The sequence below is a fragment of the Stenella coeruleoalba genome (genome assembly GCF_951394435.1).
Source record: "Stenella coeruleoalba genome assembly, chromosome: 6".
Taxonomy (NCBI): Eukaryota; Metazoa; Chordata; class Mammalia; order Artiodactyla; family Delphinidae; genus Stenella; species Stenella coeruleoalba.
Window position 1 is genome coordinate 83,782,555 of NC_137151.1, and position 288,358 is coordinate 84,070,912.

A 288,358-nucleotide genomic window follows, 5' to 3' on the forward strand; every position below is an offset into this window, starting at 1 on the left:
GGAAAACTTATACCCTAATTCAAAAAGATAAAAGCACCCCTATTTTCAGTTAGCATTATTAACAATAGTCAAGATATTGAAGCAACCTAAGTGCCTACTGATAGATGAATGAATAAAGAAGATGTAGTATATATACACAATGGAATATTTACAGCCATAAAAAAGAATGAAATCTTGCCATTTGCAGCAATATGGATGGAACTAGAGGGTATTATGCTAAGTGACATAAGTCAGACAAAGACAAATATCATATTACTTATGTGTGGAATCTAAAAACAAAAACAAATGAACAAACAAAATAAAAACAGACTCATAGATGCAGAGAACAAACTGGTGATTGCCAGAGGCAAAGAGAGTTTGGGGGTTGTGCGAAATAAGTGAAGGGGATTAAGAAGTACAAACTTCCAGTTATAAAATAAGTCACAAGGATGTAGTATACAGCATAAGGAATATGGCCAGTAATATTGAAATAACATTGTATGGGAATAGATGGTTACTTTTTGAGTTGATCATTTCATAATGTATTTAAATATCAAATAACTATGCTGTACACCTGAAACTAACATAATATTGTATGTCAACTATACTTCAATTTAAAAAAGAAGAAAAAGGGGAAAAAAAGAAAATAAATTTACTGCAAATGTATTAAGTTATTCCAATAGTTCCTAGGACTCTTATAATAAGTGAAAAAAATACAAACAGGAAGGAAATGTGCCAAGATTTCTCCTAAGCATTGTTTAAAACAGTGAAAAGTTGGAAACAACACATTATTTTTTAAAATGCAAATGTTTAAGGAAATGTGATACACCCATTAATGGAATATTTAGGAGACACTGATGTTCATAAAGAATGGGAAAAATTTTATGGTAAATTAAAATGCAGGATACTGTGTTTATAGTACCACTATATTAAATATGTAACACTAAAGTTATCTATATTTACATATTATATATATTTATAAAAGTAGTGGATGAGATTAAATGAAATGTTTGTGCTTGGGTGGTGAAAGTCTGGACAGTTTTATTTTTTCTATTTTTCTTTATTTTCTAAACTCTATAAATTTGATTTTCAAATATGGGAAACTAGTGATATATGCTGCATTTTTATGTCCTTACTTTTTAAAAGATTTATTTAACTGGTTCTTGAATTCATTTGAAGATGTGTTGACAGCTGTATCTTCTGTTACAATTGCTGAGGTTGCACGTGACAATAAGGACGTTCAGGATGCTATGGCTATGGAAGGAGCCATTCCTCCTCTGGTGGCTCTTTTTGTGGGAAAACAACTTGGTGTTCAAGTGAAGGGTGCAATGGCTGTGGAAGCACTGGCAAGTTACAACCCTGCTATACAGAGAGCATTTCTGGAAAAATCACTAAGTAAATATCTTTTAAAACTCCTCAAGGTAGGAATTTTATGATTCTTTTTCATTTTTCTTAGATAAAGCATTCAATATTGAATTTAGTTAAGTGAAAAGAAAACTAAAACCAATTCTAGAATAAACATTTTATCAAACATAGACTCCTACGGTATTCAATAAATCCTCATTGACTGAATAGAATACTTTTTTAAATAGGCATTTCAAATAGATGTTAAGGAACAAGGAGCTGTAACACTTTGGGCCTTGGCAGGACAAACACTAAAACAACGAAAGTATATGGCAGAACAGATTGGATACAACTTTATAATAAATATGCTTTTATCACCATCAGCTAAAATGCAGTATGTTGGTAAGTTATTTTCTATGCATAAATCTGTACAATATAGAACCAGACATTGGAGTATCACACATGTTTCTTGCTTATTGTTGCCAGGAGGTGAAGCAGTCATAGCGCTAAGTAAGGACAGCAGGATACACCAAAATCAAATATGTGAAGGGAATGGAATTGCACCACTGGTTCGCTTACTAAAGATTAGTAAAATAGCTGAAGGAACACTTCTGAGTGTCATCAAAGCAGTGGGATCCATCTGTATCGGTTTGTACGTTTATTCTCAGTTTTAAAAACATCAGTAAATACTTCTCTTCCTCTCTATCCCTACTGTTGCAGCCCTTAACGATATTTAATCTGTTATTATAATGTTTTTATTTCTCCAAGACCTTAATGAGTAAAAGTGGTGTAGTTAAGCATATTGTATCAGTCTTGCTCTTGAGTTCTGGTTAGAATGAGAAATGAGGACCATGAGTCTTGGCTATTTTGACTTAAAGGGATCTCCTTTTTTAAGTTAAGAGAAAAATATTTCTTATTTTGAATCTCAGGAACTATATGTTTTTGAAGATATAGAAGTGTTTCTAGTGCTGTGGCACATTTTTCGATTCCAGTCTCTTTCCGTAGTGATTCTTTGTTTACATAGTGGCCACTAGGTCTAGTTGTTCCTTTCTTTGCAGAGGAATTAACCTTTTGGGATATCTGAAAAATGTTGTGGAATTGTTGGTGATTGACTTACCAAAAATAAAAAATCAGGTTCTTTGCTGACCTTCATGAATGTATGGGGACTGATTGAGACTGCTTCCTGTAGGCAAGAGAAAAAAAAACGCTAAAACTTTATTTCTAGTCCATTGTATTTCCAGAAAAAATAAATTAAAAATTCTAGCTGAAGAACATAGGACTTGGTTTCAAAATTTTTTTTTCCTTTTTTCTTAGAAAAGCTACTTTACTGAAATTCACTAACTGCTTGCAGGCAATCAAGTCAGGCAAGATAATTTTGTTGTTGTTGTTGTTTTAGCCAGAGTCTATGGTATAAATTATTTCTAAAATTCTAGTAAATGATAACACAAATACAAAGATAACTGATATACGTGTGTGTTTTCAATTTCTTCTCATTAGTTTACTTCAAAGCTGTCCACATTTGCCATAGACAAGTTCTTGCCATAGACAAGAACTACAGAAAAAAACTCTTGCTTTCAAACTCACCAGCTTAGACTCTTTACACACACATACCCCTTCCTTTTTCTTCTTCATCATGTTTATGTTTTCTTCTATACCCTTGAACATATAGAAACATATTTAAAATAGCTGTTTTAACATCCCTGTAACTAGTTCCAGCCTATCTGTTATTTCTGGGTCTCTTGCTATTGGCTGATTTTTTTCTTGATTATGAATCATATTTTCCTGCTTCTTTGCACACCTAGCGCTTTTAAAATGTGAGTGTTTTTTAAAAGTGCTATTGAAATACAGTTTACATATAAGAAGATATTTAAATAAAATAAACAATAGAATAAAATATTAAATACATTATTTAGAGTGTACAGTTTGATGAGTTTTGACATATGTATTCAGCACTGACACCATCAGCACAATCAAGTAAGTGAATATAATCATCACCTCCAAATGTTTCATTGTCCCTTCCTAATTCCTCCCTCTTTGCACCCCATCCTCAGATAACCACTGATCTGGGTTTTTTTTCTTATGATCTGAGAATGGCTTTATTGTATTTTACATATTAAAACATAAGCTTCTGAATTTTTTCTTTAAAAAATAATGTGCTGATTTGAATTTATGACATGGATCCTAACAGCACAAAATTACTTTTAAAATTTGATATTAAATGATCTTACCACTGATTTTTCTATAGCTATAGATTAGTTTGCATTTTCTAGAATTTTATGTAAATGGAATTATACATGTGTACTTTTTTCTTGCTTCTTTCACTCAGCATGATTATTTTGACATTCATCCATATTATTGTATCAAATATCAATAAAATACTTCTCTTTCAATGCTGAGTAGTATTCCATTGTATGGTGTGATGGTTAGTTTTATGCCTTATGATATACATACATACATACATATACATCCCGTTGGTTCTTTCTCTGGAAAACCCTAATGCTTATGGATATATTATGATTTGTTTACCCATGCACCCATTGAAGGACATTTGGATTGTTTCCTGTTTCTTGCTATATTGTAAATAAAACTGTTACGAACATTTGTGTTCAAGTTTTGGTATAGACACATTTTCATTTCTCGTGGGTAAATATCTAGAAGTAGGATTGCTGGGTCGTATGGTAGGTGTATGTTTTACTTTTAATGAAACTGCCAGATTGATTTTCAAAGTAGTGTTACCACTTTGCACTTCTACTAGCTGTGTGTGAGTTCCAGTAGCTTCACATCCTCATCAACATTTAGTATGGTAATTTTATTATTGTAGTGGATATGTAGTAAATCTTATTGTGGTTTTAATTAACATTTTCCTAATGACTAATGATGTAGAGCATCGTTTCATGTGTTTATTTGTCATTTGTATATCTTCATTTTTTTTTCAATGTTTCTAACAAAACTTCTAATTTTATTTTATTTTTTGTATTTTTTTAACATCTTTATTGGAGTATAATTGCTTTACAATGTGTGTTAGTTTCTGCTTTACAACAGAATGAATCAGTTATATATATACATATGTTCCCATATCTCTTCCCTCTTGCGTCTCCCTCCCTCCCAACCTCCCTATCCCACCCCTCCAGGCGATCACAAAGCACCGAGCTGATCTCCCTATGCTATGCGGCTGCTTCCCATTAGCTATCTACCTTACATTTGGTAGTATATATATGTGCATGCCTCTCTCTCGCTTTGTCACAGCTTACCCTTCCCCCTCCCCATATCCTAAAGTCCATTCTCTAGTAGGTATGTGTCTTTATTCCTGTCTTACCCCTTGGTTTTTCATGACATTTTTTTTTCTTAAATTCCATATATATGTGTTAGCATACGGTATTTGTCTCCCTCTTTCTGACTTACTTCACTCTGTATGACAGACTCTAGGTCTATCCACCTCATTACAAATAGCTCAATTTCATTTCTTTTTATGGCTGAGTAATATTCCATTGTATATATGTGCCACATCTTCTTTATCCATTCATCCGATGATGGACACTTAGGTTGTTTCCATCTCTGGGCTAATGTAAATAGAGTTGCAATGAACATTTTGGTACATGACTCTTTTTGAATTATGGTTTTCTCAGGGAATATGCCCAGTAGTGGGATTGCTGGGTCATATGGTAGTTCTATTTGTAGTTTTTTAAGGAACCTCCATACTGTTCTCCACAGTGGCTGTATCAATTTACATTCCCACCAACAGTGCTAGAGGGTTCCTTTTCTCCACACCCTCTCCATCATTTATTGTTTCTAGATTTTTTGATGATGGCCATTCTGACTGGTATGGGATATCTCATTGTAGTTTTGATTTGCATTTCTCTAATGATTAGTGATGTTGAGCATTCTTTCATGTGTTTGTTGGCAGTCTGTATATCTTCTATGGAGAAATGTCTATTTAGGTCTTCTGCCCATTTTTGGATTGGGTTGTTTGTTTTTTGTTATTAAGCTGCATGAGCTGCTTATAAATTTTGGAGATTAATCCTTTGTCAGTTGCTTAATTTGCAAATATTTTCTCCCATTCTGAGGGTTGTCTTTTGGTCTTGTTTATGGTTTCCTTTGCTGTGCAAAAGCTTTGAAGTTTCATTAGGTCCCATTTGTTTATTTTTGTTTTTATTTCCATTTCTCTAGGAGGTGGGTCAAAAAGGATCTTGCTGTGATTTATGTCATAGAGTGTCCTGCCTATGTTTTCCTCTAAGAGTTTGATAGTTTCTGGCCTTACATTTAGGTCTTTAATCCATTTTGAGCTTATTTTTGTGTATGGTGTTAGGGAGTAATCTAATTCCATACTTTTACATGTACCTGTCCAGTTTTCCCAGCACCACTTATTGAAGAGGCTGTCCTTTCTGCACTGTACATTCCTGCCTCCTTTATCAAAGACAAGGTGACCATATGTGCGTGGGTTTATCTCTGGGCTTTCTATCCTGTTCCATTGATCTATCTTTCTGTTTTTGTGCCAGTACCATACTGTCTTGATTACTGTAGCTTTGTAGTATAGTCTGAAGTCAGGGAGCCTGATTCCTCCAGCTCTGTTTTTCATTCTCAAGATTGCTTTGGCTATTCGGGGTCTTTTGTGTTTCCATACAAATTGTGAAATTTTTTGTTCTAGTTCTGTGAAAAATGCCTGTGGTAGTTTGATAGGGATTGAATTGAATCTGTACATTGCTTTGGGTAGTAGAGTCATTTTCACAATGTTGATTCTTCCAATCCAAGAACATGGCATATCTCTCCAGCTATTTGTATCATCTTTAATTTCTTTCATCAGTGTCTTATAGTTTTCTGCATACAGGTCTTTCGTCTCCTGAGGTAGGTTTATTCCTAGATATTTTATTCTTTTTGTTGCAATGGTAAATGGGAGTGTTTTCTTGATTTCACTTTCAGATTTTTCATCATTAGTGTATAGGAATGCCAGAGATTTCTGTGCATTAATTTTGTAGCCTGCTACTTTACCAAATTCATTGATTAGCTCTAGCAGTTTTCTGGTAGCATCTTTAGGATTCTCTATGTATAGTATCATGTCATCTGCAAACAGTGACAGCTTTACTTCTTCCTTTCTGATTTGGATTCCTTTCATTTCCTTTTCTTCTCTGATTGCTGTGGCTAAAACTTCTAAAACTATGTTGAATAAGAGTGGTGAGAGTGGGCAACCTTGTCTTGTTTCTGATCTTAGTGGAAATGCTTTCAGTTTTTCACCATTGAGGATGATGTTGGCTGTGGGTTTGTCTTATATGGCCTTTATTATGTTGAGGAAAGTTCCCTCTATGCCTGCTTTCTGGAGGGTTTTTATCATAAATGGGTGTTGAATTTTGTCGAAAGCTTTCTCTGCATCTATTGCGATATTCATATGGTTTTTGTCCTTCAGTTTGTTAATATGGTGTATCACGTTGATTGATTTGCATATATTGAAGAATCCTTGCATTCCTGGAACAAACCCCACTTGATCATGGTGTATGATCCGTTTAATGTGCTGTTGGATTCTGTTTGCTAGTATTTTGTTGAGGATTTTTGCATCTATGTTCATCAGTGATATTGGCCTGTAGTTTTCTTTCTTTGTGACATCCTTGTCTGGTTTTGGTGTCAGGGTGATGGTGGCCTTGTAGAATGAGTTTGGGAGTGTTCCTCCCTCTGCTATATTTTGGAAGAGTTTGAGAAGGATAGGTGTTAGCTCTTCTCTAAATGTTTGATAGAATTCTCCTGTGAAGCTATCTGGTCCTGGGCTTTTGTTTGTTGGAAGATTTTTAATCACAGTTTCAATTTCAGTGCTTGTGATTGGTCTGTTCATATTTTCTATTTCTTCCTGATTCAGTCTTGGCAGGTTGTGCATTTCTAAGAATTTGTCCATTTCTTCCAGGTTGTCCTTTTTATTGGCATGGAGTTGCTTGTAGTAGTCTCTTAGGATGCTTTGTATTTCTGCAGTGTCTGTTGTAACTTCTCCTTTTTCATGTCTATTTTTATTGATTTGAGTCATCTCCCTCTCTTTCTTGATGAGTCTGGCTAATGGTTTTACAATTTTGTTTATCTTCTCAAAGAACCAGCTTTTAGTTTTATTGATCTTTGCTATCATTTCCTTCATTTCTTTTTCATTTATTTCTGATCTGATTTTTATGATTTCTTTCCTTCTGCTAAGTTTGGATTTTCTTTGTTCTTCTTTCTCTAATTGCTTTAGGTGCAAGGTTAGGTTGTTTGTTCGAGATGTTTCCTGTTTCTTAAGGTAGGATTGTATTGCTATAAACTTCCCTCTTAGAACTGCTTTTGCTGAATCCCATAGATTTTGGGTTGTCGTGTCTCCATTGTCATTTGTTTCTAGGTATTTTTTAATTTCCTCTTTGATTTCTTCAGTGATCACTTCGTTATTAAGTAGTGCATTGTTTAGCCTCCATGTGTTTGTATTTTTTACAGATCTTTTCCTGTAATTGATATCTAGTCTCATAGCATTGTGGTCAGAAAAGATACTTGATACAATTTCGATTTTCTTAAATTTACCAAGGCTTGATTTGTGACCCAAGATATGATCTATCCTGGAGAATGTTCCATGAACACTAGAGAAAAATGTGTATTCTGTTGTTTTTCGATGGAATGTCCTATAAATATCAATTAAGTCCATCTTGTTTAATGTATCATGTAAAGCTTGTGTTTCCTTATTTATTTTCATTTTGGATGATCTGTCCATTGGTGAAAGTGGGGTGTTAAAGTCCCCTATGAATGTGTTACTGTCGATTTCCCCTTTTATGGCTGTTACTATTTGCCTTATGTATTGAGGTGCTCCTATGTTGGGTGCATAAATATTTACAATTGTTTTATCTTCTTCTTGGATCGATCCCTTGATCATTATGTAGTGTCCTTCTTTGTCTCTTCTAATAGTCTTTATTTTAAAGTCTATTTTGTCTGATATGAGAATTGCTACTCCAGCTTTCTTTTGGTTTCCACTTGCGTGAAATATCTTTTTCCATTCCTTACTTTCAGTCTGTATGTGTCTCTAGGTCTGAAGTGGGTCTCTTGTAGACAGCAAATATATGGGTCTTGTTTTGGTATCCATTCAGCCAATCTGTGTCTTTTGGTGCGAGCATTTAGTCCATTTACATTTAAGGTAATTATCGATATGTATGTTCCTATTCCCATTTTCTTAATTGTTTTGGGTTCATTATTGTAGGTTTTTTCCTTCTCTTGTGTTTCTTGCCTAGAGAAGTTCCTTTAGCAGTTGCTGTAGAGCTGGTTTGGTAGTGCTGAACTCTCTCAGCTTTTGCTTGTCTGTAAAGGTTTTAATTTCTCCATCAAATCTGAATGAGATCCTTGCTGGGTAGAGTAATCTTGGTTGCAGGTTTTTCTCCTTCATCACTTTCAATATGTCCTGCCACTCCCTTCTGGCTTGCAGAGTTTCTGCTGAAAGATCAGCTGTTAACCTTATGGGGATTCCCTTGTGTGTTATTTGTTGTTTTTCCCTTGCTGCTTTTAATATGTTTTCTTTGTATTTAATTTTTGACAGTTTGATTAATATGTGTCTTGGCATATTTCTCCTTGGATTTATCCTGTATGGGACACTCTGTGCTTCCTGGACTTGATTACCTATTTCCTTTCCCATGTTAGGGAAGTTTTCAACTATAATCTCTTCAACTATTTTCTCAGTCCCTTTCTTTTTCTCTTCTTCTTCTGGAACCCCTATAATTCGAATGTTGGTGCGTTTAATGTTGTCCCAGAGGTCTCTGAGACTGTCCTCAGTTCTTTTCATTCTTTTTTCTTTATTCTGCTCTGCAGTAGTTATTTCCACTATTTTATCTTCCAGGTCACTTATCCGTTCTTCTGCCTCAGTTGCTCTGCTATTGATCCCATCTAGAGTATTTTTCATTTCATTTATTGCGTTGTTCATCATTGTTTGTTTCATCTTTAGTTCTTCTAGGTCCTTGTTAAATGTTTCTTGCATTTTGTCTACTCTGTTTCCAAGATTTTGGATCATCTTTACTATCATTATTCTGAATTCTTTTTCTGGTAGATTGCCTATTTCCTCTTCATTTGTTAGGTCTGGTGGGTTTTTATCTTGCTCCTTCATCTGCTGTGTGTTTTTCTGTCTTCTCATTTTGCTTATCTTACTGTGCTTGGGGTCTCCTTTTTGCAGGCTGCAGGTTCGTAGTTCCCATTGTTTTTGGTGGCTGTCCCCAGTGGCTAAGGTTGGTTCAGTGGGTTGTGTAGGCTTCCTGGTGAAGGGGACTAGTGCCTGTGTTCTGGTGGATGAGGCTGGATCTTGTCTTTCTGGTGAGCAGGTCCATATCTGGTGGTGTGTTTTGAGGTGTCTGTGGACTTACTATGATTTTAGGCAGCCTCGCTACTAATGGGTTGGGTTGTGTTCCTGTCTTGCTAGTTGTTTGGCATAGGATGTCCAGCACTGTAGCTTGCTGGTCGTTGAGTGAAGCTGGGTGCTGGTGTTGAGATGGAGATCTCCGCCATTTGTTATTATGTGGAGCTGGGAGGTCTCTTGTGGACCAGTGTCCTGAAGTTGGCTCTCCCACCTCAGAGGCACAGCACTGACTCCTGGCTGCAGCACCAAGAGTCTTTCATCCACACGGCTCAGAATAAAAGGGAGAAAAAATAGAAAGAAAGAATTAGTAGAAGTATAAAGAAAGAAAGAATGAAAGGAGGGAGGGAAGGAGGGAGGGAGGGAGGGAGGAAGGAAGGAAGGAAGGAGGGAAGGAAGGAAAAAAGAAAGAAGATAAAGTAAAATAAAATAAATTAAGATAAAATATAATAAAGTTATTAAAATAAGAAAATAATTATTAAGAGAAAGAAAAAAAAAAAAAACGGATGGATATCGAGCCCTAGGACAAATTGTGGAAGCAAAGCTATACAGACAAAATCTCACATAGAATCATACACATACACACTCACAAAAAGAGGAAAAGGGGAAAATATCATAAATCTTGCTCTCAAAGTCCACCTCCTCAATTTATGATGATTTGTTGTCTAAAGGAGGGAAGAAAGGAAAGAAAGAACGAAGATAAAGTAAAATAAAATAAAGTTATTAAAATAAAAAGTAATTATTAAGAAAAAAAAAACAGACAGATAGAACCCTCGGACAAATGGTGGAAGCAAAGCTATACAGACAAAATCTCACACAGAAGCATACACATAAACACTCACAAAAAGAGGAAAAGGGGAAAAAAAAAATAAATCTTGCTCTCAAAGTCCACCTCCTTAATTTGGGATGATTCGTTGTCTATTCATGTATTCCACAGATGCAGGGTACATCAAATTGATTGTGGAGCTTTAATCCGCTGTTTCTGAGGCTGCTGGGAGAGATTTCCCTTTCTCTTCTTTGTTCTCACAGCGCCAAGGGGCTCAGCTTTGGATTTGGCCCTGCCTCTGCGTGTAGGTCACCGGAGGGCGTCTGTTCTTCACTCAGACGGGATGGGGTTAAAGGAGCAGCTGATTCGGGGGCTCTGGCTCACTCAGGCTGGGGGGGGGGAAGGGCACGGAGTGCGGGGCGGGCCTGCAGCGGCAGAGGCCGGCGTTGCACCAGCCTGAGGCACGCCGTGCGTTCCCCCCGGGGGAGTTGTCCCTGGATCCCGGGACCCTGGCAGTGGCGGGCTGCACAGGCTCTCCGGAAAGGGGGTGTGGATAGTGACCTGTGCTCACACATAGGCTTCTTGGTGGCGGCAGCAGCAGCCTTAGCGTCTCCCGCCCGTCTCTGGGGTCTGCTCTTTTAGCCGCGGCTTGCGCCCATCTCTGGAGCTCCTTTAAGCAGCGCTCGTAATCCCCTCTCCTCGCGCATCAGGAAACAAAGAGTGAAGAAAAAGTCTCTTGCCTCTTCGGCAGGTCCAGACTTTTCCCCGGACTCCCTCCCGGTTAGGTTAGCCGTGGCGCTGTGTTCATGCCGTCAACCCCAGTACTCTCCGTGGGCTCCGACCGAAGCCCGGCCCAGCGGGTGAGCAGACAAGCCTCTCGGGCTGGTGAGTGCCGGTCGGCCCCGACTCTCTGTGTGGGAATCTCTCTGCTTTGCCCCCTGCACTCCTGTTGCTGTGCTCTCCTCCGCGGCTCCGAAGCTTTCCCCCTCTGCCACCCGCAGTCTCCGCCCGCAAAGGGGCTTCCTAGTGTGTGGAAACCTTTTCTCCTTCACAGCTCCCTCCCACTGGTGCAAGTCCCGTCCCTATCTTTTTGTCTCTGTTTATTCTTTTTTCTTTTGCCCTACCCAGGTACGTGGGGGGTTTCTTGCCTTTTGGGAGGTCTGAGGTCTTCTGCCAGCATTCAGTAGGTGTTCTGTAGGAGCTGTTCCACGTGTAGATGTATTTCTGGTGTATCTGTGGGGAGGAAGGTGATCTCCGCGTCTTACTCTTCCGCCATCTTCCCGGAAGCCCTGTATATCTTCTTTGCTAAAGTATCTGTTCAAATATTTTGCCCATTTTATACATTGTGTTGTCTTGAGTTGTAAGCCTTCTTTATAAATTCTAGATACAGCTCTTTTCTTGTTGTTGTTAGATGTATGTTTTGCATAAATTTTCTTCGAGTCTGTGGTATTTTTCCATTTTTGTAACAGAGTCTTTTGAAGAGGTGAAGTTTTAAATTTTGATGAAGTCCAATTCATTGATTTAAAAATTATTCAGTTTGTAGGTTTTGTGTCCTCTTTAAGAACTCTCTGCTAAACCCAAGATCATAAAGTTTTTCTGTTTTCCTCTATATTTTGATGTATGATACATTTTGAGTTGGCTGAGATTCATTTTCTCACATATGGCTGCCCAACTGCTTCAGCATCATTTATTGAAAAGATTATCTTTTCCTCCATTGAATTAGCTAGGCACTTTTGTCAAAAATCAATTGACTAGATATTTGTGGGTCTATTTCTTGACTTTTTATTCAGTTCTATTTAACTATTTGTCCATCTTTATGTTATACTCACTGTCTTAATTACTGTAGGCTTACTGTAAATCTTGAAAGCAGATAGCATTAAGTCCTTCGACCTTGCTGTTTTTCAAAGCTGTTTTGGCTGTTTCAGTTCCCTTGTATTGCCATATAATTTAAAAGATTAACCTGCCAATTTCTAAAAAAGATCCTTCTGTTATTTTGATGGGAATTGCATGGAATCTATAAGTAAAGTTGGGGAGAACATGCATCCCATTAATATCACGTTTTGTAATCCATAAACACGGTATATTTCTCCATTAATTGGGCCTTCTTTAATATCTCCCAGCAATGTTTTATAGTTGCCAATGTACAACTCTTGCACATTTTTGGCCAGTTTTACCTTAGGTATTTCATATTTTAAAATCATGCCTAAGAAATTTTGATTGACTGCTGGGCATTGTGAGTTTTAAATGGATATATGCTGGATCTTATTGTTTTCCTTTAAAGAGAGTTAGGCTTTATTCTGGCATGCAGTTATTTTACTTGGGATCAGAACCTTTTGCACCTAGCTTTTAACCTTTCCTAGGACAAGTCTAGAGCAGCCTTTACGTTGGAACTAACTTAACTCTGTGCTTTTGGGATGATTCCTTTCAGAGGACTCCATCTCTTTGTATAGTCCCGTGTATTATGAGGTATCTACACTCCGGCCAGTAGGAACACAAACCATCCCTAGACAAGTGTGAGCTCTGAGAATTGTTCAGCCTACTGCTTGTAGTGATTCTTTTCCCAACTTAATTTTTGAGTTCCATTCCATTATTAACGTGTGAAGGTTCAGTCAGAGCTTTGAGGGTGTTCATCTTATAACATTACCATCATCATTATAATCATCATTATTAAAAATAGTAATTTTTTTGAAACCAACCTCCAGCATCTTCACCCCTTGAAATCTCCCTACCTACTCCTTTTCCACCTACTCTGAAGTGAGCAATACCTCTTCTGTGCTTCAAGTGTAGTTTTCTAACCTCTGTCAAAGCACTTATTGCATGGTATTGAAATCATATATTTAAATAGTTGCTTACCCTATAAAATATAAACTCCTTGAGGGTAGAGATTCTAAGTCCTTTTTTTAGCCCTACCTCCTACGTCAGTGCCCGGTGTACCAGGCATTCAATACTGTCGGTTGAATGAAGATTATTCATGTAATTAGTGTTTGTGTACATCCCCTGGTGGCCAGTGTAGGGGGAGTAGGGGACAAGGAAACCAAAGTATTCTTTGCTCCTTCTATAATATTTCCCTTAGTCCCTTCAAACTTCCCCAGGTCATAATAAGTAGGTGGTTTCTCTTTATTGTTCATAAAGGAGCCCAATCTTGTATTTATATTTAAGTATGTAAACCCACTGCATATGTGTTGTGACATTTATTGGCAAAAGAACAAAACTTAAATTGTTTGTGCATGTCCACTAGAAAGAGATGATCTGAGTTTCTTCTTTAAGATTAGACCTGCAATTTAAAGTAGTATGTTTAAAAGGAAAAGTAAGATTATCTTTTTAGTATGTGTATTTAAGGAATCCAGAAATTTAACCAGGTGATTACTCGAGTTATTTTTATAAAAAAAACTTTTTATGGGCTTCCCTGGTGGCGCAGTGGTTGAGAGTCCGCCTGCCGATGCAGGGGACACGGGTTTGTGCCCCGGTCCGGGAAGATCCCACATGCCACGGAGCGGCTGGGCCCGTGAGCCATGGCCACTGAGCCTGTGCGTCCAGGGCCTGTGCTCTGCAACGGGGGAGGCCACAGCAGTGAGAGGCCCGCGTACTGCAAAAAACAAAACAAAAAACTTTTTATGGAAAACAGTAGCAACTATAAGCTAAAGTACCTTGTACATAATAATTTTTTAATAAATGATAGCTATTACATTATTATTCCCTGATAGTCCAGCACTTCTAATTTCTTTGTTCTGTGACTATTAGAAAACCATCTACACTTCTAACAGTAAATTTTCCGTGTTTATCCACTTTGCCTTTTAAAAAATTAATTAAGGAAAAATAGTGTCAATATAGCATTTCTTTTTGTAATTTACCAACCATATTACACTAGGACACATTATCAACCAAATATGTTGAGCTATGCTTGACTTTACCATTTTCAAGATGGAAAAAATATTATCTCATGGAGTTGTGGATTCTTACAGGTGTCGCCCATACAAGCAATCCCATTAGTCAACAGTTTCTTGTAGAAGAAAAGGCCTTTCCAGTACTTATCCAACTACTGAGAAATCACCCTTCTCCTAACATTAAGGTATATATAAGATTTTTTTGTGTGATATAGTAAAAATTAACATAAATGACTTTTTAAGAATAATTTGTATCTTTAGGCAAGCTCACAAGTATAATAAAAATATTTAACCTTTTAAACAAAATCTTAGAAGTTTAAACAAAAAAGTTGCTACAAAGATAGTAGCAAAGATACCACTAAATTTTATTAAAATATGGTTTCTTCAAATATAATAAGAAAGTCTCATGTCTTTACTCATCAAAGAAGTTTTATTCCTCAGATATTTGATTATCCATAGAATTTCTTCCCTACTTCCTCAGATAATGGTTGCTAAAACTGGGTGGGGATAATGAGGATGTGTGATTTATGTAGCAAAATTTCTCAAATATAAGTGAATCCTGTCAGTACCACACCATCAATACAGCCCTGCCGTCTACAAAGCAGTCTGTGTTGTCTGGCAGCAATAGTTATCTCAAGGGTGGACACTGCTAGGTATTAGTATGAGTTGTTGAGGAGTCATTCACTCTTCCATTTACTTCTAGTAAAATGCCTTTAATAAAACGACATTCACATCTATTCAAATCCTTTACTAAGGTTTTAGAAATTCAGGACGTCTATACTTGGCCAGACAGAAATTATAAGGACAAGAAATATATTTTCTCTTCAAAATTTGGTATGTGTTTTGCTGGAAATGAGAAAATAAAAATAATATAGGAGTAAAATATATAAGTAAACATAGCATTGTTTCTTTTAAGGAATGTGTTTATTATCAGAAAAGATGTCATAAGTTATCTGGCTTTTCTTGCTGTGAAAGAGATTATTTCATTACAGGAGTTGATTGGGGAAACAAAAAGAAGAGGCATATGCTAGCAATTTTTTGGCTTGAATTATACATAAAAACTGCAACGACTTTTAAAGTACAAATAAATTTCACAAGATGAAGGAAAATGCCACATAAAAATACATTTTTATTTTAAAATGTGCATTTTCATGGCCAGTTTACTTCAACTGCATCTATCTGTATTTCAGTATACATTTTCACTGAGTTCTTAAACTTGTTAAAACAAAACATAAATACATTTTAATACTTTTCCTCAAGTAAGATTCTATAGTAATTTTGCAATAATAATCATGCTTTTCAAATTCACACTTTTCATAGAAATGCATGGTGTAGTGCTTTAAAAATTTGTCTACTGAGCCCAATAATAAACAAGGTTCATTAGCAACCTCCTTAAATGACTCCAGAGCTAGAAGAGGAAAACTTCCTCAGGTCTACCTGCCAGTGTTTTGCTTCAATTAATTCAATGGTCAGTAGCTAACAAGCAGTTCAGAACAGCTTTATAATTCATGCTAGGAAATTAAAAAAACCTTTTTTTAGATGTAGAAGGAATGCAACTATGCACTTAAGAGAAACTTCTTCACATGTCCTGCAGGCCCTTGTTGCCTCCCGCTATGCCCTCAAATGAAGCTTTGTGATTGTGCAGCACACAGAAGGATATTTTCTCAGCTGTTAAAAATTATAAGGGACATTTCTCCAGAAGTTGTAAATGCCACTCTCTAAATACTAGTCAGAGAGATGGAATTAATGGATTTTATGGTATCTTTGAATTGGTATATCCTATATAAATATTTGTATAATGAAATATGTCATTTGATAAACCATGAGTGAAAAATAATTTTTGAAAATCACATTTTTAGGTTGAAGTGGCATTTTCCTTGGCATGCATTGTCCTAAGGAATGATCAGTTACAGAATGAATTACAAGAAAATGAAGGATTTAATTATGCTGATGTCCTTTATCTTCTTCACTCACAAGATAAGGTAATAACTATACAAAATATTAGAGCTCATTTAGAAGAAAATGATTTTTAGACTACATCCTCAAAATTTCATCAAGTTTTTTTCATGGCAATATTCAAATGTATTATTTAAGAAATGTAAAATCTCTTTGGTGGGTTGTTAGTTTGTAATGATGGAATAATATTGTCCCATATTTTTCATAGTTGTCATATTTCATCTTGAAATAAAACAATTTTTTTTAATGTGCAGAGTCTCATTTTTTTAATATCTTTATTGGAGTATAATTGATTTACAATGTTGTATTAGTTTCTGCTGTATAACAAAATGAATCAGCTATATGTACATATATCCCCTCCCTCTTGTGTCTCCCTCCCACCCTCCCTATCCCACCCCTCTAGGTGGTCACAGAGCACCGAGCTGAGCTCCCTGTGCTATGCAGCTGCTTCCCATTAGCTATCTATTTTACATTTGGTGGTGTATATATGTCAATGCTACTCTCTCACTTTGTCCCAGCTTACCCTTCCCCCTCCCTGTGTCCTCAAGTCCATTCTCTACGACTGCATCTTTATTGCTATTCTGCCCCTACGTTCATCAGAACCACTTTTTTTTTTTTAGATTCCATATATATGTGTTAGCTTACAGTATTTGTTTTTCTCTTTCTGACTTACTTCACTCTGTATGACAGACTCTAGATCCATCCACCTCACTACAAATAACTCAATTTCGTTTCTTTTTATGGCTGAGTAATATTCCATTGTATATATGTGCCACATCTTCTTTATCCATTCATCTGTTGATGGACACTTAGGTTGCTTCCATGTCCTGGCTATTATAAAGAGAGCTGCAGTGAATATTGTGGTACATGACTCTTTTTGAATTATGGTTTTCTCAAGGTATATGCCCAGTAGTGGGATTGCTGGGTCATATGGTAGTTCTATTTTTAGTTTTTTAAGGAACCTCCATACTGTTCTCCATAGTGGCTGTATCAGTTTACATTCCCACCAACAGTGCAAGAGGGTTCCCTTTTCTCCACACCCTCTCCAGCATTTGTTGTTTATAGATTTTTTGATGATGGCCATTCTGACCTGTGTGAGGTGATACTTCACTGTAGTTTTGATTTGCATTTCTCTAATGATTAGTGATGTTGAGCATCCTTTCATGTGTTTGTTGGCAATCTGTATGTCTTCTTTGGAGAAATGTCTATTTAGGTCTTCTGCCCAGTTTTGAATTGGGTTGTTTGTTATTTTGATATTGAGCTGCATGAGCTGATTGTATATTTTGCAGATTAATCCTTTGTCAGTTGCTTCACCTGCAAATATTTTCTCCCATTCTGAAATGTAGCAATTTTAATGCTTGGTGAAGAGACAAAAAACAAATGTTTTTGGATGCATCAAACTTTAGCCTAATTTTATGACCTTTCAAAACTCAGTCATCCACTTCTTACCCAGTATTCTAGAGTGGTGGTTCTCAAACTATTTGTAATAAAGGAATAGCCTTTTATGCAGCAATCTGTTACGGGGAAATAATTTTAAAGCAACCAAATGTATGTATGTATTTATTTATGGCTGCGTTGGTTCTTCGTTGTTGTGCGCGAGCTTTCTCTAGTTGCGGTGAGCAGGGGTCACTCTTTGGGGGGGCCTCTCATTACGGTGGTTTCTCTTTGTTGCAGAGCACGGGCTCTGGGCATGTGGGCCTCAGAAGTTGTGGCATGTGGGCTCTAGAGCGCAGGCTCAGCAGTTGTGGCACATGGGCTTAGTTGCTCCGCAGCATGTGGGATCTTCCCGGACCAGGGCTTGAACCCGTGTTCCCTGCATTGGCAGGCGGACTCCTAACCACTGCGCCACCAAGGAAGTCCCTAAAGCAACCAAATTTTAAATTTTGAAATAATTTTAGACTTTCCATAAATTTGCAAAAATAGTACAGAGTGTTCTGGCTATCCTTCATATAGCTATCCTGGATGTCAACCAGGAAATTAACATCGATACAATAGTATTAGCTTATCTGCAGACTTCATTTTAAATTTTGCCAGTTTCTCACCAATGTCCTTTTCCTATTCCAGAATTCAATCCAGGATCCCACATTGCATCTAATTATCATGTCTCTTTAGTCTCCTTTAATCTGTGACACTCAGTCCTTTGTCTTTCATGATTTTCTGTCTTTCATGATTGTGATATTTTTGATGAGTCCAGGCCAGTTATTTCGTAGAATGTCCCTCAATTTATCTGATGTTTCTCACAGTTAAACTGAGGTTATGCATTTTGGCAAGAATACCGTAGTCTTCACTCACTTTCCCCGTGCATCATTTCAGGGGGTACACGTTGATATACCTTATAACTGGCAATGTTAACTTTGGGTGCCTGATTAAAGTGGTGTCTGGCATATTTCTCCACTGTAAAGTTATTGTTCTTCCCTTTGTAATTAACAAGTATCTTTTTTTTAACATCTTTATTGAGGTATAATTGCTTTACAATGGTGTGTTAGTTTCTGCTTTATAACAAAGTGAATCAGTTATACATATACATATGTTCCCATATCTCTTCCCTCTTGCGTCTCCCTCCCTCCCACCCTCCCTATCCCACCCCTCCAGGCGGTCACAAAGCACCGAGCTGATCTCCGTGTGCTATGCGGCTGCTTCCCACTAGCTATCTACTTTACGTTTGTTAGTGTATATATGTCCATGCCTCTCTCTCGCCCTGTCACAGCTCACCCTTCCCCCTCCCCATATCCTCAAGTCCGTTCTCCAGTAGGTCTGTGTCTTTATTCCTGTCTTACGCCTAGGTTCTTCATGACATTTTTTTTTCTTAAATTCCATATATATGTGTTAGCATACGGTATTTGTCTTTCTCTTTCTGACTTATTTCACTCTAATTAACAAGTATCTTGAGGTGAGACGCTTTGAGACTATGGAAATATTCTGTTTTGCATCGTACTTTTGCTCACCAATTTTAGGATCCACTGATGTAATAATAATTACTCTGGCATCTGCCTAATGGCGATTATAAAAAAGAATTCCCTTCTTTATTAATTTATTAATTGGTATTTAACTCTAAGGAAGAGCTGTTTCTTTTAAATATCTATTCTCAGTTTCTATAATCCTGTTGTCAAAGATTTTTGTGGACTAACACTGGTCCATGGGCCACACTAGCCCTAGAGAAATAGAGAAACTGCCAAACTTTTGTTATCTACAGTGCATTTAGCAATAAGGGGAGAAAATTGCCAACTATGTCTCTCTCAGTTCTGGGAGATTTTGAGGAAGGAATAAGGATTGTAAGGGGGAGAAATGAAGTCATTGCATTAATTTTTTTAAATACAGAATTTTACTCTAGTGCAGTACACAAAAAGATGGAGAAGTGCTGCTGTAATATGGGCAAAAATAGGATGAGAGATTCATGTCTGACTGACTTTCTAAACTACATTTCTTCCTTCTCCACTCTGTTCCTTCCACACTTTACTCTCATTACCCTATTCCTCAGGGACACCCATCTTCTCCCTTTCCTTCTACTGCCCGTTCCACTCTCAATCATTCTACTTTTCCTCCAAGATTGTTACCACCTGCTTCACTGTCTGGACACTATTCCTTTGTACCTAATACTTTTCTTCTTGCCTGTGACCAGGTGACTATTTTGTAAGTACATATTTTTTTTGTTAACTTTTGAGTTTTATTTTATTTATTTTTTTTATACAGCAGGTTCTTATTAGTCATCAGTTTTATACACATCAGTGTATACATGTCAATCCCAATCGCCCAATTCAGCACACCACCATCCGCACCTCCCTGCGGCTTTCCCCCCTTGGTATCCATACGTTTGTTCTCTACATCTGTGTCTCAACTTCTGTCCTGCAAACCGGTTCATCGGTACCATTTTTCTAGGTTCCACATACATGTTAATATACGATATTTGTTTTTCTCTTTCTGACTTACTTCACTCTGTATGACAGTCTCTAGATCCATCCATGTCTCAACAAATGACCCAATTTCGTTCCTTTTTATGGCTGAGTAATATTCCATTGTATATATGTACCACATCTTCTTTATCCATTCATCTGTCAATGGGCATTTAGCTTGCTTCCATGTCCTGGCTATTGTAAATAGTGCTGCAATGCACATTGGGGTGCATGTGTCTTTTTGAATTATGGTTTTCTCTGCGTATATGCCCAGTAGTGGGATTGCTGGGTCATATGGTAGTTCTATTTTTAGTTTTTTAAGGAACCTCCATACTGTTCTCCATAGTGGCTGTATCAATTTACATTTCCACCAACAGTGCAAGATGGTTCCCTTTTCTCCACACCCTCTCCACATTTGTTGTTTGTAGACTTCCTGATGATGCCCATTCTAACTGGTGTGAGGTGATACCTCATTGTAGTTTTGATTTGCATTTCTCTAATAATTAGTGATGTTGAACAGATTTTCATGTGCTTCTTGGCCATCTGTATGTCTTCTTTGGAGAAATGTCTATTTAGGTCTTCTGCCCATTTTTCGATTGGGTTGTTTGTTTCTTTAATATTGAGCTGCATGAGCTGCTTATATATTTTGGAGATTAATCCTTTGTCCATTGATTCGTTTGCAAATATTTTCTCCCATTCTGAGGGTTGTTTTTTGGTCTTGTTTATGGTTTCCTTTGCTGTGCAAAAGCTTCGAAGTTTCATTAGGTCCCATTTGTTTATTTTTATTTCCATTACTCTAGGAGGTGAATCAAAAAAGATCTTTCTGTGATTTATGTCAAAGAGTGTTCTTCCTAAGTTTTCCTCTAAGAGTTTTATAGTGTCCGGTCTTACATTTAGGTCTCTAATCCATTTTGAGTTTATTTTTGTGTATGGTGTAAGGGAGTGTTCTAATTTCATTCTTTTACATGTAGCTGTCCAGTTTTCCCAGCACCACTTATTGAAGAGACTATCTTTTCTTCATTGTATATCCTTGCCTCCTTTGTCGTAGATTAGTTGACCAAAGGTGCATGGGTTTATTTCTGGGCTTTCTATCTTGTTCCATTGATCTATGTTTCTGTGTTTGTTCCAGTACCATATTGTCTTGATTACTGTAGCTCTGTAGTATAGTCTGAAGTCAGGGAGTCTGATTCCTCCTGTTACGCTTTTTTCCCTCAAGACTGCTTTGGCTATTCGGGGTCTTTTGTGTCTCCATACAAATTTTAAGATTTTTTGTTCTAGTTCTACCAATGGTAAAAAATGCCATTGGTAATTTGATAGGGATTGCATTGAATCTGTAGATTGCTTTGGGTAGTATAGTCATTTTCACAATGTTGATTCTTCCAATCCAAGAACATGATATATCTCTCCATCTGTTGGTATCATCTTTAATTTCTTTCATCAGTGTCTTAGAGTTTTCTGCATACAGCTCTTTTGTCTCCCTAGGTAGGTTTATTCCTAGGTATTTTATTCTTTTTGTTGCAATGGTAAATGGGAGTGTTTCCTTAATTTCTCTTTCAGATTTTTCATCATTAGTGTATAGGAATGCAAGAGATTTCTGTGCATTAATTTTGTATCCTGCAACTTTACCAAATCCATCAATTAGCTCTAGTAGTTTTCTGGTGGCATTTTTAGGATTCTCTATGTATAGTATCATGTCACCTGAAAACAGTGACAGTTTTACTTCTTCTTTTCCAATTTGTATTTCTTTTATTTCTTTTTCTTCTCTGATTGCCATGGCTAGGACTTCCAAAACTATGTTGAATAATAGTGGCGAGAGTGGACTTCCTTATCTCCTTCCTGATCTTAGAGGAAATGCTTTCAGTTTTTCACCATTGAGAATGATGTTTGCTGTGGGTTTGTCGTATATCACCTTTATTATGTTGAGGTAGGTTCCCTCTATGCCCACTTTCTGGAGAATTTTTGTCATAAATGGGTATTGAATTTTGTCAAAAGCTTTTTCTGCATCTACTGAGATGATCATTTTTCTTCTTCAATTTGTTAATATGGTGTATCACATTGATTGATTTGCATATATTGAGGAATCCTTGCATCCCTGGGATAAATCCCACTTGGTCATGATGTATGATCCTTTTATTGTGTTGTTGGATTCTGTTTGCTAGTATGTTGTTGAGGAGTTTTGCCTCTATATTCATCAGTGATATTGGTCTGTAATTTTCTTTTTTTTGTAGTATCTGGTTTTGGTATCAGGGTGATGGTGGCCTCACAGAATGAGTTTGGGAGTGTTCCTTCCTCTGCAATTTTTTGGAAGAGTTTGAGAAGGATGGGTGTTAGCTCTTCTCTAATGTTTGATAGAATTCACCTGTGAAGCCATGTGGTCCTGGACTTTGGTTTGTTGGAAGATTTTTAATAACAGTTTCAATTTCATTCCTTGTGATTAGTCTGTTCATATTTTCTGTTTCTTCCTGGTTCAGTCTTGGGAGGTTATACCTTTCTAAGAATTTGTCCATTTCTTCCAGGTTGTCCATTTTATTGGCATAGAGTTGCTTGTAGTAGTCTCTTAGGATGCTTTGTATTTCTGCGGTGTCTGTTGTAACTTCTCCTTTTTCATTTCTAATTTTATTGATTTGAGTACTCTCCTCTTTTTCTTGATGAGTCTCACTAATGGTTTATCAATTTTGTTTATCTTTTCAAAGAACCAGGTTTTAGTTTTATTGATCTTTGCTATTGTTTTCTTTGTTTCTATTTCATTTATTTCTCCTCTGATCTTTATGATTTCTTTCCTTCTGCTAACTTTGGGTTTTGTTTGTTCTTCTTTCTCTAGTTCCTTTAGGTGTAAGGTTAGATTGTTTATTTGAGATTTTTCTTGTTTCTTGAGGTAGGCTTGTATAGCTATAAATTTCCCTCTTAAAACTGCTTTTGCTGCATACCATAGGTTTTGGATTTTCATGTTTTCATTGTCACTTGTCTCTAGGTATTGTTTGATTTCCTCTTTGATTTCTTCAATGACCTCTTGGTTATTTAGTAACGTATTGTTTAGCCTCCATGTGTTTTTTACGTTTTTTTTCCTTGTAATTCATTTCTAATCCCATAGCGTTGTGGTCAGAGAAGATGCCTGATATGACTTCAATTTTCTTAACTTTACTGAGGCTTGATTCGTGACCCAAGATGTGATCTATCCTGGAGAATGTTCCGTGCTCATGTGAAAAGAAAGTGTAATCAGCTGTTTTTGGATGGAATGTCCTATAAATATCTATTAAATCTCTCTGGTCTACTGTGTCATTTAAAGCTTCGGTTTCCTTAATTATTTTCATTTTGGATGATCTGTCCATTGCTGTAAGTAAGGTGTTAAAGTCTCCCACTATTACTGCGTTACTGTTGAGTTCCTCTTTTATAGCTGTTAGCAGTTGCCTTATGTATTGAGGTGCTCCTATGTTGGGTGCATATACATTTATAATTGTTATATCTTCTTCTTGGATTGATCCCTTGATCATTTTGTAGTGTCCTTCCTTGTCTCTTGTAACATTCTTTATTTTAAAGTCTATTTTATCTGATATGAGTATTGCTACTCCAGCTTTCTTTTGATTTCCCCTTGCATGGAATATCTTTTTCCATCCCCTCACTTTCAGTCTGTATGTGTCCCTAGGTCTGAAGTGGGTCTCTTGTAGACAGCATATATATGGTTCTTGTTTTTGTATCCATTCAGCAAGCCTGTGTCTTTTGATTGAAGCATTTAATACATTCAGGTTTAAGGTAATTATCGATATGTATGTTCTTATGACCATTTTCTTAATTGTTTTGGGTTTGTTTTTGTAGGTCCTTTTCTTCTCTTGTGTTTCCCACTTAGAGAAATTCCTTTAGCATTTGTTGTAGAGCTGGTTTGGTGGTGCTGAATTCTCTTAGCTTTTGCTTGTCTGTAAAGCTTTTGATTTCTTTATCGAATCTGAATGAGATACTTGCCAGGTAGAGTAATCTTGGTTGTAGGTTCTTCCCTTTCATCACTTTAAGTATATCATGCCACTCCCTTCTGACTTGTAGAGTTTCTGCTGAGAAATCAGCTGTTAACCTTATGGGAATTCCCTTGTATGTTGTCGTTTTTCCCTTGCTGCTTTCAATAATTTTTGCCAATTTGATTACTATGTGTCTTGGCGTGTTTCTCCTTGGGTTTATCCTGTACGGGAATTGCTGCGCTTCCTGGACTGGGTGGCTATTTCCCTTCCCATGTTAGGGAAGTTTTCGACTATAATCTTTTCAAATATTTTCTCTGGTCCTTTCTCTCTCTCTTTTCCTTCTGGGACCCCTATAATGCGAATGTTGTTGCGTTTAATGTTGTCTCAGAGGTCTCTTAGGCTGTCTTTATTTCTTTTCATTCTTTTTTCTTTATTCCGTTCCACAGCAGTGAATTCCACCATTCTGTCTTCCAGGTCACTTATCCGTTCTTCTGCCTCAGTTATTCTGCTATTGATTCCTTCTGGTGTAGTTTTCATTTCAGTTATTGTATTGTTCATCTCTTTTTGTTTGTTCTTTAATTCTTCTAGGTGTTTGTTAAACATTTCTTGCGTCTTCTTGATCTTTGCCTCCATTTTTTTTCCAAGGTCCTGGATCATCTTCACTATCATTATTCTGAATTCTTTTTCTGGAAGGTTGCCTATCTCCACTTCATTCATTTGTTTTTCTGGGGGTTTATCTTGTTCCTTCATCTGGTACATAGCCCTCTCCCTTTTCATCTTGTCTGTCTTTCTGTGAATGTGGTTTTTGTTCCACAGGCTGCAGGATTGTAGTTCTTCTTGCTTCTGCTATCTGCGTCCTCTCCTTTCTAATTTTTCAGTAAGTCCTGGCCTTCATGGGCGAGGAGGGGCGACGACACGTGTCACCACTCCCTCTCAGACTACTTTTCTTTGTTGCTGGAGTTTTGCGGGAGGGAAGGGAGAGGGCGGAAAAGTTGGAGGCTGGGGCAGTTGAGGCCCATGAAGACCCAGGAGAGGGACTGCAGAGAGTGTTCAGGCCACCGGCTCCTGCCCTGCCATCCCGGCCGCCGCTGCTGCCGCCTGGGGCCCGGGGCCTCGGCGGTGCTTGCTCTGCTCCTGTGCTATGAGCTCTCGGGAGCCGCACCAGTACATAATTTTTATTATTGAAAATTTCAATCAGAAAAAGAACGACAAAGTAGCATAGTGAACTCAAATATTCCCATGACCTAGCTTCAGCAGTTATCAACTCATGGTCAATCTTAGTTATATATTCCCTCAATTCCCCTATAGTACTTTTGAAGCAAATCTCAGGCATCATATAATTTTATCTGTAAATATTTCAGTATGTACCTATAGCATTTTTATATGATTAAGAGCAGCAGAAGAAAACTCACTAAGATTAATGGTTCTCTCACACTAAGATTAATGGTTCTCTCTCTCTGTACTACTATGTTCAAATAAAATATTATAAATAAGATTTAGTGATAGGATTGTATCTTTTGGGTCTTTCTAGAAGATGGACCATACTTGTTAATTTTTGGCAAGTGGACTGCCAAAGGGAGAATTGCCTTTTGCTCTGTTTGCCCACTCCCAGAATGTTAAAATGCGATTTTTAAAAGGAAATCATTTTTCTTTTATTCTCCCTTAGAATATAGTACAGTAGAATTTTTGTAAAATTTGTACTTATTTTAAGAAATGACAGATATCTCACAATGCATAAAATTCAATATATATCATGCTATACAAGAGAAGTTTTGATTTATCAGCTCTATTTCAAAATATTGAAAGAAAAATATGTTGAAACAAAAGTTGAAGGTTAATGAAATTGTGGAGTTTCCTATTACCATTTAGGTATTCATTTGCATAATCAGTAATCTAACATTCCATTTAAAAACTAAAATTTTTCTCTTTTCTTCTCCTTGATACCACAACCTAATTCTCTGTTTTATCTGTTCAGTAACATTCTGGGGTAACTCTATTATCTGTTTTCCCCAATAATGTCATATTTTACTCCCAGAGATACGAATGAAATGTATCTTAATATGCAAGAATTCAAAACGTATTACCCTTGAGTAACATGACAAATGAAGTAAGTTAAAGATAATGCATGTTTCTCCTATTTCTAGGATATTTGTTTAAGAGCAGGCTATGCGTTAACCCTTTTTGCCTTCAATAGTCGCTTTCAACAATACTTAATATTGGAAAGTGGAATAATAACCATATCAACTTTTGAACCTTTTCTTGAATCAACATTTGAAACTGAGAAGGCAATGGCAGCTTTTCAGGTATAAAATTGAAGGTTAAAACTTCAAATCAATATGTCTTTTTAGTGAAAACTGAAAAATTAGAATAAACTTTGGATCTGGAAAAACGTTTACTGCTTTTGTAAAATGTACAGTATTTTTGACACCAGTCCCTTCCTCACTTCATAAAAACTCCATTATCTATGAGGATTTCTTCATTTATATAGAATTTTACAAGTCACAAGGCACTTTTGTCTTTATATCTCATCTGATGCTTATAACAACCCTATCAGATTGATAGAAATATAGTATTATTTTCATCAACCCTATTTTACAAGGAAATAGGTAGAGAAACATGGTAGTGTCCAAGACAAGTTTTCTAACTGCAGATCTTTAGCTGATCACCTAATTCTTCAACCATGTAGACAACCTTATGTATCTGGATTCTTCTTGGTCTTATTCTTCTTTTTCTATCCTATGACCTTTAGAAGTATTTTCTATGAACCCATACTTCAACAATGCAAAAGTTGCAAACGTCGTAGAAAGAATAATACAGCCTACGATGGTCACTGCAGTGATCAGATAGGGATATGTACTCTAGGTCCTCCCCACACAGCTCGCTTCTCATTGAATCATACCAAATTACCCCTCTTACTTTTCCGAGAAGTATCCCCTCAGAAATAAAAGGTTAATTACAGAAGCTGAGTAGAAAATGTTTAATGATTCTATGCCTCTTTTTTGTTTTTAGATTATTATATTAGCTAAAGTCATTATAGATGTGGACCACATTACTTTGACTGCAAGAGGTGTTACTATTTTAGTTGATAGTCTGTATTCAGTTCATTCCACTACTATTGCCTTGACAGGTAAGAAATAACTAGAAGCTAATCATATCCACCTAAAACTGTTTACAAAAAATTTTTTTGGTAATCTGAGCAATAATAAAATAATAAGCCTGATATTCTGTCACACAGTTTGAAGAATGAACTCATATAAGTCTACACGGAACTCCAGAGTTAAGGCTACATGGAACAATGAAAGACTACTGTGCACCCCAAATAGAACCTTTCTGATTTCCTAATTACTTTTTTGAACCCCTAATTACTTTTTCCAGAATGTAAGATGAGAATTCAACTATGAGCTACCAACAACAAAATTTGTACACTGCTTTATAATAATACTGGCAGATTTATACTGATAACCTCTGTCTGGTTTCCTTTTGACTAATTGTGCATATTTGTCTAATATTTAAGAGTTCTCTACGTTGCTATCCAATACAGCAAAGCAAAATGGTCCAACAGAGTTCTTGACATAGTTAGTGCTAATTGTGTGACTATGTCTATCTAGACCTAACTCTCCAGATGATCAATACATTAGTTCTCTTGATCTGTCATGCTCAGTACAACATAAAACAGTATCAAAACGACAGCCATATGGAGTGACAACTACCAAAAAATAAAGTATTTGTTTTTTTAACTGAAATGGATTACTGAACACAGTGAAGGAATCTCCACTTGCTGCCATAAAATTACATTTTTATGGAGTGTATTTACTTGGCATGGAAGGTAAATTCAAGCAAACAAAAACTTTCTGATGAAAACTAGGAAAAATACATGTTTAAAAGAAGTTATTAAATATATTTTTATCTAAATAACATTCTTAATTCAATGTCGTAGTAATTCTATGACTCTGAAAAACAATTGTAGTGGGTTTCAATTTTACAAACTCTTCTGTGCAAGAAATGCCATATTATTCTAGCTTTCAAATATTAATTTTCCCAGGCTGGTAGAAACAATCTCAAAAATTATTGGGCTTTCTCTGCACTCCACCACTGGAGTCATATGCATCTCCAGAGCCATATGCATGTCTGGGGTATCTCAAGCAAAGCCAGATATTCAGGCCTCAGGTATAATGTAAAATAAATGACATGCTCAAGTCCAAGTTGATATGGTTTCCAGATGTTCCAAAAGCATAAAGTTTTGCAGAGACTGAGATGTCTGTTGCCAAGTGTCCAGTTTTCCTATGTACACCACTTAGCCATTCTTCACTAAAAGCTCCTGCTATCTCTGTTTTAGTCTTAGATTCTCTGCCCTTCCCCATTGGTTCCCCATTTCTTACTCCCTATCTTTAAAGACTCCTCTGTCCCTTCCCCCTGGCATAATGCCTTCTATAAACTCAGGCTTTTGAAAATATAAGCCTGAAAGAAAGGTTATCTTTAGACAATTTTTGCTCTAGGCCATACAACCCAGCCCTCCTCATCCTGAGGCAATAAATACAAAGGGCTTCCTGGCTTATAATGGAGGCTGGAAAAAAATACAAGGAGAACAAAAACTCAGTTAATACCTCAATAAAGTATCCATCCACAAATGTAAAAATACATTTATGTCTTAAAATTTGTGTTACACCTATTCCAACACAGCAACAATACTGTGAAAGAATATCACACGGAAGCTCTAAAAATAAAACACGAATTCGAATGAAACAATCTTAAGTTCGTAGCTGCACATTTCTTTAATTACTAGATCAGTTTATTACTTCAATCTCAAAACATTTCTTTTTATGGCAAGAACTTCAATGATCATAAACTTCAATAAGTAATACATTACTTGGTTTTAAAATACCATTAAGCCCTGAACTCAAAGCCATCTGAATTGCAAAAAGGACATTAAATTTTCTTACAGTAGTTCAAACATTATGTTCATAGTCATTAAAACAAACAAACCATAAAAGCTCAAAACAAAATATATTCTGAAGCCAAGAGGAAGAAAACCTCTGATTTTTCAAAATTCCCCACTCTTAAATAAACCTATTTAACTTTTACTATTTGTGACAGAAAACCAAACCATAATTTTGGGGAAAGTTTATTCTATATTTAACACACATGCTTTTTCTCAGCAGGTCTTCATTAATAGAGATGTCTTGAGACTTAAACCTCTTTAAAGATTTTTTTGATGTAGACCATTTTTAAAGTCTTTATTGAATTTGTTACAGTATTGCTTCTGTTTTATGTTTTGGTTTTTTGGCCGCAAGGCATGTGGGATCTTAGCTCCCCGACCAGGGATCTAACCCGCACCCCGTGCATTGGAAGGTGAAGTCTTAACCACTGGACCGCCGGGGAAGTCCCTCAAACCTTTTTTAATACTTTAATATATGCAAGTGAATGAAAGCACAGTATATCAGTTTATACCAATTAAATAACACAGGCATTTTTTTCTTGTTGTTTAATTTATAGGGAATTTAATAGCTACCCTGGCTCATTCTAGAGGTGGTATTCCAGAAGCATTTACCACATTAGGGACAATCCAACGGCTCTGCTATCATTTGTACTCAAGGCAAGAAGAGGTAAAAAAATAATAATAATAATGAATTTGAAAATAGAGTATTCTAAAATATAATTTGCCTCTCTCTCACTTCTGCAGGCTAATTTCTCCACAGGTTGAGTCTCATATAATAGTTCATATTGGGCTTCCCTGGTGGCGCAGTGGTGAGAGTCTGCCTGCTGATGCAGGGGACATGGGTTCGTGCCCCAGTCCGGGAAGATCCCACATGCCGCGGAGCGGCTGGGCCCGTGAGCCATGGCCGCTGAGCCTGCGCATCCGGAGCCTGAGCTCCGCAATGGGAGAGGCCACAGCAGTGAGAGGCCCGCGTACCACAAAAAAAAAAATTAAAAAAAAATAAAGAAATACCTAAAAAAAAAAAAAAAAAGTTCATATTACTGACTCAAAATTTGGTTATTTTTCTAGTAATACATTTGCCATTCACAATTGTGGTTTCCACAAAATGTGCAAATTCATTTTAACTTCAATCTTTAAGATTCAGTCTACAAATAAGTACATGGATAATACAGAAATTTATAATTATTTATAAAATATTTTATAATTAAAATCGTTGTCATTTCTATGATTATTTGTAGTGAATGAAAGTGGAATCCATTGGAAAATTTTCCTTACCTGCCAAACAGGGTTAGAGTGAGGGTACCTGAAGACCAGGCTGGCCACAGTAGTGTTTTGCCTCTAAAACACTACTACACATAGTAGTGTTTCCTTTGCTTTTCCCACAGGATCTAAGGCAGTATTTCTCCAACTTTAGGGTACAACAGAATCACCTGGAGGACTTGTTAGACCATAGACTGCTGGGCTCCATTCACAAAGTTTCTGATCTAATACATCTGGTGTAGGCCCTAGAATTTGCATTTTTAACAAGTTCCCAGAAGCTGAGGCTGCTGGTCCAGAACCACTGTTCAAGGTGTGGAAGATTTTTGGGCATATACAGCAGTCAGATGCCAGTGTAAAGAGCACTATGTCAACCTTCTGATACCCTGCATGGGCCTGGTTTATGTTCCTTTCTTTGACATTTCTTATGCCACCATGAACAGATTCTCCTAAGAACTTCCCAGGAATATACTTTTATTAATTATATGAACAACCTAATTACTTCAGAGTCAAATGCAGAGGGTATTTCCTTCAAAGAAATAATTACTTTTTCTGGAGTCCCATGGCCTGATACTTGTGCTTGTTTCTTTGGTTTTGCTGTGGAAAATTGAGTTGCCTCCCTGTACTGCTTATTTTTAACTTACTTTTATGCTATACTCTCTAACTTGGTTTCCTATATTACAATCACCTGTGCAGTTTTGAAAAGTCCCAATGTTCAGTTCAATGCACCCCAAAGTAATTAAATCAGTTTCTAGGGGGTGGAATACAGACATGATTTTCATAGTTATCCAGGTGATTCCAATGCACAATGAAGACTGAGACCTACTGTCTTAGTTCAAACTCAAAGGTTCTTACTCGGGCTGCCCATTAGAATCACCTGTGGCTCTTTAAAAACAATACACAATGCCAGATTCTACTAAGAGAGTCTGTATTTAGTTGGTGGGCTTTTTCTTTTTAAACTCCTGGTGATTCTAAAAATGCAGTCAGGACTGAGAACAACTACTAGAAATCAATGGCAATTGACAGCCTTCCCTAAAAATATTGCTGCTATGCTTCTATCTATAGAGTGCCATCAGTTGACATACATATTTGCTATACATAGCTACAGAGACTTTCCTATGAAATATTTAATGAGAGCACTGGGTTAGATATTTTAATAACAAAGCTCAATGGTTAAGGAGAAATTGTTTCCTCTTCATTTAGGTTCGCATGGCTTGCTCCAGTGCTCTTGGCTACTTAACTTACAATGCAAATGCTTTCCGAATCTTATTAAAGGAATGCAGGAATAAGCCTAATCAGTTCCTTCGTATAACAAAGAATATCAGCAGAGATGCAAGTATAAACCCAGCATTTTTAAAGGAATTTCAAATGCAACAAAGAGTGGGACTTCCTTCCTTAAGGTATTGTTTCTATATTTGAAGTTGCAGTAGTAAAATTACTGAGAGGCATTTTTAAGGAAGTTTAAGGAAGATCAAACACGGGGAACTGTCCTTGTTATGAATCTATGCATTGTAAAACAAAGGATAAACTTCATTCTAAATGTCCATTGCCAAAGCCTGTTTTAATTCCGAGTTAGCAACAGAACTGTAAGTGCAGACAAGAATACAACCTGATCTTGGGGATCCTGTCTGGCCAGGATTATTCATCCGCCTTTCAGAAAAGTTTCTGGAAGACTGGTTGCCTCCAAGTCTGATCCAGGAAGCCATTTTTTGGTAGACTGGGGTACATTTGAGAGCTCTGAGGCAACCAGGAATGCCACTATGACCTTGGCATCAAATGGGACTCTTAGACTTGATCCAAAGCTAGGCCAAATTCCCAGGGCAGAAACAGGGCTAAATCAGACCCTGTGGTTCAAGTTATGGCAAAGTTTGCCAGGCATTTATTCAGATGATTTTGCCTCAGTGTTATAGTTCTATCATGAACTTAAGTTTCTGAAAAAAGAGAGAAGAGGAGACTCTCCTTACAATGGACATATTTTCTCTTCTGTAATTGTAGCTGAATTACAATCTCTGCAAATAGTGCTATTTACATATAGGAAACAGAACTACTCAAGATATATTATTAACTCTACGATAATAGAAGAGAATAGGACCCAACAGCATATCATGGTTCTATAAGTCAATTTTAAGTATAGAGAAAAATGAGTATATCTTCAGAGTCACTTTAATTTGAATTCTTTGAAAAACTGAAAAACCCAAACTGATTATCTAATTTTATATAATAAGCCAGGGAAAACTAAATTACAATTGCTTTAATTGACAATGTTAAAAGTAATATTTACCAATTCAAAAAATTAGTTTAAATAATGGAAGTATTATTTTACAGTCACTCCCACAGCTAGCCCATACGGCAACTTTTTGGGAATTAGAGAAAGATGCCCCTTCCTCAGTACACTTTACTGCCATCCCCTGGAAAATGGTTGTAGTAACCATTCAAATCTACAATGACTGTAAGGTGAATGGCACCCTCTGGAGTTGTGAACACTCAACTTTCAGGATTATAAGCAGTAACAAGTGGTCAGTAAACTTATAGGAATGGCTACCAAGTGAGGTGGAACTGGTAAGCAAATAACAATTACTCCCATAACTAATAATAATTCTATGCACTCTCCTTAGAGCATTTACATACACTATTCCCTTTAATTTTCATAAAAATCCTGTAAAGGAATTTGATGTAAATGAAACTATGGGAAATGCACTAAAAGATTAAGTTCCACAAAATATTCCTTGATTCCACTACTGGAAACATAAAGTAGATTGATTTTGGTTGGGATCACAACATCATTGTTTTGGAGTATATTCCACTTCTCTATTCCCACACCCCTATTCAGCCCCAAGAATGGCAGATTAGAAGTCTTTGGATGTATAAATTTTGAAGTATGTAGAGAGCCATAATTTTACTGTTAACTGACCCTCCATGAAAGTACTCTGAGCCTAAGAGTAGCTAGTTTCACGTAACCCTATAGCCATGAAGCTGGCCTATTGAATAGATTGGGGCCTGTGCCTCATTAAAGTTGACAACAGCAAATGTTCCTCATCAAATTAACCAGGAACACATCTGTGATAAGCAGTTTTAATATTTTAACTTTAATCAAGACTTACATTTTATTACCAGGGAAATTGTGTAATACCATATTTATATGTTACATGTACAGGATGATGATTAAAATAATACTTCTTTTAAAGCCACACACATCATATTAACTTAGGTATACCTCGTTATTCTTTGGCTTGAAACATTTCATAGGTATTACATTGCTTTGAAAATAAAGTTTAAATTTTCTCTTATTAATACATAAAATGACGTAATCTTTATCCTCCAAGCTTATCTCCCATCATGTCTCCAGATACCTTTAATTCCAATCACACCAGACTACTTAGTGCCCTTTGAACTTGCCATGCTGTTTTATAGTATTGTAACTTTTCATATCCTATTCCCTCTATCTGGAATACCCGCCCCCCACCTCATCCATTTAAAGACCTATTTTCTTCAGAGTCTAACTGAAGTGTCTCTTCTTCCATGGAGCTTTCCTTGATCACTTCAAGCAGAATTACTCTTCCAAATGTTTTGGGTGATAAGCGAGTCAACGAGTGACAGAATATAAAACACCTACAGGTAACATGCATAGTTAGTACAGGTAATGTATAAATTAGACCATTAGGCACTGAACATGGTACCTGGGTGTACTAAGTCTTTATATATATCTAGTTTTTGTGATAAAAATGTTTTCCTTTTAGTCTGGAGAAAAATGGAGGACCATCCATAATTCCTGTCTTTAAAAAAGGTAATTGATTTTTCTTTTATACTTTCTAGCCCTGACACTTTATAATTGTTCATTTCTAAGAATTCAAAATGTAGGGACTACCAAAAATCATGTTTACCTGTAAACTTATGCTTTTTGAATTCTATATACCTAAAATATCTTCCCATTTACAAGCCCATGTTAATCATTCCCTTTAAGACTTCCCTACTAATATCACTTGACAGAAATCCCTCTCTGCTTTTTCCCCACATGTAAATGACTTTAATTACGATCTTGCTATTATTCTGTTTCATGTACAACTTGTGTATATTATAAGTTCTTAGGGCAGAGACCACACTGTTTCCACTGATACTATGTAGTTTTATACAAAGTTGGCAGATGATGGCTGAGTGGCCTAGGCCTGCGAGATCAGAGTCTAGATCTTATAATATTACTCATCAATTCCTATCAGACACGTAATGGGGAAAATAAATTACTTACTGGTTTTATGTATATGCTTAGTGCTTGTTCATGTGCGCATAGTATAGGACCAAAATCAGTCTTACTTGGTATATTACCTTACTGTCAAAAGCAAAAATAGAACCTTCTGAAATCAAGATCACTTTGCTGGAGTCACAAATGGAGAGAGAATAAGAAAAGGAGAGGGAGCTTCCCTGGTGGCGCAGTGGTTGAGAGTCCACCTGCCGATGCAGGGGACACGGCTTCGTGCCCTGGTTCAGGAGGATCCCACATGCCGCGGAGCGGCTGGGCCGTGAGCCATGGCCGCAGAGCCTGCGCGTCTGGAGCCTGTGCTCCGCGACGGGAGAGGCCACAACAGTGAGAGGCCCGCGTACAGCAAAAAAAAAAAAAAAAAAAAAAAAAAAGAAAGAAAAGAAAAGGAGAGGAAAGAACTTCATTTATTCAGGGAGATATGAGGGAAGCTAAGTATGTGTGGGAGGCTATTATTTCTGAATATCATGGGTAGAAGAACATCTGGTTTTTGTATAGCTTCTTTAGTGTAAGAGTAATTTACATAAAAGAATAAAGTCAGTTCCATTATTCCTTCACTTTAATATTGGTTTGTGAATAACAATATGTATACCAGTAACGGTCTGATAAAGTTTTCACAGGTTTGTGGTAACATAAGAAAAAATAAGGACAATCAAATTTCTTATAAAGTTAATTTCATTCAAGTAAAGTCCTCCATTTTGAGATAATGCCTTTTACACTTTCTATTGACATTAAAATATCCCATCTTTTACAAAACGATGTTTAAAGTAGCTGGCATTTGTTCTTTCACTAGTGCCAACTTGGCCTAATAAAAAGTTGGCAACTGTATGTTGATCCCCACAGATTTTTGCACTCTGGCATCATCTCAAAGTCTGGAAGCTACTGATCTGTTCTCTTAGTATGTTTTAGTGAAGAAAACAGAAATATATAGAACTAAAAGCAATGAGACTATACCTAGGGTTCTTAGGCTTAAGAAAGAGGCACTTAATTGTGGCTCTCTAATTTTTAGGGAAAGAGCATCGAAGAAAATTAAAACCCAAAATTCAACCAAGAGATTCTTTGACTTTTATACCTCCTGTAACTAACTTCATGGGACTCTTCAAAACAAAAAAGACCACTGTTTCTCACAGTAGTTTTTCCTTTTCATCTGCAATTTCATCAGATATCACAACTGTATCAAGACCAAGAATAGTGCTTTTGAGCCAACTTGGGAAACATGTACAGAAAGCTAATCCGGAGCCTGCAGAAGGCTAATTAAAAACATTTTAGTGTAAAAGGATTCCTGAGCAATCTTTTAAAATTTTTTATTTTTAATTGTGGTAAAATATACATAACTGAGTAATCTTTTTGAATGGAAGTTCTTGATATTGATACTTAACAAATTTTCCTTAGCATGTCTACTGGAATTTAACATCAGGTCAGAAATATGGTTTCAAAAAATAAGTAGAAGTTTCTCTAATAGAATGCCTGCACTTAAAACTATTAAGATATAGGGGCTTCCCTGGTGGCGCAGTGGTTGAGAGTCCTCCTGCCGATGCAGGGGACCTGGCTTCGTGCCCTGGTTCGGGAGGATCCCACATGCCGCGGAGCGGCTGGGCCCGTGAGCCATGGCGGCTGAGCCTGCGCATCCGGAGCCTGTGCTCCACAACGGGAGAGGCCACAACAATGAGAGGCCTGCATACAGCGAAGAAAAGAAAAATAAAGAAAAAAAAAAAAACTATTAAGATATAGCAACTCACACAAGTGGCACAATTAGTGTATATATCAAGTGTTAGAAACATTTTAAAATAAGAAACATTTTTAAATTGGTATGCTGGGCTAAAAAGACCTGATTCAAAGTAGCCTACATGTTAACACTCACTGTACTACCTTAAGATATTTAATGATAAATACTACAGGTACACGAGTCTTCTAAAATCTGAAATGTATGCTTTTAAAAACATTTTACTAAAGAAAAATCTGAAATCATTTCCCATCAAGCACAAAAGTATGGCTAAAAAGTGTGGCCACCACTGTTGACCATTCTCCATATGTACAGAGTATCTTTGGTTTGCAGCTGGAATAGATGACATTCTTTGTGGCTTAGAATCATGTGATGTCTTTGCCCAACCAGTATTGTTTCCAGTAGGTGCAAGTTTTGATGTATGTCTGCTTCTCACATACAGCAGCAAATGGATTTGATATAAAAGCTAACTAGGTTTCAGTGGGTCCTTTAAAGAGCCACTGTTTTTCTCTGTCCACTTTGCTCAATTGTCTCTATAGTCTACCTGGGCTGCAGTGAACACATACATTAATTAGCAGTTATTTTCTCCAACATGCCTTAACGTAACAGTAATGATGGTGGTGACTGCAGCTACAGGTACTCAGGGCTTTCTGTGTGCCACAGTCCAAAGCCTGTGCTCTTAACCACTGTACAATAAGAGACCTCTTTAATCTTCAAATCTGATTCAAAATTATCTTAATAGCTCTGAGTCACAACTTCCTGGTGGAATTCTGAGAAGAATGGCATATTTTATACTAGAAAGGGATAAATAATTCAAATGATACAAACCTGTGTCATTTATTCAGCACTGTTAATTCATATCATTGGAAACATTAAGCCTCTCTAGACATTCGAAAGATAAAAGCCTTTAGACAGCAAACTTTGAGCTTTAAAACTGGCTTCAGGTGGTTTCAAAGTTGATGATCAGGGTTTTTTTGCATTCAATAACAGACATTTCCTGAGTATCTAGGCCTAGCCGGGCCAACCTACCACGCTTAAAACTTTACAGTATTTCTCCTTAAGTACAGCCCCAAAGTACAGATTATGTTTATTACCCTGCACTTGCTTTTTATTTTTAAAAATTATACATAAGATGAGAAAGGCCTCAATATATAGAGAGTTTCAGCAAATTGCCTGCCTCTTACCTGTACTATAAGCTAACTGGCACACATGCTTACCAACATAGAGTTCAATGTTTCTCCCTTTCTCTTCCTTCCTTCTGGCTAAATACTGAAAGACCTAAATATATGGAATGCTTCCAGAATTTGCTTGTTTTTTTTATCTGTAGTTTACCTGATTTATATCATGAACTTAATTTTGACATGTGTGTTTGTAGCATCTGGAATAGTTTTGATACTTTGAAATTTTAAGAACTTAGATTATAGATATTCCTATTTTATTTATTTATTTGGCTGCATTGGGTCTTCGTTTCTGTGCGAGGGCTTTCTCTGCTTGCGGCGAGCAGGGGCCACTCTTCATCGCGGTGCGCGGGCCTCTCACTGTCGCGGCCTCTCCTGTTGTGGAGCACAGGCTCCAGATGCACAGGCTCAGTAGTTGTGGCTCATGGGCCCAGTTGCTCCGCGGCATGTGGGATCCTCCCAGACCAGGGCTCGAACCCGTGTCCCCTGCATTGGCAGGCAGACTCTCAACCACTGCGCCACCAGGGAAGCCCGATACTCCTATTTTATAAAATTTGTGATGGTGGGAAAAAATTTTGGTCAATTTTCTTCATTAGTTTATATGCACTCTTATTGTAACAGTCAAAGGAAATACACTTTCTGTGAATTTAGATTCACATGATACAGAATACAAATCCAAATGTAAAAGGTGAATTCACAAACTAATAGTTTCTTCTAAATTATAGTTACAAACCAATTACATCATACCTATACCTCAACATCAAAGAATGTAAGCTTTATAAATGTTGCTGTTTCTATATGTTCTCTCATATAAAGTATACTTCCAGGATAAAATGGAGGATCATAAAGCAATATCCTACGATCACAATTCTAGAAAAAAGAATTACTTATGGAATTTCCCAAAAGGGAAGGTCACCATAAGGAAGGATTAAAATAAGAAATCTTTTCATTCTAGATTTTTATCCTTAACCTCTAGTTTCTCAATAAAGCAAGTCACTGATTAGAAAATTAACAATTTGATCCAGTATGGATGATGTAACATAGCAAAATCTCTCAAAGGACATTAAATAGTTAGTAGTATCATCCTTATATTCAAAGGACAGTACATTCAGTTATTTTAATCTGGGCAGAAAAAAAGTCATAAACTGTTATGATATCTGCAGTAAGAGTCAGAGTCAAAGGACATTACCCAAAAATAAAACAGCCCTTTTCACCTCATATATTTTCACTGATTAAATATACTTTCTAAAATAATGAATGTGAATATATGTGGCTAACTAAAAAGTACAATATACACTCGAGGGATTACTTGCATGTCATATTTCTTTTCTTTTTTTTTTGAGGTACGCGGGCCTCTCACTGTTGTGGCCCCTCCCATTGCGGAGCACAGGCTCCAGACACGCAGGCTCAGCGGCCATGGCTCACGGGCCCAGCTGCTCCGCAGCATGTGGGATCTTCCCGGACCAGGGCACGAACCCGTGTCCCCTGCATCGGCAGGCGGACTCTCAACCACTGTGCCACCAGGGAAGCCCATGCTTCCCTGGTGTCATATTTCTTAAAATGTCATATTTCTTAAAATCCCATTTTAAGAAATGTATAGAAATCCCATTTGCTCCAGAGAAGATACCGAATAATATATATATTTTTATAATTACTAACATATATTCTTTTGTTTTGACTTAGAATTCTTGAGTTGACATGACTTTGACCTGGCTACCTTTCTAAAATTGCTCTCTCATTAGAAAAGTCAGGCTAATATATCCTGATATGAAAAAGGGGGGTAAAGATCTATGCCTGTATAATATGGGGCCAGGATTTAGCAGAATTGCTATATTTTTTCCAAGGTTTTTCTTTCTACTTGCCAATATCAGTATATTCTTTTTCCCACAAGATGTTTTATTTGGTTTTTGATAAAAAAAAACCTATACTCCCTTATAAGACTATAACATATTATTATAGTCTCTCAGAAGAGCAGGTTAACCATCAAACATAAAAAGGATAACAAAGAAAGTCTTGATGAACAATTAGTATTATATATTTGATATACAAAAAAATCAAAACTTTACTACTACCTTTAGGGATATTTTTGAAAAGCAAAAATCAAATCTTCATTTTTAATCGTGGTACTTTTATGGCAGCTTCTCCAACTTCTTTTGATATATCTGCTCCAAGAGGACATCTGCATCAAAATCAGACAAATGACATTATTTCAAATTATTTTACATTATTTGTTTACTGATCTGTTACTAGCTCTGCAAACTATCTGCTTAGAATTCTGACAAACAATATACGTATCTAGTGAATAACTGACTATATGTGATGGTGGTTCTTGAATCCATAAAAGTACAATAGGACCTCAAACCAGAATAATGGGTGAAGGAAGGCTAGAAATCTAAATTGGACAATTTTTTAAAACCACTTTGAGGTATAATTGACATGTTAAAAGCTATACATATTTAATGCATACAATTCAATGAGTTTGGGGTTGAGATGTTTTTGAAAGAGTTCTCTCTCAAATACTGTAAATAAATAAAAACTTGAAACAGAAAAAAATAACAAAAAGTTGCCTTATAATGCTCTACAAAGCTAACAGGGTAAAAACAGTTTACCATACAAAGTCAGACCTGCATTTATTCTAACTTCAGAAATTCTCCAGGTTTCAAAAGCTAGCTTGCTCCTTTTCTACCTTCCTTTGTCACTGGTGGCAGGAGAGGTCTTAGATCCTACCCTCTTTCTCTGTTCTTCCTCAGTAAATACTTTTGGCCTCAGATTTCTGCTTTTGTACAATGTTGCCCTATACAAAGCTTCAAATGGACCCCAACCTAAAAAAAGCCATCATCTCCAGCCTCAACACTGCCCACAAGAAGGCAGTGTTGGATCAGATGGTAGATTCTACCTGAGGCTAGGCCATCAACTTAAGGGATTCTTTCTACTAGTAGTTCAGTCACTACTAACTAAACTGTTCATTTATGATCAGCCTTAATAGTCTATGGTTCACGTAGGTATAGTTATGTACTAAAATGCTGAAAAGTTTAAAACAGCAGATGAAACACTGTTGAAAATAGAATTGTTAGATTATGAAACATAATCATGCTTTACTGTTTTTACTATTCCAGAATTAGCTTAAGACCAGAACTTGATAACAAATTGAAAAACTGTGCTACTCCTAGGAACTTTGATTTGGGAGAGGAAATAAGGCTTGCAGAAAACAGCTATCTTTTGGCCATTTCTCAGCTGCCTGTGGAGAAGTATACTCACAACCCAGTCTCCCAGCTGAATGCTTCTTGCACATTTTCCTTAAGTTTCCAGCACGGCAGCTGATGCTGAGATGGTCCTAACACTGCAAAAGTCCAGGTCATGGACATGGTTTCCATTCTGGTCCCCAATGAGGGAATTCATCATCCTTACCCACTGCCTGTTTCTAACCTATGCTTTGTCAACATTTATATAATTTAAGCTATAACAAAAATATTTCTTATAAGGTATCTAACGCTTAGGTTAAATGAAAAAAATTAATGTACTCTTTCTTCAAGTACCACCAGAGTGTCAATGAAAACCTCAAATATAAAAGCAAAATCCAGGCTTTGACTTTTACAATGCAACTTGCATAAAGATTATGAATGGTACCACGTACTTTGGCTCATAGCGGATGCCTTCTGTGCTGTGTAAAATGCCCAAGCCAGCACGCAATCTTTCAACACCATTCCTAAATAAGAATCAATAAAAATAAAATAACTAGCCCAAGATTTAAAGGAAGAAAATTTAGCATGATGAAATGGCAATTAATATTTACATAATTATGAGTGAAGCACAAACATCCATGGCTTACCACGCAATCATAACGCCATTGTCAGTGCACAGTCTGGGAGGAGGACACAACAAAGTGCATTGTGTTGCATCTGTCACGATTTCCAGAGCTTTTCGGATATGTAAGTTACTTGCAACGCCTCCAGATACAACCTGAAAAAGTTGAGAAAACCAAAATTAACAATATCACACATGAATATGAGCTAAGCTGTGAGCTAAACCCGGGGAAATTACCAGCATTATACAATAAGACAATATCACATTTTGGTAGGTGGGTAATGAGCAAGTGATATATCTATATAATAAACATTTGCAAAGGAAACAAAAGTCACCAACAATTTCAATATTACCATATGATCACTTTCATTTTTGTATTTTCTTCTAACCCTTTTCTCATTACAATCATAGTACAGTATTTTAGACCCTGCAGTTTTCACTTGTAAGTATTTTTTTTCATTTTACTACATAATTCTTAAACTATTACCTTTGATATTTGTGTAATATTCCATTTTGTGAACCTACCATTTAAATATTTTTCTCGCTTTACAATTTTCCAAAGAATGAAGTTTAAGATACACAGGCAATTTATCAAGGCTTTTAAGCACATTTAAAGGGATTTCATCAAAGGAACATAAATCTGAAGGAAACAGCCTATTTTTCCTTCAATAATGACAGCAGTTATACTGCATTTTGTTTCATACTGTAAACCCTCTTTTAAATTCAATAAGATGCAGCCTTGAACTTTTTTGCCGCACAGGCTGTACAGATGTCCTATAAAGCTGCCAGGCCTGTACAGGGAATGGTTGTTAAAAGTTTTGTTTTGTTTTGAATTATTTATTTATTTATTTTTGGCTGCATTGGGTCTTCGTTGCTGCACGTGGGCTTTCTTTAGTTGCGGCGAGAGGTCTTCTCATTGCGGTGGCTTCTCTTGTTGCGAAGCACGGGCTCCAGGCGCGTGGGCTCAGTAGTTGTGGCTCACTGGATCTAGAGCACAGGCTCAGTAGTCGTGGTGCACGGGCTTAGTTGCTTCGCGGCATGTGGGATCTTCCCAGACCAGGGCTCGAACTCATGTCCCCTGTGTTAGCAGGCGGATTCTTAACCACTGCACCACCAGGGAAATCCCAATGGCTGTTAGTTTTTATTCTACGTGATTTCATACTGTCTGCGATAGCATATGGCATAAAGATCTTTTCATCCTATGCTTAGGGTCAATTAATCTCTGGGAAGAAAAGTAACATACTGTAAAGGATTACTACTATTCTAAAATTACAAAACTTACCAGTACTGCATTACTTTGACATAACAAGTCTCTCTGCTTGCAAAATAGAATAGCACGATGTGTTCTTTTTGCAATGTGGCAGGCTACTGTGTGCTGTACTGCAGCAGCAATATCTGCAGCTGAAGACAGGATTTGCCCCTTCTCAATACCTGCAGGAATGAGCAGGTATTTTTAGGTACAATCCAGTGTTACTTATTTGTCCAACTTTACTAATTAGAAATATACCTTCTTCTTTTTCCTTTTGCATTATCATCTTATCAATAATGTGATGAAGTCCAGAAAAAGAAAAGTCACAATTTTTAGCATGTTGCATGGGAGGTTTGAAATCAAAATGCAGTTTATTTCCCTGTTTGGCCAAATGTTCTATAGCCTTCCCACCACTCATGGTGGAGCACTCTGGATGTTTTATTAAAGAAAGTCTTCTTGCTACCTATCAAAAACAAACAAAAATTTTTGTAATGTCATGAAACTGTACATTTTGAAACCCGGGTGCAAAGGAAATGAATTTAACCCTGGGTGAATAAGACATGCAATACTTTTACAAACATGGACCAGAACTGGTGGTCAGTCAAGACAGACAATCTTGCTGTTTCTGACAACCTGATCAATAGTGGCCAATCACTGCCTTCCTATCTACTTTTGCTCTTCTACTGGGGATGGAAAATAGGTTTGAAAATGACAATGACTGCTTAATGATGAACTTCAAAAATAAGAACCTGTCCTATTTCTTCCAATCATTTCAGCTGTTGGCAACAGGTTTTTTTTATAAGGCAGTAGGCTTTAAGATTCTAAAACAAAGGAAAAGAAATCTGCTTGTCAGTGGTGTCAGCAATTGTAACATTTAATAATAGAACTTTGTGCATCTTTAATGTCCTTATGTTATCTTTATATATCCTCTTATTTCACTTTTTAAAGGTACATTACACTTCACAAAGCACTTTCTTTCATATATTATTTGATTAAAAAAGTGTATATACAAACTATTTGAGCCTTTATATACTGATGTAAACCTCATATCATTTTATTCAGAATGGGTAAGAAGGGATCTTTTATAAAATTATGTACTACTCTTTTTTTGTTTACTACTGCACATAAGTTTTTTTAGTCTAATATATTATTCAGAAATATTTAGATGAATAGCAGTAGTGTATCTATTACTATTTAGCTGAAATAGACACCTTAACAAAAAAGAATAGAGATATTAATTCTTAATTACCTTGTCAAGCATGTCACCTGGCGCTATATCCAAAGACTTTCCAAGAAGCAGAAAATCTGAAACTCCTCTAACTAATGCCAAAAGACAATGACCTCCTGAAATCAAAAGAACTAAAAAAGGAAATTCTACTTTATTTGTCAACCTAATAGTAAGTGCATGAGCCTCCATATGATGAATGGGAATGAAGGGCTTTTTTAACTGGTCTACCAGTTGTAAGCTAAATGATAAGCCTACACCCAGGCTTAAAGCAAGTCCTGGTTTTATGGTAGTTGCAATTGCTGAGAGTTCACTTGGAGAGACTTTACTGGCAGAGAGAGCTTCTTGCACTATGCGTTGAATATTTTCTCTATGAAGCTGTTGAGCTACTGGAGGAATAATCCCACCTGTTCTGAAAGATATAAAAAAAACAGCTTTTTATAATTTTAAGATTATAAAAATAGAGAAAGAAAAAGTATATATTATGGCTGAAGGCATGTTTTCAAATTAACCATTATATAGCTAAACACATTAGTAAGTCAAGTATTTTCAAATTATGTGTGCCTTATAATGTACAGTACATTATAAGAACTCACCATGCAGTGATTAAGGATGTTATTTAATGTCTCTAACTTTTCAAAACTGTATACAACAAACTCCTATGGATTTGTTTCTTGATAAATGAAATCACCAAAATAATTTTGAGAAGCATTCTAAGGAACGAGTCTTGAATAAGGAAAGGACAGGATAAAACTGGATTTTAGGAAAATTAATCTATCTGACTGGAAGAAAAGAAATACTAACAGAGAGAAACATGAAGACAGTTTTGTGAAGAAGACGAGTTTATTTTTAAACACACTGCACTTGAGCTCATGGTAGGACAGCAGACAGCTTGAAATCCTGAAATAAAGTTTGGGAATCCAGTCTTTAATTGGATTTGTAATTTTGATTTTTGGTCCATATAGGACAAGCAGTGGATGACCACTCCAAATGTCAAGAATAAAGAATTAGAAGGCAAAGTGGTTAGCAAAAAATTAGCCAGCATGTGACTGATCAGAGAGGCAGAGCAAAAATATAGAGAGTCTGCAAGATATACCTCTAATCTCAAAAAAAACCCCTTCAAATATTGATGTTGTAAGATCTATATACACGGCATTCAATGAATATTTAATAGTTAAAATATGTACTGTGTCAGTCAATGAGGGCAATATTTAAAAGAAATGATCTTATTTCAACACATCCATAATATAATACCATTTTCCTTAATTCTTCAAAGAGACTTTTTCTCCTATATTCCTCAATTCTGTTAATGGCATCAATAACCTCCTAATCACTTGGGTTTCCAGGCTTATCTTTATCTCCTTTCTTTCCCTTACTTTCCACATTTAATTAAGTTTATCACCATTGATAAGGTCAGCACTGTCCCACTGCCACCACCAAGTTCGAAAAGCTCTCATTAACTCAGTCTATTCAAAGGCTTCTAACTGTACTTCCCTAGATACATTCTCTGATCCTTGGAATTGTTCTGTATGGTGTTGCCAGAAAAAAAGCACAGTGCTAACCTCATCACTCACCTACTCAAAAGCTTTTACTTTCTTGGAATTTGGGAGACTTTAAATCCAAATCCTCTCCCTCCTACTCATTTCTTCCTCCTCCCACTTGCCTACTCCCCTTCCTTTCTGTGCCTCTTCTATGTATTATCTTCTAAGGATTATGCTAAGCATCAGAGACAGAAGAGATGAATAAGACCATGGCTTTATTCTCAAAGAATTAATTATGATTAATAAAATCATTAATTAATAATCAAATAATAATTTGTAGACAGTATGGAAAGCGGATGATTAAAGAACAAAGCTAATAAAGAGGCAGTGAAACCATTTAGCCTCAAGACTGGAGCCAAGAGTCCAGGCAAGAGACAATAAGGGCTTGAACTAAGTGGAAAGTGGGAGGAAAAGTTTCAAGAAATATTTGGGAGGTAGATTTACTATGACTAGGTGACTGATTTGGGTACAGAGTGGTGAGGGAGAAGTCAAGATTGTCCTTCAGGTCTCTGGCTCGAAAGAAAGAACTCCTCTTCCAAGCAATCCTCTATTATTGCACTTGCCATGCTGTTTTACAATGACCTATTTACCTATCTGCCTTCTTCACTTTATACTAGTAAGAGAAGTACTATTGTTACTAGTAATAGGTAGGTTTTTTTGAGCCCTTGCTATTTGTCAAGACTGCACTAAATGCTTTAAAAGAATTCACATTTAACCTTCACAACAATATTATAAGCTGGTTGTCATTATTATCCCCATTTCACAGATAAGGACACTAAGACATAGAAAATGGTGCAAGGTCTCAAAACTAGTCAGTGGCTGGGCTTCTCTGGTGGCGCAGTGGTTGAGAGTCCGCCTGCTGATGCAGGGGACACGGGTTCGTGCCCCGGTCCGGGAAGATCCCACATGCCGCGGAGTGGCTGGGCCCGTGAGCCATGGCCGCTGAGCCTGCACGTCCGAAGCCTGTGCTCCGCAACAGCAGAGGCCACAACAGTGAGAGGCCCGCGTACCGCAAAAAAAAAAAAAAAAAAAACTAGTCAGTGGCTGAACCAGAATGTAAACCACTTTATATGGTAAGCTGCTCAGAGGAAAGGATCATATATATGTACCCACAGTGCCTAGATGCTGCCTTGCAATTGTAGGTATTCAATAAATAATGAGATGCGCTGAGGAGATGGTACCAAATAGTTTATTTGCCTATATATTCCTCTCAAGTGACTCACGCGCTAGCTAAACTGTTTGCCCAGTACCTTCTCACCTCTTTGCCTTTGCCAGTGATGCTCTCTCAGCCTACAATATTCTTTCCATCCTCTTTCATTGAAGGCCTAACTATCTCTCAAGGCCACTGACCCCTGCAACATGTCATGTGCTATGCTGGGCACTAGGCATAGTGTAGTGGTTAATACAGACGCAGCCCCTGTCACCATGGAGCTGAGAGTCTATTGGGGGAAAGACTGTACATAAGTAAACAAACATAAAAATTATGAAAAGAATTATGAGGAAAATATGCAGGATATGGTATATAGAATAAACAGGGTGGGAGTACCTAATTTAGATTAAGTGGTTAGGGTAGGCCTTTCTGTGCAGCTAACATTTACATGTTCAAATGTCCAATACACCCCAAAATAATGAAAGAACTGTAAAACTGAGGCATGGTAATAAGTTATTGTCTGCACTACTTCTTTGATACTCACTTTATGCTGCCTTGCACTGCTAACTTTCCTTGTAGGTCTACATAACATGTCTCAAAGATTAGGTTAAGCTTCTTAAAGGCAAGGACTTGTTAGTATTTCACTGTGCCTTATTAAGACCTAACACAGTCCCTTTCATATAATACGTAACCATCAGAGGCCTACTCTGCCTCTTCACGTATACTATTTCTAATATTCTGTATTATTTCTATTATGCACCACACAATCCTATAAGATAGACATTATCTTTCCCATTTTATGGATGTGAAAACAGAATCAGAGAGGATCAGGAACTTCCCAAGTCAGAACCAATACCAATCACTAATTCATGATTCACACACAGGTTTGTGATCTCAAAACACCAAACTTTTTCACTATTCAGATGTTGTAAATTAATGGCTTGACAGCATATCTGAACTGTATGGTATTTTAATATATTTGAATTACCTACTAATTTTTAAAATCTGGGAGATATTACCGTAACATTCTGGATTTCCATTTTCTCTTGAACATTCTGATAATCAAATAACATAAGGCCTACATTCTTGCATGGCAACAACTGGCTGGAGCTGAGTAGTGACCTATAGATATTTTCCACATTATACCCAGCCTACCTATTTATGTAACCTGCCTGGTGGCCCTCTAGAAAAATCTGAGTTTATAAACCTGGCACCATTCTGTGCTTTAATACAACAGTATATTGTTATTTAAGTACCAATATGAATTATATGTGTAAATGTGAATAGGATTTTCTTTTGCAGTGATTAACACAGGCTAGAAGTCAGGTCATACTTTCCTAGGACTTCAGTTGAGACCATGAAACATAACAGGTGGACAAAAGAGAAAAAGGCATGAGGGGAAATCATGGATAAATATTGGAGTTTAGTTTCTTTTTGGCAACAGGATTAGCTAAGGTTGGGACCTTATTGTGGAGCTCCTTAAAAGCCAGGTTGAGGGGTTTAAGGTTTTCTACGGCAGTTATTAGAAACTTTTGCATGAAAGAAGAAATTAGTTCTTAAAATTTAACTTTTGTATGTAATAAATACAAAAAAAAATTATTTCATTTTATTTTTCCAAAAAAAAGTGGAAACTACCGAGATAATGTCTACTCACTTTAAATGAACTTCGGTTTGGGAATGTATTGCTTCTCCCAAAACATTTCCGGTTTCATCCACCACAGCAGCTGCTGTATCATCACAACTGGTTTCAATTCCCAAAACTAGTTTATGAAGAAATAGTTTTCCAGGATGAAAATTAAAACTTCTTAGAAATTCATACATATTCCTTTTTGATGGTTTAGAAAAAACTCCTGCTGTCTTATTCAATATTAGCATATTTACTGTATAGATAATTCCTGGAAAAGAATTAAAGAAACAAACTATTATTTGGAACTGACATTAGCCACTAGCCCATTCAGTAAAGCAAAATTCCAAAAACTTGGTTTATTTTTCAATATATAGTTTTATAAAAATTTAGGAAAGGTTTGTAAAAGTTAGCAAAAAATTTTAGTCTGTAGAAATCTGTTAATATAAATAACAGTATGAATGAATATAATGCTCTTTAAGAGGGAAAACGGGAAATTAGATATAAAATTTTTATTATTACTATTACTTGCATGCTGTTCTTACCAAACTATTGATTATTCTTTATAAAACAGCTAATGTTACAGTACAACAGCTGCATGGATAGTCTTTGGAAAAGTGCTATTCATTTTTTATAGCTAAAATTAAGACAAAATGTGGTTTAAAAAAAATCAGTAAGGGCAAAATGGAACTGATGAAAATCAATGCATTCCATTTCCTAGAAACACCTTTCAAAAGAAAAATTTAATCATTTGGTCGGAAAACAATAGTTCACATAAAACACAAAGTAAGATTTAGTCGTCTAAGTTTAGAAACAAGTGTTCTCATAAAGCTCATCTTTTTGCCTGCGCGGCCATGGCTCACGGGCCTAGCCGCTCCGCGGCATGTGGGATCTTCCCGGACCAGGGCACGAACCCGTGTCCCCTGCATCGGCAGGCGGAGTCTCAACCAGTGCGCCACCAGGGAAGCCCTCATATAGCTCATTTTAAAAGAGCATCTCAACTAAAACGACCGTAACCTAATACCTATTTTATCCATTAATTACAATTGTTTGAATTAAATCTCCATTTTTGCCACAGATTTATCATAATAGGGATCTCCCCAAATCCTCTTTGCCCCCAATAACAGCAGTCCATCATTAAAGCACCCTGGTTTTTTCACACTGCCAAATATCTAGTCTCATGCCTCCCAAATCACCTGTTCTAGAACCTTCTAGATATTTAAGTAGGCTCTTTCCCTATCACACTAATGGACAAAATGGAAAAAAATAAAAGAGCGAATATTGGAACTTTTATTGTTCCATAGGAGCAGAGGGCATCCAGGGATTAGAGATAAGCGACGTATTCACAGAGGACCCCTGCAGAGGATGCAGCCCCAACAGACGCGCCACGAGAAATTAGACTTATAGTCACTAAATCCAGCCAAGGAGGCTTGTGCGAAGCCCTCCTCGTTCGGGCCAGGAAGGATCCCAAGCGAACCCTGGGCACTTGGCCAGCGCTGGTCTCTGCTCTAAGGCGAGGGACTCTGACTGGAACCGCTTTTCCAGGCGCGCGAAAGCATCAGTGGAGAGAGGGCTGAGCTGTTTCACCCACCTTCCTCGTGAACGACAGTAACTAGTACTCGTCTACTTTCCGCAGCAAAGCCGATCGACCGCCCTTTCCTAGGTGCAAGGAAGCCCGAACCTGTCGCCCCGGAAGTGATGTCATCAACACGGAGCCCGCGTCCCGTCGCCAGGGTCAGCTGGTATTCCCCTAGAAGGCGTCACTCTTCGAGTAAATATAAGCACAAAGGCTCTCATTCCCCAGATGGTGCACTCAAGCAATTCTCCCAGATTTGTAGGTAAGAATACTATAAGGTCACACGGCTAGTGACTGATCTAGTGGAGACCGAGCACAGATTCGACTACATAACATTTAGTTCTAAACACTATGCTACGTTAAAAGAAAAAAAAATTTTGCCTTAGGCTGCAATTTGGACACCACTGAGAGAAAAGTATGACTTTGCTTACTCTGGAGGTAAAGTATGTACTTCAGCATAGTATGTACCTCCTTGTACCTCCTTCAGTCTTTTGTTTTTATTTGTATGTGAACTTGTTACCATTTGAATAGATTTATCCCAATCTGTTTTTCTTCCCGGCTAGGCGCTAAGATTTTACTGAACAAGGACTTTATAAATGCAAGGTTGGACAGGGCTGGCACATGTATCTGCGCCTTGCATGGTGTGAAGCTCTTGGTATGAGGTAGGGAAGTCACAGTTATGGTCTAGTGGCAGATGTGTAATTCATGATTTCCAGATATGTAAATTTATAATTATCAGGACATTAGTAAGAATTTTTAAGGTAGAACTTCGGTTTATCAAAAATTTCATTTATGTGACAATAATAACCATAATTAATAATAAAGTGGCACTTACTATGTGCCAGGCACTGTTGCAGATTAATTAATCCTCACAACAATCGCATGAGGTAGTTACTGTCCTCATTTTGCAGATGAGACAACTGGACCATAGAGTTTGGGTGATTTGCAGATTACACAGCTTGTAAGTGCAGAGCTAGTATTAGAAGTCAGGCCATCTGCTCTGGAGTCTGTTTTCAAACTGACAGAAGATTAAATAGTTCATATTTTCCCTAGGATGTGTTGTTGACCCAAAAGAGGAAAAAAGAAAACTTAAGACCTAAAGGTTAAGAAAAAGTAGTCATCCTGATTGCATATGATAGGGCAGGAGTTATTTTCTTATACACTGTGATCTATTCTGAACATAAAATCATTCCTGTCTGGCATTGTTTTTCTTGCAACTTGAATTACTTTGTTCCAGTACTCTCCTGTGCTGTCTAGAGTTATCCCTGTTGTGTTTGGTAGTATCAATAGTAGAATCCTTAACTGGGCACTCTTGGCTGGTGCTGAGTCTGAATGCTGCATTATGTGAAAGAGCCAAACTTTAGGACACATTAGGAAGATATTTTATTCTTTGTTTGAGTGCATGTGGGTGGTAGAAAGAAATGGTACTTACACCAGGTCCCACATATTTGGCAAGTGAAGGTATAAAGCTTTCATGTTCTTTATCGTACTGGAGAAGTTATTGCGGGAAAGGCATGCTCTCTGGGGCTTGTCTGAGCTTTCATGCAGATCACATCATATGGTTTGAATGCCACATTCATGGGCGTTCTCAAGAAAATATGGCTTAACCACTGTAACTTCAACTTGAATTGAGAGCTCTGAATCTAAATATGTTCACTTTGTCTCTGCTATTGCTTAGCTTTCCATTTGTAAACTTAAGAGGAAAACTTTATATAGAAGAATCTCTACAATACTCATTCCCTACTTATGTCTTACTAAACTGGATTTCATTTTCACATATCACATATTTATTGGTTCTTTCCTTTGTGCTAGGCAGTTTATTAGTTGTTAGGGATCAAAGATAAAATCCATTTTCTATTTTCAAGGAACTGAGTCTAATAATAGGCAATTACAATACAGCATTATGGAAAATGTGCATTGAGAGAAAAGTTGCAGGGGAAGGCGGTATCCACAGTCTAGCAGGACCATGGTGTGATGACTGGGTTTCAACATCTGATTCTTTTCTTAGGTTGAAATTGGTTTATCAGATCTGGAAGTGACTGGACTCTGTAGTGCTGAGTCACACACTCAATTTGCTAAGAAACTGCTATGTAAAACCCATAATACTAATGTATTAACTTAAGAGAAATGATGGAGGGTCTAGGATAGTTGAGCTTGCTGATCCTTACCTTCTCTGTGTTGATCAAATTACAATGAAAGCCAGATCCAAATTATAACGATTGTTTAGCACAATGGAATGGAAGCAATAGAAATGAGTTTGGTGCTTTTAACAGCTAATATTTCAGGCCTGATGCACCCCTTTCCACTTGAGTCACATACCCGCCTTATGTTCTTCATAGGTTGGATTGTGCTAAAAATACACTGTCATTTGCCTTTCTCTTCTTAAAGTTTCTTTGCTGACAAATATTTTTTGATGTGGAACATTCTTTCATTAATGGTAATACCATCAATCAGGAATCATCTTTGGAAGATATTTTGCTTTTTATTTCGTTTGCAGAACGATTATGCTTATTTTACAAATTTACTGCTTTTTAAAAATTGTGTTAAGGGCTTCCCTGGTGGCGCAGTGGTTGAGAGTCCGCCTGCCGATGCAGGGGACACGGGTTCGTGCCCCGGTCCGGCAAGATCCCACAGGCCGGGGAGCGGCTGGGCCCGTGGCCGCTGAGCCTGTGCTCTGCAACGACAGTGAGAGGCCCGCGTACCGCAAAAAAAAAAAAAAAAAAAAAAAAAAAAAAAAATTGTGTTAAAATATATGTTAACAAAATCACCATTTTAAACAGTTCAGTGGCAATAAGTACATTCACATTGTTGTGCAGCGGTCACTACCATCCATCTCCAAAACTTTTTCATCTTCCCCAGCTGAAACTCTGTATCCATTAAACACTAATTTCCCATTTCCCTTTCATCTCAGCCCCTGGCAACCACCATTCTTTCTGTCCTTATGACTTTGACTACTCTAGGTACCTCATGTAAGTGGGCTCACACGGTACTTGTCCTTTCGTGACTGGCTTATTTCACTTAGCATTAATGTCAAGGTTCATCCAGTGTGGTAGTATGTCTCAGAATTTCCTTCCTTTTAAAGCTAAATAATATTCCATTGTGTACATACACCATATTTTGTTTATGCATTCATCTGACAGTGGACACTTCGGTTACCTCCACCTTCTGACTGTTATGAATAGTGCTGGTATAAACGTGGGTCGTACAAGTATCTTTTCAAGTCCCTGCTTTCACTTCTTTGGGATATATACCCAGAAGTGGAATTGCTGGATCATATGGTAATTGTGTTTATTTTTTTGAGAATTTGCCATACTCAGATGACCTTATTTTTCAAGTGTGTGGGGTCTACATGTTTTGGCAGTAGAGAGAGAGGGTGAATTTCTTTGTTGCTTCCGTAAACTCCCTATGACCATTAAGCACCATGATAGAAGCATGCGTTTGATAATTCAAAGGAGGGACAGATGTTTCAAAGCAGAATCACTGTATCAGGTTTTCATGTAGTAGCTGGTATACTCGTATTTTCCTGGGCAATAGCCAATAAATCATCTGCTCTTCTGTTTCCATTTAAAAAATTACAAAATGAAGAAGATAATGCATGCTTATCTTGCAAAATCTTCAAGTTTTTCAAAAAAGTGTCAAAAAATTTATAACTATATAGTTGGGAAGTCAGAATATTTATATATTATAAAATTCCTCTCATATTTTAGAGTTCATTCTAGTGTTAATGATGTAGTTTCCTTACTTATATTCTTGAATTTGAGAAGAATGTATTTTTATCAATGTAATTATGCAGTTAAAGGACACAGTAATAAAATTGGCTTATCTGCTAACTTAAAATTATATAGAACTTTAGAGCTACAGGTTGAGCCACTTTCATAACCATTAGTTGTTTATTAAAGACTTGAATGAGTCAAGAAATAGAATAAATTACACTGCTATACTGAACATAAAATAAAATCCAAATATATTTTTACTAAACTATTTTTTAATTATGAAATATTTTAGATTATGAAAAAGTGTCAAGAATAATATAGTCAACTTTTGTGAACCCAACACCCAATTTAAGAGCTAAAGTATCACCCAATACAGTTGAGCTTTCTGGGTACTGTATACCCAAGATATTCAGTATTCTAAATTTGATGTTTATAATTCTTATACATTCACCTGTAGCTAAACAAAAGCTTTTAAACCCCATATAACAAACTATCTGCTGAATCATTTTTAACTGGAACTGAAATTAGGGAGTAAAATAAAAACCTGAGACATCTCACTTTTTGACGTCAAGCAAAATAAAGGGTTTATCTTTGCTATTCTCTTACCTACCTTACTTCCCTGTCCAGTGCTACTCAAAAATTCCTTTTATTTTACCTAGACTTGTCTTCTCACTACTAAATTCGTTTACATTTCCAACATCAATATGTAATATCCATGTAACTGTTTTGGGAATTACACTTTTCTATCTGTCCTGTTAGAAAGATTATTAAACTGCATTGGTCTATACTGGGTTGCTGCATTTGTCTTTTGCAGGATTAGCATGAGGGTATTTTGGAGTCATATTTACTAGTGATATATACTAAAATAGGAAACATACTATAAGAGAAATATATTGCATGAGAAGATTCACCTTCAGCTAGACAAGATGAATCAATAGGCTAAAATCTAACAACATGGGGATCTATAGAAAAAATAAGAAATCTTAGACTCTGTTCTAATAAATCCATTAAATAAGTACATGAAGGGAAAGCCACCATTGAACAGTGCTACATGTTGGGACTTGAGGTTTTAGAGACCATAAAGTGAATCAGTGATACGTGGCTCTCAAAATAGCTAAAATAATAGGCTGCATTAAAAATAAAAAGTATCCAGAACAAGGGAAGTGGTACTGTTGTAGTGACATCACATCTATCACCTCTTGTAATTAGCTTAGGGCTATATAATAATAAATTGCAACTTACAGCAAGCAGAATTACCAGGATCATGGGAGAAATTTGAAACCATATCATATGGAAAATGGTGAAGGCTCTGGTAATACTCAGTGCTGTTGATAACAGTTTAAAAGGTAACTAATTGAGGAGTTATACACAATAAGGATTAAATTTTGGCTCATTGTAAAACATGTTATAAATTCCATAACAAAAATGCAGCCTTGTAAGTTGTAAGTCTTCCTTTCTTAGTGCTAACACAGAACTGAATAGAGGTGTCAATGAAACTGAATAGAGGGTTGATGAAAATTCAAGGTAAAGGATGGGGCTGAGTTATAGCCTCTAAGATCTTTTTCCAACTCTCAGCATCATATAGTTTTGTAAGGCTAATTCATACAGATATTAGTTAAGGAGATAGCTATGCCCCTTCAGGATCTTTCTAGTTTAATTGACAATAGTGACATAAACCTAAAAAATACCATTCTATGTTTAAAAAAGAATAAAGGATGGGGCAAGTCAAAAGAACACAGGAGTGGGCTTCCCTGGTGGCGCAGTGGTTGAGAGTCTGCCTGCCGATGCAGGGGACAAGGGTTTGTGCCCCGGTCTGGGAAGATCCCACATGCTGCGGAGCAGCTAGGCCCATGAGTCATGGCCGCTGAGCCTGCACATCCGGAGCCTGTGCTCCACAACGGGAGAGGCCACAACAGTGAGAGGCCCGCGTACCGGGAAAAAAAAAAAAAAAAATTCCTACAACAGAGTGGGCCCTCAAATATCTACTGAATAAATATCTTTAAAACACTGAAGGGCAAAAGTAGGGAAAACAGCAGAAGACCTGTATTAGAGGCAGATTTCTAACTCTGAAGTCTGTGCAAAAAATATAAGCCTTTTGAAATAAACTTTAAAACAAAAACAAAAGAATATTTTTTAGCTACCTTAATTTTACAAATTCAGTTGCTTTAAAAAAAAACTTGAAAAATTTAAGTGTAACTCGATGACTGACTTTGGAAAGCTTTTGCAATAACCTTACACCAAAGAAAAATTTATTAAAGTACAGATTACTGGTTATTTAAAAATACATGAGAAAAGACAAACATACAAAAGCATTATCATACAACTGATTTCTAAACTCAATACTTTTGAAATACAAAACAATGATCATTACCCCCAAAAGTCAGTTTGAAACAAATTGATTTTTAAGTTGGTATTATAATTCTTTTCACTCAATTTTGCTTACAAATGTTACTAGGTTTTTCAGTTTCGCCACATATACTTTTTTTGACATGTTTATTTCTCAAAGTAGAATATAGTTATTTCTTGCAATTAACGTCAGCAACTATAGAAAGCTTCTCTTAAGTCACAAGGATTCAGTATATACGGTTGCTGCTTTGGAAATAGTTACCATTCTGAGTTATCTATACTAAGACTCACGTATTGACAGGCAAAATGTTAATGGGCAAAGTATGGAGATTGAGAGCAGGATGACTAAGAAAAGATATCTTTTACTGCAGACTTGCTAAAAAAAGACTCCATTATTTACTCTGATAGTATTGCTAGAGAAGCAGTTTCTGCCAGATCACAGGTTGGCTATGTAGTTGTCCATTTTAAATTTCCATCGCTAAAGAATGGCAGACTTCAACAATTAGATTGCTCAACCAAATCAGCAGACCTTTAAGCTACCATATACTTTAATTACGAGAAATAAATTATTTTCTTAATTAGGTTAGCAGCCTTGTATCTGGAAAGGCAGCAAAACCCACTTTGTTCCAAAATTAGAAGGCCGACTCAGAGGCTGCTTCTAAGGTGCCTAACTATCTTCTATCATCAATCAGTCGTGAAGGTGGACCTTCATGAACTCAGTAACTTAATAAATGTAAAAATGAACTCATCTAATCAACACAATGTTGAGCCTGCAAAACCAAAAAAGTACATTCATAAGGTAGGAATTGGTTTGTATAAAACAAGAGGATATATATCCTCTTATATAACACAAAAGGAATATGCATGGTAATAAAAACAATCTATAATAAACTTGCAAAGAAATGATTCTGGTTTACATGTAACTCTGCTTAAACTGACCATGACTGAATGATTAAACATTTTCTTCTCTTAACATAATGCCCATTCATTATAAGCTAAGCTGGACTTAGTTTCTTATAAATCTCTTATTTCCTTGGATTTATCTACTACACCTTTACTTTATAGCCATTTAACTTATAAGCTGGGCCTGCCCAGCCTGCCTCTGAAGCCTCTCTACAGAAGGGTACCAGATGCATTTAACAAAGGCATCTTCTCATAAGAATCTGCACTTCAAAACAGCAATATGAAGAACCAGCAATTGGCTCTCCAATGTAGCTACCTCTCATTTCACATTATCACAGAAACAGTGCAGTTTAGTAACCATTCCTTCCTTACAGAAAACTCAGTAGCTGTAAAAATTTTTGTTGTTTCAAAACACATTTCAATACTTATTAATTCCAAAGATCCGAACACCATGTAGCTGTGGCATTTTGGGAATTAGCACACTCAGGAGAGAAGCTGTGTTTAAGATGAAGTGAGTTGGATCATACTTCGTATAGAAACTTGCCAGAAAATATCTGTAGAAATAAAAGTTAAGAATATATATATAACATCTAAAAGTGAAATTACTTAGAATTTTTAAAATATTTAAAGGTAGGAAAAAGGCCACTGAAACATAAATACCTAAAAGCAGAACCATTTCTTTGAGCACTAAAACAAGAGCAAAAGTTTTAGTTTGGGGGCCTAAATTAATTTTATTTGGGATTTAAACATTTGTTTAATGGAGGCATATATGCACATTTTGCTTTTCTGCAATCGTGTTAAATGTATTTAATGCAAGACAGTTACTATAGTCTTTAACGTAGAAGGCTTTCAAACTAGGGGTCATGTGCTTCCTGAAACTTCAGGTGTAGTTTTGTATCTATGTGTATATATCTGAAGAGAAAGTCCAGATTCAAAGCATCCATCATATTCTCAAACGGTTTTGTGACCCACCAAAAGGTTAAAAACTACTGCTGTAAAGCTGTGAAAAATGGGTGTTAGTGCATTAGTAGAGTTTAGCATCTTTGAAAGAAAACAAATACTTGACTGCCCTTTTGATGTTCTCATTTCCATACTGAAGTTAACAGGTATATAACCAGTATAACGGGAAACTTGAGAGACACTATTGTAAAATTCCAGCTGTTTTGCTATAACCGAACATATGTATATATATATTCAAAGACATCCAATATCCGAGACTTTGTTTTAAGAAGCCTAAGCCACCTTTAAGACCACAGATCATCGAGTCAGAATGCCTAGTTTGACCCAAGGGTACATCAAAATGAAGACACATCATGAGGCCACTAAAAGAGTATCCTAAAACATCATACCTTACTTGATGATAACTAAGAAGTTACTATGCACAAGGGTGTTTGTCTAATTAGTACTTTTAGAGTACACAGAAAAGTATTTTAATAGTGTTTCCTCTAAAGGAGTGATAAATATCTTGTGTAATATGGTTAGAAAAGAACAGCTATTTTCCAAGTACAACTAAAAACATCAGAGAGCTGTACACATTATTTTCAGAACCATCTAAATTGAGAAATTCTATACTCTTCCACCTGTTTCACAAACTATAGTCAGAAAATTCATTCTTGAGAATAAACCATATTCCTCAATCCTTACTTTAAATCCTGTCTTCCTGCTTTCATATACTTGAAGACTGTTCATACTTCCTTAACTGAACAATATAGGATACCATTTACATTCAGTAAGCTCATTTAATTTCTCATCATCATTACAGGTTTAATCTGTAATCTGATATGTTAGAAATAATAAATCTTCTTGGAATGGCTTCTCCTCCTCATAGCATATGTCTCCTTTATGTCTTTTAATAAAAACTGATTGTGTGTGTGGATCATATGAAAATTACTTGACTCTTACAAAAACCTACACAACCCTCCAAGGGGATGCAAAACCCAGGTAGGAATCAGTGTGGTAGCATTTATCTGCCAAAGGGTATACTAGAAAGAGACCTGTATTAGAAGCTAGAAGTTTAGGGTTTAACCTGGGCTATTGATTCCAACTAGCTACAAGATCTGGATGAAGATGATGCATTTGAATCTGTTTATCTAAAAACCTGGGATAATATTACTCATCCTACCTACCTGACAAATGATCAAATAAGAAAATGTAAATGCACTCTGAAAAATATCAATGCTACACAGATGGCTTTAATGCTGTTTCCTCAGTTATATAAGGAATTTAATCACAGAATATTTAAAATCATACCTGTTGGTCAAAAGTACACTTTTAAGAAATATGGGTGTTGTACACAGGTACCTCTTAGTTAGGCTTTTAAGTGATAGCCTTTTAAGTGATATCACCTTTTTTGTGATAGCTTCTATTGAAAATTCAGCATATGTCAGGCTTTTTACATGTGCAGTTGACCCTTGAACAATGAGGGTTTGAACTGCACAGGTCCACTTACAGATGGATATTTTTCAATAGTAAATACCACAGTACTACATGATCCACAGTTACTACACAATCCGCAGTTAGTTGAATCCGAGGATGTGGAAATGGGGATACAGAAGGCTGACTATGTAAATTATACTTGGATTTTTAACTGCACAGAGGGCGGGTGCCTATAACCCCCACATTGTTCAAGGGTTAACTGTATTATAATGCAATCCTAAACATTTTATAGATGAGGAAACTGAGACTTTCAATAATATGGCCAAAAGTCACATAGCTAGAGAGTAGTAGAGCTAAAATACAAATTTAGGGCTGTTTGAATAACCATTATTCTTGTTATTGCATTAATCTTTGTTAGGCCATACAAATAATTTTTCTTTTGACATGAATTTTATGTGGGACTAAAACAATTAAAAACTTAAAAAATTTCCTCCCAAGTGCTATAAATATAAGGAAAAAGAAATCTACCACTTTATGATTACTTTATTCTTTTCATTTGAAAATGTCTTCCCTAACTTAAACACCTGTCTAAAACCTACCCTAAGTCCTAGTTTAAGGAATTCTAATGCCTCCAAGAAGTCTTTCCAGCTGCTGCAGACTGTACTGATTCTATAATGGATATATAAATCTATGTCTATATCTATATATATATAGAGAGATATATCTATATATATGTATCTCCTTTGTGGTATCGAGTGTTTGATTAGGATATATGCGAAACATCCATTATATGAAAGCAACTGAGTGTGGAATTCAAAGCAATCTATGTACTTATAAATTCTTTGCAGAAATAAACATAATAATAGAGAAATAATACAAAGTGACAATAAATAAGGGATATATAACAACTGCTATGGATTTCAAAGCAGAGCATTATCACTGAAGGCTGGTTGCTAAGGAAAAGACCTCACTGGTAAGGTCACAATTTAAATCTTGAAAGAAAAATAAGACAGATAAATTAAGAAAGGAGAAGGCATTTCAGGTGGGAAAATGACTTGAACAAAGGCATAGAACTAGGACTATACATGAAGTATTTAAGAAATGCTGCTTAGAAGAGTGTGACCAGGTAGGAGTTGGGTGAGGGTAAAATAGTCACATAAAGGAAAAATGAGGTAGGAACCATTTTGTGGAGGACCCTGAATATCAGGTAATAGGAGGAAATTACATGCCATATATAAGGTTAGATGTTTTACAGATAGGTATTATCTCATTTATTTCTTACAGCATCAGATTGCGTTAGGTACCATTGGCTAGAATTTTATTTATGAGCAAACCAAGCAGGCTGAGTGATAGGTACAGGATTCAGCCAGGGTCTGTCCTACAATGAAAGCCTAATCTCTCTTTTCTCTAAACCATACTGTCTCTCCCAAGGAGTCGGAACATCCAGATGTGGCAGGTGGTCAATGAAATTCATCTGAAATCATCCAAATCCTTGTTTATGGAGATTAATCTGATAGTAGAATACAGAACAAGACTATGTGTTTAGTATTCTTGCAAGCAGCTTAAAGACATGAACTAGAATATATTTAACTTGTATTCTAGAATGTCTTGTCATACTGATAAACATGTAAGGTTGTCTCCATATATATTTGACTGAATTGAAAACTGGTTTATTACCAGCTTGTTAAAAATTTTGCCTGTATTTTATAATCTCTATGAAGTAGCAATTTACTGATACAGGTTTTCAACAAAATATTCTGTTTCTATTTCAAATTTAATCTAATAAAAGGATGGCTTCCTCTCATCCAATCCTCCTCATACCTGAAAATTTCCACCACTTACAGAATTATTGGAGAAATTGTGAAAAACTTCCGTGAAGATGTAAACTGTACTCCATAGTCCAGTTGTTCCCAATGAGTTAGGAGCCTCGCTTTACCCTGGTCAGGAGTTTCAAATGGTGTTCCTTTTACTGCATGCAAAAATACATACATCCCCTGGAAAACAAGCAAGGGGGTATATAATAAATATCAAATACAAAATTAGTATTTGCCAGTTAGCATTAAGACAGTTGCAGACTGTGACAGAGAGCGTGATTAACTTGACAGCTCAAGTTTTAAGATTTCATATTGTGAAAGACTGGCCGGTTTCTTCAGAGTAAAACAAAACTTCCAGGGGCTTACATGCAAATATTATTTGCTGAAAACCACTCTAAGTCAACTAAAAGTAACCTGTTTTCATCTCCTATTAAATTGAAAAGAAACGAAAAGTACCATCAGGGTAGCTTTGCATCATTACATTTAGATTTTCTAACACATTTCCTGTTGGGAGATAGAATTACCTTTTCTCCAATGTGTAGGAAAGTTTAGAGTGTCATATTAGTAAATCTGATGATACTTATAAAATGATAAAAACATACAAGTTGGAAAATAATAATAAACAAAATCTCTGTATCGGGGAAAATTGTTTTGAAAATATTTAATATTAGGACTGTTTTTGTCTCAATAGTTCTTTTCCAAAGCAACAAAGATGGTTTGATGTAGTAAGTATAATGTTCAACACAATTTACTTTTAAAATCACCACTGTACCTCAATAGTGTCTTTTGAAGTTAGTTTTTAAAAATCAAAGTAAAAAACATTACTAAAAGCCATTCTGTCCAGCGATACGTTTAAGCATCTAATTTTGTGGTTAATTAGGGGAAAAAAACCAATGTATACTAGATGTGGTTTACTTGAGATGCCCATTTAGATTGATAGTTAATGCTTCATTGCAGGATCACTGTCTGAGGCACTGGTAACAGAATAAAGCCTATATATGGTCATGAAACAGCTTTACTTATTAAAGTCATGATGTGATATCATTTTTTTTACTTCAACTTTTAATAAATATATGAAAAAAATAGAAATATTAGTGATTTGAAATTTTACATTATTCTACTAGGTTAAGAGAGCCCTTCTTTTCAAAGTTTAGTCTGTCTGCTTCCTAGTTATTCCATTAGGCAATTTAGAAGTTGTTTACCTACAGTAACACTTAAGCAACAGAGGAATGGATTCATGTTCAATTGGATATAACTCTACAAACATTTAATAAGTGGCTAATATGTACAGGACACAGGACCTATATGCATATATGAAATTGAACAAGACATGTCCAATGCCTTGAAAAAGTTCAATCTTCTAAGAGATGGTAAGAAAAAAAAAAAGATATGCATAAACAACTACAATGTAGGGCAGAAATTACTATCAAAGGTACAATCAAAGTACTCAGGAAATGCAGAGGAGGGAAAGGTTCCTTGTTGCTGAGGCTAAAGCCTTGATGGTTCCTTGTCACCTACCTCAGTCTTGAAGGTTCAGCTCAAATGATAACTCCTTAGTGAAGCCCTTCTCATTAGCAATAATTAACCTGTTGCCTATGTACATATATATAATTTTATTGAAAAGACTTTTACTATAGCACAACATATTGTCTTAAAGTTGTTTACATAATGTTTGTTTTCCCATTAGCCTGACTACCTCAGGAACAAGGGCTCATACAAAGCAAGTATTAGATATTAAGCCAAGATGACATTAAGCCAAGGAATGTTTATTGTGTAAGCACAAGAAACCATTTTCACATGGGTTTTAAAAGAGACTATGAAACAGAAATTGTATGCTTTCAAATTCTCAGGAGAATGTGACCCAAAAAAGTTAAGAATCTCTACTCTAGACCATACATGTGTTAGAATTATCAAAGAGAAAGAAGAACAGTCCTCTAATTATTTACTTCAAACCACATACACTCACCAGTGTTCAGAATATAATATTCAAATAGTTTATGTATTCTTTTTAATGAGTAAGAATAAAATCTTATCTAACCATTTATCTTCTACTCCATTTTTATTTTTAATAGTTTTTCTATAAAATTTTAGTGATGGATGATTTATACCCACATTAAAAGAATTAGGGAAAAAAGTATATATAGCTCATAGTTAGCCCTTAACAAATATTTACTGGCTCAAAATGAAGAGAATTCTCTTTCATTTTAAAAGCTAGGATAAGAATTTTGTGAAGTATTAAAACTTCTAAGAGTGAACTGTAGCACTGAGTAAAAACAATTGCTGTAGGTTTCTACTATATGGTTCAGAAAGACAGAGACCATGTTTTTTCTTTTTTCCTATATTTGGTCTATTTTCCCATGTTTAAAAGCATGCAGTATGTATTTCACATTTTTAATTGGTTTAATGTAGGCTAACTTCAAAAGAAATTTACATTTGGCATCATGTAATTGCCACATCTATGGCTGGTTAGTCAGGTTTTTAGTGGAGGACTAAGAAGTCAGAAGTTTGCTTCCCTACTTGTTCTCATTTCCTGTCCTTTGTCCATGGCCATATACTGTGCCTCAGTCTCAGTCAACCAACTGAAAACATGAAGGGAGGAGATGACTTCTAAAGTACATTTAATACATGTGCCACTGGAGAAGGGAAAATTATGTGAGAACAGACTAATTTATTCAGCAAACATTTAAATAGGTCTTTAGAGATAAACACAAAAGAAAGATAAACTGCTAATTATAAAAGGATAATAAATTCATGAAAAAAATGCAGCATGGGACTTTTGTAGCTTCCTAGAAGAGGTGACACTTGAGTAGTTTTCCTGGAGAAACAGGAATTAGCCAGGCAGAGTAGGAAGGAGGAAGAGGTATTAAAATAGTGGAAGAAGAGCCTAAGCCAAAGCAAAGAGGTGAGAGAAGACGATTTTCATTATTGTAGAGCACAGCTTGTGTTTGGAGAGATGTTAAGATTGGGTCTCTTTCTTGCCTCTGTAGTATTATCAACTGGTCTTGTATGCCACACAAAGAACTTGGCATTTTACTATGAATGTAACAAGGAATCACTGAAGGACTTAAGAGTGTGACCTGAACAAACATGAATTTCAAAAATATCACCCTGCCAAATTGGAATGAAGGAAAGTAGAGTAGAGAAGCGTCAAAGAGACCACTTGATCTACTGGTGTAATCTACCTGAGGGGAAAGAAGAGCATGAAATTATAGCAATGCCCATAAGGATCAAGTTGAAGACAGTAAAGCAGTAGAATAGACAAGGCTTTGACTAAATGGATGTGGAATATAAAGGAAAAAGAGTTACCCTAAGTCTAGGGTGACTATATATACTAGCTTGCCATGGGTGGTCCTGATTTACACTTACTCTCTTGGAGTAGTTATTACTAGAGCTCTCTTTTACTCTCAAAACAGTCTCTGTTTGGATAATACATTATATTAATCACTTTACCTCTGACATTCAGCTGTGTGGCTTGGCTTACTGGGCAGATAGTGGTACCTTTAGATTAGATTAGGAACAAAATCCAGGAACAGATTGTGGTGGGTGGTAAGGGATATATCAGGAATGAATTCAATTTATACTTGTTTGGTTTAAGGTGCAAGGTGATCTGGCAATATTAATATGGTCATCATCATTTAACAGGTAGAAACTGAAAATACAGATAGATGAAGTAACCTAGATAAAATATATATCATAAGAAGAGATGAAGAAAAGAACCTTGAGGGCTTCTCTGGTGGCGCAGTGGTTGAGAGTCTGCCTGCTGATGCAGGGGACAAGGGTTCGTGCCCCGGTCCGGGAAGATCCCACATGCCACGGAGCGGCTAGGCCCGTGAGCCATGGCCGCCGAGCCTGCGCTTCCGGAGCCTGTGCTCCGCAACGGGAGAGGCCACAACAGTGAGAGGCCCGTGTACCACCAAAAAAAAAAAAAAAAAAAAAAAAAAAGAACCTTGACAACAGCAATATTTAAGAGAGGAAAAGAGAAAACTGTGCAAGAGGAAATAGTAAAGGAAAGATCAGAAATATATCTAGGAAAAAGCAATCCCATGGAAGCCAAAGGAAAAGAATTCCAATAAAAGGGATATGATTAGTGTCAAATATTTCAGAGAAGTCACTATTTAAAAACAGTGTTTTTAAACACTTCCTTCCAAAGTCTATCACATAAAATGGACTAAAGGGACATTCACTGATCTCTACCACATCATCTTTGTCATCCTCCAGTCAACTTCAAATGCTTTCCAGAAGATATAAATAATATCAATTTTTTAAAAACCTATTTCTCCTACATTTTTCTGTCTTAAAGTTCTAAGCTCTTCATTTTGGTTAGATCTTTAAACAAATATATAGTTAATCTGGATTCAATTAAAAGTCTCAATTAAGCAGATTTCTCCCCTTTCATTCTACTTTAATAGGCTGTTAAAGACAAGAAAAGTCACTATCATGTTTTGTTTTGTTTTGTTTTTAAACAGGCAATTTCCAGGGCTGCATAATATGGTCAGTAGAGTCAATCTAACCTCTGGTACTTTGTAGAGCTATCATATAATACAAAAGAGCAATAGTCAACAGGAAGAATCTAAGGCACCATAAGTTTCTGAATCATATAAGGTATGATTAAGCTCAAAATTTCTGTACTGAAATAGAAAAGTATATATATACAATTTAGAAAGGATTTAAGCCAAAGATGTTCATTAGACTCCAGTTAACCAAAAAACACAATTACTTCCTCTGATACATTTTGGTTAATCAATATATTATAGTGGCCTGAATTACAGTGTCTTATAATTTTTGCTAAAATGCCCTACTTTTTTTCAGATTTTACAAAACCAACAGGAGAAAAAAATGTCTTACTTACAAATAGGGTCCAATGTTTAAATATAAAGTGATAGGAAAAATATAATCTTATTCCAGGTAAGAATTCTTCAAAATTGTCATATATACTAAAAATCACTGAACTGTACACTTTAAATGGGTGAATTTTATATCTCAATCAAACTGTTTAAAAAAACTGAGTCATGTGTTTTTCTTCTTTGTAACATAAAACTTTAAGCTTTTTAAAAAACTGTGTTTAAATACACTAACATAACATGGACCATTTAGCCACTCTTAAGCTGACAGTTCATAGTATTCAGTGCATTCACAATGTTACACAACCATCACCACCATCCATCTCCACAACTCTTTTCGTCTTGCAAAACAGTACCTTCCCATTGCTGCCTTGCCCAGTCTCTGTAAAACCATTAAACCTTAAGTGTTCAGTATAAGGTGAAATTCTTACCAGATTATGTATAACATTTGTTAAGGTCCAGGCAACAGGAACACTGAAGAAGGGAATACTGAGTAAAACGATATGAAGCAAGCCAACTCCCAAAGCATATGTCAGCCACATACCCCGGCTGTTCATTACACGGGTATTTGGATTCACCTCACTGTGGGCAACTCCAACATTCATGTTTGCGCTGTAGGAAAGCAATGGGATGAATCAACACTGATATAACTGGAAATCTAAATATTCCTAATTCTGACATGACAAAATAAGTGTTACTGGGATTATTTTTTTACCTCATCATTCTGAAATAGAACAAACAGACCCTCCAAAATATGCTACTTGCAGATGCTGACGAGGGCAGTAAATAATTCTTAACATCTAACTCCCCAGTAAGACAAGCAAGACTTATTTTTATGCTTCTTGTTGAAAAAATAAACAGTTAAAATGCCTTTCCTAAAGCTTGTCTTCAAGCATGTTTGTTTTACTAAATGAAGTAATGGGCAGGAAAACGCAAACTGAAAGAGAAAACCTACATTTTCTTAAGAGTGTAAAGTGAAAACTCAGGAGGTAAATTTACCAACAGAATAATATATTAAAAAGCAAAGCTGACCGAACCAGTCTGTTCTGAGTAGCCAGACTTACATTTAATGTAGTGAGTGTTGTGTCCATAAAGAGTGGTCAGAGTTCAAATCACTCCTTTATGAGTACTGAAGCTGCGAAGAACATAATGAGGTGGAAATTTTACATGGTCAAGGGATAAGGTTTGTTTCTCAACCTAGTGATACAATTAGGTTTAAACAAGGAGTCTTTCTTCTGCGTATTTTAACTCTAGTCACCTTCCCTAAAACTTTGGTTTTCTCTCATTCTTTCCTTCCTTCTTCCCCTCCCTCCCTTCTTCCTTTCTTTCTGAGATTGGGGGTGGGGGGAGCAGAGCATATATTTCGAACAGCTCTGATTTAAAAATATATAAACACTTTCTATTACAGAGTTGGCCCTGAGAGAGGAATTTCTCCGAACCCCGTCCATCAAGTGTTCCGGAGTACAATGGCCCTTCTCCCTCCAAAAATCTATAGGCTTACGGTGATGAAAGTTGGTTGCACTGAAACAAAGCAAAAGCCTCAGATTTAAATGTGTAAAAAGTCCCTCCAATCCAAACATCCACCGTGCATGTTACATTCTTTTTATACGCTATAAGTTATACTTAGAACGTGCCTCCACTCAAGATGCCTTTCCCATTTTCGACAGGATAGAAAAAAAAAAAAAAGCTCGAAAGTAGGCTTAAAATTTACATCTGAGCTGGAAGGCAAAGACTGACTCTATCCCAGGCCAGAAAACCTTTCCACGGAGTCTGCCACGCCACTTCAGGACTGGCAAACAATGACTTCAGAGAGCGAAGAGCCTCTCGGCTCTGCCCTCGCGACGCCGGGCGACCCACAGCGACGCCCCCTCCCCCCCGCTGCCATCACCGGCAGCCTTCCCCGGCGGCCGGAGCTCCCAGCTACTGGAAGCTCAGCAAAAGCCGCCGCTGCTGTGGCCACAGTGCCCCCCGCCCCACCCCTTTCTTCTCGGAGCTGCACATCCCGTCAGGGCCAGGACGCGACGACGGGGATTTGGGGGGCAAGCCTTGGGGGCCACTTGGCCCGCACGTCCTGACAGGGCGCCGCGGACGGAGCAGGAGTCCACTCTTTCCCTTCAAGCCAACCCGGGCCCGCCAGCAGCTCCCCACTGCCCGGGCAGCAGCACAGTCCCGGCGGCCGTTCGTGCCCACTCACCCGCCGCCCCACTGCCGGCGGCTGGCTCGGAGCAGTATCAGCTCCGCTGTGGCTGCAGTGCCGACGGCTGCGCCTCCTCAGGCAGAACGCGAGTGGTCAGCCGCGGCGCGGCGCGGCGCAGCTTGCGGAAGCTTTCAGGGCGGAACGCGCTGCCAGGGCATTGGCTGAGGACGGCGCCAATCACACGTTCGCCGGGCAGGGCGGGATTAAGGGCGGTGTGCTCGGTGCCTGCCCCGCCCCGCGTACGTTGTGGGTGAGTCGGGGATCCGCCAGGCCGGGCCTGGGCTCCGGGTGGCACGCTGGCTGGTCTGCTAGTGGATTGTTGTTGCCCACCTCGCGCGAGCAAGAAGGTAGTGTCGTGTGGCTAACGGGTATTCATTCTTATATCGTAAGCTCGAGAGCCTCCTCCCCTCCACTTGTCCCGGTCGGGGCGGGAGCGCCGGCGGCCGCAGTGGGCGCCCTTCCCCCCCCTCGCGGGGCGGGAAGCGGACGAAGCCCGGCTCGCGAGCGCGCACACCTGGAGAGCGGTCTCCCAGCAGGTGTGGGCTGCTTAATGTCTGATTTGGACTTCCCTGACTAAATGGTGTTTAGGCCTTTGTTGCAGCCCATTCCTCAGATCCTTCTGGGTGCAGATCTTAAAGTTGTTGTTTGCCAGGAAGAAACTTTAACCCCTGACGGCCGTAACTCAGCCTGTCTAGAGTGTGAGTGAGGGGTTTTATAATATTGTAGGTTGTGGCATCATGCAAGTGGCAGAAGCAAACTTTTCGGTTAACCATGATTTTTACTGGTGTCATTCTGGGTCTGTCTACACGCTGAAGACAGGTACTTGTGTTATATGCTGAGGAAATGTGGGGTTTTTTTATTCATATTGCTGAAATAACTTACAATGGCTTTTCAAAATTGGTGTAAGAGAATGTTGACTGTATATACACATATATGTGTACATATATTGCATTTCTAATGGCCTTATAAAACCAATTAGGTTAGATTTATTACGTTTTTTTAAAAAATAATTATTTCATTGTGTGCTTCCTAAAGTTTATCTATGAGTTCTCTGATCTTTACTTCTTTTTTAGGTACACTGTTAGCCTTAACTGAATTTCCTGATCGTCAGCACTCTTTCAGTAGTGTTTGATTTACCTCTCAGCAAATATAGAAGACTGATTCCTGGCATTCTTAGACATTCTTTGCTGTGAGTCGTAAGCCTGATATCAACCCTTCCACTTTTCAAAAGATGCCGTTTGGTACACATACGGTGGAATGCTTGTTATGTTCCAGAGGTTGTGCTAGGGATATGAGATTAATATATCCTCAGAGAACTCTCAGCCAGGAGGAAGGGACAGAAATCCAATACTTAGAATAATCTGTGATGAGTTTGGGGTTAGAAATAAGGAAAAGGTGCTCTGGGAGTACAGAGGAAGGACTGCCTAATCTGTTGGGGCAGGGGTTGGAGCTGGTAAGAAAGGCTTCCTCGAGGAGGTGATACTTGAACTAAATCTAGAAGGATGGTGAGAAGTCATCAGTAGAGAAAGGAAACCTTATGAGCCAAGGAAGGAGTCACTGCCATCACATTAAGAGAGACAAGTTGCATAGTATGACTGGCCTAGTGTGCATTTGGAGAAGAGTGGGATGAGATTAGAAAGACAGAGGTTCAATTGTAAGGAGTTTGGATTTACCATAGTTAGTAATTGGAAATATTTATAAAATTTTAAGTAGGATAGCAACATGATTAAATGTAAATTATAGAAAGAATCCTGTAGGTGGTTGAGATTCCAGGCAAGCTGTCAATTAGCTGGTTATTGCAATAGGTCAGGGGAAAATTGTTGAAGGGCTGAACAGAGGCAGTAGCCATAGGGATAGAGAGGAAAGAACTAGTTTGAGAAATATTTAGGTAGTAAGAGAGGCAGGAGTGGGTGGCAGGATGTAGAGAGTGAGGAGAATTTCAAGGATGACTCAAGGTTTCTAATTTTGCTTTGTGAGACTGGATGAGCATAGCCTTTGGAGTCAAACATGACAAAATATGCAGGTGTGCATCTGTCACTTAATAGTTGTGTGATCTTGGAACAAGCGATCAAGCTTTTAAATCCTGTTTGTGATAGAGGAATGACACTATACATAAGCTTGTTGTGAGGATTAACTGGAATAATTATATATATATATATATATATTTAAGTAACTTACGTTAGCTGTTATTTTTATTATCAAATAAATATAGCAAGAAAGACACTTAATTAGAGAAAGATCTGATCTCTTTAGGACATGTTGAGTTTAGGGTGCCTTTCGGTCATCTAAATGATGATATTTAGAAAGTAGTTGGAAATAAGGCCCTGGATTCTAGAAAAAAGCCTGGTTAGGAGATACAAGTGATGAAGGGGATGATATGGAGTCCAGTTAAAATAGAATACATAAAGGGAAGGAGTTAAGGCAATGGTGACTTGATGGGAAGGAGGTCACTTTTCCTAATGTTTTACCTTGGCATGAGGTAGGTGCCGATAAAATTATTTTTCGTGGCCACTTCATTAATAATTATGAAGTACTCACCTTGAGTGAAGTACTCTGATTACTCTGTGTTGCATCCAGAAGTATATAATTCCGTGCATTTAGAGGCTGTATAGGTCAGGACAGGGGTGTGATAAGCAAGCCAAGTTCTTTCGGAATGGGAGGAAAGGGTCATTCCTGGCTGGGTGATCAGAAAGGACCATGTTACAAATGATATTGAAACCGGGTCTAGAATGATAAATAGTATTGCATTAGGAGAAAGTGGAGGTGCAAATAGGGTGGGATTGCTGGCAAAGGAAGATTGAAGTTTTTGACTTGGTCACTAAGAACAGTGAGTTATTAAGAGAAATAGCAAAGTTAAGTGGGAGGTATGGAGGGCGGAACAAGAAGATAAGTTCTGTTTTATAAACATTTTGAGGTAGTAGTGACACTGATTGTAAGAAATGCCTGTCTTAACTCGGGAAGAGAGAGATCACTGTTGAGATGTAGATTTAGATGTTATTCTATAACATCTAAGTTTATAGGTTTTGGGTATATAAGAAGAGGGGAGAGGGATTAGGGAATGCCCATTTTTCTGGGAAGAGAGTGAAGAAAACACGAAGAGATCCAAGAGGTATTGATGGATGGTATAATCCTTGAGAATAGGCAGTATCATCAATGTCACATGCTTCAGGGATATCAAGGAATGTGAATCCTGAGAAAAGGATTTGATGATTTAATATCTCATTGGTGAACTTGAAGAAAACAAAATCCTAACAGTGGTTGTGTAAGCTATTTTGCAAGGGTTTTGGAAGTGAGTTGGTGATAGGGAATTGGTGACGGTAAATACAGGTTACTTATTCAAGTTTGGCTTCATAAAGAAAGAAGATAATCATAGAGTTAATAAGGTTGAGGGAAGAATTTTTTGTTTTTGTTTTCAAGACCAAGAGGCCTGGAGGAGGGATGGGACTAGATAAAGAAACTAGGTGAAAGTGTTAGTTTAGAAGAAAAACATTGGTCTGAGACTGAGTGAAGAAGAACATGGGTAGAGGTGGAGACATTTTAAGAAACCAAAGGACACAGTATGGTGGAGGAGGTAAAGTGTGTGAAGATAGAGTTGATGCTGTGGTCTGCCTTGATCTCAGTAAACTAGAAGAGGGGGAAGATTGGGATGAAATTAGGGACTTGCTGGGGAGAAATAGAAGATTTTGGAAGAGAGATTATAGAGAATGAGACAAAGATGATGAGATTAATAAAGAGATTAATTAATCTCTGCAGAAGGAGGGAAGGTTGAGGTGAGGCTAGGTTTATACGCCAAAGCTTGCTTGATAAATGTTTTTCTTAGATCCCTGGGACTCTCAAACTAAGGAAGAAGACTTCTTAAACCCAAGCCTAACCTGATACCAAGCACTGGGTTAGCTCCTGTGGGGCTAGGAGTTAGAAGTGTGTTGGGGGGTGTGGTATTCATGTAGTTTGGAGGAACTCAATTTAGTCCAGAGATCCTGGGATTTTTTAGCATGTATATGCCAAGCACTATAATACGTTGTATACATTATCTTATTTACTTCTCACCACAACCATATGATATCATTATTATCTCTATTTTAGGTTAGGTGATTGAGTTTTAGAGTTTAATTTTAACTTCCTCAACATTATATAGCTATTAGTGTATAATAATAATTAGTGGCATATTTTTCCATTGTGTTAATCAGCTTTGCCTTGTACAAAGCAAAATATAGTTATGAATTGTGAACAGTTAACACCATTCAGAACTCAGTATATTGACTTCTTCCCAGAAATGCATCCCTTAAAATTTTATGTAATCATTGTAATGGCTATACTCCATTTCTTGCTCAGTTACTTATTCTTAAACTTTATGTGACTCTGCTTGTTTTATGTCTTAAGTTGCCTGAGAAAGAATCCTAAACAGAAACCTTTTTATTTGGTTTGGTTTGTCTTTGGCATTGTTGTTTCGTTTGGATCTAGATTCCATAGGGTCAGATCATCATGTGAGCATGTAACTAGCCATGGTAAATTAAGGAAGTACCTAGGGCTCCTCCCCCTCCCCCCACCATTTTATTGTCAAATAAAATCATGACTCTAGAGGAATTGCATGTTGTCAAGCTAGTATTTTTTATTTGCCTGAAATCTTTTCTGAGTTAGGCATTAAGGTAGTTGCAAACCCCACTCCCTGCAAATTTTACATACATGATTTCCATATGAAATTTTTTTGTTTCTTTGTTTGAAAAGGTTTCAGACAAAGGGTTTCATGGCTAAAACAATTACTGGCAGAGAGATTTTGGGTGTACAAGTTGGATCGGCATGTAAAGGACCTTGAATGCCAGCATATGGTTTGAGCTTTATCATAATTTGGCTTTGGGGAGCCACATGATTAGAAAGATGTTTTAGACACAGTAGTGCATAGGATAGTAATCTGATATGATATGTCTGAGTATGACTAGTTTATATTAAGAGTAATTCTAGAGTCTGGATTTCCTAACTCTAAAAGAGCTCAATAATTGAAAGAGATACTGTAATTCATCAAAATGTGTAGATGACTAATGATGTTCAAGTGCAACTGCCATTAAGGCACATGACTGACATTATCTGCATAACAGTTGGCAGCACCATCTGGTGATTCCTAGCCAGACACATCATATATTACACTTATTGCACAATTATTCTTATCATTCTTTAATTAGTAACATAGTGTGATTTACCAACAAATTTCTCTGTGCCTTAGTCTTATAATATGGAGATGATAATGGCATCTATTTTAAAGGGTATTCGTAAGAAATAAATGATTTAATACTGTATGTGCTTAACAGTAGACCTTGACATACAGTGAGGCTCAATAAATATGCGTTGCTATTATTGCTGCTGTTGTTGCTATCAGTTCTGTTAGGAATGTTTAACAATTTTTATTTTTACAACTTATATTTTATTTTCTAGCTACTCTGCTAAAAGCTAGAATGAAACAGCTGCCGGCAGCAACAATTCGCCTCCTTTCCAGTTCTCAAATAATCACTTCAGTGGTCAGTGTCGTAAAAGAGCTCATTGAAAACTCCTTGGATGCTGGTGCCACAAGCATAGATGTTAAACTGGTGAGTGTCCCTGAGATGCTGCCAAGTACTTTTAAAGCAAAAAAGGGTTGGACAGATGTTTTCTCATTACAATTATTACCTTTCTTTTCTTTATATAACAGTAAATTATTCTTAGGACATTGAACCCTTTGTCCTGTTTAAGAGTAAATTCTTAAAAATAAGTTTTAACTTGGATCAGTGTTACAGTAACATTAAAGGAAATTATAAAGGAAAGCTTATTCTAAAGGACTCTATCACATAAAACATGAAATTAGTTTGTCTGTATTTTCTAATACTTATCCTTGGTTATTTTGTTTACTTGTTTTATATATTCTCATTTGCATTTTGTTTTTTCTACCTAATCTTATTTCAGAACGGTGTCCCTTGTTGCTTCATAGTTTTCACATTTTTAAATTTAAGTGCTACATATTAAATCATTTGAGTTAATAATGACTTATGACTCTTATTATGATTTATTACAATTAGTCTTCAGGTCTACCTCCCCTGTTATAAGTTACTAGCTCATGGAGGTAAGATCTATATTTTTTTGTGTCCTCTATACCTGTCCAGTATCTGGTACATAAATGGTAAATAAATTTGAGTGAACGTAAGAATACATTTTTTTGTAATCTCCTAATTATCAGATATTCATATTATTTCTGGTATTATGGCATTAGAAAGACTACTGATATGAATATCTTTGTAGGAAAGAGACCTTCCCTTTTCATATACATATGCATATATTATATATATGTTACCCATTTGCTCCTTGTAAAAGCTCTATGAATTAGCTACTGCTATACTCATTTTATAAATAATTGAGGTTCTGAGAACTTTCCCAAAGTCATGTAAGTAGTAAGTACTGGAGCTGAGATTGCAATCCAGGTCTTTATGACTCTAAAACTCATTCAGGATCTTTCCTCTATGCCAGTGGTTTTCATAACATTTGGGTGCATCAGTAATTTTAGGGAGTCTGTTAAAACAGTTATTGGGCCGCAGAATCTCAGATTCTAGGTAGAGCCCCAACTTTGTGTTTCTAACAAGTTTCTGGTTGATGCTGAGAACCGCTGTTCTATAGTCTATCAAACCGCTACTTTGGTTTTAAATAATATAGTAAAAGCTTTATAAACATGAAAAAATTAAATTAAACCGAAAGAAAGACATTTTCTTTCTCTTAGACATTTTATGTAGTCAGTTCAGTCTGATTAGAATACAGTTGATAATACTTAAATAGGATTATATAATTATATCTGACAAATTTAACTTAAGAATCTTAGGCAGGCAAACATATGTCTTGTTCTCAAAGTTCTTGGAAGAAAAACATAGTTTTTAGAAATCGTTTTACAGAGCCAACAGAAGTCCTCTTTAAAAAGTAAATTAAAGTACACATTTTTATCCTGCTGCATATTTAAGTCTCTTGACATTTGCCAGTTCCTGCTTTGTAGAATTTTAGAATAAACAAGTCTGTTGCTTTACATAATAAGATCTGTTTTATTATAGTTTCACACAGTAATAACTGTTCTGACTAGGAATGTTTTCATAATTAGTAAATTAAACATGTAGATATTATTTTAAACATATAAACAGATCTTTGTGTTATTTTACTCAAGTGCCTGCAGTTCTTATTTATATTGAAAGATTTGCATTTCTATAATTATTTTTCTATAAAATGAAGCAGACAAGCTATTCCCAGAAAGATAATTTTTAGATCGAGGGAGAGATAAGAAACTAAATCTTAGGTGTCTCCCCCCAACACCTTTTATTTCTAATTTATCTAAAAAGTAATGATACAGTATATAATTCTAGGTTATTAAAAAGTATTATTTTTAAATAGCAGAGTCATTATAATTGTAGGAAGATTTTTTTTCCCTTTGTAACATACATCTAAGGCCATACACATAAACTTTGTGAAGTAAAGCTTATGATAGAAGCTTGCTACCAAATTTAGAATATGGTATTCATAGAAAATGTGATCACTCTAGGAATTTATGCTTTGTATTTGTTATGTATGCATATTTTTAGTATTAAATTACCAATATTAAGCTATGATTTGTTTTTTTCCCTCCATTTTCAAATTAAAAACTCTGAGATTGCCAGTTAGCTGTATTTTCTCAGCAGTCTGTTAGGTGACTATTTGCAGAAAGAAAATTAGAAAGCTATAATGTAGCAGATTTTTATTTATTTACGAAAGCAATAAGTAGTTCAGGGACAAAGTATTAAAAATCAGATTGAATAATGATGATTGCTAGACTCTTGGTGGGTAGAACCAGCTGGTGTTTTTTGGTTTTTGTTTTTTTGGGTTTTTTTTTGCGGTATGTGGGCCTCTCACTGTTGTGGCCTCTGCCGTTGCGGAGAACGGGCTCTGGACGCGCAGGCTCAACGACCATGGCTCACGGGCCCAGCCACTCCGCGGTATGTGGGATCCTCCCAGACCGGGGCATGAACCCCTGCATCAGCAGGTGGACTCTCAACGACTGCGCCACCAGGGAAGCCCCCAAGTGGTGTTTTTGATGGTGATGGTAATCTGTTTTATTTGAGAGATTATATATACAAAAGTGTATATAACTTAGAAGAATATTTCTGGGCAAGTTTAAACATAAATTTAAACATAAATACCTATCATACTGAAACAATTCTAGGGAACCTTGAAGATCATACTGATCTCCTTATTTTATAGTTGAATCTGAGTGCAAGGAAAATAAGGGACTTGCCCGTAGTACCATAGCTAGGAATTGGTAGAATTAAGAATTTAAACTCTTACTTCTTAAATGTTAAGTTTCCATAAAAGATAGATAAATGACAAAACCATTTCACTTGTGTTACATTCTGTTTGTAAATGTGATAATAGTTTAATGTCCTTATATACTAAAAGTACTGTTTAACTTTCATAGGAGAACTATGGATTTGATAAGATTGAGGTGCGAGACAATGGTGAGGGTATCAAGGCTAATGATGCGCCCGTGATGGCAGTGAAGTACTATACCTCAAAAATAAGAGGTCATGAAGATCTTGAAAATTTGACAACTTACGGTTTTCGTGGAGAAGCCTTGGGGTCCATTTGTTGTGTAGCTGAGGTGAGGTAATTTGTATTGACTATTTTAGTGGTTTCATAATAACACAATATTAGAATTAAGAGACAATTTACCCAGAATTTGGCAAAAAGAGTTTTTTTTTATTGCGTAAAATATACATTTTATTGTGTAAAATATACATAAAATTTACTATTTTAGTCATTTTTAAGTGTACAATTCAGTGGTATTAAATACATTGACATTGTTGTGTAGGCATCACCACCATCCATCTCCAGAACTTTTTCATCATCCCAAACTGAAACTATGCCCATTAAACAATAAACCTCTATTCTCCTTTCCCCTGTCCACAGGTAACTGGTAAGTATTCTGCTTTCTGTCTCTATGAATTTGACTGTTCTAGGTATGTCTTATAATTGAAATCATACACTATTTGTCATTTTGTGTCTGGCCTATTTCACTCAGCGTAATGTTTTTAAGATTCATACATGTTGTAACATGTATTAGAATTTCATTCTTCTTAAGGCTGAATGATACTCTGTTGTATCCATTCATCTGTCAATGGACATTTGGGTTGTTTCCAGTATTTGGCTATTGTGAATAATGCTGCTGTGAATATTGGTGTACAGATGTCTGTTTGAGTCCTTGCTTTCACTTTTTTGGGTATATACCCAGAAGTGGAATAGCTGGATCAAATGGTCCAATAGTCCCCCCATATCCATGGTTTTGCTTTCCATGGTTTCAGTTACTACAGTCAACCACTGTCGGAAAATATTAAGTGGAAAAATTCCACAAATAATTCATAAATTTTACATTGTGCACCATTCTGAGTAGCATGATGAAATTTTGTGCAGTTCTGCTCTGTCCTGCCTGGGACATGTATGATCCCTTTGTCTTGCATATCCACGTTTTATATACTACTAGCCTGTTAGTCACTTTCTAGCCATCTGGGTTATCAGATCTGTCAAGGTATCATAGTGCTTGTGTTCAAAGGAACCCTTATTTTACTTAATAATGGCCCCAAAGTGCAAGAGCAGTGATGCCAGCAATTCAGGTATTCTCTTACTGTGCCTAATTTATAAATTAAACTTTGTCTTAGGTATGTATACATAGGAAAAAAAAACATAGTATATATAGGGTTTGATACTATCTGCAGTTTCAGGCATCCATTGGGGGTCTTGAAAAATGTCTCCCGCTGTTAAAGGGGGACTACTATAATTCTGTTTAATTTTTTGAGGAATGGCAAAGAGTGTTTTTCAGTGGTAACATTTATAAGAGGAAAAAATGGTTTAGTGATCCACTGACTTGGAAAATTATTAAAATTAAACAGGTATCTTAACTATAAGCACTTCTCAGAGCCTTTACTGTACTAAAGTGCATTGTGAATCTCTGAGGTTGGTGGTTTATAGTACAGACATTTCCTGCACTTACTTGACTATGAAACTCTTTTATTGAGACACATATCACTGTTATACTGTTGTGCTGTGGAATGCACTCTGGAAATACTACTCTAGTCAATACAGATAACTGGATTGTGCTCTAGAGATGTGCATTGACTTGAGCTAAACCTTAGCTAGAACTTTGCTCTTCTGATTGCTAGGTGTTTTCAATTTCTATGAACCCTTAAGTTCAGTGCCTGACCCACTCCATTGCATAGTACCAATTATACGTCACTGCCTCTGGCCTAAGTTACATAACTAGTTTGTGGCAAAGCCCATCTAGAACCTTGATCTCTTCATTTCCATGTATCTCAGTTATGTTTGATCACTAGTTTCTTTGTGCTGTACTGTTATTCTGTGTGTGTTAGGCTCTGTTTTATAGTGTGATAGTATCTGTGTGCCAGTGAGTGACATGGTAATTGTGAGGCTCTCTTTAGCTACCTACGTTTGCCCAGTGGCTGTGTATCCTTTCTTTTGTGCTTAGGCTGGCAGACCCTGTTTGGGTGAGCGTGCACAGGTGCAGTAAAATGATAGGGCTTTATACGTATTGTCCCAGAAAAGTGGCAAGGACATGAGATATTGTTGCTATTTCTTTATCTATTTAGTAGCCTAGTCTCCCCAGCAATGATATATTCTTCAGGCTTATTTTGGTTTTCCCTTGGCCCTTCTGCCTTTAGAATGCTGGCAAAGTGTAGATTTTCTGTTTTCTGTGGCAAGGGCCCCAGCTAGGTATTCACTTACTCTTTACTTCAGGACTCTGTAAGCTGATGCCTATGTAAGAAAGAAAAATTGTGGGTTGGGGAAGAGGTAGAGGTTAAAGTGGGAGGTTTTGCTATTCTGGCACAGAGGACTAAGGGCCCTTGCTTGTTAGAATCCAGATGTTCAGACATCACTAAAGAAGGAAAGACCTTGTCATTCGTTAAGTGCATTCTGCTTAATATCTCTATCCAAAATCTAGCACACCGTGTGCTTTCTCTATCTTTCTCAGCTCTTGCTTTATTTAGAGTTCACTGAGTCTCCAGATAGATTTTAGGGAAGAGCAACTAGAGGGTACAACTGGCCATTGCCCATTTTTATCCCCAGAGACTGTGTATGGGAACCTATAGCCCTAGAATCTTGTACAAAGAGTCTGTTTTTAAAATGGGGTGGGATTTGTACCAAGGAAGCTTTGAAGCTCCCAGTGCTAGTACTATTGTTGGAGTTCTCAGTGGCTATTTTAGAAATCATATGATTTGTTTGAGAATAAAAGTATTCGCTTTTTTAGCAGTCGTCCAAATTTGGCAGATAGTTATAGTTGTTAAGCCTTATTTTGGCAAGTATTGTTGAATAATACATTGTTCAGCGTTTCTGTATTTTCTATAAGATGTATACAATAACCTTTCAGAACTGAAGTTGGTCATTATCAACTTTGTCTGCTAGGTGGCAGTACTATACTTAGTCTTTTAAAATACATTGTACATCAGCCATGATTTCTCCAAATTTTCACTGTAGCTCTGATTTTAGATGGCAGTTTTGCAAGTCCTTATCCTGCAATACTCTATCTTGTTTTTTAATTTGATTACTTAAGCCCACTTGATATCTAGGTTTATCATTTTGCCTTGTTTTATTTTTGAAGCATTTGAATGCCTTAAGTATAAATATTTAAAATAATTTTGTTCATCAAAATCACAAAAGGAATAAAAAAATTGTCAAAGTATCACAATAATAGAAAACTATAAGCTTTAAAAAAATTATGTTCAGTTTACATATTGCAATGTCAAGTGTTTATCTTAGAAAATATTCCAGTATTTTGTGGACTCTCTTTTCTTGTAAGTCTTTGGGAAAATCACGCATAGATAAGTGTGTGTGTGTGTGTGTGTGTGTGTGTGTGTGTGTGTATTTATGTATGCATACTTCAGATCAAGATTTAGACCGTTATCAGCATCCCTGAAGTTTTCTGTCATGTCCGCTCCCATTTAGTACACCTCAAAGGTAATGGCTGTTCTGATCCCTATCAACATAGATTAGTCATACCTGTACTTGAACTTGATCTGAATGGAATCTTACAGTAAGTACTATTTTGTCACAGATTTTTTGATGATTTAGGTTTGATTGTTTCTTATACAGGGGCCTCTTGTATTAGTAGTGGACCCTTACCCACCTCATACAGGGCAACCTGCCATCCAATGACTAGTTGATGCGGGGTTGTAAAGGCCTTATTCCAATCCAGAAGCAGCTCTGCCGTGCTGTTTCTGCTCCAGAGTGCCCCCCTGGGGTCTGCCAAGGCCTTGTGACTATGGCACAGCTTCACTTCTCTTTCTGCCCTGCCCCCACAAGTGATCATCTCTAGAGCACTCCCCAGTGCTGGTCTCCATCTCAGTCTTTTATGGTTTAGTCTCCTTATCTTACTGATAAGGAAAACGAGGTCTTGTGAAGCCAAATGCCAGGTTTTCTCACCCCAACTTCAAAACACAGTCTAATAATCAGTCGGCTAATATTTCAGTATCTGCTGTATGCAGGGTTCTGTGCTAAGTAGTTTACTTCAGAGGAACTGTGCACAGTGAAGTAAATGGAATATGAAAATTGTGACCTGTTTAGAGACACATAATGTATCCATGGCAAAGCCAAAAATTCATTTACAATTTCATGCCTCTCAGTAATGAGTTTTCCACAGTAGGTCATGCTGCTTTCTTACTAGCATGGTTATAAAGGTATTTATAAGTTTAAAAATACCTCATATTGGGGCTTCCCTGGTGGCGCAGTGGTTGAGAGTCCGCCTGCCGATGCAGGGGATGCGGGTTCGTGCCCCGGTACGGGAGGATCCCACATGCCGCGGAGCGGCTGGGCCCGTGAGCCATGGCCGCTGGGCCTGCGCGTCCGGAGCCTGTGCTCCGCAACGGGAGAGGCCACAACAGTGAGAGGCCCGCGTACTGCAAAAAAAACCCCACAAAAAACCTCATATTAAAATAATAAATATACTCAGGCCCACAGTGCTCAATAGAGAGGTTATCAAGGGGTAGTCAAGTTAAAAATTATATGGGAGGGTTCTGAATAGTATTTCAGAAACACAGAAAGTAATACCTGGTTGTTAAGGTCAATTACATTTAAAAATTAAAAATTGTTATTCAGCAAGGCAAATTAATGAGTGCTTTTTTGGGGAAAAAAATTCAACTTTTTAAACAATATTCTTTACCATTCAGAAAGAATTGAAGTTTCAGGTATAGAAGTTGCATGTTTATTTTAAAGGCTCCAACTTATTTTGAAAATCTTTGGATAGAGATTGCAGTTACATAATAAAAATTAGTGATTTGGTCATTTTATCTGCCAAACTAACTGATGTAGATAATTTAAAGTCATACAGATGTAAATCATCTCAGACTCGGTAGATTGATAATATGCAATTGGGATATAGTTTTGTCACACTGCTAAACAGCCATCACCCAAAACTGTTGAAATTATTTTTTGTTAGATTATTTTAAAGATGTTAATAATTTTAGTTATAAAAAGAAAAAATTAAGTAGACTTTCAGCAAAATTGGGTGAAGAAATTTAAAATACGTCTAATTCTGTTTTTTTATTTATACATTTTAAAAGAATGGGCAGTTTTCCTAATTTGTTAATTATAAAATGACTTCCAATCTTAAACAGTCCAAAAGAGTAAAAAAAAAAAATTTATATCTACAGAGTGATCTATTGGTATTTAAAACTGGAATTACTGCTTCCATAATCTGTGATGAAGGTGTCAGTGACTGAAACAAATTGATACGGTTTTTTAAAAATTGTATCATCAAGCATAACTTCTCTTGAAATTTATTGTTGTTTGTGGAGCAATAATCTTGGGATATTTGTCAGTCTTCAGTGTTAAATTCCTGATACTAATTACTAAGCATACTGACCAGAATGAGCTAGAGATAGTGAAAATCCTGTTTTGACCTGTTCATAAAATTTTTTAAGAAGACTCTTTGTATATATTCTTCCTGTTACATAATAAAACACACAATAAAAGATTTCATTTCCTTTTAGGCTGATATTTTGTATACATTATGTTAAAAATGATCTTTTTTTCTCCAAGGAAATGTATGAGAAACTCGTGTAAGTTTTTTGAAATAGATTTTAAATGGAGGCTAAATTACATCTCAGTTTTCAGAGGAATACAAAACAGTTTTGATTTGTTTTGTTTTCTTCAAATTAGAACACACTCTGGACGAAGATTCAGAAGCCTAATTATCATTTCCAAGAGTTTAAATAAGAGAGTTGGCCAAAGGCATAAAACAGGTTGACTTTTCCGAGAGCCAATTTTTTTTTAATCTATAAAGTGCAGATAATGATTTGAGAGTTAAATGAAATAATATGTATTAAAGTATCTAGAATATGGTCATGTGCCATGAAGATGAAAGTTATTTTTATTCTGGACTTGAATGTGAAAAGTAGCATGCGTCTGTATCACGTAAGGTGATGGCGTCATCAGGCTTGCTCATTCTCTTGTTGGTAAGCAGTATTTCACCTTAACTTTCAAAGTTTATGCAGACTCCTCAACATTTTCAGGAAATCCTTTCTAAAATTTAACTGCCATTCCTAGGTAAATTCCTTCTAATTCTCACCAATGGTCTTTATTCTGTAGCTTAAGTTCACTTTTTTTCTCTTGTTTTTCCTTGGGAAGAATTAGAAGAGTTGCCAGCCATCCTCATGCATAAAACTCATGTTTATTGATTCATTCATCCAAATTTTTTAAAGTGCTTATAATGTGCTATGTGTTATTTTGATCTATCAAGTTCATTATACATTTTGTGATGAGATGAAAAGGGATGTATAGATTTGTTTTTGTTTTATGTTACATTAAACCTCCATGGCTGAAGGGGGGCAGAATGAGAAGCTAAGTCATTCTGTTTTGAAGATGGGAGTTGGGGTGCCCTTATTTGTGGTTCCACATAGCGAAGATGGGAGTTGTGATGCCCTTATTTGTGGTTCCACATAGCTGTAAAAGAGTAGTAGAGGGAAGCCTCTAGCTTCATTCTGCTGTTTCCTGCTTCCTGTTCCACAGTGTAGGATACCTCCTGTGTCCTTTAGAGCCATTGTGGTAGGGCTTTAATTAGAATAGGCACAGGATTTTTGAAACACTTGGTATATCCTGCTTCCTAAATAAATGCAGCCTTCTCACAAATAATAAAACTCTGCTGAAAGGAGAAAAGCCAGGGCCAAGATCTCCCTGTTGGTAGTCTCCCTCAGTGGACTATCTGGAGGAAGGCTCTGAAATCATAGTATAGTTATGCACAGGCAGGCAGGCATACTCACACAGAGAAAGAAAAAGACATTTCAGTGATCCATGCACAGTCCACATTTTAGCTGAATCATGAGGACCATTTACCTTAGTTTTCAGATTTGTGTTTTTGTGCCAAAGTATTTGTCCAAAAGTCAGCCAAAACAAAACAAAAAAACCCACAAAACTTTAATATGATTATCTTCAATGAATTTTTGTCAAGAGAGGATATTTTTTCCTCATGAATTGCTAGGATACATCCTAAGCTTTTCAATTTACTTTCTTTTTAAAACATTGAGAAAAATTGTACTTATCTAAAATTTAAATGCTTTTATGTAATTTTAACTTTTGTAATAGTACTATAATTTCTTGAAACTCAGTAACTGGACCAGACAGTCGGTTTTTAATAACTGATAACTGATATAACCTCTAAGGACTTCTAAAACTTCTTTTAAAATAAACCTCTCATTTTAAAATTATTTAAAATAAATTTATTTATTTCTTTTCTTGACACCACTAGATTCATTCACTGCCACAATTCCTCAATGTCTCTAGTAGGAAGCACCAGTAATAATTTGTAATATTGGAGATGCTCCTGATGGTGTAGTTGCTACAGATTCGAATGTGTTAGCTGCTTCACAGCTAACACATTCTGAACCTGTGCCTCATCCAAAAAAAGGTTTCCTGCCCAGGACACAGAGTCATATGATGAAATGAACTCTTGAAATACAATTTTTTGCTTTGAGGAACACTGTATTTCATGAATTTGTGAAACGTGCTTAGGCGTGTTATCTTTCACTGTCTTTTGAAGTGAATTGCAAAGCATTTCCTATCTAAATAAATTTCATAGTACCCTAAACATTCTAGTTTTTTAAAATTTGACATTGGAAAAAAATATTGTGTTCTCTTCTTTTTTTACCATAACATAAATGTTACATTATGACCACTAAGGTTCTATTTTGTTTTTTAGCACTTCAGTTTATCTTGGCTGGAGTATATTTATTATTCAGTAATGTGTTTAAAGGATGAACACGTTGATATCTGTAAAATGCCCTTAAGTAGTTAACACAAAAACCCATGTAACCTTATAAACTATTAGCATCATCTTCATCTTATCATCACCGTCCTCTTAAAATGATAGTGTAATCATTTATTCAGGACCATCTAGCAAGCCACTGGCAGGGTTAGTACTAGAACTCAGAGTTTCAGGGCTGCCTTTGCTCAGTGACACCAGCTTTAGGTCAGGTGGCTAGCTCTTTAGAGAATAGAAATAGAATTCAGTTGACCGTGGCATTTTGGAGAAGTGGTTGGTTAAATGTAGAATTGTTTTTAAAGGGACAATCATAGAGTAATTAAATTAGAAACAGGAAAGAAAATCTCTAGCAATTTCTGTCTTCTTTGTTTTAAACAAACTTTACTAGAGGAAATCACTGTTGGACACAATAGAGTTGGGATGTAGGTAGGAAGATTGAGATTGGTTATCAGGAAAACTTTTAAAATACAACTTTTGAACCATGGAATATATTTTTAGAAGAAGTAGAATAATCACTGAAGAGTATACAGAGGCTCACAACTTTGTTTCAGGTACAACTCTTTGAGGGAACAGTTTTGACGGAAATAGCAGCCTGCAGCAATGAGCCTCTAATAAGGATTTTATGGACGTCACCCTTAGACAGAACCTAATAGACTCTACTAGGACTGTAAGCTAGAGAAACCAAATTTTTTTTGTGGTGACTCTGGTTTTCCCTTCATGGTACCGACATGTTCCACAGAGCCATTTGGCCTACCAGAAATCAGGGCATGGTTAGGACTTGGTGACAGAACCATTAAATGTAGACCCAACTGGACCTGGATGAGTTCCAACAGTGGAGCTGTATATTTGTGGCTTCTTTCTAAATTATATAGATTTATTTTAAGCTAGCTCTGCTGAGTTCATGGATGGCTGAGAAAGATTGCTCCCAGTTTTGGATCAACATTACTCACTAGAAATGTGAGGAGGCTACCCTTTTCTGAATCCACCCTGCTTTTTTTTTGCCAGCATTCCCACTCCCCACCTATGGTATTTTCTGATAATGGAATGTTTTACTACTGTTATAGCATGTACACTTCTAGTAATCTCACAAAGTAGGTAAATAGAAAGCTGAGGGTGAGGATTGCTCAGAAGAGTTCAGACATTCTTAAAATTTATATTTCTATGACTGTAACATCTTAGGAAATATTTTCATGCTGAATGGAATCCTTTCTTACATGTTTTAATGCTAGTTTTTTAATTAATAAAAATTTTACATTTAAAACAATGAGTTCAAAGCTTGGGTTTAAGAAAAAACTGCACATAAATATACATATATGTATAATTTATTTATTTTTATTCTTTTGAACCATTAACTTGAAATAGAGAAGTGCAGTTTTATCAGAATATAAAGGAAGGAGGGAATGATCACTTTACAAAAGGATTTTTCACTTTGCCAACAAATTTATGGGAATTGTCTGTTAAAAAGCAAGCTTCCCTAATGCAGTTGATTTGATTTTACAGATATAAGTCATTTAATACATACAATACAAATAGCCATTTCAAGTATACTGATTTGTGTACGTTTTAATTAAAGTAAAATATTTGAAATAAAAATCGGTAATTTGCAACATAGAAAATGTAAGCTAGCCTATTGCTTATTAATGTAACTCTAAGGAATATTTCAAGAGAAATGGTTGTAAGACCTTATTAAGTAAAACTTCTATCAATCAAGGAAATATATAATTATTATTTTAAATCTAATTTTACAATAAGCCCACTGCAATAACTAAAATCATAATTTTATTAGAGTTTTTTTTATTCCAGGTTTTAATTACAACAAGGACTGCTGCTGATAATTTTAGCACCCAGTATGTTTTAGATGGCAGTGGCCACATAATTTCTCAAAAACCATCACATCTTGGTCAAGGTAAGAGAGAAGCTTTGTAGCATTCTTTGCCTTTTCTGTCTTGTTTGTTTTAAAAAAATTGTTTACTCCTTAAATTCAAGTGTATTGCTTTGGGTTTGTTTCTGATAAAGGCTGGTTAACTTCCAAGTGAACATTCAGTCTTACTTTACCTGCTAACCTTTTAAATACATAGAGTTGTCCTCAAGAGGAACTGTGTGAAAGACTTTGAGCGACAATATGGATTAGTTATTCTGTAAAACTCTTAAGAGCAGTTGTTTTACTATTGCTGGATTACTAGTGTCTTCTTTACATATGAAGGATAATATTTTCTTTAAATGCCTAAAACATTATTGATTTAGTAATCATGATAATAAACTGTCCTATCAAGATATTATGATTAAATAATTAATTTAAAATATACCTATTTATGGAAAACTTCAAACATATGTACAAGTAGATAGAATAGAGCAGTGGTCCCCAATGTTTTTGGCACCAGGGACTGGTTTTGTGGAAGACAGTTTTTTCACAGATGGGCATGGGGGTGGGGGTGGGGGTGAACTCGAGCATGGAGAGCGGCAGATGACACTTCGCTCACTCGCCCACCACTCACTTCCTGCTGTGCGGCCTGTTTCCTCATAGGCCGTGGACTGGTAGCGGTCCACGGCCTGGGAGTTGAGGACCCTGGAATGGAGTACCCATCACTCAGTTTCAATAGTTATCAACTCATTACTAATGTTTCATCTAATACTCTCAGCCACTTCCTTCCTTTCTATATTATTTGAAGCAAATAAATATATTATAAATTATATCGTATATAAATATAATAATATTCTATTTGTAAGTTCTCTTTTTTTTTACATTTTTTTTAACTTAAAAATTTTTTTTATTTATTTATTAATTTTTTTGGCCACGCACACCACATGGCCTGTGGGATATTAGTTCCCCAACCATGGATTGAACCTACGCCCCCTGCATTGGAAGCGCAGAGTCTTAACCACAGGACTGCCAGGGAGGTTCTGTAATTTAGTTCTCTAGTGTTTTATACACTTATGTAATTTTAGTACGTTTTAATTGACATCTTATATTTTTAAGTTCCTCTACTACTTATTTACTTCTAAAGAAAAAAAATCTCTTCAGGCTTGAGTTTCACATATTTCCTTTAATCTTTTTCATGCTGCTAACTTCTGGTAATGGGATCTATAAATTTGAGAGAATATTAAAGATATGCCCTGTTTAGAGTCATGTGCAAAAGAATGATTAGATCTGAAAAGGGACTTCTGTTGTTGTTGGGGGTTTGTTTTTGTTGTTTGTCCTTCCAATTTTGTTGTAAGTTCATTTAAAATTTTTGGGTTCCTCATTGTAATTTATCAAAGCGTTATATATATATTTTTAAACATCTTTATTGGAGTATAATTGCTTTACATTGTTGTGTTAGTTTCTGCTGTATAACAAAGTGAATCAGCTATTCATATACTTATATCCCCATATCCCCTCCCTCTTGCGTCTGCCTCCCCCCCTCCCTATCCCACCCCTCTAGGTGGTCACAAAGCACTGAGCTGATCTCCCTGTCAAAGCACTATATGTTTTTCTGTGGTTTCTTCCCTCCAGTTTTCATGTTAAATTATTGGATTTATTTTATTTTCAAATGACTTCTCTTTGTCTTCATTGAAATTTATTTTCTTGTATCTTAATACTGATACCAAATTTTCTCATCCTTTCTCTTATTTTATAAATCCTCAAATTAGTTACTTATTACTTTTGCCCATTAAGAATTATTTTTGCATCTACATAAAGAGTTAATAGGGCTTCCCTGGTGGTGCAGTGGTTGAGAGTCCGTCTGCCGATGCAGGGGATGCGGGTTCGTGCCCCGGTCCGGGAAGATCCCACATGCCGCAGAGCGGCTAGGCCCGTGAACCATGTCCACTGAGCCTGTGCTTATGGAGCCTGTGCTCCGCAACAGGAGAGGCCACAACAGTGAGAGGCCCGTGTACTGCAAAAAAAAAAATAAAGAGTTAATAGGAATTCTTAAGAAAACACACTTTTTTCTCATTTATTCAGTTAATAAAAATGAGCTCAAGTCTAATAGTGATTTAATTTGATGTATTATATTGTACATGTTTTAATTAAAAGTAATAGATTGTGATTTTTTTTCTTTTTTATGTACTGAAGATAAAGCCAAGGAGAAGGCATTTTTTAATATTGTCCCTATTCAGAAATGCTCTGACCCCAGTTCTTGAGAGTTGAGATTAAGAAACCATTAGGAGATATTTGAGTGGCTAGCCTATGGAGTACTTTGAAGTAATCTAGTCACCTTATAAAACTTAACTGTATTTATTTTTATCTTGGTAGTAGCCAGTCTAATCTGGATGGCCAGTGGCTCTGCATCACTCATACTTCTCATGCTTTTCTGTATCCATTTCCATGGGAACTATGAAATAACAGTCCTTAAATATGGTATCCTTCTGATCTTTGCCCAGTCGCTTATTGATTTTTTTTTTCTTGCTGACATGAGTCTTCTCTACTTTAGTGAGACCACATAAGCATATTAAGAAATTTCTACAGTCAGTAAATGAACCTTATTTTCTTTAGCATATTCCTTTTATCTTAAGAAACTACCCACTTAGAAGGTCAACATTTGCGAAACCAGTCACTGCCTTTTGTAACTCACTTTTTTCCCCCAATTACAGCTGGTTGCCTAGGAAAACAACAAAAAGTCAAACTCTTAGTTTCTTATTGCTCTATGTAGACATATAAAAATCCACAAGCACTTTCAAAAGTCTTTTACATTTATATTGCCTTAGTGCTGATAGTTTTTGAGTGATTGAATCACAGACTCACATTTCACCACCTGTCATTTAAATATTTTCTGTGTAACATAAAACTACAGTACAACCATCCTAATTAATACCTGTGCATTTAGGGTTCTTGTAGATTAATTTCTGCTGTGGTGTGAATATACTTGCTTAGCAGTTACTCCTCATATCATCTGATAGGATGATGACACCTGTAGATAGCCTAACTGTAGATGCAGGGACAACTTACGACAGAATCTTTCTTAGGCATTGGAAAATCCATTACCCCTTTAAAACATGTTTTAAAATGTTTAAGAATAGTTTTACTAGAGATTCCAGTTCTGTTTTTTCCAGATGTAGGTATTTGTTTTATGGATTAATTTAATCATTTAAAATGATTTATGTGTTTAATAGAATGTCATTTTAAATTACCCTTCTGTTCAGTTCTAAGACGTTTTTAAAATTAACAAGAAATGTAAAAATAAACTTCTAGCTTTTAAATTCTTTTACCAAGAACTCTGACTAAATTATTTGTTTTGGCCGTATCTTTTTTCTGTCATCGCTTCTATTCTCTTTACCCTAGATAATCAGCATTAAGCTTTCTAAGTTGATTTACCCTCCTGGACAAATTCTTTTAACACCTCCTAGTACTTCTGCCTTAGGAATTTCTCAGATATCAAAAGTAGTATATTTAAAGTACTGTGATCAGGGTATATCCTTTCCCTACTCTTATTAGAGTTATTAGAGTAATGCATCATGTTCTTTGTAAATCCCTGCTATGTGTGATTGTGCAGGTGTTTAAGGATTTTTTTTTCATGTTGAGAATGGAACTTTATTCATTAAATAGTTTAAGAAAACTCTGATACAGTAAAGCAATCATACCTCTTTACATTAGGAATATAAATAGCTGCTTTTATAAATGGCATAACATAGAGTCATGTAAAAATATAACAGAGAGCATATTACAGACTGCAGTTTAATTCTGGTGTTTATAGAATGTGCTAAAGTTAGAGAGCTGAGCAGTTCTCTTGTAAAACATGATAGTATACTAGGGCCTCCTCCCTATTGGCCAGTATTACTTGGTACTTTTTTTAAGGATATACATTTCATTTGGAATCAGCAGAGTTTTCCATCATTAAGTTTTATTTGAACATATATATAATTCTTGGCTTACTGGTAATTCTCAGTTTGTTCAGAGAAAACAGTTTTAGCTGTTGAAGCAATAATTTATCAATTAATATATGGATTAGGTACAGTGTGGTCTTGGATGCAGAGATATATTTAAAAGCCAACATACATCTTTTCCTTTCATGAACACATATTTTGCCCTACTGATTTCTGCCTACCTTCCTTCCCACCATCTGTCCACAGCTACAGTGTATGTCATTATATTTGCACAGGCTAGTGGAGAACACAGGTGAGTGAAAGGAATTCACAGACGAGTGGAGAACACAGATGAGTAAACAGGCAATGACAGTAAAAAGAAGCCACCAGCTGCCTAGAGGAAGGTGAGCGAATTTTTCAGAAAAGATAACATTTGAGTTTGAAAATGGTAGTAAGGAGGGGTGAGAGCATAACCTTTCAATAAGAGAAGAATGATGGCTCTAGAAGATTTCGGGAGACCATTGCTCTCTGTGTAACAATGAGGGGGAAAAACACATAAGTTAAAATCTTGTATTTTTTAAAACTCATTGGAGAACTGTGTCACAAAGAAATTAAATGAACCAAGTTTAAGAGGAAGATGACCCTTCTTAGGTGCACCTAGGCACAAAGAGATTGGTGGCTGCTTGTATCCCTGAGAGCATTAACTGAGCCTGGAGGCATAGGCATGCAAAGGAGCAAGCCTACTATAGACAAGGGATCTTTTATGGCCCTAGGAGAAACCAGCTGAACTTTATTAGCCACATGTGAGCTGACATGACAGATTGGAGGATAGGATCCTCAAACACAGAGCTAGTTCACCCAAGAAGCCAAATCTCATCAGGACTTTTGCTGAGTAAGCAGTGGTGAAGAAAGTTGGGACTGAGCTAGAGAGAGAAATATCTTAAAGTCTTACAGTACTTAGATCCCGAAGCCTTGCTAGAGGCAGAGAGAGACCCGATTCCATCCTCAAGACATTTGAAACCAGAAGTGAACTGGAACTAAATAAAGGGGCAACTCAGCTCCAACCCAGATGAACTCCTCTAATTATATATTGAAGAGCTCTATTCTTCACTCTAGCTGTTTGATGAGAAAATGAAGTACGTTCACTGGGGGAAAATATCTATTTCAATATCTATTGTTCTTTTATATATTATGTCTGATGAAAATAAAAGTATTGAGAGACATGAAGAAAGGAAAGTGAGGTTCATAGTCAAGAGAAAAAATAGTTGATATAAGCAAACTTGCAGATGTTTGAATTAGGGACAAGAACTTTTAAAACTACTGTTAAAGAATTTAGAGGAAAAGATGGTCAATTGGTAAAAGGTGGAGAATATCAGCAGAGAAATGGAATTCTAAAAAAGAACCTAATGAAAATTCTAGAACTAAAAAATGTACCACTAAAAATAATACAAAGAAGTATAGCTAAAAAAGCCAATAAAGTAGATAAACTGGTATACTAAGCATGACATAGCAAAGTTCTGTGAGAATGTTTGGAGGTAGTAGATGCAGGAGATTAGGTAAGAAAATGGTAACTTGGATATTAGGTTATGATGGGCCTGTTTTATCATGGTAAGGAGTTTGTACCCTTTCTTGCAACCAGTGATGAGCCCCTGAAACTTTTTAGGTAGAGGATGGATATCATGCTATTTAAAAAAATTAACCAGTAAGACATTATAACTCCTACCGTAATTTATGTCTTACTGGAAGAGATGTTATCCTGAACTAAGGTTTGAGGAGAAGGAAGGAACTTGACATAAATTTGAGAGATATTTTGGGGATAGAATGGATAGGGCTAGGTGACTTAAGCAATATTGGTAGTAAGAGGTAGAGGAAATCTAGAGTACCTGCTTTTAGAAACTGTTGGATGTCAGTGTTATGTGAGAAAGGGAGGATAGATGTAGTATCAGACTCAAGAAGAAAGATTATGAGTTCAGGTCTGTGTGTGGTGATTTGAGGTATCTTTGGGATATCCAGGTAATAATTTTGAATAAGCATCTGTATATAACTTGAGTGTTATAGGTCTAAGATATATATCTTAATTATAAGATGCATGTTTTGACATCTCTGAAAACAGGTTGTGGCTTATAATAAATGGCTTCCTCAAATCCTTTTTGGACAAGCAGTTTTGTGCATTGTTTGTAATTTGTGTGTTGATTTCAGGAATAAACAACAATTTTGTATTTTCTTTCTGAAGCAACAAATGCTTTATGAGACCTAAAAAGAGAAAATAGCCACAAGTGAAAAAAGCTGCGTTAAATGCAAAAGGATTGCTGTCACATGCCAAGCACTGAAATTGAAGACACCAGAGGAAATTGCCTTATCCATGGGACTAGTTGAAAGTAATATCAAAGCATGAAAGTCTGGTGTGACTAGTTCTGTTTTGCATGGGACTGTTAAGGCATTGTAGCATACTTTAATTGGCCTGTTTTATCTTCTTTAGAGTTTCATAACAGTATGGTGTTTCTTACAGTTTTGATGAAAAGAATCATTGGCATATGAAAGGCAGTTGAAGCTGTTGGAGTGGAGGAAAAATCTAGGGAGAATGTAGCGTGAGATGAGCAGAAGGCATAAGAGGTTTCAGAACAGGGTGTGATGTGAATTCTTTTGTGAGTGTGACCTCTGTTTAGCAATGGAGGCAGAGTGCATACTTGTTCTGCGTGCATTCCTTGATCTGTCAACTTTACCTCAGAACTTAACAGTAGCTTTTTTACTTCCCTAAGGCAGAGAATACCAGCACCACGGTGTTACTAGTGAGGAATACTGTGGTGTTTCTAGGACTTTTGTTCTTTGGTGGAAGTGACATGTACATTTAGGCCAAGAAAATACCCTACATAAAAATGGAGGGAGGCCAAAAAAGAAAACCATTTTAAATTGTTAGTACAGTCATCCCTCAGTATCCGATTGGTTCCAGGGCCCCCTGCGAATACCAAAATTCTCAGATGTTCAAGTCCTTTATATAAAATGGTGTAGTAGTTGCATATAACCTACATGCATCCTCCCATATATTTTAAATCATCTCTAAATTACTTATAATACCTAATACATTGTAAATGCTATGTAAATTGTTGCCATTGCACGCAGCAAATTCAAGTTTTGCTTTTTGGAACTTTTTGGATTTTTTTTTTTCCCAACTATTTTGGATCTGTGGTTGGTTGAATCCGCTGATGCAGAACCCACTGATATGGAAGGCTGACTGTGATATGCTAATGAAGCACCTAATCAAGAGAAAAAAAGCAGAAAACATCAGGTGTGAGCAAAGTAGAAATACAGCTTTTCCTTTGGTCCTATTCCACAAAGATCTTTTTTTCCCTAACCTTGTTTTCTTTGTTTTTTTCTTTTATAGTAAATTCCCTTCCAAAAATTATAAAAATACAATGTGTGCTTCTTTAACTACAGAAACAATTTAAACAAAGTTTCTACCTACTACCTTATTTATTTTATTTTCTTTCTTCAGTGCATTCATTCATTTGTTCAAAAATTCTTAATTAATTGCCCACAGCTTATTAGTCATTGTTTGAAGTGCTGGGGATTTAATGGCAAACATGGTAGACAGTTACTTGCTCTCATGCTCCTTGTATTCTAAAAGAAGAGGCAGACACAAGTTTTTTCAAATATTGATCATTTCTAGGAAGAAATAAAACGTGATTTAACTTTGGGAGCAACAGCCTTTGATAGGGCATTCAGGAATGGATTCTCTAAAGAGGTGTTACTTAGATTGAGACTGAAGGTTGATAAAGGAGTTAGCTATGCAAAGGGTAGGGGATAGAACATGTGCAAAAGCCCTCAGGTGGAAAGAAATCTGATGCGCTGGAATAACAGAAGGAAGGACATTGAGAGGAAAGAAGATATCCATAGTGAAGGTTATATAGGACCCTGTAAGCTTTATCCCTCTTTATTCCTAACTCTTTTCTCCAGTTATTACCCAATGTAAGAATCATTTAAAACATTGAGTTCCAAGCTATTGGTAGGATTTCCCCAACATGATATTTCTTACATTTTAAAAATCTTTATTTAACAATTATATTGTAAATGCCAGCTACATTACCATCTTCTGTTTACATTCAGGTCTTAAGATTCTTTGATCACCAAGTTTATTTTCTTCTCTTATTGTGAAATCTCTTGTTTTGATATAATTGTCGCTTGTTTAGTGTTCATCCTCCACTGTTTTCATCATAGATACTTTGGTTGATATACTTTCAAATCCTTGCAGGTCCCAAACTGTCTACATTTTGTCCATATACATATCATATCTTGATGTAAGTTTCTTAATTACACCTAAGTAGTTTGAGGTTGTCTTCTACTGTTATAGATAACAAATTTGATGCAAGTCTTTCCTCATAAGGAACTTATGCTTTCTGAAGGTTTGGAAAACCTTTCCGTTCTCCTTAAAATTTAGGACTTACAGTGGAATGTGGTGTCTTTTTTTTTTTTTTAATTCCTACTTGTAATGCTCTAAGCTCTTGAAACCTGCACTCAAGCCTTTAACTCAAGAAGATTTTCTTCTATTACTTATTTAATTACATCTGCATTTGTTTCTTTTTCTCTTCCTGGAACTCCTGATTTTATGCTAGGCTTCTAAGTCTTATATTTCCCTCTTGATTGTCATTTCTTTGTGTTTTTGCCATTTCTTATGAGCAGTAGGTCAAAAGTTGACCTTTGCAGCAACTTTCAGGTTTTTTGATTCCAATTCACAGTAAGAAATACATTTTACATAGCAACCCAGTTTATACAAATCTAATCAAAACAAAAATTCTTAATGCAATATATACACTTACTATGTGTGATGCATTCTATTTTTGTTCTCGTTCAGTCTATTTGTATTTTAGTTTTTCTTGTTTGTTTGTTTTTAATGCTAGTTGCTGTATACTGAATCAGTGATTCTCAACCAAGGGCAATTTCCTACCCCCACCAGGAGGCATTTGACATTTTCTGGAGACATTTTTGATTGTCACAACTGGATTGGGTGCCGACTGCATCTAGTAGGTAGAGGCCCAGGGATGCAGCTACACATCTTGAAATGCACCAGTCAGCCCCCACAGTAAATGTTTGAGAAACCATACACTAAATTGTTTTTTTGACTTTTCAGTGCTTTGTATCTCAACCCTGCGGTACATTCATTAGAATCATGTGAGGAGATTGATTTAATAAGTCGGGATTAGCTGGTGACTGGTAGTTTTAAAAGTTGCTCAGTGTTTGAAAAAACACAGACTTAACAGTTTATGGCCTTGAGAAAGCATCCAGTACTAATTTCATGTTTTTTTCCCCAACAAAAGCTAATTATTAACCTGATATTTAAGCAATATACTTTTTATACCTTTATTCAACGTTTTTTCTTTTTTTTTATTGAAATATAGTTGATTTACAATATTAGTTTCAGGTGTACAATGTAGTGATCCAGTATTTTTATAGATTATGCTCCATTTAAAGTTATTATAATATACTGGTTATATTCCTTCTGCTGTACAATATATTCTTGTAGTTTCTTTTATACAAAGCAGTTTGTACCTCTTAGTCCTCTACTCCTATCTTGCCCCTCCCCCTTCTCACTCCACTAGTAACCAGTATTTTGTTCTCTACATCTGTGAATCTGTTTTATTATCTTCATTCATTTGTTGTTGTTTTTAGATTCAACATATAAGTGAAATCATACAGTATTTGTCTTTCTCTGTCTGATTTATTTCACTAAGCATAGTACCCTCTAGGTCCATACATGTTGTTGCAAATGGTAGAATTTCATTATTTTTTTCATGGCTGAGTAGCGTTCCATTCTATATATGCACCACATCTTTTTCATCCATTCATCTGTGGTTGGACACTTAGGTTGTTTCCATATCTTGGCAACTTAGGTTGTTTCCATATCTTGGCAATTGTAAATAATGCTACTGTGAACGTTGGGGTGCATGTATCTTTAAGAATTAATGTTTCTGTTTTCTTCAGATACATACCCAGGAGTGGAATTGTGGGATCATATGGTGGTTCTATTTTTAGTTTTTTGAGGAACCTCTATTCTGTTTTCCATAGTGGCTGCACCAATTTACATTTCTACCAACAGTGTGTTAGGGTTTGCTTTTCCCCACATCCTTGCCAGTTTATTTGCAGTCATATGATAGCCATTCTGACATGTGTGAGTTGATAACTCATTGTGGTTTGATTTGCATTTCTCTAATGATCAAGCACTGTTGAGCATCTTTTCACATGCTTGCTAGCCATCTGTATATCTTCTTTGGAAAAATGTCTATTCAGGTCTTCTGCCCACTTTTTAATCAGGTGTGTTGTTTTTTGATATTGAGTTGTTTGAGTTGTTTATATATTTTTTATGTTAACTCCTTATTGGTCATATTATTTGCAAATATTTTCTCCCATTCAGTAGGTTGTCTTTTTGTTTTGATAACTGTTTCCTTTGCCATGCAAAAGCTTTTCAGTTTATTTAGGCCCCATTTGTTTATTTTTGCTTTTGTTTCCTTTGCCTTAGGAGACACGTTCAAAAAAATATTGCTCTGATTTATGTCTGAATGTTATGCCTGTGATTTCTTCTAGATGTTCTAGTCTTATATTTAGATACTTAATCCATTTTGAGGTTATTTTTGTAAGTGGTGTGAGAAAATGTTCTAATTTCATTTTACATGTAGCTGTACAGTTTTCCCAGTACCCCTTATTGAAGAGACCATTTTTTCTCCATTGTATATTCTTGCCTTCTTTGTCATTAATTGACCATAAGTGCCTGAGTTTATTTCTGGGATCTCTATTCTGTTTCACTGATCTATGTGTCTATTTTTGTGCCAGTACCATACTATTTTGATTACTGAAGCTTTGTAGTGTAGTCTGAAGTCAGTCTGATACCTCCAGCTTTGTTCTTTTTTCTCAAGATTGCTTTGGCTCTTCAGGATCTTTAGTGGTTCCATATAAATTTTAGAATTATTTGTTGTAATTCTGTGAAAATGTCAAGGGGTATTTTGATGGGGATTGCATTAAATGTGTAGATTGCTTTGGGTAGGATGTACATTGTAACAATATTAATTCTTCCAATCCATGAACGCGGGATATCTTTCCATATCTTTGTATCATCTTTAATTTCCTTCATCAGTGTTTTATAGTTTTCAGAATATAGATCTTCCACCTCCTTGGTTAAGTTCATTCCTAGGTATTTTTGATGCAATTTTAAATAAGGTTGTTTTCTTCTTTTCTTTCTCTGATAGTTAATTATTAGTTATTAGTTATTTCATTATTACCATCAGGTTTCTGTATATTAATCTTGTATCCTTCTTTACTAAATTCATTTATTAGTACTAGTAGTTATTTGGGGGGAGACTTCAGGGTTTTCAATGTGTAATATCAAGTCATCTGCAAAAAGTGAGTTTTACTTCTTCCTTTCCAATTTGGATTATTTTTACTTCTTTTTCTTGTCTGATTGCTGTGGTTAGCACTTCCAATACTATGTTAAATGGAAATGGCAAGAGTGGGCATCCTTGTGTTGTTCTGTTGAGCATGATATTAACTGCGTTTGTCATCAACGGTCTTTATTATGTTAAGATACATTCCCTCTATACCAACTTTGATGAGAGTTTTTATCATGAATGGTTCAATTTTATCAGATGCTTTTTCTGTGTCTATTGAGATGATCATGTGATTTTTATCCTTTTTGTTAATATAGTGTATCAGATTGATTGATTTACAGATGTCAGACCATCCTTGCATCCCTGGAATAAATCCCACTTCATCATGGTGTATGATCCTTTTCTATATATTGTTGAATTTGGTTTGCTAATCTTTTGTTGAGGATTTTTGCATCTATGCTCATCAGAGATCGGCCTGTAATTTTATTTTTGTAGTGTCTTTGGTTTTGGTATCTGGTTAATGGAGGCCTTATAGGATGAATTTGGGAGCGTTCCTTCCTCTTCAATTTTTTGGAATAGTTTGAGAGGATAGGTATTATTTCTGCTTTATATGTTTGGTAGAATTCCCATGTGAGCTTCTCTGGTCCTGGGCTTTTGTTTACTGGGAGTTTTTTATTATAAAATCAGTTTCACTGCTAGTGATCAGTTTGTTCAGATTGTCTATTTTTTCCTGCTTCAGTCTTGGAACATTATATTTCTAGAAATTTATCCATTTCTTGTAGGTTGTCCAATTTGTGGGCATATGACAGTTTATAGTATTTTCTTAAGATTTTTTCGTATCTTTGTGATATTGGTTGTTGTTTCTCTTCTTTCATTTTCTTGTTTTGTTTATTTGGATTCTCTTTTTCTTGATGAACCTGGTTAAAGGCTTATCCATTTTGTTTATATTTTTAAAAAACCAGCTCTTGATTTTGTTGATCTTTTTTATTGTTTTCTTGGACTCTTTATTTCCTCTCTGATCATTATTATTTCATTCCTTATGCTGATTTGGGCTGTGCTTGTTCTTTTTTTTCCTAATTCCTTTAGATGGTAGTTTAGGTTGTTTATTTGAGATTTTTCTTATTTCTTGAGGTAGGCCTGGATTGCTATAAACTTCTCTCTGAGAACTGCTTTTGCTGCATGTGATAGATTTTGTAAAGGTGTGTTTTTTTTTTCATTTGTCTCAAGGTATTTTCTAATTTCCTTTTTAGTTTCTTCATTGACCCATCAGTTTTTTAGTAGCATGTGGTTTAGTCTCCACGTGTTTGTGTTTTTCCCACTTTTCTTTCTGTAATTGATTTCTAGTTTCATACTGTTGTGGTCAGAAAAAATGCTTGGTGTAATTTCTGTTCTCAAATTTTTTTCAATTTATTTTTATTTATTTTTATTTTTTATTGCTGTACGCGGGCCTCTCACTGTTGTGGCCTCTCCCATTGCGGAGCACAGGCTCCGGATGCGCAGGCCCAGCGGCCATGGCTCACGGGCCCAGCCGCTCCGCAGCATGTGGGATCCTCCCAGACCAGGGCATGAACCCGCGCCCCCTGCATCGGCAGGCGGACTCTCAACCACTTCCCCACCAGGGAAGCCCTGTTCTCTTAAATTTTTGAGAATTGTTTTGTGGTCTAGCCTGTGATCTCTAGCATGGAGAACATTCTGTGTGCACTTGAAAAGAATGTGTATTCTGCTGTTTTGGATGGAATGTCCTGTAGGTATCTATTAAGTCCAGCTGGTCTAATGTGTTATTTAAAACTACTATTTCCTTATTGATTTTTTTTTTTTCTGGATGATCTGTCCATTGGTGTAAGTGGGGTGTTAAAGTCCCCTACTATTATTATATCATTGTCAATTTCTCCCTTTATATATGTTAATATTTGCTTTATATATTTAGGTGTTCCTCTGTTAGGTGCATATATATTAATGAGTATTAAACTCTCATTTTGTATTGATCCCTTTATTACTGTATAATTCTCTTCTTTGTCTTTTGTTACAGATTTTGTCTTACAGTGTTTTTTGTTCGATATCAGTATTATTTGCCGCAGCTTTCTTGTTATTATTTGCATGAAATATCCTTTTCCATCCCCTCACTTTCATTTTATGTATGTCTTTAGCTCTAAAGTGAGTCTCTTGTAAGCAGCATATAGTCAGGTCTTGTTTTGTAATCCAATCAGCCATCCTATGGCTTTTCTTTCTCTTTTTTTTTTTTTTTTTTTTTGGCCATGCCCCACAGCTTGTTCCCCTATCAGGGGATCAAACCTGGGCCCTCAGCAGTGAAAGCCCAGAATCCTAACCACCAGGCTACCAGGGAATTCCCAGCTACCCCATGTCTTTTTTTTTTTTTAAATAAATTTATTGATTTATTTTTGGCTGCGTTGGGTCTTCATCGCTATGCGCGGGCTTTCTCTAGTTGCGGTGAGCGGGAACTACTGTTTGTTGCGGTGCGTGGGCTTCTCATTGTGGTGGCCTCTTGTTGCGGAGCATGGGCTCTAGGCACATGGGCTTCAGTAGTTGCAGCACGCGGGCTCAGCAGTTGTGGCACACGGGCTTAGTTGCTCCACGGCATGTGGGATCTTCCTGGACCAGGGCTCGAACCCGTGTCCCCTGCATTGGCAGGCAGATTCTTAACCACTGCACTACCAGGGAAGACCCTATCCTGTGTCTCTTGCTTGGAGCATTTAGTTCATTGACATTTAAAGTAATTATTGATAGGTACGTACTTATTGCAATTTTGTTACTTATCGTCTGGTTGTTTCCGTATATTTTCTCAGTCGTCTTCTTTTAGGTTCTTTCCTTATGATTTGATGATTTTCTTTAGTGGTATGCTTGTCTTCCTTTCTCTAGTTTTTGTGAATCGTATTTTTTTTTTTTTTTTTTTTTTGGCTGCGCATGCCGCTTGCAGGATCTGTTCCCTGGTCAAGGATTGAACCTGGGTCATGGCAGTGAAAGCCTGGAATCCTAACTACTAAGCCACCAGGGTACTCCCTCTATTGTAGTTTTTGATTTATGGTTACCGTGGGGTTCATATATGTTGACCTATAATTGTATCTACTTGTTTAAAACTGGTAGTCCTTTAAGTTCAAACACATTATAAAAGATCTACATTTTTTTCCTCCCTTCTCCCACATTTTGTGTTTTTGATGTCATATTTTACATCTTCATTTTTATCCATTAACCTGTATTGTAGTTATAGTTAATTTTACAATTTTTTGTCTTTTAATCTTCATAGTAGCATGCATATTTAAGTGGTTGATGGACAGCCTTTACTATATATTGGTTTTTGCTTTTTTTTTTGGCTGTGCTATGCGGCGTGTAGGATCTGAGTTCTCCGACCAGGGGTTGAACCCAGGCCCGACCAGGAGTTGAACCGGGGCCCTCAGCAGTGAAAGCTTCGAGTCCTAACCACTGGACTGCCAGGGAGTTCCCTATATTTGTTTTTAATAGTGGGATTTTACTTTCCAACAGATTATTACTTCTTGTTGTAGCCTTTTCTTTTTCTTAGAGAAGACCTTTTAACATATCTTTTAAAGTCATTTTATTATTGATGAACTCTTAGTTTTTGCTTGTCTGAGAAGTTCTTTATCTCTCCTTCAATTCTAAATGGTAATCTTGCTGGGTAGTATACCCTAGGTTGTAGGTTTTTTCCTTTCAGCACTTTATATATATCATGCCACTCCCTGATGGCTTGCAAAGATTCTGCAGAAGAATCAAATGATGGCCTTATGAGGGTTCCCTTATATATGACTCTTTGTGGGGGGGTGGTTGTTGCCTTTAGAATTCTCCCTTTATCTTTAATCTTTCTATTTTAATTATGATATGTCTTGATGTGGGTCTGTTTAGGTTCATTTTGTTTGGGACCCTCTATGCTTCCTGTATTTGGATATCTCTTTCCTTCTTCAGGTTTGGGAAGGTTTCAGCCATAATTTCATCAAATATATTTTCGACCCCTTTTCTCTCTGTCTTTTCCTTGGACCCCTACAAAGCAAGTGTTGGTATGCTTGATGTTGTCCCAGAGGTCCCTTAAACTCTTCTCATTTTTTAAAATTTGTTTTTCTTTTCATTGTCCTGATTGGGTGATTTCCATTATTCATATTCCAGATCACTTATGCGTTCTTCCTGTATCACCAAGTCTACTGTTAATTCTTTCCACTATGTTTTTTGTTTCAGTTATTGTATTCAGTTCTGACTGGTTCTTTTTTGTTTCCTTTTAGTTCCTTGTTAAAGTTCTCACTTTGTTCATCTGTTCTTTTCCCAAGTTCAGTTAGCATTCTTATTACTAATGCTTTGAACTCTATCTAGTAAATTATTTACCTGTGTCATTAGTTGTTTTTTTCATGGGTTTTCTCTTGTTCTTTCATTTGAAACAAATTCCTCTGTCTTCTTATTTTGCTTAACTTTTTCTGTCTCTATGGAATTTGGTGAAACAGTTACTTATCTTGGCCTTGTAGTGGCATCCTTGTCTGGGAGCATCCCTATACTGTCTGTGTGTGCCAGGTGCCTTTGGTGGGAGAGCTGGATTTTATATGAGCATGAGTTACATCTTCCCCTATGGAGTAGTGGCAGCTTTCACCTTGGTTGGGGAGTAGGGCTAGAGATAGATGGGCTAGAACCAGAGTCACGTGTGAGCTGGGGCTTCTCTGCTCAGTGGCCAATACCACCCTATTGGGGATGGGATCAGGTCCCATGTTGCTGGAATAGAAGGTCTGAGGGTCAGGTCTGAGCTGGCTCTCTTCCCTCTAAGTGTGTGCTCTCCCCTCCCAGCACTGGCACACTTGCCCTTAAGGGGATCTGGAGCAAGAGAGGCTGGTGTGGGTGCTTCTCATGGGTCGGGGTGCAGGCTGTGGTGGTCCTGGCACCAGTTAGAATTCCATACTACTCTTGATCTACTCTCTCCAGGAGCACCAACAGAGGCTGACTTCAACCCTGCTCAGATGCTGCATCGGGCCTGAGCCGGCTTCACCCTCTACAATTGTGCATTCTTTTCAGCCAGGACAGCCCTTGCCCTAATGTGGAGCTATGCTGTAGAGCAAGAGGGACCAGGGCCAATGCTCAGTGTGGACTAGGCATGCTCCATGGCTGTCCTGGCACCAGAGTTCTGGACTATTCCCAATCCACTTCCTTTGCAAGTGCCAGCAATGATTGCCCCTACCCCATTTGGATGCTGCCCCAGGTCCAAGCCAGCCCCATCCCCTACAACTGTGCACTCCCTTTGGCTGTGGCAGCCCTGTCACAGTGTGGAGCTGTGCCACAGAATGAGCCGAGGCCAGAGTGGATGCTCAGCTTGTCTGAGGTATGTGCTGGGGTGGTACTGGGAAACAGGCCAGAGACCTGGGCAGTTTTAATCTGCTTCCTCTGCCTTATTTCAGGAGTAAGCAAGCATGTGCATGCTCTTCATGAGTGGAGTCTAGGTTTCTTATAGCCCCACTGTCAATCCTGCTGGTTTTCAAACCACCTGAAGCGACTCATCTTCCTGGTGTTGGACCCCATGGATGGGGTGCCCAGTAAGTGGTTCAAACCGCTCACTCCTCAGGGAGGATCTCTGAGCCTGTGTACTCCCTCCGCATCTGTGCCCCCTCCAAGAAGAGGAGGGGGATTACACAGACTTGCTTCTCTTCCCCTCCTGCTTGATTTCATGTGCATCTTTCTTACACATTTGGTTGTATAAGAGTCTTAATGCCAGTCTCCAGTTTGTTTTCAGTAAGAATTGCTCTACAAGTAGTTGTATTTATGATGTGTTAGAGAGGGGAAGTGAGCTCTGTATCCTCTGTCTCTGCTATCTTGATCCCACCTCTCAACTTTTTAGTTAAATAAGTTCAAAGTTAAAAAAATCCTTTTGTTAGATTATCCTGTGTTTTGCGTATTTGTTGTTGTTCAGGAGATGAGGTAAATTAAACCAGGCAATTAGATATTATTTCAGATAAGAATTTTTTTTTTATTTGAAGTATAGTTGATTTACAATGTTGTCTTAGTGCCTGGTGTACAACAAAGTGATTCAGTTTTACATATATATATTATTTTTCATATTTTTTCCATTATAGGTTATTATAAGATATTGAATATAGTTCCCTGTGCTATACAGTAGGACCTTGTTGTTTACGTGTTTTATATATAGTAGTTTGTATCTGCTAATTCCAAACTCCTAGTTTATCCCTCCCTCCTGCCCTTTCTCCTTTGGTAACCATAAATTTGTTTTCTATGTCTATGGGTCTGTTTCTGTTTTGTAGATAAGTTCATTTATATCATATTTTAAATTCCACATATAAGTGATATCATACGGTATTTGACTTTCTCTGTCTGACTTTTTTCACTTAGTGTGATAATCTCTAGGTCTGTCCGTGTTGCTGCAAATGGCATTATTTCTATTTTATGGCTGAGTAATAGTCTGCTGTATACATATACCACATCTTTATCCATTCATGTGTCAGTGGACATTTAGAGTGCTTCCATGTCTTGGCTATTGTCAGTAGTGCTGCTGTGAACATTGGGGTGCATGTTTCTTTCTGAATTAGAATTTTCTCCAGCTATATGTCCAGGAGTGGGATTGCCGGATCATATGGTAACTTTTTTTTAAGGACCCTCCATACTGTTTTCCATAGTGGCGGTACCAATTTACATTCCCACCAACAGTGTAAGAGGGTTCTTTTTTCTCCATACCCTCTCCAGTATTTATTATTTGTAGACTTTTTAATGATGGCCATTCTGACCAGTATGAGGTGATAACCTCATTGTAGGTTTGATTTACATTTCTCTGATAATTAGCGATGTTGAGCATCAGATTAGAATTTTTAATTGAATAATTAAGGTTATCACATATGCTGTTAGCCTTATACCACCTATGTATTTCAAAGTGCAGAATAAGCATCATCACCAGGTAGTTTGAATATCTGCAGATTTCTTAAGATACTGTACATTCTAGTAAGCCCATGTTTCTCTGCAGTGGTAGAAATAAGATTATTCTTGTTTAGATCACATAGAAGAGATCATACTTAGCAGGTCAGACCTGTTACAAATAGGAGAGCCTAGCAAGGGATCAGAATAGCTTGCAAGGTTGAGCCTTCTTTGTGTTCCCAGAGTTTGAAGAGGACTGGCCTTCAGTGATAAAAGGGATTAATTACTGATTGTATGTGGATTTGAAGATCTGTGAAGTTCCTTCCACATCTAAATATGCTTTCCTCTTATCTACCAACAGGTACAACTGTAACTGCTTTACGATTGTTTAAGAATCTACCTGTAAGAAAGCAATTTTACTCAACTGCTAAAAAATGTAAAGAGGAAATAAAAAAGGTCCAAGATCTCCTCATAAACTATGGTATACTTAAACCTGATGTAAGGATTGTTTTTGTACATAACAAGGTAAGCATTATTGTAGTTTCAACAGGACATTTTTGGTATATGATATAATAAAGGGACAACATATTTTATCTAAATCAGTTAGATATGTAAAGAGTCTTCTTTCAAAATGTGTCCACATTTGTTTAGCTTTTTCTTTATTGTTTAAAGAGCATCTTTACTTTGTTACCTTGTACCTATATGAAATCTGATTGAACCTTTTATTTCTTAATTTCTAAGATAGGTGATTCTACCAAGAGACTTTTCCATCCAAGAAATGTTTGCTTCCTAACTATGCCGATGAGTAAGACTTGTTCTTTTCCTTTAAAGAATTCACAATTTAGTAACATTTTCCACCTTCTATTCTAAACTGTTTCTTCTTTGGAAGAGTTTTTTGTTAAGTTTTTAAAGGAAACTACCTCATTTCTTTCCATTTTTCAAAGCAGGGCTGATAAGGAATTCCTCCTGTTGCTTGATGAATCTTAGGGGAAAGAAAGGTTTACATATCTTCTGATTGTTATGTTTTTCATAAAATTCCACACATGCACTTCAAAATATTTAATGTAAGGTGAGTAGAACCACACAGCAGAAGTTTGGAAACCTGATGGGGAGTAGAGAGTTAACATTTATTAAGAGTGTACACAATGCCAGGGCCTATGCTAGGTGTGTAAAACTCCTATATCCACAGCAACAGCCAGGTGAGGTAGACATTATATCAATTTGCAGTTGTCCTCTGAACTCAGAGGTATGATACTCTGCTCAGTGTTGCACAGCTGGTAAATTGTTAAGATGGGTTTCAAAACTTTACCTGCCTACAGAGTATAGGTTCTTCACACTCTACTGTTTTGTCTTCCCATTTTAATACTACATTACATTTGTGTAGTTCTTTTCCAGGTTTCAGAGCACTTACCATAACCTTGTGGGTTAGACAGCCTTATCTCTATTTGTATGGGGAACTTGAAGCTCAGAATGATCTAAGGAATTGTTTTCTATTTTATAGTAAGTAATACTACTGAGGTCAGAACCCTTTTTCATCCAGTTTTCTTTCCACTCCATGTCTTTTTACTTGTTATTAAGAAGATTCCATATTAAACCAAGTTATGGTGGAATATTTATGATCAAAATCTTTGGTCATCTTAAAAAAATAAAGAAAACATTAAGAATAGTCAGCCACCTGTTCCTGCTGGCATAGAGCTCAACCAAATGATACCTTGAGATCCCTTCCAGCTCTATCATGCTAGGATTCCTCAGGATGTTGATAGATAGAGACTCATCCTGTTAATATAAATAACCCTATGACCTCTTGATCCAAAGGACATTTAGTCATTAAAAGTTGAATTACCCAAGTTAAGAAAATATTAAGGGCAGAAGAAACAGTGATCACGAAGGGAAAACAAATGGAAAAAGGTAAAACATGAAGACAGGAGCTACATTTTTATAAAAGAAAAGTGACTACAACCAAAGAGAAAAGTTTTAAGAGAAAACAGAAGAATATTATTGCCCTGTGTAATGGAGATGCATATTTAAAGTCAAATATATATCTTCTAAGCTTTGAATAAGTTTATATTATTATCCCAATCTGTGTAAGATCATCAGTGTAGGCATTTTCTTTTGAAACTGGAAAGTAGTATTTTTTAATACACTGTATTTTATAATTTTTGGAAGACACCGTATCTGAACTTATACTGAGCAAACGCAGGTCTCTCGGTGGTCTTCAGTAATTTCAGATGCAGTTCAAATCCTGGAGAGTGTTATACCATGCAAGTAATGTAAGAGTATCAAAAGTTTTATAGTAAAATTAAGTATTAGCTATTATTACACAAGGAAATCATGGACTCAATTATATTTTCAAGCTTTTTTCTTTTAGTATAAATTATTTTTTCACTCTTCTATTTATTAATAGTGCTGTTGTGCCTCAAATGTTATATTGTTAAATGTCCTAAAATAGCATTGATACATTATCATAAATCTCTTTGAACATTGAGTCCTGCTCTGCTCTTACAAACATGCTTATGTTTGTCATTCTTTATGTGCTTTTCTGAAGAATTTTTTTGCCTTAGCTTAAAATTTAAAGATGGCAATATTGTTGTCTCTTCTTTTTTTGAAATTTTTTTCTACATTAGAAACAAACAATCATATTGCACATAATATGAGAAGTACTATTGCTATTTTGACATCTTGGATTAAATAGTGTTCCTTCTTTTTATGAAGGTTTAACCTGCCAAGACATTCTTTGAATACTGATAATGTTGATGTTCTTGCCAGTATGGTTATGTTAGAAAGAGGTATTTTTCTTCTTTCATCACCATGTTCCTTGAAAGCATATTGAATAATGAGACAGCCAAAGAGAAATAATTTACAAGTAGATTCAGTGACTTTATTTAAAGTAGATTTTGTTTGGAGAAATGCTAGAGCCATTTCTTAGATGAGCACTACAGTCTTCAACTTTTGTTTTGTAACTGAATCCCTGTGAGGTCCTGCTACATATATTTTCATTTATAAAGTAGCTATTTCCCAGAATTAGAAGTTTTTCTCAATGTGGTGATATCTGAAACCCACTTAGTAGTATTAGCTCTTTCATAAGTGCATGAGTAATTTTATAGACCACTAGTTTAGAACATAATGGTAAATATGTGATTTCAGATAAGGGATACTTTCATACTTCATACTTGTGGATTTTCGTGATTTTCCTTTGCTTAAAATATCATTTGTATTTTAAAAAATTGTTTTGAATTTAATCCTGTCTTGATAATTAGAGTCCTGCTGTTATTGCAAAAGCTGAATTGGAGGGCTTCCCTGGTGACGCAGTGGTTGAGAGTCCACCTGCTGATGCAGGGGACACGGGTTTGTGCCCTGGTCCGGGAAGATCCCACATGCCGTGGAGCAGCTGGGCCCGCGAGCCATGGCCACTGAGCCTGCGCGTCCGGAGCCTGTGCTCCACAACGGGAGAGGCCACAACAGTGAGAGGTCCGTGTACCGCAAAAAAAAAAAAAAAAAAAAAAAAAGCTGAATTGGATATTATTGACATAAGAAGGTCTGATCTGTCTCTTACAAAAGAGAGAGAGAAGTAATTTAAGGAATGTCTTTCTACCTATCCCACTTACATGTGACATGAATGTTAAGGCTTATTGGGATGAATTTATTTATTTTTGAAGTCTGGAAGAATGATGACCAAGAATGAGAAGGAAGGCACACATTTATTAGATTATAAACTAAAGATAAATAAGTGGTAGTTTATAATCTGTATGCCTTACATTCATGTTATTCCCTTTGTTCATTTTATTCTACTTTGCATCTTTTAGCCTTTTACTCATGTTTTTTTGTTTTTTTTTTTTTTTGCGGTACGCCGGCCTCTCACTGTTGTGGCCTCTCCCGTTGTGGAGCACAGGCTCCGGATGCACAGGCTCAGCGGCCATGCCTCACGGGCCCAGCCGCTCTGCGGCATGTGGGATCTTCCCGGACCAGGGCACGAACCCGTGTCCCCTGCATCGGCAGTTGGACTCTCAACCACTGCGCCACCAGGGAAGCCCTTACTCATGTATTTTTGAATGTCCCAGTTTTGTTTCACCTGTGCTGTGAGGAATCAAGGAAAAGTCCTTTGCCCATAACTGGACCAGTATTAAAGGGTCACCCCTCCCCCCACCCATCCCAGCCAGTGTTGTGGAGGCAGTATAATCAAAGAGAAATTCCAGTCCAGGACTATGGTTCAAATGCCCCTTCCTTCTGAAGAATATATTCTTCCAGTTCTAACCTTGAAAGTTTGGGTGGTTTGTTTTTATTTCTTTTTTAATTAGTGAAGGTGGATGTTCCTTCAGATATATTTTAAGGTTAGCTTGGGGCTCATTATCAATCATGATTGGTTGGTTGTTTATTTGTTTTTATTTGCAAATTAATGATAAATTTTTTTAATGGTTCTCATTTTTCTTCTTTGTTATATTAACTTCTTTTACTTTTCACCTAACTTCTGTGAAATATTATATAGAAAAGATGAGGGCCATATATAAGTCAAATTCTAGTTTAGTTGATTTCTAATTTTGATGTTTGCTCACACTGTTAAAAAAGTCTTTGAAGTCTTCCCCTATCTGCCAGCAAGACTTAGTTATTATGTAGCTTTTTCCGTAGCATTTTCTGTGTATTCCTATTATGTCACTTTTGCTTTGTTGGAAATGATTTGCATTCTCTCTCCCCGTCCCAACAGCCTCTTGTGGAAGGGGGGGGCCGCATCTTGCTTATATCTGTATTCCTCTTAATGCTCACTTAGCATTACAAAATTTTGAGTATACAACCATAAAAAAGAATGAAATAATGCCATAGAGATTATCATACTAAGTGAAGTAAGTCAGAAAGAGTAAGGCAAATAACGCATAATATAACTTATATGTAGAATTTAAAATATGACACAAATGAACTGATCTACGAAACAGAAACAAACTCACAGATACAGAGAACAAACTTGTAGTTGCCTAGGGAGAGGGGGTGGGGGAGGGAGAGATTGGAAGTCTGGGATTAGCAGATGCAAATTATTATGTATAGAATGGATAAGCAGCAAGGTCTTACTGTATAGCACAGGGAACTATGTTCAGTATCCTATAGTAAACCATAATGGAAAAGAATATATATGTATGTGTGTGTGTGTGTGTGTGTGTGTGTGTGTGTATATATATATATATATATATATATATATATATATATATATATATAACTGAATCACTTTGTTGTACAGCAGAAATTAACAAAGCATTGTAAATTAAAACCCCAAAATATTGAGTATAGTTCCCTGTGGTATACAGTAGGTCCCTGTTGGTTATCTCTTTTATATATAGTAGGGTATATATGTTAATCCCAAACTCCTAATTTATTCCTCTTCCCCCCCCTTTCTCCTTTGGTAACCAAAAGTTTGTTTTCTATGTCTGTGGGGTCTATTTCTGTTCTGTATAAGGTCTGTGGGGTCTATTTCTGTTCTGTACAAATGACCTGTATAAAGTCATTTGTATCTTTTTTTTATTTTTGGATTCCATATATAAGTGATATTGCATGATATTTATCTTTCTCTTTCTGGCTTCACTTAATGGTACAATAATCTCTAGGTCCATCCATGTTGCTGCAAATGCCATTGTTTTATTCTTTTTTATGGCCGAGTAATATTCCATTGTATATATATACCACAAATGGGACATAATTAAAAGCTTTTGCACAACAGAGGAAACCATAAACAAAACAAAAAGACAACCTACAGAATGGGAGAAAATATCTAAATATGATGTGACTAGCAAGGGATTAATCTCCAAAATATACAGAGAGCTCATACAGCTCAATATAAAAAAAAAACCAAACCACCCAATTAAAAAATGGGCAGAAGATCTAAATAGATATTTCTCCAAAGAAAACATACAGATGGCCAAAAAAGCACATGAAAAAATGCTCAACATTGCCGATTATTAGGGAAATGCAAATCAAAATTACTAGTACCACTTTAAATTCACGATCACTAATCTTTGTACTGCCTGGTAGTCATACTGTGTTTCTCTTGCCCATTTTCTCTCCTGGTCTCCTATATCAGTGCTTTAAACAAACTTTAATGTGCATACAAATCACCTGGGGATCTTGTTAAAAGTGCAGATCCTGATTTAGAAGGCCAGGGAGGGCCTGAGATTCTACATTTCCGACAAGTCTCCAGGTGGTGCAGTTGCTGCTGGCCCACGATCCACACATTGAGTGGAAGTCCCAAAGGGCTATTTCATGTGTTCTCTTCTCAGACAGTCAAGTCCTTCTTCCCTGTCTTCACAAGAGTAGCACAGGGAACTAGAACATAACCTGATCTTACGTCCTATTTCACTGAGAAAATTGAGGCAATCAAGGGAGAACTTTTACAAACTACCCACCTGTCTGCAATTGTGCCCATACATTCAGCCTTCCCTTCTGTTGCTATAGATGTATGTGTCATGTTTCTAGGCAAGGCCAATTCCTTCACTTGGGCAAAACTTCTTAAAATACTTGTCTGTATTCATTGTCTCCAATTACTTTCCCCCCATTCTCTCTTGAACCCACTCTAGTCAGACTTTCTCTTTCTGCCAGTCCACAACTCTTACCAAGGTCACCATTGACTTTCAGATTTCTAAATCCAGTGGTCATTTCTCAGATCTTATCTTACTTAACATTTGCTACAGTTGATCTCCGCATCCTTGAAACACTTTTTCACCTGTCTTCTAGGTCAACACACATACTTGGTTTTTTTCCTATCTTTCTACCATTTGTTATCAGTCTTCTAGTTCCACCTCATATCCTAACTTGTAAACATTTAGTGTCCTGTGGCTCAATTCTGGAATTTATCCTCATATGTGTGTGTGTGTGTGTGTGTAATTTATTCTCATACATATTCTTTTCTTGATGTGCTTATTCAGTCTTATGCCTTTAGATATCATTTATACATTGATGACTCCTCAATTTTTATCTCCATTCTATAGCTCTCTTCTGAACTCCAAACTTATAGATCTAACTACCACCCCAAATCTTTGTTTTTTTTTTTTTTTTTTTTTTTTTGCGGTATGCGGGCCTCTCACTATTGTGGCCTCTCCCGTTGCGGAGCACAGGCTCCGGACGCACAGGCTCAGCGGCCATGGCTCACGGGCCCAGCTGCTCTGCGGCATGTGGGATCTTCCCGGACCGGGGCACGAACCCATGTCCCCTGCATCGGCAGGTGGACTCTCAACCACTGCGCCACCAGGGAATCCCTGTTGTACTTATCTTAATTTATTGTCTCTCTCTCCTCCTCTGGAATATAATTTCCATGAGTGGAAGCATTTTTGACTATTTTTTCACCGATGTGTCCCTAGTTGATGGTAGTACTTCATGTAGGTACTCAAAAAATAGGTGTTAAAATAATGAGTGTGATCAAGGATTGAGAGCATGGAGGACAGGAGTACTCTTATCACATTGGTGGCACTAGCCCATATGGGATTGTGAACATAGGTATTAAAGCACCAAAGATACAGTGGTAAATGGTGTCACTAGAATCAGAAAAGAGAGGTGGGAAAACAGCAAGTATCAGCTTTTATACTCGAGACATTTCCCTTTTTTTCTGGAGGGCTCCTAGGAAGTCACAGAAGAGGGACAGCTGACTTTAGCCACTTGGCAGGTGGGTGTTACTTCACTTGGCAGTGAAGTAGGAACAACCTGTAAAAGTGATTTCACCTAGAACTCCACAAGTGGGTGGGTCATAGGCTAATTCTATTACAGTGTAATTTGCTGATATAGATAAATGGACCAAGATCATTCTAGGTAGAGGAATAGTATGAATATAAAAGATGTAGGTAGGAAAGTACAGAGCACATTTAGAGGCAGTGAATAAGTCAGTTTAGGTGAGTAAGTATTTTATATAAAGGAATACAGGAAGATAAATCCTGAAAGACAATTTGAGGCTAGATTATAAAGGGTCTTTAATGCTAGGCTGATTTTTTCTTTTTAAATAGAAAATTGGGAGTGGGGAAGTGACTTGATCAGGGTGTTACCTCAGACAGTTAGTTTGGTAGTAGTGTGCTGGGAGAAATTATAGGAGGCTATAAATGGTGACATTAGTTAGGAAGCTGTAACAAACGTTCAGGCACTATGGGTCTGAATAGGATAAGCAGATTGGGCATAGAAAACAGTGTGATTGCTGTTATAAGGAAGAATCAATGAGACTGATTGACTGCACATAGAAAATGAAGAACAGAAAAGATGTGAGGATACCTGATTTAGTTAATGCCTAGGCAAATGATAATACTGTATACATGCCTTTTTTTATTCTTGGATGGGTGCATCTGTCTTTCTTCTCTTATATGTAGTACCTTCATGAATTACTCTGGCATAATTTTGATTTCACTCCGGAAAGAACCTAATAGAATCAAACCAAACTTTTAAAGTGAAGTTATTGTTACCTCATCAGTAGAAAGTTTTTGTTAACTAATCAATTAAGAAAGAAAAGCTAATCAACTCCAGGCTGCATATTATTTGTTAGCCTTAAAACTTGTTGCTTGTTTTTTTAATAAAAGGACAAAATTAGAAATAAAAAAAAAAAGAACCATAAGGTAATTGTTGGCATATTTGCCTGAATAGGGTGTATGGGAAGAGAATTGCCATCAGTTAAGGACCAGAGAGCCAGCTGATTGTAGGAGTGTTGGCAATTCAAAATCTGTAGGTTTGGTCGTCTTTTTTCTTTTCTAAATATTATTGTGTTAAGAACACTTAACATGAGATCTGCACACTTAACCAATAGTTTAAGTGTACCATATAGTATTGTTGACTAGCGGTATGGTGTACAGCAGATCTCTAGAACTTACTGACCCTAGCTGAAACTTTATGCCTATTTATTAGTAACTTCCTATTTCCCTGTCCCCCCAGTCCCTGTTAACCACCATTTTGACTCTTTGATTCTATGAATTTGTCTATTTTAGATGCCTCATATAAGTGGAATTATGCAGTATTTGTCTTTCTATGACTAGTTTATTTCACTTGGCATAATGGTCCTTATGATCATCCATGTTGTCACATGTTGTAGGATTTCCTTCTTTTTTAAGCCTGAATAATATTTCATTGTATGTATATAGTACATTTTCTTTATCTATTCATCCATCAGTGGACATTTAGGTTGTTTCCACATCTTGGCCATTGTAGATAGCGCTGCATGGGAGTGCTAGTATCTCTTTGAGAGTTTGCTTTCAATTATTTTGGAAAATACTCAGATGTAGGATTGCTGGATCATTTGATAGTTCTATTTTTAATATTTTGGGGTATCTCCATGCTGTTTTCTGCAGCAGCTACACCATTTTGTATCCCCACAAATAGTATACAACGGTTCCAGTTTCTCCACATAGTTACCAACACTTGTTGTCTTTTCAGTAGCCATCCTGACAGGTGTGAGGTGATATCTCATTGTGCTTTTTGATTTGCATTTTATACTGAGCATTTTTTTATATACCTGTTGACCATTTGTATTTCTTCTTTGGAGAAATGTCTATTCAGGTCTTTAGCCCATTTTTTGTTGGGTTATTAGTTTTTTGGTTTTAGAGTTGTAGGAGTGTCTTATATGTTCTGGAAATTAATTGTCAGATATATGGTTTGTAAATATTTTCTCCCATTTCATAGGTTGCCTTTTCACTTCATTGATTGCTTCCTTTGCTGTGCAGAAGCTTTTTAGTTTGATGTAGTCCCACTTGCCTATTTTTGTTTTTGTTGCTTGTCCTTTTGGTGTATTATCCAAGAAATCATTGCCAAGACGAGTGTCATAAAGCTTTTCTTGTATGTTGTCTTCTAGTTTTACAGTTTCAGGTGTTATATTTAAGTCTTTAATCTATTTTGAATTGATTTTTGTGTGTGGTGTAAGATAAGGGTCCAACTTCATTCTTTTGCATGTTGATATCCAGTTTTCCCAACACTATTTATTGAAGAGACTATCCTTTCCTCATTGTGTAGTTTTGGCACCCTTATCGGACATCAGTTGACCATATATGCATGGATCTTTTTCTAGGCTCTCTATTCTTTTCTGTTGGTATTTATGTCTGTCTGTATGCCAGTGCCATATTGTTTTGATTATTGTAGTAATCAAATACTACAATATATTGTAATATATTTCAACCTCAGGAACTGTCATGCCTCTAACTTTGTTCTTTATCAGGATTTATTTGGCTCTTCATGCTCTATTATAGTTCCATATGAGTTTTAGAATTGTGTTTTTCTATTTCCGTAAAGAATGCCATTGGGGTTTTTGGTTTTTTTTTTAATAGGGATTGCACTGAATCTGTAGATCACTTGAGTAGTATAGAAATTTTAACAATTTTAAGTCTTCCAACCCATGAACACAGGATGCCTTTCCACTTGTGTCATCTTTAATTTTCTTCATCAGTGTCACCATACAAGTCTTTCACCTCCTTAGATTTATTTCTAAGTACTTTATTCTTTTTGGTGCTATTGTAAATAAGATTGTTTTTCTAATTTCCTTTTCAGGTAGTTCATTGTTAGTATATAGACATACAACTGATCTTTGTATTAATTTTGTATCCTGCAACTTCATTGAATTTATTAGTTCTAACGGGTTTTTTATGGAGTCTTTAGGGTTTTCTAGAAATAGGATCTTATCTGCAAACAGGGACAATTTCACTTCTTCCTTTCTCATTTAGATCCCTTTTATTTCTTTTTCTTGCATAATTGCTTGGCTAGGACTTTCAGAACTATAATGAATAGAAGTGGCAAGTATGGGCATTCTTACCTTGTTACTGATCTTAGAGGAAAAGCTTTCAGTTTTTCACTGTTGAATATGATGGGCTTTTTCTAGATGGCTTTTATTATGTTGAATTACCTTCCTTCTATTCCTAGTTTGCTGAAAGTTTTGGTTTTTTTGTTTTTTGCGGTACGCGGACCTCTCACTGTTGTGGCCTCTCCCGTTGCGGAGCACAGGCTCCGGATGCGCAGGCTCAGCGGACGTGGCTCACGGGCCCAGCTGCTCCGCAGCATGTGGGATCTTCCCGGACCAGGGCACGAACCCGTGTCCCCTGCATCGGCAAGCAGACTCTCAACCACTGCGCCACCAGGGAATCCCCTGCTGAAAGTTTTTAATTGTGAAAGGTTGTTCAGTTTTGTCAGATATTTTTTCTGCATCTATTGAGATGATCACGTGATTCTTATCCTTTATTTTGTTAATGTGGTGTATCACATTAATTTAAATGGATATGTTGAACCATCCTTACATCCTAGAGATAAATCCCATTTGACCATAGTGTATGATCTTTTTAATATGCTGTTGGTTTGATTTCTAGTGTTTTGTTGAGAATATTTGCATCTGTATTCATCAGGGATATTGGCCTGTAGTTTGATTTTCTCATAGTATTCTTCTCTGGCTTTGGTATCAGGAAAATGCTGGCTTCATAAAATGAGTTGGAAGTGTTTCTTCTTTCTCAGTTTTTAGGAAGAGTTTGAGAAGGATTGGTGTTAATTCTCCTTTAAATGTTTGGTAGAACTCACCAGTGAAGCCATCTGGTCTTAGGATTTTTTTTGTTGGAAGGATTTTGATTACTGATTCAAACTTCATACTAGTTATAAGTTTCTTCAGACTTTTCTTTCATAACTTAATCTTCGTAGGTTGTATGTTTTTAGGAATTGAACCCTTCTTGTAGGTTATCCAGTTTATTGACATGTAATTGTTCATGTTGTCTGTCATGATTATTTTTATTTCTGTGGCATTAGTTGTAATATCTCTTCACTTCTAATATTATTTATTTGGATCTATTTTTGTTAGTCTAGCTAATAACGGTTTGCTTTGTCCCATTTCAAAAAACCAACTCTTATTTTTGTTGATTTCTTTTTCTGGTTTTTTTCTCTATTTTGTTTATTTATTTTCTACTCTAATCTTTATTTTTTTTCCTTCTGCTAACTTTGGGCTTAGTTTGTTGCCCTTTTTCTAGGTCTTTGAGGTATATAGTTAGGTTGTTTGACATCTTTCTTTTTTAATGTAGGTGATTTTTCTGTGAACTTCCCTCTTAGTATTGCTTTTGCTGCACCCATAAGTTTTGGTATGTTGTATTTTCATTTTCCTTTATCTCAAGGCATTTTATAATTTCCTTTTTTATTTCTTCTTTGACCTAGTGGTTGGTCAAGAGTATGTTGTTTAATTTCCACATATTGTGAATTTTCTGGTTTTCCTTTTGCTATTGATTTTTAGCTTCATTGCATTGTGGTCAGAAAAAATACTTGGTATGTTTCAATCTTTTTAAATTTGTTAATACTTGTATCGTGACCTAACATATGATTTTTCCTGGAGAAAGAGCCAAGTGAGCTTGGGAAGAATGTGTATTCTGCTCCTGTTGGGTGGAATGTTCTATATATGTCTATTAGGTCTATTTGGTCTATACTGTTGTTCAAGTCCTTTGTTTCCTTATTGATTTTCTGTCTAGATTTTCTATCCATTATTGGTCTTGATCTGAAAAAAAGAACAGCTAGAGAACCATGTAGAGGATGGAGTTGCATTGTAGAAGAGGTGGTTGGGGTAGCTTCCTTTAAAATGTGTTAGGGAGGGCTTCCCTGGTGGCGCAGTGGTTGAGAGTCTGCCTGCCAATGCAGGGGACGTGGGTTTGTGCCCCGGTCCGGGAAGATCCCACATGCCGTGGAGCGGCTGGGCCTGTGAGCCATGGCCACTGAGCCTGCGCATCTGGAGCCTGTGCTCCGCAACGGGAGAGGCTGCAACAGTAAGAGGCCGCAACAGTGAGAGGCCGGTGTACCGCAAAAAAAAATGTGTTAGGGAGAAGTAAGAGTCAATTTGGAGAAGAAAAGTCTCTTGAAAAACAAAATATAATAGAAAGGTGATATATTCAGTTCGAATAAAGAAGAAAAGCTGAAATCAAATATTGTATAAAGCAGTAGCAGCTTGATTTGCAAATAACCTTTTCTGTAAAGTTAAATATGGGAGGATGTAGTGATTGCCTCAGAGATCCACTATTAAAGAGCTGATCAGAAAGACTGATCTGAAAGATTTCTATAAACAGTATTAAGAATATAAGTAATCTGGAAGCAGTCATTAAACTGGTTGAATTCAAAAAGAATTTTCAGAGGAGGTGGCTTTAGAACTGGTTCTTGAGAAAGACTTAGTGAGCAAAAGCATTCAAAGCACGTGCCAGATCAAGGAGTCATGAGAGGTCAGAGAAAGCCAGTATAGGAAAATAGATGAGGCTGGAAAGGTTGCTTGGGTCTAGATTCTAAGGGATCTTATGGACTTTACATGGGAATATGGACTTCTTGCCAAGTGGTTAACGGGAACATAATAAGGACATTTAGTAGGAGACTCACAGGATATGATAATTCTCATGGCAGTTGGAGAATGAACCAAATTATGTGTAGTAGTTGTGTAACAGAAGAAGCTGGTTCAGTAGTCCAAGCAGTTGCACAGAGCATGTAGAAAAGGGTATAGGCAAGAAAAACATTTTTTTTAATATATCTTTATTGGAATATAATTACTTTACAGTGTTGTGTTAGTTTCTACTATACAGCAAAGTGAATCAGCTATATGTATACATATATCCCCTCCCTCTTGAGCTTCCCTCTCACCCTCCCTATTCCACCCCTCTAGGTCATCACACAGCATCGAGCTGATCTCCCTGTGCTATGCGGCTGCTTCCCACTAGCCATCCATTTTACATTTGGTAGTGTATATATGTCAATGCCACTCTCACTTCATCCTAGCTTCCCCTTCACCCCTGCGTTCTCAATTCCGTTCTCTACGTCTGCATCTTTATTCCTGCCCTGCCACTAGGTTCATCAGTACTGTTTTTTTAGATTCCTTATATGTGCATTAGCATACAGTATTTGTCTTTCTCATTCTGACTTACTTTACTCTGTATGACAGACTCTAGATCCATCCATCTCATTACAAATAACTCAATTTCGTTCCTTTTTATGGCTGAGTAATATTCCATTGTATATATGTACCACATCTTTATCCATTCATCTGTCGTTGGACATTTAGGTTGCTTGCATGTCCTGTTTATTGTAAATAGTGCTGCAGTGAACATTGTGGTACATGTATCTTTTGGAATTATGGTAAAGAAAACATTTCTGATGTAGATAAGATTTGATTAGCAATTGGAAATAATCTTTCTTGCTTTAAAGACTACAAAGAGTATCTATAATCTCCCTTTGAAAATTATGCAGAGGTTAACTTATGTTTTCAAATTTTTGCTTAGTTTTTTTGACTGAACCATACCTTCTTTACATGATTCAAAATCCAAAAAGTATGAAAAGGTAGAGTGAAAAAATTAATCTCATCTTTGTCTCTCATATGCCTAGCTCCTATAAGCCCCCCTCCCATAGGTAAAGTCACTAATTTCTTTATAACTGTAGGAAAAAATAATTATGCATACTATATTCCAAAACATGAATATAAAATAAACATTTAAGCAGAGTAAAGTAAGCATATAAGATTTTATTTTATTTTTTTAAGGGGGGAGGGAGGGGTCTTTTTTAATTTTTTTTTTTTTTTCCTCTTTGGCCGTGCCATGTGGCTTGCGGGATCTTAGTTCCCCAACCAGGGGTTGAACTCAGCCCCCACACCTCCACCCCGCTCAGTGAAAGCACTGAGTCCTAACCACTGGACCACCAAGGAATTCCCACATAAGAGACTTTAAATATTGAACTCTTCTAAATAAATTTTACCGGTTTTAAACTCTAGGGCTGCTTAGTAAGAATCAAATCATATTAATGCTTATTATGTTAATAGAATGTGATATTCTTTTTTTTGTCTTTTTTTTTTTTTTTTTTTTTTTTGCGGTACACGGGCCTCTCACTGTTGTGGCCTCTCCTGTTGCGGAGCACAGGCTCCGGACGCGCAGGCTCAGCGGCCATGGCTCATGGGCCTAGCTGCTCCGCGGCATGTGGGATCTTTCCGGATCGGGGCATGAACCCATGTCCCCTGTATCGGCAGGCGGACTCTCAACCACTGTGCCACCAGGGAAGCCCATGATGTTCTTTTAACAATAGTATTTGGTATTGTGATGGAATAATCCATAATTTTATACTAAACTCAAAACATTCAGCAATAAAGTTTCTATAAGCTTCTATAGCTAATGTTGTTATCATACTGCCAGTGTGGAAAGAGGTTGCCTTTTCTTATACTGTGTTTGTGCCTCTGCCCTTTTCTGAACCATTCAGTACAAATACATGTCCAGGAGTAGATAGCAGTACATACAGATCTATTATTGTAAGACCTTGGAAGTAGTTAAAACTTCTGATTTTTAAGAAATTGAAACATGAAGTTCTTAGTACATGTGTGCAAATAATGTGCGTGAAAAGTTTGGTTGCACTCTATGCCAATATGTATACTTTGATTTCATATTCTAGGAGTCGCCTTTGCTCAGGCAGTCTTATTAGCATTATAGTTTTTAGTTAATTGTTTATTATCTATGTGTAACCTCCTTTTTCCCATTATCACAAGTTGCCTTCACAGTTGAGGTTTACTAATTAAATACTGAATATTCTCATCTAACTTCAAATAGTATATGTCAATGAAGTAGGAAGAGTGGCAAGATATATTTGGCTAACTTCAATCAATTACATGGCTTGCCTGTAATAATATATTTTTTATTGAGGTGTTTTCTCGCTGTCATGATCTTGACTAGAGTCAGATTCTTACTTGGCACATCCAGATGCTCCAACTTTGTGTGACCTAGATAGAAAACATATGGGGGTATGTGTGTGTATTTTTAGCACACATTAAGCTTTCAGCCTAAGGGCGAAATATATGAAAAACTTCAGGAAGTGAAAAGAAGATCTCTGTTTTAGAAAATAATACAGGATTGATGAAATGGTGGGGAAAACAAACTAAAAACTACTTGCTGTAAAAACTGTAGCACTTAAAAATTCAGTACTTTCTATATCCTTAATTTTTAATTACTATACTTAATTGTTTAGTTCTTTAATAATGGGTCCTGTTTTGAAAATGAATCTTAATTGCCTAAGTAATAGTGAAGATTTAGTTTATTGGCAGACCTCTTTATTATTTATTGTTAGCCTAACTATAACTACTTAGAAAATGCTTCTAAATCAGCCCCCTGATCTGATGCAATAATTGCCCAGTGTGAAATAATGCTCTAGAACTGCTAGTAGTATTTACATTAAAAAAAAAAAAAATTCACATTCAGTGGTTCTCGTGTTTCACAGCTTGTTTAGAGCCCATTTCCTCAAGTGATCTTTCTGCAGTTCTGTATACTAGCTTTTCAATAGGTCAGGCAGTGCAATAGCATGTTTGCATTAATCAGCAGCTAAGATTCCTATCTGAGGCATCACTCTAATACAAACTAAAACACACAAGATGACGTTTCTACTAGAAAAATCACAGGTTTTATAGCTGTATTAAGTGCAGGAATTTTAAAACATTAGTTTGCTTGAAATATTTTCATGACTACTCATTTTAAATACATTTTATACATATGTATGAATCAGAGAGCTAGCTGGCTAGCTTTAAGGAGATAAACTTTTTGTGAATAAGTTTTTATTGCTCAACTACTCCTTGTTAAAAATAACTTGTGATATAGAAAGTATGAAGCAGATGACACTTAATTTATATACAGTTGCAGATTATTCAGAACCTTAACCTGCTTCTCTTATTTTGAGTATTTTTCCTTAAATCACCAGCTACTGGCTGGCTTAAAATAACAACCATCATAGCAGAAGCCAGCACCTTTTTGTCTTTTTACACTCACACACATACAAACACAAACACGTGCAGAGGAAATGGAAAGATTACAGTCTGACAAAAATAAACAGAGAAAATAAACAGTTACCACTTTACCCAGCTATTTCACTCCTAGGTATATACACAAGAAAAATAAAAATATATTTCACACAAAAAGATGTACGTGAATGTTTATAGCAGCATCGTTCGTAATAGGCAAAAAGTGGAAATAACCCACACGTCCATCATAAGAGGCAATGATACTTCAAATGTATATCCATATAGGGGAATATTATTTAGCCATTAAAAAAGGAATGAGTTCCTGACAAAAGTCCGGGACCAGCCAGCTTCACAGGTGCATTTTAACAAACATTTAAAGAATTAACACCTGTCCTTCTCAGACTGTTGAAGAAGGAATGCTTGTGAACTCATTCTACAAGACCAGCATCACCCTGATACCAAAACCAGACAAAGGCAGTGGAAAAAAAATTACAAGTCAATATCACTGATGAACGCAGATGCAAAAATCCTCAACGAAATATTAGCAAGCCAAAATCAGTAATACATTAAAAGGATCATAACACCATGATCAGATGCAATTTATTTCAGGGATGCAAGAATGATTCAGTATCCACACATCAATCAGTGTGATATACCACATTAACAGATTGAAGAATAAAATCATAGGATCATCTTAGTAGGTGCAGGAAAAGCTTTTCACAAAATTCAACATCCGTTTATGATGTTAAAACTGTCAACAAAGTAGGTATAGAGGGAATGTACCTCACCTTAATAAAGACCATATATGACAATCCCACAGCTCACATCATACTCAAAGGTGAAAAACTGAAAGCTTTCCCTCTGAGATCAAGAGCAGGAAAAGGTTGCCCACTCTCACCACTTTTATTCAACATAGTATTAGAAGTCCTAGCCCCATAGTTAGATAAGAAAAAGAAGTAAAAGGAATCCACATTGGAAAGGAAGAAGTAAAACTTTCACTGTTTGCATATGATATGATACTATGTATAGAAAATCTTAAGGATGCCACCAGAAAACTATTAAAACTAATAAATGAATTTGGTAAAATTCCAGGATACAAAATTAATATACATAAATCTGTTGCATTTCTATACATTAACAATGAACTATCAGAAAGAGAAATTAAGATAACAACCCCATTTACAATTGCATCAAAAAGAATAAAATGCCCAGAAATAAATCTAACCAAGGAGGTAAGAAACCTATACTCAGAAAACTATAAGATATTGATGAAAGAAATTGAAAATGATACAAACAAATGGAAAGCTAAAACATGCTAATGGATTGGAAGAATTAATATTGTTAAAATGACCATACTTCCCAAGGCAGTTTATGAATTCAGTGCATTGCCGTCAAAATACCAATGGCTTTTTTCACAGAACTAGAAGAAATAATTCTAAAATACGTATGGAAACACAGAAGACCCAAAATGACGAAAACAATCTTAAGAAAGAAGAACAAAACTGGAGTTATCGTGCTCCCCAATTTCAAGCTATCCTACAAAGCTACAGTAATCAAAACAATATGATATTGGCACAAAGCTGGAATTATCATGCTCCCCGATTTCAAGCTATACGACAAAGCTAAAGCAATCAAAACAATATGATAGGGAGTTCCCTGGTGGTGCACTGGCTAAGAATCTGCCTGCCAATGCAGGGGACACAGGTTCGAGCCCTGGCCCAGGAAGATCCCACATGCTGCGGAGCAACTAAGCCTGTGTGCCACAACTACTGAGCCTGTGAGCCACAGCTACTGAGCCCACGTGCCACAACTACTGAAGCCCGTGTGCCTAGAGCCCGTGCTCCACAACAACAGAAGCTGCCACAATGAAAAGCTCGCATGCTGCAACAAAGAGTAGCCCCCGCTCACCGCAACTAGAGAAAGCCCACATGCAGCAACGAAGACCCAATGCAGCCAAAAATAAATAAAACATAAAAGTTATAAAAAAAACACACAATATGATATTGGCACAAAACCAGACACAAAGATCAATGGAAGAGAATAGAGAGCCCAGAAGTGAACCCTCATGTATATGGTCAATTAATCTACGATAAAGGAGGCAAGAATACACAATGGGAAAAAGACAGCCTCTTCAACATATAATGTTGGGAAAACTGGACAGCTACATGCAAAAGAACCAAACTGAACTACTTTTTCACACAATTTACAGAAGTAAATTCAAAATGGATGAAAGACTTACATGTAAGACCTGAAAACATAAACAGTACACTCATTGGTCTTAGCAATATTTTTTTGGATCTCTCTCCTCAGGCAAGGAAACAAAAGCAAAAATAAACTAATGGGACTACACTAAAAAGCTTTTGCACAATGATAGAAACTGTCAACAAAATGAAAAGGCTGCCTATTGAATGAACAAAGATGTTTGTCAACAATATATATGATAAGGGGTTAATATCCAAAAAGTACAAAGAACTCAACATAATAAACAAATAAACTGATTTAAAACTGGGCAGAGGATAGCACAGGGAGATCTGCTTGGTGCTTTGTGACCACCTAGAAGGGTGGGATGGGGAGGGTGGGAGGGAGATGCAAGAGGGAGGGAATTTGGGGATATATGTATACATATAGCTGATTCACTTCGTTATACAGCAGAAACTAATACAACATTGTAAAGCAACTATACTCCAATAAAGATGTTAACAAAAAAGGCAGAGGACCTGAGTAGACATTTTTCCAAAGAAAACATATAGATGGCCAACAGGCACCTGAAAAGATGCTCAATATCACTAATCATCAGGGAAATGCAAACCAAAACCACAGTGAGATATCACCTCACAGCTGTCAGAATAGCTATTATCAAAAAGCAACAAATAACAGGTGTTATTTGAGAGGGTGTGGAGAAAAGGGAACCCTCCTGCACTGTTGGTGGGAATGTAAATTGGTGCAGCCACTAAGGAAAACAGCATGGAGGTTCCTCACAAAATTAAAAATAGGACTACCACACGATTCAGCTATTCCACTTCTGGGTATTTTTCCAGAGAAAACAAAAATACTAATTTGACAAAATATATCCACCCCTATGTTCATTGCAGCACTGTTTACAATAGTCAAGATATGGAATGGGGCTTCCCTGGTGGCGCAGTGGTTGAGAGTCTGCCTGCCGATGCAGGGGACACGGGTTCATGCCCCGGTCTGGGAAGATCCCACATGCCGTGGAGTGGCTGGGCCCGTGAGCCATGGCCGCTGAGCCTGCGCATCCGGAGCCTGTGCTCCGCGACGGGAGAGGCCACAACAGTGAGAGGCCCGCATACTGCAAAAAAAAAACAAAAAAAAAAAGATATGGAAGCAGCCTAAATGTCCATTGACAGATGAATGGATAAAGAAGATGTGGTACGTATATACAATGGAATACTACTGAGCCATAAGAAAAGAATGAAATCTTGCCATTTGCAACAACATGGATGGACCGAGGGTATTACGCTGAGTGAAATAACTCAGAGAAAAAGAAATACTGTATGATTTCATTTATATGTAGAGTCTAAAAAACAAAACAAATGAGCAAGCATAACAAACCGAAAGACTCATGGAGAATCAACAGGTGTTTACCAGAGGGAAGTTAGTGGTGGGATGAAAGTAAAAACAAAAAATAGTAACTATGTGAGGTAATGAATGCTTATTAGCTTGATTGTGGTGATCACTGCACAATATGCAATGTTATATGAAACAATAAGATTGTACATCTTAAATATATAGTTTTTGTCAATTATACCTCAAAGCTGAAAAAAAGATTTTAAAAAAGAAATTATTGCTCATTATCAACCAAATATTTCCATGTCCTTAATTATCCTATTGATACCAATACTGCATTCTAATTCAGCCAGCTTTTAATTTCCTAGAGGGCAAGGATTCTGACCATTTTTTTCCTTGTATGTCTACGTAACCCATTGCTCTTTTCTCTGTGATGGGACCTCAGTACTTTGATGTGTATAGGCACGTTGAGTGGACTAGTGCTTTTGGAATCTTTCAGGAAGGCTGTATTTATATAAATAGATTTATGTTTGCAGTGCAGCTCCCAGTGCAAAAAGAATTAAATGTTATGTGACATACAGAAGTGTAGGTTATATAGCTGTTAATAGGACATTAAGATTTCTTTATTTGATAAGTATCACTTTGGAATTTTGCACATAAATATGTGGAGATTGAGCCTTTGATTAAAGTTTGAGTGCCCAAACTCTGAAATCACTTGAAATCACAGTTTTAACCTGAAATCACTTGAGCATAGCTTTTTTGCCTTTAAAATTTCTAGTATGGACGATGAAGATAAAAGGAACTCTGCACATTTTTACATATGAAACCAGTCAACCCAGCTAATCAGTGACTATTCCAGATGCCAATGAAATGAAGCACACTAATGACTTAATGTGATTCTTACCTAAACACATTGTGTTTAATGGTCAGAATTCAGAGGCATTGCATAAAAATTATATCTAAGCTGAAATTGTTCAGAAGTGTTAAAAAGGCAGTGACTCAAAATTCACTTGAAAAAGATAAACAGAACTAGGAAGCAGTGTCATTCAAAATGATCTTCTTTCAAAGAGCCTTGCTGCTGTCAGTATTATTTGTAACTTTTTGGTAGGAATCATTTTATCAGTATCTGTTTATAGAAATTGGAAAGAACCTCAGTCACCTATTTCTAGCCTCCATCTAGAAGGGAGAGAATATTGGAAGTTCCTGTGACCTGAGCTGAGTTAGAATCATCATTAGTGGAGTATATAGCTGGTGGCTTTCTACATCCATCTCATTTTAAAACATGTAAATAATATTCGTTATGTGACAGACACTAAATTTCTGAGTTGAACAGCATAAAAGTCCCTCATCTGGAGAATCTATCATCTCATGCAAGTTAACACTCAGTTACAGAATTTGTTAGCTCCTATTTTTTCTTTAGATCATATAATATTAATTATGCTAGCTTCTTCCCTTACTATAAACTCAAAACTAAATTCATATATTTTATATTTTACCCTTTCGTGTAAAATAAATTAAATTGTATCATTACTGTAAGATACACCTGAGACAGTCTGTAAAGTCTTTAGCATTGTGTAGCTAAATAAAACTGGATTTTAAAAAAAGAATGAAGTACTGATACAGCATGGATAAAACTTGACAAAGTTATGCTATAAGTGAACAAGCCACTCACTATGTATCGTATGATTCCATTTATATGAAATACCCAAAGTAGGGAACTTTATAGAGACAGTAGATTAGTGATTGCATAAGGTGAAGGTGCAGGGACATGGGGAATGACTGCTAATGGGTACAGGGTTTCTTTTTGCAATGATAAAATTGTTTTAAAAAATTAAACTGTGGGGATTTAGTTGCACAGCTCTGTAAATATACTAAAAACCATTGAATTGTATACTTGTATACTTTAATTGTATCGTGTGTCAGTTCTATCAGAATAAAACTATTATTTTAAAGAAAAGAAGGAAAAGCAAAGTTGGTTTGGATTTCCTAAAGGAATAGACAAAGACTATAATTTCTAACCCATGTAGTGGTGTGAGAACCAGCAGTCTTAATATTTAAAAATAAAGAGCTAGTTTTCAACTCCACTAGGGTTACTTTTCTCTAGAAAAAAGTATTCATTTGCTCACTCCTTCAACAAATCGTTTACTGGGCCCTTCTGAGTACTTGACACTGTTATTGGTACCAAGGATTCAATCACATTCCTGATTCTTCTCCTTTTCTTCCTCTCCCTATGCACTGAGTCACAAAATCACATCAAGTCTGTTTCATATCCTTTAGTCTATCTCTGTTTTCTTTTACTCTTAGCAGTGTGCTTGGTTCTGTTACCCAGTCCAGTGATTCTCAGCCACAGTGTTAATATTAGTAAGATACCAAAGTTTGCAAATGTTTTACCTTTAAAAAAATAAGATAAATAATCCTGTAAATGTCACTTTTACTGACTTGCGTTCCATTGTATTTTTGTGAGTAGAAGAGAAAGCAATAGTGTTATAGCTAGTGTGCCAGGAAAAACACACAGTCGTCAGTGTCTATGAGACTATTTTGCAAATGTGAACCTCATCCATTTTATGTGTCCTCAATAAAAGTTGAGAATCTCTGAGTTGGATTATTACAGTCACATTTTTAATCCATATTGCTTTAGTTTCAATTCTCACTAAATCATTCTTGCCAAAGATCTCTTTCTTTTTTTTTATTGAAATATATTTGACATAAAACATTGTGTAAATTTAAGGTATATAACATGTTGACTTGATACTGTATTATTGAATATAATATGATTGCCATTGTAGCAATAATTGTACCTCTATAACATTAACTAATTTTTCTTTTTACTGGTTGGAATAATTAGGTTCTAGTCTCTCAGCAAGTTTGGTGATTGTAATACAATATTATTATCTATATTCACTGTAGTGTGCATTACATCTCTAGGATTTATTTACTACTCATTGCAAGTCTGTACTCTTAAATAACATCTGTCCTATCCCCCCAACCCTTATGCCCTGGTAACTACCAATTTTACTCTGTTTCTGTGAGTTTTTCCTTAGATTCTACATATGAGTGATGTCATACAGTGTTTGTTTTTGTCTCACTTATCTCACTTAACAGAAAGTCCTCAAGGTCAAAAGATCTAACATCCATATCTGATCATGGCATTTTCCCAATTAGATTTGTACATTGATTCTGCATTGCATATAAGAGAAACTGTAAACTTCTTTGCGTGATATGCTAGGTCATTCATGATCTTGTTCCTGTCTATCTATCTGTCCAGCTTCATCTCCAGCAAGGCATATTTTCTATGCTTCCATACCTTTGCATGTGCTCTTCTACCTGTCAGGAATGCCCTTCCCATAATTTGTGGGTGGCAGACTCCTTTCAAGTCTCACCGTACATGCAGTTGCTCTGTGGAGTAGACTTAGGTTTCTTCTACAGTGTTCCCGCTGTGTTTTGTATTAGCGGTTTTCATAATGCATTATAATTATTTTAATACCTTACTTTCCTTTGGTATTTTTAGCTTCTTGAAAGCTGGAACCTTATCCTTCTATCTTTGTATTCCCAGCTTTTAGCATGGAATCTGGTACAAAGTAGATGTTCAGTAAAATATTTGCTGAATAAATTTAGAAGTTTCTCCAAAAATTTTAATGTAGCCAGAGCATTTATATATTATAATATGTGCTGAAATAAAGATTAAAAATGTGGGGCTTCCCTGGTGACGCAGTGGTTGAGAGTCTGCCTGCCGATGCAGGGGACACGGGTTCGTGCCCCGGTCCGGGAAGGTCCCACATGCTGCGGAGCGGCTAGGCCCGTGATCCGTGGCCGCTGGGCCTGCGCGTCCAGAGCCTGTGCTCCACAACGGGAGAGGCCACAACAGTGAGAGGCCCGCGTACCGCAAAAAAAAAAAAACTTATGTGACATCCCATGTTTCCTGGAGCAGTTCCAATTTTAAATAGCGTATTGGCCTTTAAGTGGAAATGTAGTTACCAAAACATAATATTTTTAGAAATATACACATTGAACCTATACCTTAATTTTTTAATTGTTTACAATTTACTTTTCTATTTGATTTCATGTACTTTAGGTCCTTTTTTCTAATTGACATCACTTTCAAAGCAATAGACAGTGAAAAGTTGGCATCTAGGACAGAACAGTACCTAAATTCTAGTTCTGTCATTTTGCTGGGACTAATTACTGCACATCTGTATTTATATGAATATTAATAAATAAAAATTATCAGAAATTTAGAAATCCTTAGGTATAAGGATCTGAATAATATGGTTAAGGTTGGTACTGACAAGCTGCACTCTCAAAAATATTCTGACTTCAGGATGCTATAAGAGTAGCTCCCAGTCTTTTTTGGATTTCTGTTATTCTGGTGTGGTTTCTTTGATTTGGAGACCCCGATTCTTCTCTTTGCCCTCTTCTAAAGGTAAATTATTTATTTAACTTTAAATGAATTTTTAAAATAATTTTGTTTTGAGAGTGTATTAATACCCTCAAACAACTGGAGATTTCATAACATATCACATACTCATACATGAAAATGCGTTTGTCATAGACACTATTTGAGAATTCCCAATTAGGGTCTGAAGTTGGCTGTAACTTATTACTATCCTTGACTAGAGAGGAGAGAGATGTTCAAAGTAAAAATTTGGAGCCAGAAGGTTAGGGTATGAATCATGATTCCATGATCTAATATCTCTGTTTCTTTGGGTAAATCAATCTGAGCCTCAGTTTCCTCATCTGGAAAATGAGATAATAATACCTGCCTGAAATGGTTGTGAAAATTAATGGTTTCTAGAATAGTAGTGCCTAGTAAGTAAGTTCTTCATAAATTGTAACTCCTACTTGATTAGTATTAATAAAACCCTGGGAATAGGTAAAAGGTTTTCCTGTTACACTAAATATTGGGCAATTTTTCTTCTTGAGCAGTTGTTACACTATCTGTTTTCCCCAGCAGGTTGGTCTTTGGGATTCTAAAAACAAAAGTGGCTTACAGATGATACATATCAAGAAGCAGAGTCAGTGACTATTGTCATCTTGTCCAGAAGAGAACAGCACTTCGCTGCTATCCCCTGACATGCCAGTTAGAGAACAACATGAATTCATGTACTTCCCCTTTCGTTTTATTATACATAATATTGTTAGTACTTCTTCCTGCCTACATAGGTTCCTGGTCATGTTAAGGAATTTGTTTGACTAGGATCCTTTGATCTAGCCGGAGTGTCTCTCTTTCTTTTAAACCTTCTCTACAATCAAATATTTAAATCAATGTCTTTTTACTTGGAACAAATAACCTTTCTACATTACAAAAAAAAAGAGGGGGAGAGAAAGAGAGAACAAAGGAGAACTTTCTCAACTTCCTTCCATTGATTCTACAAACCTACTTGTTTGTATACCCATTCTTCCCTCACTGCTTTTTGTTCAAGTGTGTCATCAAGGCTTGCCTTGATCCACCTGCCTCCAGTTATTGCTGTTTGCTTTCACTTTACAGCCAAACTTCCTAAAAGAGCTGTCTCTTTCATATGTTCCCCCTATAGTCACTGTCTAGTAAGTAAAATTTGGCTTCGTTTACTCTGCTTCCTGAGAACTGCTCTCATCCTCCTGATTGCTAAATCCTGTGGCCACATCTCTTTTTTTACCTTGGTCTCTCAACACTGGTCACACATAACTACTTCTTTCTTCTTAAAAAAACTTCCTTATTCTATGCACCATACTGTCCTGTGACTCTTCTTGCCTCTGTGGCCAATCCTTTTCAGTCTCCTGTTCTTCCTCTGTCTGCCTCTTGAATGTTGATGTTTTCTCCTAAGCCCTTTACACATTTTCTTTAGGATTTAGGGGGTTCTAAGTGAATATTTGTTGAATGAATGATATGTGTCTGTATTGGTGGTTTCTCAAGAGATTTGACTATAATTGGACCTCATTAACTGAAAAAAATTCAGTATGTGGTACCTGATCATACACTTCACAGCCAAACTTTGGTGCAGTCTCTCTGGACTATGCTTCTCTTAAACTACCCTACTGGATGCTTGCAGTGAAAAAAATCCAAGCTCATTATTCAGCTTTTATGTCTGTAAGGTTCAGTTAGCTTTTTTAAAGTTTTCTGTGTATAAAAGGTAATTATAAAGGTAATTTTAAAAAGCATGCATTATCCTAAATTTTTATACCAGTTTGACTATTTACAGAAATCTTATAGCATAGGTGTCTGTCTTCAATAAAACAGTAATACTTTACTTGGAGTAGCGATTTAATTTAAATATACTCTGAAGTATATACTCTGAAGTTTAGGATTAGAAGAGGGGAGAGAATTAATATTTAATGAAACTGTTTTATGCCAGACACTGCCTATGTGTTTGCCTACATCATATATTTTCATCTTCCAACAACTCAGGGAGATAATTATTCTTAGTCATATTACAGAGAGAAGAAAATTGAGGTTAAGGGGAATTAAAATAGATTCTACACTGCAGCATATATAGCTACTAAAATTTGGAAATGGAGTTCTGTGAGACATACATATCTTATAAATGATGCAGAAAATATAAGCTAGGGATGAATGCTAAATATAGCAATAATTTGTATAAGTACTTGAGTTTACTAAATCCAAATTGTGTCAAAAGTTGTCTGTGTTATTTTGTCCCTAGGCAATTATTTGGCAGAAAACTAGAGTATCAGATCATAAAATGGCTCTCATGTCTGTTCTGGGGACTGCTGTTATGGGCAACATGGAACCCTTTCAGTACCACTCTGAAGAATCTCAGGTATACAACAAAAATGTTCTTTAATAATTCTAATTTACCAATGAAACTGTTAAATTATTTCCTTTTTGTGGGGTTGGGGTTGCAAGAAGTTTTTCTTTTAAAATTTTAACGAAGTATGTGTATAAGGTACAAAAAGAAAATATGCACAGAGCTCATATTAAACCTCTCTTCCCAGCCCTGCTTCCTGTTTTTATCTTTTCTGTTTATTGTTTAATTTTAAGTATCGTGGCTACATTAATTTTTTAAGTGATTTTCAATTTAGAATCTTCATCTGTTTACTTTCTACAATGAAAGAAAAGAAGTTGAGCTCTCTTACCTTTGTTTTCCCTTTTCCATCCTAGATGTATGTATTCCAGCTTTATTTTCTTGATCTGTCAGCTTCACAGTCTTCTTCAGTCCCAATAATATTGGATGAGGTTATTAACACTCCCAATCTTACTTCTACCTGCTCTTCTCCCTCTCAGTCATGTCAGCTCCACTTTCATGTTATATAGCTTAATAACCTGTTTTCTTATGTAACCATCTTTTGTTTGTTGGAAGAATTTTAATTATGTAATCATCTTTTATTTGAAGATTCATTCTAAAAGTTGAAAGCTTATATGGAGTATATATTACTATGACTTCTCTGTTCTCCTTTTCTTTTTTATAATTTGTTGCAATCTCTTTTCTGCTACTAGTTCCCCTCCTATCCTTTTTTGCAGTATTGAGTTCTTAATTATCATCTTATTGGAGTCTTGGATGGGAGCTTGTGCTCAATTAATGTGTTAAGAGTTCTCTCTCCTGAGGAACAATTCAGGCCACCCTTAGTGGCCATGATCTGACATGGGTTCTATTTTTCAGAGCTCTCTTAATAGTTGTTTAATAGTTTAAACACTAGTGCCACCTTGGACTGGTCATGGTGGCTGACTTGGGATAATAAGGGTACTGTCTAAATTCCCCTGGGTTCCCTGTGGCTTCCTGGAACTTTGTTGCCTATGCTGGTAACCCAGGAAGCTTGTGACAGGAGATCCAGACATGATATCTGTGGTGTTGTGCTTTAGAGATTCTACCTGTCATAGTTTGGTCTGAAGACCAGCAGCATTGGCATTACTTGGAAGCTTGTTAGGTGAAGAATCTCAGGCCTCATCCCAGACATACTGAATGAGAATCTGCACTTTTTTTTTTTTTTTTTTTGAGGTACACGGGCCTCTCACTGTTGTGGCCTCTCCCGCTGCGAAGCACAGGCTCCGGACGCGCAGGCTCAGTGGCCATGGCTCACGGGCCCAGCTGCTCCGCGGCATGTGGGATCTTCCCGGATGGGGGCACGAACCCATGTCCCCTGCATTGGCAGGCGGACTCTCAACCACTGCACCACCAGGGAAGCCCAAGAATCTGCATTTTAATGCGGTCTCTGAGTGCATATTCAAGTAGGAAAAGCACTGATTTAGACCTTGGTTAGTTATGATTCCATGTGTGATTGGAACATGAGTCATTCCTGCAGTTTGGATATCTTTTCTTTGATCTGTATTGAGATATGTTGCCAGATCTGTGCATGTCCATTGATTTTTTTCAATAAATTTATTTTATTATTTTATTTTTATTTTATCTGGCTGCATTGGGTCTTTGTTGCTGCGTGCGGGCTTTCTCTAGTTGTGGCGAGCGGGGGCTACTCTTCCTTGCGGTGCACGGGCTTCTCATTGCCGTGGCTTCTCGTTGCGGAGCACGAGCTCTAGGCGTGGGGCTTCAGTAGTTGTGGCATGTGGGCTCAGTAGTTGTGGCTCACGGGCTCTAGAGCGCAGGCTCAGTAGCTGTGGCTCACGGGCTTAGTTGCTCCGTGGCATGTGGGATCTGCCTGGACCAGGGCTCGAACCCATGTCCCCTGCATTGGCAGGCGGATTCTTAACCACTGCACCACCAGTGAGCCCCATGTCCATTGATTTTTAAATTTTATCTTGAGATAGAATTGTACAAGGGCTGCTGGTAATCTTTGACAGATACCAAAACTTTGCTGCACCTTCACGTGGTTATTCTTGCATGGGGGAATGAGGGTACTTGGAAACTATGTGTTGCTGAGTAGTACCACTTCAGTGGGCTGTCAGAAGGACAGACTTTTGAGTGTCTCCCTGGTGAGAATGATCATCTAACCAAATCTCTCTTTTGTTCATGCACTGTGTGTCTAAATGGATATTGTATTTATGTTGCCACCAGCTACCCATCACTATTCCATGCTTTCTGGGCTTTCAGAGTTTCCTTGACCCATTCTCATTCCTAGCCAAAATCAATCTTAAGTTGTTTACCAACTGCTAATGGTTGCCCCTCTCACCTCACTTTTGTCCTCATTACATACATTCAAGTTGTGAAACTTGGCCACCAAGGCCCTTCACGGGACTGGGGTGGCAGATGCATAAGTCATTGGGAACCTTGGGTGCAGAAAATCTTCATAATATCTGTTTCTGTAATGTTGAGGGTCCCTTTCTTATCTATATAGCAACTCCATATGGGAAGAATCTCCTAATTATGGATGGTGATCCCAGCTGCACCACTGCTGTGGTGGCATTTCTTATGGAGTTTCCCAGTGTGGCTTTGTTGGTTTGATGGAACTCCTCAAGTTGGTTTTTTTGTTTGTTTGTTTGTTTGTTTTGACATCTATCTTCTCTTTGATAGCTCTGCATCAATCCATGCTAAGTTCTGGGTGAATTCCTCAGTGCTGCCTGATTTTTATTCCCAAAACAATATCTACTTTTCTGTTCTTTCTTCTAAACTTGATTTATAGCTACCAGTTTTGATTTCTTTATCTTCTGGGTTTTTTTTTTAATAATAATGGTTTTTTATTTACTCTTTTGAAAGCATGGTACACATACTAATTTCAGTCATTTTCATATTGCTCTATCATTTTTATTCCTGAGAGAATATTCTCTCATTCTCTGCCATTTTATATGCTTTGAAATTTTAATTTACAAAATCACTTTGAATGCAGATTTATTGTTTTGTTTTTCCCTCCCACTTTCCCCTCCCTTCCCGTAGTTTGGCAGATACCACTGCCCTCCCAGCTCCAATTCAAAACTAGGTATTAATATTAGTAGTTCATGCCTTTCATCCTGCCAATATTTTGCAGACCCTTTTTCCTAGCTGACTTGGCTTAACTTTATTTTTGGTTTTGGAGTTGTCTCTGTTCTTTCTGGTGATCCTTGCAAGCAGCTCCAAACAGTGGTCACAGCATTTTTTAAACATTTGTGGGTGTGGGAGGAGAAATTTGCCCATTTCAAAGGGAAAGACTGATTTAAATCCCCTAACTATATGTGTTTTCTGTCCTTATTTCCATACCAGAATTGAATTTCCAATTGACCAGCTGGTTTCTTTTTTTCCTTTTTTCTTTTTAATTGATATACAGTTGACATATTAGTTTCAAGTGTACAATGTTATGATTTGTTATATGTATATACATTGTGAGGTGGTCACCACAGTAAGTCTAGTTACATCCATAATCACACATCGTTACAATTTTTTTTCTGATACAGCTGGTTTCTGATCATAGAGCACATAAGGGCTTTTGATTTCAGCCATCACTCCCTGTTATGTTTAGCATTCATAACATCTTTATGTTTGTAGTTCCTTTGTCTTATTTTTAAACGGTTAGGTCTTTAAAAATTTTTGTAAGAATTTATTTTATCTATCACTGCTATGTATTTGCAGTTGGGATGGAGAGAAGGGAATTATTAATAAGTTGTGAATTTATTCCACTATCCTGATCAGAAGTACTTAAATTTTTACTTTAGAAACATAAATCCCATAGGGTTCTAGAGGTTTACCGAAAGAGGAGAACGTCAAGGTTACTTCAGCAGAATCGGGGCAGAGAAGAAGAGATGGGTTTGAGAAACTGGGTAGGGGGCAGGGCTGTTTATCATGGTAAAGGAATACAGGAGGAGCTAGTTGGACAGCAGGGTAGAAGTGAGCTTAAATATTTTATCGAGTTTTGAATGTGGTGAGATTGAGAAGATTTGTGTGACAGCTAGTTAAAGATAGTAAGCATTTGGGGATGAAAGAAATAAAGGTTCTACATCTGTATCTTAGCGTCACTGGTGTATGTGTATAGATGGGAATGAAATTACTCAGGGAGAGTAGAGAGCAAGAAAAAAGGATCTGATGATGAAACTCAAGGGGACCATCATCATTATAGACTGTAAGCAAAGAGAGAGAAACCAGCAAACCATACTAAAGAGAAAGTGTCAGAGAGGAAACAGAAAGAGAAGGCTGAAGCAGTGTCATGCTTCCCAAAGTAGAGAGTTGTCATTGGTATCAGGGTCTGTAGAGAGTCAGGTAAGGGTAGAACTAAGTGTCCATTGGAGTTGGTCACTGAGGTAGAAGCCAGATTATAGAATATTGGAGATGAAGGGAAGGAGAGAGGGGTCCATAGCTGAAGGACAATTAGGGGAGAATTATTTGTTTATATTTTGCCTTTGATTTTTGTTTTGCTATTTAGTTAATAATTGGGTATAGAATCTTATAAGGTCTGTCTAATTTTTTATTTTGTTGCACTGATTTGTCCTCTTACAGACATTTTTCTTCACTCGAACTAGATGGATTCTCACTTTTTTTTTTTTTTTTTTTGTGGTATGCGGGCCTCTCACTGTTGTGGCCTCTCCCGTTGCGGGGCACTGGCTCCGGACGCACAGGCCCAGCGGCCATGGCTCACGGGCCCAGCCGCTCCATGGCATGTGGGATCTTCCCGGACCGGGACACGAACCCGTGTCCTCTGCATCGGCAGGCGGACTTTCAACCACTGCACCACCAGGGAAGCCAGGATTTTCACTTTTTATAGCATTTTATAAGACTTTGCCATTTGATTTTACTATTCCATATAACTTACAGCTTGTTAGTTCTTAAGGTTGTCTTAAGCCATTTTTAAAGCTCCGTATTTGGAAGTAATAGTATTTATTCAGTGGCCAGCCAAGATGGTGTGGAAGGAAAACACTAGCAATATTTCCAATTTTTTCTTCATTTTAATCTTCATTCTTCCCTATTCTGGGTATTTTTTTTCCATCAACAAGCCCAATAAGTCTTTCAGAAGCTAAGCAGGCTCTCCCTGATGCTCAGCAAGTGCTTTAAGAAGGGTCTTATGTTACTTGGTAAATTATACAACCATTTATAAGTCTTGTTAAGTTTTACAGTTAATTAAGTATTTTCATTTTATAATGGATTATCTAGGTTTATTTATTAACTTTTTTTAATTGGCACAGTTTGGCACTGTGATGGTAATGCGCTTAGTGTTCTAAAATTGGTACTGCATCTCCTTAAGCACTTATTTCCAAGGGCAGGGATAGCTGTAGACATAGGTGGCAGCCTGCAGGATACGTTGGTAAGGAGCCTCATGGTTTCTGCTTAACTAAAAATAGCACCCCCACTGACACTCTTGCTTTTCTAAACCTAAGCTGAAATTTTCCCATTATTACTGTTTCTTAACAGGTTAATAAAACAGCTGATGCCGGTTGTTTCAGATAAGAGATTATTATAGGCCTGTATTTTGAATAATTTGACCAAGATCACACTAGTAGTAGAGCTAGGATTTAAATCATGTCAGTCTGGCTCTATCCGGTATTCCTAACAATCCTCTGTATTATCTTTAAAAGTAAAAGTAGGAGCATTTTCCTTGCCTTCTGTTCCCTAAATCAATCAATCTTCTCGCTGGTATTTTTTCTAGGATTCTTCTTTATTTTCTCCCTCTTCAAACATTTGTAAAGTAGTTCTCTAAACAAAAATGAAGATAAAGTACAACGCTGCAATGTATCAAAGAGTAAAAGATTTTTTTATTTTCCCTCAGTAATGAAAACCCAGTCAGATTGACTTCATAGCATACTCAGAATAAAGATAGAAACAGCCACTTCTTTACAGAAAACGGTTGCTGAAAAGAAAAGGATAAAGAGCCAGAGGAAAGTCACAATATGAGGAAAGAAATTTTTAGAAGACAGAAGGAAGATCAGGTTGAGCAAAGAGCAGTATTTATGCTGTATGTCCTATGACAATAAGATATATGGCCGTTGGTGAAACTCTCATGAATGCCAGTTTTTCCTTAAAATAGAATTGCAAAAAGGGAGAGTCAGAGGCTGAGAACACCAATTTAACACGCTTCAGTAATTTATTTAAGGTTAATGCTCATGACATGGTTATCAGGAAATATATGGCTCTTTAGACCTTAAGATCGAAATCCATTTGTTTGTTAATTTTTTTATACCTTTTAAAAAATATATACAGTGTTATTTAGGCTTTTTAATTTTTTTTACTTACTTTATTATTTTTTTTCATTTTTTTAATTTTTGGCTGTGTTGGGTCTTCATTGCTGCGTGCGGGCTTTCTCTAGTTGGGGCAAGTGGGGGCTACTCTTCATTGTGGTGCGCGGGCTTCTCACTGTGGTGGTTTCTCTTGTTGCAGAGCACGGGCTCTAGGTGTGCGGGCTTCAGTAGCTGTGATACGCAGGCTCAGTAGTTGTGGCGCACGGGCTTAGTTGCTCTGCAGCATGTGGAATCTTCCCGGACCAGGGCTCGAACCTGTGTCCCCTGCATTGGCAGGCGGATTCTTAACCACTGAGCCACCAGGGAAGTCTCAATTTTTTTATACCTCTTAATGTATTGTATATAGCCAGACCCATGGAATCACATTTATCATTGACATTGCATATCAATTCTGTAATTATTTATTACAATTATAGATTTATCTAAGTGGATTTCTTCCAAAGCATGATGCAGACCACTCTTTCACAAGTCTTTCGACCCCAGAAAGGAGTTTCATCTTTATAAACAGTCGACCAGTACACCAAAAAGATATATTAAAGGTAATCTTTTTAAGAAAAAGTATCACTTGGATCAGAAATAAAAACTCTGTCACTTGTCAGCTTCTTATAAGGACTACTTCTAAGAATTTGTTCCAAAATAAGGAAAAGGAAAAATAGATACAATATCATTTATTAAGCATTGTGCTAGGTACCTTACATATGACTCTTCACAACAGTTCTGTGGTGAATTATTATCCTTATTTATAGTGAAGAGACTGAAATGTTTGTGACTATCTTAGACCACATAACGAGGAAGTAACACAATTTGGATTTGAACCCAGGACTTTCAAAACATCCATGACGCTATGATCTTTTAACCATGAAGCCAGTTGCATTGGATATTTGTACTTCTTAATGAATGCTTGTGCTTTATGTAAGTTCAAAGCCTCTAAATGAGCATTACTATTTAGATACTACTTTTCCTAATAAGCAGTTACATCCACTCAGTTTCTCAGTTAAATATGCTTCTTTTGGTGGTATTTTAAAGATGGCAATACTATCTTTTTTTATGTCTTTTTTTTTGTCTTTCACTATTACGTATATTTCTAGCTAATTCGACATTATTACAATCTGAAATGCCTAAAGGAATCTACTCGTTTGTATCCCATTTTCTTTCTGAAAATTGATGTTCCTACAGCTGATGTAGATGTGAATTTAACACCAGATAAAAGTCAAGTATTATTACAGAATAAGGTAATCTTTTTCAGATTTTTTTTGTATTTATGCTATTTACAAATTTATGCAGTCCTAACCATTTTCATATGAAAAAGATATGCTTGTTTCTGTAGATTTTTTAATATTATTTTCATAATTTCCTCTAACATTTGTTAATTTGTATTTTTAGGAATCTGTGTTGATTGCTCTTGAAAATCTGATGACAACTTATTATGGATCACTAACTAGTACAAATTCTTATGAAAGTAATAAAACAGATGTTTCCTCAGATGACATGGTTGTTAGTAAAACAACAGAAACAGATGTGCTTTTTACTACGATGGAAACATCTGGAAATAATTATCCAAATGTTGATACTTCAGCCATTCCTTTCCAGAATGATGTGCATAATGATAAATCTGGGCAAAACACTAATTATTGTTTGAATCATCATATGCATATTGGTGACCATTGTGATGATCATTTTAATAGTGAAAATTCTAGCATTGATAAGAACAGTGGGAATACATTTCAGGAGATTCCAATGAATAATTTATCATGTGAGGACACCCAAAAGGAATATAGTGAAGTTTGTTTTGTAGGTTCTGTTAAGCAAGCCCAATCAGAAAATGGCAGTAAAGGCCATATAGATGAGAGTGGGGAAAATGAGGAAGAAGCAGTTCCTGAGAAGTCTTTGGAAATTTGTGTAGATGACTGGAGCAAGGGAAATGTACTTAAAGATTCAAGAGGAGAAAACATTGAACCTGTGAAAATTTTAGTACCTCAAGAAAGTTTAGCATGTAAAGTAAGTAATAATAATAATAACCCAAGTCCTGAACAAAAGAATTTGAATGAAAGTTCCTATAACAAAAAATCAAATGTGGTAGATAACAAATCTGGACAGCTTACAGCTTATGATTTAATTAGCAATCGAGTAATCAAGAAACCCATGTCAGCAAGTGCCCTTTTTGTTCAAGATCATCGTGCTCAGTTTCTCACAGACAATTCCAAGACCAGTTTGGAAGATGCAACAGTACAAATTGAAGAACTGTGGAAGACATTGAGTGAAGAGGAAAAACTGAAGTAAGTTTCCAGAGCTTTCATGGGACCTGAATGTTCAGATATTTCCATTCTATATGACTCACTGAGTTAAAAAAAATTTTTTTTAACTTATTTATGGAAAAGCAGAATGGAAAACGGCTTTTGGCGTGACTAGAGTACCTTTTTTGGCATTACTTTTTTGCTAATTTAGAGGTTTTTATGGGATTTTGTTTGTTTGTTTTTTATTTTGGTACAAGCCTTAACTACTTTCTGATTTAAGTTTGTAGTTAAAGGTTTTCCATTCTTAACTAAAAACTACCATTTTCTTCTATTTCTTTTTTATTTTTACGTTAATCTTCCTATGACAGGACTTTTTCTTTTTTAAACTTTTGCATTAGAACAGTGGTGTTTTTAAGATCTTGACTATTCCCTTTTTAAATTGGTCTCTAAAATATGTAACACAATACAAAAAATTGTAACATTGTTGCAGATTTAATTTAATGATGTTAATACTGTTCCTATTCAGTATAACTCAAGGCTTTCTTATAAAATCTTTTATTTATTGACAACTTATAAACTATGGTGGGTTTTTGGGGCTAGGTAAATAGGTGGTTTGATCTCTTTGATTAAAATAACTACATATTATTTGCCATTTTTAGATCAGATGATCTGAATAAATATTCCCAAAAAATATGAGGGGTGTTTCTAATTGACTTAGGGCACTTGCTGTAAACACAAAATATTATGTTTTGAGTGATTTAGCTCACAAGAAAATGAAAGAGTGCGATTATACTTCCAGTCACATATTATTACCTGAGGCAGTGGTCCCTACCTAACCTTTTTGGCACCAGGGACCAGTTTCGTGGCAGACAATTTTTCCACTGGTGGGGGCCGGTGGGGATGGTTCAGGCAGTCACGCGAGTGATGGGGAGTGGCAGATGAAGCTTCGCTCGCTTGCCTGCTGCTCACCTCCTGCTGTGCGGCCCAGTTACTAACAGGCCGTGGACCGATACCGGTCCGTGTCCCGGGGTTTGAGGACCCCTGACCTAAGGCATCGCAATACTATGTCAAACATCTGGAAAAAATTTTAAATGTAACCTGTCATCCAGAGTTTATATTTGGTGATAAACTACATGGATACTTGACCAATTTTTTTTTTCATTTTTTCATTAGCTTTTCAATCTTATAAAGACACTGTTAATTTAAAGTAATAAAGACCACTATTAACACACCAATAGGCAAAACCTCCACAAGTTAACTTTTTTTTTAAGTGGGGATGGTGGTTGTGTTTTGTTCTTTAATATATATCTGTAAAAGATAAATATACTCTTATTTTAAACAGAGCCATAATACAAATTGTTACCACTTTCTAAAACATGAATTCCTTAATCTTCATTGTTCAAATTTCTAATTATTTCATAAATGTCAAATTTTTTAAAAGTTTATTTGAATTAAGATGCAAATAAGGTTCACACATTGTTAATTATCTTTTGTCTTACATAAATGACACATTCAGTTTAAAGGTGAGAGCACTTGAGTTTTAATACAGTAAGCCCTCAGAAGTTGAATTGCATTGACCAGGGAGGTGATGAATTGAGAGCTGTCTGAGAAAATTAAAAAAAGCATAGATGTTCCCAGTTCTCATGGAAGTATTGACATTGGAACAGCTCAAGGTAGCTGTTCCCTTGCAGCCTCACAATAGCAGGTATTACTCCAGTTTCCTTTCAAGGAATGTCGGCATTGTTTCTCCTTGCAGGCCCCAAGGTGTTAAGGTACAAGGGTTATGGTTAATAGGTCTCATCTAAAAATTTGTTAATCATCAGGCAGTATTCTGGAATTCAGAATTTTCTCTATTGCCATAAGGTATACAAAAGAGGCATTGTTGGTCAAGAGCAGGCCTCTGAAGCTACACCTGCGTTCTAACCTCACTTCCTCTCTTTGATAGCTTTTTGTAAAAAATGTGTGGACAGTATCTCCCGGATTGTTGTGAAAATTAAATAAGATATATTGTGTGTTATGATACAAGATAAATGACTAGCACATAGTAAATAATTGTTCATGATGTTAATCAGAGTTTTTAATCTGTGAAAAGGAAATTTCTCTATTGTGATAGATATTATTTTTCATTTGCTTATTCAAGGTTAAATTTAATTTGGAGCCCAGAAATAGAAACCTGTGAAGAAAATATAGGTATCTTGGGATCAGAGAGCTTACTGTATGTCACAAAAAGCTCTATTAGAATCTTCCAGAGCCAGGGATCTGTGAATCAAAATCATGATTAGTGAAAAGGTAGAGTAAATATGTTATAACACAAGAATCACACTAACTACCATTTCTCTTCTGATCTTTATCTTAGAATTCTTTCCATGGTCTTAAATTCTATAAGGAGTGTGAAGGGATATGAGAGTAGACTCCTGTTCTACAGATAATCAGTCTTTCCAGCCATTCTTCCTTTTCTTCCCTTTTTTTCTCTTCTTGTTTCCTGTTTTTTTCCCATCCCCTTCCTTCCCTTGTTTCTTTCCTCCCTTGCTTCCTTCCCTTCCCTTCCCTTCTCTTTCCCTTCCTTGTTTCTTTCAGTTAGGAACTATTTACTGAGGCCATTCTGTGTACAAGGCCCTATGTACTCTAGCTAGTCATTTCAGATACAGTGATAAATTATAAATAAAAGATACTTTTACTACTCATAAAAGTGCAGTCTAGTGAGGAAGACACTATTAAACAAATAGTAATCATAGAATATGAAGAGTTTTTAAATAAAAGGAACACAGAAGAGTTATGAAAACAGTTAGCAGTTGGGCTTAATCATATTTATGGGACAGGAAATGCTTCCCTGAGTAGAAATTAATCAAAATGGTGTAGGGAATTTTCTTTGTAGAAGGAACAGCATGTAAGAATGCCCAGAAGCTAGAAGGAAAATAGTTATTGAGGAACTGGAAGATGCTCTTTATGACAGGAATGGATCATGGGGGAGTGTGATAAAGAAAGATGGGGTAGGCTGGTCAGATCATGGAAGGTTCAAACAGTTTTGAATAAGACATTGGATCCGGGTTTTCTACCAAGAGCTTAGGATAGACTTTGCAGTAGAGGGTACCTACATTTTAAAATTTTTCCTTTCTGGATTTTTTTTCCCCCTTGCTTTCTTCTCCTTTCCTCTAGTGGATTAGAAACCACTGTGTCCTCCCACTGGGTTCTCAGTCAATTGATGTGAACTTGAACTTTCATTTGTAGTAGCTATGAACATATTTCTACTTAAAATAACTTAGAACAGTACTGTACTTGGGATATTATTGAAAAATGGTAAGTGAACTTTATAATTACATGTAATCTTGAGACACAGAAACATTTGAATTGATTACTGATAAATCAGAATTAATATTTTTTGTTCAAGTTACTAAATCCCTTAATGATATAAAGTTGAAGATAACAGCTGTTTTTACTTAACATTTACTTAATATTCCTTTGGACATAACTTTTTATATTTCCCAAGGAACTAATTAAATTGACTTCTTGAATAAATCAAAAGATTAGTACCATATGTGAAAATTTGCACATCATAATTAATTACAAATGGTAACCTTCATCTTGAACTCATTTTCCACCGTAGGAGGAAATCTTGAGTTTGAATGTCTAAGAGCTAAAAATACTTATTTATAGTACTTATTGAAGGTAAACTGTATTGAAAATTTTGTGTTTTATAATCCAGAACTTCAGATTCTAAGCGGAAATGGGAGAAAAATAACGTCAAAAATTATGAATGTGGCCTGGTCAGTAACCAAAAGAGGCATTTTTCATTCATCTAGTTCACAGTGAAATAAAGGCTGTTTTACATTCTCCTCCAGCTAACATTTCTTTATTTAACAAACATATGCTGAGTACAGATTACATAATGTGCTTGTTTCTTGTGTTTTAGTCTCACTTTTAACATTTAATTCCATTCTCCCAATAGTATCATTTTTATTTCCTAGTACATAACTACTCAAATTTCTCCTTAAAAATGTATATATGTTATCTACAATAGAACTCAAACAGTTTCTTAAGAGTTTCTTAAGATTAGAAATAACATTTTCTAGTCTCAATTTTAAAACTGCATTTAAGGAACGTTTTAGCAAGGTTGCTCAGATAATTACCAACGTTTAGTCAATTGTGTGCCCCGTTCATTATAAGATAGGTGTTTCTTGATAGAAAATAATGATAACGAACATTTATTATCATTTACTATGTGCCAAGCACTATTCTAAGTACTTAAAACTCATTTTAAAGATAATGCTGCCCAACTCCAGCCTAGGTGTGGAGAATTGGAAACTCTGAGGGTAGGACCCAGGCATCTCAATTTTTTAGAAAAGGGTTGATATAACCACTATACCAGACTGCTGTCTTTGGCCCCAGGAGTTTCATTTTACTTCTGTTATTGTTAACCAAAAAGAAAAGACCTCTTAACTTTTTACCCAGTATAATTTTTTTTTTTAATAAATCTATTTATTTATTTTTTGCTGCTTTGGGTGTTTGTTGCTACGTGTGGGCTTTCTCTAGTTGCGGTGAGTGGGGGCTACTCTTCATTGCAGTGCGCGGGCTTCTCATTGCGGTGGCTTCTCGTTGTGGAGCACGGGCTCTAGGTGCACGGGCTTTAGTAGTTGTGGCACGTGGGCTTAGTAGTTTTGGCTTGCGGGCTCTAGAGCACAGGCTCAGTAGTTGTGGCGCGCGGGCTTAGTTGCTCCGAGCTGTGTGGGATCTTCCCAGACCAGGGCTCGAACCCGTGTCCCCTGCACTGGCAGGCGGATCCTTAACCACTGTGCCACCAGGGAAGCCCTTACCCATATAATTTTAAAAGGTCCATTACCTTGTTTGAAATTGAATTAAATTAGGTGGTTTGGATGTGTTCAGTTTATTTGAATTTATTTTTTTATTGTTGACTCTAAAATGAGAAATAAATAGTAACAAAAAAATTAACATTTAGCTATGAAACCATTACAAATTTAATCATATAATTTTTATTTTGAGTGTTATTATTATAGTGATCTTAACTTTACTAGTATATAATTATTAAATGTATGTAAGTTTTCTTTTGTTGTGCTCAGGGAATTGCTTCTTCTATGTTGATGATATAGCACATATTTAAGGAGCTCTTCACATCTAAAATTGACTTTTTTTTTTTTTTTTTTTGCGGTACGCGGGCCTCTCACTGTTGTGGCCTCTCCTGTTGCGGAGCACAGGCTCCGGACGCACAGGCTCAGCGGCCATGGCTCACGGGCCTAGCTGCTCCACGCATGTGGGATCTTCCTGGACCGGGGCACGAACCCGTGTCCCCTGCATCGGCAGGCGAACTCTCAACCACTGCGCCACCAGGGAAGCCCTGACTCCTTATTTTATTGTTTAATTATTTCTTTTTTTTTTTTTTTTTTAGTTGCCTGTACCTTAAATGGTTTTTTAAATTGGGTAAAGTTTAGCTGCTGTGAAATGCATAGATCTTAAATGTATATAGCTTAGTGCATTTTCATATGTGTACAACGATGAAACCACCACTGCAAACAAAGTATAGAACATTTCCATCACCCCAGAAGGTTCTTTAGTGCTACCTAGAAACCAGTCTCCATTCTCAGCCACTATTTTGATTTCCGTCGCACTAGCTTGGTTTTTCCAGTACTTAAACTTCTTATATATAAAATCATAATGATATGTACTCCTTTATGTCCAGCTTCTTCCCCTCAACAAAATATTTTTGTCGTTTTCATCCATGTTTGTTGAATGTATGCATATAGTTTATTCTTTTTTAATCAGTAAGTAATACTCAGTTGTATAAGTATACCACAATTTGTTTTCTCAGTCTCCAGTTGATGAACATTGTGTTCTTTCCAGATATGGGATATTACGAATAAAGCTGTATTGTTTAGTTTCCAAATATTTGGAGTTTTTCTAAATATCTTATTGCTACTGAATTCTAATTAATTTTGTCATGGACAGGGAAAATACTGTTAGATTTAAATCTTTAGAAATTTATTGAGAATTATGCCCAGCAGCATATCTCGAAGAATGGGCTCCTAAAAAGAATCTGAATTCTGTAGCTGTTAGATGTAGTGTTCTAAAATGACAATTAAGTCAAGGTAGTTGATAGTATTGCTAAAATCTTCTTAAGGCTTTACTGATTTTTTTGTTTTGGTCTAATTCTGTCAGTGCCTCAGGGAGGGGCATTAAAGTCCCCAACTGTAATTCTGGATGTATTTCTACTTTTAGATCTGTAATTTTTTGCTTCACGTAGTTTGAAGCTTTTTGTTATTAGATCCATGCACATTTGTGATTGGTATACCTTCCTAATGATTCCCTTTGGTCATTATGAAATATTCCTGTTATCTGTGGTATTGTTTCTTGTTTTGAAATTTATTTCATCGTATATTACTATAAGCTGCTGTTATGCTTACGATTTGCATGGTTTATCTTTTCCATTCTTTTACTTTCAAACTATCTGTCTTTTTCCCCCGTGCTATCTGTGTAACTCTTGTAGACACATATAGCTGGAATTTGCTTTTTTATTTAAGTGGACTGCATTTTAATTTTGCTGTATTGGATAGTACTTTATGTTCCTAGATTTAAAATAAATTTTAATTATTATAAAGGGTTTTTTTAATCCTTCATTGTATTTTAGTACTTTTTCCCCTGAGAGTTAGTGATGTTTTGATAGAAAAAGATTCCGTTGCCCATCTCTTGGTGCTTTTCCCTAAGAAATTAGACCAGAGTATTGCATAGGAAATTGATCAAATACTTGAAAGCAGCTTGGCAAATTGTGCTTAGCATAGATTAGCAGAATAAAGAACATTGTACTTATTTCAGTATGCAAAAGCAAAAGTAAACGTGAAAGTGAAACAAAAATATTCAACTATACTGAAGGTGAAGGTGTTTCTGACAAAGTGCATTTTCTAAATGTTGATAATTTTTAAAATATTAGTAGTCACTTCATTTAAAATATTAATATTTTAAATTTTTAGGCGTCTACTCTTTTTTTCCTTGAGATATAATTGACATACAGCACTGTATAAATTTAAGGTGTACAGCACAATGATTTGACTTACATACATCGTAAAATGATTACCACAATAAGTTTAGTGAACAGCCATCATCTCATATATATACAACATTAAGAATTGGAAAAAAATGTTTTTTTCCCTTGGAACGAGAACTCTTAGGATTTACTTTCTTAACGCCTTTAATTTACAACATACATCGATGTTAGTTATATTTATCATGTTTTCTTTGGATAAATACCCAGAGGTTGAATTGTTGGATCATATGTTAGGTCTAGTTGTAATTTTTTGAGGAATCTCCAGACTGTTTTCCATAGCGGTTGCACCAGGTTACATTCCCACCAACAGTGCACGAGGGTTCCCTTTTTTCCACATCCACACCAAGTTATTTGTTGTGTTTAACATTTCTTACAAAGCTAGTTTTGTGGTACTGAACTCTTAGCTTTTGGTTGTCTGTCAAACTTTTTATCACTCCTTCAAATCTGAACAAAAGACTTGCTGGGTAGAGTATTCTTGGTTGTAGGTTTTTGCCTTTCATCACTAAATATATCATGCCATTCCCTCTGGCCTTCAGAGATTCTGCTGAAAAGTCAGCTGATAGCCTTATGGAATTCTCTTATGCATAGCTTCTTGCTTTTCCCTTGCTGATTTTAATATACTCTCTTTATCTTTAATTTTTGCCAATTTAATAGCAGTGTGTCTTGGTGTGGTCCTCTTTGGGTTGATCCTGTTTTGGACTATCTGTGCATCCTGGACTTCCTGGATGTCTGTTTCCTTTCCCAGGTTTAGAGAAGTTTTAAGCTAGTATGTCTTCAAATATGTTCTCTGCCCCTTTCTCTCTCTCTTTTCCTTCTGAGACCCCTATCATGAGAACATTAGTACACTTGACATAAGAGACTCCCAGAGGTCTCTTAAACTGTCCTCATTTCTTTTTATTCTTTTTTTCTGTACAGCTTCAGTGATTTCCACTACTCTGCCTTCCAGCTCACTGATCTGTTCCTCTGTATCATCTAATTTACTGTTGATTCTTTCTAGTGTATTTTTTATTTCAGTTATTGTATTCTTCATCTTTGTTTGGTTATCTTTGTATTTTCCTACTCTTTGTTAAAAACTTCTAACTTCTCACTGTGTCAGTCCATCTTCTCCTGAGTTCTTTAAGCATCTTTATGATCATTACCTTGAACTCTATTGGGTAGATTGCTTATCTCCACTTTACTTAGTTCTTATGGGGTTTTATCATGTTCCTTCGTTTGGAACATGTTTCTCTCTTGCCTCATTTTGCCTAATATGCTGTTTTTATTTCTATGTATTTGGTAGGTTCATTCCATTTCCCCCTCTTGGAGAAGTGGCCTTTTGTAGGAGACATCATATGGGACCCAGTAGCACACTCCTTTCTGGTCACCAGAGCTATATGCTTTAGTGGTGCCCTCTATGTGGGTTGTGTGGGTCCTTCTGTTGTGGTGGGCTGACTACTGTGGGTGTGCTGGTGGTTGTGGCTGGCCCCCATTCCAGTTGGTCGCCATGCCCTGCCTTATACAAAGGGTGCCAGCTGATGGTGGGCAGGGCCATGTCCTGGTATGGCCAGAGGAGTCCTGGTTACTGGTGTGGGCCGCCCACAGGTAGATGGGGCCAGGTCATGAGTTGACTGGCTGTGGAGTCCTGGGGGGTCCCGAGGCTAGTCCTGGCCCGTTGGTGGGTGGAGTGGGGTCTCCAGGTGGCTGGCTGCCGGCTGGGGTTCCTTGATCTAGTGTCTGCCTGCTGGTAGGCAGAGGTGGTTCCTGACACAGCTTTCTGTATAGTTGTGGTGTCCCAAAGCTGCTGTCGGCCTGCTGATGAGTGGGCCCAGTTCCTGACATGGCTAGCTGTGGAGTCTGGGGTGTCCCAGAGTAGGTATTGGCCCACTGGTGAGTGAGGCTGGGTCCTGGGGCTAGTGCCAGCACACTGGTGGGCAAAGCTGCATCTTGGCGTTTCTTGGTACAGGGCTTAGAGTTTCCAGGGCTGGTGTATGGGCCCAGGCCCAAGATGTCCTGGGTCTGTTGTCTAACCCCTGGTGGGCAGAGCTGGGTCCTAGGGTTTCCAGCTACAGGACCTTGTGGGGTCCTAGAGTTGGTCTCTGCCTGCTGGTGCCAGGACCAGTTCCAATGGCTGGCTGAATGTCCCAGGGCTCGTGCCCATGCACTGGTATGGGGAGCCGGATCCCAGGCCCTTTGGTAGATGGGGCCGGGTCCTAAGGGGCTGTTGACTCGGGTCCTGTGGCAGCTGGCCTGCTGGTGTGTGGTGCTGTGTCCCTGCCCAGCTAGCTGCTTGGCCTGAGGTGTCCCAGTACTGATGCTGACAGGCTGGTGGCTTGGGGCAGGACTGCATCCCAATGCTAATAAGCTAGAGGGAGGATTCCAAAATGGTGCTTACCAGCATTGCACATGGTAGAATGAGCTCCCTAAAATGGCTACTGCCAGTATCTATGTCCCCACGGTGAGTTCCATTTGCCTCCTGCCTCTGGGAGGCTTTCCCAGATCAGCAGGTGGGTCTGACCCAGCTCCTTTCAGATTACTGCTTCTGCCCTGGGTCTTGGAGTGTGTGAGATTTTGTGTGTGCCCTTTAAGAGTGGAATCTCTATTTCCTTCAGCCCTCTGACTCTATTGAAAGTAAGCCTCACTAACCTTCAGAGCCAAATGTTCTGGGGTCTTCTTTCCTGGTGCAGGACCCCTGAGCTGGGAATCCTAATGTGGAGCTCAGACCCTATGCTCTTTGGAAAGAAGCTCTGTGATTGATATCATTCTCCTGTTTGTGGGTCTTCTCCCCTGGGGGTATGGTCTTGACTATACCACGACTCTGTCCCTCCTACCCATCTCATTGTGGTTCCTTCTTTATATCTTTAGTTGTAGAAGATCTCTGCTAGTCTTTAGTTCATTCTAATTGATAGCTGCTCTGTAAATAGTTATAATTTTGTTGTGCCCATGGGAGGAGGTAAGCTCAGGATCTTCCTACTCCACCTTGTTGGTCACACCTTTACATCTCTGGATTTTGAAATTCAGTCTGACGGACTCTGCCTTTCAAATGCAATAGTTAGTCCATGTAATGTATTAATTGATATGGTTGTGTTTTGGTCTACCATTTTCCTATTCCTTCTCAGTTTTGTTCCTCTGTTCCTCCTTGTTTTGGGAGAGAGGCAGCCTCTTTAGGGTTAAAAGAATATAATTTCATATTTAATTTTAATTCCTCTATTGGCTTTGCCTTATTTTTTGCTCTGGGGAATACATTATACATCCTTAATTTATCATAATCTACTTAGAGTTAATAGGGTACCATTTTAGGAACTTCCGTGGCACAGCAGTTAACAATCCACCTGCCAATGCAGCGGACACAGGTTCGAGCTCTGGTCCAGGAAGATCCCATATGCCACGGAGCAACTAAGCCCGTGCTCCACAAGTACTGAGCCTGTGCTCTAGAGGCCACGAGCCACAGCTACTGAGCCCACATGCCACAACTACTGAAGCCTGCGCGCCTAGAGCCCATGCTCCACAAAAAAGAGAAGCCACCGCAGTGAAAAGCACGTGCACTACAATGAAGAGTAGCCCCAACTTGCCACAACTAGAGAAAGCTTGCATGCAGCAACGAAGACCCAACGTGGCCAAAAATAAATAAAATTAATTAATTATTTAAAAAATAGGATACCATTTCACATAAACTATAAAAATGTTCCAAGTATAATTCCACTTACCACCCCTGTCCTTTACATAGTTGGTGTCATATATTTTACATCTACGTAAAAATAAACCGCATCTTTAAATATTACTTTTAAAATTTAAACAGTTATCTTTCAAAGAAATAAGAGAATTTTTCAAAAGATCTTTTTTTTTTTTTTCCTGTTTACCTACGTAGTTACCATTTTTGGTGCTCATCATTTTTCCTATACATCTGAGTTTCCATGTGGTGACATTTCTTAATAATGTAATTATGTTGGCAACAGATCTCAGCTTTCTTTTTGAAAATGTCTGTTTCATCTTCAAGTTTGAAGTAAATTTTTATGGATATAATTGAATCCTGGATTCTTATAGCACTTAAAAGATGTTATTCACTGTTATCTGGCTCTACATTGCTTATGATGAGAAGTTATATCCATCATTTGTTGTGGTGCTCCTTTTTTGTCACATCTTTTTTTTTCCTCCTCTGTACTTCTAAGATTTTATCTTTATCTTTGGTTTTCAGCAGTTTGATTCTAATGTACTTAAGCTGTGGATTTCTTTGCATTTTTCCTGCTTGGGGTTCACCTTCTTGAATCTGTAAAATGTTGCATTTATCCAAATTGGGTAACTTTCAGCCATAATTTCTTTGAATATTTTTACCCCATTACTTTTTTTTTTTTTTGGCTGCATTGGGTCTTGTTGCTGTGTACAGGCTTTTTCTAGTTGCGGCAAGCGGGGGCTACTCTTCATTGCGGTGCAAGAGCTTCTCATTGCAGTGGCTTCTCTTGTTGTGGAGCACGGGCTCTAGGCACACGGGCTCAGTAGTTGTGGCTCGCAGGCTCTAGAGCGTAAGCTCAGTAGTTGTGGCTCACGGGCTTAGTTGCTCCGCAGCACATGGGATCTTCCCAGACAAGGGCTCAAACCCATGTCCCCTGCATTGGCAGGCGGATTCTTAGCCACTGTGCCACCAGGGACGTCCCTACCCCATTACTTTTATATTTTTAATCTGAGACTCGAATTACGTATATGTTAGGTTGCTTGTTTTGCCATAAGTCACTGAAGTGTTTTTTCAGTCTTCTTTCAATCATTTTTCTCTCTGTTGTTCAGATTGGATAATTTCCTTTGATCTGTCTTCAAATTTCCTGATCCTTTCTTTTGCCATCTCTTATCTGCTGTTATGTGTACCCAGTGAATTTTTCATTTCAGATATTCTATTTTTTAGTTTTAGAATTTCCATTTCCATTTGGTTCATTTTATAATTTCCCTTCTCTGTTGAGATTACCCCTTCTAGTCTCTCATTGTGATCATCTTTTTCTTAAGTCCTTAAATATATGTAAAGACCAATTAAAAAAATTTTTTTTGCAGTTCCGACATCTACATCATCATCTTGAGGTTGGTTTTTACTGTCCACTTTTTCTCTTTACCATAACTCACATTTTCCTTTTTTATTGCTTGAGTGGTAACTTTTGCTTGTATAATGGACATTGTGGTTGATATGTTGTAGAAACTCTGGATTCTGTTATCTTCCGAAAAGTGTTGGGTTTTGTTCTACCACGCATTTAAATTGCTGACAGATCACCTGGAGCTTAAGGAGACTTTGTTTTACACTTCCTTAGGCAAAGACTGTTTAAATTTTGCTGTTAGTCCTAGGGCAGCTTCCTTAGTTCTAGAACATAGTTTTTTGTTTTGTTTGTTTTTGTTTTGTTTCCTTACCCCTAAGTTGTAAGATGTAGCCCTCGTCCAGTTTTAATTGAAAGCCCAAAGTGTTTTCCAAGTCATCTAATTATGTGGGATTTAAACTCCAAACTGTTTCTCCTGCAGCAGGCAGCCACTGAAATCTCTGTTTAGCTTATTTAGCCTTCTAGTGATTATTTTCCTCTAGATTCTCACACGGGATTTTCTCCCTCAATTTCCAGCTGTTTTGGAAGCAGGGAGTTCTGTGTTCTGATGACTCAGTCTAATAAGAGTGCAGCTTTCTGACTGAGTTCTTGCTACTCTTCCTTAATGCTCTGGGGACTGCCCTCTGGGTAAAAGTGGTATAAATGTGGATCTCTTTTTTTTCAAGGGTTGAATCCATTCCAAATTCTGCATGCTTTTCATTGCTCTTCAGTGCCTATTTTAAATGGTTGATTTCTGTATTTTGTTCAGAGCTTATGGTTATATTAAGGTGGGTTAATCCAATACGAACTCCTTTGTTGTTACTGAACCTGGAATGCCAGCTCTTTATTTTTTATAAAATTTGCTTCGGATGGTTAATGTATTTCTCATTATGACTTCATTAGTTCTTTTTTATCTCTATTCATAGATATGAAGAGAAGGCTACTAAAGACTTGGAAAGATACAATAGGCAAATCAAGAGAGCTATTGAACAGGAGTCGCAAGTATCATTAAAAGATGGCAAAAAAAGGATAAAACCCACCAGCGCATGGAATTTGGCACAGAAGAACAAGTTGAAAACTTCATTATCTAATCAGCCAAAACTTGATGAGCTCTTTCAGTCCCAAATTGAAAAAAAAACCCAAAACATTAAAAAAGTTCAGATCCCGTTTTCTATGGAAAACTTAAAAAAGAATTCTGATAAACATAGGAAATTTGACTTAGAAGAAAAGGACGAATCTTACTTGATCCACAATCTCAAGTTTCCTGATGCGTGGCTAATTACATCCAAAACAGAGATAATGTTATTAAATCCATACAGAGTGGAAGAAGCGCTGCTATTTAAAAGACTTCTTGAGAATCACAAACTTCCTGCAGAGCCACTCGAAAAGCCAATTATATTGACAGAGAGGTATGGTGAAGTAATATAATTTTTTTTACTCTAAGAACATTTAATGAAATTGAAGGTAAAAAGTTGAAAGTGTTTCCTAGCAGGGGAAAGTGGTATTTATTTAAAGAAATTTTTGTAATTTGATTTCACATATTTAATGGAATTGTTTTTAAATAAATAATTTTAGAATATTCTAGATAGTTTACTTCTGCAGTTAATAAATATCAAGCTCAGTTCCCCCCTGTACATTAGTGATTTCCCCAGGGTAGTCCTGACATTGGATTGCCATGACTCTTCTTCATTGTGCACTCTTTGTTTTAACATTTCAAACATATACCAAAACAGAATTATTCAATAAATGCCTTTATCAACAATTATCAAGATTTTGCCACATTTACTGTCTGTCCTTGGTATGTGTGTGTGTGTGTGTGTGTATATATATATATACACACATATATATACACATACACACATACACACATGTATGTTTTTCCTTTTGCTAAAGGATTTAGAATGATTCCCATCCTTAGAATTTTCAGTATGTTTCTCTCTAAAATGGCCATTTTCTTAGCCACAATGCCCTTTTTCATGCGTTACACAATACTAATTCCTTGGAATTGTTCCTCATTGTCTCAGAATGTCTTTTTATAGTTTTTAAATTAAGTTTAATTTGTATCTAAACAAGGTCCAACCATTACATTTTGCTTTGTATTTTAAATCTCTTCTAATATCACACCGTTAATGTAGATTCTTAGTTGCTTGTTCTTTGGGATATCCCATTGTCTCTATTTGTCTCTCTTGCTTTCTTGTGATGGTGTTTAACTTGTTTTTCCCTCTCCCATTTTTAAATGGAAGTTAGCTCAGGAGGATTGAATAGATTTAGATTCTACTTTCTGGTAAGACTGCTTAATAGGTGGTGCTATGTACTTCATATTTCATCACATCAAAAGGCACTTATCACTGGGTTCAGCTGCTGACAACCTGATGTTCCATCTTAAAGTTCCCCAATAACCTTTCCATCTAATGGTTTTATCCATTGATGATTGTTGCCTGAACTAACTTTATGATAGATTGTTATGGGGGTATTTCCTTTTCATATCCTATGTGAGCAAATTGTTTTCTGTAAAAACAAATAACTGTTAAATAATCTACTAACATTTTACTTTTTTGTACTTAATATTTCTTTTTTAGTCTAACATAGGTAAAAGAAATTATATTTATGACAAAGGAGATAAAAACCTGAAATTAAAAAGATGACAATTTGTTTTGGAGGCCAACATTCTGTTTCAGACTTCCAAGAATAAATCAGAAATCATTTAAAAAATGTATTTAAACCCTTGTGTTAAAGACCCTGCCTCCAGAAAGAAAAACAGGCCAGAACCAAAAAAACATTTGATAAAGCTATCTTTTAATTAAGGCAATAGTAATCACAGTAATTAAAACCCAGTGTCTTTTACAGTTTTCTTTTAAGACCGGCTAGGAAACTGTCAAAGAAAGAATTAAAAAGAATTAATACAGCCTTAGGCTTAATTAAAACAGTTCAAAAATCTGATAGTACTTTTCTTTTTCTTCACTTAAAAAGAGCTAAGGTGTATTTGTATACTCCACTGCTTTTCTAAATGGTATTCGTAAATTTTCATTTAGATCTCAAAAATATTTTTGTGCTTTATGAATTATAGGTTTTTAAAAATATTCTTCTTTGTGGCATTCTGTTATTTAAAAACAAATAAATTAAAAGTTATTATTTGGGGTCCATACTGGCCTGAGAATAAATCTTTCTTATTTGAACATGGACAGCAACAAAGCTTAATTCAAAATTGTTTTCACCTTTCTTCTGAAATATGACATCCCCATCACAGTTAATAATATAAGTTTTTAAAAACTGAGGCATAAAGAAGGTAATTATGGGTTGGGCTCAATTTTCGTGTCAGAGTTCTAATGCAGGTTGTGTAGTTTATCTCTCAACGGAGTATATAATTTAGAGATTATAAAATACAAAGTAAGAGCTCAATAATAATAACAATAATGGCTCATATTTATTGAGCTCTTACTATATGATAGGAACTTTACTAAGCCCCTTGCTTTCATGATCTTATCTTCACAATAACTGTATGAGAGGTATCCACATTTTAACGAGGAAACTGAAACACAGAATGTTAAGTAACTTACCAAGGTTCATACAGTCAGTATATAAGCAGTGGATCCAGCATTCCAATCTTGACAGTAACTGTAGACCCTGCACCACTAATTTCTATACTATATCATTATCACCACCACTACCACTGCCACCGGCTCTCAGATTTGTCTTCTCAATGTTGGGTTAGACCAGACAGCGCACATCTGCTATATAGCCAAAGTTCTCCTCTCCATGATATCTGCTCTTATAGCCAGTGGGGTCCTCAGCCTTTCAGAGGTGATAAGCAAAGACATCATCTATTCATTTAATTTTCAAGGGGTACAAGATTTTAATGAAGTAGCAGCTCATCATCCTGCACTGGATAGAATATAGAACAGTGCCTTATTTACATAGGTGTCAACTGTAACCGACACATTACTGTAAATAACATGTTACGAAGCACCTGACCAAGCCTAAAACCAGCATGAAACGTTAATTTGTGCCCTAGATAATCATTGGCCACCTCAAAATTTTGTTTAGGGCTAGTTCCACTCAGCGTATGCCACCTTTGGCAAACATACCATGCCTATAGTATACTGGAGGTATCTCTCCCAAGCCCTGAATTACTTTTATAAGTTCTTGGGAGAAAAAGATACATGCTTATCTTCTTATTGAAGAAACCTTGACTAGCAATAGACTATTACACAGGATGGGCTACATCAATAACTTGACAATGTGTCTTTGTAAATAAAGGTATAAAATGGCATTTATAAATAAAGTTTTCATTTGTATTATAGAGAGAGTACTTTTTAAATTTCACATTTAGTTTGTATAACATTCTAGAAGATAGAAACTGTCTTTTGTGTCTATTCTTCCTCCTTTCTGTACACTGTATATATGGTAGGTCTACGAAGTATTAACAGAAATGTAAAAAGGTAAAGTTTCTCACAGGGCTCCTTATACCTTTGTATTTTGGTTAGTGATAATAACACTTTTTAAAGGGCCGTCGGATTAACTTTTCTCCATAAATTCTCTTATTTCACTTTACGTATTTAATAAGTTAAAGGGCCATAATTTCTTTTTCAGTCTTTTTAATGGATCTCATTATTTAGAGATTTTAAATAAAATGACAGCAGATGACCAAAGATACAGTGGATCAACTTACCTGTCCGATCCTCGTCTCACAGCAAATGGTTTCAAGATAAAATTGATACCAGGTATGATAATGTGGTTTAATACTTCCTGACTTGGAAAAATAAGTCTTGTTCCAAAAGTTACTTTTGAGTTTTGTAATTTACAGATATCACGGTATATTTTTGTCTCACCAAAAGTACAGTGTCAGCTTTGTAAAAACAGTCATATTTCAGAAAGGTCACCTCTGCCTGAAACAAGCAAGTTTAGCATCTCTTTCAGTCCACTGCCTTGTATTTTAGCATTTCCATAACTAATCAAGTAATTGTAATTTTTGCCATCCTTTGTCACAATATGCAACCTGCCTGCTGTGTCTAACTAAATTATTAAATACTCCTTAGATGATGAAGCAGAAATAGACATGTAGGGTACTAGAATTGACTAACAAAATTAAACATCTCTTTTCCTTTTTTAAAAGCATTTACTTGCTTTGCCAATTAGATGTGTAGCATCAACAGTCTTACTGTTTGGAGAGTGGATGATTTGATTCCATGGCTTTGCTAAAAAACCTGTCATAATACTGTTTGCTTACTGTGGAAATTCACTAGGTGGGGAGAAAAAAGAAAATTCTTCTGGCTAGGAGACTTCAGTTTTCCTGGCTGGCCCCTTCTCTGTTCTTTCATAGTTTCCATACTTAACTGCCTTCTGCCCTAGCTACCTAGGCCAGTCTTGTCCTATTACTTTGCTTTCATCTGGTATCAAGCAGCACAAAGGTACCAGGAAGAGTGATTCCACTGTCCCTTCCTCCACCCTCCCCTAAACTTGCCATGACCAAAGTGTACAAAAACAAAACAATGTAGAAAATTTTTAAAGGATTGTTTTACTGAGACATGAGAAGAAAATAAGTAAAAACAATGTACAAAACCATGAAATGGAATACATACAGAAAATGCTTTGGTGTTCCAAACTTTAACTTTATTGACCAGCAGTTTTAAGAAAACCTACCCAGAACTTCTTTCCTCCTAACCTCAATCCTGGATATTTAGATTTGGAGTGAAGTGTTAGTCCAAATCCCACCTCTGCCATTTAAAAACACGTGTTGTAGGTAAAGTCAGTTGGCCTCAGTGTTACCTCATCAATAGCAACTAATAATTATTATGTGCATGGCAGTAGTCTAAGTATTAAATGTATTAATTCATTTGATCTTTCTAATAGCCCTGTGCTTCTGTTACTGTGCCCATTTTTTATAAATAGAAAAATTGAGGCATGGAGAAACTAAGTTTGCCTAAGGGTACAGACTAGTGGTAGAACCAGGATATGAACCCAAGCAATCTGCCTTTAAAACCAACTCTTAACTAATTTATGTTGATTTCCTATTAAAATTGATATATTTACTTCATGAAGTTGTTAGCACCAAACTAGGTACTTAGGTAAATTAGCATAGTACTCGGCAATGGTATGTATTCAGATATTCTCTTTTCTTCCAGCACCCCCTTTCTGACCTGAACTGACTTGTAGTCATTTTTTTGGTCCTCCTAGAAATCTTTCATCCTCAGGACTTCTGACGTTTTAAAAATTTATTTGAAGTATGAAGCAAGGAGTTTATGTATGTGTATGTGTGTGTGTAGCAAGATATTTTTTTCTTAATCTATTTTCCTAATTAACTATTTGGCATTGGTGGCAGGTACTTTTTTTTTCATGAAAGATGTTATCACAACAATTTTTTTTAACTTAGGATAACTACCCTGCCTGTTCCAAGAGCATGTTTGTTTTTGAGTTACCCAGTAAGTTTCTGTGTCACAGATGCTTTCAGCTCTCAGCTTGTAGAGAATGTTTTTAAGTCCTGTAAATGCCAGGTACTTTGCATGGTACCAAAGATACGGAAATGAATAAGCCAGTCATCTGCGAACTGACTTGATTTGATCGGAATTAACTTTACTTCGATTATCATCAGCATTTCTCTTCTCAGTAACAGATCAAGTTAAAGGCATTCGTTTTTTTTCTTCATTTTTTTAAAACCATTTTTTCATTCATTAATTTTTATGTCATGTTTTCTTAAAGACCATTTCTTCGTCTTTTAGTGAGAGTTTTGTTGTATTGGACTAACTTTTGATCAGCAGTTTGCCAGTTGTCATAAAACATCTTTAGATAAAAGCACTACAAAGAGGAAGAATACATCTGGCTTTAAGGAAAAAGATTCTGAATGTGACCCTAAGAACTTTGCTTGTTAATGAGAATAGCTTTTGTTCTGTATCAATAAGAATTACACATTTTAGGAACTGAAAACTTGTCAAACCACTTATTGAAGTATTTTCGGGAAATTGGGAAGCATTTCACAGAATTTTATGGAAACTTCTTGAACGTGATTCCAAATGTCTCTAAGTTTTTCATATCTAAATTTTGCAAGCACAGATATTAAAATATTGCTCAGTTTCCTTGTTTGTTGCCATATACTTTTTACCCATATCCACAAATAATTCTGTGAAATGTGTATAATTTTCCAGCATTCATGTAGACAGTATTAGACTTTTCAGTCAAATCATACTGTAAATGGTATAGAAGCAGCAATAGTGAAAAGTCTCTTGACTGATAAATTTTACTCTCTGTATAAAAAGATGTGAACTGGAATATTCTGCTACTTCCTCTTTGCCTATCTAAACCCTGTTTCAAGTCCCATTTAAGTTCCCCTGGTTGCTCAAACTCTCATTTTGTCTTCCTTCACTGAGCTCTGTATTTTACCCCTTAACACTTGATTATGTATCTTCTTATATTATTCTCCAGTTGTTTCCAGGGAATAACATTAGGATGCCTTCTCTGTTTAGTATACCACCAGTTCATTTGCATTCAGGTCAAGGAACTAGTCTGTAACTGGGAACAGGTTAGGAATAGGGTCGTTGACATCTCAGGACCTGAAACTCTTCAAGCTACATCACTCCTCTTTTAAAATTTTTCCATTGATAGCTACCACTTACCAACATGGGACTGTCTCTTTTGTTTGTTTGTTTTTTTTACTTATAGGTACTTATAGGTAACATTTTGTGGTCTCCAATATTAAGAACACTGTTACACAGATATAACCAAAGAAAACAAATTTCTGCTATTTTCTGAAATCATAAAATGCATTCTAAAGCCAAATTTGATGCTTGGGAATATATGCTGTTATGGATATTTTACCCCATTATATATCCACTCATGTTACTACTTTTTAGTTTTATTTTAATCACTAAATTATTTAGTTTAAATAGTAGATAATATGTCAGATTTAAACATTATTCTAGTAAAATAAACATTAGTATTTCATTTCCTCCAATTGCTAATATATTAATAAGTTACTATAGTGGTAGTCATTTTGTAGTTTATATGTGTGTTTATCAACACTTTGTACACCTTAAACGTACACGGTGTTATATGTCAAATATATCTCAATAAAGCTGGAAGAAAATAAGTTACTATGTGAGTATTTTTATAATAACCTGTTAAGTTAAACTAATCATAGAAATAATTCAGGTTTTTAGATATTAAACCAGTAGGATAGAATTTGAACAGCAGCAGTTGTTAAAACATTTAAACCAGTTTTATTTTAATAAATAATAATGGGGCTCCATTTTCTCTCCAAAGTAAGAAATGTTCTAAATAAATGTAGGGAACAGAACAACAGTAACTGAGATTAAATTAAATGATGTAAAGCACATGTGGTTTTTTCGAGCACTTACGACTTAATGTGAATGTGAAATCCTATGCGAAATTATTATTTGTTCTTCAACTAAGGAACAAAACTTTTTCCTGACTCTATTAAATTCTAATGAAGGTTAACTAAATACTCTAACAGTGATTTTGTTTTTAATAGACATTTTCTGGAATATAGTTTAAACAAAACTAACTATATATGTGGTTTTATTTATTTTTTTCCTTTAGGAGTTTCCATTGCTGAAAACTACTTGGAAATAGAAGGAATGGCTAATTGTCTTCCATTCTATGGAGTGATGGATTTAAAAGAAATTCTTAACGCTATATTAAACAAAAATGCAAAGGAAGTTTATGAATGTAGACCTCGCAAAGTGATAAGTTATTTAGAGGTATGCATTATTAGCTTATGTAGATTGTCCTGGTTTTAAGATACTTAACTTTTCCTTAATAAAATAGTAAATGGTTTCAAAATAGTAAAGTTTCTATAAGGCTTATTATCTGTTTGCAAGAGGAAATACTATTTAAAAAAAAAAACTCCATTAAAAGTTTCACATCATGGACTGGGTGTGGTAAACTCTATCATGGATCCTTACTATAACATTATTTCTTGAATACATATTGAGGAAGAGCCTTATGCATGAGACAGTTTGTGAAGTTTTTTGTTTTGTTTTGTTTTGTTTAGAAGGGATTCAAAATTGCTCCACCTTGATACCAAACACTTGTCTAAAAAGAACTGTAATGTGATTTTAAGCCCTGATCTCTTCAAGAGCAAAAGAGGGGAGGGGGAATGAAAAATGTAGATTATTGAATAAATGGAAATTTTCATTTTCTAGCAGTATCTACCACAAATGAGAAGTAAAAGTGGATTAAAAAATAAATTCAAAAGTAATAGAGGATGGAGGCAGGTTATAAAGTTTTAAATGTCCAAGTGTTGGGCATTTGGTGGTAAAACAATAGTGATTGTCTCTGTATTGAGGTTCTGTCCCTCAAGGTTGACTCGTGTTATTTTGAACTTAATAATAAAGTTTATTTTCTTCCTTTTAAAAAATGAGTCATTTTTGTTTAGACTGTGATCATGGTGGGCCGTGAATTCTGAGGGTCAGATTTCCTCAACAGGAAAGTCCATTCTTTACCCTTCCTGAAGATTATAGTCAGTAGCATTCTGTGAATACTTCAAGGGGTTTGTCCTATGGAACTTGCCAAGCTATTGTGGAGGCAATTCAACACTGATGGTTTCTAGGGACCTGGAACTTTTCTTGTGAAGGAGTTGGTATAAACTAAATAAAGGTTGAGGGAGTTGTGGGTAGTGTTTTGTGTATCGAAGAACAACATGGGAAGAAGTAAGATTTCAGAAATAAGAGGAAAAAATGGTTGGGATTAGTTACAAATACTTTTACTAATACTGTACCTCTCATTATGTTAAGGCAATAGTGGATGTGATTCTTAGGGAGAATAGTCTAAGGAAAAAAGAGAACTTCTGTCAGAACCATAGTTATGCTTCCATTGACGGTCAAGCTGAATAAGATGAATCGAAGATAACGATAGAAGAGTAAAAAAAGAATCAAGGGAGGAGTGGATATACAAATCAAGGGAGGAGTGGATATACAAGTCAAGGGAGGAAAGAAACTTAAAAATAAGTAGTATCACATTCTCTATAGGGTATAGTTGCTAGAAGACCAGCAGGTGTGGCTGCTAGATGGCAGTTATATCCTACAAGAGAGCCATAACGGAAAAGTAGTAGTGATAGTGAAAGAGTGGGAGCAGTGGTGAAAAGTGTAGGCAGCAAGTTACATGGTGGTGAAGGGACAAAAAGAGAACATATTTGTATTGAATTCATTGAAAAAGTCTTAACAGTAAAAGATTGAAGAGCAGATGTTCCAGAAGAGGCAGGAAGGGAGATGAGTTAACAATATAAGCTTTAGAAAGGTGAAACCATTCTCTGAATAAAGAGCAGACGAGGGGAGAGCTTTAAAGTGAAAGTAAGAATATTTTGAGGTAAACTTGAGAGAAGTCATGTATGATATATGTAGTAATGAAATAGGAGAGGTTATCTGCTGAGAGTGAAGAGGCTGGGGAGGCACTTGAGGATTTGAGTATATTGGAAACGATGTGAAAATAAGAGCTGCAGGTACTTCAAGAGAAGGTTGATTAGAGAAGAATAGGATATTTAAATGACATTAAAGGCTCATAAGAGCCAATACTGGTATTGGATCCAGCCAGCGAGTTTTGTGATTCTCCAACAATGCTCGGTAGAATTTATCCAAGGGTAAGGATTAGCAAGAGGAATATGGTGTAAGAAAAAAAGGGTGAGTAACGAAATTTGAACACATATTATATATAAGAAACTGTTTAATCCTAGAGGGATATAAAGATGAATTAGATTCTAGTAAGAACCTGCCCTTAGATTCTAGTTGGAATCTAGAGGGAATGCAGGAAGCAAAGCTAGAGATAGTATCTTTAATGCCTCACTAACTATTCACACCTGAAGTATGGAAAGATGACAGAAGGGTGCTTGTGGGCCAGGAGAATTAGGAAGGATTGAGGAGATTAAAGGTCAAAGTGAAGAAGAAGAATAGATTTAGTTGGAATAAAGGAAGTAGGATGATCTGAAAGATAATGGGAGAGAGTATGTGGTTAGAATAATGTTAGCATTCAGGATCTTTGAAGTAAAACAATTTTTGAAAAAAATAAATCTTAAAACAAGCCAACTTCACTAATGCTATTTTACCCCCAAACTGTCAGTCTTCCCTAACTCAGAAAATAGCACTACCATACCAAAAATTATCCTTGATTCTGCATCCTTCATAACCAGTCCATCAGCAAGTCTTGAATTTACCTCCAACTCATGTCAGGAGTCTTTTATAACTCCCTCCATCTCCACTACTATCTCCCTAGTCAAAAACTCACCAGAGATTGCATTGAATCCATAGATTGCCTTGAGTAGTATGTTCATTTTAACTATTCTTTCAATCCAAGAACATGGTATATCTTTCTATCTGTTTGTGTCATCTTCAGTTTCTTAGATTAGTGTCATAGTTTTCCAAGTACAGGTAGGTGTACTCCTAGGTAGGTGTACTCCTAGGTATTTTACTCTTTTTGATGCAATGGTAAATGGGGTTATGTCCTTAATTTCTCTTTCTGATAGTGTATAGAAATGCAACAGATTTCTGTATATTAATTTTGTATTCTGCAAATTTGCTGAATTCATGATGAGCTCTAGTAGTTTTCTGGTGGCATCTTTAGAATTTTCTATGTATAGCATCATGTCATCTGCAAACAGTGAAAGTTTTACTTCTTCCTTTCCAATTTGGATTCCTTTTATTATTTTTCTTATCTGATTGCTGTGGCTACAACTTTCAATACTGTGTTGAATAAAAATGGTGAGAGTGGGCAACCTTGTCTTGTTCCTGATGGTAGAGGAAATGCTTTCAGCTTTTCACCATTGAGTATGATGTTGGCTGTGGGTTTGTCATAAATGGGCTTTATTACGTTGATATATGTTCCCTCTGTGCCTACTTTCTAGAGAGTTTTTATCATAAATGGATGTTGAATTTTGTCAAGAGTTTTTTCTGCATCTGTAGAGGTTATCATATGGTATATATTCAATGGAATACTACTCAGCCATAAAAAAGAAGGAAAATTTGCAACAACATGGGTGGGCTTGGAGGGTATTATGCTAAGTGAAATAAGTCAGACAGAGAGAGACAAATACTGTATGATATTACTTATAAGTGGAATCTAAAAAATACAACAAACCAGTGAATATAATAACAAAAAAGAAACAGTCTCATAGATATAAAGAACAATTGAGTGGTTACCAGTGGGGAGAGGTAATATAGAGGCAATATAGGAGTAGGGGATTAATGATTAGCTTATAAAATAAGCTACGAGGATATACTGTACAACACAGGGAATATAGCCAGGTTTTATAGTAACTGTAAATGAAGCATAACCTTTAAAAATTATGAATACTATATTGTACACCTGTAACTTACATAATATTGTATGTTACACTCAATAAAATATATATATAATTAATTAATTTTTAAAAACAGCTCTCACCAGGACTGCAGTGATTGCCTGCAAGACTCCTGCTTCTCTTCTTGACCTGCCTCAAGCCATACTGCACAAAGTAGCCAGACGATTGTTTTAAAATGTGAAACGAATGTCAGGCTTTTGCTTAAAAACCCTCTGGTTACTTCCCTGTGCATTCAGATTAATACCCAAATTGCTTACCCTGTCCCAAAGTGTGATTGGGCCCCTGCCTAACTCCTTTTCTTGTTCATCTCTTCACTTTAGTAACTCTGCTGCTCCCACACTGACCATTCAGTTCTTTCTGTTCCCTCTGTCTGAAATGCTTTTCTTTCCCCATCATCTTTGCATCATAGTTCCTTAAATTGAAGCTTAATTGTCACCTGGAGGAAGCTTTTCCTAATCACACAATCACTCTCTATCACGTTGCCCAGTTTAATTTCGTGCACTATTAGTCGCTGAAATTGTCTTTGTATTTTTATCTTTCTGCTTCTCTGCACTAGAATGTCAGTTTTAGAAGAGTAAGGATCTTGTTTGTCTTGTTCTCTGCTGTATTCCTAGAACCTACAGCAGTGACTAGCACATAATTGGTGTTTAATAAATATTTGTTGAGTGAGTAAATAATAAAAGAATATAATCAATTTTCTGTCTTCCTCCTTGCCAGTAAAAACCTGTTTTCTGCTTCAGGGTATATCACAGTAAAATGTATGGCTTTCTCTCCACAGGGAGAAGCAGTGCGTCTGTCTAGACAGTTACCCATGTACTTATCAAAAGAGGACATCCAGGATATTATCTGCAGAATGAAGCAACAATTTGGAAATGAAATTAAAGGCTGTGTTCATGGTCGCCCATTTTTTCATCATTTAACCCATCTCCCAGAAGCTACATGATTAAATATGTTTAAGAAAATTTGTTACTATTGAAATCGATATGGTCATAAAATAATATGAGTTGGGTTTCAAACTGTCTTTGTACTATCATGTGTCAGATGGTTGTTTTATAAGTAAGGATTCACTGGCCTATTTGTATACTGAAAAAATTTTCCAAAACTGTAAAAATCTTAAATAAACTAATATAGACTATTCATTTTATTCTCAAGAACCAGCCTTCATAATAATTATTGGTTGTAAACTCCAAATAGAAAAATACTTACTATTCTTGGGTGGTTGATTTGCTAGGTTCTATGGATCTAATTGTATCCTCCAGACTTGTACATTGAAGTGCTAGCCCCCAGTGTGATGGTATTTGGAGATGGGCCTTTTGGAGAGGTAATTTGGTTTAGATGAAGTCATAAGGTGGTGCCCTCATGGTGGGATTAGTGCCCTTATAAGAAGAAATAACAGAGAGTTTGCCCATTCTCTCTTCTCCTCCCACCCCCCATCCCCACCACCACCACCACTCCACCCCAGCTGCCATGTGAGGACAGAGAGAAAAAGTGGCCCTCTGTAATCCAGGAATAGAGCTCTCACCAGAAACCAACCATGTCAGCCCCTTGACCTTGGACTTCTAGCCTCTGGAACTATGAAAAAATGTCTGTTGTGCTTTTAAGCCACGAGTCTATAGTATTTTGTTATGGCAGCCTGACCTAATATAATGGGTCAGTCCTGTGCAGGGAGAATCACAGACTCAGCTGGTATATATGGCAGAAGTTATCAATCTTGTGTAAAGTAGGATTGAGAGGGAGTGGGGAAAAAGTAAGAAAATGAAATTCAGAGAAAGAAGATAAAACATAGCTTCAAAAACCCTGCTATTTACCTCTATTTGGGAGTAACAGTTGAGAAGTTGCTGTCTCTTATATGGAAATTATTGGGCTCTGGGATTAAAATTTGTCAGAACATAGGAAGATACAGATTTTTAACAAAATTTAGATTGAGTGTTCATTGTGCATGTGTCCTTTCAAAAACCAGATCCCAAGATGTTAAAAAATTATAAAAAAATTTAATAAAAAAACAGATCCCACAAGTGCACCAAAGTACTTAATTTACAAAAAGTTGAAACATGATTTTTAGTGAATATATTTGTTATATAAAATAATATACAGGATACAGTGTCCCCACGTTCACACCACCTGTAGTTTTCAAGGAGAATTTTAAAATTCTTAAGACACTTGTGTTAAGAGGTACAAATAGTGATAATTTATACCTGTAGCCAGGACTTTTTTCCTAACATTGTCCTGTTTCCAACAACCCAAATACTAGAGGTTTTTTTCCCATTATTCCCTTTAATAACTTGGGGCCCCTCTCTGGAAGACCTTTCTGGGAGTAATCCTTTTTAATTTACTGGGTAAATTGAGGAAAGAGAAGTTCAGAGAGATACTGAGAAAGACAAAATTTGCATCATCCTTTGTACCAATCCTAAGCAAAATTTTGGAGTCATTTTCCAGCTGACGTAATCTATTAAGAGGTCCTACAATGGCTTCTTAGATGAATAAACTCATTTTGCGTTTTCTTTCCAGTCCTGGATTCTATCAGGTCAAGGTAGTAATTATGACAGCAGGTATTTATCACTCGTTCACTAGATCCACTGTGTACTTACCTTGTATGATCTCATTAATGTTCACATCAGATTTAGGATTGTAGGTACTATTGAGTCTCCAATCCCAGAGCTCGTGTTCCTTACCACGTTCATTGCTTGCCGTGAGAAGCAGGCCCTATTCGTTAGAGTCTACGGAAGTATTTGGGAAAAGAAGAAATTATAAAGCAGCCCCTGATGCCACTCTAAGCAATGCTAGATCAACTTTGAGCTGCAATTTACTGAGTCTGGTGGGCAGGATCGGGGCCAGTTCTGCTGAGGCCCCGCCTCCTGGCTCCCGAAGAGGGCGCGGAAGTCCCGCCCCCACGCACCACCCTCTCCATCCCCCATAGGCCCTGAGGACAGCAGCGGCGGCGGCAGCCGCAGTAGCAGCATTGGCAGCAGTAGGTGCTGCCGTCGCCGACCACGGGACAAAATGGCTGGAGGAGGCGGAAGTGTCTGCGAAGCCCTGGCTCCTAGGATGGAGGTAACGGCCGCTGCAGTTTGGGAAGCTGATGGTGGGGATTAAGGGCGATGCGAGGAGATCTGGAGGGAAAGGAAAGCCTCCCAAATTGCCCATTTTTCTCGCTAGGTTACGGCTTGGCCGGGAAGAGGGAGGATTCTTAAGGTTTGATCCTCCCAAAGTGTTCTTGAGACCCAAGGGCTTTGCTTAGCATTCCACCCTCGGCCATAGGACAGGGGTGACGCCGAACCCATGCGGTGGTGAGGCCTGAAGGCCCCTTTGGATGGACCTTTCACCTTGTGTGGTCCCGCCATGTGTGGTCTCGCAGTGCCTACGAGGTTTCAAATATTTAACGTACTGAAAAGTGTTAGACCTGAATTCAGGTGGATAGATTTTTGATGTTATTTTCATTGGCTGTTTGATTCTGGATGATCTTATCCACATTTTGTGGCTTCAGACTGCAGGAATTATAGGCCATTCCACTGCAGCCTATGTTTCTTAACTAAGAATGTAAATATGATCTATTTATTGGAGACCCAAGGTGACTCACTAACTTAAAAACCGACGTTGCCAAGCAAATTAAAAATACCAATAATGATATTAAGGTATTTAAGTGAACTAGACTTGTTCTTGAAATCAATTCTATATTAATTTTGGCAAACCAGTGTTCTTGGATTCATAATTGCTAAAAAGAATCTTTGAGGTGATATAATCCAAACAATTTTACAGATGAGAAAATAGAACCCAGAATACTTAACTGTGAGTTGCCTGAGTACCCACAGCTGATCTAGTACTTTACCAGTTCCACTTCAAATGTTGATATTACCATAAACAAAACAAAGAAGGGTAAGTACTGAAAGAAAAATCATACATTTTATTGCAGAACCAAATAAAAAGTGACTCAAGATTGTCAGTTACTTCTTTTCATAAACATGAATAATTAAGTGACCTATTAATTTATTCTAGATCTTTTGGTTGATCTCACCCAAGCTTTAAACATTTTTTGTGTGTGTGTGTGTGATATGCGGGCCTTTCACCGCTGTGGCCTCTCCCGTTGCGGAGCACAGGCTCCAGACGCGCAGGCTCAGCGGCCATGGCTCATGGGCCCAGCTGCTCCGCAGCATGTGGGATCTTCCCGGACCGGGGCACGAACCCATGTCCCCTGCATCGGCAGGCGGACTCTCAACCACTGCGCCACCAGGGAAGCCCTAAACATTTTTAATCTTCAAAACCTTCATTGTTTTCAGTAATCCTAACAACACAGTACTGAGCACTCTCCACTTCTGCCTTGAGATTGTTTTCTCTGCTGGCTTTTTTTTTTTTTTAATGTCTATTCAGGTATTTTGCTCGTTTTTGTTTTTATTTATTTATATTTTATTTATTTAATTTTGGCTGTGTTGGGTCTTCATTGCTTCACATGGACTTTCTCTAGTTTCAGCGACTCTTTATTGTGGTGTACAGGCTTCTCATTGTGGTGGCTTCTCTTGTTGTGGAGCACGGGCTCTAGGTGCGCAGGCTTCAGCAGTTGTGGCACGTGGGCTCAGTTGTTGTGGCTCACAGGCTCTAGAGCACAGGCTCAGTAGTTGTGGCACACGGGCTTAGTTGCTCTGCGGCATGTGGGATCTTCCTGGACCAGGGCTCGAACCTGTGTCCCCTAGATTGGCAGGCAGATTCTTAACCACTGCACCACCAGGGAAGCCCTACTTGCTTATTTTTTTAATCACACTTTTTAATTCCTCCTTAAGCGACTGCAAATTAATGTAAAACTTTTTCTAGTTTTTAAACTCCTGTTTCAGTAGTTTTCAACTTTGAGCCACAGTAGAACCACTGCCCTATCCTATATCAAATTTCCCCTAACAATCTCAAGTCCATTTCATTTAGCCCATATTTTTTCATCTCTGCAATGAAGATGCTGAACCTGACCCTGAAGTGCACAGTTATTTCTAACATTCTGTAATTTTGTTTTTTCCTATTGTGTCATGAATATTCATTAGCAGGACCTGGAATGACCTATTTTCAGTTAATTATCACTGTATTACTATTGACCGTACTTAACTACTTCTGAAGGGGTCCATTTTTCCCCATAAAATCTTTTAAACTAATCAGTGGGGGGTGGGGAGTAGATTTCTTCCACCCTACTCAAATGGGACTCAGAATCACTATAACTCCCTCATCTCTATTTTAGTTGTATATTCATTTCTTTGTTTATTCAGTGACATTTATTGAGTGCCACACTCAGCGCTGAACACAATACAGAGAAAAGACATTCCTTGCCCTCCAGTTGAGAAAAATTATTGCAATGTAATATAAGTGTTATGAGACTATGTATCAATAGTATGTAGTACAGAAGTGTAGAGGGCCACCCACTGCCTTTGAGAAACCTATGGAAGAAGCTAGCAAGTTGAATCTTAAGGTTAAGGATTATCCAGGAGGAGAAAGAAAAGAAAGGTATTTCAGGCAGGAGGAATAGCATGTGCCAGTGCCTTGGTGAGTGCAAGGAATTCTACATTGCTGTATCTTGAGAAGTAAATGGAGATTGGAGTAGAATGATAGGCAGTACCTTGATCATAAAGGGTCTCATAGGCCTCTAAGTATTTTGTAGATTTTATCCCAAGGACTGTGGGAAGCCAATAAAGTTTTTCAGCAGGGAAGTACACATTAAGGTTTAGAGAATACTTTAGCCAAGTTAAAAGCAGATAAAGAAAGCAGGCTACTTGAGAATTCAGACAATGTGAGTGATCCAAACAAAAAGAGATAATTGACTCTGTGGTGACAAATAGAGAAAGTCTATTTGATAGTTATTGAGGCCCTCATAGCCTTGTGGTGGTCTTCAGTTTAGATTCTCTAGGATAATGCCATAACAGAATTAAAGTAGAAAATGAGGTCTCTCTCTGTTTGGCTAATTTGTGGTGATAATAGATTACTGGAAGAATGTAGAGTCATTTGCCTTTCTTGTCTACATAAGAAGTCAGTATAATTTCGGCTAATCCTTTTGTGTTCCTTACTCAAATTCAGTATCTTTTAAAAAATTGTTAAATCCGGTGCTTAAATTTTAATCTAGGCTTGTATAAGTGCCATTTGGAAACCAAGCTAAAGTTTCTAGTTATACCTTAAATGAAATAGTTTTATCTATAAAGGACTTAAATATTCATATGTAATTTTCTAGATAACATGACAGATACTTAACAAGATAAAGTAATGGCTGGAAAATTTTAAATTATCTTTAATGTTGAACTTATTTGATTTTTAAGAACTTTCTCATAGGCATTTTAATTATGTTTTGTAATTTAGATCATAGAAATGAATGATGAGTTAAGAAGAACAGGCAAGAAACTGTGAATGGATTGAACGTATTTTTGGAAGAAAATGGTATGTTTTCAAAAGTTAACTTTATTTCTTTAAAAAGAACATTTTTGTTTCTAAATTTGCTTTCGTTTTATCTATGACAAAACTATGATGCTATCCTGCCTAAAAAAATATTTTAAGTATTTCGCTAATAATAATAGTGAAAATTTTTTCCATGTGTCTTTACGTGTAAATAACTACATGTGTATAATGTACTTATTATCTATTTCAGAGTCCTTTGCACTTTTTTTGGTCTTTTCTTCTTAGCTTCCCTAGTCATATAAAAAACTCATAAATCAAAAATTTTCCCCCATACATAGTGAGATCCTTGATGTCCCAGATAAAAGCAAGGTTAAAACACAAACCTTCACACATGTGGTTTCTAACTTGTCAAAGATTTTATAGGAGCAATCAAGTTTTAGCTATTTTTTCCATTTAAAACCCAAATGAAATATACAGTCCTTCTCTGTCCCCAAAGGTGAAGAAGAGTACCTCATGTTTCCTAGGTTTCTTCAGATGACAAGTTTGAGGCTACTCTGTGTATACTAGTACAGTCATCCCTCAGTATCCACAGGTTCCACATCTGCAGACTCAATCAAGCATGGATCAAAAATATTCGGGAAAAAAAATTCCAGAAAGTTCCAAAAAGCAAAATTTGAATTTGCCATACACCAGCAACGATTTACATAGCATTCACATTGTACTTCCAACTATTACAAAGTATTTACATGGTATTAGATATTATAAGTAATTTAGAGTTGATCTAAAATATACAGGAAGATCTGTATAGTTTATATGCAAATACTATGCCATTTTTTGTAAGGGACTTGAGCATCTTCTTGGATTTTGGGATCTGTGGGGAGTCCTGGAAATAATCCCCCATGGATACCGAGGGATGACTATATATGAGTATGGCCTAAGTCAGCACTTCTCAAATTTTAATGTGCATATGAATCTCCTAGGCATCTTATTAAAATACATGTCTGATTGAGTAGGTCTGGGGTAGGGTCTAATAGTCTGCATTTCTGACAAGTTCCCAGGTGCTGCTGGTTCAGGAACCATACTTGGGTTAAGAAGAGTGCACATAATTTTTGGCCAAATGCTAGATTCTTGCAATAGAATACAGGTATGTTTTTAATCCAAACATGCTGCAAGTCAAATAATCAGAATTGAGTGTGTTAATGGCTCTCCATTCTTGTTGGGAAGACAGATTTAGGATGTCTTTTGGAACATCATTCTTTATAAAGTTGTCCCATTCTATATACAGTTGTCCCTTGGTATCCATGGGGCAGGGGGTGGTGCGGCGGGGATACCAAAATCCATGGATGCTCAAGTCCCATAGTGGGCCCTCTGTTTCCATATATGTGGAACCTGCTAATACTAAGGTGTGTTTATTGAAAAAAAGTCCCAAAAAAGTGGGTCTGCACAATTCAAACCTATGTTGTTCAAGGGTCAACTATATTCTCAAAATATTGGTTTCAAAGTGACCACCATCAACTGTTCCCTTCTTATACACACAAGACATCCCCTCATTAAGAGGTGGAGTCCACTCCTCCATTCCCTTGAATCTGGGCTAGTTTTTGATTACTTTGATCATTAATTAGATTATAACAGATGTGAGGCTATATGCCTTCCAAGGCGAAGTCATAGATGCCTTGCAACTTTCCTCCTGGCTCTCTTGAACCTTTCTCTGGGAAGGTCAGTCACCTCATAAGAAGTCAGCCTACCCTGAGTCTGCCATTATGTAAAAAAGTACAAGGTAGCCAGGTGAAGAGGCTGTGTGGAGAAAGAAATGCCTGACTAATGGGTTTCTAGTTGTTCAGCCATCCTAGCTCAGGTGCCAGATGTTGAGTGGAGACTCCTTTAGACAGCTCTAGCCTCAGCTGCCATCTTATTATTTGAGGTACCCCAAGTGAGAACTGCCCAGCTGAGCTCATCAACCCCCAGAACCATGAAAGATAAATTGTCAAACCACAAAGTTTTGAGGTTTGTTATGCAGAGGTAGATAAACAGAACATTTACGTTATGCCAACTTGAGTGTTATTACCGAAATGTCATGTTGATCTTGCAGAAAATGATCAGTGTAGAGGTTGCAGATTCATCTGAAATTTTCACATAAATAATATTGCAGTCTAGGTTTTTTATTATAAACTTACTCATGTAATGTCTAGCATCTTATTTTCATTAAAATGTTCTAGTATTAAATAACATATTTGAGTCATGTTTTATGATCATGCCTTTGAGATTAGGGATAATATTGATTTAGAGGATTGTTTACTTATAGATCTGATTTTCAGCTCTTCCACATAATCACTAGAATTTTCCATTCTCACCAGTCGATACTGTCACCTATCCATGGGATCAAACTATGAGTGAGAAATAGATTAATGTTCTTTACTGAATATTAACTTTTCTTGTATCTTAGATTCATGCCATGATTTGTCTAGATATTGTTCCCCACAATAGCTTCTTAAGGGAGCTTTATTTCTTTCATAAAAAATGATTTTAGGGCTTCCCTGGTGGTGCAGTGGTTGAGAGCCTGCCTGCCGATGCAGGGGACACGGGTTTGTGCCCCGGTCCAGGAAAATCCCACATGCCGCGGAGCGGCTGGGCCCGTGAGCCATGGCCGCTGAGCCTGCGCGTCCGGAGCCTGTGTTCTGCAACGGGAGAGGCCACAACAGTGAGAGGCCCGCGTACCGCAAAAAAAAAAAAAAAAAAAAATGATTTTAGTGACATGTAAAAACATATTCATTCACTCAGCTTTTACCAGACATCTATCAGAAACACCCTGGGAAACTCAATACACAGGGATTCAAAATTAAATAAAAACATAATCTCCTCCTCAGGAACATGTAGTCAGTTAAAAGAATAGTCCACACATAACTCTGTTAGAATCAATGCTAAATGAAAGGAATGAAAATGCAGGGGTGGTTCAGAATAAAGAAAAATCACAACAGCAAGGGTGATCAGCTTCATGAAGAAAATTGCATTTGAGCTGGGATGTGGGAGTGGGGAAGTTTTCTTGTTTGCATGGTTTTTTTTTTTCACATTTCCTATGTTACATGAAATATTTTTATATTCTTTCATCACAGGTTATGTTATGTTAAGTGTACTTTAAAATTTTTTAAATTTAATTTATTTAAACTAAAGAAAAAGTTCATACATATCTTCAATCCCCAGCCCCTTGCCTCTTGCAACAACCATTGGTTCTCTGTGTCCATGGGCTTCGTTTTTTGTTTTAAGATTACACATGTAAGAAACATCTACGTTATTTGTCTTTCTCTGTCTGATTTATTTCACATAACATAATGTTCTCCATGTCCATCCATGGTTGTCTCAAATAGCAAGATTTCATTCTTCTTTATGGCTGAATAATACTCCATTGTATTTATATATACCACATCTTCTTTATCCATTCATCCATTGATGGACACTTAGATTGTTTCCATATCTTGGCTATTGTAAATAATGCTGCAATGAACATAGGAGTACATGTATCTTTTCGAATTAGTGTTTTCATTTTCTTCATGTAAATACCCAGAAGTAGAATTGCTAGATCACATGGTAATTCTAGTTTTAATTTTTTGAGAAACCTTCTTATGGTTTTCCACAGCAGCTGTATCAGTTAACATTCTCACCAACAATGCACAAGGATTCCCTTTTCTCCACATTCTTGCCAACACTTGCTATTTCTTTTTGTCTTTTTGGTAATAGCCATTTTAACAAGTGTGAGGTGACATCTCATTGTGGTTTTGACTTGCATTTACCTGATGGTTAATGACATAGATCATCTTTTCATGTACCTGTTGGCCATCTCTATGTCTTCTTTGGAAAAACGTCCATTCAGATCTTCTGCCCATTTTTTATTTTTAATTTTTCTTGAATTGGGGTATAGTTGTTTCACAGTGTTATGCTAGTTTCTGCTGTACAGCGAAGTGAATCAGCTATATGTATACATATATCCCCTCTTTTTTGGATTTCCTTCCCATTTAGGTCACCACAAAGCACTGAGTAGAATTCCCTGTGCTATATAGCAGGTTCTCATTAGTCATCTGTTCTATACATAGCAGTGTATATATGTCAATCCCAATCTCCCAGTTCATCCCACCCTCCCTTTCCCTGCCTTGGTGTCTATATGTCTGTTCTCTACGTCTGTGTCTCTATTTCTGCTTTGCAGATAGGTTCATCTGTACCATTTTTCTAGATTTCTACAGATTTTTTATCAGATTTTTTTTTTTTTTTTTTTGCTATTGAGTTGTATGTGTTTTTTGTATATTTTGGGTATTAGCCTCTTATCAGATATATGATTTGCAATTATTTTCTCACACTGAATAGGGTGCCTTTTAATTTTGTTGATAGTTTTCTTTGCTGTTCAGAAGCTTTGATATGGTTCCACTTGTTTAGTTTGATGTGGTCCCACTTGTTTATATTTGCTATTGTTACTTTTTACATTTGGTATCAGATTCAAAAAGTATTGCCAAGACCTATGTCAAGGAGCTTATTGCCTGTGTTTTCTTCTAGGAGTTTTATGGTTTCAGGTCTTATGTCCAAGTCTTTAATCCATTTTGAGTTAATTTTTGTGTATGGTGCAAGTTAGTGATTCAGTATCATTCTTTTGCATATGACTGTCCAATTTTTCCAACACCATTTTTTCAATAGATGGTTCTTTCCCCATTGTTATATTTTTGGGTCCTTCATCATAAGTTAATTGGCCGTATATGTGTAGGTTTATTTCTGGGCTATTCTGTTTCATTGATCTATGTGTCTGTTTTTATGCCAATACCATACTGTTTTAATTACTAATCTTTGTAATATAGTTTGAAATCAGGAAGCATGATGCCTCCAGCTTTGTTCTTCTTTCTCAAGATTGCTTTGGATATTCAGGGTCTTTTGTAGTTCCATATAAATTTTAGAATTGTTTGTTCTATTTTTGTGAAAAATACCATTGGAATTTTGGTATGGATTGCATTGAATTTTTTATATTGCTTTGTGTAGTATGGACATTTTAACAGTATTAATTCTTTCAAATGAGCATGGAATATGTTTCCATTTATTTGTGTCTTCTTCAATTTCTTTCATTAATGTCCTGTAGTTTTTAATATATTGGTCTTTCACCTCCTTGGTTAAATTTATTCCTAGGTATGTTATTCTTTCTGATGCAATTATAAATGGGATTATTTTCTTAATTTCTCTTTCTGATAGTTCATTATTAGTATAGAAAAACAAAACAGATTTTTGCATACTGCAACTTTGCTGAATTGGTTTATTAGTTCTAACGGTTTCTTGATGGAGTCTTTAGGGTTTTCTACCTGTAGTATCGTGTCATATGCAAACAGTGACAGTGTTACTTCTTCCTTTCTAGTTTGAATTCCTTTTATTTTTCTTCTCTGACTACTGTGCCTAGGACTTCCAATACTATGTTGAATGAAAGTGGCAAGAGTGGGCATCCTCGTCTTGTTCCTGATCCTAGAGAAAAGCCTTCAGCTTTTAACCATTAGCTTGTTAGCTGGGGTTTGTCATGTATGGCCTTTGTTTTGTTGAGGTATGTTCCCTCTATTCCCACTTTGTTGAGAGTTTTTTTTTTAATCATAAATGGATGTTGAATATTGTTAAAAGCTTTTTCTGCATCTGTTGAGATCATCATATGATTTTTATCCTTTATTTTGTTAATATGGTGTATCATATTGACTAACTTGTGGATGTTGAACTATCCTTGCATCCCTGCAATAAATTACACTTGATCATAGTATATGATCTTTTTAATGTATTGTTGAATTTGGTTTGCCGATATTTTGTTGAGGATTTTTACCCATCAGGGATATTGGCCTGTAATTTTCTATTTTTTAGGGTCTCTATCTGGTTTTGAATCAGGGTAATGTTGGCTTTGTAGAATGAATTTGGAAGCATTCCTTCCTCTTCAGTTTTCTGGAATAATTTGACGGATAGGTATTAACTTTTCTTTAACTGTTTAGCAGAATTTACCTGCAAAGCCGTCTAGTCCTGGACTTTTATTTGTTGGAGTTTTTGATTACTGATTCAATTTCATTACTGGTAATTAGTCTGTTCAGATTTTCTATTCTTTCCTGATTCAGTCTTGGAAGATTATATGTTTTGGGGAATTTATCCATTTCTTCTAGGTTGTCCAGTTAGTTAGCATATAATTGTTCATAGTTGTCTCTTATGATTCTTTGTATTTCTCTGGTATCGATTATAATTTCTCTTTCATTTCTGATTTTATTTATTTGGGCACTCTTTTTTTTTCTTGGTAAGTCTAGGGAAAGTTTTATCAATTTTGTTTATTTTTTCCAAGAATTAGCTCTAATTTCATCGATCTTTTCTATTGTCTTTTTAGTCTCTATTTCATTGATTTCTGCTCTTTGTTATTTTCTTCCTTCTACTAACTTTGGGCTTCATTTGTTCTCCTTTTTCTAGTTCTTTAAGGTGTAATGTTAGGTTGTTTATTTGAGACTTTTCCTATTCCTTGAGGTAGGCATTTATCACTATGAAATTCCCTTTTAGAACTGCTTCTGTTGCATCCCATAAAATTTAGTATGTTACATTTCCATTTCCATTTGTATCAAAGTATTTTTTGATTTCTCTTTTGATTTTTTTCTTTGATCCCTTAGTTATTCAGTATAATGTTTTTAGTGTAGTTAATGTTTAATGTTGTTAATGTGTTTAATGTGAATTTTCCAGTTTTCTTTCATTAATTTTTAGTTTCATACCATATGGTTAGAAAACATGCTTGGTATAATTTCAGTCCTCTTAAATTTGTTAAGACGTGTCTTGTGACCTAACATATGAGCTGTCTTGTGCACCTGAGAAGAAGGTGTATTCTGTTGCTTTTAGATGGAATGCTTTGTAAATATCTGTTAATCACTTGTCTAACATGTTGTTTAAGGCCAATGTTTTCGTTTTAATTTTCTGTCTGGATGATCTATCCATTGGTGTAACTGTAACCTTAAAATCCCCTACTATTATTGTATCACTATCAATTTCCCCCTTTAGGTCTTTTAATATATGCTTTATATATTTAGGTGCCACTATGTTGGATGCATAACTATTTGCATATGTTATATCCTCTTGTTGGATCACTTCCTTTATCATTATGTAATGCTCTTCTTAATCCCTTATTACAGTATTTGTTTTTTTTTGTTTTGTTTTGTTTTTTTATAAATTTATTTATTTATTTTTGGCTGTGTTGGGTCTTCGTTTCTGTGCAAGGGCTTTCTCTAGTTGCGGCAAGCGGGGGCCTCTCTTCATCACGGTGCGCGGGCCTTTCACTGTCGTGGCCTCTCTTGTTGCGGGGCACAGGCTCCAGACGCGCAGGCTCAGTAGTTGTGGCTCACGGGCCTAGTTGCTCCGTGGCATGTGGGATCTTCCCAGACCAGGGCTCGAACCTGTGTCCCCTGCATTGGCAGGTGGATTCTCAACCACTGCGCCACCAGGGAAGCCCCAGTATTTGTTTTAAAGTCTATTTTAACTGATTTAAGAATAGCTACTCCAGCTTTCTTTTGGTTTCCACTTGCATGGAATATCTTTTTCCATCCCTTCCTTTTTAGTCTGCAAGTGTCCTTACATCTGAAGTGTGTCTCTTGTAGGCAGCATATGAGTGGGTCTTGTTTTTTTATCCACTCATTCAATCTATGTCTTTTAATTAGAGAATTTAGTCCATTTATATTCAGAGTAATTATTGATAGATCTGTGCTTATTGCCATTTTGTTTATTGTTTTCTAACTGTTTTTGTAGTTCCTCTCTGTTCCCTTCTTCTCTTACTTTTCCTTTGTGTTTAATGACTTTCTTTAGTGGTATGCTTATATTCCTTTCTCTTTTGTGTGTGTGTTTACTATAGGTTTTTGCTTTGTGGTTCCCATAAGGCTTATATATAACAACTTATATCTATAACAGTCTATTTTAAGTTGATAACGACTGAAATTTGATCTGATTCTGAAGCTCAAAGTTGTTACTGTTCCCCCACCTCTATGTTTTATGTTTTTAAAGTCACATTTTATATATTTTTATCTTGTGTATCCCTTAACTAATTATTGTGATCATAGTTTTACTACTTTTGTCTTTTAAACTTCATAGTAGCTTTATAAGTACTTAATTTACTACCTTTACTGTATATTTACTTTTCAGTGAGATTATTCTTTAATATGTGTTCTTGTTACTAATTAGCACCCTTTCTTTTCAACTTAAGTCCCTTTAACATTTCTTGTAAAGCCAGTTTAGTGGTGATGAACTCTTTTAGCTTGGGTTCTCTGGAGAACTCTGTATCTCTCCTTAAATTCTGAATGATAACTTTGTCAGGTATAGTATTCTTGGTTGGAATTTTTTTCTTTCAGCACTTTGAATATATTATGCCACTCCCTCTGACCAGCAATGTTTGTGCTGAAAAATCTACTAATAGTCTTATGAGGGTTCCCTTGTACATAGCAAGTCATTTTTCTCTTGCTTCTTTTAAGGTTTTCTCCATGTCTTTGATTTTTGATATTTCAATTATGTGTCTTTGTGTGGTCTCTTTGGGTTTACTTAACTGGCCAGTTCAAGATGGTGGTGATATAGGAAGATACTGAATTCACCTCCTCCCATGGACACACTGAGTCTACAGCTACATATGGAACGATTTCCTCTTTAAAAAACCCTAAAGACTGACTGAGTGACAACTCTGCACCAGGCAGACAAGAAGAAATCCACATCACAATGGGCTGGAGAGGCTGGGACATGATCTTGCCATCAATCTCACCCCCTGTGTGATGACCCACAACTGGAGGGAACTCAAAACCCAAAGCTTCTCTCTGAGGAGCAAAGGGTTCAACCCCAAGTGGAGTTCCTCAGTTTTTAAGACATGTGCTTGAGAGATGACCCCCCCATAACATCTAATTTTGAAAACCAACAGGGCTCACATCCCGAGACCCACATGATGGTAGTGATCTAAGAAACAGCTCTTAAAAGGCTCATGAACACAGATTCACCACCCCAGGGCCCAACTCAGAGGAAGCTAGCTGATTGTGCCTAGACTTAAAGTGAAGGAGGCTCACCTGCTTATATTAAAAGCTTGGCCTAAGGGGCAGGCATCTAATTTAACATACACTTCTATGAGCCTGCTGGAACACTCTTCCCAGATGGAGACTTGCAGGCACCATCTTCATGTTCTCCCTTTGCCATGCTTCACAGAGCCAGTATCTCCCAGAAAAAAGCCTTTACACATGTCTGGTGCCCTGATTTTTGCAGCTGCCGTGCAGGGCATGCCTCCTGATCACCTGGCTCTGGAGGCCAGGGGAGCTTGCATTTCTCCACACATGGGACTGTAATTAATGGTGTCACTCAAAAGGAGCTCATACCCCTGTCTGGTGTCCTGATTTTTATGATTCCTACCAGGAGACACCTCTACATTGCCTGGCTCTGGTGGCCAGTGGGGCTTATACTCACAGGTCCCACAAGACTGTAACCAATGGAGGGAGAGTTCTTAAACAGCTACCATCTCAGGGCACTTCAAGAGGCAACAGACCCAGAGCTAGGTGTTTCTGTGAAGGAGATCTATTAGCTAATCATCATAACTATGGCTCGGTGGGGTAGGTGAGAGGGGAGCGGGGCAGGCTTCTATTTAAACACACATCTAGGGGCTGACTGTAATCCTTCTCAGAAACCTCGAAGGGTGGATGCTATCTTCACACTCACCCTCTGCCAAGCTCCAGAGCACAGCGTTGCCTGGAGAGGAGCTTTGCAAATGTCTGGTGCCCAGTTTTTGTGGCTGATGGCTTGGGAGACACCCCTTGATCACTGGCTCTGGTGGCCAGAAAGGCTGGCATTTTAGGGTCCCAGAAGACTGCGGCAATCAGAGGAATGGTTCTTGGCAGGCTGCCACCACCAGGACACTGCACAGACAGCAGACTGAGGCATACACCCCCAGTCTTTCTGTAAAGGAGGGGCACTTTGCTTTTCCTGGAGCTTCATACTGAGGGGCAGACCTCAGGTTTGGCACACATTTATTGGCATACAGAGCTGCTCTCAAGGAACATAGGCTGTGGACACTGTCTTGACACTCCCCTGCTGCCTTGTTCCCGCTCACCAGTGTCTCCCAGAAAGGAGTTTATGCATTTGTCTGGAGTTTCAATTTTTGTGATTGCTGCCCAGGGGCCACCTCCAGATCATCTGGCTCTGGTGGCTGGTAGGGCTTACACTTGTGGCCCCTCAAGACAATATATATTTGCATACTTTTAAAAGTTGCTGCCTGACTGTCTGGCTTCCAGTCAGCCTGAATCTAGGTGCTGAGATCCTCCCCTAGGGACACTGACAGGTCTTGGCATATCCTCAGCAACTAGGAGCTATTAAAAACATAATAGGCTGCTTGGACAAACACAAAGGTTTGAGAGTCAACCAAGATTTGGGACAGGGCTGAACGAAAGTTTTCATTTACATGAGCCTACTCCTTCAAGACCGCGAGAAGTGGTTGTTTCATCTACTATACAGAAACCAATACAGAGAGTCACGCAAAATGAAGAAGCAGAGGAATATGTTCCAAATGAAAGAACAAGGTGAGCCTCAGAAAAAAACCTTAATGAAACAGAGATAAGTAATTTACCTGTTAAAGAATTCAAAGTAGTGGTCATAAAGATGCTCACTGAACTGGGGAAAAGAAGGACAGAGTGGATGAACACAGTGAGAACCTCAACAAAGAGATGGAAAATGTAAGAAAGTACCAAGTAGAAGTCAAAGAGCTGAAGAATACAATAACTGAGCTGAAAAATACACGATAGGGGTTCAACAGGAGACTAGACGAAGCAAAGAAAGGATCAGTCAACTTGAAGACAAGACAGTGGAACTTACCTAATCACAGCAGTGAAAAGAATGAAAAAATGTGAAGATAGTTTAAGGGACTTATGGGACAACATGAAATAGACTATCATTCTCATAGAGCTCTCAGAAGAAGAGAGAGAGAAAGGGACAAAAAATCTTATTTGAAGGAATAATGGCTGAAAACTTCCCTAACTTGGGGAAGAAATAGACATCCAGATCTAGGAAGCCCAGAGAGTTCCAAATAAAATGCATGTTTTTTAATTAGAAATCAAAGAAGATATTTTAGACATAGGGAAGAAAAGGATAGAGATAGTAGAGATGAAGCATGTTAGAATTATGACTTAGAAAGATTAACTGTGGCAGCCAGGTATGACATTCTTTGTATGAGAGAGAAAGTCAAGTTCAGTTAGAGGTCTGTTGCTGTAGGCAGAACACAAATAATGCATGAATTAAGGCAATGACCTTGGAAATTAAAAAGAGGAAAAAAGAAATGGAAATAGACTCAATTGAACTTAATGCCTAATTATGTATGTAGATAGACAGACAGATAGATGGATAGATGATCAGTGCATCTTAGGCATTACAGCCAGCTCAATTTGAGTCTGTGCATAAATTATAGTACCACTAGGGAAGGCTGCGTTATGTAGAAGGAGCACTGGCGGAAGAGTGATGGTGCAATAAAAGTGACTCTCTCAGAAAATGAACCTGTTTGCCATATAAATGTATCCTTTATACATTAGGAAATAGAGCAAAAATGACTTTAGATGCTTTTAAAAATAAAAATTAGTATGACCTCTCATGTCTTACTAAAACAGAATAAACGCTTCTGACATCGGATACTTATACTGAGAATCTTTGAAAGATGGATGAACTTTGCACCAGCTTAAGGGTAGATAAAAATAATTTTTTCCACATTGTAATACATTTATGAACAAAGATTCAGTGTAATCTCTCTGAACATCATAGTGCCCCTTAGAATGAATATTCATGGCTTTTTTTTTTTTTTTTTTTTTTACTATTTTGCTTATATCATCTACAGGTAGAATTGACATCCACATCTTTTGGGCATCCCCAAATAAAATCTTCTTTTTTGAATTAGAACCAAGAACCAAAGCTCAGTCCTTCAATGATACTTGAGGCTCCTGCATCAATTTTAGACCCATTTCTTTTCATATCACTTCATATGTTCTCCTTCTTCTACTAAACTTACCAATTAAATTTTATTTGTATAATCCTGCTTCTACTTTTAGTTTTCCTCCTAAATTGTTTCTTATGCCTAAATTAGTCTCCTTTTCCTAATGTGAAAGGATTTTGGCATCTCTCCTTAAATTGCCTCTCTTTCATAATATTTTATTTCAAATGTCAGAAAGGTTTATGCTTTCCCTATAATGTGATTTATATTTTTAAAATTTTAAACCCACATTTAAAAACTTTCTTAATCAAAAGAACCAATTGAAATTTAGAAAATTTAGACTCAAATGTAAAATACTGAATATTCAACATGAAAATTAATATTAAAAATCCCAGTACTAGGAATTCCCTAGTGGTCCAGTGGTTAGGACTCCACACTTTCACCAGTGAGGGCCCGGGTTCAATTCCTGGTCAGGAACTGAGATCCCACAAGCCATGCGGCACGGCCAAGGAATAAAAAAAATAAAATAAATTTAAAAATAAATCTCAGTACTGAATTTCAGTCAACTAAGAGAACAACACTTATGAGGAGAAAAAAAAGTCTCTGCAAGAGGAAAGAGAAGGTGGACTTGAACACCATTTATTTCCAAGAAGGATTTTCAGTGGGTTACAGTTAAAGAACAAATAGAATGAGATCAAAACCATTAATGTAGAAAAAAATATTCAAATTAAATAGTAAAGGAAAGAGAATGTGGAAGAATACAGAAAAGACAAAATGAAACTAATCTGAATGGAGAGCTACAGCCAGAGTCAAAAGGAAGAAAGGAAGAAGCCCTAGAGTTGGGGGAAACTCTGTTGTTTGATCATCACAAAAGTTCTCTCGTTTTCTCCTCATCACTCCTACTTTATGGGACAATGCACTAATAATTATTCCCACTGTCTGTACATCCTTCAGCTGGCCAAAATCTCTTTTTTTTTCGCTCCGGAGCAATGACATAACTCCTATACCCTACCACTTGTGTATATTCAGTGCTTGGTATACTTAATATTAAAGTCACTAAGTATCGTGACTTTCTTGGGTTTAGTTTTACCTGTTTATCTACATCACCTAGAGTTGTGCCTAACCTCGAAGGCAATCTACACTCTTCTGTAAATTTGAATGATGGCATTTTATTTAGCGCTCTTTCCCTTCAATTTCAAATGTGCTGATATGCTGATATTGACAAACCAATACTAGCCTTACTCTCCATCCAAAGGAGAGTCATGGGAAATAAAATTAAAAGTTCATTTGGAAACAGATTTTGAGGGGCCCTGAATATAAGGCTAAAGATTTTCAACTTTGGTAAGAGCAGCTAAAAGCTTTTGAGCAGGAAGATAAAATAATCAGAACTGTACTTTAGGAATATTAGTTTAAAATTGTGTTGAAAATGAATTGAAATGAGTAAGAATAGAGATGGGGAGGTCAGTTGAAAAAAAGTCAAGCTGCTAAATTTCCATTTTTGTTATGGATAAATGTCTTAGTCATCTCGTGTTCATCATGTTCATTCAACATAGAAGAAGAAGTTTCTTTTGAAGAACTTGAAGAAGAATTTGACATTCTTGAGGTATAAAAATATATTATTTCTAAACTTAAACTCAATCAAAGTAAAGTTTTAAAGCATATATTTTTATTTTCCATTTTCTAGTCCTAATATTTCCAGTAAAATACGTTAGTGACTTTGGAGGATGACAAAACCATACTTAACAAGAATGTTGAGTTTATGGTGCACATGGACAAAAAGATGCTTTAATTTATTTAATTTTATCTTGATTTTCATAGCAGCAAATATTCTGATGTTTAGCCTGGGGGGAAATGCATGTTTTGTTATCCTTCTTTGTAGATCGTGTATGTTCCTTATACTTACTGCTGTTCCTGTACTTTCTCCTGCATTCCACATGGGCCTAAATATTTCCAGATAACCTCTTGTTTTTTCTCTCTTTCCCAACCACCAAATATACTTCCTTTTCCCTTAATTTGGTGGATCCTGGCTAAGTGTTAAAGGAAAAGGAATTAGATTGAAAAAGTATTTATATCAATGTGAATGATATAAAGATGCATGAAGGGGGAAAAACTGTAATGTGAGTGACTTGGATATTTGGATTTTAAAAGGAATTAGTTGCCCTGAATTAATCTCTGATTGACTGAATTTCAGGCAGTTTAGGGATATACATTTTTTGGGGAAACTACCTACTCTTATATACATTTTAAGACTACCCCTAGTACTACATTTTTCTTTTCCTTAAAGGAAGAAGAAACAGAAACTATAAGTGAAGATGGTAGTTCAAAAGAAGTACATGATATGTCAGTGAAATAAATATATAAATTGCTTTTAAATGTATAACTTTTATTCAAATATAAGGCACATATGTTCTGTATTTATGAATCAATAATACAGTATAATGTAAGGCTGTGGGCCTTGGAGTTGGACAGCTTCAGGATTGAATTCCAGCTCTGTTCATTACAAGCTATGTTACTATAGACTATTTAACTTCTATGTGCTTCCTCTGTGTTGTATAGAGATAATATTTACTTTGCAGAGATTTGTAAAGATTAAGTGAGAGGAAATGTAAAGCATCTAGTACAATGCCTACCACATAGTAGATACTCAGCAATTATCAGTGCCCATCCTTTATATGTTTTCATCTATTTCTGAAGGAAATTTTACAGTTAAAAAAAAAATACAGCATTTTAAAAATGCTCAGTCTGTGCACCTAAGTATAACAAATGTATATCATTTTTGGTTAAGTTACTCATCATAGCAGTATCTTATTCAGATGCCATCTTAATGATTAGACACTGACAATAATACTATGAATTTATAGTTAACTTTTTATTAAGCTAATGAAAGAGAGCCCCTGCATAGTTAAAAATAATTTATATTTTCTTTGAAGTTTGTTTTAGAATATGGATATTTTTGGTCTGATTATTTATAGTTCTTCAAAGAAAATACTGAGAACATTTTGAAGGTCCAACTCAAGCAACTCTGGAAATTTATTACAGTTCTTTATCCTTTTCTTCTCAAATTCTTCTCTCACTCACAACTCTACTTTAGAAACAGATTACATCAACTCTCAATGACACAAAGTATCTTTTTAAGGTAGATCCGAAACTCTTGTTATTGTAATACCTACTTGGGGTGGGTAAATTTTATATATTTCCTGGGGCATATAAGTAATTAATGAAAGCTCCTATTCCAGCTTCTTCTTGTTTTGAGTAAACAGATCATCTTTATTTCAACAAAAGCTTTAAGTGGCTGACAGTGTTGAAGAATTTGAAAGTTATATGTTTCCCAGAGATTTTACCATATCCTCTTTAGAACTCAGAATTGAATGAAATAGAAAAGTTAGAATAGGGACTAAAACTCTTTGATGGTTCAGGGTAATAATAAAATAGCTAATATTCATTTAAAACTTACTATTTGCTAGATTCTATTCTAAACCATATATATATCTGCATCTATCTATATATATAAATACACACACACACACACACACACACACACACACACATACATATAAATTAACTCAGAGAACTAGGTGTTGCCTGAATTGTAAGTACAGCTTGAAATTAAAACGAGGACTGCTTTAAAAAAAGGCATCTCCACAAACACGTGCATGTGTGTACATGTAATCACTATTACACATTCCACGCAATCTCCCACAGCAGGGATATGAGAGCCATTTTAACACCTCCCTGATGATCTTGTCAGTTCTACTTCCTAAATCTCCTGAGTCTCTTTTGTCTTCTCAGCCTCCAAGGCCACCGCCCTAGTTCAAGCTCTAATTACTTTTGGCCTCAACCATTTTTAAAAACTTCTAGTCTCTTTTCCTCTAGTCCTAGCCACTTTTTGTCCATATTTCATGTTGCTACCAAAGAATCTTTCTCAAACAGAAATCTGATCAAATCACTCTCTTGATTATAATCAGTTACAAGTCAAATTTCTTAGCATAATATATCAAATATTTCATAGTCTGGCCTCTGTATCTCTTTTCAGCCTCATTTCCAATCATTTTTTCTCTAATACCCCGAACTTTGAAGTGCTAAATTACTTGAAGCTTTCCAGAATAAACCTGTTTTTCCTGCTTTTCTATATATTCCTCTCTTCAGAATATGTCTCCAATTTCCTGCTACCTAATTCCTGCTCTACTCCACGTCAATCCAAGGCCACCCATCAAACTTTTACTTATCCTTATCCTTTAAGACTCAGAATTGATGTTAATTCATGAGAATTAATTTTTTTAACATCTTTATTGGAGTATAATTGCTTTACAATGGTGTGTTAGTTTCTGCTTTATAACGAAGTGCATCGGTTATACATATACACATGTTCTCATATCTCTTCTCTCCTGCATCTCCCTCACTCCTATCCTCCCTTTCCCACCCCTCTAGGCGGTCACAAACCACCTAGCTGATCTCCCGTAAAAAATGCCATTGGTAATTTGATAGGGATTGCATTGAGTCTGTAGATTGCTTTGGGTAGTACAGTCATTTTCACAATATTGATTCTTCCAATCGAAGAACATGGTATTTCTCTCCATCTCTTTGTATTATCTTTCATTTCTTTCATCAGTGTCTTATAGTTTTCTGCATACAGGTCTTTTGTCTCCCTAGGTAGGTTTATTCCTAGGTACTTCATTCTGTCTGTTGCAGTGGTAAATGGGAGTGTTTCCTTAATATCTCTTTCAGATTTTTCATCATTGGTGTATAGGAATGCTAGAGATTTCTGTGCATTAATTTTGTATCCTGCTACTTGACCAAATTCATTGATTAGCTCTAGTAGTTTTCTGGTGGCATCTTTAGGATTCTCTATGTATAGTATCATGTCATGTGCAAACAGTGACAGTTTTACTTCTTTTCCAATTTGGATTCCTTTTATTTCTTTTTCTTCTCTGATAGTTGTGGCTAGGACTTCCAAAACTCTGTTGAATAAAAGTGGCAAAAGTGGACATCTCTGTCTTGTTCCTGATCTTAGAGGAAATGCTTTCAGCTTTCTGCCATTGAGTATGATGGTAGCTGTAGGTTTGTCATAAATGGCCTTTAAAATGTTGAGGTAGGTTCCCTCTATGCCCACTTTCTGGAGAGTTTTTTTAATCATAAATGGGTGTTGAACTTTGTCAAAAGTTTTTTCTGCATCTACTGAGATGATTATATGGTTTTTATTCTTCAGTCTGTTAATGTGGTGTATCACATTGATTGATTTGTGTGTGTTGAAGAATATTTGCAACCCTGGGATAAATGCCACTTGATCAGGGCGTGTGATCCTTTTAATGTGTTGTTGGATTCAGTTTGCTAGAATTTTGTTGAAGATTTTCACATCTATGTTCATCAGTGATATTGGCCTGTAATTTTCTTTTTCTGTGATATCTTTTTCTGGTTTTGGTATCAGGGTGATAGAGGCCTTGTAGAATGAGCTTGGGAGTGTGACTTCCTCTGCAGTTTTTTGGAAGAGTTTCAGAAGGGTAGGTGTTAACTCTTCTCTAAATGTTTTATAGAATTAGCCTGTGAAGCCATCTGTCCCTGGACTTTTGTTTGTTGGAAGACTTTTTTTTCTAGCTTTAGCATGCTTTTATTTACTTGGTTCAGTTCGTTATTTTTAACAACAAAATAAGCGCCTGTCAATCACCACTCACAACACAGCTAAGTCCTTAACAATAATTACCGTTTGTTATCATCCTTCCCACCATAGCATCTCCAAGCTTATACTCAATATTACCTTGCTTTCCATGTTGTATAGTTTTATTGTATCTATTCAAATTCTCATAATGTATCTTTATTTTATTTGCATTTAACTGTATTCAAAGGGTATCATACTGTATACAGTGGAGACTTATTTTTTATTTTTTTACTTAATATTATTTCTGGTACCTTTTTAAACTCCATATTCTACTGTGAAGACCCATCCATATTTTTCATTTGCTCATTCTCTTGGTTGCATCATCATATTCCATGGAGTATGATGGAACTGTAGAGTACATTCTACAGTTTATTCACCCGGGTTCCTATGCTTGGCATTGGGTTGCTGTCAGGGGTGTGCTCTGGTGAATTGCACTGGTTTTTTAGTCCACTCGGGCTGCCTATCACAGACTACCACAGACTGGGTGGCATAGAGAAATTTATTGCTAATAGTTCTGGAAGCTGCAAGTCCATGAACACTAGGACTTAACACAAGGCACTAGCAGATTTGGTGTCTGGGTAGAGCCTGCTTCCTGGTTCATAGGCGGCTGTCTTCTTGCTGTGTCCTCACATGGTGTGAGGTGAGGAAGCTCTTTGGGGTCCCTTTTATTAGGGCACTAATCCCATTCATGAGGGCTCCACCCTCATGACCTGATCACCTCCCAGAGGCCTCACTGCCTAACACCATCAGATTGGGTGTTAGGATTCAACCTAACCTAATTTAACCTAATTTAGGGGGACACAGACATTCAGTCCATGGCAATGCTGCTCTGAACAGCGCTGCTCTGAACGTGTGTCCTATTACCCAGGGGCTAGGACATCTCTTATGCACATTGTTGGAAGATTTTTAACCACAATTTCAATTTCTGTACTTGTGATTGGTCTGTTCATATTTTCTGTTTCTTCCTGGTTCAGTCTTGGAAGGCTGTATCTTTCCAAGAATTTGTCTATTTCTTCTAGGTTGTCTTTTTTTTTTTTAATATTTTTTAATTTTTGCCTGCGTTGGGTCTTCATTGCTGTATGCGGGCTTTCTCTAGTCGCGGTGAGTGGGGGTTGCTCTTCATTGCAATGTGTGGGCTTCTTATTGCAGTGGCTTCTCATGTTGCACAGCACAGGCTCTAGGTGCACAGACTTCAGTAGTTGTGGCACGCGGGCTCAGTAGTTGCAGCTCATGGGCTCTAGAGCGCAGGCTCAGTAGTTGTGGCACACGGACTTTGTTGCTCCGCAGCATGTGGGATCTTCCTGGACCAGGGCTTGAACCGTGTTCCCTGCATTGGCAGGTGGATTGTTAACCAGTGCACCACCAGGGAAGCCCATAGGTTGTCCATTTTATTGACGTATAGTTGCTTGATCTCTTATCATCCTTTGTATTTCTGTGGTATCTGTTGTAACTTCTTTTTCATTTCTGATTTTATTGATTTGAGTCCTCTCCCATTTTCTCTTGATGAGTCTGGTAAAGGTTTATCAATTTTGTTTATCTTCTCAAAGAAACAGCTTTCAGTTTCATTGATCTTTGCTATTGTTTTCTTCATTTCTATTTCAGTTATTTCTGCTCTGATCTTTATTATTTCTTCCCTCCTACTAACTTTGGGTTTTGTTTGTGCTTCTTTCTCTAGTTGCTTTAGGTGTAAGGATAGGTTGTTTATTTGAGATTTTTCTTGTTTCTTGAGGTAGGATTGTATTGCTATAAACTTCCCTCTTAGAACTGCTTTTGCCGCATCCCATAGGTTTTTGGATTGTTGTGTTTTTGTTACTTGTTTCTAGGTATTTTTTGATTTCCTCTTTGATTTCTTCAGTGATCCACTGATTGTTTAGTAACATATCGTTTAGCCTCCGCATGTTTGTTTTTTACTGTTTTTTTCCTGTATAGTAAGTCCCCTTCGTACAAACCTTCAAGTGGCGAACTTTCAAAGATGCGGATGTGTGTTCCATCAGTGTCAGGCATGAGAGAAATTGCAACTTGCCTTCCATCTCCTATTGCTGATGATCCTTCAGCTCTACCATCTCCCACCTCCTCTCCCTCCTCCAGTCAGTAAGTTCTTGCCTGTTCACTCAATAGCACCTCCCATATGCCAGCAAGGGAAAAGCAACAAGTAACATACAAGAGGATCCCCATAAGGTTATCAGCTGAGTTTTCAGCAGAAACTCTGCAGGCCAGAAGGGAGTGGCAGGATATATTTAAAGTGATGAAAGGGAAAAACCTACAACCAAGATTACCCAGCAAGGATCTCATTCAGATTTGACAGAGAAGTCAAAAGTTTTACAGACAAACAAAAGCTAAGAGAATTCAGCACCACCAAACCAGCTTTACAACAAATGCTAAAGGGACTTCTCTAGGCGGGAAACACAAGAGGAGAAAAAGACCTACATAAACAAACCTAAAACAATTAAGATAATGACAGTAGGAACATACATATCAATAATTAGCTTAGGGACTTCCCTGATGGCACAGCAGTTAAGACTCCACGCTCCCAACGCAGGGGGCCAGGTTCAATCCCTGGTCAAACTAGATCCTACATGCATGCCACAGCTAAGAGTTTGCGTGCCACACTAAGGAGCCCACCTGCTGCAACTAAGGAGCCAGCCTGCTGCAACTAAGAGTGGTGCAACCAAATAAAATAAAATCTTAAAAAATAATAATTACCTTAAATGTAAATGGATTAAGTGCTCCAACCAAGAGACACAGACGAGCTGAATGGATACAAAAACAAGACCTGTATATATACTGTCTACAAGAGAGAATCATTAATAGACTAAGATAGAGATGGGATTCAACAGGGTAGGAGGAGATAAAATAGGAAGTGATTACAGGAATGGAGTATTGAGGATGACTTTCTATCCAAGGTCAGGTACATACCCTAGCTATGTTTAATTGTGGAGTGCTGTATGTCATAGTGCCTTTACTTTGGGGAAACATTTTAACTACTAGCAGAGAAGGAACAGATTTTAGCTTTTTTTTTTTTCTCATTTTTCTTCATGACTGTCCAGCTTCTTTACAGTACTTTTAACTAGCCCTAGCTGTGAGAAATGGAGATTTCTCTTCAGACCTCAGTCATGTGGGATCCCAAGAGATTTAGTTATTCTTCTCAATTAGGCGGTGCGTTGTGCCCAAGTACCCATGAACATGAAACCTACAGTGGTTCTAGATGATACCATTTATTCATCTTTCTTTGTAGAGAACTGGGCTTATCATATATAAAACCCTGCTTCTGGAGGTGTAAGGATCAGGCTGAGCTGCCATTGTTTCAATATCACTTATATTTCATATAAGGGTGATTGGGCTTTACTTGGCAACTGTTAATTCGAAGAATTTAAAGAATTCTGTAATGTATCTACATACTATCTGCAGTGTCAGCTTTGCATATTTGTTCTACCGTTACCAATTTGAATTTTTTTATATAACAAGAAAAGAGAAGCAAAGCAGAAGCTGATCTGTGGTATTTTGTCTCTGTCAACTTCCTGAGAGTTATGTATCATTAGAAACAAATAGGCCTTTTTTGTTCACCTTCTTATTCTAAGCATATCTAAAAAGTTTCTTATATTGCCTCAAGTATTTTTCATAAGCAGTTCTCATTCTGAGCTAACTTCAAGGACTCAGTTTTTGTAGGTTAGTAATGTCATTGCTGTAAATATGAGCAGTTGTATACAAAGTACGTTCATGTATTGTCAGCTTAATCATTTTGTTTTCTGTTCTTTGTATAGACTCTCGGAAAAAATATTAACTCATGTTTCATAAGTCACCACATTATTATTTTCATTGAGGTAATTGGTGACTATTATCAGAAATGGGATAAAAATGTTTTTCAGCCTCCACTCTTTTTTGATCCGTAGTCAAGATCTTTGACCATAGATTCAAACCTGTTTCAATAATAATTTTGAAATCTTACTTCTACGATCCAAACTATGTGTCTTTTCCTTTGTTTGGCTGTTGCCCTTTCTCATCCCTGTTATCTATGAGTCTGCTCTCTGTTTTCTTTGTATATTACACCTTTAGTTATTACCTTCCTTCTCTCTTCTTCTTTATAACTTGCTATCCTAAAAAATTGTCTATATTCTTTCTCTTTTTACCTCCTGTTGACTTTTTTAGATTACTTTATGAATTGTGTCAGTGCTATCATTTATTTTAGAAAAGGTAGGAAATTTTGTTTAAAAAAGGAAAAAATTATCTATATTCCCACCCAGACTCAATTTCTATCCTTTTAGATTTTCTTCTGTGAACATGTACAGTATTCATGAAATTAAGATAGTATTAAACATGTTGGTCTATATCTTGCTTTTCTTAGTGATCTTGAACCCATTTTTATGTCAGTAAATAGAGATTTGAATCACTATTTTATTCATAGCATAGTACATTCTTATACATACAGATTTGCTAGAACTTATTTAAACGGTATTGAATTGTTGCAGTTTAGTTTGCTTCCAATTATTTCTCCCCATTTTAAATAATGCAGCCCACAGACATATTTTTACAAAAATGTATGCCTATTTGTTTATTTGCTTAGGCTAAATTCATAAGATATGAGATTTTGGATCTAAGAATATGACTTTTAAAAAGATATCTTATGCATCACACACTTATCCCCCTAAAACATGGTATCAGTTAACTCCCACATCAGCAATAATTGTGAGTGGAGATTTTACCATACTGTTGCCAACACCAGCCATCTTTGCTCATCAGGCAAGTAAAATACCTCCGTATTATTTTAATGTGCACTTCATTGATTACTACTGAATATAAAAATATTTTCACACGTTAATTGGTCATTCTGTTTCTTCTCTTGTAATGCCCTGTTCAGTTTTTCACCATTTTTTTTTTTCTATTGAGAGTGCCAGTAGTTTAATTATTTGTAAGAACACCTATATTGGAGAGAATAGACTTTGTTCTCTATATTAGAAACAATATTGCTGGTTCATTATGTGTATTTAACTTGGTGATGGCATATTTTGCCACGTAGATGTTTTTGGGTTCTTTGTAACCAAATATATTAGAAGTTTCTCTTAGGTTTTTATTCTCAGTATTCTCAGAGAAAATAATCACAGTTCAAAATTATATAAATTTATATTTTCTTCTGGTACTTTTTAATAAAAATCTTTAATTCATATGAAAATTAATTTGGTATAAGAAGTGTGACATGGGTATCTACCTTTTTTTTCTAAAATATTAGCCAGTTAACTTAATAAATAACTCAGGTAAATCATCATTTAACTGAAATGCTGCCTTTATCATATGCTAAATTATTATATACAATTATATATACTCAAGTATATTAGCTCTGTGTGCTTCACAGTTGCTTAACCTCTGCACTTTTCTCATCTGTAAAATGCAGATAATACTTATAAATTTATTGTAAGAACTAAATATAAGTCCTAAAATAAAATGCAAATATGAATAAAACGTGTATCATTTAACACAATGATTGACCCACAGTATATGCCCAATAAATGAGTTATTATTATTATTTATTTTTGTTATTAATATTGATGAGTCTATTTTGTTATCAGAACCATACTTTTATAATTATTGCCATATAATAAATTTTAATATCTGGTAGGGCAAAATTTCCAACTTTATGATTCTTTGAAACCTAGGAGATTGTATTCATCTTCATATGTTAAAATTTCATCTATCTTTATTAACTGTTTATTGTGTACAAGTTATATAGATACCAGATGCTCTAAATATTGTTCTTAATTATCTTTGTTTTTTCCTGAGAAAAATTACTAGGTATGTTATTTTTCGTAGAAAAATTACTAGATATGTTGTCTTCTTTAGTTATCTTTTATTTCCAATGCTACAGTTTCTTAAATTTATAAAATATTTTATTCATACATTTTCAGAGGCTTAATATGAGAATTAAGAAATTTGGTACAGTTACAAATGAAGAATTCAGAAAATCACCAGGAAATTCTTGGTAATTTCTGCTTTTCTAATTTAAAGTCTTTTTTTTAAATGCAAAATGTAAAATATTTTCTACACTTATTGCATAATTAGAAATTTCTCATAAAGCATTTCTTTATTTTTTCTTTAAAGCTTTGGATTCAATATGTCAACTGGTATGTACTGTCACTATCAAAAGGATTGTATGAGTGCTTATAAATATGCTGTTAAAGTAAACTTGTGTAGGACATAAACACTATAAGTAAATAAGTCTCAGAGTTATCCTTTTTTGGTCAGCCTTAAAAAATCCATACTTCAGTGTTCAACTTTTGCTTTCTTTTTATTTTTTTCATGAATCAAAAAATTTTGTTTGAGTTTAACCAATATAGATTAGTATTAGGAATGTTATCAATTTTTATTGCACAACTTGGCAGCATATATATTTTCCTTCCCTTTCATTGTTCAAATGCATCAAATAAAAATGATTATTAATGATCTCTTAAGGAGCTAATGAGGTAAACTAAAGAGATAGAAACCAACCATTGGGAGATGAGGAAGGAAGGAAATACTATGGATTTAACAGGATAGATAGTAGAAGATATTTTAAAATAGGTTTCTTGAGGATCTTAGTATAAGAAAAATTAGAAGCGTGAACTATAGAAGAAGCATTTATAAATGGAAGATCAAGGAGTAAAAATTGAGCAAGATAGCTAAAACTTATATAACTATATATTTAACTGAATAGTTTTCCTTGAAAGATATAAAAACTTTAAATACTGAATATGTTATTAGGTTTCATTTTAATTATGGTAGGAGATTATAGGTTGATAAAATTAATCCAAAATAGTATGAACAATATGGAAAATAATATGATTGCATGTATTTAACTTGTGCTAAACACATTTTAAAATAAATTCCTTACCACTATGCTTAGATAGCTGAATTATTGCTAAAATACTACACAATAATTTACATTCATGATGAGGATTCTTAGAGCAAGACAAGATCTTGAAGCGATTTTTTAATCATTTAAGGAAGATTAAATTTTTTTCATTGTAGTTTGTTTTAAGTATATCTTATTCATTGTATTTTAGTTCTTTAAAAATCGGTAGCCAACATCATCACTGTTAGAATCAGTAAATATTTGAATGTCTTTTATATGTAAACATTAAGTTAAATTGTTAGAGCATTCTGTATTGGAAAGGGGGATGATACATTGCCTATAAATATACTTCAGATGATAAGGCAGCAAAACTGAATATGTATATGACTTTTGAAAAGTAAACTTTGTATATTATAGTCATTCTTTATGTAAAACTTTTAATTTACAAGTATTGAGTGAGAGTGATTATTTAGAAGATTATTCAAAACTTGTTTTCTTTGATTTATGTACAACTTTCAGTAACACTTCTATAGCTTAAAATAAGTTTTAACTATTCATGTTGCTTGAATTGTGATTAGTATTTACATTAGGAAATACAATGAGCAAATCAGTAACTCGGTTGCCTCACATTTATGGATAATGCTTGATGGCTTACAAATTGCCATCACATACATTTTTATGTAATCCTTGCAGGAATATTGTATTACTCTGTTTTTCAGATGAAGCACAAAATGTTTAAATGACTAATCCAAGGTTTGTCCCTGCAAATCTCTGTACTCTTGGTTCACTTCTCTTCTTCTACAGAGTTGCTTACAGAATTATGGTCCCATTTATACTTTGTTATAAAGACAAATTATTTGTTTCTTTTAGTCAACTCTGAATGTATTAAAGCTGTTAACACAGCATGGGAAAAGATTACCTAAATGGATTCCTTAATGTGAAATGTAAACACAGTTTCCTGGTGAGTCATTTTGGCCATGTTGAAGGCAGAACCTGTTCTTTAAAGTCACTTTTGGGATAAGATATTTGAAAAGAAGGAATGGTTTTCTAAATCTTTGTGCTATAACTGACTGTAGTGAATTTCAGTCCTTAATCCTCACATTTACCTTAAGAGAACCTACATTAAGAGAAAATATGGCAAAGAAGGATGATTTTGTGTACTATAAATAACACTGGATCTAGAGTGATAAGGCCTGTGTTCAAACAGTGGTTCTGGTACTTACTAGCTCGGTGACTGTAGAAAAATCATTTATCCCCTTTGATCCTTAGTTTCTCACTTGAAAAATGGGGAAAAGAATACTGTTATCATCTGACGGGATTATTCGATGGAACAAGATCATATATATCAAAGCACTATATAGTTATTTTAATTTATTGCTACTAAAAGGGTATATATTTATGTATCTCTGTCACTTTTCTATCCAAAAGAGAAGGATGGGGTTAAATAGGCCTCTCTGATTCTAAAACTCTATCACCAATAAGTAAGATTTACAAATAAATACTTAAATACAGGACTGAAGTTTCCACCTAAAAGAAAACTTGATATAGTCTTTGATAAGAATAAGATACATTGTGTACTACAACTATTTCATAATTTATTTGTTCTCAAAATCTAGAATTTTAGTCTTTTGAAAGTAGGGACAACAGTTTTTTTTTTCCTAAGAAGTCGATATTTTAGTTGCCAAACACAGTATACCATGTTTCCATTCATATGAAGCTGCTTAGAGAAATAATTTGAACTTTAAATATTGTTTATTATTTTATTTTAAAAATGTGAAAATGAGGGAGTTTACCGCAGTCCAGGGCTGACAGAATAAAGGATATCTCTAGAAGTAGGTACCTAGGAAAGACTGATATTCACAATCCCCCTACCTGCCACACTCATCAAAGTCTAACCTCATCCATTTGGGAAAAAAATCTGTAGCTGTTAATGTAGTTTTAGATTCCTCTAGTGAAAGGAAATTTTTATCCTTTGTCTTCAAGGTTTATAGTCTACAGGATTACCTTGAATCTTTGGCCAGTATTGAGATTTTGGATATTTATTGTGTTAAAAAGTGCTTCCTATTCCAATTTTTAGTCAGTTGATAATCATCTATTAAATTGAGTCAGAACAACATATGGATTTCTAAGTTCTCATCAGCAGTGGGAAGCTGTGCTTTAATCACTCATTTAGCATGTGTTTGAACAAGAGGAGACTTGAGAATTCCTCTCTGGCATTTACATTCAGCTTTAGGAATATAGATTTTTACAGCAAAAGTTGAAAATTTCTTTCCAGTATTGGGAAGGACTTTAGGCAAGCAGATGTCTCAAGGAAGGAAGGTGACAATTTGGTTTACCTTTTACATTAATTTTAGAGTGATATATTTTTCTCCAGTTTGAACTGGTTTGCAGACAAGAGTGAGCAGAGTAAAAGAGCAAATAACATTTTTCACTCATTTTAAATCAGGTCTTCATGATGATATTACTGGAAGGGGACCCCTTCTGGAGTGTGAGAGTGGGCTCTTGTCTAAGACTCGGAAATGAATTGTCCGAGGAGACACACGTACTGACAAAGCAAAAAACTTTATCGGGAAGGGGCGCCCAGACGGAGAGCAGCGAACAGCGGGGTAAGAACTGCTCTGCCATGTGGCTCACAGTCTCAGGTTTTATGGTAATGGGGTTAGCTTTCTGGGTTGTCTCTGGCCAATCACCTCACTTGTGCCCATATTTGGTCCGATTCAAGGCCCTTCCTGGCAGTGTGTGCATCTCTTAGTCAGGATGGTTTCCAGCATGAGGGTTTCTGGGAAGTTGGCAGGACATATTATGGGCTGGCATCTCCTCCCTCCTTTTGGCCCCTCCAGAATTCTTCCAGCTGGTGGTAGGTAGCTTATCAATTCTGTGTTCCTTATCGGGACCTCCTGTTGTGAGATAATTCATGCAAGCAGTTATTATCCTGCCTGGCAAGGATGGGCAGTTTCAGTCGGTGGTTCCCTAACAGTGAGATTTTGCATTTTACTTGAAATATGAATTCTCAGACTGTCAAATTTTCATTTTTGTTTAAACATATTTTTCAAGCATTTAATATGTTAAGAACTATACTGAGTTGAGTACACTCATATGTGTAATCGTCAGAGTTATTCTTTGAGTATGATATTATCTTCATTTTAAAAGTGAGGAAATGGATGTTTAAGGGAGAAATTAGTCCAAGAAATAGCTGATTAGTGCCATAGCAGGCATTTGAACCTAACCTATGTCTTTCAATTCTATGTGTTTCTATGAAGGGCCGGAAAATTTTTCCTTCCACCTTTCTAGGTTCTTTGGCTGATCTAATAATCAAATTGACAAAAGACATTAACAAGAGAAAAACAAACAAAATTACATACATACAGGATCCCCATAAAAATGTAAAGACTCAAAAGGCTGCCAAACATCCAGAGAGAAAGAAAGGGGTAGGGGTCTGGGGATACAAAGGGGAGGAAGGCCCATTCACAGGAAGCAGAAGAGATGTTTAGAAAACGAAAGCTGTGTTGTTATGCAGATAAGTTTCTTAGGTAAAAAGTGTCTCTGATAATAGCTCCCTTCCTGGTACAGGCCCCCCTTTCCAGTGTAAATTTAGGCAGTTTAGGGGGAGGAAAATAGCTTTTCTTAAATCTGCTGGAGTTTTGATTGCCTTTAGCTCAAATTAATCCTCATGACAAAGTGGCATATTTTGGGGGTCACAGATTCTGCTCCCCTTTACTTAATTTTTGAAAATATGGAAGTATTTTTTAATTATAAAATTAATTCCAGTTCACTGTAGAAAATTTGAAGACTACAGATACAAAAGGAAATAAAATATCCATAATCTTACCACATAAAAAAATGTTTACTTCCAGTATTTTTGATATATATATTTTACATAGTTAAGAACATTTGGTATATAGAGTCTTATTCTGCTTTTTGTTCTTTCTATTATACAAGCATTATTCTATGTTTTAAAAGTAATTTTAAGTTTTTTTTTTTTTTTTTTGTGGTACGTGGGCCTCTCACTGTTGTGGCCTCTCCCGTTGCGGAGCACAGGCTCCGGATGTGCAGGCTCAGCAGCCATGGCTCACGGGCCCAGCCGCTCCGCGGCATGTGGGATCTTCCCAGACCAGGGCATGAACCCGTGTCCCCTGCATCGGCAGGTGGACTCTCAACCACTGTGCCACCAGGGAAGCCGTTAAGTATTATTTTTAATAGCTGTGTAGTATTCTAGCATACAGATATACTATCATCTTTTAAAACATTCGTTTATTTCTTAATATTTAGGTTATAATTTCCCCAACTTTTTAATTTAAACTTTCTGGACATCATTTAATGCTTAAATTTGCGAAGAAACAAGAAACCAAGAAAAATATTTGTTGGATACATAATTGCTACTTTGTATGAGAGTTTTAAATTATATGAAAATTTTAATTTCTCATGTAAGTATGACACTTAACTATGCATATCTTTTAATCCCAATTATGTTACTTATACATACACAGGAAAAGACTAGAGGGAATTACACTAAAGTCTTAACAAGCTGCTATCATCTCTCACCTGGATTATTAAAACAACTTCCTAACTGACCTTTTAATTTCACTCTTCTTCCTTATCTGTCTCCACATTGCAGCCAGAGCTGCTTTTAACTACAGAAACCATTTAAAATCATTTATCTGCACAGAACTTCCAGTGACTTTGTCAGAGTAAAATCTAGAGTCCTAACTGTGGCCTGCAAAGTCTTACATTATTTATGCCTCCCATCTGCAACTTGCATTTTCTCTGATGCTAATATTCTACCTCTGATTCCCTGTTTCATTCCTCTAGCCACACTAGCCCCTTGGATGTTCCTTCAAAGTGTCAAGCATGTTCTTTTCTCAGGTTCTTTGCAGTTGCTTTTCATTCCAAAACCCTCTAGATACCTGTACTATTTGTTGACTGACTTCCTTGAAGTTTCTGCTTGAATGTCATTTTATCAGAAAGGACTTCCCTAGTCACTCTATAGAGGATAGCATTGCTCTCTCTCCATCACTCTGTGCTACTTATCCTACTTTTTCTTTTTACCAGTGACCTAGTCTATGTTTAATCATCTGTCACTACTCACTGGAATTTAAACTTCATGAAAACAGATTTTAGTCATTGCTGAATCATAGACTCTAAAACAGAGTAGGGCCTGTAAAGAGCATTCAATAATTATTTATTGAATGAATGAATATTTTCTCTGAGTAGTAGAACTTTAAGTGGTTTTCATTTTCTCCCAAATACTTTTCTATACTTTCTAACATTTTTTGCTATGTTGGGAAAATACTATTACTTGTACAGTGTAACAGCTTTAATAAATAGCAGTTTTTTAAAGAGCCCTTTTTTAAATTCTAAGAGTAAATAAAAATATATTTGCTATGCATTTTTTGTTTGAGATTTTTACATCTGTCATTCATTCATCCCCCAAATCTGCCCAGTTGTCTAAATTGCTTCTCAATATGTTTACATATATCTTGTAGCCTGTTGTTTTTATTTTCTTAAAGTCAGCTAACCAGTTGATTGACATCAGTGCCTCATACACAGCTTATATCCAGGGATCTATAATACTGTCATCTGGGGGATTCATTTTACATCTGTCTTGAGTTGATTTCTATTTCCTGGATACCATGTCTTGCTCTTTCTTATTTTACTACCTTATTTTAGGGAGGTACATCCTCCAGTAGTTTTTTGGAAAATAGTGCATGAGAATTAAATTTTTTGAGACTTGGCATATCTGAAATCACTTACATTTGACTGCTTATACTCGGCAGGATAGAGAACTCTGGTATGGAAAAAAATTTCTCACAGAACTTTAAAGACTTCACTCTTTTTTTGTCTTGCCTTCCAGAAGTAGTGTTATCTGAAACCATTTAAATCTTGGTCTTTTATTATCTGACTTGTTTATTCTCTTTGGAAACTTGTAGGATCTTTTCTTTATCCTTAATATTCTGGAATTTCATGGTAATGTGTCTTGGTGAGGATTTGATTTTATCATTGTGCTGAGCACTCTGTCAGCCTTTTCAATTTTAAATTCATGTTCTTTCGTTCTGAGATATTTTCTTGAGTTATTTTTTAGCTGGTTGCTTTCTAGGTGTTTTCTCTGATTTGTTTTATGAAACTTCTGTTGGAGATATACGTGTGTGTGTGTATATGTATATACATATATACATACATACACATATACAGAAACACATATATATACAAATACACATATACATATATATATGAATGATAATTATCTGTCTCTTTTCCTGTATGCTTTACTTTCTAGATTTCCTCAAATTTATTTTCCAACTGTAAAAAAACTTTTTGCTAATCTGGTATTAATACCAAGTGCTCACATTGTATTCATGGATGTAGTATATTTTCTTTTCTTTGTGGGGATGTTAATGTATTTTTTCAAATAATTTATTATGAACATTTTAAAACATATTGAAGAACTGAAAGAACAGTACTATAATTACCCATATACTCACCCTCTAGGTATACATATGTTAACATTTGCCAGAGTAATCCATGTGTTTGTATTTTTTTTCTGAACCATTTGACAGATGTAGTCATCATGACACTTGATCTCTCAATACTTCAGGATATATTTCCCAAAAGAATGTGTTTCCTAAAAATAATATTTTTCTTCAAAAATAAAACTACCATCACATGTAAGAAAATTAGAGTTAATCCCTTAAATCATCTAGTATTCATCCATATTCAGATATTCCCAATCCAAAAATGCCTTCTAGAGCTGTTTTTTAAAAATCAGAATCCAGTCAGACTGATACATTACTTTTGGCTCATTAGTCTCATTTCATATTGAGTTCTCTTATTTCTTTCTTTGAAAAAAATGGTATTTTTTCCAGTTTTACTAAAATATAATTGACATACAGCACAATATGAATTTAAGGTATACAACATGATGACTTGACTTGCATACATCATGAAATGATTGCCACAGTAGGTTTAGTGAACAGCCATCTCATATAGATACAACATTAAAGAAATAGACAGGAATTCCCTGGTGGTCCAATGGTTAGGACTCCACGCTTTCATTGCAGAGGGCCCGGGTTCAATCCTGGTTGGGGAACTAAGATCCCACAGGCCGCATGGTGTGGCCAAAAAAAAAGAACGAAATAGAAAAAATATTTTTCCCTGCAGTGAGAACTCTCAGGATTTCCTCTCTTAACAACTTAAATCTATAACATACAGCAGTGTTAATTATCTTTATCATGTTGCATATTACATCCCCGTGCCCCCAGCCCACTCAACTCCCCTGTACCATAAATCTTATCTCTTCTTCTGTGAGTTTGTTTGTTTATTTGTTTTTGAAGTATAATTGACCTGCAATACTATGTTAGTTCCTGGTACACAACGTAATGTTTTGATATTTCTATACATTTCAAAATGATCACCATGATAAGTGTAGTTGTCATTGATCACCATACAAAGATATTACATACTTACTGTGTTCTCCACCTGTACATTTCATACCTGTAACTCATTTATTTTGTGACTGAAAGTTTCTACCTCTTAATCTCCCTTACCTGTTTCTCTCCTTCCCTGCCCATCTCCCCACTGGCAATCACACGTTTGTTCTCTGTATATTTGTTCATTTGTTTTTTAGATTCCACATATAAGTGAAATCATACACTATTTGTCTTTCTCTGACTTACTACACTTAGCATAATACCCTTTAGGTCCATCTGTTTTATCACAAATGGCAAGATTTCATTCTTTTTTACAGCTGAGTAATATTCCACTCTATATGTACACCACATCTTCTTTATCCATCAATTGATGAGCACTTAGGTTGCTTTCATATCTTGGCTATTATAAATAGTGCTGCCATGAAGTAGGAGTTATGTATCTTTTCAAATTAGTGTTTCTGTTTCCTTCAGATAAATACCCAGAAGTGGAATTGCTGGATTATATGTTAGGTTTAGTTTTAATTTTTTGAGGAATCTCCATACTGTTTTTCATAGTGGCTACACCAATTTACATTCTCACCAACAGTGCACAAGTGTTCCCTTTTTTCCAATCCACACCAACACTTGTTATTTGTTGTCTTTAACATTTATTAAACTGGTTTTGGTTAATGAACTCTTTTAGCTTTTGTTTGTAAAACTTTTGATCTCTCCTTCAAATCTGAACAAAAGACTTGCCAGGTAGAGTATTCTTGGTTGTAGGTTTTTGCCTTTCATCACTTGAAATATATCAAGCCATTCCTTTCTGATCTTCAGAGTTTCTGCTGAAAAGTCAGCTGATAGCCTTATGGGAGTTCCCTTGTATGTAACTTGTTGCTTTTCCCTTGCTGATTTTAATATTCTCTCTTTATCTTTAATTTTTGCCATTTTAATTACAGTGTGTCTTGGTGTGGTCCTCTTTGGGTTGATCATATTTGGGACTCTCTGTGCTTCCTGGACCTGGATATCTGTTTCCTTTCCTAGGTTAGGGAAGTTTTCAGCTAGTACGTCTTCAGATATGTTCTCTGCCCCTTTCTCTCTCTCTTTTCCTTCTGAGACCCCTGTAATGAGAATGTTAGTATGCTCTGCATTGTCCCAGAGATCTCTTAAACTGTCCTTGTTTCTTTTTTCTATCCAGCTTCAGTGATTTCTACTACTCTGTCTTCTAGCTCTCTGATCTGTTCCTCTGTATCACCTAATCTACTATTGATTCCTTCTCATATATTTTTCATTTCAGGTATTCTTCATCTCTGGTTCTTCTTTATTTTCTAACTCCTTGTTAAACTTCTCACTGTTTTCATTCATTCTTCTCCTGAGATCTTTGAGCATCTTTATGATCATTACCTTGAACTCTTTATTGGGTAGATTGCTTGTTTCCACCTTACTTAGTTCTTCTGGGGTTTTATCTTGTTCCCTCATTTGGAACATATTTCTGTGTTGCCTCATTTTGCCTAATTTACTGTTTTTATTTCTATGTATTTGGTAGGTTTATTCCATTTCCCCATCTTGGAGAAGTGGCCTTTTGTAAGAGATGTCCTATGGGCCCAGTAGCACACCCCCTCTGGTCACCCGTGCTATATGCCTTAGCAGTACCGGTTGTGTAGGTCCTTCTGTTGTGGTGGGCTGACTACTGTGGGTGTGCTGGTAGGTGTGGCTGGCCCCCATACTGGTTGGTTGCCATGCCCTGTCTTGTGCAGAGAGTGCTAGCTGCTGGTGGGTGGGACCAGGTCACAAGGAGACTGGCTACAGAGTCCTGGGTGTGTGTGTGGGGCGGTGTGGGGCGGTCCCAAGGCTAGTCCTGGACCACTGGCTGGGTCTCGGCATGGCTGACTGTGGGCTGGGGGTTCCAGATCTAGTGTCTGCTTGCTGGTTGCCAGGTCCAGTTCCTGACACAGCTGTCTGCATGATTGGGATACCCCCAAGCTGGTGCTGACCCACTGTGGGGCTGGATCCTAGGGTAGCTGGCTGAGGGTCTCGAAGTGTTTCAGAGTTGGTGTTGGCTTGCCGGTGGTTGATGCTGGGTCCTGTGGCTAGTGCTGGCACACTTGTGGACAGAGCCACATCTTGGGGTCTCTGGCTAGAGGGCCCAAGGTTTCTGGAGCTAGTGTCAGCCTGCTGATGGACGGGGCTGGGTCTAGGGTGTCCTGGGTCTGCTGTCTGCGCCTGGTGGGCAGAGCCAGGTCCTGAGGTCTCTGGCTGCAGGTCCTGGGGTCCTGGAGCTGGTGTTAGCCTGCTGGTACAGGAACCCATCCCGATGGCTGGCTGCAGGGCCCCAGGGGTCCCAGGGCTAGTGCTGGTGCACTGCTGGGCAGGACGGGTCCTGGGTTCTCTGGTGGGTGGGGCAGCATACTGGTATGGCTGTGGGCTCAGGGGCTTCTATGAACGCTGGCCTGCTGGTGTGTGGTGCTGTGTCCCTCACCGGCTAGCTGCTTGGCCTGAGGCGTTCCAATACAAGTGCTCACAGGCTGGTGACTGGGGGCAGGACTGGGTCCTAAGCCTAATAAGCTAGAGGGAGGATTCCAAAATGGTGCTTACCAGCACTGGTGTCCACATGGTAGAATGAGCTCCCCCAAATGGCTGCTGCCAGCATCTTTGTCCGCAAGGTGAGTTCCAGTTGCCTCTTACCTCTCTGGGAGGCTCTCCAAGATCAGCAGTGTGTGTGACCCAAGCTTCTTTCAGATTACTGCTTCTGTCCTGGGTCTCAGAGTGTGTGAGATTTTGTCTGTGCCCTTTAAGAGTAGAGTGTCTATTTCCTTCAGCCCTCCAACTCTCCCAAAATCAGCCCCACTTACCTTCAAAGCCAAACGTCCTGGGGGCTCATCTTCCTGGTGCAAGACCCCCAGGCTGGGGAGCCCAGTGTGGGGCTCAGACCCCTCACTCCTTGAGGAGCAGCTCTGTGATTGTAATTATCCTGATTGTGGGTCACCCACCCATGGTATGGGTCTTGACTATACTGCGTCTCTGCCTCTACTACCCATCTTGTTGTGGTTCCTTCTTTTTATCTTTCATAATCTTTGCTAATCTTCATGTTTTCTCATTAGTAGTTGCTCTATAAATAGTTGTAATTTTGGTGTGCCTGTGGGAGGAGGTGAGCTCAGGGTCTTCCTACTCCCTCATCTTGACTACTACCCTCTCACCTTTTTTTTTTTTTTTTTTTAATGACAGTGCCCTTTTAAAGAGACCAAGAAAGTTGTCTTGAGGAAGGAATCATATTCTGGATTGGTCTCACTGTTTTCTCTTGGTTTTCTTTTACTTGTTCTATACTCTGTAAACTCTAGCATTTCGATTTGGCTCAGTTTAAACCTCTTTGTTAAGAATACTTTGTAGGTGATACTGGGTATTTCATCATATGTAATTGAAGGATGTAATATCAGGTTGTTCCAATATTGATGATGCCAAGTTTGATTATTTGGTGGAGGTGGTGACTACTTGATCTCTGCATTATAAAGATATGCTTTCCCTTTGCAATTAGCGGTAATCTGTGGGAAGATACTTTGACATCATGGAAGTGTTCCTAAATGAGTTATTACACTGGAGGTTACAAAATGCTAATTTTCTAATTCTACTGTTCCTTTGATATTTATTAGCTGACTTTTTTTCCTGTGAAGTAGAGCTCCCCCTCATCAACTAGGGTGACAAAGGTAGGGTAAATGCCTAATTCTTGAATATTTACCATTTTTCACTCTAAAAGTGATGTGACAGTCATTCCTTTGGTGGCAAGTGAGGTTTTTTCTCCTTTCCCTTTTACTGGCACTGTGGATTCTTGAGTACTTATTAATTCAGTATCTTACAATCGATTATACTTTTTAACCCTAAAATAGTCTCAGATCTGACCATTAAGAGTTCCTTCAGGCTGGTTTGATGTCCTTTTGTTTTTGTTTTTGTTTTTTTTTCTGGTGTCCTTTTGACATACCCTTTTATAGTCGTTGAGCACATTAGTTTTTTCACATACATGATGTCCCAGGCTCATCTTTTATTTTTTCTGACCCTGGCAATTAGCCGTTTTTCCTGGTTCCTTTTTGTCAGCATGACATATAGATACTAATGTCAGGTGTGTTTTAAGTGTACTCATTGTTTACTAGGATGATATTATTAATTCTGAGCTTTTTCAATGACTATAGCTAGGGTGGATGTATATATATACACACACGTTCACACCCTTCTACACACATACATATATAATTTTTAAAGAAAACCATGAGTTCAAGCGTATACTCCCAACTCAAGTTAAATATTTCAGGGTTTTCCTTTACTGCTTTGTTTTTATATTTTTTTAATTTTCTCTTATCCTAAAAATCTTGGTTCTTCTAACATTAACATGTTACTTTGTTTTATTTTACAATATACGTACAATAGTTTTTAAAAGTTAATACCAAGGTTATTACTAACTATAAAAGTACTGAATGAAATTTAAGATTTCTTTGCTTGTTTTGTTTGACTTTAAATATGTCTGAAAGTCAGCATTCTGAGAATATTTAATAAGGTTTTCATCTGGTTTTACTAATGGTTTTGTTATACAGTTGGGGTTTTTGTTTGTTTGTTTTTGCTTCAGTTCTCAGTTTCAGAGTTTACTTGCATTGAATTTCATTTTAAGCTATGTAAAACATTTGTATAATGTTCAAAGTCAAAACCTAAATAAAAAGATATTTAGAGAAGTCTTGCTTTCATATCTCTCCTCCACCATCCCATTCTGTTCCTATTTCTTATAGACATTTCTTATTTTCATTAGTTTGTGTTTTTCCATTGCTTCCTTTTGCAAAAATATACAGAGACATACTTGCATACATACATACATATGTAATTTCTCCCTACTTTCTTAGTCAGAAGGTTCAGCATTTTATTCACTGTTCTGTACCTTGCTTTTTTTCATTTAGCAATGTATCTTAGAGATTGCTCCAAATCAGTACATAGAGAGTTTCCTCACTCTTTTTTTGTAGCTGTGTCATATTATATGGATATTTTACAATTTCTTCACCTAGTACCCTGACATGGTGATTTCTGTTGTTCTGGTCTGTATTACAGTAATGACCCAATGAATAACCTTGTGTATATGTTTTTGGATTTTTTTGGTTTTTTTTTTTAACTGGTGGAGATGTATACTCAGGATGGATTTTGGACATAAGACCTCTAGGTCAAAGGGTATATACATTTGTAATTTTGTTAGATATACCCAAATTCTCATCCATAGGGATTGTACCATTGAGCCTGCCTTTTGCTCCATAGGCAGTGTTGGTTCTTTTGAAGGTTTCATATTCCTTTGTTCCCTACAAGTTGTTCTTTCAGTTTTTCCCTTCAGTCTTTTGTTAGTGGCTTTTCTCGGATGTCTTCTGATCCTTGGCTGCCTGCTTATACTAAGAATAAGAGGTATTAAATAGCTGGCTGGGTGGGGCTTGTTTATTGAAGGCTTCATTAGAAGGTTATCTGTCTGTTTCTTTGGGGAGTCCAGGATACAAGTATCTTAAGGCCTTTTCTTTGGGCTGGTCATGTTCCCAAGGGAAGAATATTTTAATCTTCTTCCTAATGGGTAAGCCTGGTTACTAGCATTTTGGAAACCCAGTAAGGCTGGGAGATCTTATTGTTCAGTATGGATGATAGTATTTTGGTTGGGGGGAGTGGGAATATTATTCTATTCTATATTATATAATAATATTATTCTATAAAAGAGAGTCTATACCACCTTATACTAGATTGTCATCCTTTTTTACGTAGAAGATTGAAACCAGATGGCAGCATGGCTTTTCTCTACTTCCAGCCCTTTAGCAGTATTGGGTATATAGCTTTATTCATCTCCTTGACAGTGTGATATTGTTGGTTAGTGGATAAATTTAAATACTTACATTTATTGTGGTTAGTGATCTATTAGGACATATCGCCATCATCTTACTTTGTGCTTTTTGTTTATCAAGCCTGTGTATGTGTGTGTCTGTGTGTGTCTGTGTGTGTGTCTGTATGTGTCCATGTCTGTGTCTTTCTTTTCTCCTATTAATGCTTTCTGTTGGAAATAATAGAATTAATTTCCTGTTTCAATGTCCCCTGGTTTGGAAGTAGTGGTTTATATTTCTGATTTTTGTTTGGTGGTGGTGGTGGTTGTTTGTTTGTTTTAATGGTTACCCTTAAATATTTAAAATAAATTCTTGACCATAAATTTTTTTTCGTGAAGCTATTTATCACCTCTCTTGCCCTGGAATAAGACAAATTTAACTTAGCCCACAGAACCTCCAAGGCAGTTTCCTATTATAATTACCTAGAATTTACTTCAATATTTTAACCCAAAACTTAATGTCATGTCAGTTGTTAAATTAACCAACATTTTATCAGTTTCTGTTTACCATTGTTTCTAACAACTTTCTTGTTTTCTTTGAATTTTTATTTTCTCAATCTTGTTTTTTTTTTTTCTTGGAATTTGATTATCTAGATTCAAACTTTAATCTGGAAAAACAAATAAGCCACAATAGCAAGTATAGAAGGAGTGGTGGGGCCAGGTAATAATTATATAGTTTCAGTAAATGAGACAGTGTATTAATAACATGAGATTAAGCAGGTATCAATGTAATTAAGTAGGTGACTCAAATTTAACCTGTGAGAATGTAAAAAGCAAGTGCTATAATTCATTGGAGAAGTGTAATGGATTATTCAGAACCATATTCATGCATTACATTATCAATTTGTACAAAAAGAACCATATCTCATACTGTATTTCAGAGTGAGTTTCAAAATAGGCCTCTCTGAGGCAGTTTCTTCATTTGTATAGTGATCATGTATCATACTTTTTCTACAACAGTAATGATTTACACCTGTCCTCCTAGCATAATTGTTAATTATGCCCACTGCCTTTATTCTCAGAAATGTACCAATTTTGTTAGTAAATCACATGGTCACCTTATTTATAAAATTTGGAAAATTGCAGTCTTGTAGGGATGATTTAAGGGTTACAAATAATCCACGTAAAGAGTTATAGATGGTATTTCACACATAGTACATGCTCAATAATGGTAGGTATCAAGGAACAGCTTAGGTTGCATGTGTAAATATTGTTTTTTTTCTCCCAGGCCTTTTTAAAACTGAACCCATTTTTTGACAGTATTTTAATATCATTTGATTTCTGAATTATCTTTTATTCTTAGGCAAAGAAGTCATCACCGACATGGTAAGCTGTAATATTTATGTACAAAAAATTTGAATTGATATTTTATTAATGGTTAATTACTATGTTTTCATGTACCTCAAACCCTTTATGAGTAAGTACTGATTTCAATAGTGATAATTATAATAATTTTACATTTAGAATTTGTTAAGGTATTTTTCAATTATAAAAATGGTTTCTGTAACACAGGTCAAATATCTAGAGTATATGTTTTGCTTTAGCTCTATGCTTGGATTAGCTTCCTATGTATATATTATTCTGAAATTGGACATATTCTGAATTTAGCCTTATGGTCCAACTTTTATTCATTTAAGAATTTATCATTTGAAATGGATAGGGCAGACACTTACATTTGAATTATGAAACTTTGTTAAATGAATTAATATGCAAATGAAAGATATTTCAATTACTTTAGAAAAAACCACTCTTTGCATAAAAGCCATGTTAATTAATAACATCTACTTTTTATATAGGAAATCTCTGAAAATAAGAGAATGTTTTTAGGAACTAATTTAGCAATATTAAGGTAACACTTGCAGCCTTAGTCAGCATGGGATGCAGTATATTTCTTATAGTTTTTAAAATTTTGGCTTTATAGTATGACAGAAGTCTTGATTCACAGTATTGTTACACTCACTTGAATATTCTCCTGAAAGTGGACCTGGGCAGACCAATCTGAATTTAAACCAACAACTTCATGCCAAACTATACTTTTCTATTCAACTGTACTGTCATAAGAATTTGGAATGTTTGCAGAGATGATCAAACAGAAAAAGAAAACATATTCCAAGGTCTGTATCTGTTCTCTTTCAGTCTCTTGATCTCCACTCTCATCTTTCTCTCTCTGCCCCCCTCTTTAACACACCAAATAATGCATTGATGATCTTCTACTCTGTCATATATGACATTTGAGTTTTAAATTTTTCTTTTGTTTTTAAAACCTGGGTAAATTCAAAACACACAGTCATAGAACAATTTGAAAACTCCTTTTGATTTTTTTTTTTTTTTTTTGCGGTACGCGGGCCTCCCACTGCTGTGGCCTCTCCCGTTGCGGAGCACAGGCTCCGGATGCCCAGGCCCAGCGGCCATGGCTCACGGGCCCAGCCGCTCCGCGGCACGTGGGATCCTCCCGGACCGGGGCACGAACCCGTGTCCCCTGCATCGGCAGGCAGACTCTCAACCACTGCGCCACCAGGGAAGCCCCTGATTTTTTTTAAAATTTTTTTTAACATCTTTATTGGGGTATAATTGCTTTACAGTGGTGTGTTAGTTTCTGCTTTATAACAAAGTGAATCAGTCATACATAAACATATGTTCCCATATGTCTTCCCTCTTGCGTCTCCCTCCCTCCCACCCTCCCTATCCCACCCCTCCAGGCTGTCACAAAGCACCAAGCCAATATCCCTGTGCCATGCGGCTGCTTCCCACTAGCTATCTACCTTACGTTTGTTAGTGTGTATATGTCCATGACTCTCTCTCGCCCTGTCACAGCTCAACCTTCCCCCTCCCCATAACCTCAAGTCTGTTCTCTAGGAGGTCTGCGTCTTTATTCCTGCCTTACCCCTAGGTTCTTCATGACATTTTTTTTTTCTTAAATTCCATATATATGTGTTAGCATACGGTATTTGTCTTTTTCTTTCTGACTTACTTCACTCTGTATGACAGACTCTAGGTCTATCCACCTCATTACAAATAGCTCAATTTCGTTTCTTTTTATGGCTGAGTAATATTCCATTGTATATATGTGCCACATCTTCTTTATCCATTCATCTGATGATGGACACTTAGGTTGTTTCCATCTCCAGGCTATTGTAAATAGAGCTGCAATGAACATTTTGGTACATGACTCTTTTTGAATTTTGGTTTTCTCAGGGTATATGCCCAGTAGTGGGATTGCTGGGTCATATGGTAGTTCTATTTGTAGTTTTTTAAGGAACCTCCATACTGTTCTCCATAGTGGCTGAACCAATTCACATTCCCACCGGCAGTGCAAGAGTGTTCCCTTTTCTCCACACCCTCTCCAGCATTTATTGTTTCTAGATTTTTTGATGATGGCCATTCTGACTGGTGTGAGATGATATCTCATTGTAGTTTTGATTTGCATTTCTCTAATGATTAATGATGTTGAGCATTCTTTCATGTGTTTGTTGGCAGTCTGTATATCTTCTTTGGCCTTGATTTTTAATAGGTAATATTTTGACCTATTCTGAGACTAGGTACCTAACAATAAAATTCTAATTCTTTAAAATTCACTTATTTACTACATAAAATAGAGGTTTCTTTGGATTAATATGCATTAGTAATCTATTATTGTATTAATGATTGTCTTGTTTTATTTAATTGTAAAAATTGATGCATAACCAGATTTTCTTTACAGTTAATCATTATTTAAAATTGGAATCAGAAATTAAATTGCGAATATGGTGGCAATAAAAGCTCTTTATTTCTCAGTGAAAACAAGGACACAACTTTTATTTTTGGGTGTAAGACAAGGTGATACATAGCATATGTAACTTTTTAAAAAATATTTATAAGCACTATTTTGTAATTTATTCCTTTCACTATAAATTGGATGTTATCCTATATGTCATACCTCCATATCTATTTCCTTTTTAAGTGCTGTTAACATCTCAAGTAAAGGAGAGACAGAATTCATTCCATGGATTTAAGTTAAGCTTCTAATATACCTTTTCTAAATAAAATTCCCTGTGTACTACTCTATATGGATTTACATATTGATGAAACCTTTTATTTGAAAACTTTGAAAAGCTTTGAAAACTAGAAAATAACGGGAAGAAGAAATCTGAAGAAATATTGCATAAGGTGGAAGGAAAGCACACCACTTAGACTTTTAAATTAATTCCCTTAGAATTTACCAGATGGACAGCCTCATTGTGGTTGTAGGAATTACAATCAATATTTCGCAATTTTTGAAGTTTTACAGGACAACTGAGCTTTATTAGTCTTAATATACCATTTTATTAAAACCCATTTGAACATACGGTTATAATTATGTATTGTTACTAATTTTGGAGGAAATATATCCGCTTTTGAGATTGAAGTAGGAGATACCTGCAATAAGATTATTAAATTATGAGAGAGATTTAGAGAATTTATTGATCTCTTAACATCAAGCTACAGCTGTAACGCGTTTCTTGATTGTTAGATGGATTGCAGTGGTTACTTAAGTAAAACCCTATGCAAATGTATCATGATTCTGGCCATACTCATATGTACTAGGAAAAGAGTCAAGAGTAGAAATATACAGAAGTTTGACTAAATTTAGTTTAATCTAGAAATTTGACTATAAAATGTGGTTTTTTAAAGTTCAGTTTTTTAGTTATTAGAAATACCCATTCTCTAATTTCTTTATAGACTGGTTTATTAAAGGCATTAAACTGTCATTCCTGCTATGTTTAATCAACTGACAAGTCATTTTATCCTTCCTAGTTGCCATTTTGTCTTATTTTTCCCTGAATTAAATTAATTGCTTTAGAGCATTGGGGTTTTTTTGTTGGTTGGTTTGTTTTTGTTTTGTTTTCTTCATATTGCTTGCACTTGTGGTTTATTGAACTTGTATCTGTTGATTTAAAGTTTTTATTGAATTTGTAAAAACTTTAGTCATTAGTTTTTCAAACTTTTTGTCCATTTCTCCACCTCTTTCAAAGAATCCAATTACATGTATTTTCTGCCACTTGAAGTTATTCCCCAGCTCACTCATATTCTGTTTGCTTTATTTTTTAAAATTTTTATTGGTGTATAGTTGATTTACAACATTGTGTTAGTTTCTGCTGTGCAGCAAAGCGAATCAGTTATACATATACATATATACCCTCTTTTTTAGATTCTTTTCCTATATAGGTCATTACACAGTGTTGAGTTCACTGTGCTATACAGTAGGTCCTTATTAGTTAATCTATTTTATCTATAGTAGTGTGTATATGTTGATCCCAATCTCCCAGTTTATCCCTCTCCCCTTTACCCCCTAGTAACTGTAAGATTGTTTTCTACATCTGTGACTATTTCTGTTTTGTAAATAAGTTCATTTGTACCGTTTTTTAAGATTCCACATATAAGTGATATCAAATGATATTTGTCTGACTTACTTCACTCAGTGTGACAATCTCTAGGTCTGTCCATGTTGCTGCAAATGGCATTATTTCTTTCGTTTTTATGGCTGAGTAATATTCCATTGTATATATATAACACATCTTTATCCATTCCTCTGTTGATGGACATTTAGGTTGCTTCTGTGTCCTGGCTATTGTAAATAGTGCTGCAGTGAACATTGGGGTGCTTGTATCTTTTTGAATTATGGTTTTCTCCAGGTATATGCCCAGTAGTGGGATTGCTGGATCATATGTTAGCTCTATTTTTAGTTTTTTAAGGAACCTCCATTCTGTTCTCCATAGTGTCTGTACCAATTCATATTCCCACCAACAGTGTATGAGGGTTCCCTTTTCTCTATACCCTCTCCAGCATTTATTGTTTGTAGATTTTTTGATGATGGCCATTCTGACCAGTGTGAGGTGATACCTCATTATAGTTTTGATTTGAATTTCCCTAATAATTAGTGAGCATCTATTCATGTGCTGTTTAGCCATCTGTATGTCTTCTTTGGAGAAATGTCTGTTTAGATCTTCCGCCCATTTTTTGATTGGGCTGCTTGTTTTTTTGGTATTGAGCTGCATGAGCTGTTTGAACATTTTGGAGATTAATCCCTTGTCGGTTGCTTCATTTGCAAATATTTTCTCCCATTCTGTGGGTTGTCTTTTCGTTATGAAGACTAAGAGCCTTATGAAGTCTGTATAAACAACTCATGAATTTCTGAATCATCTGATTTGGATTATTGATTATTTGGATTATATACTCTGATTTATTTTACAAATCAGAAAATCTGATGGTGTGTTTCTAAGGTAACATGTCATCATTTTACCATATAATAGGCAGAGTTAAGCTTTATTAGATTGCACAATAAAATTAATGTTTTTCTTCATTCTTTTGATGTTGAAAAAAATTCTTCCTATGTTTCTTTTCAAAAGTTAAGCAGCAAACGGATAGAATTTGTATTGATCATAATTTGTTTCCAGAAGGACCAGAAAAACTGTTGTCACCAAGTGACCTGGCTGAGGATACCTTACTGCAAAGCTGTAGGGTATTTTATTTGAATTTAAAATCATGTAAACCTGAGCCAACAAAGAAAAGGGACTGTTGGAGGAAAAACTTAATGATTTATAAAATCTTAAGCAAAATGTGTATATTTTATATGTTTTTCCTCAGGTGTATATCTCAAAATACAGACATAGTCTCAAGGACTCTTAAATGTACATGTTAGTGAGCCTCTTTTTCTAAAGCTAATTTGACAAATGTTTTTATTTTTGGAAAAGAAATGAAAGCGACTGGAATGCTTTGGACTCCTTTGACATTCTCCCTTAACTTTTCAAGTTTTATATATTAAAGTAAATATAATGGCCAAATGAAAATATTTCACAGTGCTCTTTCTTATCACCAATACATTAATCATTAATATTGATTTTGTACTTGTCTTAAAATTTCACTGTTATAAAATTTAAAAATTAGTTATCAAAGATATTTAAATTACTAGAATGGGGTCAGCTCTTTTACTCAGGACATTTTTAGTAGTTTGTGGTGTATATTATGTTTTAAAAACAAACAAAATCCTCAAACTATAGTTACATTTATAGTATTCACAAATTTTGGTAACTTTCACATGTTTTAAGTTAGTGATTATAGAGAATTTATTATAAATAATACTGAATTTCCTCATGGTGGCCTTGGATTACATATGGCTACAGATTAGCTAGAGTACTTGTCAAAATAAATTATAAGCTCAAGCTTCATTATCATTTGTAGCTTAAACATAGTGAATCTGATACAGCGTTCCTTCATAATTTTGATGCTCTTTGCAGTAAATTTGATATAGAACAGTTGCTAACGAAACCCAGTTCAGATGTGTGACCATTTTTATGGAAAACATCTGGGGTAATTATAATTAGTTCAGGATGTGTACTGTTTAAAAATAATCTTGAATTCATGGAGAAAGAAGCGTATCTTTTCCTCAATGACTAGAATAATCCAAGTTAGTATAAAAAAAATTCTTTAAGTTATTGGTAGCTATGCTTAGAGTATAATTTTAGAGTATTCCAAAAGGAAATAATGAGTAAGTTTTATGTAAAATGCCAAATTGGCACTTTACACCTGTTAGTGCGTTTCGTTTAGAACAGCTGTGTCTTTTATTATCAGTAAACAGATGGAGAAAGTAATGGAATGTTTTAAAGCAATATGTTAATCCTGTCTTCCACTACTGAACTGTCTCACAATATAGTGATTAAATATTGACTGTGCAGCTGTTACTTACAATTATAGAATTTCTTAGTTAATTTCTCCTTCCCATGCCCAAATGTTTTAATATTTAGAGATCTAATTTCTAATGTAGTTTGTTTATTACAATTTGATTTCTAAAGATAAGTTATTTGTTATGGAGACAAATTAATATGATCATAAAGTTCTTATTTTTTTTTGGTAATTGACTAATATTCTAGGCAGGATAAACAATTTTTAAGTATTTTTAAAACTAAATTGTTTATGAGTATGAAGGTAATTATTAAATATGACAAATTTTGTTTAATTTTATGCTTGAAAACTGCCACCAGTGATATAAAGAGGAAATAATGGTTCTTTTATCAAATATTTATGAAGCAGAGTACATAATACTTTCTTAGAATAATGAGTATATTCAGGCAAAACACCCTGCAAGTTATTTCAATTCTAGTAGCCCTTTTGCAGTTTAATTATATTTTATTCCTCACATCTCACTTTGTCACAAAATATATTTTAGATACCACTTCAGTATTTATCACTTTTATACTTAAGCTTGAGGAACAACTGTATTAGCTAAGATTATTATTATTACTAATGGCTAACATTTATCGTGCTCTTAATATCTGAAAGGTATTGTGCAAAGAACTTTATATGTATTGTAACATTCTTGCCCTTTTTAGTAGGTGAGGAAATTCAATCTTAAGAGACATGAAGTAAATTGACTAAGGTCTTCCAGATGGGAAGTGGTAGAGATTGCTTTTAAACGCAGGCATTTTCACTCTCAAGCCTCTTGTTCTTAACGACTTTGCATTTTTCCTGCCTTTAGCATCTAATGTCAACATTATACAGAGGGGTAATTTTTTGAAGCCCTGTGTGCACCCCCAAGTGATAATTATATCATTTAGTCCTCTTGCCTAAAAAGAAAACACAATCAAAACGTGTATGGAAAGATGGAGCGCTCCAATTCTTGGTACCTCACCGCATGATGACTGTGTCAGTGCTCTGCCAGCATCATCAGGAATGTCCCATAACACAGGTATCGTGACATAGTTTACACCAGAAAGGTTTTCAAATACCGCTATATAATTTTACTCTAATTGTGCCACTTTGTGGAGACAACTCTAACAATCTATTTCCCTTCCCAAAAAGAACCTGTCTTTGGTTCAAAAGATTTTAAAGAGCAACATGATGTAGTTTCTACCTATGTTATATTATTTTATTTATACCTTAACCTAGAATTGAGCTATCATTTATTGTTGAAACTCATTAAATGACTGATATCTGTCAGATATTATTATTAACTACTTAACATGCTCAGTTTATTTTGTCATTTTTTGTAGGAAGTATCCCATTTTATATATGAAGAAACTAAGACTCAGAGGTAGTAAATAAATTGGTCAAGATCACAGCTAGCAAATGATGTTTTTAAGCATTTGATTTTTTTCTTTAAAAAAATACATGGAAATCTAAAAGTGTCCAGCTAATTATTTTTGTAGAGAGCCTTAAGATTTCCATCTCTAACAGATGGCTACTTGTAGTTTCCCTTGACACTGATGAGAATGCTTATAAGATTAACTAGGATCAGCAATGTCATGAGGTATTGCTGGAAAAAATTTAATATAGTAGAAATGCATTATAAGGTTGTTCTTAAGAGGCAAAACGTTGTTGCATGCAAGCTGTCTGAAGTATCAAAAGAAGAATAGACACATCTTTTTCATGTTACCAGAGCCTTAAATGAATAAAGATTTTACAATTTTGATTAATCAGCTGTCCTATAGTTATTCAACATTAATATTTTATTCAGATTATTTTTATGAGTGTCTCCATCAAAACGAACTACCTAACACAGAGAATGCAAGAGATAAACAATAAAATTATTATTTTATATAGTACAGAGATCAGTTTGAATTATTCGGTAGTTTGGTTTTTTCTTTATGATTTTGAAGATATTTTTTAAATGAAAAATTATTTTGAGATAATTATAGATTTACATGCAATTTTACGAAATAATACAGAGAGATCCCACGTACCCTTCACCCACTTCCCCTCAGTGGTAACATATTGCAGAACTATGTAGTACAATATCCCAGCTAGGACATTGATGCTAAAATAATCGAGATACAGAACATTTCCATCACCACAAGGATTCCTCGTGTAAAGCTTACACAGCCACATCTACTTCCTTTCCACATCTTTCCTTTAACCCTGACAACAACTAATCTGTTCTCTATTTTGATAATATTATCATTTCAAGAATGTTATGTAAATGGAACCAACCATACAGTGTGTAACCTTTTGGGATTGACTTTTTTTTCACTCATCATGATTCTGTGGACTTTCATTCAGGTTGTTGCACATATCAGTAGCTTGTTCTTTTTTATTGCTGACTAGTATTTCATAATATGGATGTACCACTGTTTGTGTAACCGTTCACCCGTTAAAGGACATCTGGGTTGTTTCCAAAACAACATAAATTTGGTTTCTTCCACAGTACTAAAGTTTTGTACTTTTCCACTTTTATGCTTAAGTCCATGACTAATTTTGAATTAATATTTGTATAAGATGTGAAACTTAGGTCCAGGCTTTTGTTTTGTTTTGTCTTTGTGGGGACAAGGGGCTAATGGACACTAAATTAGTCCAGCACCATTTGTTGAAACTTTCTTTGCTCCACTGAATTACTTTTGCACCTTAGTAAAAATATAAGTCAGTTGAGCACATTTGTGTAGCTGTTTCTTGATTCTTTTTGTGTTCCATTGATCTGTGTGTATATCCCTCCACCAATATCATAAAATCTTGATTATATAATGCTATATAATGTCTTAAAATTGAATACTTCATTCCTCTTTATTTTTTTCAAAATTGTTTTAATTTTCTAGCTCCTTTACCCTTCACATAAATTTTAGAAATCTCATCTATATCTACAAAAATTCTTGCTGGGATTTTGATAGGAATTGAATTAAGCTTGTATATCAATGTGAAGAGTATTAAAATGTTTACTGTATCGAGTCTTCCAGTTCATTAACACAGTATGTTTCTCCATTTATTTAGAATTTTTATTTCTTTTATCAGCAGTTTGTAGTTTTAGCACACAAGTATTCTGTGTCTTATTAGATTTATAACATTCATTTTTCTTGAATGATTTTTAAGGGTATTGCATTTTTACATTTTGGTGTCTATGTGATCATTATCAGTAGCTAGAAATACAATTGGTTTGTATATGTTTATCTTGTATGCTGTAGCCTTGCTGAACTCATTTATAGTTCTAGGAATTTTTTTTATAGATTTCTTGGGATTCTCTATGTAGACAGTCATGTTGTCTGCAAATAGAGTCAATTTTTCTTTTCAGTCTCTGTGTGTTTCTTTTTTTAAAATTTATTTATTTATCTATTTATGGCTGTGTTGGATCTTCGTTTCTGTGTGAGGGCTTTCTCTAGTTGTGGCAAGCAGGGGCCACTCTTCATCACGGTGCACGGGCCTCTCACTGTTGTGGCCTGTCTTGCTACGGAGCACAGGCTCCAGACGTGCAGGCTCAGAAATTGTGGCTCACGAGCCTAGCCGCTCCGCAGCATGTGGGATCCTCCCAGACCAGGGCTCAAACCTGTGTCCCCTGCATTGGCAGGCAGACTCTCAACCACTGCGCCATCAGGGAAGCCCGGCCCCCCCTCTGTGTGTTTCTTTTTCCTACCTTTTTGCCCTGACTGTAACTTCTAGCACTATTTTAATTAATTTATTTTTGGCTGCATTGGGTCTTCGTTGCTGAGTGCGGGCTTTCTCTAGTTGTGGCAAGTAGGGGCTACTCTTCGTTGCAGTGCGTAGGCTTCTCATCGCAGTGGCTTCTCTTGTTCCAGAGCACGGGCTCTAGGCACGTGGGCTTCAGTAGTTATGGCATGTGAGCTCAGTAGTTGTGGCTCACGGGGTCTAGAGTGCAGGCTCAGTAGTTGTGGCACATGGGATTAGTTCCTCCACAGCATGTGGGATCTTCCTGGATCAGAGCTCAAACCCGTGTGCCCTGCATTGGCAGGTGGATTCTTAACCACTGCACCACCAAGGAAGTCCCTCTAGCACAATTTTAAATAGGAGTGATTTAGAGAAGACATTTTTTCCTTATTCCCTGTCTTAGGAAGAAAACATGTTGTTTTACCATTAATTGTAATATCAGCTGTAGGCTTTTGTAGATACTCTATCAAGTTGAAGAAGTTTTCTCTAGTCCTACTTTTCTGAGGTTTTTTTTTTTCTTAATGATGAAATGGGTGTTGAATTTTGTCAGGTGCGTTTTATGCATGATTCGTATTATCATGTGATTTTTCTTTATCTTGTTAATATGGAGTCATGCACTGATTTTCAAATATTGAACCAGCCTGTGTTCTTGGAATAAACCCGACTTGGTCATAGTGAAAAAATCGTTTTATATATTGCTGAATTTTAATTGCTGATACATATTTTATTAAGAATTTTTGCATCTATATTTACAAGGGATAATGGTCTATAGTTTTTTTTGTACTGTATTTGTTTTGGAATCAGGGTATTACTAACTTCATAAAATGAATTACAAAGTGTTCCATCCTCATCTGCTTTCTGGAAGAGATTGTGTGCACAATTTGTGTCAGTTCTTTTTTAAACATTTGGTAGAATGCTGACCTGGAGATTTCTTTCAATGGGAGTTTTTAAGATGATGAATTGAATTTCTTTAACAGTCATTGGGTTATTCAACCCAATGTGATTATGGATATGTTGGACTATGAAAATTATCTGTTTCATATTTGGTGAATTATGGTAGTTTGTGTTTTTTGAGATACTGTATTATTTACCTAAGTTGTCAAATTTATGTGTACAGGGTTCTTTGTAATATTTCCTTTTTATCCTTTTGATGTCTACAGAGTCTATAATGATATCACTATTTCATTCCTGATATTGGTAATTGGTGTCTTCTCTATTTTTTGTCAGTTTTGTGAGAGGTTAGTCAATTTTATTATTACTCTTTTGAAGAGTCAACTAATTATTTGATTTTTCTCTATTTTTTCTGCTTTCAATATCATTGATTTCTGCTCTTTATTATATCCATTCTTCTACTTACTTTGGGTTTGTTTTGATCTTTTTCTAGGATCTTGAGGTGAGAACATAGATTATTGATAAGAGATTTTTCTTCTTTACACATGAATACATTTAGTGGTATAAATTTCCCTCTCAGCACTGCTTTAGCTGTGTCATGCATATTTTGATATGTTTTATTATTTTCACTCAGTTCAATGTATTTTTTAGAATTTCTTTTGAGACTTTTGTCTTTGATATACTATTTAGAAGTGTGTTTTGTAGTTTCCATTGTGTTTGAGGATTTTCCTGTTATCTTTCTAATATTGATTTCTAGTTAGATTCAGTTCTTTAAAATATTTCAGTTCTTTTAAATTTGTTGAGGTTTGGTTTACAGCCCAGGATATGGTCTACCTTGGCATATGTTCTGTGGGCGTTTGAATAGAATGTGTATTCTGCTGTTAGGGGTGGAGAATTCCATAAATGTTTATTAGATTCTGTTGGTTAATTGTGTTGTTCAGATCTTATATTCATCCTGATCTTTTGTCTAGTTCTATCAGTGTTGAGAAAGAGATGATGAAGTCTCCAATTATCATTGTGGGTTGTCTATTTCTTCTTTCAGTTCTATCAGCTTTTACCTCACATATATTGCAGCTCTGTTGTTCAGTGCATGCACATTTCAAATTGTTTTGTTGTCTTAATGGAATGAATGTCACTCTCTGTAATTTTCTAGAGACTACTTTATCTGATATTAATATAGCCACACCTGCTTTCTATTGATTTGTGTTTGCACAGTGTATCTTTTTCTGTCCTTTAATTTTCACCCTAACTATATTATTATATTTGAGGTTTAATTTCTTGTAGACAGCATATACTTGGGTCATGTTTTTTAATCCTCTCTGCCCATCTCTTTTAATTGATATACTAAGACCACTTACATTTAATATAATTGTGGATATATTAGACTTAAATCTGTTTTTCATTTCTCTGTTTTAGTTTTTCTGATTTCCTCTGGATCACTTGAACATTTTTAGAATTCCATTTTGATTTATCTTTATTGTTTTTGAGTATCTCTTTATATAAACTTTTAGAGGTTGCTGTATATGTATACACACATAACACACACACCCCTATTGTTGTCTGTTGGTACTGTCATTTTACCAGTTCAAGTAAAGTGTAGAAACCTTACTTCCCTTGATGTTCTTTTACCTTCTCCCATTTATAATGTAATTGTCTTAAGTATTTCCTTACATACATTTAGAGATATAGTATACAATGTTATAATTTTTACTTCAGCCATCAAATACAATTTAGAAAACTCAAGAGAAGTAAAATGTGTTGAATTTAACCATATCTTTTGCTGACTGTAGTCTTTTTTCCTGATATTCCAAGATTTCTTCTTTATTTTTAGTTGCTTTACAACGTTGTGTTAGTTTCTGCTGTACAACAAAGGGAATTAGCTATATATATACATATATCCCCTCCCTCTTGGACCTCGCTCCCACCCCCCCCATCACACCCATCTAGGTCATTACAGAACACCAAGCTGAGCTCCCTATGCTATACAGCAGGTTCCCACTAGCTATCTGTTTTACACACAGTATTGCATATATGTCAATCCTAATCTGTCAGTTCCACCGTCCCCTTCCCCCCGCCCCGTGTCCACATGTCCATTCTCCATGTCTGTGTCCCTATTCCTGCCCTGCAGATAGGTTCATCTGTACCATTTTTTTAGATTCCACATATATGCGTTAATATACGATATTTGTTTTTCTCTTTCTGACTTACTTCACTCTGTATGACAGTCTCTAGCTCCATCCACATCTCTACAAATGACCCAGTTTCATTCCTTTTTATGGCTGAGTGATATTCCATTGTATATATGTACCACATCTTCTTTATCCATTTATCTGTCAGTGGACGATTAGGTTGTTTCCTTCCCCTGGCTATTGTAAATAGTGCTGCAGTGAACATTGTGGTACATGTGTTTTTTGAATTATGGTTTGCTCAGGGTATATGCCCACTAGTGGGATCACTGGGTCATATGGTAGTTCTATTTTTAGTTTTTTAATGAATATCCATACTGTTCTCCATAGTGGCTGTATCAATTTACATTCCCACCAACAGTGCAAGACAGTTGCCTTTTCTCCACACCCTCTCCAGCATTTACTGTGTCTAGATTTTTTGATGATGGCCATTCTGACCAGTGTTAGGTGATACCTCATCGTAATTTTGATTTGCATTTCTTTAATAATTAATGATGTTGAGCATCTTTTCATGTGTTTGTTGGCCATCTGTGTATCTGAGAAATGTCTACTTAGGTCTTCTGCCCATTTTTTGATTGGGTTGTTTGTTTTTTGATATTGAGCTCCATGAGCTGTTTGAATATTTTGGAGATTAATTCCTTGTCATTTGCTTTGTTTGCAAATATTTTCTCCCATTCCAAGGGTTGTCTTTTCACTTTGTTTATGGTTTCCTTTGCTGTGCAAAAGCCTTTAAGTTTAATTAAGTCCCATTTGTTTATTTTTGTTTTTATTTTCATTACTCTAGGCGATGGGTCAAAAAAGATTTTGCTGTGATTTATGTCAAAGAGTGTTCTGCCTATATTTTCCTCTAAGAATTTCATAGTAGTCAGCCTTACATTTAGGTCTTTAATCCATTTTGAGTTTATTTTTGTGTGTGGTGTTAGGGAGTGTTCTAGTTTCATTCTTTTACATGTAGCTGTCCAATTTTCCCAGCACCACTTATTGAAGAGACTGTCTTTTCTCCATTGTATATTCTTGCCTCCTTTATCATAGATTAGGTGGTCATGGGTCATGGGTTTATCTCTGGACTTTATATCCAGTTCCACGGATTCATATTTCTGTTTTTGTGCGAGTACCATACTGTCTTGATTACTGTAGCTTTGTAGTGTAGTCTGAAGTCAGGGAGCCTGATTCCTCCAGCTCCATTCTTCTTTCTCAAGATTGCTTTTGCTATTCAGGGTCTTTTGTGTTTCCATAGAAAGAATAAAATTTTTTGTTCTAGTTCTGTGAAAAATGCCCTTGGTAATTTGATAGTGATTGCACTGAATCTGTAGATTGCTTTGGGTAGTATAGTCATTTTCACAATATTGATTCTTCCAGTCCAGGAACATGGTACATCTCTCCATCTGTTTGTGTCATCTTTGATTTCTTTCATCAGTGTTTTATAGTTTTCTGAATACAGGTCTTTTGCCTCCTTAGGTAGGTTTATTCCTAGGTATTTTATTCTTTTTGTTGTGATGGTAAATGGGATTTTTTCCTTAATTTCTCTTTCTGATCTTTCATTGTTAGTGTATAGGAATGCAAGAGATTTCTGTGCATTAATTTTGTATCCTGCGACTTTACCAAAATCATTGATTAGCTCTAGTAGTTTTCTGGTGGCATGTTTAGGATTCTCTATGTATAGTATGTCATCTGCAAACAGTGACAGTTCTACTTCTTCTTTTCCAATTTGTATGTCTTCTGTTTCTTTTTCTTCCCTGCCATCGCTAGGACTTCCAAAACTATGTTGAATAATAGTTGTGAGAGTGGACACCCTTGTCTTGTTCCTGATCTTAGAGGAAATGCTTTCAGCTTTTCACCATTGAGAAGGATGTTGGCTGTGGGTTTGTCACATATGGCCTTTATTATGTTGAGGTAAGTTCCCTCTATGCCCACTTTCTGGAGAGTTTTTATCATAAATTGATGTTGAATTTTTTCAAAAGCTTTTTCTGCATCGATTGAGATGGTCATATGGTTTTTATTCTTCAGTTTGTTAATATGGCGTATCACATTGATTGATTTGCATATATTGAAGAATCCTTGCATCCCTAGGACAAATCTCTCTTGATCATGGTGTATGATCCTTTTAATGTGTTGTTGGATTCGGTTTGCTAGAATTTTGTTGAGGATTTTTGCATCTATGTTCATCAGTGATACTGGTCTGTAATTTTCTTTTTTTGTGATATCTTTGTCTTGTTTTGGTATCAGAGTGATGGTGGCCACATAGAATGAACTTCATAGTGTTCTTTCCTCTGCAGTTTTTTGGAAGAGTTTCAGAAGGATAGGTGTTAACTCTTCTTTAAATATTTGATAGAATTTGCCTGTGAAGCCATACTTTTATTTGCTAGAAGATTTTTTATTACAGTTTCAATTTCATATCTTGTGATTGGTCTATTTATATTTTCTAATTCTTCCCGGTTCAGTCTTGGAAAGTTGTACTTTTCCAAGAATTTGTCCATTTCTTCCAGGTTGTCCATTTAATTGGCATATAGCTGCTTGTAGTAGTCTATTATGATCCTTTGTATTTCTGTGGTGTCAGTTGTAATTTCTCCTTTTTCATTTCTAATGTTATTGATTTGAATCCTTTCCCTTTTTTCTTGATGAGACTGCCTAAATAGGTTTTATAGTTAAAGACTCTGGTCTTTTTATTTCAGGTCTCTCTGCTTTGCCCATTCCCTGCCTCAACTAACAGTCCATCTGAAGCAGTATGTCTGCTCTTGCTCTTGGCTTTCATTCTCTTAAGTATAAGAAGGTACTGGGAGCTGTAAATGCCTCCATTAAAAAGGGAGAAAAATCCCAGATTGATAACATTTACTTTATATTTTTAGTGGTGTATAACTACTTATATAACAAGAATCTACTCTCAATGGTAGAATGTACAAAACTTGATGAGCCTTTAAATAGAGATAATGGAGAAGGAAAAATTGAAGGTAACTCCCAGATTTTATCTTGAGCAGAAGGTGGTGCCATTTTTTAAGAGGGGAAATAGAGGAACAGCAGTTTATGGAGAGGCTGTAGCCATAGCGATCAGAGGTAATAAGTTTAGTTTTTGATAGGTGGAGTTAGAGGTTCCTGAAAGACATCCAGCTAGATATTCCCATGAGTCCATTTGTGGATATGGACCTCAGCACTGGCTTAGGATAGGATGTTCTTTGGATTCATTCCCTTACGTGCAATACATGGGTTTTGGTTTTTTTTGCGGTACGCAGGCCTCTCACTGTTGTGGCCTCTCCCGTTGCGGAGCACAGGCTCCGGATGTGCAGGCTCAGCGGCCATGGCTCACAGGCCCAGCCGCTCCGTGGCATGTGGGATCTTCCTGGACCGAGACACGAGCCCATGTCCCCTGCATTGGCAGGTGGACTCTCAACCACTGTGCCACCAGGGAAGCCCCGCAATACATGGTTTTTGAAGCCAGGAATGTGGGATGAAATCTTCCAGGGACATGTATAATGAAAAGAGATGATGGTATAGGACAGAATCTCAAGAAATAACAATGGTTAAGAAATGAATAAAGGAAGAAGAGGATGCAGACAATACTGGAAGCAGAGTGTAGAGAGGTAGGAAAGTCAGGAAAATGTACATCATTCAAGCCAGGAGAAAAGAATGTTTCAAGAAAGAAAGTATAGTATGTATTATCAAACATTATCCAAACATTAAGAACTGAAAATTATTTGTTAGATCGAGTGAAAAGTACATATATGATCCTCCTGAAAATAGTTTCAGTGAGGTGATGATAGAAACCTTATTATACTGGATGAAGGAGTATGTAGGAAAAGAAAAATCTGATTTGAAATTAATATAGATACCTTTTCTTCCTTGCCTTCCAGGTTTTCTGTTCAGCAGTTTTTGCGTTATTTAATACTGACATATGATTGATCACATATGGGAAGAATTTTAGTCATTTTGTTCTTGATTATCTTCCCAAGGATGAACCCACTAAATCTCACTGTTCACAGTGCTCTCCATTTTACTCCGAAGGGATGACTGTATATATCCCACATCCTCAGAAAGATGCCGAAAATGTTGTTTGTGTTCTCCTGAGTGGCCTTAACTTTTAAATAAGTTTGCTGCTTTTCGTATTCAATACTCAGGCTGAAATCTGAGCTCTATCCTCTTTTCTTCTTTGCTAACTACTAAAGTTTGAAATAACATTATACAGTTTTGGTCAAGGAGTGAATAGTTTGTTTATAGAGTTATGGAAGAGTTGTTTTTTTAAGAAAATTGAATTAGTAGTTGAACACTTACATTTCAAAAACTAAGTGAAAAAATACAGACACATAAAAACTTGATCACTAATTTTATATTTACAAGTTAAGTTCTAGTGAAAATGACATTGGCTCTTTGCAGCTATTTTATCCTTTTCTCTTTTAACTTTTTTGAAGTAACGTTAGGCCTACCAAAAATTGCAAAAATACTACAAAGAATTTTATATGCCCTTAACCCAGATACTCCAAATATTAGCATTTTGCTTCAGCATTCTCTCTTTCTTTTCTCTGAAGCTTTTTAAAGTCTTGAAACTGCACACATAATGTCCTTTAACCTCTAAAAATTTCACTGTTCTTTCCCTAAAAACGAGGAAAGTCGCACAATCTCAATACGATTATCAAAAACAGGAAATTAACATTGACATAGTACTGTTATCTAAACTATAAACGTGTACTTTACAATATGATAGCCACTAGCACATGTGGCTATTTAAACTTAAATTAATTAGAAATTTAGTTCCTCGGTCACACTAGTCATGTTTCAAGCACTCAGCAGTCTAATGGCTATTGTATTGGAGAACATAGGTCTGGACCGTTTTCATCATTACATAAAGTTCTATTAGACAGTAATGCTCTAGATATTCAAATTGTGTCAGGTGTTTCACTAACAGCCTATGTAGCAGAAGAAAAAGTTGTTTTAAGTTTTGTTCAACATCCTACTGTTGTTACTTTGGTCCAGGATCTCTTTTTGCATTTAGTGTCATGTCTCTGTTAGTCTCCTCCACTCTGGGATAATCCCTCAGTCTTTCTTTTCATTTCAGGACAAGTGATATTTTTTCAAATTCTGTCATTTATACCACACTTATTAGTTGGAATTCTATTTTAAGAAAGAACTTTCCTGGGCTTCCCTGGTGGCGCAGTGGTTGAGAGTCCGCCCGCCGATGCAGGGGACATGGGTTCGTGCCCCGGTCCGGGAAGATCCCACATGCCGCGGAGCGGCTGGGCCCGTGAGCCATGGCTGCTGAGCCTGCGCGTCTGGAGCCTGTGCTCCGCAATGGGAGAGGCCACAACAGTGAGAGGTCCGCGTACCACAAAAAAAAAAAAAAGAAAGAAAGAACTTTCTCTTCTTTATTTATTTACTTCTGTTGGTATCAACTTATGGATTTTTTCATTCTGTGGTTAAAATCCATTTCTGTTATTAGTTATTTGATGTTCGAATTATCCAAGACTTGACCAGTGAGAGCCCTTCCGGCTGGTTTAGATTCAGACTGAACATGTCACCTGATAAAAATGAGATTGTTTCGCAGTATTGGTAACATTTAATTGAAAGTTATACGGATTGGGCTTCCCTGGTGGCGCAGTGGTTGAGAGTCCGCCTGCCGATGCAGCGGACATGGGTTTGTGCCCCGGTACGCAAAAAAAAAAAGTTATACGGATTATGGCATTCTTTATCTGCTGAGTATCTTAAAGCTATTTAAAATACCTGAATCATCACTATACTCCTATACTCCTAAAAATCAAAGATTATTCATCATATGATTACCTGTATCTAATCTCTAGATTATCCCATATCTCATGCCCATTATTTAGAACAAGATGTTTTCACTAGCATTGCTTTATTGCTGTTTAACTTGGACATTCACTGATTTACTCCCTTTTCAGTTTTGAAAAGAGCTTTCATATAATCAGCATTCAGTTATTTTTATCAATTTTTTCTTTCAGTTTTATTGAGATATAATTGACATATGGCACTGTATAATTGTAAGGTGTATAGCATAGTGACTTGACATTTAATATACATTGTGAAATGATTACCACAATAAGTTTAGTTAACATCTACCATCTCATATAGATAGAAGAAAAAGAAAAAAATATATATATTTTCCTTGTGATGAGAACTTTAAGGATCTACTTTCTTAGCAACTTACAAATATACCGTACAGCAGTGATAACTGTGGCTATCGTGTTGTATGTTATATCCTCAGTACTTACTTTTCTGATAATTGGAAGACTGTCTTTTGACTACCTGAATCCAGCTACCCCCACCCCCCCACTCTCTGCCTCCGATAGCCACAAATCTGACCTCTTTTTCCAATTTTGGGTTTGGGGGTGGAGGTGGGGGGGCTTTTGTTTTGTTTCTTGGATTCCATATATAAATGGAATCATGCAGTATTTGTCTTTGTCTGACCTGTTTCACTTAGCATAATGCCCTCAAGGGCCACCCATGTTGTCAAAAATAGCAGTATTTACTTTTTTATGTGGAATAGTATTCCATTATGTATGTACCACATCTTTTTTATACATTCATCTGTTGATGGACACTTAGGTTGCTTCCGTGTCTTGGCTAATGTAAATAATGCTGCAGTAAATATGGGGGTGCAGCTATCTCTTCATCAGTTCTAAGGCATGCCTTTTTTACATTTTGGCATTCTAGAGGAGTATCTTACAATTGATACTGAATTACAATCCCTGTTTTTCAAGTATCCTGATGTATTTGTAATTGTTGAAACATGCAGGAATTTAGCCATAGTAATTCATATTGCCATCACTTCGCTTGAGTTTTATGCACTGCTGATATTATATATGTTAAGGTCAGTTGCCATTTTAAAAGTTTTCATAAATATTATACCACTGTTTGCCTTTGAAATGAAAAATAATTGTATTGGTAAAAGGCAGAGAGAAACAAGGTATAAATTTGATATTAGTGAAAGTTCCAATTCTCTTGGTAGGATCAAGAAGTGCCAGCATCAAAACTTGCAAAATGGGTGGCAATGGCCTGGGAAATCCCAGCCACAACAGTGGAGTGTTAACTAATGCAGCATTACCAACCCTTCAGATGAAACAGAGGATGGTAATGGTTGAAAAAACCTTCAACAGCGAGAATTGCTGTGAAAGTGATACAGCTCCCAAGAAGAATATTTTCCCAACTTCCTTTTCATATGTGGTCATGGAGAATAATGGACAAAAAAGAAACTCCTAGAGAACAAAGCCAACAAAGCCAGGTCCCCATGGGAATTCTCCCTATCAATAAAATCAGGGTAGTCTGACTAGTCAAGGAATTTAATCTACTGTCAGGGGTGGGAGTCTTTGCATTACCTGGTAAGTGGGCTTAGCAATCACTATGGCTCAATGACTATTAGTGTTTCTAATTCTTCCTTTTTCCAATAGGAGTCTCATTATGGTTATTCTTTTCCCACATCACCATTGGACATTGGGTATGGAGGAAGCAGATAGCTCGTCTTTTTGTTTATAGGTATACAGACCATGAGGAGCCACACTCACTAAATTCCATTCTTTTCTTCAATAACAATAGAGCCATAGCTATGATGTGGCTGCCTAGCCTGGACTACATTTCCCAGTCTTCCTTGCAGCAAGGCCATGGTCATATGACAAAGATTCCACCAATGAAATATGAGCAAAAGTGATGCAACTTCAGCTTCCCTTGCTTAAAAGAAATTACCTGGTTTCTTTTTTTTTTCTTTTTTCCCCTCATTCAGTTTATTTTAACTAAAACCAGAACCAAAACCAAAACTAATTCACCCATTTCTCCTATCCCCTGCTTCTGGCAACCACTGATCTTTTCTCTGTATCTATATGGTTATTTATACATATATAAATAATTATAATATATGTATACAGATAGATAGATTCCAAGTTTAAGAGAGATCATGTGGTGTTTGTCTTCCTCTGTCTGACTTATTTCACTTGGCATAATGCCCTCAAGCTCCATCCATGTTGTCACAAATGGCAAGATTTCATTCCTTTTTATTGCTGAATAATATTCCTTTATATATATATATATCTGTGTCTGTGTGTGTATATACACACACACACACACACACACACGTTCACACACCACAGTTCTCTTTATCCATCCATCCATCTATGGGCACTTAGGTTGTACTCATATCTTGGCTATTGTAAATAATGCTGCAATGAACATGGCCAGGGACAGGGGGTGGGGGCTACATATATCTTTTTGAGCTACTGTTTTCAGTTTATTCCTTGCTGGATCGTATGGTAGTTCCCTTTTTAGTTTCTTGAGGAAAAAACATACTGTTTTCCATAGTGGGTGAACCAATTTACATTCCCACCCAACAGTGCACAAGAGTTCCCTTTTTTCCACATCCTTACCAGCACTGGTTATCTCTAGTAATTTTGATAACAGACATTCTAACAAGTGTAAGGTAATATCTCATTGTGGTTTTGATTTGCATTTCCCTGATGATTAATGATATAGAGCATCTTTTCATGTACCTGTTGGCTATTTGTATGTCTTGTTTGGGAAAATGTCTATTCAGACCTTCTGCCTATTTTAATGTTTTTTTCTTATTTTAAAAATTTATTTATTTTTATTGAAGTATAGGTGATTTATAATGTTGTGTTAGTTTCAGGTGTACAGGAAAGTGGTTCAGATATATATACATATTCTTTTTCAGATTCTTTCACATTGTAGGTTATTACAAGATATTGAATATAGTTCCCTGTGCTCTACAGTAGGTCCTTGTTTATCTATTTTATATATAGTAGTGTGTATCTGTTAATCCCAATCTCCTAATTTATCCTTCCCTTCCTACTCTCCCCTTTAGTAGCCATAACTTTGTTTTCTATGTCTGTGAGTCTATTTCTGTTTCGTAAATAAGTTAATTTGCATCATTTTTTTAGATTCTAAATATAAGTGATGTCATATGACATTTGTCTTTCTCTGTCTGACTTACTTCACTTAGTATGATAATCTCTAGGTCCATCCATGTTACTACAAATGGTATTATTTCATTCTTTTTAATGGATAAGTAATCTTCTGTTGTGTATGTGTGTGTGTGTGTGTGTGTGTGTATACCACATCTTCTTTATCTATTCATCTGTCAGTGGACATTTAGGTTGCTTACATTTTTTAACTAGGTGTTTTTGAGACTGAGTTGTATGAGTTCGTTGTATATTTTGGATATTATCCCCTTATCAGATATATGATTTGTAAATATTTTCTCCTATTCAGTAGGTTGCCTTTCATTTAGTTGATGGTTTCCTTTGCTGTGCAGAAGAATTTTGGTTTGATGTAATCTCACTTGTTTATTTTTGCTTTTGTTATTAGCATTTAGGAATTTTTGTCTATTAAGTACCTTTACTAACGTCAGTGCTTGTGAAACAAGGTTATCACTACACTAGAGTTGAAATTGGCAGTTTACTTATGTAACAGAAGTATCTCTCAGAAAGATTCCTTGTCTTTTGTGGGGGGAATGTGAGGGTGGAGGTGGGAACAACTTCCTAGAAATCAAAGCTTCATCCAGTGCCTAGCACTATGTTTGGCACTGTTAGTACTCAATATACATTTGTTGAATTAATGAATAATGTCTGGAGAAAGGTCTCAACTCCCTACTGTTTCCTTAATCTTAAATTCCTTTAGGTCATTTTTTTAACTTAATAATTTTTCGTGGGTGGGCCATTTTTACATTTAACATTTTGCTGCCTAAATATCTATAATCATCAATTAAAGCATTACCAAATTGTCTGCTGTGGAAAAATATGTGTGTTGAAATTTTCAAAAAGGGTTGGGAATTTCATGTACAAAAAGCAGGTTGGTTTTCTTTCCTGCACATTGCTCACAGAGCCTTTTATATGTTAATGTGCAGTGTGAATCTCTTAGAGGAAGGAGAATACTCAGCATTTTTGAAGCTTATTTAATGATAAAACCCATTTTTTCTCAGTTTGTAAGGAACTATGATATCATACTTTGGGAAATGCTTATCTGATCTTTAAAATTCTGCTTAACTTTCTTTAGGCTGATTCCTTTATTATTTTGTATCATTTTGTTATTTTGGGTCTACTTGTTGTGACCCTAATGAATTTTGTTTCTCAGTCATCCAGACAGCCTCTTTTCAGATAAATATGACATGTCCTAGGAAGGCCATTGATTTCCCAAAAAGCTGAGCCCATGAATTGGAAATGGCCTTAAGAAGATTACCCATCTCTAAACACTTGTCACACACTCATCAGGCAAATTTAATGCAATTTTTCAAAATCATTTAGATTCTTTGTAAGCTATTCTATACACCTTGGTGGAGATGTTTCCTATTCTACTAGACAAAGTAGCAGAAATTTTAAACATTCAAGAAATCTTGAGTCAGACTGTTAATGGCAGAATTATACAGAGTAAGAAAAAAGTGCATAGAAATAGAACCAAGAGGAGTCTATATAAATAGCAATGTGAAGAAGAGTGAATTCCTTTTTAGCTGTAACATCACATTTTTTGCATGTTGCACACATTGTTTAGCCGTTTCTAAACACATTTCCATTTACGTCATTTGTAAAAACTGCCTAGCTTCATATTCTGGAAAACTGACAAAGTTGTAATGAACAGATGCAGATTCCATAATTGTAATTGGCTTTTACTCTAAACTAATGTTCTGACTCATGCATCATTAGTGATTTCTATTGTTCTCTATTATTACCTTAGAAATTTGAAAGGGTATCTTTCAGAGTGAAAAGCTTTCATTGACTTTTTAAAATCAGGGCTTATTTCATATGAATTATAGATTCTCCAATCACCTATATTTAAACCTATAATTTTATTTTACTATGTCCTTTTTTACATTTCTGTTGGTATTTGACTTCGTATAATCTTTTTCATTTCCCTTTTGTATTTCCCAGAGAAGCACATCAGTTTTAAATGTAACCCTTCTTTTTATTACATTTTTCCTACCATTAAAAATTTCTTGTTTTTAAACTAGATCTTATATAATATAATATATATTTTGTTATTTCACAAATTAAACTCAATCTGAAGAATGAATAATAAATATTAGTAGAACCCCAAAGAGTAATAAAAAGATGTTCTCTCATGTTACATTTTTTCTAAGATTTTGATAATAACATGGAAACAATTTTCACTTGCCAAAGTGGAACTCATTTAGGTGAATATCTGAAGGACTCAAAGGTACCAAATAATCTCATTCTAGGCATAATACATGTGAATTTTCATATAAAATGGAATAAAACCCCTAATCCTGATCTTTGAGCAATTCCTTTGACAGTTTCTGACTACTGTTGAATTTTGTTATATGAAAAGAGAACACAGTATTTATTAATGAAGGAATGATTGTTTTATAATTATTTTTTCAGTGTTTATAAGTTCTTTTCATTAAAGTACCAAAATACAGAGTAAGTGTTTTGGCATATTGTTGCTTGCTGTAAGGAAGATTTAATAGCTTGTTATGGACTATTAATATGAACAGAAGTCATTTAGAGTTCAGATATATATTTAGAACTAACATGTGTGCAAAAAGATACAAAGTGAATCAAGAAATTCCGGAAAAGATTGTTTGAAAAGGAAAAATTGCTGTTTTCTGGCTAGCATTGATGAAATAAATATTTAAATAAAGAGATTTAAATGTTTTCTTTATTTTGAAGAATTTTATTAAGAGCCTCAAATAGTAACTTAGAATTGTTAGAATTAAATCAGTGAAAGTATGAAGCTCTTTATCTAAAATAGCAGCTAAATAAATATAATTTAATTTCAAATATTATCTCAGAAACCCAAAAAGCTTACAGCTGATAGTTATATGAGATGATTACAAACAGAATGTCTATCTGAGTTTAGTAATAAAATGCTATTTGTTACTGCATACTGTAAATTTAAAATAATCATATATATAAACTAGTTTTCTCTGATTTTGAAAATGTCTTTATCATACTATTTTACATAAAGGAGAGAAAAATTTTCATATTCCAGATACTTATTGAGCAAATGTTAATAGGAATGCAAGTGAATGATTTTTTTCTTCTAATCCGTTAATTAAAAGGTGTGTATAATGGAAGCACATGCCAAGTAGGTTTGCCACATGAATTTTGCAACATATGGTAAATTAAAACCCTGGTGACCTTTTGGTCTTGTTGATCATATGCATGAACATGATCATCTGTTAATCTCTATTAATCACTGGTACATCCTTGTACAGAAGACAGAGCAGTTTTTATTTGTGCTACATTTGCTCTTTTGGAAAATGCTTTCACAAGGAATTTTTAAAAATCCTTTTATACTCTTAGGATTGTAAAATAATTAATATTTTATATCTAGAAAAAACATTTTAAGCAAAAGAAATAGAATTTTCAACCTGTATATGTCCCCATATTTTGTTTGTTTCTTTTATGAGCTTATTTTAGATACCAGTAATAATTTCTGAAAGTCATGGATATGACTTTTAGGCTTGTCAATACACACGTGCACAGGTTCACACACTTTTACATATACAGTATGTGTTGTTTCTTGTTAGAATTATTAAAAAAAAAAAAAGAAGAAGAAAGCACCAGTGCTTCTCAAATTTTGATATGCTTATGAATTACCTGGGAGCTTGTTAAAATCCAGATTCTGATTCTATAGTTCTGGGGAAGGGTTTGAGATTCTGCATTTCTAGCAAGCTCCCAGCTCATAACTCTGCTGCTAGTCCGTCTGAGGTTAACAAACTTTTTCTTTTAAGGGCTAGTAGTAAATATCTTAGACTTTGTAGGACAAGAAGCAAAATGAGGATATTTATAGGTATTTACCTAACAAGAGGAAAATGTCCACAAATTTTTACTGATGAAATTTAAAATATAACAATGAGTACTTTTTGTGGTATATTTATATAACAGAACATTATTGAGCAATTAAAAGGAATGATCTACTGATATACACAACAGGAATGAATCTCAAAAATATTATGCTTAGTGAAAGAGGCCCTACACAGAAGTTACATGCTGTGTGACTCATTGATATGAAGTTCTAGAAAATGCAAACTAATCAACAGTAACAGGAAGCCAAGTTTCTCCTTTACAGAAGGAGAAAGAAACCCTGGGTGTAAATTATGAGAAGGAAGAATAATTGCCCACTAATGAGCTTTACCAAAAAATGGGTGTATTCACAGCACGAGAAAGCCCAAATAGAATAGCATCTTGAAGAGGAGCAAGGATTTCAGGTCAACAAACTGATGACGAAAACTTAGAAAACTGGGGAATAATACCATTTCTAAGCAGCTTACATTAGAGCAAGTTTGTTGGGAGGATTAATCTTCCATCCTGCCTTCCCTCTTACTCCATGCATATTAAAGTTCTTTCATCCCTCTGATGCAGAGTTGTTCAACTATGGGCTGCACAACAAGAAATAAGTTTGAATGGTAACCTGGTACACTGATGTTTCTGTAACTGTATATATGACTGCAACAGGTTTCGGGAAACAATGCTAAAGAAAACCACACACACACAGACACACACACACACAGACACACGCGCGCACACACACACACACACACACACACACACACACACACACACAGGGGGCCAGAAGTGAGGTACCTGAGGGAACTGTTTGGATGATAGATAGGAATGTTCTGTATCTTCATTGTGGTAGTGGTTATTCAGTGGCACATGTTTTTTTTAAAACTCACCAAACTTGGCGACTCCAGCCTACATTTCGTGAGGACACTCAGCAGCCCAGTGGAGAGGTCTACATGGTTAGGAACTAAGGCCTCTTGCCAGCAGCCAGTGAGTAACTGAGGCCTTCTGCCAAGAGCCAAGTGAGTGAGCCATCTTAGGAGCAAATCTCCTGGCCCCAGTCAAGCCTTCACATTACTCTAGACCCAGGCTGACAATTGAATTGCAGCTTGTAAGAGACTTGGAGCCAGAAGCACCCAACTAAGACATTCCCAAATTCCTAAATACTGATAATAAATCTTTGTTCTCTTAAGCCAAAAACCAAAAAACTCAAGCCCTACGCTTTAAATGAGTGTGCTTTGTTTTATTGTATTTAAGTTATATCTCAATAAATTAAAAAAAAATTTGTTTGAGGGTCTTCAGCTAAGATAATATGCGAAATGACATTGTAAATTATAAATCAGTATCCAAATATGTTGTTGTCCAATATGTTGTTTTAAGTACTTCCCAAGAGTCCTTTACATTGTAGGTAGGGTCACTAGTAATCCACACCCCTTTCATCAGGATACTGTTTATTCTGAAGTTATATCTGACCAGTATACACTTAGCTTAAATATTAAGTAGACAACCACTCTAAGAATACGTCTAACTAACTTGCCCAGTAGAAGAGTGGAGACTCATGAACCCTTTGCTTGGGGACCTAGGATTTAAATATGCTATAGTTATTGCTTGATACTTTCCAAAATAGAGAGAAATGGAGGCAGTATGGTGGTATAATGTGATAAGTTTTGGACTCAATATCAGGAAGCATAGGGTTCAGGCTCCACTCAGGCACTAATTCACAAAACGATCATGGAGAAATTAGTCAAACTTCCCTGGATCCCAATTTCCTCCTTCATAAAAATGAAGTTATTGGACTAGGTGGTCTTAACGTGTTTAAAATCTATAATTCTATGAATTAGGAAACTTAAAGGATGATGAGAATTTAGTATGTAGCATTAAAAAGATGCTTCTATTTCTGATTTTATATGATGATTTTAGGTGCAATGAACCTTCAAAGATAGTTCAGGGTGGTGCTTTAATAAATTCCTGATTTTTAAAAAATTTTTTATTTATTTATTTTTGGCTGCTTTGGGTCTTAGTTGCAGCACGCAGGATCTTCGTTGAGGCATGCAGGCTCTTCACTGCAGTGCATGGGCTTCTCTTTAGTTGTGGCTTGCGGGTTTTCTCTCTCTAGTTGTGGAACGTGAGTTCCAGGGCACGTGGGCTCTGTAGTTTTTTTGTTTTTTGGCTTTTTTTTTTTTTTGCAGTACGCGGGCCTCTCACCACTGTGGCCTCTCCCGTTGCGGAGCACAGGCTCCGGACGCGCAGGCTCAGCAGCCATGGCTCACGGGCCCAGCCGCTTCGCGGCATGTGGGATCTTCCCAGACCGGGGCACGAACCCGTGTCCCCTGCATCGGCAGGCGGACTCTCAACCACTGCGCCACCAGGGAAGCCTATGTAATTTGAAGCAGGCAGCCTCTCTAGTTGAGGTGCACAAGCTCAGTAGTTGTGGCATGCAGGCTCAGTTGCTTCGAGGCATGTGAGATCTCAGTTCCCTGACCAGGGATCGAACCCGGGCCCCCTACATTGTAAGGTGAATTCTTTACCACTGGACCACTAGGGAAGTCCCTAAATTCCTGGTTTTGTTTTGTTTTTTTAAATTCCTGGTTTTTTAAGAGAAGTATTTAAGAGAGAGAATTTTGATTTAACAACCTGAAAGTGTAGGCTTTATTGGAGCATTGGAGCATTGTGGTACAAAAAAGTAAAAAAAATAAAATGTCTATTTTGACACTTATCTTAGACATCCTGTTTCTCTTTTTAGCCATTAAAATCTTTTCAGTTTTAAAATTCTGAAATAATCTGATTTTATCTCTTTTATTACTAGATTTTTAGTCTTGGAAAATGGGTACCTGTACCAGGGTCAGGGAGTTATTTCTTAAATCTTCAAATAGAGAATTTAAAACAAATGTTTTTAAACTTTTGCAGATGTTTTTATTCCTAGGTCTTGAATATCATATCAGAAAGCTAGCTTGCTCTGTAAGTTAGTTACATAAGTGTAGTAGTCAGTGATCAATGCACATAAATGTTATTTTAAAGTACAGCTCATTAACTTTCTAACTGTGCTCTCCTGTATTGACATTAGCCATGCCTAGTGCAAATTTGGAGTCATTTAGACCTAAAATCAAATCTCATCTTTGTCACTTATCAGCTGAGTCAGAGTTATGCAAACTTTCTGAATCTGGTTTCTTTTGTTTTTAAATGTAGTACTAATACCTATCTCATGAAATTGCTGACTAGTTAAGGATTAAGTTAGCAAGCATAACAAAAGTACCTAGGAGTGAGAAACTATTTTCTTTTATTCCCCAAAGTTAGCAAATTTAACAGTGCATCAACTATTAGACCTACCAGTTGAATTTTTGTTTTGCCACATATGATGAACTAGTAACAGAAAAAAATTAATTTTATCCCTTAAGTTCCATCCTGTACATCTGCATAGGCTTGATATGTGACTATTTTTGTATTTTTTGCACTTTCCTGGCTCTGAAGTTTTCAAACAAGGATTTGTAAGTATTCAGATATTTTTATAAGCATACAATTTTAAACTTTTACTAGTGCTCAAATCATTTCCATTTACTCTAGCATTACTTAGTGGCTAACTGTATAAAATATTTAATGAAGTTGCAGTGTGGTACTTTGTAGCCAGACAGTAGTAGGTTTGAATCCTCATAGTACCAATAAATATGTGAACTTGGGCTACTTGTATAACCTCTGAGGCTAAAGTTCCCAAGAAATTAAATGGTGATAATGATTAAGTGCTTAGCTTGGTACCTGGAACATACTAAGCACTCAAAAATGTTAGTTATAAACCATCATCATCATTACTAGATGACAGTTACAGATTTAGTCCTATATGGGTTAAGTTAGCTGACTGTTGTTGATTTCTGATTCTAACTAGAGGTTCAAATTTGTGTGAATAATGAATTTATTACCATTACTCAAAAGTGCATACTTTGTTGATGGTGGACCAATAGTACTATCTTTATTAAAGATGGCATGTTACATTTAAATTTGAAACAATGTTTATTTTGTTGAGATTCTTGACTAGGAAATTTACCAAATTATCATTATTGTTGGGTCATGCCAGACTGTCTTGGTGGAAAGTTTGAATTATGAAATATTTATCATATTATCAGTACATTTCTTTACCTCCTATGGGAGTTATCACAGCAGCAAGCACATTGCAGGCAGTATATAAATATTAATTTGTTAATATTAACTTAATTGCTAATAAGGTGGGAGAATTTTAAATGTATAGCATTCTTAAGAAATTAATTCACAATTATTAAAAATCCTTTTTACCATGTCTTAATTGTCACACATTCTGAAAATGAGATTTATGTCAGAAGAATTATTACCTTGTCTCTGCCTCAGTTCAGCAGACATAGGGATTTCTGTACATCTCTATTTTCTTTTGCAGTTTCATTTTTTACATTTAACTCTAAATAAGTTTTTTCTTATTGCTACAATAACATATACTACCTCCCCACCACCCCAAAAAACAAAACTTTAAGTAATACAGAGAAAAAAATTAAAAGTACACATAGTTCTACTCCCCAGCAATACTCACTGTCAATATTTGTATTCTTATGGGCTCAATTTTTTTTCATGTATTTACATACATACTTATATATGTATATGCGTACACACATATATATCCACCCCACTAAACATGCTAGGAACATGTCTTTCCATGTTAATATATTAAACTTAAAGTGTCACTTTAATTATCAGTTACCTTATATTGTCCTTTGACTTTTTCTGTTAGGTTCTCTATTTTATAGTTTATTTTTAAGTGCTCTTCTCTATAAAAGATATATAACATCTTAACATGTATATAGCATATACATAACAAAGTACTGTAACAATCTTAATTTATGGTATTTTTTCCTGACATATGAATTTTAATTTTTTATTCAGTAAAATGCATCATTTTTTTCTTTTTGGTATACTTTGATATTAGGCTTAGAAAGATTTTTTTTCATCCCAAAGTTATGTAAGTATTTGTTTATATTTTTGCTAGTTCTTTTATGGTTGTATTTTTACATTTAATTCTTTAGTAAATGCTTTAGGTACTTTGCAAGGCAAATCTGCAAAGCAGGGAAGTGTATCTGTAGGTAAACCAAATGGCTATTACCTATATTTCACTGTCCTGAAATATTTCCCTAAGTACCCTTCCAAGGCCTACAAGTCAAAGGTTAGAGAATCATCTTATCTTAGTCTTCAGTACAGCGTTTGCTGAAAATCTTAGTCTTTAGTACAGCATTTGCTGAAAGTAAGAAACAGGCTTAGAAGGCCTGAGTCTGAAAGAGATTAAGGAAGACCACCAAAGAGAGACAGTTTACTTCCCAACATTGCTTTTAAAAGCCTAGAGGACAGCCCTTGCTTATATGTTTTCTAGAAACATCACACTAAATAAATAAACAAATGTTCAAAGATGTAGATATGAAACACAAATGTATCTTACGTGTATATAAGCATGCAGGGTTCTCTCTCTCCTTTTTGCCCATTTTTCCCGCTAATGGTCTAAGTTCGCCAAAGAGTTTATATATTGTCTGGCATTGGGGAAGGGATATCTGATCCTTACTGCCCCTGGTTGAGGTGTCTTATCACACCTGGTCTCTGGGCATAATAAACCTCTTTTGTCTATATTACCTATTATAAAATATTCATGGCCAATATAATTCTTGGTATAGTCTCATTCAAATCTGCCGCTTATTAGCTGTGGGCAAGTTTCTTACTTCTCTGTGTGTCAGTTTTCTCATCTTTAAAATAGGAGACTATATTACTACCTATCTTATAGGATTGTGAGGATTAAATGAGTTCATCCATGTGAATTATTTAAACAATTTAGCGCATAATAAATATCTGCTTTATTATAATCATCATCATCATCTTATCAAGGGCAGAGTATAGTGATTGTTTGGAGAGCTCATCTATTCCCTACTAATTAGGCCCCTTCTGTCCTACTCAGTTTGAGGCTGCCCACTATCAACCTGTGCCATTTGGCTCTCTACTCCTGGCAAGTATGCTGACTGAAATCTCAACTGTCTTTCATGCCTCCAGGGATAGGAGTGGTAGAACACTGAGTAACTTTTCTGGATCATTTCTGCACTTTGCTGGAGATAAGGGAAGCCTAGAGTGAGTTTGGGGGTGTTATTTCAGACCTCTTCTGTCACTCTGTTGTGACTATTTCACCAAGCTTCCTCAGTATTAGGTTTTTTCCCTCTACTTCCTTAGAGGAAATTTTAGTTTAATTATCTGAATCTTCTTCTTTCAGTAACCTCGATGCACCTATTTCTCCTCTTTGGTAAGTGCTTTAAGGACTTTGAAAGCCAAATCTAAGGAGTAGGGAAATAGATGTGTAGGTAAGCCAGACAGCTATTACCTACATTTCATTGTCTGAAATATTTCCCCAAACATCCTTCCAAGACATAATTATCTTATCTTAGTCTTTAGTATAAAATTTGCTCAAAGCAAGAAGGGCTTAGGTTAGCCCCTATTTCTTACTCTGCCCTAAGGTGGTCAATAATAGATACATCCTCAGAGCTTGAGGTTCTGATCTTCCAAATCAGGCCCTTTAGGAATCGAAACAAAACCAATTTTCTCTTGAATGTGTACATAGATCTTAGAAATAAAAGCCATGCTATGGAGATCCTATCTTGGAATTCTAAGCCAAGAATTTAGTTCTTTTATTTTAGGCTTTATCTGCTCTCTTCCCTGAGGGTGATATTTGTAAATCAAGAGAAATGGGTAAAAGAAGAACAATAGGGAGTGGAAAGACCAACCTTTCAATATCTAAAACCTTCTCATTACAGTTGTGTTTATGGTCATTTTGAAGCAGGATACTTCCACTGTACCTAGGATGTGCAACTGTTGGATAATTACAGGCGTGTATCTTTTTAAGAACTTTTGCCTTCCCACCCCCTTTTTTGGTCACATCTTCTATAATGTATTGAATATATAGTCAGAGGGTGTTTCATTTTTATTTTTGGCTGTTTAACTAATTGATTCTTATATAACTATAATAATCATCAGTCTTCACTATAAATGTTACTTTTTAGTTACACGAGTTTAGGACTTAAAAATTGTAGGCTCTAGTGATGGAGAGGGGGGAAATATGAGCTAGAATTAATGTCAAAACAGAGGGCGAGAGTGTGGTAATAGCAACAGAAATAAGTAATAGGTGGTCAGTTGACTTTGTTATCAGTGTCAGTCCAGGGGATTGCATCTTTTCTTGATGGTTTAACATTTTTGGTGCCTGTTAAGTGTGATAGCATTCCTAGTCAAAGACTTTTTGTCCAGGGTCCACTTAAGAGTCTGAGATAGGGAAATTGGGGACAGTTTGCATCTGTTGATAAAAGGACTTTCCCAAAGACTTTGTCTGTCTACTTCACCAATATAATCAAAATGTGTAGTAGAACGCTTGGCACACAGGTGCTCGGATAGCAATAACAATATTTTTTATTGAGGTATAGTTGATTTACATTATTGGTCTAGGTGTATAATAGTTATTCAAAATTTTTATGGGTTATACTCTGTTTATAATTATAAAATATTGGCTGTGTTCCCTGTGCTGTTCAATATATCCTTGTAGCATATTTCTTTTATACATAGTAGCTTGTACCTCTGAATCCCCTACCCCTATATTGCCCTTCTCCCCACTTGTAACCACAAATTTGTTCTCTATATCTGTGAGTCTGTTTCTTTTTTGTTGTAAACTCTAGTTTGTTTTATTTTTTAGACTCATATAAATGATAATATACAGTATTTGTCTCTCTCTCTGACATTGCACTAAGCATAATACCCTCCAGCTGCATCCATGTTATTGCAAATGGCAAAATTTCTTTCTTTTTTATGACTGAGTAATATTCCACTGTAAATATATACCACATCTTCTTTATCCATTCATCTGTTGATGGACACTTAAGTTGCTTTCATATCTCGGCTACTATAACTAGTGCTGCTATGAGCATTGGGGTGCATGTATCTTTTTTTTTTTTTTTTTTTTTTGCGGTACGCGGGCCTCTCACTGTTGTGGCCTCTCCCGTTGCGGAGCACAGGCTCCAGACGCGCAGGCTCAGTGGCCATGGCTCACGGGCCCAGCCGCCCCGCCGCACGTGGGATCCTCCTGGACCGGGACACGAACCCGCGTCCCCTGCATCGGCAGGCGGACTCTCAACCACTGCGCCACCAGGGAAGCCCCATGTATCTTTTTAAACTAGTGTTTTCATTTTCTTGTGATATATACCCAGGAATGGAATTGCTGGCTCATATGGTAGTTTTATTTTTAGTTTTTTGAAGAACCTGCACACTGTTTTCCACAGTGGCTGCACCAACTTACATTCCCACCAACAATGTACAAGCATTCCCTTTTCTCCACATGCTTGCCAACATTTTTTTCTGGTCTTCTTGATGATAGCCATTTTGACAGGTGTAAGGTGATATCTCATGGGCAGCAACAATAATATTAATGATAAAGGCAACTGACAGTTTGTGATTCTCGTACATTTTAGGCACTTTATAAGACTTTTACATATATTGATTCATTCATTCTTCACAACAACCAATGAGATAGGCTTGTTAATACCCTCATTTTTACAGATGAGGAAATTGATGCCCAGAAGCTAAATGACTTTTCCAAGGTCTAATAACCAATAAGTTACTGGCAGAACTAAGATATATACAAGGCATCTGGATTCAGAGTCTAGCTCTTAACTACTAAACTACACTGTTTGTTTGTATATTGTTTGTGATGTTGAATGAATGAATGAAGCCCACATGTGCATTGCCAAAATGAAAACATTGTCAGAGGGTTGATTAATTTTTAAAATAAATTATATAAAACAATTTAAATTACTGTAGAAATGTGGCTTTTTTATATTATCTAAAAATCTGAAAATGACTCTTTTGTAAAATAATATGTTTTTCCCTCCTCTGGAATACTAGCTGCATTTCATCTAGAAATAATGCTCTAGAGAATGAGTTTTATAGGTAACCTTCATTATACTATAAGGGTGTGGTTATTTCCACCCTAAGAAATAGTCTAAATAATTAGACTTTATTTAACGGATCAACTTGTTCTTTGACAGTGTTCTTAAATCTTCTTTTATTTACTGAAATTTTTTCGAATTTAGAGATATTTGTAAATTTCTCATTAGCAGACCCAAGCATGCTTTAAATAATTTAAAGAAAATAAAAATTGCCATTCTTAAATACTGATAGTTTCAAAAGTAAATACTGTTATTGATACATTATTAGATTTTGATGAGTAGAGCTGTTCCTGCACACAAACATCTTGGCCACCTGCAACTGTTTGTCAGTGGACTTTGTTTGAGAACACTAGTAGTAATTGTAAACTTAGGAATGTGTGACAAGCTCACAGCCAGCTGTGCATATCCTGACTTTTTCCAGGTGTTAAAATAAATATGACCATTTGGTTCACTTGTAACTCAACAAAAATATTTCACGATTCATTAACTTAAAAATCCATTTATAATTTTTTATTGGAGGGAGTAGATAATGTTATATTCATTTGAAATGAAAAAATACATACCCAGAAATATTTGTGGTATCATTACTTATTATATTCAATGGTCTCTTCATAAAATGAAAAGAATTTTAATGTAACATTTGTGTAGATTTTTTTCACATTCTTTTCACAGGAGAAAAGCTACTGAGCTACTTCTGCCTATAGGTATCAAAAAGAATTTTTAAAAATGAATGAAAATATTCTTTTTATTCAGTCAAAGTTCAGCTTGCCTTGGCAGAACCCAGTTCAAATTGAATTTATGTTAATTTTTATCTTCGGTATATGTCATATGTTTGATCATTATCTGATAATAATTACTCTTTATTGAATACCTTGCTGTTAGGTGTTAGCTCAAGAGACCCAGACGCTTAAATCTTTCTTGACTAAACTACCCATTCTCATAAGGTTCCTGAGGGAGAATATACACAGCAGAGTCAACTGCAAGTGGAAAAATCCAAATCCATTTTACTATTAGATTATCTTGTATCTGAAACTCCAAATGTGAAGCTAGGGTGCTCAGACAAACTGGAGTGGAATGTATGGCCCCTCCACTCCAAAATAAAGAAATAAACTCAGGAAGAGCAAAGTGGAGTGAGCTGAAAGCGAAAAGAGCTGATAGAGCTCCCTTACCCCTGCCTCCCTGCCATCACACACACTTTTATTTCTCATTTGTTAACCCAGTCATTACAAGTATCCAGTCTTAAGGTAAAGCAAAAGAGGGACTCTACCCCCTTGGAAGGGAAGATTCTTCCTTGCCTTTTTCTGGAGAAGAGAATAAATTAACATAATTGGTCAGATGCCTGGACACTAATTAAGCCTTGTTAACTTCTGGCAGACTCTCGCTCTGTTTTTAAAAAGAAATACGCTGATGCAAACAGCTTTCGAATTTTCTTGAGTGAGACCTATCACGTGGCTTGCCAGGGGATAGTAAGGTCAGGATAGTGAGGTCCCTGACCCCACCTCTGTGTGGCTGCTCCTTTGATATTTATTACTACTTTTTATAGAAGTATACCAGGCCTGTAGAGATGTGTTTTTTGAAACCAGCCATAAAAAGTTACTGATTAACTCCAACTCCAGACTAGATCAAAAATGTATGCCTGTTCTATTTCCTATTTGAAATAATGCTCAGCTTGGCACTCCAGCCTACGTCAGATTTTAGAATTTGACACTGGGGTGTTGTCCAGTCTTTGACCATTATTGTCTTTGGCCAATGCTTAGAAATGCCCAAATTCTGACTCGTGGGTATCAGAGGGAGTCTAGCACATAAGACAAGTGAGGGAATAAACATGGATTCCTTCTACTCCTTCTAATCAGGGCTTCATACCAATTCCAGCCTTATAGAAAAGAAGAGAAGGGACGGGGAGGGCCATACCCATGGTCTTTACACACATACATAGCCCAAAATTTGTTTTGGAATATGACTAATCAGATTAACAAGTATTCCCTAGAAGAAGTGTGGAGGGCCGGGAGATGGAGACGGAGCTGGAGCATGTTCTCTACCCAAAGGACTAAATCTGCTGTGCCAGACATTACCATGTATACTGGCTTCACAGCTTAGGAGTGCACTTAGACTAGCTTATTGCTCTTATCGAAATTTACTTCAACTAGGGACTGCATACAAGTCAGAGAACACTTGTTTTTATATATATATATATATATATATATATATATATATATATATATATATACACACACACACTAAAGATATGTCACTCCTTTTCCAGGAAAAATCATATTTACTTTTATATAAAGGTCTGTAAAGCTCATATATTCAATAGATCAAAATCCTGATTTCATCTACCTGCTAGTGGATGGATCATTACATCCAGTCCAAGGGTCTTGACATTATAAGGTGCTTTGTAACAAAGTATCATACTCAACTAGGCTATATTTAAAACTATTTTGATATACAGTGAATTCTCAGATAAATGGATTGAACATGAATCTTTTCATAGAGAATTTTATCAGTCCAATACAAACAATGAAAACCATATTAGAATATATGAATATGTAAAAGTTAGAAATACTAAAGGCAGGAATTAAAGGTGCTACCTATTTTTTTCACTTTCAGCGTTGTTACAAAGGAAGAAATGTAAGCAGGATTAATGTTGGGAAAGAAAAAACTACTACAAGCAGATAATATGATTTCTCACAAATGAAGAATTATCAACTGCTGAGAGATCAGCTGTTAACCTTATGGGGATTCCCTTGTGAGTTATTTGTTGTTTTTCCCTTGCTGCTTTTAATATGCTTTCTTTGTATTTAATTTTTGACAGTTTGATTAATATGTGTCTTGGCATATTTCTCCTTGGATTTATCCTGTATGGGACTCTCTGTGCTTGCTGGACTTGATTAACTATTTCCTTTCCCATATTAGGGAAGTTTTCACCTATAATCTCTTCAAATATTTTCTCAGTCCCTTTCTTTTTCTCTTCACAAATGAAGAATTATCAACTGAAAAACTTTTAGATCTGACCAGATCCAAGATAAATATGCACCTTAACCTATTAACAGTAGTCACTTCTGGGAAGAGAAAAGAGATGTTAGTGTTGAAAGATAAAGGTGGACGTTCCTCTGCTAAAGGAACTGTTCTATAGTTTGACTGTGGTGGTGGATACACAGACCTACACAAGTGATAAAATTGTGTAGAAATAAAGGCACAAATAAGTCCAAATAAAACTGGGGAAATCTGAAGAAGATTGGTGGTTGTATCAATGTCTATATATTGTTTTTAATATTGAACTATGGTTTTGCAAGATGTTACCATTAGTGGAAACTGGGTAAAGATACATGGGATCTGGCTGTGTTATTTCTTACAATTTCATGTGAATCTACAGTTATCTCAACAATTTCAAATAAAATGAAGGCTAACTAAAAATTTCCCAGAAATTATGAAAAATTCCACAATTCAGGGAGCTCAGGTAGCCTAAGCAAAATAAAGGAAATCTACAAGTAGAGTGATAAGGACAGCTTTTACCAACTTGCAAATTCACCAGTTTGCAATGTCCCTTTCTTGCTTAGTAGTAAAGTACCAAAGACATGATTTTCAACTATTCTACATTTTCCAATCTTCCGTATGTTTAAGTGTGACTTGGTGCCTAATTTCTTGCCTATATAATGTTTTCAGCTGGGATTAAGGAATCCTTAAGGAATCCTTAAGGAATATCCTTAAGGAATAAACAGGCTACTTCTGTTTTCTTTCTTCTTCTTGTAAACCAAAGCAAGAATATGCCTGTGACCTGGTTGTGACCATAGGGATGGCATTAAAACAGGATGGAAGGAGGCTGGGTTCCTGACTAACAATGTGGACAAGAGCCCACGCATCAACCTGGAATAGACAGCCTAGATTGTCACCCGTCATTTTGAACTACTGTATTTTTAATTTTCCTTGTTACACATCTAGTGTTTCCCTAAACTGGTAATACACCTAGGCATGTCAGAGTGTAACTGCAGAAAACCAAAAAGAAAAGAAAAGACAAACTACTTTTAAAGGAGCTACTGTTATTAACAGAAACAAACTTTCCTCCAAAAGTTACCACTGTATTGAATTTTGTATTTATCGTCCCCATATTTCTCTGAATACTTTTATTAAATATGTATCCTTAGCAATATGGTATCATTTTGCATGTTTTTAACTTAATGTAAATGATATCACTGTGTATTCTTTTGCAACTTGCCTTTTTGGTCAATATTGCATTTATAAGATATATTTGTGTTGAAACAAATAACTATTTCATTCATTTTCTCTGCTGAGTAATATTCCATTGCATTAATATGCTACCTCAATTTATTTATTTGTTTATTTGTTTGTTTGTTTATTTATTTATTTATTTTTTGTGGTACGCGGGCCTCTCACTGTTGTGGCCTCTCCCGTTGCAGAGCACAGGCTCCGGACGCGCAGGCTCAGCGGCCATGGCTCACGGGCCTAGCCGCCCCACGGCATGTGGGATCTTCCCGGACCAGGGCACGAACCTGTGTCCCCTGCATCGGCAGGCAGACTCTCAACCACTGCGCCACCAGGGAAGCCCTACCTCAATTTATTAATCTATTCTTTTGTTGGTGGTCATTTAGGTTATCCAGATGTTGCTGTTTTAAACAATAGTGCTATGAATATTTTTCTATATATGCCCCTATGCAATAGGCCCTTATGCAAGAGTTTCTGAGTTATGTGCTTATGAGTGGAAATGGTCATAGGATATACACATTTTCATAGGATATTGCCAATTTGCTCACCAAAGTATTTGTACCAATTTATACTCATTAGCATATAAAAGTTTATTTCTACACATCCTCAGTATTGTCAGATATTTTAAAATTTATAATTATAGCAGAAATGAAATTATATCTCCCTGTGACTCTAACTTACATTTTCTTAATTACGCATGAGGTTGATCAACTTTTCATATATTTATTGGCCATTTGGTTTTCTTTCTTCATGAATTGCCTTTCATTCTACATTAGTATTTAGTCCTCAAAAATAGACTGAGAGGCTAGTATTAATACAAGTTCATTTATCAATATTTATCGAGTGCCTTCTATCATTGTGCTAGCTGCTGAATGTATGATAGTAAATAAGATAGACCACTGTCCTTGCCCTAATGGAGCTTACAAAGTGATTTTTTTTACCTTTTTCAGCTTATAGTGTTTTCGTTTGGACTAACTTCCAGAGGCCTTTCATAATTAAAGTTATCTCAGACTGATGTTATAATTCCAGATACTGAATGCTGCTATTGAAAATGATGTTTGTCTAGAGAGATGTGTTATGCCTATTAGGATAATTAGGATAATTGAACTGAGATGTGAAGAGTGGATGGGATAAACTATTAATGTGAGAAGAAAAGAGTTGATATGAGAAGAGTCTTACATTTAATGGAAATAACAGCTTCAAGTGCTTTGCAGGTAGAAGGAAGAGAGAATAGGCCAATGTGGCTGAATTAAAGAGAAATGAAAGGGGAAAAATTATGAGATTTGAGAGGTGGGCAGGAGCTAGACCATGCATAGCCTACAGACCACATAATGGGCTTTTGTTCTGAAATTATCCTAGTAGTCATGGGAAACCAGTGTTTTTGGTGCAAAGTCTGATGACATTTTTGTTCTTGGTCCTTTGTATATTACTTGTTTCTCTCAGGAAGCTTCTAAGCCTTTCTCTGTGTTCTCAGTTTTCTAAAATTTTATGATGATATGCCTTTTTCTAGATCTCCTGTCTTTCATCTTCATGGGCATTCATTGGGTACTTTTAGGCTTAAGATTTATGTTTTCCAGTTTTTGGAATTTTTCTTTATTATTTCTTTGACACTTTTCTTCCAATTTAAGTCCTACTCTTTTTCTGGAACTTCTTTTAGATGATGGACCACCTGAAAGGATTCTCTGTCTTATTTTTTTTCTCTCTTATGGTCTACATGTAATTTGTGAGTATTTTCTTCCAGTCTCTGCCTTGTGTTATCATTCTCTGGTGAATATTTTTCACTGAGCAGTTTTTAATTTTGATGAAATCTAACTTTTTTCTTCTTTTATGGATTGTGCTTTAGGTATCATGTTTAAGAACTCTTAATGCTAGGACATGAAGATTTTCTCTTATGTTTTCTTTTAAAAGTTTTATTGTTATACATTTACATTTATATCCATGATCTATATTGCATTACTTTTTGTATAAGGTGTGAGATTTAGGTTGAGTTCCGCAATACCTTCCTGTCTCTCTCCTCTCCCTCTCTCTCTCTCTTTCTCTCTCTGCTGTGGAAATGGTCCCACAGGCAATTGTCAAATTGTTCCAATACTATCTTTTCCCCATTGAATCACTTTTGCACCTTTCACTTGATATATACAATTGTGGGTGACCGATTTTTCCTTTCAGCACTTTAAAAATGTTGTGTCGATTTTTGTTTTCAGTTGTGGTGAAAAACACGTAAGATGTATCCTCTTAATTCTTTAAGTATACAGTGCGGTATTATTTACTATCAGCACAATGTTGTACAGAAGATCTCTAGAAGTTTTTCACCTTACATAACTGAAACTTTATACACAATGAACAACAACTTCCCATTTCTCCTGTCTTCCAGCATCTGCCAAGCACCCCATTCTATTTTGTTCTTTGATGAATTTGACTATTTTAGATAACTCATTTATGTGGAATTGTTCAGTATTTGTCCTTCTGTGACTGGCTTACTCCATTTAACATAATATCCTCAAGTTTCATCCATGTTGTAGCATATTACAGGATCTGATTCTTTTTAATGACTGAATAATATTCTGTTGTATGTATATACCATATTGTGTTTATCCAGTCATCCATTGATGGACATTTAGGTTGTTTCTACTTCTTGGCTATTGTTAACAATGCTTTGGTGAATATGGTAGTACAGATATCTCCTTGATATCCTGATTTCAATTTTTTTGGATAAATACCTGCAAGTAAGCTACTGGATCATATGGTAGTTCTGGGTTTGTTGTTGTTGTTTTGAAGCACCTCCATTCTATTCTCCATATCAGCTGCACCATGTTATATTACCACCAACAGTACAGCAGAATTCCAATTTCTCCACATCCTTACCAATCATTGTTATTTTCTGTGTTTTTTTATAATGGCCATCTTAACAGGTGTGAAGTGATCTCACAGTGATTTTGATTCCCATTTCTCTGGTGATTAGTAACATTGAGCATCTTTTCCTTTACCTGTTAGCCATTTGTATGACACTTTGAAAGTCCATTTTTTAATTTGGTTATTAGTTTTTTCTGCTATTGAGTTATAGGAGTTCCTTATGTATCAATATTTTAGAGATTTACCCTTTATCAATTATATGCTTTGTGAATATTTTCTCTCATTCCATAGGTTGCCTTTAACTCTGTTGATTCTTTCCTGTATAGAACCTTCTTTAGTTTCATGTAGTCTCATTTGTTTATTTTTGCTTTTGTTGCCTATGCTTTTGGTGTCATATCCAAGAAATCATCATCAAGACCAATGCCACAAAGGCTTTCCCCTATGTGCCACTTCCTTCTGGCCTCTTGATTTATTATGAGGAATCCACTGTTACTGGTCCCCTTCAGATACTGTGTTGTTTCTCAATGGCTGCTTTCAAGAGTTTTTCTTTGTTTTTAGTTTTTCAGAAATTTGGTTATGATATCTAAGCATCAGTTTCTTTGGGTTTACCCTGTTTACTGATTTCTTAGTGGGTCCACTAAGCTTCTTGGACCTGTAGGTTTATGTCTTATGTCTTTTATTAAATTTGGGAAGTTTTCAACCATTACTTCTTCGAAATTTTTTTTACCCCAGCATTCTTTTTTCTCTTCTTCTGGAACTCCAGTGACATGGACGTGAGAGCTTTTGTTATTGTCTCAACATGTCCCTGAGGTGCAGTTCTTTTTTTAAAATCTATTTTCTCCCTTGTTTATATTTTTTTTCCCTTGTTTATATTTGATAGTTACCATTGATTTATCTTCTGTTTCACTGATTCCTTCTTCTGTCATCTCCATTCTTTTACTGAGCCCATGTAGTGAATTATTTTAGTTTGGTTATTGTATTTTTCAGTTCTAAAATTTTCATTTGGTTCTTCTTTATATCTTCCATTTCTTTTCTGAGATTTTCATTTTTTCCATTTGTCTCCAATGCTTCTTGGAGCATTTGTATGATAGCTCTTTAAAATCATTGTTTGATAATTCCAACAGCTGTATTATCTCAGTAATGATATGTATTCATTGTCTTTTCTCATTTAAGCCCAGGTTTTCCTGCTTCTTGATGTGATGTGTAATTTTGGATTGTATCTTGGATATTTTGAGTATTATGTTATGAGAATATAGTTTCTATTTAAGTCTTCTCTTCTAGCAGGCAGTCATCCTATATAGGTTCAGAACACACATCCTGACCCATTTTTGTTGGCTGTGGCTTGAATGTCAATTTAGTTTCCAAAGCAATTATTGTGCAAATCTGGCATGCCTCAGTACTATCCAGAGGTAGGTTTGAAACCTGGTAATAGTCTATACTGTAGTTCAGTTCTCACAGCTCTTACTTTGTTGATTCTTGTTGGTTTCATGCCAGAGCCACTTGGGGTTGTGCCCAGGACTTCGCAGACCTTCAAGAATCCCTTTCTCTACCTCTCTTCTCTCTAATCCTCCTCCCCCTCTCTAGTTTGGGAGGGGATGGGTTGCTGCCCTTTGCTCTTTTGCTTATTGCAGGATGGAAATGGTCAACAGAGTTCCATCCCCACAGTGCCTGGTATGGAGGGAGAGGGGCACTGCTCCTTTCATCATGTTTGTCTGGAGTTGGGAGGGTATAATTAGACAAGTTGTATTCTGCAGAGCCATCCTTTTTCTAGTCCTTTGACTGGAGAGAATGGGTTTTCCTTGGGGCTTTTGTTTGTTTTGTTTTGTTTCGGTCTGTGTCCATTGCATACATAGGAGACAAACAACAAACAGGGAAAAAAAATCATCATACTCAACACAGGTCATTTCTCAAGTTCCTTGGTACTAGTCAATCTATCTTCTTTTCTTTTTCAGAGTCTTCTGATAATTGCCTTGTGTATTTTGTCCATAGCTTTTCACTGTAATCAGCAAGAGGAATAGGGTTGAATATGCTTACTCCATCTTGTCCAGAGCTGAAAGTTTCTCTGAGAATTTAAATATCATTTCTTTAAAGTTTTCTTCTGCTCCTAACATACTCTTAGTTTATTCTTGATTTGATTTCTTCTTTTTGCTATATTTTCATATTGGAGGCTAAATTCATTTTTGGAGGTAAATTCATTTTTCATATTTAATAGTGAGGCACCGAAAATCTGATTACAGGCTCTTATTTATCTGTGGGCTTGATGACTAGCAGTTTTTCCATAGGACAATCTGCAGCAAGCTGGCTTTTTCATTGGCTGCCACTATTAAAGTATAACTTTCAAAAAGCTTAAAAAATACAGCTCATATACATAAAAATGACAAGTGCCAAAGAATTTATTTGACTCACTAAGATGTTATGGCTGATTCAAAGAGCAGTTGAGAATCCAGTGTAACACACACACAGGTATATCTTCAGCTTGTTGCAAAAGAGGAAGTCAGAGTGACACCATCTGTGTGGCCTCAAAAACATACATCCATTCTCTGAACTGTCTATGGGGGCCATGTGGAAAAGAGCTGAGAGTGGCCTATGGATGATGGCCAGCAAGAAAAGGGGATCTCAGCTGTACAACCCCAAGGAACTGAATTCTGCCAACAAACGAGTGAGCTTGGAAGCCTCAAGCTCCAATAATGAGCCCCAAAGCCTCCTTATGAGAACTCAGTCTAGCTGACAACCTGACATCAGCCTTGTGATACTCATAGCAGAGAACCCCTCCTTGCCTTATCAGACTTCTGAACTACAGAACTGTGAGCTAATGAATCGATGTTGTTTTTAAGCTACTAAGCTTCTGGTATTTTATTATGCAACAATAGGGAACTAATACAATACCAAAGAAGTGCAAATAAATTGGTAAACATGTAAGTAAATCTAAACAAATATATGTATAAAAAATAACAGTATTATCTCTTTGTGAGTGTCTTCAGGAATGACAAAAACAAAACTCTGAGCTAAAGCATATAAACTGAAAGAGGGCTGACTGTAGTTAAAATATTCTAAGATCTATATATTTGAGAAGCAGAGATTTGTAGGTGTGGTGTCCCTCCTAAAAGAGGATCAGATCCTAAATCCGATCTCCCCTCCTTCTTGGGCAAATGGCCATTCTATCAGAGACCATAATTCCCTGACTCACATACAACTGGATAGCCATATGTTGAGTTCTCTCCAGGGTTACATGAGTTGGAGTCATGTGTGCACCTTTCATTTTATTTTCTTAAAAGGAAACAGTTTGCCCTAGACTTCTTTTCCTCCTTTCTGATGTTTGGACATGGACAATATAGAGACCCAGCTTTGAACACACAAATGCAGACCATAAGGGATGGTGGAGCAACAAAATGGAATCATCTGGTTCCCTAAATGACTAAGTAGAGTAGAGCCATACAGCTAACCTGTCTATGACTTGGGACCATCACATGGGGTAGAGATCTACATTATTTAACTCTTTCTATTTTTACATTTATTTCTTAGAGCAGCTTAACCTTAACAGCAACTAAATTAGTCCCTGAAGCTGGAATGCAACAATCATAGGAACCTAAAATATGGGGCATTTGGCTTAGCAAAATTTAGGGCTTAGCAGTGAGGCAGTAGATCTTACGTTGTTTGGGGTACAGAAGCAGTTGGCTTTTCCAGCTTGTGAGGCTCAAATTTCTGGATTCTCTATTCCCTTCCTTCTCTGCTTGCAAATTGGCATATTCTTGCCTTAACTCATCTTTTTCTTATAAAGCAGCAAGGGTAGAGAACACATATTCCTTATTGCTTTTAGTAAGGTATTATAAGAAATAGCATGAGATAAAACTGACTCAAAACCTTTCCGTAAATCTTCCTCAAAGAAAGAAAGGCAATCTTTTGACAAAGATCAGATTGAGGATGTTGCCTTCCAACCTAAACTTGTTGTTCAGATAGCCTCAAAGTAGCCATCATTAAAATGAGAAAGAGGGAGAGAGGGAAACAAGAAGATAAGAAAAAGCTGCCTTAGAGACTTTGTCTAGAAAAAGAACAGAAAGCAAACTTTGATGGGGTTACTGGCATATAGACAAATAGGAAATAAATAGAACCAAAGCCAGAAAAGGTGTTTTGAGAATTACACTGCCAATGAGTCAATAAGTAAGATCTTGTGAAAGGCTGTGGTTGTTCAATCCTTGATGCAACTCTCAGGCTCCCAAACCTACTCTAGCAATGAAGTGGGCTATTAAAACATTACACTCTTCCATTCCCAGTCTAACCCTACTACATTCTCTCCAAAATCAGGTATGGCCACAGAAGATTGGGAACAATGAAGAATGTCTAGAAGGCAAAGGCAGAGTCCGCAGTTGATAGGGGAATTTTTCTAATAGATTAGAACCAGCATGTAACCAAGAAACCTTCTTTACTGCTAGGCTAAGGGGTTCTTTATAATTCCTGCTCAGCATAATTCTTCTCCTTTCTATGGGCAGGTGACTACTCTGTAGTTCAATTCTTCCTTTATCTAAAAGATCTTCAATTCTTCCTTTATCCAAAAGATCATAGTATATTAGGGTTCAGGTTTGTATAAGTTGTCTATTAGTATATTTTTCACAGGACTAAGAGGCGCCTCATATGAACTGAATGGAGAGAATTTTGCAGCACCTAGATGTCTTGGACGTTGGACTAGATAGGATCTTGGATTATGGTTCATAAAGAGGCAGTAAGTCTTTTTTAATGTGTGTGAAGAAAGCAGGCATAGGTGTTTAGATGGCCAGCCTCCTAGTTGTCCCCAAAAGGTCTATTCTTCCCTTCTTCCTAGGTACTTGGTCTTAGCAGCAAGAGACTACATTTCCCACTCTGACTTGCTGCAAGATATTGCTATGTGACTACTTGCTGTTAGGAATGCTGTGTGCAACTTCTGCCTCAATGGCTTGAAAGAAAATTGCATGGGATTTTCTCTCTTTCTCGTTCCTATAGAATGTAGATGTGGCAGCAATCCAGCGTTAACCACGTGGATGAGGACAGCATCCTAGTAGATGATGACGCAATGACATGGAAGCAGGCTAGAGCCCTGAGTGATATTATGGAGCAGAGCCATCCTATTAATCTGGACTGCTCATGTCAGGACCAAAAGGAGAAATGTTTTTTTGTTAAGCCACTGTGTCTTTGAGTAGCTTAGCCTTATCCCTAATTAATTCAGAAAGCTAAGACAGTGTCTTATGTTAGACTTTGTTAAGCACCTATGATAAAATCTTAAGGGTAACCACAAAAAGAATGGAAATTCAGTGTATAACTTCTAGCCTAAAAATCTTAATTCCCCTCCTCGCCCCCCCAACCACCAAAAAAAAAGACAAGAAGGAAATAGAAGCAAAGGAGAAAAGCACTGACAAATAGTACAAAATAAGATTATAGTAACAAGTCCATAAATACAAGTAATCGCAATAAATGTAATGAACTAAATTCACCATTTAAAAATCATCATAATATAGAAAGATTAAAAGTAAAAAGAATAGAAAAAAATACGAGGCAAATAATCAAAATAACATTGAGGTGGTTATATTTCTATGAGACAAATTAAATTCTGCAGGAAAGTATAACAACTCTAAACTTATATTCTCCTAATAACAGAGCCATGATATATATGGGTATTGTTTTAAGAAAGGTTCAGGCTTATCTAGGAAAGTCTTCTTGATTCTGGATATAGAAAATCTCAAGGAATACTCAAAAAACTTACTACAACTTCTAAATAAATCAAGCAAGGAACTCAAATAAATTTAAGAAATGAATGGTAATACTTGTATACGAAAGCTTCAAAACATTGCTGGGAGAAATTAAAGATCTAAATTAGTAGTGAGAGATTTCATATTCATAGATTGGAAAACTCAATATTGTCAAGATGACCCTCTGTCTAAATTGATCTACAAATTCAATACAATCCTTATCAAAATCCTAGCAGATTTTTTTTGTAGAAATGGACAAGCTGATCCTAAAATGTATATAGAATTGCAAAGGGCATAGAATAAACAAAAGAATTTGAAAAAGAAGACAATTTTACTTTTTCCTTTACAATTTGGATGCCATTAACTTATTTTTGTCTCTCATTGCAGTATCTTTCAGGACCTCTATTACAATGTTGATATAAATGATGAAAGCAGATGTTTTTGCCTTGTTTTTTTTAAATTTTAGGGTGAAGGTGTAAGTTTTTCACCATTACATATGATGTCAGCTATGAATTTTTTGTAAATGTTCTTTATAAGATTGAGAATGTTTTCCTTATTCCTGAGTTGTTGAGAGTTTTTTGTTTTTATCATGAATTAAATATTTGATGTTTTCAAATATTTTTGATGCCCCTATTGAGATGATCATGTGGTTTTTGTCTTTTATTCTGTAATATTAATATAGTGTATTGCACTAATTCATCTTCAAATGTTAAGCCAACCTTGCATTGCTGAGATAAATCCCAGTGGGTCCTGGTGTATAATCCTTGTTATATCTTGTTGGATTACATTTGCTAGTATTTTTTAAGGATGTTTATGTCTTGTTTATGAGGGATATTCATCTCTACTTTTAATGTGATGTCTTAGTCTAGCTTTGGAATCAGCATAACACTGACCTCATAGAATAAGTGGGAAAGTGTTTCTTCCCTTCTGTTTACGGAAAGAGTTTTTAAAAATTAGTATTATTTCTTCTTTAATATTTGATGGAGTTCACCAGAGAAACCATCTGGGCCTGAACTTTTCTTTTTGGGAAAACTTATAACTAACTCAATCTCTTTTCTTGTTACAGATCTGTTCAGGTTTTTCTACCTCTTTTTAAGTTAATTTTTGTCATTTGTGTCATTCTAGACATTTTTCCATTTCATAAAAGTTGTCTAATTCATTGGTATAAAGTTGTTTATGATATTCCTTTATTTAGTCTCTTTCTGTAAGACAGTTAGAATTGATATGACCTCTTTCGTTCCTGATTCCAGTAATTTGTGTCTTCACTCTATTTTCTTGGTCAGTGTAACTGTAAGCACTGCTTTAGCTGCATCCCATAAATTTTGGTATGTTGTGTTTTTGCTTTCATTCAGTTTATGATATTTTCTAATATACCTTGTGATTTATACTTTGACTTCTGGATTATTTTGAAGTGTCTTTACTTTCCAAATATTGCAGGATTTCAAAGATATTTTTCTTTGTTAATTTTAAATTGAATTCCTTTGTGGTCAGAACATAACTTTGTGTGAAAAAAATATTTTTAGAGTCTTTTATATTAGTATACAAATCCACAATTTATAGTGCCCTTTCTTTCTTTCTGTGGATTTGAGTCATAGTCTGGTGTCAGCCTGGAGGACTTTCTATAGTATTTTTTGTAAAGCAAGTATACTAGCAATGAATATTCTCAGTACTTGTTTATCTGGGAATTATTTGATTTGATTTGATTTGATTTGATTTTGTCCTGCCTCTGACTAGTTCTGTTTTGTTTTTGACACACACGGGAATAGGTATCTGAGAAGGTAAAGGGTACACAAGTCTGGATTTGAAGTCAGTGTACTGTCCATTATTGGACCATGACCTCTCACAGTTCTCCTTCTATGACAGAATGATTCTTGGTTTATTACTATTCAGGACAGGGCACAGATTTTAACAAAAGCCTGACTTTGTTCTTTGACATCTAAGGTAATGTGGGCTCGGGAAAGCCTATGAAACCAGTCCAGTTGTAGTAAGAGTTTGGGGCTGCAGGCAACAGAAATTGGCCCTAATATAGACCATAAAAGGAGATTTACAGGTATATACTTATTTGCTCACAGAATCAAAGTAAGAGTTAAGTAGCTAGACTTCTAGAAGTACAGGATTCAAGATACCTTTGGATATACTAGAAATAGGATATCTTGAGCCATCCCTTTTGATATCCTCAGGATATTACTGGCAATACTGTTGAGTGACTTAGTTACAGCCGCCTTTTGTCCTTGTACCTCAGACCTAATGATTACATTTCCCAGGAGAGATTGGATAACTTGGGTAACATGACCAAGTTGTGTGGTGAGAATCCTGTGATTGTCAGTTTCACTAACTACATGAGGTAAATAATTTCCACAAATAAAAATTTCACTGTTACCAAAAGAGGGAGAGAATGAACACTGGACAGACAACGAAGCCAGCTATCCTCAAAACTCACAATGTCAGCTCATCCTCACACCAAAGGTGACCTGACAAAAACTTATTATTTTTGCCTGCCCCAAATTCATTTCCCCTTAGAGTAACAGTATCCCATTATTCTTTGATGAACCCTCTCTGTGTCCATTTCCTATGAGTGGAGGTCCAGGCATACATATGTGACCCTAGCCAGGCCAGTTCAAACTAAGTTTCAATTCTGTGACTTTTCTTGGAAATATTAGGGTAAAGATATTCTTTCTCTTCTGGAAAGTTACCTTCATTCATGAAAAATAGTTCTGTTGGATATAGAATTATTGGTTGACTGATTTTTCTTTCAATACTTTGAATATGTCATTCCACTGCCTTCTGACCTCCAGTGTTTCAAAGACAAGTCAATTGTTAATTAAATTGATGGTCCTTTGTATATGGTGAGTTGTTTTCTTCTTGTTGAGAAGACTTCTTCTTCTTGTTTTAAGACTTCTTTTTGTCTTTCAGTATTTTAACTATGATATGTCTATGGATCTTTCTGTATTTGTCTTACTTGGAGTTTGCTGAGCTTCTTGGATCTATAGATTTATGTTTTTCTTCAAATTCAGGAACTTTTACCATTATTACTTCAAATATTTTTCTGCCCTTTTTTTTTTTTTAAAGCTCATTTTTGTTTGTAGTAAATTTTTTTTAGGGGGGAGTGCTTTTTTACTTTATTTTATTATTTTTTTAAACATCTTTATTGGAGTATAATTGCTTTACAATGTTGTGTTAATTTTTGCTGTGTAACAAAGTGAATCGGCTATACATATACATATATCTCCATATCCCCTCCCTCTTTTGTCTCCCTCCCACAATCCCTATCCATCCCTCTAGGTGGTCACAAAGCACTGAGCTGATCTCCCTGTGCTATGTGGCTGCTTCCCACTAGCTAGCCATTTTATATTTGGTAGTGTATATATGTCAATGCCACTCTCTCACTTCGTCCCAGCTTACCCTTCCCCTCCCCCATCCTCAAGTCCATTCTCTACATCTGTGTCTTCATTCCTGTCCTGCCCCTAGGTTCTTCAGAACCTTTTTTTTTTTTAGATTCCATATATATGTGTTGGCACGATATTTGTTTTTCTCTTTCTGACTGACTTTCTCTGTATGACAGACTCTAGGTCCATCTACCTCACTACAAATAACTCAATTTCATTTCTTTATATGGCTGAGTAATATTCAATTGTATATATGTGCCACATCTTCTTTATCCATTCATCTGTCAATGGACACTTAGGTTGCTTCCATGTCCTGGCTATTATAAATAGTGCTGCAATGAACACTGTGGTACATGAGTCTTTATGAATTATGGTTTTCTCAGGGTATATGCCCAGTAGTGGGATTGCTGGTCATATGGTAGTTCTATTTTTAGTTTTTCAAGGAACCTCCATACTGTTCTCCATAGTGGCTGTATCAATTTACATTCGCACCAACAGTGCAAGAGGATTCCCTTTGCTCCTCACTCTCTCCAGCATTCACTGTTTGTAGATTTTTTGAAGATGGCCATTCTGACCAGTGTGAGGTGATACCTCATTGTGATTTAGATTTGCATTTCTCTAATGCTTAGTGATGTTGAGCATCTTTTCATGTATTTGTTGGCCATCTGTATGTCTTCTTTGGAGAAATGTCTGTTTAGGTCTTCTGCCCATTTTTGGATTGGGTTGTTTGTTTTTATGATATTGAGCTGCATGAGCTCTTGTATATTTTGGAGATAAATTCTTTGTCTGTTGCTTCATTTGCAAATACTTTCTCCCATTCTGAGGGTTGTCTTTTTTGTTTATGCTTTCCTTTGCTGTGCAAAAGCTTTGAAGTTTCATTAGGTCCCATTTGTTTATTTTTGTTTTTATTTCCATTACTCTAGGGGGTGGGTCAAAAAGGATCTTGCTGTTATTTATGTCATAGAGTGTTCTTCCTACATTTTCGTCTAAGAGTTTTATGGCGTCTGGCCTTACCTTTAGGTCTTTAATCCATTTTGAGTTTATTTTTGTGTATGGTGTTAGGGAGTGTTCTAATTTCATTCTTTTACATGTATCTGTCCAGCCTTCCCAGCACCACTTATTGAAGAGGCTGTCTTTTCTCCATTATATATTCTTGCTTCCCTTATCAAAGATAAAGTGACCATCTGTGCGTGGGTTTATCTCTGGGCTTTCTATCCTGTTCCATTGATCTATATTTCTGTCTTTGTGCCAGTACCATACTGTCTTGATTACTGTAGCTTTGTAGTATAGTCTGAAGTCAGGGAGCCTGATTCCTCCAGCTCCGTTTTTCTTTCTCAAGATTGCTTTGGCCAAATATCATATGTTTATGCATATATGTGGAACCTAGAAAAATGGTACAGATGCACCGGTTTGCAGGGCAGAAATAGAGACATAGATGTAGAGAACAAACTTATGGACACCAGGGGGAAAGTGGCGGTGGGGGGTGGTGGTGGTTTGAATTGGGGGATTGGGTTTGACATATATACACTAGTATGTATAAAATAGATAACTAATAAGAACCTGCTATATAAAAAGTAAATTAAAAAGAATTTAAAAAGAAGACTGCTTTGGCTGTTTCGTGTCTTTTGTGTTTCCATACGAATTGTGAAATCTTTTGTTCTAGTTCCGTGAAAAATGCCATTGGTAGTTTCATGGGGATTGCACTGTATCTGTGGATTGCTTTGGGTAGTAGAGTCATTTTCAGTGTTGATTCTTCCAATCCAAGAACATGGTATATCTCTCCATCTGTTTGGATCATCTTTAAGTTCTTTCATCAGTGTCTTATAGTTTTCTGCATACAGGTCTTTTGCCTCCTTAGGTAGGTTTATTCCTAGGTATTTTATTCTTTTTGTTCCAACGGTAAATGTGAGTGTTTCCTTAATTTCTCTTTCAGACTTTTCATCATTAGTGTATAGGATGCAAGAGATTTCTGTGCATTAATTTTGTGTCCTGCTACTTTACCAAATTCATTGATTAGCTCTAGTAGTTTTCTGGTAGCATCTTTAGCATACTCTATGTATAGCGTCAAGTCATCTGCAAACAGTGACAGTTTCGCTTCTTTTCTGATTTGGTTTCCTTTTATTTCTTTTTCATCTCTGATTGCCGTGGCTAGAACTTCCAAAACTATGTTGAATCATAATGGTGAGAGTGGGCAACCTTGTCTTATTCCTGATCTTAGTGGAAATGCTTTCAGTTTTTCACCACTGAGAACAATGTTGGCTGTGGGTTTGTTGTATATGGCCTTTTATATGTTGAGGTAAGTTCCCTCTATGTCTACTTTCTGAAGGGTTTTTTAATCATAAATGGGTGTTGAATTTTGTCAAAAGCTTTTTCTGTGTCTATTGAGATGAACATATGGTTTTTCTCCTTCAATTTGTTTATATGGTTTATCATATTGATTGATATAAGTATATTGAAGAATCCTTGCATTCCTGGGATAAACCTCACTTGATCATGGTGTGTGGTCCTTTTAATATGCTGTTGGATACTGTTTGCTAGTATTTTGTTGGGGATTTTTGCATCTATGTTCATCAGTGATATTGGCCTGTAGTTTTCTTTTTTTGTGACATCTTTGACTGGTTTTGGTATCAGGGTGACGGTGGCCTCATAGAATGAGTTTCGGAGTGTTCCTCCCTCTGCTATATTTTGAAAGAGCTTGAGAAGGATAGGTGTTAGCTCTTCTCTAAAAGTTTGATAGAATTCGCCTGTGAAGCCATCTGGTCCTGGGCTTTTGTTTGTTGGAAGATTTTTAATCACAGTTTCAATTTCAGTGTTTGTGTTTGCTCTGTTTATATTTTCTATTTCTTCCTAGTTCAGTCTCAGAAGGTTGTGCCTTTCTAAGAATTTGAGCATTTCTTACAAGTTGTCCATTTTATTAGCATGTAGTTGCTTGTAGTAATCTCTCATGATCCTTTGTATTTCTGCAGTGTCAGTTTTTATTTCCCCTTTTTCATTTCTAATTCTGTTGATTTGAGTCTTTTCCCTTTTTTTTCTTGAGGAGTCTGGCTAATGGTTTATCAATTTTCTTTATCTTCTCAAAGAACCAGCGTTCAGTTTTATTGATATTTGCTATCATTTCCTTCATTTCTTTTTTATTTATTTCTGATCTGATCTTTATGATTTCTTTCCTTTGGCTAACATTGGGGTTTTTTGGTTCTTCTTTCTCTAATTGCTTTAGGTGTAAGGTTAGGTTGTTTATTTGAGATGTTTCTTGTTCTTGAGATAGGATTGTATTGCTGTAAACTTCCCTCTTAGAACTGCTTTTGCTACATCCCATGAGTTTTGGATTGTCATGCTTTCATTGTCATTTGTTTCTAGGTATTTTTTGATTTCCTCTTTCATGTCTTCAGTGATCTCTTGGTTATTTAATAGTGTATTGTTTAGCTCCATGTGTTTGTATTTTTTACAGTTTTTTTCCTGTAATTGATATCTAGTCTCATAGCCTTGTGGTTGGAAAAGGTACGTGATACGATTTCAATTTTCTTATATTTGCCAAGGCTTGATTTGTGACCCAAGATATGATCTATCCTGGAGAATGTTCCATGAGCACTTGAGAGGAAAGTGTATTCTGTTGTTTTCAGATGGAATGTCCTATAAATATCAATTAAGTCCATCTTGTTTAATGTGTCATTTAAAGCTTGTGCTTCCTTATTTATTTTCATTGTGGATGATATGTTCATTGGTGAAAGTGGAGTGTTAAGGTCCCCTACTATGATTGTGTTACTGTCGATTTCCCCTTTTATGGCTGTTAGCATTTGCCTTATATATTGAGGTGCTCCTATGTTGGGTGCATAAATATTTACAATTGTTATATCTTCTTCTTGGATTGATCCCTTGATGATTATGTAGTGTCCTTCTTTGTCTCTTGTAATAGTCTTTATTTTAAAGTCTATTTTGTCTGATACGAGAATTGCTACTCCAGCTTTCTTTTGATTTCCATTTGCATGAAATATCTTTTTCCATCCCCTTATTTTCAGTCTGTATGTGTCCCTAGCTCTGAAGTGGGTCTTTTGTAGACAGCATATATGCGGGTCTTGTTTTTGTATCCATTCAGCCAGTCTATGTCTTTTGGTTGGAGCATTTAATTCATTGACATTTAAGGTAATTATCAATATGTACGTTCCTATTACCATTTTCTTAATTGTTTTGGATTTGTTATTGTAGTTCTTTTCCTTCTCTTGTGTTTCCTGCCTAGAGAAGTTCCTTTAGCATTTGTTTTAAAGCTGGTTTGGTGGTGCTGAATTCTCTTAGCTTTTGCTTGTCTGTAAAGGTTTTAATTTCTCCATCGAATCTTAATGAGATCCTTGCTAGGTAGAGTAATCTTGGTTGTAGGTTCTTCCCTTTGATCACTTTAAATACGTCCTGCCACTCCCTTCTGGCTTGCAGAGTTTCTGCTGAAAGATCAACTGTTAGCCTTATGGGGATTCCCTTGTATGTTATTTGTTGTTTTTCCCTTTCTGCTTTTAATATTTTTTCTTGTATTTAATTTTTGATAGTTTCATTAATGTGTCTTGGCGTGTTTCTCCCTGGATTTATCCAGTATGGGACTCTCTGCACTTCCTGGACTTGAGTGACTCTTTCCTTTCCCATATTAGGGAAGTTCAACTATAATCTCTTCAAATATTTTCTCAGCCCCTTTCTTTTTCTCTTCTTCTTCTGGGACCCCTATAATTTGAATGTTGGTGCATTTAATGTTGTCCCAGAGGTCTCTGAGACTGTCCTCAATTCTTTTCATTCTTTTTTCTTTATTCTGCTCTGTGGTAGTTATTTCCACTATTTTATCTCCCAGGTCACTTATCTGTTCTTCTGCCTCAGTTATTCTGCTATTGATTCCTTCTAGAGAATTTTAAATTTCATTTATTGTGTTGTTTATCATTGTTTGTTTGCTCTTTAGTTCTTCTAGGTCCTTGTTAAACATTTCTTGTATTTTCTCCATTCTATTTCCAAGATTTTGGATCATCTTTACTATCATTACTCTGAATTCTTTTTCAGGTAGACTGCCTGTTTCCTCTTCATTTGTTTGGGCTGGTGGGTTTTTATCTTGTTCCTTCATCTGCTGTGTGTTTCTCTGTCTTCTCATTTTGCTTAACTTACTGTGTTTGGGGTCTCCTTTTCACAGGCTGCAAGTTTGCAGTTCCCATTGTTTTTGGTGTCTTCTCCCAGTGGGTAAGGTTGGTGGGTTGTGGGTTGTGCAGGCTTCCTGGTGGAGGGGACTGGTGCCTGTGTTCTGGTGGATGAAGTTGGATCTTGTCTTTCTGGTAGGCAGGACTGCATCCAGTGGTGTGTTTGGGGTGTCTGTGAACTTATCATGATTTTAAGCAGCCTCTCTGCTACTGGGTGGGGTTTTGTTCCTGTCTTGCTAGTTTTTTGGCATGTGGTGTCCAGCACTGGAGCTTGCTGGTCGTTGAGTGGAGCTGGGTCTTAGCGTTGAGACAGACATCTCTGGGAGAGCTCTCACCAATTGATATTACTTGGGCTGGGAGGTCTCTGGTGGTACAATGTCCTGAACTTGGCTCTCCCACCTCAGAGGCTCAGGTCTGACACCCGGCTGTGACACCCGTCAGCCACATGGTCAGTTTTGGAGGCTGAGAAGTACCTCTTCAATCTGGAGGTCCAGGAGAGCTGGTGGTTTAGTTCCAGTCCAAGACCCAAGTCTGAAGGCCTGGAGAAACAGGCTGCAAGCATGCTTCCAGGGCAGAGAGGCAGGTCTGTAGTACCTTGTGTTTTCCTTTGTGCTCCCTCTAGTTTCACTTGCTCATAGGTTGCCGTGGGCAGAGGCCTTGCACCGACACTTCAGACCAGAATTCCTGGTGAGCTCTGCCCTTTTATTCTGTACTTTTTCAGGGACTCCCTTTACATGTATGTTAGTACCATTGATGTTGTCCCACAGGTCTCTGAGGCTCTATTTTCTTTTCTTCAACCCTTGTTCTTTCTGTTCTTCAGATTGTATAATTTCCATTGCTTATCAACAAGGTCTCTCATCTTTTCTTCTGCCATCTCAAATATGCTGGTGAGCCCCTATAGTGAATTTTATTTTATTTATTGTAATCTTCAACTCCAGAATTTCTATTTGTTTCTTTTTTAAAAAATAATTTCTGTATACATATCAAGAATTTCTGTCTGTTGATTCTTTGTTTTCATACTTTAATTCTTTTATACATGGTTTCTTTTAGTTCTTTGAACATGTTTATAGTAGCTCCTTTAAAATCTTTGTTAAATTCAACATCTGGAGCACCTGAGGACACTTAGACATAGTTTCTAGTGACTACTTTTTTTCTAAGTATGGATCTCACTTTCCTATTTCTTTGTATGTCTCATATTTTTCTGTTTTTGTTGAAAATATATATATATATATCCTCAGTCAATAATATGCTTGCCCCAACCAGGACCACAACCTTAGGCAAGTAGAGTCAAGCTGTTGCCCTCTCCCACTGGTCAGTCTTTGGAAGTCACTTCCATCAGCAGTACCACTTATCATGGGCATCATCCAGCATTCCAAATCAAGTGGTCCCCCACTGAAGGTAGCAGAGAAGCTGCCAGTCCTCAGAACTTGCCCCATCTGGCAGAACTTCCTCATAGATCAAGGCAGGAGATGTGGTAGGAGCAGCCTCAGACCAGAACACCACAGATTCCCACTGTTCTTACCTGAAGTTCAGCAGTATTACAAGCATAAAAATGCTTCTCAGACTGTCATATGTCTTTGTTTGATTTTCAAAGTACTGAAATGGTTATTTTTGTAAATTTCTCCAGATTTATAGATACTTTTTGGGTAGAGTATTTGCTGAGTTCATCAGTAGACGATAGCCAGAAACCCCTCCCTCTGCTTTTATCTGGACCTTCTCTTTTCTTCATCTCTATTTTTCATATCCTTAGTCTTGTTAGTTTCTCCTCAGTGTGGAGAACTATCCCAGAAGGCAACACTAGTAGCTCCATTTTATGAATCAGTAGGACTAGTCAGCTCCAGCCCTTATCATGGACCCCTTGTATTCACCCATTATCTGCTTTTCTCAGATTGACTCACCACTTTCCATTGAATACCTGTTGTTTACTTTGGTTCTCAGATCCATCAGATGGTTTATTTTTCTCTCTGTCTTTACTTTCATAGATGCCAAATTTTTACGGGTCTTAAGGTCTGTCCTCAAGTGTTTGATTTTTGGGTTTTCTGGGAATACTTTGTCACCCAATTTTCTGATAAGTGTCCATAGGATTTTAATTTTTCTATTTAGCTGTTCTTTCTGTTTTCATGTGGGGATTCAGAAATATTCAAAAACTATGCCACCATTGCTCCATTACTGTCATCTTCCTGGAGTCCTGGGTCTTTTAGGTTATTCATTAAGTTTCCTAGTTTGTTTTCTTAAAGGTATTCAGTGTTTCTTGTTAGTTTTATTCCTGAGATATGTGATGGTTTTTAATTGCAATTAAAAATGGAAAATGATATCTCTCATTACATTTTCTAATAAGAACTTTATTGACTTTTGTAATTTGCTCTTTCATCTGGATTCCTTACTGACCCCTTTTTAGTTTACAATTTTTTAAAGTTCATTTTGGATATTTAGGAAGACACTTATATAGATAACATTTTTCTTCCATATTTTCTAATTTAACCTTTATTAATATTCCTCCATGTCAGTGCTTATAGAGCTAATGCTTTTTCAGAATATTTACATATTATTCACTTATATCATTCTACCATAATTTATTTAAACAGTTCCTTTTTTGACATTTATATGATTTCCAAATTTCTGCTATTGCAAATAGTATATCTTTGGGGATTTATATGAGTATTTCCATAGATTAAACTCCTAAAATAGAATTACTGGGGAAAGAAATATATTCCATTTAAAATTGTCTTCCAAGCTATTATTAGTAGTTATATAATAAATTTAATTGACTTTTGCACCGCAGATCTATTATGCCACCGAATCTTTTTAACTCTAACTTCATGATTTCCAGAATCTGATCACTTCTCACAGTTGTCATTGATTTAACCTGGTCCAAGATGTCATCATTTTTTTTTTTTTTTGGGCATGGGTTATTGCAGTGACATATAATCCATCTCTCTGTTTCCATTCTTGTGGAAGAGTCTATTCTCAGTGTATCAGTACATTCAACCTAGCAGCCAGTGTGAGTATGTGCAAACGTAAGTTAGATAATCTCAGTATTCTACTCCAGATCCTCTTCTGGTTTTAATCTAATACAGAATAAAAGTCGAAACCTTTACAATGACCCATTAAGGCCTTTTATGATCTCCTCCTTTTTATATCTCTTACCTTATCACTTATTGCAATTCTTCAACAGATCTATTTCAAAAGTGTACCTTCCTTCCTCTTAAGGAATAATATTCTTTCTTTTGTATCAAGAAATATTTTCTTTTAAACCATATTGTTTTATTGTTTATGTTTATTCATCCTTTTATTTTGAGAGCAACAAAGCACCTGTTTTACATACCTTTGCCCCAGATGTCACCTGATTTCCATTTAGAGCATATGATTATGTGATTATATCATATGATTGTAATTATTTTATTATGGGCTTCAGGGCATTTGTGCTCTACTTCCCTCCCTTGCAGAGGAATCAGAACCAGCAAAGAAGCAGCAGCAGAAGCAGCAGATGCAAAAAGAGGAAGAGGAGAAAGAGGAAGAGGTTATTCTAGTGCAAAATTTTGAGTGGGTATCCCTTTCGGGGAGGGAGAGACACTGATTTTTATTGGTTGTTTTGGTGGGTTCAAGTCAAAGGACACTGCTTTAGGTTTAGTTGCTTAAGGTATTAGGTCTGCCACTCTGGGACTAATTTCACCACCTTTTCCTCAACCTCCTTCCACTCCCATCTCTGCCACAGTAATGTCCCGTTAGGACAGGACTTCTACTTACACCAGATGCTGGTACCTACCAAGTCCTGCCACAGTCTTTATATTTTTTCATTGTAGGGCATGTTCCCTATTAATCTCATGGTTTTTCCTTTCGATACTCCTAAATTAGAAGAGATGACTGTAGCGTTTAGTGTGTACCTTCCTGTATTCTCAAAAGGCAATGCTGTTTTCTTGTGGAAGTGAATGCCAAGCTTTCTTGAGTGTCCTCCTTTAGGTTAGAAGTCCAAATATTTTCAACATTTGTAGCATCTGGTATTCTTCCCTTAGCTTTAAGCGCCAACTCAACTTTTCCTTACTTTTACATTTTCCTTGGTCAATTTAGTTGGGATTGGGAAGAAAGGAGGCAGACACTGTTTCTAATCTGAATTTTTGTCCCTTTAGCCTTCTTTCTTTATAATATCTGATGTACTATACTGGTGCTCAGTACATATGAGTTTCTATTATCATCCACTGTAGGTGCAAATGAGCACTAAAATTATCTAAGGATGACCATTTAAACATTCCAGTATGTCTAGTTAGAAGTAAAAATAAATATAGCAGAATGTTCTTATCACTTATAAGATGAATGAGTGATTGATCTGTGAAAAGATTCTATCAGAGAATTGGAAGAATTGCAGTTATAGAGTTAGCATTCCTTGACACCATTTCTGGAGCATAACTGAGTAATAGACATTTTCTGAGATAGATCTCCCCCAGACTCACAGTCAAATATATGAGCCAACAAGCCACAACTTCCTTCTCAAAGTAGATGACTCAGTGAGCAGCTCTACTTAAAAGCTAGCTGGAAGCAGAATTCTGGGGAACAGGATTCGTATAATGTATTAGGAAGAGATCCTAATATAAGAATTTAGATAAGCAGACCTTCTGAGCAAGATCTTACTATGAAATTTTCAATGATTTGGTTGAAAATATCAGATAACCACAACACAGTATACATTTTACCACAGGAGAGAAATGCACTTTATCAGGAATCTTCAAGCTGGGGTAGGGTGCCTATTAGAGATGTGAAAACTTTCTAGGGATACAAAGACATGGATCATTTAAAAAGAATCAATTTCCAGATTCTCCACTTGCAGCTATTTGCAAAGATTAACTTGAGTGTGAACTTGCCTGAGTTCCTAACAGCCCTTGTCTCACTTTACAAAAGCACACACATAAATGGTTCACACTCTAAGCTCTGAGCAAAGGAGAGGACTTAGTTTTTCTTTTTTTTTAATTAATTAATTTAATTTTGGCTGTTTTGGGTCCTTGTTGCTGCGCATGGGCTTTCTCTAGTTGCAGCGAGTGGGAGCTACTCTTTGTTGCAGTGCGTGGTCTTCTCATTGTGGTGGCTTCTCTTGTTGGAGAGCATGGGCTCTAGGTGCGTGGGCTCAGTAGTTGTGGCTTGCAGGCTCTAGAGTGCAGGCTCAGTGGTTGTGGCGCACGGGCTTAGTTGCTCCACGGCATGTGGGATGTTCCCGGACCAGGGCTCGAGCCCGTGTCCCCTGCATTGGCAGGCATATTCTTAACCACTGCGCCACCAAGGAAGTCTATGGGAGGACTTAGTTTTAATGATTAATCAAGTTACCACAATCCACAGGGAATTTCTCTGTCTTCTCTATTTATGTTATGGGTAAAAAGTGGGTTAGGAGTGTGGTATTTTGGCCCAAGTTGGGATGTTTTGAATGCATATGTATCATAGAATAGCATGGTGAGACTAGTGATGATTTCCATTTAAGGACTGTGACTTTTGCATGCCCCCAGCTGTTATCAGTTAATATGTACACAAAAGGAGCAAAGCAAGGAAAGCATTAATAAGAAATATTGAAAGCTAAAAACAGTGATTTTATACAGTTAGGCATTAAAAATTCTAGCTGTTCTCATTACTTATTCCTAGGACATGTCAGTAGCAGAAAAGAAAAGGCTCTTTGAAAAGCCAAAGCAGTTAAGTTTACTGGTGCTGACTTTTTAAAATGTAACTGAAAAAAATTTTTTTGGTGCTACCAAATTTTTCAAAACACATTAGATAAAACTCACCAATAAGACTTTCACCTACTTTCTTTCACATTTTGTAATATTAGACAAAGTATTTAAAACCTATTTTATTAAGTAAATCTGATGAATTATTTATTCCATTTATAATCAATCATCACCTAATTTCATCTAACAAAATTTTTTTTCCTACCTTATTTCAAAAAAATTAAAGAACAGTTCCTATACCAATTAGTTTATAGCAGATTCGATGGAGAAATTAAAATCTTTACAGACAAGCAAAAGCTAAGAGAATTCAGCACCACCAAACCAGCTTTAAAACAAATGCTAAAGGAACTTCTCCAGGCAGGAAACACAAGAGAAGGAAAAGACCTACAATAACAAATCCAAAACAATTAAGAAAATGGTAATAGGAACGTACATATCGATAATTACCTTAAATGTAAATGGATTAAATGCTCCAACAAAAGAAATGGACTGGCTGAATGTATACAAAAACAAGACCCTTATATATGCTGTCTACAAGAAACCCACTTCACAGCTAGGGACACATACAGACTGAAAATGAGGGGATGGAAAAAGATATTCCATGCAAATGGAAATCACAAGAAAGCTGGAGTAGCAATACTCATATAAAATAAAATAGACGTTAAAATAAAGACGGTTACAAGAGTTAAGGAAGGACACTACATAATGATCAGATCAATCCAAGAAGAAAACATAACAATTATAAATATTTATGCACCCAACATAGGAGCACCTCAATACATAAGGCAAATGCTAACAGCCATAAAAGGAGAAATCAACAGTAACACAATAATTGTGGGGGACTTTAACACCCCACTTACAGCAATAGACAGATCATCCAGACAGAAAATAAATAAGGAAACACACGCTTTAAATGACACAATAGACCACATAGACTTAATTGATATTTCGAGGACATTCCACCTGAAAGTAAAAGAATACACTTTCTTCTCAAGTGCACCCGGAATGTCCTCCAGAATAGATCACATCTTCCATCACAAATCAAGCCTTGGAAAATGTAAGAAAACTGAAGTCCTATCAAGCATCTTTTCTGACCACAATGCTCTGAGATTAGAAATCAATTACAGGAAAAAAACAGTAAAAAAAAAAAACAAATACATGGAGGCTAAACAGTACACTGCTAAATAACTAAGAGATCACTGAAGAAATCAAATAAGAAATTAAAAAATACCCAGAAACAAATGGCAATGGAAACACGACAATCCAAAACTTATGGGATGCAGCAAAAGCAGTTCTAAGAGGGAAGTTCATAGCAATTCAAGTTCATCTCAAGAAACAAGAAAAATCTCAAATAACAATCTAACCTTATACCCAAAGCAACTAGAGAAAGAAGAACAAAAAATACCCAAAGTTAGTAGAAGGAAAGAAATCGTAAAGATCAGAGCAGAAATAAATGAAATAGAAACAAAGCAATAGCAAAGATCAATAAAACTAAACATTAGTTCTTTGAGAAGATAAACAAAATGGTTAAACCTTTAGCCAGACACATCATGAAAAAAAGGGAGAGGACTCAAATCAATAAAATTATAAATGCAAAAGGAGAGGTTACAACTGGCACCTCAGAAATGCAAAAGATCATAAGAGACTACTACAAGCAAATATATGCAAATAAAATAGACAACCTGGAAGAAATGGACAAATTCTTGGGAAAGTACAATTTTCCAAGATTGAACCAGGAAGAATTAGAAAATATAAACCGAACAATCACAGGCAATAAGATTGAAACTGTAATTTAAAATCTTCCAAGAAACAGAAGTCCAGGACTAGATGGCTTCACAGGTGAATTCTATGAAACATTTAGAGAAGAGATAACACCTGTCCTTCTCAAACTCTTCCAAAAAATTGTGGAGGGAGGAACACTCCCAAACTCGTTCTGCGAGGCCACCATCACCCTGATACCAAAACCAGACAAAGTTATCACAAAACAAAATTATAGACCAATATCACCGATGAACATAGACACAAAAATCCGCAACAAAATACTAGCAAGCAGAATCCAACAGAATATTAAAAGGATCATAAGGGCTTCCCTGGTGGTGCAGTGGTAGAGAGTCCGCCTGCTGATGCAGGGTACATGGGTTCGTGCCCCGGTCCAGGAAGATCCCACATGCCGTGGAGCAGCTTGGCCTGTGAGCCATGGCCGCTGAGCCTGCGCGTCTGGAGCCTGTGCTCTGCAACGGAAGAGGCCAAAACTGTGAGAGGCCCTCGTACAGAAAAAAAAAAAAAAAAAAAAAAGGATCATACACCATGATCAAGTGGGATTTATCCCAGGGATGCAAGGATTCTTCAATATACACAAAATAATCAATGTGATACACCATATTAACAAAAGAAGAATAAAAATCATATGATCATCTCAATAGGTTCAGAAAAAGCTTTTGACAAAATTCAATACCCATTTATGATAAAAATTCTTCAGAAAGTGGGCCTAGAGGGAAGCTACTTTGACAAAATAAAAGCCATGTACAACAAACCCACAGCAAACATCATTCTCAGTGGTAAAAAACTGACAGCATTTCCTCTTAAGATCAGGAACAAGACAAGGATGTTCACTCTCACCACTATTATTCAGCATAGTTTTGGAAGTCCTAGCCATAGCAATCAGAGAAGAAAAAGAAATAAAAAGTACAAACTGGAAAAGAAGTAAAACTGTCACTGTTTGCCAATGAATACTATACATAGACAATCCTAAAGATGCCACCAAAAAACTACTAGAGCTAATCAATGAATTTGGTAAAGTTGCAGGATACAATATTAATACACAGAAATCTCTTGCATTCCTATACACTAACAATGAAAGATCAGAAAGAGAAATTAAGGAAATAATCCCATTAACCATTGCAACAAAAAGAATAAAATACCTAGGAATAAACCTACCTAAGGAGGCAAAAAACCTGTACTCAGAAAACTATAAAACACTGATGAAAGAAATCAAATATAACATAAACAGATGGAGAGGTATACCATGCTCCTGGATTGGAAGAATCAATATTTTGAAAATGACTATACTACCCAAAGCAATCTACAGGTTCAATGCAATCCCTATCAAATTATCAGTGGCATTTTTCACAGAACTAGAACAAGAAATTTTAAAATTTGTATGGAAGCACAGAAGACCCTGAATAGCCGAAGCAATCTTAAGAAAGAAAAACAGAGCTGGAGGAATCAGACTCCCTGACTTCAGACTATACTACAAAGCTACAGTAATCAAGACAATATGGTACTGGCACAAAAACAGAAATATGAATCAGTGGAACAGGATAGAAAGTCCAGAGATTAACCCACACACATATGGTCACCTTATCTTTGACAAAGGAGGCAAGAATATACAATGGAGAAAAGACAGCCTCTTCAATAAGTGGTGCTGGGAAAAATGGATAGATACATGTAAAAGAATGAAATTAGAACACTCCCTAACACCATACACAAAAATAAACTCAAAATGGATTAAAGACCTAAATGTAAGGCCAGACACTATAAAACTTTTAGAGAAAAACATAAGCAGAACACTCCGTGACATAAATCACAACAAGATCCTTTCTGACCCACCTTCTAGAGTAAGGGAAATAAAAACAAAAATAAACAAATAGGACATAATGAAACTTAAAAGCTTTTGCACAGCAAAGGAAACCATAAACAAGACGAAAAGACAACCCTCCGAATAAGAGAAAATATTTGCAAATGAAGCAACTGACAAAGGATTTATCTCCAAAATGTACAAGCAGCTCATGCAGCTCAATGTCACAAAAAGAAGGAATGCAATCCAAAAATGGGCAGAAGACCTAAATAGACATTTCTCCAAAGAAGACATATAGGTGGCCAAGAAATACAATATCACTAATCATTAGAGAAATGCAAGTCAAAACCACAATGAGGTATCACCTCACAGTGGTCAGAATGGCCATCATCAAAAAATCTACAAACAATAAATGCTGGAGAAGGTGTGGAGAAAAGGGAACCCTCTTGCACTGTTGGTGGGAATGTAAATTGATACAGCCACTATGGAGAACAGTATGGAGGTTCCTTCAAAAACTAAAAATAGAACTACCATATGACCCAGCAATCCCACTGCTGGGCATATACCCAGAGAAAACCATAATTCAAAAAGAGAAATGTACCGCAGTGTTCATTGCAGTACTATTTACAATAGCCAGGACATGGAAGCAACCTAAATGTCCATCGACAGATGAATGATAAAGAAGATGTGGCACATATGTACAATGGAATATTATTACTCAGCCATAAGGAGAAACGAAATTGAGTTATTTGTAGTGAGGTGGATGGACCTAGAATCTGTCATACAGAGTGAAGTAAGTCAGAAAGAGAAAAACAAATACTGTATGCTAATGCATATATATGGAATTTTAAAAAGCGGTACTGATGAACGTAGTGGTAGGGCAGGAATAAAGACATAGATGCAGAGAACGGATGAGGGCACAGGGTGCAAAGGGGGAGCTGGGATGATGTGAGAGAGTAGCATTGACATATATACACCCCCAAATGTAAAACTGATGGCTAGTGGGAAGCTGCTGCATAGCACAAGGAGATCAATTTGATGCTTTGTGATAACCTAGAGGAATGGAATAGGGAGGGTGAGAGGGAGGCTTAAGACGGAGGGTATATGGGAATATATGTATACATATAGCTGCTTCACTTTGTTGTACAGCAGAAACTAACAGAACATTGTAAAGCATTTATACTCCAATAAAGATGTGAAAATAAAAGAAGTTATGTTAATAGATTTCTTGATCCTTGTATTCTTTTTTTTTTTTTTTTTTTTTTTTTTTGCGGTACGTGGGCCTCTCACTGTTGTGGCCTCTCCCGTTGCGGAGCACAGGCCCCAGACGCGCAGGCCCAGCGGCCATGGCTCACAGGCCCAGCTGCTACGCGGCATGTGGGATCCTCCCGGACCGGAGCACGAACCCGCCTCCCCTGCATCAACAGACGGACTCCCAACCATTGCGCCACCAGGCAAGCCCCCGATCCTTGTATTCTTGGAATTAAAACTTACTTGATGGGCTTCCCTGGTGGCGCAGTGGTTGAGAGTCCGCCTGCCGATGCAGGGAACGCGCGTTCGTGCCCCGGTATGGGAAGATCCCACGTTCCGCGGAGCGGCTGTGTTCGTGAGCCATGGCCGCTGAGCCTGCGCGTCCGGAGCCTGTTGCTCCGAAACGGGAGAAGCCACAACAGTGAGAGGCCCGCGTACCGCAAAAAAAAAAAAACTTACTTGATGATAGAGTACTGTTCTTTTGAAACATTGCTGTGTTGTATTTCCTAACATTTTACTTAAAATGTATTGTGATAACCATTTTCCAGTGGATCAAACGATCATGTTGTACATCGAAAATTAATACAATGTTGTATGTCAATTATACCTCAGTAAAACTAGAAGAAAAAAGAGATACTTTGATGGGAAAGCTTGAGAAATACTATAGGTATTAATCATTTTGAAGAAAAATTCTTCTCTTTTTATTCCAATATTCTCTTTTTATTTTAAAAAGTCAAATTTTTAAAATTTAAATTTCTCATACTAGAACTAGCTCTTTAGTTTTAACAGGATTATTTTATCAGAAATTTAAGGAAAAAGAAAAGCTGCTTAGATTTCTTTTGGAGCATAAACAGAGCCTCAAAAGATCATATTTACTATCCTGTAAGTAATGTATATATATTTCCTGGTTTGTATTTTAAAAGCTTTAAATGAAGATGTATTAGTTAGGTTATAACATTTTCTAATTTAATTGTAATTGTAATTTTTAGATGTTTTCTGAGAGGCTGTCAAAACTCCATCAAAGTAAGAGGGAAAAATACCCATTTTTCCTTATGATAATTTACCCATACCTGTAAATCTATACTATTGTTGCCTTATAAAATCCAAGATATCCTCCAGGGGGCACTAGATACAGTAGTAAATGTATTTGATGTCATGCCAATGTAAATGGCATGTGTGTGTAAGCAAGAGATGGGAGGGAATCATTCTGACTACTATGGTGTTCCTACTGGAGCTGTTGTCACTGGACAGCATCCTGGTAAATGTGGGCTTCCTAGGTATATGAGCCTAGATCAAGCAGTTACCTGGCTAATATACACTTGGAATCTTAAAAGTCTTTTCGAGTGAGAAACCAAGATAATATTTGCAAAACTGATTTATATTAATTTTTCAAGATGCCCAGCTCTTTCTACTATGTACGAGGGTACAAATAAAGCCATATTTATATATACCTTGTGTAACTGTAGAATGGGCACAAATGCTATGCAATGCTAAACTGTACTAAGTATATCTAGACTGCATGTCCTAAGAAAAAGCATGTTGAGGCATATTCAAAATTATGTCATTGAAGATCAGTGCACACATACCATTTGTTTAGGTCCTATTCTAGGCTTGAAGAACCCCCAATGTGCACTTGAATTCAGTCAGATTGATTCTAGAGTCAACTATAAACTTCTGGTTCTAATCCCACATACATCTAATAATCCAATCCTTCATTATTTCTAGCCTAGACTCTTGTACTATACCTATGTATCTTTTGCCTCGTTGTAAAGGAGAATCTCTAAATATATTTATAATCCCTTTAAAATGATGAATGTCTAGAGAAATTACAGTTCTGTGTTCAAACCAGGGAATCAGCAGCATTGCAAACCAGAGAATTTGCAATTATTTAAGAATTAATCCTTCTTTTTGTATCTTTGTGTTTGAATTGCACATCTTAGTTTGGGTTGAATATAATTACTTCTTCCCAACTGTTTCTTACATTGCTATCTCTTCTGTCTATACTTATTACTAATATGGAATACAAGGTTGAGATTGGTTGGGGGACTTTTCTAGTTTCTAAGTAAGATTTGAAGATCCAAATAACTATTCTAACTGCATTGGAAAATACTTTTCTACAAGGTCCAATCATTTATCAGTAGGTTATAGATAAGATGAAACTGGCCCAGATTTTTCCATGTCTGGGCAAATAAGGAACTACCAAGCAAGGCAAAATAAAAGTCAAGCACACTTATTCTTTTTTTTTTTTTTCGGTACGCGGGCCTCTCACTACTGTGGCCTCTCCTGTTGGGGAGCACAGGCTCCGGACGCACAGGCTCAGCGGCCATGGCTCACGGGCCTAGTTGCTCCGCGGCATGTGGGATCTTCCCGGACCGGGGCATGAACCCGTGTCCCCTGCATCGGCAGGCGGACTCTCAACCACTGCGCCACCAGGGAAGCCCAAGCACACTTATTCTTTTAAACCACACAAATTTATTAAATTCAACCATCTGCTTAACTGATCTTCCAACCTCCAATTCATGTCTTTTCTGATACATCTGCCAGTTTACTGTTGTTAACATACATCTCTTATCACGTTAGTTTTAACTACCCTCCCTATCACCTCTACCCTTTCCACACACATTCAAATTACTTAGTGTATCCTCATTTCTTGTATAATATGAAGCGCAGGTTTATTGCCCTGTGTTTGAAGTTCTCTACGATAAAACCTCAACCCATTTTTCCCCCATTCACTAATGAATGTGTGTTTGTCTTCTATTAGACGTGTGTTTGTTTTCTCTATAGTTGATTTGATTTTTCTGCCTTTTCCGTCATTCTTTGGCAATTTTTAAAGCCCTTCCTCCTCTTTAGCAATTAAGTTTACAGTATTATCTATTTTAATCTTAGTATTTCTATGTATTAGTACCATAGTATTATTGTTTTCATCCTCAGTTCCTCTTCTTAGCTCATCAGTCTTCATTCTAACCTAATTCGACTGTGTTATGATCTTTTAAATTTTTTCTTACTTTACAGATTTCATGCTCTCTTTAATATGAGAGATTTGTTGAAAATTTTATTCTGTTTCCTGGAGGGATGTTTACTTTCAGAATGTATTTTTTTATCTGTTTATTGCATGTTATCTTTCCTCTTTCCTCTCCCTCCCTCCATAAGTTTTCCTTTATTTCTAGCAGTTGTGCTCTTTTCATCCCTCAATTCCTTCCCACTTCGAAAGGCCATGTTTATATTTTTCCCATAGAACTTCAGTTTGAAGGCAGGTTATTTGTGGCTCATATCCCATCTGATTACATTTTTTTAATTCGTGAATTGAGGGGTTTGGGAAATAATATAATGAACTTCCATGTGTTCATCACTCATTTACGAAAAAAGTTTTTTCCTTTTCATTTGTGCTGTTCAAAGTGGAGGTGTGGGTGGTCAGAGAATACTTAGCTGTGTCTGTAGACAATCATGATAGTTGGATTTACTCTCTACTATTTACTTTCTATTCTTTTTTTGGTAATTAATTAATAATTCTGTACTAGATATTACTTTACCTAGACAGAAATCTTTTGGATTTCATAATCTCCTATTCAGGGTAAATGTCAAACTTTTGATTCTAACAAGGATAGTCATTTCTGGAGATGAGCAAAAACCTAAGGGTTCTGGTTAAAGATGTTATTAGTACATTATAGTACGCAGCTATTCATTCTATCAGATGAAGATTTATTTTCAAGGGCTGTCCCCTTAGTATTTCTTGTTTTTATTTCTTTATCTGGCAAATCACTGTTTATTACTAGAGGTAGTTAGCTCTGGTCATTATATTTCTCTTTCTGGAGTGCGTGCATGCAGGTGCGTGTACACACACGCACACATGCACACACACACAATCAAAAAAAGAGAGTAGCATTGACATATATACGCTACCAAATGTAAAAATGGATGGCTAGTGGGAAGCAGCAGCATAGAGCAGGGAGATCAGCTCGATGCTTTGTGACGACCTACAGGGGTGGGATAGGGAGGGTGGGAGGGAGACGCAAGAGGGAGGGGATATGGGGATATATGTATATGTATAGCTGATTCACTTTGTTATAAAGCAGAAACTAACACAGCATTATAAAGCAATTACACTCCAATAAAGATATTTTTAAAAATTACAGAAAAAGAAACACCAAAATGGCAAATCCCCAAATTCCCCTATCTCTCTGTTATTTATCTTTGATAGTGGGGAGTGGCATGTATTGCAAAAGGAATATTCTGCTATTTCCTTTGGTTGTATAATAATCCTCTCAATTTGCTTCCTTTCAAGTTAGGAAGTATTGGTGAGAGTTTTCAGAGTTTACCCACTCATCTTATTCCTCCTGTGCCAAGTATGGCAGTGGGATTTGTTACCAACTGTTAGTTATTAGAATCTTCTTTCTTCTTATCTGGATAATAATTATTCATTTTTATAGTATGAGGTTTTGTGTCATTCTTAGTCTGAGTGCTATTGGTATATATTTTTCTGATTTGGTTGTTTTAATTTGGTTTATTTTGCTTTTGCTCTTATCCATTTTATTATGTTTTTTAAGGAAGGGAGGTTTTGTGATTCAGATTTCCACTACCATCTTCCTTAACCACCATATCTTCTCTTTTGAAATATATTACTCTCCTGGTTGTCTTCATAAAACCTCTTATGCCTTCTACCTTCCATCTTCAGCCTTTCCTTGGAATGTTGAAGTCCCCAGTGTATCAGCTACCCTCTGCACACTAGTGCCTGCCAAATTTATATCTTTTGCTCAATCTTACTAGACATATTTCTCACCTTCTATTAGGCATATTCTCTTGGTTGTTCTGTATTCAGTGCTTATTTAACATCTCAGAAAAAGAATTTATTATCTTAGATGTGAAACCTGCTCCTTTTCCTGTATTTCTAGTCTCTACTTTTGACGTCACTCTCTCTATCCAATTGTCCAGGGTGGAGGTATATTCTTTTTAGACACCTCTTTCCATTTTAGCTCTCACATCCAACTGGTCACTAATATCTATCAGTTTTATCTCTCAAATATCCATTCAGGGTGTCAACATCAAATTTAATCTCACTGCTTCAAGTCTTATCTCTTTTTTATTAATACTCTATGTTAATATTAGAGTGATTCTAAAAGTATTTGGACTACTTGCAAATTTGAATTTTCAGTCACCCACTATTTAGTACAGGATAAAGTTCAAAATCTTTAGCAGGGCACACAGGTGCTTCAGAATCTGGCCCCTTGTTACCTTCAGATCCTCTTGTCCTCTGATGTGGCCATTAGGAGTGTGGGCTACATTCAACAGGCCAAATCCCACAGCCCCCTGCTCCCCGTTTTTATATACCCTGGAACTAAGAATGGCTTTAAATATTTTTCTTTTTAGAACAATTTATTGTTTTTTAATTGGTTTTAACTTTTCAAAGAGTTGTTAAGAAAGAGAGAGAGGGAGAATATATGACAGAGACAATATGTAGCCCACAAAACCTAAAATAATATTTACTAAGTTGCTGTTACAGAAAAAGTTTGTCATCTCCTACTCTAGCTGGCTGTGAAATCTTTGCATCCCTGGTATCCAGCTATATTAGTTAGAGTTCAGTTAGGAAAACAAGTTAGGTATTTCAACATAGAAGGTTTTAATATAGGGGAGTGGTTCAAAGGGTGAGAGGAACATAGAGGAAAGATTGTGTTTAACAGAGACTGGGAGCCCACACTCCTAATGGCCTTATTATACCTGGGAGGCTTTACAGCTGCCAGAAACAAACAAAGGAATGGCTCCTATCTAATTCCTGCCTTCTGATCTTATGTGAGTACCTTCAAATGACAGAATCTAACCAGAACTGACTTGGCAATAGGCTTTGGAAAATGTCATTTTCAAGCTACTAGTCCCAGTGATTCAAGGGGGAATACAGAAGTGTGAATATGTAGGAGCTGAGTGTCAATGAAAAGTTCCTGGCACACTGGCATACTGTCTTACACACAGCAGGTCCTTAGTAAAGGTTTATTGAATTAAATTGAATGAACATTTTGGTCATTTAGTGTGCACTTCACAGAATGCCTAAATTAAGAAAACCATTTCTTTCAAGTAGTTTACAATCTACTACTTGTAAGCCAAGCTAGCAAGAGGGGCTGAAGTGCAAACTATGCCTTGAAGCATAACGTACTAGGTGGTGAATAGAGATTACAGGTAAAGTCCTGAAAGAAGACAGAGGAAAGAATAAATTCAGCTTGGAGGACAGAAAGAGGATGCCTTCTTAGAGGAAACGGTTTATATTTTAGGCACTGAAAAGGCTTTTGAAACAGAGAATATTGGAGGAAATTCAGTTGAAAGGAAAAAGCAGGAGCCATGGCACCAAGATGTGAAAGCAAATGGCATTTTGGGGGAGTCAGTATAGCGTAGCTGTAACTTAATGAATTTTTTCATGTTAAAGTACTTAATTTTCTAAAAATATGAGAAATTTTACTTTTCAATGAAACATATTAATTTACTTACATCCTTTATATATATTTCAACTATAAACTTCAGTGTAACCCAGGTTCAAAATTCCACGATTAGAATTTGGGAACAATGTTGTTGCACGCACTGAAATATAAGTACTTAAATTGGCCCTTGGAAAGATTATGTACCTTAGCATTAACTTTATACTCAACACCATTTGTTAAAAGAGTAATATTTCTTGCCCCCTAACCCTTGCCCTCACCCCACATGCCACATTATGTTCCAAATCCAAGCCTGGGACATGCATGCACAATGCTCTACTCTTAATAGAGTCAGTGGGAATCATGTGGTGCTATGTACTAGAGATCAGACTTGACCTGAGGTTTCAGCTAACTAATTTTTCTATCAGGTTTCGCATGCTGTATATACCAATCACATTTTTCGTAGAGGGAGGAGTACATATAAACATGGCCTCTTACTAAACTTTGTTTTAGTTTCCATTTAAGCAGGAGGAATTAGATTATAATGAAGATTTAAAACAACACCCTTATTTTTAAATAAAGTGATGTACATAAGTCTGCCACAGTTAGCACCCAAAATTCAGTGTGACCTTTATGGCAGCTGGTGATACTCTAATATTTCTAAGTAGTACATGAAAGGTGAAAGGGCATATCTCCTTTCAATGTGCATATGTAACTGCAATAAGTATTAATAGGAGTACATACTTGTGGATAATCCTGGAATGTATATCTATATTTATAATTAGGAATAGTTATGTGAATTTGATATAAATATCTGTCGTCAGTGGTGTTTGATTATCAATTTCCCTTATACATTTTGCAAGAACTATAAGCAGATGGTAGCCTGCTATTAAGTTTTATAACAGGTAATGAAAGAATGGAATTTCTTTAAATTCTTTCATGTGTAACAATATTGTTTAGAATCTATACATGTAAATGTGAGGATGCATTTTTATTTCTTTTATTTTGTGAAATTATAGCAAATGATCAGACCAAGCATTGTAGAATTTCAAAATGTGATTTTGTGTATGAAATTCAATTCTTAACTGCCTGTTTTTCGTAACCCCAGAAGAAACCTCAGGAGCAGAGGGTGCTTGTTCTATTATATTCTGCTGCTCTCTGCACAGATTTGCCTTATTTTCTGGTTTTTCTTAATTTCCCTTTCTTTGATTAGCTTGTTGATTATCCTCGTTCCCTGCCATATGCTTCAGACGTGACGATAACTAGTGAGGAGAAGTGAAAAGAAACATAAAAGCATATTTTAGGTGGTTTTTACTTTCTCCCTTATATTTTTTCTGTATTGTTTGGGGTATATAAGAATTAGAAAAATGAAAAAAAATGACTGTTATGACTGCAAAAAACTAGCATTAACTTGCTAGGAACTTTTAAGAACTTGATCAGTAGGATTCTTAATTAATGTACAGGCTTTAGAGAAAAGCCAGGTTTCCCACGATTAGATTAATTGTCAGATGAATTGATTTGACTTTTTCAGGATGTTGCTCTTCCTAGGAAATGTTTATAAAACAACTCACTGAATTTTAGGAATGTCTTTGCGTTTTATATGTCAGACAAAATGACAGCTCCTTTCTTTACTAGATGTGACTGTGAAGGCAGGAACCATACCTATTTTCCTCTTTGTATGGAGTATAGCCATATCCCTTATGTCTCTAAATCTTCAGTAGATATTTGTTGAATCATTTAACATATGGCACACTTACAAATCAGTTTAAAAATGCTCCAACAGAAAAATTGGCAAGGTAAATGAAGTACATTTTTATGTAAATATAAAGTAATGCAATCCATAATTCACAAAGAGAGAAGCATAAATGACCAATAATCATTCATGAAAGATATTTTACCTCATAAGAATCAAACAATACAAATGGAAACAACTGATATATCTTTTTTTTCCAAAGATTCAAAATACTTGCTTATCCTCAGGATTGGCAAGGGAATAGAAACAATGTACACTTTCATTCTCTAGTGATAAGGATGAAAATTATTTCAATTTATTCTGGAAAGCAGGTTGGGAAAATGTATCAAATGTATCAATAAAATATATGGAGATTTTGACCCCGCAATCCTATCTCTAAGAATTTACCTTAAGAAGACAATCAAGTGTGGTCAGATGTCCATGTACAGGTTTTGTGGCAGCATCGATTATAATATAGAAGAATTAGAACTCTAAACAGCCATCAGTAGAAATTTATTAAATAAACTATGGCTCCTTTATATAATGAAATTCCATGCAGCCATTAAAATGGTGATCTATATTTACTGATCTGTACAAATATTAATGATATATTGTGAGCGAAAAAACAGGTTATAATATAGCATGTGTAGTATGATTCTGCCTATCAAGTTTGGCACAGTTTTGCTGTAAAAGGCCAGGCAGTAAATATTTTAAGTTTTGTGGGTCATACAGTCTCTGTCATACTACTCAACTCTCCTGTTGTTGTGCGGAAGTAGCCACAGACAATGCGTAGACAAGGGAGCATTGGCTGTGTTCCAGTAAATCTTCATTTACAAAAAGAGACAACCAGCTTGCTGACCCCTACGATATACGTAAAAGAGTGTGTGCGGGGCACGGGGGGTGGGGGGTGGGGGTGGGACAGAGACGGAGAGGAAGAATATACATGTTTTAGAAGAATGTTTACCCAAATGTTCACATTATGGCCATGTAGGAGGGATTCTAGATGATTTTTACTTTCTATTTTTTATTTTTTGTATTGTATGGTTTTTATAGGTGTTAGAAAAAGTTTTAAAAATTATCTCTTGTTTCATTAAAAGACTGTTTATCCTTCAGAAAAGCATGTTCATAGGATACCATGCCTGAGAGTTCTATTTCTAAGATCCTCTATGCTACATATGTATATAACAAATACAGTAATATTTAAATATAGTTACCATTTTATTGGTACAGAATCACCTCATGCCAGCATTATTGTACTTGCTTCTTTAATAATACCCCTGCCCCTGATTTTTATAGCCCTTCTTCTTCCCATACACAAATGCCAGCTTTACCTAAGTATATATTTACCTAAGTAAATATTTTTTACTTTACCTCAGTATATATTTTTTAATCTAGAATTCTATTATCTAGGCCTTCTAGAATAATCGAATTTTATAATAAAAATAAATACACACACACACTACTTTCTTGCCTCCCCTCTTTCTCTTATTGCCAGCTTTCTGGTTTCTCTTCCTATCCCTTTAATATTAGGGTCCCCCAAGTATGTCCTTGTTCTTGTCTCTCACCACATTGTTTGCTTTGGCGTTCTTTTGGATTCAGATACCACTTCTGCAAGAAGACTCATCTGGACATTTGTGGAAGTGACAGGTAGCCAGTTCTGTCTTGGGAATTTATTCAAACTCACATCTACTTAAAATTACCAGTTCCCCATAACTACTTTCAGCTCCTCACATAGACTTTAGCTTTCCATCAAACTCCTCCTATAGATGTGCTAAATTTAGATTTACTAACTTAGGTTTAACATCTGGCTCATTGCAATATGCCTAGATTGTGAACCTGGATTTCCAATATCAGCCTTGGAAGAGGCACTTTGGTGCCTTCTGGATTTGCATTTGGAGACAGAGAAGTATAAAAGCAGAGAAACCAGTTAATCTTACCTGTAGTTGTCTAGGCGAGATATGATGGTGGCTTTGCTTAGCTAGATTGCAGTGGAAATGAAAAGTGAATGGATTCTGAGATTTTAAGAACACTAACAAGTTTCAGTGATAGACTAGATTTGGAGCAGTAAAGGATAATGTCATCAAGGATAACTCAGTTCTCTAGCATGTACAAAAGGGGGACACTGGCTACCCTTTTCCTCATGGTGTACAGGTTATCTTCATCTGCTAAGAAACAAAAGAAGTGAGAGGTAAGAAGTTTGAGGATTTTGCCAGGCAGAGTGGGGATGGGTATTTCAGGCAGAAGGAGTAATATTAACAAAGGCTTGAAGGTATGGAAATGATCAGTGTTTCCTGGAAATTATGTGTACTTGAGTAGTCAGTTGTATGAGGTGTGCAGTAGGGAAGGTCAGTATAGAGAGGTAAAGTCTGGGAAAGCAACCAAAATCTGATTGTGAAGGGTCTTGAATCCCGTGATAATTAGTTTTTACCTTATCTTTATAAATCAGCAGTCTTCAGACATTTAAATTCAGACTGCTGAAATTTCATATCTAATTTATGAGACCAGCAAGAACTGCCTGCTTTTGTTTAGTAGAGTATTAAAACAATAATGAAAAACCACTGTTTTTCCTTTATGTCCTATTGCTTATAGTTTTCTGTTAAGGAGATTTAAAAAACTGAACACTAGGCATTTTCTCACATTTCAAGAATAGTACTAGAATTGACATAACTCTAAATTACATTATAAAGGAAGCTAAAGAACATATAAATCATGCCAAAAATACTTAGGATTGGGAGGACTGGATGCCTCAGGGAATTGGTAATTTGATCCAAAGCCTGTCACCTGTTAAAATGTATCCTGGGTCAGTACTGACTGAAAAATCATCACGACCTGACAGGTGTTCAGGATTGTGTGTAAAATGAAGTGGCAGGCTCAGTATAGTTCCTATTTGACACGTGTATGCATTACTGAAACCACTGCAACATTAATTGATAACTATGCTGGCAATCTTGATTGAGGTGCCAAGGACTAACTGACCTGAACTCTCTTCACCCCTACTAATGTTCCTTTTTAAATAGGCTCAAGTGTGCTTGTGTAGTAGAAAAGTGTCTTTGGGCCTGCTCCTTTGACTAGATTACTTTACTCCTAAAATTGACCATGTGTGGTTTTTCACAGTAGAGTCCTTTATTATTACATCTGAGGTTTTTTTTGTTGGTGAAATGTTTTGTCTATCTTTTGAACCATCAAATAATACAAAGCATCAAGTTGCTACTTCTTATCACCTACAGGGATTAGTAGACTCATTCCTCTAATTTATTCTCTCCTTGGAATTTAATTTAGAAGCATCAAGATGCTCTTAAATGTTTAAGAATTTACCTCATTCATAATTAAATATTACTGAAAGAATTGTCTTCCAGTGTAGTTAATATTTGTCATTTAAAGATTGTTGTTTTAGATAATAGAGTGTCAGAAATAAAACCAGCCCACTTAATCCTCCCTAGTTGGTAGCGGGTGAAGGAGAGGAGAAAGAAAAGTGTTCATCCTCACTGGTATCATATAGTGAAAATAATTCTTTTTCCTCAGTAAAGGAGCATGATGGTATGCGGGGCTATATTCATGAATTTAGTCTCAACCCTGCCAACAACAAGATTTTAGCTGGGTGGAACAAAGAAGCCAATTAGTACTTTAATGCTAATCTAATAATTTTGTCAGTTGCAAGTTTCTACTCTCATGATTGTCTGCTTAGGAAGTGACTTAGTAGTACTCCTAGTTAGTGGTTATGTAGTCTCTTAAATTTAACTAGCAAATTATTCTCTCCTTCTACAGCTCCTTCCAGAATGCTAAGGAAAGGCTAAGAAGAACAAATCTTAAATACATGCATTCAGAGGCAAAAATAATGATGGCATGAAGTTTTCATTGGTTTTCCAACAGAGGCAATAAATGTATATCCAGAGTCTTGCCTCAAGGTTAGTAGCATACTTTCATAGACTAGCTGACAAGAGTTGTGGACAGGGCTTCCCTGGTGGTGCAGTGGTTGAGAGTCCGCCTGCCGATGCAGGGGACACGAGTTCGTGCCCCGGTCCGGGAAGATCCCACATGCCGCGAGCGGCTAGACCCGTGAGCCATGGCCACTGAGCCTGTGTGTCCAGAGCCTGTGCTCCGCAACGGGAGAGAACACAACAGTGAGAGGCTCGCGTACCACAAGAAAAAAAAAAAAAAAAAAA

General features: G+C 36.3%; 4 protein-coding genes and 1 long non-coding RNA gene across 10 annotated transcripts in view; 3 read left to right on the forward strand and 2 right to left on the reverse strand.

The window, feature by feature from the left end:
• The window catches only part of LOC307187430 (uncharacterized protein), a 14,700-nt gene extending 12,692 nt beyond the window's left edge, over positions 1–2,008 (forward strand). Inside the window, exons 3-4 of the mRNA XM_079923476.1 lie at positions 1,159–1,400; positions 1,810–2,008. Of these exons, the coding sequence (XP_079779602.1) occupies positions 1,159–1,400; positions 1,810–1,827 (260 nt within the window). The 3' untranslated portion in view covers positions 1,828–2,008. The remainder of the gene's footprint in view (positions 1–1,158; positions 1,401–1,809) is intronic.
• A 34,041-nt stretch (positions 2,009–36,049) lies between these two features.
• OSGEPL1 (O-sialoglycoprotein endopeptidase like 1) lies at positions 36,050–49,706 on the reverse strand. Of its 3 annotated transcripts, XM_079923474.1 has the most exons (9): positions 49,620–49,706; positions 48,059–48,299; positions 43,738–44,125; positions 42,747–42,951; positions 42,522–42,670; positions 41,265–41,395; positions 41,070–41,141; positions 39,505–39,614; positions 36,050–37,972 (listed from the first exon to the last, which is right to left on the reverse strand). In XM_079923474.1, exons 2-8 carry the CDS (start codon positions 48,277–48,279, stop codon positions 39,536–39,538), a joined length of 1,245 nt encoding a protein of 414 aa, XP_079779600.1. In that variant the 5' UTR covers positions 48,280–48,299; positions 49,620–49,706; the 3' UTR covers positions 36,050–37,972; positions 39,505–39,535. The 3 variants fall into 3 exon arrangements, with proteins under 3 accessions (XP_079779600.1, XP_079779599.1, XP_079779601.1); XM_079923473.1 differs by lacking the exon at positions 36,050–37,972 and having other exon boundaries at positions 38,732–39,614; XM_079923475.1 differs by lacking the exons at positions 36,050–37,972; positions 41,070–41,141 and having other exon boundaries at positions 39,554–39,614.
• Positions 49,707–53,502: 3,796 nt separating this feature from the next.
• Positions 53,503–67,900, reverse strand: ORMDL1 (ORMDL sphingolipid biosynthesis regulator 1). 2 transcript variants are annotated; one of them, XM_079924447.1, is made up of 5 exons: positions 67,792–67,900; positions 66,662–66,732; positions 66,029–66,209; positions 60,785–60,936; positions 53,503–57,120 (listed from the first exon to the last, which is right to left on the reverse strand). In XM_079924447.1, exons 3-5 carry the CDS (start codon positions 66,200–66,202, stop codon positions 56,985–56,987), a joined length of 462 nt encoding a protein of 153 aa, XP_079780573.1. In that variant the 5' UTR covers positions 66,203–66,209; positions 66,662–66,732; positions 67,792–67,900; the 3' UTR covers positions 53,503–56,984. The 2 variants fall into 2 exon arrangements, with proteins under 2 accessions (XP_079780573.1, XP_079780574.1); XM_079924448.1 differs by lacking the exon at positions 66,662–66,732.
• Positions 67,901–68,032: 132 nt separating this feature from the next.
• Positions 68,033–165,181, forward strand: PMS1 (PMS1 homolog 1, mismatch repair system component). Of its 2 annotated transcripts, XM_079924307.1 has the most exons (14): positions 68,033–68,141; positions 68,868–68,983; positions 73,222–73,373; positions 76,244–76,426; positions 85,892–85,994; positions 104,465–104,628; positions 130,960–131,076; positions 137,759–137,881; positions 138,431–138,574; positions 138,726–139,618; positions 152,581–153,063; positions 156,245–156,375; positions 160,205–160,365; positions 164,734–165,181. In XM_079924307.1, exons 3-14 carry the CDS (start codon positions 73,242–73,244, stop codon positions 164,896–164,898), a joined length of 2,799 nt encoding a protein of 932 aa, XP_079780433.1. In that variant the 5' UTR covers positions 68,033–68,141; positions 68,868–68,983; positions 73,222–73,241; the 3' UTR covers positions 164,899–165,181. The 2 variants fall into 2 exon arrangements, with proteins under 2 accessions (XP_079780433.1, XP_079780434.1); XM_079924308.1 differs by lacking the exon at positions 68,868–68,983 and having other exon boundaries at positions 68,057–68,141.
• A 1,542-nt stretch (positions 165,182–166,723) lies between these two features.
• On the forward strand, positions 166,724–197,430 carry LOC307187918. 2 transcript variants are annotated; one of them, XR_013828718.1, is made up of 5 exons: positions 166,724–167,006; positions 170,274–170,351; positions 193,810–193,883; positions 194,003–194,025; positions 197,179–197,430. It is a non-coding gene; the product is annotated as an uncharacterized lncRNA (long non-coding RNA). The 2 variants fall into 2 exon arrangements; XR_013828719.1 differs by lacking the exon at positions 194,003–194,025.
• The last annotated feature ends 90,928 nt before the right edge of the window (positions 197,431–288,358 follow it).

Bases quoted from the DNA above. Each gene is read 5' to 3' on its own strand.
- ORMDL1 (XM_079924448.1), bottom strand. From the start codon at position 66,202: ATGAATGTTGGAGTTGCCCACAGTGAGGTGAATCCAAATACCCGTGTA. The intron at 60,937-66,028 runs GTAAGAATTTCA...CTTGTTTTCCAG, and splicing joins CAAATGTTATACATAATCTG to GGGATGTATGTATTTTTGCA. The intron at 57,121-60,784 runs GTAAGTGGTGGA...TTATTTCTACAG, and splicing joins ACAATTTCTCCAATAATTCT to ATATTTTCTGGCAAGTTTCT.
- PMS1 (XM_079924307.1), top strand. From the start codon at position 73,242: ATGAAACAGCTGCCGGCAGCAACAATTCGCCTCCTTTCCAGTTCTCAA. The intron at 138,575-138,725 runs GTAATCTTTTTC...TTGTATTTTTAG, and splicing joins AAGTATTATTACAGAATAAG to GAATCTGTGTTGATTGCTCT. The intron at 153,064-156,244 runs GTATGGTGAAGT...TTTCTTTTTCAG, and splicing joins CCAATTATATTGACAGAGAG to TCTTTTTAATGGATCTCATT.
- OSGEPL1 (XM_079923474.1), bottom strand. From the start codon at position 48,279: ATGCTAATATTGAATAAGACAGCAGGAGTTTTTTCTAAACCATCAAAA. The intron at 44,126-48,058 runs GTGAGTAGACAT...TATATCTTTCAG, and splicing joins CAAACCGAAGTTCATTTAAA to AACAGGTGGGATTATTCCTC. The intron at 42,671-42,746 runs GTATATTTCTAA...TCATTCCTGCAG, and splicing joins GCAAAAGGAAAAAGAAGAAG to GTATTGAGAAGGGGCAAATC.